Source organism: Vicugna pacos, chromosome 3 (genome assembly GCF_048564905.1).
Source record: "Vicugna pacos chromosome 3, VicPac4, whole genome shotgun sequence".
Lineage (NCBI taxonomy): Eukaryota > Metazoa > Chordata > Mammalia > Artiodactyla > Camelidae > Vicugna > Vicugna pacos.
Genome location: NC_132989.1, coordinates 88,356,855 through 88,645,212, shown reverse-complemented (window position 1 = coordinate 88,645,212; position 288,358 = coordinate 88,356,855). Strand labels below are relative to the sequence as shown.

General features: G+C 37.3%; 1 protein-coding gene, 2 long non-coding RNA genes and 1 other non-coding gene across 6 annotated transcripts; 3 read left to right on the top strand and 1 right to left on the bottom strand.

Moving 5' to 3' along the window:
* Nucleotides 1–18,590: 18,590 nt before the first annotated feature.
* LOC140689769 (uncharacterized) lies at nt 18,591–20,365 on the top strand. The gene is made up of 3 exons (XR_012064860.1): nt 18,591–18,658; nt 19,466–19,566; nt 20,255–20,365. It is a non-coding gene; the product is annotated as an uncharacterized lncRNA (long non-coding RNA).
* Nucleotides 20,366–27,394: 7,029 nt separating this feature from the next.
* Nucleotides 27,395–27,468, bottom strand: LOC116280124 (small nucleolar RNA SNORD28). Its single transcript, XR_004189458.2, has one exon. It is a non-coding gene; the product is annotated as a small nucleolar RNA SNORD28 (small nucleolar RNA).
* Nucleotides 27,469–76,268: 48,800 nt separating this feature from the next.
* On the top strand, nt 76,269–234,037 carry PARP8 (poly(ADP-ribose) polymerase family member 8). 2 transcript variants are annotated; one of them, XM_072958710.1, is made up of 27 exons: nt 76,271–76,711; nt 76,799–76,900; nt 77,856–77,910; nt 158,303–158,340; nt 165,091–165,180; nt 165,942–166,012; nt 167,498–167,575; nt 168,849–168,943; nt 178,041–178,101; nt 178,580–178,670; nt 186,322–186,388; nt 191,817–191,942; nt 192,476–193,040; nt 194,616–194,666; nt 194,767–194,862; nt 203,217–203,309; nt 209,537–209,662; nt 210,919–210,984; nt 213,469–213,536; nt 215,305–215,353; nt 216,480–216,592; nt 217,212–217,284; nt 218,457–218,526; nt 221,563–221,636; nt 222,760–222,829; nt 223,682–223,766; nt 233,658–234,037. In XM_072958710.1, exons 1-27 carry the CDS (start codon nt 76,606–76,608, stop codon nt 233,758–233,760), a joined length of 2,682 nt encoding a protein of 893 aa, XP_072814811.1. In that variant the 5' UTR covers nt 76,271–76,605; the 3' UTR covers nt 233,761–234,037. The 2 variants fall into 2 exon arrangements, with proteins under 2 accessions (XP_072814812.1, XP_072814811.1); XM_072958711.1 differs by lacking the exon at nt 209,537–209,662 and having other exon boundaries at nt 76,269–76,711.
* Nucleotides 234,038–257,767: 23,730 nt separating this feature from the next.
* LOC140689768 (uncharacterized) lies at nt 257,768–282,983 on the top strand. Of its 2 annotated transcripts, XR_012064858.1 has the most exons (5): nt 257,768–257,844; nt 271,661–271,769; nt 272,561–272,806; nt 273,861–274,067; nt 282,567–282,983. It is a non-coding gene; the product is annotated as an uncharacterized lncRNA (long non-coding RNA). The 2 variants fall into 2 exon arrangements; XR_012064859.1 differs by lacking the exon at nt 282,567–282,983 and having other exon boundaries at nt 273,867–273,908.
* Nucleotides 282,984–288,358: the final 5,375 nt, after the last annotated feature.

The window sequence follows — 288,358 nt, the reverse complement described above, 5'->3', positions numbered from 1 at the left end:
AATTACCTCATTTTCTGTTTTTATCTGCCTACCTCAGGAAGCTCCAGCCATTCTCACCTTCTGTCTGTGCTTAGAACAGTCATAATCTCCACCTCACTTTGCTCTTGCAATTAGCTCTGCTTGAAATTCTGCTCCCTTGTCCCCTCATGAGATTGGGTCCTTCTCATCTTTCAGGTCTCAGCTCAGAGGTAATATCTTCAGAGGTACCTCCCCTGACCACCCAACCTAAAAAAAGCCTTTTATGCCATTTCTTATCACAGTACCCTGTTCCATCACTTCTCATAACCTGCAGTTATATATCTGTGTTTACTTACTTAGTTGTTTATTATTTTCTTTCCCCCGACCTGTGCTCCATGAGAGCAGACACCCCAACCCTGTTTTCCAAGGACCTCCCAGCACATTGCAGAGTGCACAGCCTACATTGGGGGTGGAATAAATATTTACTGCTGAATGAATTAATACCTCAGTTCTTCATGTGTCATTAAATTGAGGGTCATTATATTTAAAGAAAGAATTCCCTAACGTTCCTGTTGAAGTTTTAGGCAGCTATCAGTAAGTCACAAATGAGGACATCCTTGGAATCCCTTCCTACTCACCTATTCATCAGGAGTTTCCTAGGATAAAAGAGGCTTTCTGAGCTTTCCTACATGACTGTGTGGAACTGCGGGAATTCCAAGGAGCCACAGTATGATTCTTGGCTTTTTGAGACTCCGTATCAGTGTTGAAACTTTTCAGAATAAGTTTCTCAAAATTAACAGGGTTATCCAAAGTCTATTGGACTCTTTCTGGGCTCACTGAAAAACTAGGCGAATCAGACAATGAGTAAAGCAGGCCAAATAGAAGACAACAGGAAGTGGTGAGTAGCGCGGTGGGCCCCAAGTCAAGTGTTATGCTAAAATGCAGGATCAGTGTTTCCCAATCTCCTAATTTATGAATGATTACGTGAATGAAGGCTTGGATTCACTTGTAGGCTCTGTCTCTTAGTAATTATATCAATATCGGCACGTTACTTAATCTCTATTTTAGTTTCTTTATATTTAAAGTGGAGAGAATAATTCCTAATGTGCAAGCCATTTTCTGGATTAAGTGGAAAGCTAGTAGAGTTTCTGGCACATAGTGAAAGTTTTATTTTGTTTTTTGTTTATTTGTTTCCCAATTTAAATCACTTAAGCTTACATGTATTAGAAAGCAAACATTTTTCAAACCCATACTGTATTCATTTCTCTATTCAGATGGCTGCTTAATAAATATTCACTCATAGCAATAAAGACTTAATGCATCTAGGAACAAATAGGTAGCAATTATATAACCCAGAGACTGCAGCAGCAAATGAAATAGAACTCTAGATTTTTTTAAAAAAGACATTAAATACATATTACTAAGTGAAAGAAGTTAGTCTGAAAAGGCAACGTACTGTATGATTCCAACTATATGACAGTCTGGAAAAGGCAAAACTATGGAGGCAATAAAAAGATCAGTGGTTGTCAAGGGTGGAGGAGGAGAAGGAGAGATGAACAGGTAGAGGACAGGGGATTTTGAGAGCAGTAGAAATACTGTGTGATATAATAATGATGGATACAGTGTATATATCATTACACATTTGTCCAGACCCATGGAATGTATAATACCAAGAGTGAACTCTAGGGTGAACTATGGGTTTTGGGTGATTACAGTGTGACAGTATTGGTTCATCCTTGGTTAAAAAACAAAAACAAAACGTACCATTCTAGTGAGTGATGTTGACAATGAGAGAGGTTATGCATGTGTGGGGGCAAGGGGTATATGGGAAATCTCTGTACCTCCCTTTGAATTTTTTTGTAAACCTAAAACTCTTTTAAAAATTTTTCGAAGAAAGAAAATGATTCAAAGAAAAATACTTTTCATAATCAATTTCATAGAGCAGAGATTCAGACAAACTTTAAAAATCATTTTTCAAGATAATTCTCATTAAACATTCTCTAAAGAAATGTAGCTGCTTGACTTTAAAAGAAAGATTGTAGTACATTTATTTGACAATATTATGGAACTAGATATTGTATTCTGGATATATTTTCCAGACAGTCAAATCTTACCCTGTGAAATTTCCTCTAAAAATAACTTTGTCTAAATATTATGTCACTTGTATGTGGAATCTAAAACAAAACAAAACAAAACAAATCAACTTATTTATAAAACAGAAACAGACTCACAGACATAGAAAACAAAAATATGATTACCAAAGGGGAACAGGGAGGGAGAGGGATAAATTAGATGTATGGGATTAACAGATACACACTACCGTATATGAAATAGATAAAGAAGGATTTACTGTATAGTACAGGAACTATATTAAATATCTTTTGAAAATCTATAATGGAAAACAATCTGAAGTTGTATGCCTGAAACTAACACAATGTTGTAAATCAACTATATTTAAATAAAAATAAATAAATAAATAAAAATAACTTTAACTATAAATTTATAAATGTGATACAGGTATTATGTAGCAACTGGGTATCAGAGATTAATCAAACCGTACAAAGTTAAAAAAATAAGTTGCTACTCAATCCTAGGTCTTTGAGGATAGAGAAGAGAAATTTGACTAAATAAAATAACTTCAGAAGCCACATCTGAAATCCATGGATATATAAGTAAAGTCAGTGCTTGTATACAGATGAGTCTCAAATCCTCCTGACCATATACCCCATCTTCATGCTGACCATGCTTGTATATGACCATATTTGTATATGTTGTTGTCACCTTAAACTCAGCAAGCATAGAGGAAATGTCTTTATCTCTGCAAAAATAGTTTCACTTTCTCACTTAAAATCCATTTTATTTCCTCATACATTAAGGCTTTAAAGTATCCATTTGTCTTACGTCTTTATTTGATTTTAAACTTCATGTCTAACCAGTTACCAAGTTCTAAAAATTTTCCTAGTGAGATAAGAAAAGAATCTTTGGTTGTTTCTTATTTCCGTTCTTACGCCTCACACCAGAAAAGGGAAAGGAAAGTCTGCATGTAACAAGCATAGTTCAATCATTTGCTTATCATTGGAAGAAGGAGCCTGTGAATTTAAAAATAGCCATTGCCTAGAGTCCAGTGATCAAAATCTATTCTTGTCTCAGCTACTAACTAGCCTGTGACATCAGATAAGACATTTCCCCTCTCTGCTTCAGTTACCTGATCTTCAAAATGGTAGGGAAGTGGGTGGTATTCTAAAATAGATTCTAAAATTCTATGTGATCCTCCCTCTTGTCATACTTGTCCCTTTTTTTTTTCCATCCCCACTGTAGCCGGTCCAAATATAGGCACTTGTTTGTAGATGTTCACATGACTTCAAAAATCACTGCAGCTCTTTGCCCTGAAACCCCCTCTTTGACCTTACTGACAGATTTAACTGTCTGAAATACCATTTTCTTTGTTATTTCTTTAGCCTAGCAATGTCAATTAAAGCCATATTCCACATCTTTCTAAATCACCTGCCGCTGAAATTTATCATACAAACCACTTACATAATCAACCTGGATCATTCCTTAATATGAAAACATGAACCGAGCTTTCTCATTTCTACTCTTGCACTCATTTTATGTATACCAGTCTCCTCTACCTGGAATGTTCTCTTTGTTTCTTACTACCCACTGAAATCTTGCCTTCTCATGTTTCACATCCTCTAAAAAGTCTGTTCTGATTACCTCAAACCAAAACGAGTCTCTTGCATCTGAATTCTCACATCAAATGAAAAACTTGAGTGTTAACAGGTTGGATGGGAGAGGGGGCTCTCAGGCCCTCAAGGATGGGGAGGCTTCCCAAGTTGCATGCCTTGTGGTGAGGGATCCCCTTCATTGTTCGACCCCAGCAATCCTGCTGAAGTATTTAAAAAAAAATGAGTAGATACTTCAGCACAGGCTGTTGGCGCCCTGCCCATGATTCATCTGTACCGTGTATGCTGATAACTGCCTCCTAGGAGCCCCTGGATTCTCTGGCTGATTCTTTGGCTCCTGGGCAGAGCAGGCCACAAGATCCAGGGAGCTAACACCCCCAAGAGAAACCCTCAGCAAATGAAAGATGGATAAATAGCCTAGTTCTCTTTGCCCCTCAAGCAGGATAATTCTAAGGGGTGCCCCCTCACACAGTCTTCCAGAGTCTCCAGTGAGACTGGGCCTCAGTTGCCCCCAGCAGTAACCTGTACAAGAAATTTCTTCCCAGTCTTGCTTCTCCACTACCCGATCAGTGCTTTGGGAGGTCAAGTTCCATGTAAATTACTTGGATCCAAATGTTTGTCTAGGGTGTCTGCTTCTGAGAGAAATCCATAGGTCTTCTATATGTTTTGTTTGTTTATTAATCGTTTTTCTTTTGCCTTCTTTTGACTTATGTAATTTAATCTTTTGAGAAAATTGTAATTTCATTTATACTTTCAAATTTGTTGATATTTATGCATTATGTTCTCCAGCATTATTTACCATGCTTGTAAGAACGTTTGTTTTTTCCAAAAATTATCCCTTAGTTCTGTTGATCATCATCTCCAATTCTTGGTTACGATTGCTTCTGTTACTCTTGTCATTTTCTATTTTATTAGTGTCTACTTTTACTTTTGGTATTTCTTTCTCTATATTCCCTTGGTTTACTACATTTCTGTTTAAACAATTGCTAAATTTATTTATTCTCAATTTGTCTTAACTTTTAATTAACAGATATAAATTATATATTCCCATTCAAATATTGATTTAGGACCACTAGTTGGAAAATAAAGTGCCTTTTCTGTTTATTAATTTTAGTTATTTTTAAATGTCCATTGTTATTTATTTAGCAATGTGGTGTTTTATTTCCAAAATTATTGAATTTTATTAGGTATCTTTGGTTGCTGATTTCAGTTTTATTTATTTTGGCTAGAGAGTTGTGGACTGTTTAATTTTTTTTTTTTTTTGAATCTCTTAAAACTTTTGTCTGAAGTAATGATTCATTTTTATAAAGTTTCAAAATACGTGCTTAAAAATATATACATTCTCTATTGAGTGAATAGATTGCTAAAGTATCTATTGACTAAAAAATATTAATTAAGTTTGGGCATTTCAAGATCTGCTTTCTGTCTGCTTAATCTATCAGTTTCGTAAGTAGTTGGTTAAAATATCCTACCATAATTCTTGGATTTGAGATTTTCCTTCTTTTATTATACCAGCCTTGCTTTATATATTGCAAAGTTCTGGTTCAGTGCACACAAGTTTTAATTGTCATGTATTGGTTGACTGTTCATTTTATCATTGTGAAATATTTCCCTCTGTCACTTTGAATGTGTTCCATCTTCTGGCTTCACAGATGGTTCCAAGTTATGGTTCCCCACTTTACCTGGGGCTCAGAGACTTGGCTCTTCTCTCTGCAGGTGCTGAGGCCTTAGCCACTGTGGAGTCTCTCAGTGATAGTCACTGAATGGCCTACTGGCTTCAAATCTGGCTTATTGCTATATGTCTCTTTTCTGTTTCTGGCAGCTAGACATCTAGACACTTTACTTTCTTGTTCTGATATTAAAAATTCTTTGTCTATACAATTATCTATATATCTATCAATCTTTCTGTTTTGTGTGTGTGTGTGTGTGTATATATACATATACATATGTATGTATCCATAGCAGGAATGGATGCGTATATGTATGTGTAATATATACAGAAAGAGAAAGAGAGAATGCACACAAGAACTGGTATATTAACATGTGTTCCCTCTGCCATCTTGACCTTGAAGTCTGTCTAATCTTTTCTTAAATAGAAAATGTGATTAATTGGCATTTCCATTGAACTTCTAGAATTGCAAATGCATTTCTTTCATTTGGAATTTATTTTCCTGAGCCATTTAGTCAACATCTTCATTGCTCTCCTGTGAAAGTTGCCCAAACTATTTCAATAAAAGTTGCTAATAACTACTTAGTCCTTTCACTAGAAATGCACAGTTTGCCTTGAGCAATACTACTGATGTGCTTCCATAAATGCCTTGTTAAATGCCTACTCCTTTTAGAAATGGTACCTGGGCTGATGCCCAAGCTTACATTAAGAAGGAAATGGTATTAATGTACCCTTTAAAAAGCATCTTTTATAGCCTAGCAGGAAGAAAAATCACTTTACTCTCATAATTTGCTTTATGTATTGCTGTTATCATTGCTAATTGCAGTATCCCAGTAAAGCATCTATTTATTAAGTCTCTTGAATTTAGTTTCTTCAATTAGTAAAATTTATTTTCCTCTCTCAATAGAATTTCTTTCTCCCTATTAAAATGTTATATAATTTGATTGGATAAAGATTACAGATGGATGATCAAAATAACTAATGGCAGAGAGACTGGTTAATGCTTTATTTGTTGATGTTGTTTTTAATCATTCTCCTCAGACTTAAAAATTTCAAGTCTTTTTCCTTTCTAAAGGTAAAAAAGACTTAAGGAGTTCTAAATCTCGTTTAGCCAGACACATCCACTTATGTCTTTAACAATTTTGAATATGTTTTGACAGATTTTCTTTCTTTCTTTGCTGTCTAGGTTATAATTTACGGTTTCATTTCACAGCAGTTAAATATTATAGTTATTTTCAGGAAGAGAAAAAAAGTTACCATAATCTAGCTACCTTTATACTGTCATACATGAATCATTTAGAAAAATTTAGGAATCTATCCAACTGCATTTCTCATAAAATACTTCCATGTCTGTATACCATGCACTGCCAAGACTGTATCAGTGTAGCTTTGAAAATTGAGCTAAGTAAAACAAAAGAAAAGTGATTAAATAAAGCACATTTTGCAGTACCATTGTGACCATGCAACTTGAACAGAGCCTTTTAAAGCAAATTTTGTTCAAGTGCATTTTCTTACATAACATTTACCAGCATTTTGTATAATATAAAATGAATTAAATATAAAGTATGTCTTTCACATGTAAGCCAAAAAAAGCTATATTCTAATGATTGTCAGTGACTGCAAGTTATAAAAAAGATATGATTCATTTTCTCATCAAGATTAGAATTGTTAGCCCAAATATTACTTAAGATTTTTTAAAAGGTAAAATGAAATAATTTATTTAAGATTAATTATAGAGTTATTGTAATAGCATAGCTTGTTTTTATTGTATTTTAAAATCAGATTTATACACATTTAAAAAGGGGGTTTGTGATTCAGTATACTAGGTAATTTGGGTTATAAATCAGAAAAATCTTTCCTTTAGCATGTGTCCCTTCTGACATTTGGCCTTGAAGTCTACCTAATCTTTTCCTCAGCAGAACAAAGTTATTAGTTGGTATTACCTGATGAAATGGTTATTAATCTATTAGGTTTTCTGATTTTTTTGTTTGTTTTTTATCTTTTGCCTTGGCTTGATTATTTTAATAGATTCTTTTGAGAAAACTGTTTCTTCATATATGCTTTAAAATTTACTGATATGTATTTACTATGTTCTCTTCTACTCTTTAAAATGTTTAATATAGGTTTAGTTTATTTCCTGTTTGCATTTTCAGCAAAAATGGTTACTATCATTTGCAATGTGCAATAAAAATAATGACTTTGGTCATATGTTAGAACATAGACTCTTCCAATTGTATCATTGACTCTCTTTGATCTTAAAATCTTAACAGTTTCCACCATTTTTTATTATAAAATGTGTTTACTGAAATTAATTTTCCATATTAAAACTACAATGAGGTATCACCTCACACCAGTCAGAATTGCCATCATTAAAAAGTCCACAAAAGATAAATGCTGGAGAGGTTGTGGAGAAAAGGAAACCCTCCTACACTGTTCAATAGTAATGAAGTTTGGTGCAGCCATTATAGAAAACAGTATGGAGATTCTACAAAAAACTAAAAATAGACTTATCATATGATCCAGCAATCCCACTCCTGGGCATATATCCAGAGGGAACTCTAATTCAGAAAGATACATGCACCCCAATGTTCATAGTAGCACTATTTACAATAGCCAAGACATGGAAACAACCTAAATGTCAATCAATAGATGACTGGATAAAGAAGTCGTAGTGTATTTATACAATAAAATACTACTCAGCCATAAAAAAGAATAAAATAATTCCACTTGCAGCAACATGGATGGACCTGGAGATTGTCATTCTAAGTGAAGTAAGCCAGAAAGAGAAAGAAAAATACTGTATGATGTCACTTATATGTGGAATCTAAAAAAAAAAAAAAAAGACACAAATGAACTTATTTACAAAACAGAAACAGACTCAGAGACATAGAAAACAAATTTATGGTTACCAGAGGGGGAAAGCGGGTAGGTAGGGATAAATTGGGAGTTTGAGATTTGCAGCTACTAACTACTGCATAGATATACAACAAGTTTCTAATGAAAAAGAATATGAAAGGGAATGTATGTATTTATGTGTATGACTAAAACATTATACTGTACACCAGAAATTGACACAACATTATAAACTGATTATACTTCAACTTAAAAAAAGGAGAAATAAAAAATGTTTTTGTATGAACAACAACAACAAAAAGAAATTGGTTTTCTATTTAATGAATGCTTTAAGAGCTTCCGATGAAAAGATTTGATAATAAAGCAGTTTCACTCTTTATTCATCAAAAGTGTAGATTTCTTCTCAGATTAGTAAAATTTCTGAATGCATTGCTTGTTTTTTATCAGTAATCATTTTTCTTCACAACAATGTATTTTTAATTGCTTGAAACTATCATGGTGTTATTTTCTTCTTTGGGTTTCCCAATTTCTAAATTTTTTTTTTTTTGACATCTATGAGAACAATGACTCAAGAAGGTCCCTCCATGACAGGACACAATTGTTCAGTGAGTAAGACTCAAAGTGAGACAGTGAGTCAGGGGTTAAGAGGAAAAGATGAGCACATAGATATCTTTAACCATTGAGCTCCACAGAACAGTTCTGAAAGTCTAGATATATCCACAGTTTTGGGCTCAATGGGAAAACGACATAGGGAAGATGCCTAGAGAATGAAGAAGGAGGAGGGTAACAAAGAGAAGGAAGAGGAGAAGAGCAGAAGGGTAAAATAGAAAGGTGACTGCGATCCCACATAAATTCCTGAAATTGTTTTACAGAATTTATTTCAGTTGTGCAGGCTCTGTCTTAGAATGAATGCACGCATAACTTTGACAAAATGATAGCTTTGTAATTTACAAGTGAAGGGAAAGACGTCGTACTTCATCTATTCTGAATTGCTTTCAACAGTAAGAACAGGCAGCAGAGACTGGCAAATGTGGAAGCCACTGTGCACTCAATAGGCTTTGCCGTTGAGCTTTTTCACTTTGCTTTATTTTTTGTTAATAGAGAAGCTGCTGGCTAGTGCCCAAAGTGTGTGTGTGTGTGTGTGTGTGTGTGTGTATTTGAATGCAAATGAGGATGCCTTTGAATTTGAAACAGAGAATAGTCCTGACATTGTGACAGACTACTCATTTAAAGCTTTTATAACTACTCTCAAGTAAGCATTTGAAACACTTTGCAATCTCAACATATCATTAAATAGTCAGGTTGATGCAACATATTTTTAAATAGTTTGACATTTCTAATGATTTGGACTTGAGCTTTAGGCTTTAATACAAATTACTTGGACACTGAAGTAATCTATGCCTGTCTTCCAATACAGTGTCTAGAGCAATTGTTTGAAAATATAAATCTTATTTCACTTCCCAACTTAAATCCTCTAATAGTTCTCCAAGGCCAAATTCCTTAACAAAATGTTAATAGTGCCTGACAGAAAGGTCCAGGCACATGGTTCTCCCTGACTCCCTATAGGCCAGCCACAGTGATCATGTTCTAGTTCTTCCAAAGTTCCATAATCCATAGGTCCTCAGCACCTTTGTGCTGCCTACTTTTTGCTGAAATGTGGAATGTATCCACCATCCTTCCAGCTAAATCTTGCTTCTTATGTGAACTCAAAATTTACTCCTGGACCCTCAGATTAGATCAGTTTCGTCTGTTCCATGTTCATCCAGGTCCCAATATTTCTTTTATACCACTAGCCACAGTGTAACATTGAATGAAGATAACATTAATAACCACTGTAATATATTGCAGTATAAGATTCATGAATAAAAATGGGTCTTATCAATTTTACTCACCATTTTATCCTTACAGCCTAGCACTGTACTGAGGATTGAGTAGTTGCTCAAGAAATATTTTTGATTGAATGAATAAACATACAGAATGATAATTGTAACTTTTTAAATATATGTTGATGAAAATATATTACAATCACAAATAAATAGAAATTTCATTGTTTTGTAACTTATATAGGTGAATTCAGATAATTCCAAGAGTCCTATCATGTACACAATGTACATAAGGTTCATTTTTCTGAAAATGGTGACGTGTTCCATTTCTTCATTTTTTTCCTCTCCACTATATTTAGATATTTTAAGTTACATTAGAAAATATGTATGATAACATGTGATAGTATCTTAGTTTGAGTCCCCACTCCCCAAGTAAGCCCTGAAAAAGGAATTCAAGTGTACATAGTTCAGATAAGAGATGACCTAAGGAAACACTTGGGTAGCAGAGTGAGAAAGTGAAACAGAAAATGGAGACAAATTTAATAACATAATAATATAATAACAACACAGTAACAAGAGTGTGTTATTAAGAAAGTTACTACTTTGGGCTTTGGGACCCATTGTAGAACATGTACCTCTGCTTTATCCCAACTGAGGGGCAAAGAAGATAGGAGTTTTAAACACTACCTCCCATCAACTGTAGTTGAAAGATGTTCCTGAGGGATGCAAATTTCCTAGGACTTCCAGCCAGCCACCATGCCCCAGCATAGCAACCTCCCAACTGCCAGAGAAAACCCACAAAGAGATGTACATGCTGTTCTTGGAAGTCAACTGGCATGCACTACAATGCTAAGAACCTAGGGGACATGGCAGAGTTTACTTACAATAGGCTTCATAAATATTTCTCAGTACACTACACTATATTTTGATGATTCCAAAGACTGAAGAGGTCTATAATCTTATTTTAATCATGATATTCCTGAATGAAGTGTTAAAACTGTTGGTAGTCCATTGTTAAATATAACAATAAAGAACATAATAGTAATGGACAGCTATAGATTATAGTAACGAGCAGCATTGCTAAACCTATACAAAAGCAGAGTAGCCCTTAAAAATACTTGGGTATTCATGTCCCACCAAAGTCATCAAAAAAAAAAAAAAAACACTTGGGAAAAGGAATTAGCACAGTATTTGAAAGGTTAATCTAAAACATGGTTATAAAAATGCTTCCAGACATATGTGACTATAATTTGAAAAATAATTTGGCCATGGACCATTTCTTTTCTTGTCCTTTTTACCTCATATGTTGGAGTTGACCAAAATTGCTCTCCCAGTGGAAGCAAACACAGGAAAACAAACAAGCATGTGGGTCCTAATGAGATTAAAAAAGCTGAAATGGAAGAACATCAGAATAAAGATATTAGTCATCTTGTGGTCTTTTCACATAAATCTGATAGACCTTGGGATTATTGTATTGGAGTTACTCTTAGACATTAAATTTCCACCCTAAAAATAAAATACCATAAGGGATTGTGTTAATGCCTGTGGATGAATGTAACACTTACACTATACAGTAAAATAAAATATTGAATTTATCTTGTAATTTTTAATAAAATATAATATTTTACATATTTATTACTCTTACAATATCTCTAGATATTAAATACTGTTCTTTACTTATAAAGGATTTGGAAACAATGCCACAAAGTAAAAAAAAAAACTTTTCGATTATTAAAAAGAATGTGATAGTATTCAAATTTACAGGGGTATATCTATAATGAAAGTAGTTACTATGAACAGCACTTTCAGTTGTCAGTGCTCTCATATTCATTGTCTCTACTAATCCCTCAAAGCATTCCATTTTAAAGGTAGGAAATGAAGTCTAACATTCAGCATCTAATTATGATGTTTCCCACCTTCCCCCCAAAAAGCCATTTAATTGGACGTACCTCAGTTTCCCCAAATAAATGCAACAATCATGTCTCCTCCATTCATTGTCTTCTTCAAAGTGGAATAAAGAAGCTGACCCTCTTCCTTTTGAAACGAGTCCTTTCATTGGCCTCTGAATCAATCCATCTTTTGCTGTCTTAGGAAACTGACACTACCAATTATTCTTCTTCCTTGCTTCAACCACACAGCTTTTAAATATCTCCATGTCTTTCCCATATTCAAAGCCAGTTAAAACAAACACAAACAGAAAACCTTGCCCTTTAGCCCTAAATACCTCTCCATCTATCCTTTCACAGCTAAACTCTTCTAGTAAGTCGTCCATATTCACTGCCTACATTTTCTTCACACCTATTCACTCCTCACTCCCTATTCACTCCCCTTGTTAAATGATTAACCCAACAGATGTTTTTTCAACCTCATTTTACTTAATCTCCTTGTAACTTTTGTACCTGTTGACCACTCCTTCCTTCCCTTCGCTTCCTTCATTGGCACTATTCATTCCCAGTCTTCTCCTAGTCTAGCTGCAACTGCTCAGCTTCTTTATCGAGTTTATCCTCCTTTACCCACAAATGAAATATTTCAAGGCTAGGACTTTCTTTCTTCTCTATTTTATCATAGCAAAGTATAAGATTACGTCTGGGGAACTTGTAATCAAGGATAGAGGTTTAAGTAATTCCAACAATGATGACTCTTCAGTTGCGAAGACATTAATTATGTGAGACATTGTAAGGACTATTAATGTGCCTGAGTTTTGTAGGCAATACATTAGAAGAAATAGAAAAACTCACTGCCATCTTTTTTTTTTTTAACTGTAAACCATTCTAGAAACATCAGTAGCTACGTTTAGAAAACAACCCTTAGATTTACAAAAGCTCTATTTTTTTTTTAATTGAAGTACCATCAGTTACAATGTGTCAATTTCTGGTGTACAGCACAATGTCCCAGTCATGTATGTACCTACATATACTCGTTTTGATATTCTTAAGAAAGCTCTAGTTTGTGGGAAGAGATACTACCTTTCTCATTCTCTTCGTGGGAGTGGTTCTGTATTAGATGCAGTCTGACATCTTAGCACTTCACCAAATGACTACTTTTATGATTAAATGCTGCTGCAGTGACAGAATACAGCTGCACTCCTCGCCATGTATAAAAGAACAATCTTAGCCTCACTTCATTTTATTGCTGACTACTCTGGAGATATCCCTCAATAGCTCAAATCCTGGTTATTCTTTATCCTTGCCCTTGAATTCCAAAATGTAAATCAAGTTCATGTATATTACTTGTCTCATCTATGGCTGTTTTGCAAGCACAGCTTCGACTGCTGTACAGTACAGTTTACAGATATAAATGCAACCGAAATCAGTATCAATTATTTTTCTGAGGAAATTTAGAACACTGAACAGGTGAATTGCTGCTGTGAGTATTTTTCTATGCCACAATGTATGCAGATATCACTGTTGTCTTTCCTTTGTTTTATTCCATACCAAGTAGGCTTAAAATTTTGGTTATTGTTGTAGAATGCTGGTTCATTTTTACTAAAGTTTCATTACAATATTAGATATTTAGAGAACTTGAGGAATAGTAATATATTAAGACATTTCTTCCCAAGTATTGTCTGGTGCTAAACTTGAAAATAAACTGATATATTAATAAATGCATGATCTAAAGAGCTATCTAAACTTTAACAAAATATTACTTATATAAAGAATAATGCACAGAGATGCATACTTTATGCTGCTTGCTTTACTTAGTAATATAATGGACTAGGAAAATATTTAACAAATATTAATATTTATAATAAGGCTAGAAATAAAAAATTTTAGCACGCCAAATTTCCACAAAGGCTTTTATAATTCTTATTGAGAAAGAATGATGATAAACTTTCACAAATGTAATCACTTAAACTAGACGTGCCTGATCTATTCTACTACCTCAGTTTTGCTGACAGTATTATTTCTTATTATTATGGTTATTTTGTTTGCACATTATCAGTAAAGTATAGAATCAGCTAGAATTGTTAACTATGATTTTTTTCTAAGACTGTACATTTTAAATTTATGAGTCCCATTAATCTCAATGTCAGCAATCCATAACATTCTCGTTTTTCAGTCTGTTTTCTAATTAAATGTTTATTTATATATCCTAAATATTTACCATGCTGCTACATGTTCTTAATAATTAAAGAATTAACTACCCCAAATAATGGTATTCTGAATAATAATATTAGAAATGTTGTTAAATATTCTAATAAAATTCCAGTAAATATTCTAATAAAATTAGAAATTTAACTGCCCTGAATAATGTTATTCAGCACTGAGCTACCTTAATTTGACTATATCATCACTCAACTTTTAGTTACATAGTTTGTTTCAATTTCTTTATTTGTTTGCTTTTCTTTATTAGGGAACATTAAAATGAATATTTTCCAACAAATAACTATTTAGAAGATTTGCAATAATGGTTTAGAAGATTTATTTGAATATGAAGTATATTTTTAATCTTTACTTAGATATAATATATATAATAAATTGCACATGTTTTAAGTATAAAGACCAATGAGTTTTGACAAATATACACTTGCATATAACCACCAATACAGATGTATACAATTTTCTTCAGCTTAGAGAGTTTCTTTGAGCTTCTTTGCAGTCAATCCCACCTTCTCCCAACTCCTCATCCCAAAGCCACTTATCAACTTTCTATCACCATATATTAGTTTGACCTGTCCTAGAAGGAAATATAAAGTAATCATACAGTATCTACTGTGTCTGGCTTTTTTGGTTCAGTATAGTATTTTTAAGATTTATCCATATTGTCATCTGTATCAGTAGTTTGTTCCTCTCTATTGCTGAGTAGTATTCTGTTGTATGAATTTGTTCATTCGTTCATATGTTGAAAGACATTTGGGTTGTTTCCAGTTTGGGGAGATTATGAATAAAACTGCTATCAACATCTTGTACTAGTCTTTTTGTGGACGTAGATTTTTCTCTAGGATAAATACTTATTCTGGAATTTCTGGGTCATAGGGTAGGTGTATGTTTAATTTTATGAGAAACTACTCAACCATTTTCCAAAGTAATTGTACCATTTTATATTCCAGCCAGCAATGTATGACTTCTCCAGTTGCTCCACATTCTTGCTGACACTTACGACTTTTTCTAGTTACTGTAGGACTACAGGACAGTGAGACCACACAACTTCATGTCTTAGGGACCACAGGACTTCTGAGATCAGAAAATAGCAAAAATAAAACACTTTTAAACTGTGAGACTGAAAGGTAATGCCCTGTGTTTCCGTTTCCAGACCCAAGACTTGATTACCAGTAAAATACTCATGTAGTAGAATTAACTGGGAGAAAGCATTTTCTTTTCACTTGAGACAACCTCAGACTCAAAGCCCTCACATCAGCTCAGAGGTTCAAAACCACTTGGCAGGCTTCTCTTACTCAAAGCAAAAACTGTCCTTGTTCTGGAGCCTTGCTCCTACACCTGTCTTGTTTCCAGCCTCAGCAATTGCACCAGGTAAAAGTGTTCTCCATCTCTTGCTCGCCTGTGAAGAATTTGTCTCTCTGGATAGCTTAGTTCTAGATTTATCTGAACCAAACTGGATTTTCACCAAATGGTGATTTTTAACAAATGCATCAATTTTTGGTTTATTGCGTAACTTGTGTGAGTAGGAGTGACTGTCTTTCATGTTCCTTTACTATTCTAACCATAAACAGGACTCTTACCAAAAAAATCTTTATTTTTTTGCTAATTTGAGTGATTTCCTAAGGATGTATTCCCAGAAGAACATCATTAAGTCAAGAATAATAAATATTTTTGTAACGATTGCCAAAAAGGATAATATGATGAGGGTTTATTTGTCAAAAGAAATCCTATGTTCCCTTTTCCACAGAGAATATTACTCCACGGATTTGAACAGAACTGTTTGAATTTTATTGCATTTATTTTGTTAAAATATTTATATATTGTTTTCAAACTTATTTGCCTGATGTACTCTGCCCTCATCCACTGCTCATCTTTTCAACACTCATTTATTCCAAGAGCAATCTAATGACTTCACTCACTTTTACAAACAAAATGAAATAAATGAGAGTAACTGCTAATAGGTCTGGGGTTTCTTTTGGGAGTACTTAAAATTTTGTAAAATTGATTGTGGTGACGGTTGCACAATTCTGAATATAATAAAAATCACTGAATTGTGCATTTTAAATAGGTGAATCGTATGGCATGTGAATGTTATCACAGTAAAGCCATATCTAAAAAACGAAATAAGGGAAGGAAACATGAATGCCAGTATTGCTTCTGTGACGTGTGTTTCCAACAACTGAATTCTTACCCAAGTGAAAACCAACATCAATTTTATGAGGCAAATTCCAGGCAGATTGAATAAAGAAAGAAAAAAGTCTTACCTACCAGAACATCATTACAATAAATATAACAAGAATGTACTGAATTATTGTTTAATGTCAGGCACTGAGCTAAACATTTTAAATGAATTCTCTCATTTAATCTTTATGTTGATTCTAAAAAGTTACTATTCATGCTTTTTTTGTGATAAACAAACTGATATTTAGATCAAAGAAAGTAACTTGAAAGAGCCAGAGTTCAAATCCCTAGTTTGTCTGATGTAAATGTTTTGAATCTGTTGCTTCTGAATATTAGAGCATAACATTCAAGAAGATTCCATTACTGTTGATTGTGGCCAAAAAATCTACAAATTCAGATGCCCACACTCAGAGTCACACAAAAGCCAAAAAAGTGTTATGTACACATCAAATTACCCTGCTCTGCTAAAAACCTAGACCCGAGAACATGAAATCCTAAAACCCTAAATCAAGAAACCCTGAATTCTTTAGAGGTTACCTGGAAGCAGGGGTGCCAAACACGTCTCCCACTCACTGCTATGCTCATGTTCAACATCAGTTTAAAATCTCATTGATCCTGTGTCCAACTGCAATAATAATAATACATAGGTTCTACGACATTTTATAGTCAATGAAGAGATACAGTAATGGTTAAGACAACTTACAGCCAGCCTTTTAAGAATTATCAAATGTTTCACAAGAAATTCTTGAAATTTTATTTCATAGGTAAGGACACAATTCCCAGTGAAGTGGACTAAGGTAATTTTCCAAGGTAGTGTGACTCTTTGGAAAGAAAATCAGGGCACTATCTCAGATGTCTTGAGCCAGGGTCCAGGAATCCTTGTACCACTTTACGTTGATTATTACTGATAAATAAGTGTTAGTTCCCTTTTTTCTCTCCAGTCCCTGGTAAATGCCCAACACTGGCCCAATAACCATTCACCATGCTGCCTTCGTGATGTCTACTATAGTCTGCTCTCTGATTGCAAACTCTGGAAATAAACTTGGCATTATCCCAGACTCTGCTCCTGCCAAGTCCAGTTTCATCAGGGAGTCATAAAGAACAGCAATACACATTTTTACTTTAATGTTCAAAGAACACTTCTGGATCATTGAATTTTGGACAGCATTTCATCTGTGGGATGCAAATTATTCTAATTAGAACAAGTTTACCTTATAAAAAAGAACACCTGCTTTTTCAGGGTAACATCCCTTAAATAGTATTGAATGGAATAAAATTAAATTTTGCTTGCATTTAATAGTAGTTAGGAAAGGATGAAAAAGAAACAGGGAATTATGTTTGCCACTAGGGAAAGCACTGGATGGTTACAGAATGTTGTGGAAGGAATATTTTAGAATTTTATACGGGGTGCATTTGTACTGTGTACACTCAATAAAGAAAATACAAAAGAAATAATGTCATATAAACCTTGGTAAAGCAATTCTTCATTGTTGATATTCTGACAATGAACTACTCCTTTCAGAAATACAATTAAATAGTCAAGAACTGAGATTTGCCTTATACATACAGTAAATTTCCCAGATAACTAAGGTTTTCAGCTCCAAGATGAATCACTGTGTTTGTTTCATTATTCATAGAGTCTTAATGACTTTTGATGAGCATCCATTATTGAAATAAAATACTAGGACTGTATTTTAGGCTTTGTGTCTCTTCCTCTGTGGCACTGAGGAGTCCAAATTTACCAAACTTTTAGTATTTTTCATACTTCTAGTTGTTGATTTCCATGAGAGATGAAACCGGTAAGTAAACCTGTGGAAAATTGTATGCCCAATAAATGAGACTCTGCAATATGTCCCTGTAAAGTGCCTGGCCGCTTGCAGGGACCCTGGGAGACTTTTTCAGTGATTTTAGGAGAACTCTGAGTTCACGTATTTGCTAAAAGTTAGAGCTCCCCATGAATTACCAACAGTTAACTCCATACTCTTCATGAAGTTGGCGGAAGAGAAAGTTGGCAACTGTGCTACTTTGGCTGCCACAACAAAATACCATAGGCGGGGTGGCTTAAATCACAGAAATTTATTTTCTCACTGCCCTGGAGGCTGGAAGTCCCAGATCAAGGTCAGGCAGGGTAGGTGCTGGTGGAAACTTTCCTCCTGGCTTGTAGATGACCACCTTCTAGCTGTGTCCTCAAACAGCAGAGAGAGAGAACGAGCTTTCTGCTGTCTCTTCTTATAAGGACACGAGTCCTATCATACGATGGCCCCACTTTTATGACCTCATCACCTTAGTTACTTCTTTAGAGGCCTCATCTCCAAATATAGTCATACTGGGGGCTAGAACTTCAGCATAAGAATTTAGAGGGAGATACAAACATTCAGTCTATAACAGGTGATTAAACTAAATAATCATATTTTTATTTTTCATATTATTTTGTGTATAATTTATTTTTATATTATTATTTTAATTAATCAGGTTATTATTGTACTAGACAGTGATGTGTGTGGAAATTCTTCTGAGATATTTATTTTAGCATCATTTGAGTATCAATTTGTAGTCACACTCAGAAATGGCATCTATTCTTTGAGTATCTTAAAAGAAGATATCAAAGTACTATGGCTGGCAGTTAACTTTTAGACTCAAGTCTTTTAGTTTTCATCATATATTTTGTTAGTACTAGAGAAATCTATAAACACAGGAGTAACCTTTACTATTATCAAACACATTTGTCTCTCAAGGTCAGAGTAAAAGCTGTGTTAAGCATTTCTATTGTGAGATTGATATTACTGCTTGAGGAGGTGAATGAAAGAGCAAAATTCACTGACCAAATTTGTTTTTCAGTACAGTCTCCAAATAAGAATGAGGCTTGATTGCTATGAAGATTTCCCCTGGGTTTTCTTTAAAAGGTTATAATGTTAGTTTTCAATGACTGTCCTTAATACAGCAGTTGTGAAACCAATCAAGTGTAGTGATCCTTCATCTGGAAATTTCTCAGACTTCATCTAATGGATCTTTAAGTTGTTTGTACAGATCACGGGTCAATGAATTAAGCTACTGGTTTTGTTCTTGGTGGTGATGTTTAATGGGATGGTGCAAGAAACAGAAAGCTCTATGACTTTTCTTCATAGGAAAGTAAATATACATTATGAATATTTTTCATTTGTATTCTATAATGATACCACTAGTCCTTCCTTCCAGCATGACTATTTACTTGTCTTCAATCAACAGACAGCTGAGTGTACAGTGATTGCTAATCTAGCTGAGCACTTACATCCCCAGTACTTCTCAAACTACAATGTGTAAGTGAACCATTCAGGGATAACGTTGAATTGTCCTTTCTAACTCTCAGGTCCAGTAGGTCTAGGGTGGAGCCCTAAATTCTCCAACTCTAGAGGTGATAAATGGATGTTTCTAGCCCTCACCACACTTTGAAGAGCAAGGCTCCAAAAGGCCCTAGGCACAATCATTTCTCTTAAAAACTTACAAAATATAAATTGGTACAATTGTTACAGAAACGACAGGCCAGCCAAGAAACAAGCACCACTCGGAGGGTTGGAGTACTCAGATGTATTACGCCGGTGGGCTCAGAGGGGCTTCTGCTCCAAAGCTCTGAGCACCACCAAGACGTGCGCATGAGGTTTTATAGGGTAAAGTACAAGCTTGGGGTATTCAGCCAATAGGCATGGAACAGCTTTAGCAGCATCATTATCACAAAAGTGGAGGCAGGGAGGCAGCAAACCAACATTCCAAAGCCAGATATATATCTTTGAAAATCCAGCTGGCTAGCAAAAAAAACATGAACAGCAAACCAACACTAATTAACTTAGATTTACAAGTTAGTCCGGCAGAACTCAGATCAGTATTACGATACTTAGATTTGTTAGCCCAGCCCAGCCTCTCCTTCACATTCCTAGACTTGTGAGTTATCTTGTTAGACCAGCCTGGCTTTTCCTTCACACAATAACATTACTCTCCTCCTCCCTACAGGTGCTTTGAGGATTGATGAGATTACATATGTCGAGCAGCTGCTACAAGATAGTTCAAAAATGATAAAACCTGCCAGTTGAATAAACAAGAGACATTGTCTATTATACTTAATTTTATGTGGCTTTACTTACCTAATGCTGTGAGTTTGAAGGGCATGTTATGGTTAGCATGGGCATGTTGATATGAGTTTGCTGACCACGGTAAACTCTAGAAACATGAGACTTTATTTCCGAAGTGGGAGTAAACTCATCAGTGGTGTTCAGTCACAGTGATAACAAAATAAAAGCAATCATTTCTTCTGGCAAAATTAAAGTCTTGGAAACCAGGGTGGACATTTTTGCAGTGATATAGATTTGACTTGACGAGGGCATGCGGGTAATAGTTGAAGTAATGAAAACGTGGAAAGAGAGACCTCTGCTTACTGAGTGCCTACTCTCTGCCAGCAACATGCTTTATGTTACAGTGGTTGCATGTCAGAATCATCTGGGAGACTCTCAGATGCATGCACACATGTCCAGGTCTCACTCCCAGACCTCACTAGAATCTCTGCAGGAGGGTCCAAGCAAATCTTCTTAACAGCTCTTGAAAGCCTTTCCCTCTGTTACAGCAGGTGCACCACTGTTTGCCTGGGAGACTTCCTCTCCCTAGAACACCTAGAGGGAGATCTCCACTCCTTCCTTTTCTCACTGTTCCTCCTCCAGCCTGGACACCTTCATGTAACATCCCCCAGGGAAGAGATAAGTGGTTACAGCAGACATCTGTACTCTGCTCCTCTGATAGCCTTCTGTTTTATTCTCAAAATCCTAGATTTAAAGTAAAAGATATTTTTAAATTAACTGTTTTTTGCCTTTACCTCTCTGCTCTACCTAATTCCTCTAAGGCAATGTAGATGCCTCTGCCTCCTAAGGGAATATTCAGGAGGTGCAGATGAGGAAGAGGTGCACACAGTTCAATACTGCACGGTCCTTCTTCACTACACTAAATGGCCTGAGTCAGGGGACGATTCCAGGTCTGACTGAGTCCCAAGTACCTATTATTCCTGCTCTGCCCTGCTGCCAAGTGTTGCAGGCTCTCTAGGAAAAAGCAATTAAATTAATAATGACTTTTTTGTTTTTCCTTTCCTAAGGCAGGAAAGAAATAAAAATCGTTATTTCATCTCAGCGGACCTGCACCCTGAAATACTAAGGTAAATTACAGCGCAGCAGTCGTAGCAGCGTCTTCATCTTAAGCCGGGAGGCTCTCACCACAGGTCTCATTTTCATCATACATCCCCATCCTTGCTTCCTATTTTTGGCCCAACTCAGACTTTAAAAATCGAAGAGCATCCTTTCTTACAGATCTTTCTCTCCCACTTCTGCCTGTTCAAAGGGTCTCCTGTGCCTCTTACCTGTCTGGGCTGGTTAAATCTCCCTTCTATCAGAGCACAGTTTGTAAACTTTTAGCTTCTCAAAATAGAAGAATTGAGTTGACCCAGTTAAAAACCTGTATGTATTAATAATCCCATCACAATTCTGTATCCCTGTTCAAAACTGGCATTTCCTCACTGTGTATGTTTCCTTCATCTGTGTTCTTTTAAAGTCTTAAATGCATATAGTATTGCATTGCTCTCTGTTCTTTCTCTGGAGCTTCTCTAAAATATGTCTATTATAATTTCCTGGGGACAGTGATTCTCAAGCTGTGCTCACACATTAGAATCTCTTGAGGGCTTTAAAAAATATTGTTGCTTGGGCCCAATTAAATCAGAATCTTTGGGGTAGGATTAAGGTGTGAGTTTATTTTTAAATGTCAGAAATGAGAATTGCTACTGTAGGTCATGCATTGTTTCGAAAATGTCCCTCCTCTTTTCCTTGAAATTACTAACAACAACAAAACAACCCTAGACCACAAGTTTAGCCAGAGGGAGCCCTAGCAAGGTTTGGAGGCCTAGAAACTGGACGGCTCCCAAGAGACAAATTTGGAAGTCACAGAAATGTAAGATCTAATTCAACCAAGGATATTTCCTCAGTTACTAGGTACTATATTTACAGTCCTTGTCTCAGCTAAATCTCCTATGCCTGCAGGAAGTACCTCTTGCTCAAAACGAATGTTTTAGGTGATTGAAGATCAATGACTGTGTTTCTCTGGTCTGCACAGAAGCCTGTGGGGAGAAGAGCAGAGCCAGGCAGGCCTTAATTGTCTTCTCCACTCTGTCCCCACCTGACCCTTAAATTTTCCAAGGTAAACATGTTCTTTTCGGATGTACTAGTAAAAGGCCCAGAATTTCTAGTTAAACCCCTGCCACTGGGGCACCAGGCACAGGAGTGCTGTGGGGTTGGCTGTGGTTCTGAATTTGAGATTAGGCAACAGGCAACTCACTCATCATAATACTGCTTTTTATCTTGAACGTATCACTAACCAAGCTGGGCCTCAGTTTCTTCACAGTCAAAAGGATAATAAGCAAAGTGCCATACATATCTCAATGGATTTTGTAAAGTGAGACAATCATACAGCTAAGGGCTTGAAAAACTACAATGTACAATTCAAACAAAAAATGATTTTGATCACTGTGATTATTTATGAATGATGAGTTTTGTCCATGTTATTCCTTTTTTTTCTTTTGGCTAATTTTTGCGATAGAATGAAGTTTGGAAGGTACAAACAAGGGTAAAAAAAAGCCTCACTACGGTACATTAAATGATATGAACACATAGAAAAGAATTTTTAAAAAAAGAAAAGAAAAGGAAGACCTCCTGGGTGTTTGTGATGACAATGATAATTTGGGGAGAATGAGGGAAAAGAGTACTTTTTTAAATTTTGCTTTATTTCAAAGTTTACCTCCTGATGAAACATACTAGTTCTCCCTTTAGCAAACCTTTGGCATTGTTTAGGGTAGAAGTGGCTGACTTTTAATTTAAGTTGAATTCTCGAAACTTCAGAAGGAACTTTTGTTGCTTCCTAAGCTAAAATAAAAATCCCGTCTTTACCCTTATTCCATTCTCAAGGGAAATTTCAGTTCCTCAGTACAGCCCCCAGGACATGCTGCTGAAAAGCTGTTTGGCTGCTTTAGAGAAAAAGATCTCAAACTTCCCCCGAGATGCCACTATGACTGCTCATTTCAGATATTTATGAAAACAGAATGTTTTCATTCTCCAAATAATTTTTCAGAGACACATTTTCCAAAGAGATCATTAATATTAAAATCCAAATCAGAAATTACTTACCAATAAAGAGATTAACCTTATAACAAACCAGGAAAGTTGTGAAACGTTTTGTGACTGACTACCTAAGGCTTCTGTCACAGACAAGAAAATGGTAATACCCAAGGGAAAACGTGTTCCAAAGCCATCAGGAAGAACTATGTTCCGTTTAATTCCTGCCATGGTTACTCTTCTATACTGTTTTATGAAATTAGTCAATGTTGTTTTACTTTTATGATTAACTTTGTAAGAGTGATTAAAAAAAAATCCATGAAAATTGTTCCTCCTTTAAGGCAAAATCACACATCATTCAATATGCATTTAGCACTCTATAAATACTTACAAATTGTGTACTAATTTGAATCACATTTTATTACCATTTTCATGAGTCAAGTATAATTTAATATCAACAGTCTCATACGCCTAATTTCATACAGACTAACTCCAGTCAATCATTTTTTCAAAGATCAGGTTGTTTGTATTTCACTTGTAAATATCTAAAAAAGAGTTTTCCCATTTATGTCAGAAAAGGTTAGCAAAGTTTTTTTCTGTTTAATGGAGACATTTGCACTTTATGGCAATTAAATAATATTTCTTCATGCTCTGACTCTTTCAATTCTTTAAAAAATATTTTTCTAAGTCAACATTCTTCTCTATAATTCATTGATTTTAATTACATTCCTTTGATATTAAACAAAAATATCATATTGAGCCATAATGTTTCAACTTTTTTTTTTCTTGGGTGCAATATATTACCTATATACATATAAGTCACAAATTAGCTAATAATATTCTTATTTCTTTAACATCATTTTCAGTTTGTATCTATCCAAGCTTGAAGGCAAATCCCTAAATTTCCACTATAATCTATAGGGACTTAGGCAAGTTTTTGCTGGTTTTTTTTTTACAATTTCAGTTAGTCAGCCCTCTCTTTTCCTGCCCTTCTCCCCAATAGAAAAACAATGTTTAAAAATGTATTTCACAATAGTAAATATAGATTTCCCTTTAAGTTACTGCTAGAAATCACAAACATTAATAATGTCTAACAAAGACATACTTAAGGTGACTGCACATTTTTCAAACTGATTTTATTCAACTTTCATGGCTTTCTTTTCACCACTAAACTGACAAAAATATTAAATAGCAAAACGTTATAAAGACTGGTTACTCAAATTGTCACTGCCTTTTCCGTTCTATTTTCTAGCATGTAATTCACATTTCAGAATCATTTGTCTACCGAACCTTGTACATAACAATGCTTTCAAAATGCTGATATCCCAGAGAGCCCGCATTTCCCAAGGAATAATTGTAGTTGTTTCCCTTTACATTTAATAAGATTCTTTGTCAATATAATGAGTGCACTCTTCTCCATCCCAATTTTCTACCCCTTAATTTTAGTTTATGCACATTTAGAGCTTGTTTTGCTCATTCTCTATACCCTTCTCTTAGGCAAATGCTTTTTTCCTTACCTAGGGGTTTTTTTGTTGACTTTTTCTAATAGTTGCATAAACTCTTTCACAGGCCAATTCTCCATTATCCTAGTTCCAATTTCAGCAGCCCCTTAAAGATGTTCTTCCACTAGTCTATTTCTTTCTTAAATAGTATAATCACTCCTTGATACTTCTTTGTGTGAATCTATTATCCAATTGGTCTTTCTTCGTGGGAGAGGGAAGAGGGGAAAATAAGTGGGAATATACAAAGAGTAAGGAAGACGGAAGGATGGAGGGTTGGGAGAGGGAGGCCAGGGAGGAAGGATGGGGCACAGGAGAGCAGGACAAAGCTGGTGAGTTTGTTGCTTCCTCTGAATCTATTACTTACTAGAAGGACCGCCTTTCCAAAGGTCTTAAGACTAAGGGAAGGAAGGACATCAAAGTATTTGGAAAGTGGGGACTGAAATATCAGTGTTAGTCTGACAAAGAGCTACGTAAAGAAGGTAATGAAAGAAGGACCTGATACTATGTGCTCAGTTCTTCACACTTTTAAAGGATTTCTTCTCTCTCCCTCCCACCCATGGCCCAGATTCGACTCGGGTGGATACCCGGGCTGCATATCTGATCAACTGTTAGGCTTTGTCTTCAGTGTCTTTATTTCTCTTTCCTTTAGATTGAAACTCAAAACCAAACTCTAAAATAGTCTTACACTAGGAAACTATATTCAGTATCTTGCAGTAACTACAACAAAAAAAAATGAAAAGGAATATATGTACATATATATATGGCCAAAACATTATGCTGTACACCAGAAATTGACACAACATTGTAAACTGACTATACTTCAAATTAAAAAATAAAACCTCTGAAGTAAAAAAAAATAAATAAATCAAAATTAAAAATAAAATAAAATAAAATAGTCTTACACTAAATTGTCCTAGTCATTAATCCATGTCTTCACAGCATAATTTTGAATAACATCCACATAAATTCACACTATTTTTCTGTTGATTTCTTAAATAAAGTTGGTTATCAACAGATACAGCTATTTTCAGAAGCTGTAACAGGAAAATTAAACTGGAGTTGGTTCTGTAGATGTGAAACAGTAAAATCTGTCTGGGAGTGAAGGACTGAAAATCAGCTTGGACTGAAAAAGAGTAAAACAGTCCTGCCATTAATCAGGTTAGAGAACAGACACAGATAAAGCCAGTGGCAAAGTTAATAAGAAACATGGTTTCTTCCAAGGTCGTGCAGCTATTAAATGCCATCATGGCCCCCTCTTTGTGTGACCATTGCTTTGTTACCAATGATGGCTCCAGCCCTGCTTTGCTATCCGCACCTATCCATTACTGGGAATACTCAATTACTCAACCACCCTTGCCTCATGATAGCACCCAATCCTTAGTTAATCCCTGCTTCTCCTAATCTTGCTGCAGAAAAAGAGCCCAACCCAGAACTGGTCTCTGTTCCCTGAGAGCTCCCCCAGAATCCTTCAGCAGGAATCTAGACCTCACCAAAGCTGGAGCCCTCCTCCCCCATGGAGAGGGCACCATCCGTGTTTCCTCTGCAGTGTGCTACCATGTTTGCAAGTCAGTAAGTATGATTTTGTTGAACTGTAGGTTTGAGTGTGGCAGACTGGCTGGTTGAGCTTTAACAGATATCAAATAAAAGTTGTAGAATTTGAATGATTTTCTTGGATATTTGGAGTTTTATAATAAGATTTCCTAAATGCCAGATGTTGTTTTGGTAGCATATAAATTATAAGAAAAAAGTATCTTTAAAAACTCAAAATCCTTTGAGACATAATGAAATAAATATCCATGCGTGGTTAGACTTCATCTAAAGCTGACAACTTTCAATAATAAAAATTTCTTTCAGTGTTTGAGACAACATTTTTAAAAGGCATGACAGTTGAGTAAGAAGGAATAAATTTCTGTCAAGTGTTTAATTTTTAACAAGTTGAATGAACTCTGGGGTTTCTCCTCTCTATCAAACCTTGGATCTCCTTGGCAAGTACCCAATACAAATATTTATTTGCCTTCACTCTTCAAACAGGTACTGTATTGTACATATACAAGTAGTATTTGATTCGGAAGACTGCTCCAGGTATGACCTATTTCAGACATATTTATTCCATTTCTTTGTTTTTTACATACTACTACTTCAGTTGTATGCATTGCAGCTTCAAAATACACTTTATATCTGATAGGAAAAATCCTTTCCCATCATGTACTTCTTTTTTCAAAATAGTCTAAATTGTTTAGACTGTTTATTCTACTAAATGCATTTTGTTAAAACATGGTTCAGTTCCAAAAGAATATTATGTTAAAAATGTCCCCCATTGTAACTTTATCAAAATAACATTGAACTTCTAAATTAATTCTGAAATGATTGAATTTATAGTCTCTGGACTTAGTATGCTTCTCTTTTTCAAATATTATTTTGTTTGTCAGTAAAGTTCCTTTTTTATAGATATGTACCTAATAATTTTACTATTTTGAATACAAGGTTCATTATTTTTCATTAACAGAAACTGCCATTAGAACTCTAACATGCCATTAACTGTGGTACTGCATAGAAGATTGGCATATCAACCAAATTATCTGATTCATTATTTTTCTTTAATAAAGATAATACTTATGACAGAAAAATTTAGAAAGTGGAAAAAATATATATACCATCATACTCCTCATAGGCTGTAGTATCATCTTACTATCTGTAAATATTAACAATTATATCCCAGCTTCTTAAAAAAATTCTACCTTCTATTCTTGTTCCGTGTTGTGGCAGGCAGAATGATGGCCTCCCAAAGATGTCCAGGTCCTGGTCTCTGGAACCTGTAAATATGTAAAAGGGAATTAAGGTTGCAAATGGAATTAAGATTGCTAATCAGCTGATCTTAAAATAAGGAAATCATCCCAGTGGCCCCTGTATAATCACATGACTTCTTAAAGGTAGAGAATCTTTCTCAGCTTCACTCTGAGAAGGATGTAATGACAGAAGGTCAGAGAAATGAGACATAGAAGGGCTCGAGTGGCCACTTCTGATTTTGAGCCAAAGAATATAAGCGGCCTCTAAAAGCTGAGAAAGGCTTCTCCCCCAGAGCCTCCAGAAAGCAATGCAGCCCTGCCAACACTGTGATTTTTGCCCAGTAAGATCCTTGTCAAACTTCTGGTCTACAGAACTGTACGGTAATAAATGTATGTGTTTTGTGCCACTAAGTTTGTGACAATTTGTTACAGCAAAAGTAGGAAACTAATACACATGTCTTTGCATTGATCTGAACTATATTAAATAATCATATCAAATTTGGGGTGAAGATAGTGGCATTTAGGTTAAAAAGAAAAAAACGAGGCTGCCTTCCCACAGCAACAAATGATACAAGAATTCTCCTCCACTTCAATAAATTTAATTACATTTCTAATCTAGTTTTACTGATCTGACTTCTAATGATACATTTTAATACCTCATATTTTATTTTTCTGGTTTCCTTCATTGATTTTTGTTTGTTAATTTCTTGACATATCGTTTCCAAAGGATTATACAGGACTTCTCTACATCCATTTCTTCAGGAAATTTAAGATGGCATCTTCTCTAATGGGTTCTTATTTGAAATTCATAACCTCCTTAAAATATTGGCCCCTTCTGTACATTTGCCATCATATCTGTTTATACTTGCTGTGACAAGACACAGGTCTTATGTGCATATTCTTAGTTTCATCTTTTAACTTTTACCACATTTAGGCTCTGTTTCTAAAGATAATTAAGAAGCAGCATATATAGCTAATGACCCTGCCCCTTCCTCCTCAGTTTCTCTCTCTGCAGATCCACTAGTAGTGAGTAGGGTGAATATCGGTTGTGTCGTCCCAGCAGCCCTTTCTCCTCGTTTTTGTAATAGCACACTGGTCTTTGATTGTAAATCACAGTGGCCTACTCCTTCCTAACAAACAGGTAGCAAATAAACGAAGATTCTTTCCCTCCTGGGAATCTGAATCCTGAATAAAATGCTATCGTGTTCTTGAAGTTGAGTTGTGAGCACTCAAAAGAAACTGTCTCTAAATTTCTGACTAAGATGCCAAAAGCTGCCATAGTTCTATTTTTCCCCTGGTTATCCTGTTTTCCCTTCTACTGTGTGGGCTATGCACATCTTCCTTTTAAAGACTTTTTTTTTTAACTTAATTTAACCAGAGCCAGTTTCTAATCAGCCTCAGACTGATACACAGAAGATAGTGATCAAGATGATACGTAATACTCTCACCTATTTCTGTGCAAAAGTATTTCTTTGTGTGCTACCTGAGTTAAGAATCCTTTAGTTCTAGTGTAAGACTGGAGATAACTAAAGAAAGAAAATATATCAAATAAGTATGAAAATAAAAAAATAACACATTCCTCTAGGCTGTCCCCAGTGACTCCATTGTTACCAAATGTATGTCCAAATAACTCCTGTTTTCTCCCAAGTGAGAGGTGGCACAATGGATGCTGGAGTGAGATTAATGGCATTATACACCTTTTGCTTCCTATTTTGCAGTAAGGAGGTCAGCAAACCTCTTTCTCGAGTCAGTCCTATGTAACTCGAATTCAGTAAGTGCTCTGCCGAATGGTGACATATACATGAGGAAAACTTCCATGTGATGTGCTTAATGGTCTACATGGCAAACAAGGGCAAGACATACAATGGCAAGGAAATGAGTGACAATGAAGGCAGTCTTTGAGAAAAAAGCCAGAATGACATATTGGCACCAGACATGCTAAGTGATAGACATTAGAAAATAAGTAAGAGTGGATTGTGAATCTGTTAGTTTGAGTTATTTTTGGACAGAAGAACCTTCCTCTAAACCATTAGAACACCCACTATCTTGCCCCACCCGCCACTGCCAGAATGACCATTTATAATTCTGAGTTGCCCCTATCCCTTTTACTGGAATTAATCTATAGGAGAAAAACTGCAGAGCCCAGAGACCAATGCATATACAGCTTCATTTGCCCTGAAGGGAGAATAAAAGAATTTTTGAAAGGTCATTCAGGCATCACTGAGAATCTAAAGAAAAGTTGGTATACCTAACCCAAGAATGTCTGAATCCAGGATGGGTCAGAGAGACTGAGAAGCAGGAGTTCGCATACCTTCCTTCTGTAGCTCAGTTTAACTTAGTTCACAAAGCTAGGGAGTTTCGTGATCTCCCTAGGTGAGAAACGGATGTGAAAAGGCTTTGGAACAACAATCAGCAGGAGTATGTTTGGCAGCCAAAACAGCAGATGCTACCACAGGACCCTCACAGCTGTAGCATTTTCTAGTCTCAAGGTAGTGCTTCTTTTCTTCTTTGTATGTCCTCTTTTCCCATTTAACCTCCATTACTCTGATAGTCACTCTCTGCCTTTCGTTTTCTCTATTTGTTAGCTCATTCAGCTGCATTCTGTAATTTTGAAATTTGACTGTTTTCTTATTTTTGGCTTAATTTTTTTCTCTTAGACATTTTGTCATACTTTAAATTATTTTATTATTCTCCAAAAATTTAAAAGTTAAAAGGGATGGATGGTTTCCTTTTCAGTGTTACCTTTCTCATATATGTGATATGTGAAGTTTAAAAGCAAGTTACAAAAACTCGAGTGAGTACATCTTATTTCTATAGAAATAATGTGTGTGTAATAAATTTGTACACCAAGGTCTAGATCTAACTACCAAATTGCAAAAAAATTTGAAGGAAAGAGGAACAGAATGAGTCAAATGACCCCACAAAGGAAGCAATCAACCAAATCCAGAATGGAGTCTTTAGATCTGTGGACCTAATTTCTTCAACAATAAATATCATAAAAATAAGTGGTGGAAAAGTGATTATAGACTTAAAAATTTGGTATGCCACAAAATCCTCCTCAGTATCCTCATATGCAAAAAACAAATAGACAACTGTTAAAACACAATTTTTGAGAAAGTGAGGGAAATTATATTAAGGAATAGTTAATTTTGTATGTGTGTGTAATGGCATCATGGTTATAGGTTTTTAAAGCCTGTCTGTTAGAAATGCACACTGAGGTATTTTCTGGTGAAGTGTTGTGATAGGTAAAATTCGATTTAAAATATTCCAGTACCACCTGTCAAACTGTGTATGTCCGGATGGGGTGGGACAAGAGATGACAAATTGACAGAAGGCTGACAATTGTTAAACATGGGTGATGGGTCCAAGGGGATTCATTATACTCACTCTCTGCTTTTATACATTTTTGGAAATTCCCATAGTAAGGGTGGTGAATTTACCCTTTTCAGTATTTTCTAATTTTTTACTATAATGAGTAAGTTGTACAACAAGAAAATTTTTTAGTATTTTAAAGGCATGTCCTATATTTTAAATGTATCCCCATTGCTAATGGAATTTGCTCATCCTTTATGTGCCACTGCCAGTTTTTCAACTTTTGAGAAATGGATTTTGACATTATCAGGAAAGATGCCATCTTCCATCACAAGGCAGCTTTGAAGTTCAACTGAGACCACATTTCTGTAAATCCAGTGTAGCCATCCCAGTATTATCCAAGTGTATTGTTATTTGTTATTGACTTGCTTCTTGCTTTTCTCTTTTTTCTTCTTAATCTTTTCTCATCACAATCCAAACTGTTAGCACATATATACAAATACATGGACTTTCGTCTTACACTGTATCATATTGATTGCTATCATTTGGCTTCAGAAGTGATTTTACTTAGTGCTATTCTGTTCTCTTTTCCCTGAGATGCAACTAAAATCTCCTTTAAATAACTTCTAGATGCAGGGAAATTATCTTCAGATAACTTTTCATATTTTTCTTAAGGGTATACCCATTAGAAATTCTCATATTCTCCTCTAAAAAGAAGCACCATACTGTCAGAGGTAAATGTAAAATATCTTGGTGCAAAGAAGATACTGAATAATCATAACAACAACAACAACAATAATAATTTATTTTCCCTTCCCCTCCCTTCAGTTCTCTCTTTCGGCTTCTTCCCTTGGGCTGAGGTCCTCCTGTTACTGCCCTGCGGCTGTGCGCCTGCTTCTTCCAGGCCTTAGTTGTGCTGCACTGGGCCGTTAACCTTATGTCTTTGAGCCCTTTCCTCTATTGATTTATCCATACCTTCTTTTCCTCTTTGGGCCTTTCCACTGCTGGACTTAGATAAAACCTCTTTCCTAAAAGAGAAGATCACGGAGGTGCTCTTTGCTTCATGCATATTGTCTCATTCGCAGCCATGTTATCTGTCTTCCTTATTGCCACCTCTATCACCAGAAATCTATCTTCTCTGTTTTCAGTCTCATTTTTGGAGCCTCTACTCACTGCACTGGACAGTCTCATGTGGCTTATTTTTAAAAAAACAGTCATTTAGGCAGAGGTAGCCAATTTATTTCTCTAATTTCTCATTTTATTTTTTGGTTTGAAAGTGACCCGATTATGTCCCTCTTATTTTGTTATGACCGGTTACTCCAAACCCATGGAGCCCACAAGGGATCCTGGGGGATTGTAAATCCAACTCCTTCAATCTAATGATGAGAAACCAGAAGCCCATGTTTCCTGATTTCTGGCCCAGTACTGGAACTCTTCATGATACCTCAGTTCATCATATACTTTAATAGACTTAGTTTATATTTACATAATACTATTACCTTTGCAGTGGGCTTTCACATCTAACTTCTCATTTGAATAAAGTTTAAAAACTACTCTTAACCACTACCTTCTAATCACATCAGCCACAACCCTGCAGTATTTCTGCCCTGTGACTGTACCTCCTTGTTCTGGGCCCTCGGGTAACAGCAGAGTCCTATTCTGTGTTTTCTCTAATGCTTTCTCACTCTCTGGAGAACAGATTTTGTTCTGTGCTTCATTATCATGGTAATATTTGCCTCCAATCCTATGTAGAAACATTAAAAATGTGCATAATTATATATCCTTAAAAATATTATCTTAATAAACACCACTTGGGGTGGAGGGGAGGTGATGAGTAAAGAAAGGGTAAACTTCCTCCTGAAAAGAACTATGAAGCAGTCTGAATGAAAGGTTCACTTCAACAACCGAAGCATCATTACCAGATACTCAATGTAACCTCACATTACATCTCTGTGGTGCTTCAGCATTTTCTAAATCTTTTCACACACTCTCTCTTTTTCACTTCTCTGGGGTATCACATTCTAGTCTACATATAGTTCTTTTTTTTTCCTGGAAATTAATTATGTCCTTTTCCAGACACGCAGCACTTTCTGTTTTGTTGTTGTTTTTCTCTCTGACAGCCTGTGTCAAGAGGGACCAGAGGAAAAATAAACCTCTTCGGGTCTTAAGCCTGCAGAGTCAGGAGGAGCAGAAACGGTGTTTTTCGCCTGGATATTCTTAGCATTGTGCACTGTTTCTGCCACATGCAGGTGCTAGGGGTGTGTAGATCAATGAAAACAAAAGACTGTGGTGGGATTTCCATGGCATGCCCACTCTCCACACCCTCTTCTGCAGCCCACCTTCCTCTAGAACGTGCTGTTCTACCCGTTTAAGTCATTTACTAGTTGCTTGTAGACATACTTACTGTTTAGACTGTCTTGCCTTCATCTCAGCAAGCTTCGATCCTTAAAACAGCCCCCGAAGGAAAGCAGGCAACTTCACAAAAGAAGTGGTTGAGAAAGAGAGAAATTAAGCCATTTATTCAGACATAACAAGTTGGTGACAAATCCTGAGCTGGACAGAACTCAAGTCTCTGGCTGGGAGTTCAGTGCTCTTTCCGTTTAAACCGCACTGCTTCATGAAAGTAGACCTGCAGGAATAATGAAAATCCCTGTAGTGCAGTCTGACTAAGAAGATTATATGGAAACAGACCCACACAGAAAACGTTTGACCACACATCATCCTGGTCCCCCTCATGTCTTCTGTTTATACACTTTACTTGAGTAGCAGGCAGGTAGCACAACAACCGTCAGGATGAACTGAGGCCACAGGTTTACGGTGCTGAATGTGTTGAGTCATTTCCCTTAGTTCACACGTCTGCCTCACTCTGTCTTCTAAGTTATTATCATGGCTTTAATGGCTCCTTTATTTTGACGTTTGGGATTTTTTTAGATGTTACCAAATGAAATACTGATTCTCACTTATGAGACCCTAGTCCTTCCCCCATGGAATTGGCTATTTATTTGATACAATAGCTAAACCAGTAGGATTGAAAACACTTTTACAAAGACGTTAAAAAGTTGTTTACAAAAACGACAGTTAATTTACAGAAAATAGAAACCGAAACTTGAAATGATTGCCATCAGCCTTCTCTAATGTGTACTCAGCTTTTTCCCTCTGTGATGTAAATTATTTTTTAAAAAGACCATTACCATTCAGGTGAGGAAAAAAAAAAAAAAGCCAAATCACTGAATTAGTTGATAGACTGTGATTTCTAGTCTCCAGCTATTTTTATATTCTTTTGTAACACAGTCGTTTTTCTTCAGGCCTCTATAAAATAGTAATTTAATCCCTAGGTAAGGAAACTCTACCTGATTTCTCTATTATTTATTATTCCCTGATTTTAATCTTTTATTTGATAAAACCTCAGCTTCTTCTGAATACACGTATTAATAGTAGGCTAAAAATGCCACCTCTCAGTGAACAGAATGAATCAACTTGGGGAATCAGGGAATCACTATCAGAGAAATTAGCAAGTAGGAGGTGCCCACCCCGCTGGAGGGAAGGCAGGCAGGGCTGCAGCCTGAAAATATTGGAGAAGCTTGTTGGGAGGGCAAGACCTCATATCGCTGATCTTTACACTTGTAAAATATTTTGCTTCTTGCCTCTGCTTGAATGCCCTTTGTCATTTATTATGATTGGATTTATTGTTCCAATAAGGTTGTACCTGGAGTTTTGACCACAGTCAGAACAAACAAATCACTGGATCAAACTGAAGCCATAGATAAATGACATAGTAAGGACTCATGCACAGATTTGCTCTGTTGCCCTCTCAAATTTCTCTTACCATCAATCCTTCCAGCAGGTGCTCTCTGAAGGTCATCAGAGGTCAATATGATTTCAATAAGGTTTTAACTGAAGAATGGTCTTAACGTTCAGTAACCTGCAGCCATGTTTATAGCTGAGAAGCCACTCCCCTTGCTGAATGGTCACCTTGTACGTGAGTCACCCAGTCTGTGTCTCATCTCCCAACACTGCTCGTGCTCTGATACATTAACCACTGATTTCCATAAGCCCAGCTGCCCCCAACACTAACGATCCAAACGATCTGAATCATGTCCCTGCCTTTGTCAAAGCCATCTCACTTCCTGTGTTTTACACTTTTGCTTACCCTGTTTCTATCTGGAATGTTCATACGTATCTACTTCATTTTCCTCTTCATCATTCTATCATCTACATGCTCTACAGATTATCTCATCAGAGCTGATCTTAGCTGACTCTCCACCAAAATACTTTCCCCGAACTCGTCCTGAAATAACTTTGTTCTCTGCTGACTTACCGTTTGCCATGCATTAGTACAGGCTTCTCTAACTGTCAGGAAACGGAGTAAGTGGGGAGATGGAACTTGAAACCTACTCTCTTAAGGCAGGCTCTGGGGGAACAGGCCTGGCTGGAGGTGATGGAGTCTAGATGATGTTTTCAGAGTTTGAAGATGGTAACAACCAAAAATCAGTATTAACCCAGGCAAGCTGTCAGTGCAGGGCCTAAAATCAGGTATTTCAAAGCATGGGTGAATCAACTTGGGGAATTGTTTTAGTAAATAGAAGGCAGGCCGGCAGGGGTGTGATATAAAACCATTGAGGAAGATAGCTAAGAGATAACAAGAATGACATGGCCTAAGTTGTTAAGTAAATAAGCCCATTACTGAGTCACTAGTCACTTATGGGGCATAAGACAACATAAGAACATAGATTAGGTCAGGATTAGCAGCAAGGGTGAAACAATATTGAGTTCTGCAATAATGAGCTAGAAATACTTAAATCCTTCTTGCCAAAGGTATATAAATATAAAGGACATTTATTGGTTCTGGGTGAATTTCAGTTCTTTTGTTAAGAAGGCTAGAACAAAAATATTCTCTTCCACTGAAAATGAACAGTGGAGCATAAAATCCCAAATATAGCTGCAGGTTCCATCACCTACTGATTTGTGTGTGTGGAGCATGAAAGGGAAGTCTCCAAAACAAAAGCAAATGGGAAAAAAGTAGAAATCAGCATTTACTTGCAAAGAAATGTAAGGAAGTCAAGACTTCGGAAGATCCACCCCAACGAATTTAAAAACAGGACAAGTGTTTTTTAAAGCAAGCAAACATTATTTTGAAGACTGTCAAGTTTACATAGTGTGTTCATGGTGGAAAACAGCAATTTTGTCGTAGTTACCATATTCACAAACTTCATGACATTTCTTTAGACAGTAACATTGCAAAAGTTGACAATAAAGTCATTCTCATTAAGGAGTTAGCAACTGAAAGGAAGTACTCAAGGTTTTATTTACTTGGAGGACTAGAGCTAGACAGACAGATTCTTTTTTTTTTTAATTTGTCTCGGAGTGTGAAGTGTGAGGTTTTTTCCTTCTTCCTTCAGTCGTAGGTTATGATGTATGTGCTTACAATGGTGGCAGTGCCAGGTGTCACTTCTGCTTTTACATCCTTCTTGTGGTCATGCTTCCTCCCCTCTAGGACACATTTGTCTACCTACATTTGCTTAACAATTTTCTAGACTAGTATGATTGATTTTACATTTTACTCTGACTCATTTTATTTGCAAGGATATAACAAGAAATGTTGATTAATATATAATTACCTCTTTATATGTTTTTTTAATGGAACAATATGATGCTAAGATTCAAGAGTTTACTTCTGTCTATAGGTGTAAAGCCCTATGGTTTTAATTTATTTTAATGCATTTACTAGCTCCATTGAGAGCAGATTAGCCTATCCAATTCTCTCCACATGATTTCTTCTGCAGTACTTGTAATTTTAAGGGTATCATTTTTGTAAAAGATACCCAAATTTCTCAGTGTCTCTACCCTGCCAAAAAGTGACATTCTTTCCCATCTACAGGGCTGAGACTCCCTATTCCAACAATAGAAGATGCAGGTTCAAAGGCCCTGCCATTAGGTAACCCCAGGTAGGCTCCCAACTCAATTCAGCATCCCAGCTGTGTTGGCACTACTCTGGAAAGCACATCTTCTAAAGGAACAAGAATCTTGGCCAGCCTCCTACAACTCCACCCCAGCCTATTATACCCCTGTGCCCACTTTCCCCATGAATCTCTCTGTCTAGGGATCAGGTACCGGGGCTTAAGTTGAGAGCTCTGCTATGAAATGTTTGCGGCCCAGGTGCCACTACCAATGAGTTTCCAGCAGAGGTAGTGGAAACCTTGGCCCAGAGCAGCCGGCCACTCGCCCAGGGGGTTTGTGGGTCTGGGCTTTCCCATTATCAGTTAGTGGGAAAAGTCATGTAAATGTGTCCCTACCTTAGACTGTACTGACATGTGGTTCTCCTCCTCAAGGAACAACAGAAAACAGACAGAAGGTGATGGAGCACTTCAAAGAGAAAAAAGGCATCAGATAACAGTTGCTCTACAAATGAAGAGGAAAGCCAATTATCCCAACTGACGGGGAAATCTAGAGCCTCCCCTCTGTCCCCAGAGGGTTACCGGCTTTATGACTGTAGTGTCCCAAGACCTTTATAAGTTAAAGTACAGAAGTCAGAAAATGTTCATTCATCTTAGTCCCATGAGAGTTGTTACTCAAGGATTAGTCGTAGGACATGTAATTCTGGGTGTTCTTTATACTGCATGTAAGAATTACTATAGACCTGAATTCTTTAACGTAACCAAAAAATGAAGATGCTTGCTGGGAGCAGGAAGACAAGAAGGTTATAGAAACAATTTTTTATGGAGAATGAATTTTCAGTATGTAGTAAGTTACACTGCAGAAGTATCAGATAGAATTCTCATAGCCTTAGTATATGAAATCTCAGAGTTTTTAAGAAGTTAATTTCCAAATCAACGATCTTAATTAGGCTTAAAGCTATCCTTTGTTGGTGTCTTTCCGAACTTAGGACATGATTTTCTGGCTTGTAATTTTTTTTACTTTAGACCAAAACTATCAAACCATATGCATTTATTCAAGAATTTCCCAAGATTAGAAATATTGGTAAACTTCATTTTAATTAAATAGAAAAACCCTTCAAATTTGGTTTTAAAGTACCAAAGTCCTTAGTGTTATTTGATTCCTTTCACTCACCTGCCTTCCTTTGTCTCACATAGCAATGAAGTCCATTAATTCAACTCAGAACTAAACCTCTATATTTTTTCCTCTTAGCTACACAAAGTTCAGGAAGTCACCTGTGTTTATATACTTAAGCCAATGAAAATAGGAGCTTCATTAAATTTAAGAGATTGTTTAACCTAATTTGTTAATTTTCTCCAGAGATAGTAAAATATGTAAGAATTTGTCTGAAAGATATTTACATCAAATAACAGAAGGTCATTATCAAATTCTGGGCCAGTGACGATTTTCTCCCTATTTTATTATGTACTTTTATGTGCTATTTATTTATAGTCCTCATCCAGTCAGATGGTGAGTCAAGCTAGGGACATAATTGTTGAGATTTAGTAATACCTACTGTTGGCATACAGAATATTCTTTGCATCTTATTTTGACTTATTTTTATATTTCTGTGAGATTTTCCTGTTTTCTTTTGAGAGGACAGAGAAAGCTATACACTTGAAATGCTTTAGAGTTTGCAGAAGGGGATGCAACTCCAGACAAGTCAAAAGCAACAATTCCCACTACAAAACGTATTCAGGCTCACCAAATGCTTGGTTTAGGCAAACCAAGCAAAACCTCTCCAAAGTTAGAACTCTCCATTTTACAAGCTATGTAAAACTGTCTTCATTAGCTATTGCTACAGTGGTGATTCAACTTCAGTGTGCATGAGAATCACCTGGAAAGAAGGCTTATTGAAATACAAATTCCTTGGTACTCACCTGGCAGTAAGTACTTCAGTAGGTAAGGCCTGAGAATTTGCATTTCTAACAAGTTCCCACTACTTTGAGAACCACTGTCCTAGAATATTCACAAAATGACCAACTTTTGTGTCACATTAACTGTCCAAAGTTTCCTGACCGGGGGGTGGAGAGTAGAAAGAGTAGTAACACTTAAAAACAGACTGTAAAGGCTAATTAACCTTTTTTCATAAGAATAGGAAAAAACTTTCATTTCAAACCCGCAAAAAGCTTTACGATTTCATTCATCTGTCAAAAGGAAGCATAGAACATGACAATTCACTGACCCACATCTCAAAAGGTTCCAATGAGTGCAAAAATTTTGAGCTCATGTTGTGCAAAAAGGAAAATAACACAGAGGATGCTAGAAAGTATCAAAATCTTCAGTACACATACACTCCCCAAAAAAGTGTAAAATGTTATTTGCTAGATTTCTCAACACTTTCACCCAAACGAGAATGTCTCCCTGACGTTACACAAAATCAGAAAGCTGTAGCCTGACAACAAATTTCCAAGAGTCTTGGACACAGAGGCCCAAAATGAGAACGTTTGGATTATGCAGGCAGAAGTAGTATCACATGTGGGTGATCTGTAGTCCAGTCCATGAGCTCCAGGCCCTGCTGGTTTCACTGGTGTTTTGTGTTGTTTTCTCTGTTTTTGCTATTCAAGAATTACAAAAATTTGTAATTTCTCCCTTTTCTCCTAAGAAGACAGTAAAATTTTTATTCTTTAATAGTGAGTTCCTGGAATTCTTACTGGAGAAATGGTAATGTTTTGAAGACTGAAATTTCTTCATGAATGAATAGGTGTCCTCTGTGAAAGTATATCATCAGCTCCTGCATCCACTCACAGTTCCTCTTTCCAGTATTTGTACATCTTTACCATTTGTCACTGTAAATTCACTCATGCTTCCCAATTGTCTATTCTTATACTTTGAATCAGTTTATCGGTTTATAATAACCTTTATCAAATGGTAGTTTCCATTTGTTTTTCCTTGGCTAGTTCAAAGCACTTCATATAATTTCCTTTAAATCATCTTCCTCCCATCTCATTATGCTGCATTATTTCCAATAAACTTTTAATTGTCCATGCTCTGTTAGAGCTAATAGGGTTAAACTGTGCTTAAGCTAACGGGTTCAGCTTCTTCAAAAACAAATTGTTCATGAAAGCTGCTAACAAGCCAGAGTATTCACTGAATCTAGTTTCATTACTTCTCAGTTTCCTTATCTTTCTCTCTCTTATTCTCTGGGAAATAGTCATAACATACTCGTGCTAATAAATAATACGATGAAAAGTAGAGTACAGGCCAAGAAGTCAGAATCTTCTGAAAGCTGATATGATGCTTTTTTGAACACCACGCTTTAGACTAAAAGCTCATAACTCTCCAAACTCATCTTCACCATAAGGCAGAAAACCACACATCTGATAACGTGTGGTTTCACCATTACTTTACACAAGCACTAAGGATGAGAAAGCCCTGTTGTGTCAGATAACAATGATACAACATTTTCCAGTTGGATTTAATTTTTCCAGAGGGAAATAATTTCACTGTTATTTTTTGTTACAAAAGTAATATGTTCTTATCATAAACAGTAAGTACAAAATGGCTTTTAAAAAGTTTTGTGGGGGAGGGTATAGCCCAGTGGTAAAGCTCATCCCTAGCATTCGTGAGGTCCTGGGTTCCATCTCCAGTACCTCCATTTTAAAAAATAAGTAAATAAAAATAAATAAATAAACCTGATTATCTCCCCCCAAAACAAAACAAACAACAACAAAAAAACTTTAAAAAAATTTTAAGGGGAAAATTACCAGCAGTCCTACATCCCGAGATAATCACTGCTAACATTTAGATGTAAAATATCCAAACATTTTTCCTATGGATAAAATTATTTTTGCAAAAAAGAACATACTAGACATGTTATTTTGAATAACCTATGTTTTTCTAATTGTGTATACCACAAAATAAATGTCTTCACATGACAGTATAAACTAATCCATTCTTTTAAACAACAAAATACATTTCATTGTGTAATATACATAATATAATATACCAGAAGATATTTATGGAGGCCTATGGATGGGAATTTAAGTTGCTTATAATTTTTCTGATCACATTGTATTACAAATATTATAAAAATAAAAATAATATTTGTAAAGATAGCTTTCTCCTGTATTATTTGTGTAGGAAAATTACTAGAAAGAATTTGCTACATCAAAAATTTATAATAATTTAAAGATATTGGGCCTAGTTGACCTTCAAAATATTGTGCTGAGTTGTACTGTATATTTGTTTCTTTTTCTCCATTTTCACTACAGCCAATTATTTCACTCTTTGCTAATTTCTGAAGTGAAAAAGACAAAAATCCAATATAATAATTTACAAGGGAGATGAATAGGTAAAAAAGGAAACACAAATGGCCAGAAGTAGTATGAGATGTTCAATGTCAGTCAATCAGATTAGTGAAACTTTAAAAAATTCAATAATATTCAGTGTTAGCAAGGGTATGAGTATTAGACATTCTCCTAAGATGTTAGTAGGAATATAAACTGGGGCCATGTTTTGGGAGTATATTTGGTTACAGCAACATAAAACGTTAAATTCATACATTCTACAGCAATTTCACTGACATGAATTTATAGCACAGATAATCTTGCAAAAGTACACAAACCAAGATGTGTTATTAATATTATTGGTAGCAGATTGTTTAAATGACATAGTCATACAATGCAGTTGTTAAAAGTAAGAATATCTTGAAGATAAATCATTGAACAAAAACACAAAGCCTTGGTAATCATTTTGTAATGTATACATAAATCATCAGACTGTACACCTTAAACCTACATAATGTTGTCAATTATGTTTCAGTAAAGCTGGAGGGGAAAGCACAAAGCCTAGGTTCTGAACATCCTTTTGTGTGATTCTAAAAAGTAAAGTTATATTTTCTATAACTTGTTTAATATATACATTCTTTACTGGGGGCTATGTGTTAAAATCGGGTTTAGAAAGGCACTCAAGAAGTTGTCAACAGTTACTACCTTCAAGGGAAGTTCTGGATGTCCACTGGCAGGAGACTAGAAGGGGAGAATTTTATATTTTATTTCTACCCTAATTTAATTCCTGGATTTTCCTACCAGGTGCATGAATTATATTTTTTATGTCAGCATGAGTTATCAGGTAAATGAAATAATGGGCTGTTTCTATTTTCTCCCATTTATTTTTGTGTGTAAATAAAGAAAAATAAGTCTTGTCTTTTTGAAACTTGATAATTTGTTTATCACTTTTAGGAAACTACTCTATCTTCCTATTTCCTTTCACAAAGACTATTTGTTTTGTACAGTAATCATTTTTTTCAAGACAAAGTTCTTATAAGGTAGATACAGAAAGTAGCATACACCTTTTGTATACATACATAAATTCACATTGTGAACAAAATTGTGTAATGTCATTTTTTCAGGCTTCTCTCTGATCTATCAATCTACAAAGTTAAATACCTGAAATCACTTCCAAAATAAGTCCTTTTGTAGTCAGCAAAATGAAGCAATTACATGAATAAGTTTTTCCACTTGGCCTATTTTTCTGCCCATGATTATTAGTCAGTCTCAGTGACTACATTTTCCATTTTACATTCACTTTCAGTCACTATTCCAAGTGGCCAGACATTTCAAATTACATAAATAAAATAAAACAAAACCTTTGCCCATTGAACAAATGATGTACTTCATATCTAACTCTTCCAGCCTCTTTCAAAGCACTCAAAAAAAAAAAAAAAAAACCTCACAGTATTGTTTCTATAAAAGGACACTCAATATTTTCATTCTATTTGGCTAGCTGGAATTTAAGTGAAATTTTACTCCAGCCAATTCTAACCAAATAACCAATTAATTTAAATTGACACCTTGTTATCTACCAGCTTTTTTGAGACATTGACTTGATTGTTTTATGGCTTTGCCTTGTCTCTTCTGAATTCAAAGTCTGGAGACTGTCTCTTCTGAAACAGCTGTTTCACATAACAGTTCTTTTGAATGCTGGCTCTTTACCCTGGCTGTGCATCAGAATCACTATTTCTAGACACAATCAGGTAGAGATCTGGATTTAATTGGGACAAAGTGGGGCCAGGGCACTTTTTTAAAGCTCCAAAGATGATTCTGTTGTGCCCATACCTAGATCCTGGACCTCAAACACGACCAAACATCATTCTACATTAATGATACTTACTCTCTTAAATTTAATTCAGTGGTTATCTTTCTTACCACTGGTAGATTCCTGTAGACTGGTCTGGACTAGTGATGATGTGACTGTAACAAATCTACTTAAAACATCTATGTTCCTCATAGGAATTGCAGTGTTTTAAGACTGATGGTTCTTAGGTCTGATGGTTCTTAGCTCTAAAAAAAGAATGATGCTTGTCCCACTCCCAAAGTCTAAAGTGATACTAATGTGCAGCCAAGGTTGAGAACCACCCTATAGGACCAAGATGCTTAAGAAAATCCAAGTCCTAGCTTGTCAAAGACAGTGTCCCTCTTTCCCAAAGAAACCGCAAGTATAATCTAACCACAGGATAATAACACACAAAGGGAAACAAAGCATAACCACTATGTGTACACATACTCTATTCTTTGAAACTTCATTTAAAAATTCCTATATCGCAGTTCATTACTAGAACTTTATTGATAGAAAATATATGTTCATTCTGCAATACAGGGCCAGTCCTAGGAAAAATAATGGGATTAGAAAAAATTTTCCATGGCCACCTGTCAATTTCTTTTATCAACGTCCCTTTTTTCTCTACCCCGGAACCTCTCTTATATGGCAATGTCTGAGAGCTTGGCTCTCAGCTGATTAGCCAAGATATTAGCTTTCAAAGGCATAAGATATCTTCTCACAAGGATGGAGAGTATTAGTGTTTCATAGGGCAGGCTATGGGAAAATTTCAGTTCTCTTTCCAGGGATATTGTATCTTCTCACTCTATTCATCAGAACAGTCAGGTCTCTAGACAAGGACAGAAATGCACAATTAAAAGTGAATTCCTGGTGTGTCCAGTACTATGTTGATATTAGCTATGGTCTGAATGTTTGTATCTTCCAAAATGTATATGTTAAACTGATGGTATAGGGACGTGGGGCTTTGGGAGATGATTAGGTCATGAGGACAGAGCCCTCAGGAATGGAACCAGTGCCCTTATGAGAAAGACCCCAGGGAGATCCCTTGCCCTTTCTGCCATGTAAGGACACGTGAAAAGACAGCTGTCTATGTACCAGAAAGTGGACTCTCACCAGATACCAGATTTATGAGGGCCTTGATCTTGGATCTCTAGCCTCCAGAACTGTGAGAAATAAATTTCTGTTGTTTATAAGCCCAGTCTGCGATAATTTGTTATAGCAGCCCAGACTGAGACAATGGCAAAGGTCACAATTTTTTTCAAAAATTGTATCGAGTGCATTACTCATTGCTGTTTTTGCATTTTTAAAACAATACATACCCATTATGAAGCATTGGAAATACATATAAAATAGTGAATAAAACAAAAATCCTTGACAGAAATAGTCACTATTAAAATCTTAACATATTTCCTTTCACTATTCTTTCTCTGATTTATATGACATCTATTAATATCAAAAGAAAAAAAATCAGAGATTCATTCTGTCCTTTGCCTCTGGACCATCCTGGACAAATATGTAGCTTAATTATCCAAGCTTCTCTTTTACAGACTCCATGCATATTAACCCTCTTCTGTTGAGACATCATTTCCTGAGACAGAATAAATACGGTTGCTAATATATTAGCTTTCTGAGTTAAACTATAATTCAGTTATACTTCTCTAAGTTTGTGGTAGTTGAATTTTGAATGACCACAGAACATATCTTGGATGGTTTCTAAAGATGGTGGATATTTTCTTCTGCAATTTGTTTCTTCCTTTTAAAATTCACTGCTTGTAATATAACTATAATACGGGGTATCTTTTGGCTCATGTTCATATTCTTTCTCTCTTTCAAAGTTTGTGGATATTTTCATATTTATGTATTTGAATACTCTATGTCAAAGTGTGCAAAACAATAATGGGATTATACTGTACATACAAAATTGTATACTGCGCTTTTGAAAAGTAATTAAATACTGAATACATATGAAATAATATTCATAAAATATATATAAGATATGCACATTCATAATAAAGCAATAATGTATCCACCCTCAAGTTTTAAAACTAGGGCATAGAAATACCTTTGAAGCTCACTTGCTTTGACTAGCCCCTCTCTTCCTTGCTCTACTCAGTCATTTATTGGATCCCAAATTAGTTTGTTCTCAGATCACTTCCTGTCTACTGTGCTACTCTGTTTTGTATTTCAGGAAAATACATTTCCAGGCATCTTTGGCCTCCAATTTCTCACTAGGCTAGCCAGTGGAAGGCAGTGGGAGAAGCCAGGGTGTCAGCTCTGTCTCCTATGGTATCTCCAGTAAAGCATGTCTCTTTTCTGAGGGCCCAACTCCTGACAGATGTCTCCTACTTCCATTAAGCCAATTACACTAGAAAATGCTGATCTTCGCTCTAGCACCTGCCTGAGATTCTGGGCTCCTGTCTCTGATAACACAGCTCCTAACACTACCGTTCTGGCCCTGGGGGCATTACTGGTTTCCAGCTCTCAAGTAGCTAACTCACCATGCCTGGTTTGGCTTCCATCATCTGTGTAAGCAATTATCTGCATTAAATCAGCTCTACTTGAAAGACCAAGAATAATTTCTGATTTATAAGTGGACACTAAAAGCTATTCTATTTCTAGTTTGCTAAAAAAGATTCATCAAGCTTAATTATTTAATTTTGTTGAATGTATTTTCTTCATCTCCCAAAACGATTATTTGCTTTTCCTCCTTTAACTTGCTAATGTGATGAACCAGGTTCATACATTTTTCCTATTGTTAAAAATCCTTGCATTCATGGAATAAACCTAGTTTTTATACTATGTTATCTTGTTTCATAAATTGCTGGACTTCATGGGCTAATTTCTAATTTGGAATTTTTGCCATTAGGTTCATGAGGGAAATTGGTTATAATTTTCCTTTATTGTACATTACTTTTATAATATTGATATCAAGATTGAAGTGGCCTCATAAAGTGAACTAACACATGTTCCTTCTTTTTCCATTTTGAAGTACTTTTTGTATGACAAAAATTATACATTTCTTGAAAACATTTGTTGGAATTTACCACTAAAAATGTCTGGTTGTGTTGGTTTTCTTTTGGAGGGAAGAATTTTTAAGTTCTAATTAAATATCTTAAAAGGGTTAGGAAATTTTTCAAGTGTTTTATTTCATCTTGAACATTGATAAATTTGAATTTTGAGAAGTTCTCATATATTCTTTCCATGAATATAACTTTTCCCTAATTCTCTTTTTCTTTGATAAATCTTATTAGATATATTTCTCAATCTCTCTTTCACATGTCCATTTTTCCTTTCCTCCCTGTGCTGAATTCAGCATAGTCCCTAATCTGCTCAATATTATATATTTTTTCTAATTTATATGCCTGACATACTTCATTGATTTCTAAGCATACTTAATATCGTCTTTATGGTTACATAGTAGTTCCAATATCTGAAATCTTTATAATTCTATTTTACATTTCTGCTCATGATGCCTATTTCCTTCTGAGTTTTGTGACAATCTTATTTTTAATGCCATATTTGTTTCATATAATTTTGTCTGTGGTAATTCTTTGAGACTTGAGATACATATAGATTTCTCCAAAGATTCTTTGCTTTTGTTTTGGCTAGATTCTTAGAGATAACATCAACAAGGGACAACTATAAAGTAAATTTCCAATTGAGTTTTTTAAAAAATTGTTTAGATAGTGAAATTTTAAGCTACAAATTCCTGTGAGGATGGACTTGTGATTTTTTCTCCCTCAAACTAGCACTAAGTTTGGGGCAGGAAGATTTCCTAGTTGGCCCCCTCTGAGAAGCAGGTTTTTCCTAATCTGCCACTTCACTGAAATTATAGTCCTTTGGAGTTCTGGCTTTAGCAGGGTTCTCTATAAAACCGCTACACTGAGGAGCCACTAAGCTTTGTCTCCCACTCTCTCATATCCCAGGTGGTGATAAAAAATGAGTCTCAGGGTTTCAGGGACAGCACTGTCTTATGAAAGTCTCTGGTTGTGGTGGTTGCAGATCTCTCTGGATTCATATATTCTTCTCATGTTTAGCCTATGGGATTTGCCTAAATTCTTTGCAAGTTAGCAATACACATTTAAATTGACATTGGGGGAGGGTATAGCTCAGTGGTAGAGTATATGCTCAGCATGTACGAGATTCTGGGTTCAATCCCCAGTACTTTTATTAAAAATAAACAAAAAAGCCAACCTAATTACCCCCCCAAAATAAATTAAATATAACATTTTAATAATTAATTAATAAATAAAATTGAAATGTGCATTTTATCTGGTATTTGTACATGTTACATAGTAGGGTGGAGGTTCAACAAATTTAGTCTACCATATTTCTGGTAGAAAAATACCTCCAGCTTTTTGAAAATAGTACATCAGTCATCTTATTGCCATTTACATTTTTCATAAGTGTGCCTTTAAACAACTCCACAGCATTTTTATGTCTCTTTGTCATATATTTAACTAATCTGCACCCTCCTCTCTGTGTTTTGGAAGTGAAGTTTATACTCAACTCTGTTTTAAACATGTTGTAATAAATACCAATCTATACATGTACTAATGATTATTTCTTAGAAAGTAATTAGTGAATTATGGTAGATAAAGATTTTTGAAGGTTGACATACATATTTTCAAATTTCATGCCAGAAATAATGGTACCATTTTATACTTTGAGCAACAGCATATGAAAGTACCCATTTCACTGCATTCCTACCAACACAAGTCTCCGTGTTTTCACATCTATAAATCTGGCAAAGACCTGGAAGGCTGCTTATTATTTCACTTTGATACTGGAGTACTAAATTACTCAGTACTTTATTATCTATTTTCAAACACAACATAAACCATTTTTGTATTGTTTTTTATGTTAATATAAGCCCTTAATCACTACTTTCTTCATCCAAAATCGTTTCCTAAGCAAAAATTTATGTGGCTCTATTTATGCGTTTTATATTAGATTATTCTCTTATATTTATATCCTGTGAAGTTTGTCAGCATTATATATTAATTATGAACAGTTGATCATACATATGCCTTTATTAGAAATACTTTTCTGTAAATCTAAATTTCATAAATCTTCCTTTAAAAAGCTTTATAGAATTTCTTCTGGTTTTAATAATTGTAGATAAAGCTCTTTTCATCCATTTCCTATTGCTTCTATTTGGTTGCTCTCTTTTCTTCTGTAAGATAAATAAAACTTTTAGTACCAGACTCTATGATATATTATTTCTTACTCCCAACCTCCCACAACATTTTACGGATTCAAATTGACCTTTTCTTCCATTCTTCTTATTTTAAGTTACCAGTGTGTCAATACCTGGGAAATCTGATCAAGCGTTTAACAGTCCGTACCCTACTGACTCATTCTTTATTTCAATTTGATCTTCCTTATTCTCATTCAACTCTTTTTTTTTATTAATGTAAGTTCTTCAAGCTTTTTATTATCTAATGCATTTCTCTAAATAGCAACTGTAACCCTTACTGCCCTCATTCAGCAAAAAAATAAAATGCACTAAGCTTCTTGGAGGCAAACTATCATACCAATTTGAAAACAAGAAAATTGATGCACTGATAAACCAACGAGAACCTTAAGGTCATGTTCCTCACAAGTGGAGCAGAGTCAGGAATCCCTTGGACCCTCCTGGGTTTTATTTGAACAGGCTAAACATATCACTTATTAAAAGTTTTTCTACAGTTCTCAAGTATTTCTCTACATTTGTCCATGTTTACACTTGTCCTATTTCTAATTCTCTAGACCTTGCTGCTCACAAAGGGGTCCTGGGACCAGCTTCACTTGGGGGCTTTTTAAGAAGGCAGAATTTCAGGCCCCTCCCAGAGCCATTGAGTCAAAATCTGCAATATGTCAAGATCCCCAGGTAATTTGTATGTGCCGTTCAGTTCAGAAGCACTGCTCTGGCAGCCTGGAAGACTCTTCTATCTGACTCATCAGTTGCAGGAGGCATAATTAGTTAATCAAGAAAAAGATCACATTCCTAAATGAGAATGAATAGGCACTGGCTACATTTTGATTGTCAATATGGTTTATTCAGTCCCAATTAGAAACAGAGATGACAGAGACCCAGACCAGGATTTTTAATTTAAGATATGCCTATGATGCAGTTATATTTGCTGAATGAAACTGCTTAAACTATTCGATGCAGGTTTCTTCTTTCTTGTCTTTGAGGCAAAGGAAGGAAACAGGAGGCTTATAGAAATCAAGGAGCTAGAAGCCGTCTAGCAAAAACATGCTATCCAACCTACTCCATTTCACCATATTGCTTTCTTGATAACATAGTACAGATTCAAAAAGTCAACTCTCCTAATTCTAAAAAAATTAAGTCATTTCACACTAATTTCACTTCAGACGTTTTATAGAATACTATTTACGATTCTTTCCTTCTTGCTTCATTAAAATTTGATTAGCAGTATGTAAAAACTTCCACTTTATTATCAATCAGTAGCCTCTCTTATGATCAGCATTATTACTATTTTTTTCTATTAACTGTAGAAAATGAGATTTTGGGAAGTGTACTTAAACTTTGTGATCCTAAGATTTTATATTTCCAAATTGAAGTTACTATCCTGTTGCATCACAAAAAAGTACTTAAGATGGTTTAGATTATATTTAATTGTTGTTGGATGAAATATACTTAGCCAGTTGTTATACAAACCATGTGTGTTCCATACCAAATTAAATGAAATGGAAAAAGACAACAGTTCTATCCAGTATTACTGCCTCAATATTGCACAAATTAGGAACACACATATTCTATTATATATGTGAATTCTGGGGCTTCTCTTTTACTTAGAAATAAAATGATGAATAAATAAATAGTGTGTATACATAGTAACAAAAAAACGGCTAGATCTAGAAACCCACATTACCTGAATAGCCAGCTGAGTACTTTAAGCAATACGCATTTCTACTTCAACAAGTTTTGTCTCAAAGTTCAGTGATAAATAAGCAGAGTACACTGACCATAATGAATACCTTTCTTGCTGAGTCAGGATTATTACAATGCAGTAACAATGTGATATAGTTTAGAGTTAAAAAGTGACTGCTCTGGGGGAGGGTATATATAGCTCAGTGGTAGAGGGTGTGCTCAGCATACATGAGGTCCTGGGTTCAATCCCCAGTACCTCCATTAAAATAAATAAATAAACCTAATTACCTGTCCCCTCCCCAACAAAAAAGTGACTCCTCTTAGGACTTTTGAGGAATTGACAGATATCAATAGCATATGAAAAGAACAGCACATTGATAGAATTTCATCTGCTACTTCCATGAACAAGCTTTTGCTATTTCTAAATGTCAAAGATTCCCTTAGCTTTTGAACCACTTCCACTTGTGTTTGAATTTACTTGTAATCAGAGGGCTTGACAGTCTCTACCTTCCTAGTGCACATTGCTCAGTGAATACCTGTTCTCTGGTTTTATCCTAATCTGACCTATTTTGATTTTTTCACCTCTGAATCTTATTTCTATTTTGTAGTAAACATTCATAACACATGTATAAATAAATGGAATGGGAGGTGGAAAGTTGTCAAAGAACTGTGTTTAACTTCATTCACAGACTAGACATCATAACACAGGAAAAAATTAGAAATGTGTACATGTTCAGTAGCTTTCCATGCAACTACACTGGTTATTCCCAAGTTTGCAGGAATCAACATTTGTTGAAGATTCACTTGATCTGTGATGATTAATTTTGTGTGTCAACTTGACTGGACCACAGGGTGCCCAAATATTTGGTCAAACATTGCTCTGAGTGTATCTGTGAGGGTGTTTTGGGGGTGGGATTGCTGTTTAAACTGGTAGACTAAATGAAGCAGATCGCCCTCCCTAATGTGAGTGGGTCTCATCTAATCAGCTGAAGGCCTAAATGGAATAAAAAAAGCCACCCTCCCTTGAGTAAGAGGCTTCTTCCTGCCTGACTGCTTTTGAATGGGGCCATCAGCTTTTCTCTGCCTTCACACTTGAACTGAAACATCAGCCCTTCCTAGTTCTTGAGTCTGCCAGCCTTTGAACTGAAATGACACCATTGGCTCTCCTGGGTGTCCAGCCTGTGCGCTCATCTTGCAAATCTTGGGACTTGCCATTCTCCATAATCACAGGAGCCAGAAAGAGAGAGAGAGAGAGAATACATATATCCTATATATATATCCTCTATATGTATCCTATTAGTTCTGTTTCTTTAGGGAACCCTAATACAAGGTCCCTCACATAACTTCAAAATTTTGACTAAGAAATAATAATGAAAATGTACTTCTTACAGTATTCCTTAATCTCCTACTATTTCCTCCGCATCTGGTGTTCTCATTTGTATGCATGGTTATAAGATCAGAGGCTAGCGGAGGTATTTGTTGTGACCTCGTAACTTTTTCTGACATATTCAATTTCCTGACCAGTTCATGCTATCCTTTTGTCCATCCTGCAAGATTTGGGGATAAGTAATAGATTAGCTCATGGTGGCTCTATTAAAGATGAATTTATCTTCAATCAGTCCAATTTTTAGAAAAGAGACTAGTGAAATTATTTCAGATTATAGCTTCAAAATCATTGTATGGGTTATAGAGCTGGAAAATAGAGTTGACCCTCTCCATTCTCAGTTGGTTATAAGGAAAACTGTATCCACAAAGAAAATAATGGAGACAGAATCTCTGGCTGCATATTCAACAGCAATTTCCGGTTCCTCCTTGGTAACAGATCCCTCTAACCTGGTCTCGATGAATCATGAAGGAGTCTGAGTCAACAAGGTAATGTCATTTCCTCTTTGCTTGTGATTGTTTCAGAGGCAGGTCTGTGATCTATTTCTGACCTCTGAGCTGTAAGAAGAAATATGCTGAGGATTTCCGAGAAAGATTTCACCTCTAATAAAAAAAAGAGAAGGCCTTTTTTTGCCCCTTTCTCTATTTTCCTACTTTGGAAACTTTCAAATAAGTGGAGCTGCAAAGCTCTTTACAACCACGAGGTGATAAGCCTGATGATGACATTCAGTGCCCTGAGGAAGCAGAGTTAAACGGTGGAGAGAAACTAGTTTTTTAGATACCACTGAGCCACCAAACCAACCCTGGGACCAAGTACCTTAAGATTTCTTGTTAAGTAAAAATCAAATGTTGCTATGCTTTTTTCTATTGCTTTCAACCAAGCACAACTAAACTGGGATAATCTGACATGATGAATTATGTATTAAAATGTATGAAGCTATGTTTATTTTTCAGTTGTTGTTTCTGATTATGTCAGTTTCATACTGAGTAGCCTATCTTCTCTTGCATTATACATAATTGCATTAGGTTAATTTCTCTTATGATGTTTTCTGTTAATACTCCCATTAATGTAATACTCTGTGGTTGCTTTTGCATGTATAAGTAATCCTCAAACATGTATTATTAGATATATATATTCTGGAGATCAAGCCTTTGTCGATTTCATTTGCAAAAATTTTTTCCCATTCCATAGGTTGTCTTTTTGTTTTACTTACGGTTTCCTTTGCTGTGCAGAAGCTTGTAAGTTTCATTAGATCCCATTTGTTTATTCTTGCTTTTATTTCTTCTAGGAGAAAATTTTTGAGATGTATGTCAGATAATGTTTTGCCTATATTTTCCTCTAGGAGGTTTATTGTATCTTGTCTTATGTTTAAGTCTTTGATCCATTTTGAGTTGATTTTTGAGTATGGTGTAAGGGAGTGTTCTAGCTTCATTGTTTTACATGCTGCTGTCCAGTTTTCCCAACACCATTTGCTGAAGAGACTGTCTTTATTCCATTGTATATTCTTGCCTCCTTTGTCAAAGATTAGTTGACCATAGGAATATAAATAAAGTATTTCCTTTACACTAATGGTCTAGGGTACCCCTCAGAAGTTCACAGAGTTTAGAGCAAAATAATTCCTTTTAGGGGGCAGAATACCATTTTTGTTCTTTAAAGAAACAGCCCTTGATTTGATTCCAGGGCATTGTAGAGAGCTGAAGTCCTATCAATGGAACCAACATGACAACATGAACTGCTATCATGAAATGAGTGCTACCCAATTAACTAGTTTCTCCATCAGCAGGTGGGAATATATATGTGGACTTGAGCCAAAACAGATTCTGAGGACACAGTAATCTGCATGAGCTTATTCTCTGCACCGCTTCCCCTCCTTATTCTTCACCTATGTCTTCACGGGAAATTCCCTATGGCCAGCTGATCAATGAGGGGGAAACTGAGCCTGATTTACAGAAGTCGCTGCACAATATGTTAGCGCCAGACAAAAGTACATTGCTTAGGCATTATAGCCCACTTGGGTGTAATTTAAGAGAACTTTAGGCTGTACATTTGGTTGTTCACTACTCTTGTAAGGCGAGATAATACTGATTTATGTGTGGTGTCTAATAATTGAGCTAAATGATTAAGGACTTTGAAGGAACAAGATTAGAGAATTGGTAGCAATGAGTTTGGGGGAAGAAATATGTGGATGAACCACTGAGAATGAACCAGAGTATGAGAACATTTGTGCTTAATACAAATGCTCACTAAACTGTTGCCGAGAAGATTATCAATCAGATAGGCAGGTGTGACACAACCTCTTTCCCTAGGTACTACATGACTTGTTCAGAAGGCTAATGAACAAAGCAGATATGATGGTGGCAGTAGAGAATATGCTCATTGCTCACAAAAGCCGATTTATCTGGAGGAGTATTAGGTGTCCAACATGCAAGCAGCAGGACAAAGCGTAAACACCCAATAATAATGTCTTCAGTGAACAAACCACTAGCTTTTTGGCAGGCTCAGTGATAATCTTGGAACTACTCTATCACAGTGGCAGCAGGGAATTTCAATACTAAACTAGATGTTTATTCTAGGATTACATTGTCACTATCTGCATATTATGCTTCTCTGATTACCACTCTCCATGAGGGTATTGAATGTCTTATATGCCACCATGATATCCAATTCTACATTGCTTGTATGTAAGGAACTTGATTTGTAAGAAGAGAGTAAATATTCACTGGACTTGCCTGTCTCACCATTGACCCTATCACCCCAAAATAACTAATTATAGAATGGTGGGTATTCTATTAAAGACTCAATTCCAATGCCAGCTGAGAGACAATGGCTTGTAAGGTTGGGCTGATACTGGAGGATGTTGTGTGTGTTCTGAACTAGTAACCAGGTATGGGTGTGTGTCTCTCATAGAGCAAATACAAGGAACTTTGATCTGGATTATGGATGTCAGAGTGGCATCCTTCACTGTTACAACTACTGATCCTTTTCAGATTTATGTCTTCTATCCCTGAGATTCTAGACTTTGCCTAATTGGTACCCAAGGGAAGATCCACAGCAATATTCCATTGACTTTAAGGGTGAGAGACTGCTATGTGACCTTCTAAGGCTCCTCATGCCTCTGGACATACAATCAAAAACTTAAGAGGTGGTTCTATTGTTGGCTGGCATAATAAACCTTGACTCGAGAGAGGAATTAAAATTGCAATTTCTGAGAAAAAAATAAAAAGAACCCAGGAGATTCCCCTTGGCTGGCTCCTAATTCTGCCAAGTCCTGTGGTAAAAAATTAATGAAGGCTAATTGCCAAAATGTGGAAGCAACCAAGATATCCTTCAATAGGTGGATGGATAAATAAGCAGTGGTACATCCACACAATGGAATATTATTCAGTGATTTTTTAAAATGAGCTATCAAACCACAAAAAAAACATGGAGGAAACAAATGCATTTTGCCAAGTGAAAAAGAGCAGTCTGAAAAGGCTTTATACTGTAGTATTCCAACTATTTGATGCTCTGGAAACCATCCAGAGACAGTAAAATTAACAGTGAGTGCCAGGAATTGGGGAGAGGGGGATGAATACACAGAGTGTGGAATTTTTAGGGCACTGAAACATTCTGAATGACACTGTAATGGTTGATACATGATATTATGTGTTTGGCAAAATCCATAGATCTGTACAACACAAAGAGTGAACCTTAATGTAAACTGGGGTTTAGTTGATACTAATGTATCAATATTGGTTTCTCAATTTAAGCAAATGTACCTCACCAAAGCAAGATTCTAAACCTTCTTGGAACTCTCTGTACTTTCTACTCAACTTTTTAATAAACTTATAACCACTCTAAAAAATAAAATATATTAATTGTTTGAAATAAAATAAGTTAAGAATGACTACAGCATACTCATGAAAGTAGATTTTGAAGGACGTTTCTGTCAGGAATGAAGATTTGGCCACCTTGCAATGTAAAATCCTGACTAGCAGAGATATTAGCTGAGGGCACATGGTCATAGATGCCAATAGTGACTGGTGACCATCCACAGAAGCAAGGGTCTTAACTTCCAGCCACACTGTCTTTCTTGTACTGTCTTCACAGTGTTTACCTCTTCTTTCCTCTCCTTTTCTCCCTCTCTTTTTATATAAGGTATGGTAGGGGGTGGTTAATAATTTTGAACCATACATGACAAAATATCAAGATAGTATAGTGATGGACTTGGAAGAGGAATAGACATCACCCAGAATTCTTGCATGTAAAGTAGATGCTTTGAGATTTTCAAAGCAGTAGACTGATGAGATTTTCAGACTGTTCCCTTGTTGAAGAGAGTGTAGGTTAGTGTTCACTTATCAAAGAAATTGTTGCATTCTGTCAGGAAGAAGCATGGGCCTTTTGTGTTTAATTGGTAAAAAATGTATGTTGATATTGAACAAATCAAAGCAAATAATGATTTTTTTATTATTTGAAGTCTGTTCCTGTGTTTGAGGAAATCCCCAGCATATCGGTCTTAACGGTTCCAAGAAACTCTTGTTTTAGAAGCTGAAACGCCAAAAGTGTGCCTTCTCCACCTCCTTTGCAGCTAGGGTGCCCGCCTATGATTTAGGTTCTGCCAGTATGTTTGCCTGTGATGAATTTTGACTTAGAAATTAACTAAAAAAGAAACAGATTCAGTTAAGGTTTCTCTGTTTCTAGAGGAGGTAATGCAGCAGCTGTGTGTTGTGAGGCGCCGGGTGGGCGTGGTGATGGTGGTTTAACAGTTGGCCTCGGATTGCACAACAGCCACAAGGTTGCTGCATTCTGCGTTCTGCGAGCTGCAGCGCTGGTTCTTAGCGGTGGTGGTGGCAGTTTCCTCTCTGGACCGGTTCCACAGCGTGCTTTGGGGCACGTTTCCTGATTGCTTAACTTTAAGTCTGGCTTTCCAGCTTTTCAACAGTTTCACAAGCTCCCCAATATTTCTGTGATTAATTTATTTACCGTTAACATCACGCATGTTAAGCTTCTGTGATTTATATTTTAAAAAAATCCAAGATATACAAATGTAAGAAATGCTCAGCAAACATGTGTCTTTTTAAATTTAAGATATATTCTATGTCACATCAGGTAACGTGAACAAAATTCAACAAACTGAACTGAGGTAAAGACTGAAGATATTTTAAGTCTAGCTGGTCTTAAAAATGTAACTGGGTAGATCTTATATATATATAAGTTATATATAATCACAAACTAACACTTTAAAAGGTCTAGAGTGTTTGAGTCCAAATGTTCTGGCTAAAAATGTTGATTCTAATCTTGTGAGAAAAAAGGGATATGAAAATATACTGATAATCTGAATCAGTATTTTTCAATTCTAGGAAACAACTTTCTAAATAGATTTTTCAATAGGTATTACACAGAAGTTGAAATATTTGGTTAATAAATATGAAAACTGTAGGTATAATCATAATTAGAATTTTTTTGTTTTTTATTTCTTAAAATGTTTAATATGCCCTGTGCTTTGTGGATCTCTAAAAGAGTGAAAAATACAGCTCGATATTTACCAACTGTATTTGAATATGGACTATTTTACTTAGTAAGTTAGAAAGCAAGTATTCCCCTAAACACTCTTGCAAAAACTAGTATAGATCAATTATGATCTAACATTTCAGTGCTAATATATTTGAATAATTTTGGTTGCAAGTAACAAAAAGCATAATTCAAACTGGCTCTTATGATAAAGAAAATTTGAGATAACAGTAAAGACTTAAGCATAGTTTAATGCAGGGGTTTAGCAGTGACACAGAATAAATGCTTCATGTCCTCTCTGTATCTCCACTTTACCTTTTTAGGTCTCCATTTTATTCTATGGCTTGAAACTCCACGTCATCACAAAATAACTCCCTCATGCTTCCTCTGCCATGATCAGAGAGAGGCTATTTTCCTCTCAGTCCTTGAATAAAAGAGTTGTGTTGCCTTCTGATTTGATTAGCTGAAAACAGATGCTCCTTCCTGCACCAATTATCATGACCAAGTGTTCTTGGCATGGGGCTCAACCCCCTCAGAGGTTGTCACATGGCTGGGAAATTCACTGGTTAGGGGTGTGCATGGGCAGGGGATATTGAATGCTTAGGAGGCCACTACATGTATCCCCAACAATGGGTCACTATGTGTATTTCATTTCAGCAAACTTTGCCATTAAGATACTGCTAGAACAGCAATTAGAGGAGCAGAGCCTGGAGCCCCCAACTTTGCTGATCTGACAAAATGAGGTTGCTTTCAACTGGATAGTTCTGAATCTTACCTATGCCCATATGTCCTAGTTCAAATTTATTAAACAGTTTTTAGACCCATATGTATAGGATATTTCATGTGTTTGTGTATGCATGTGTCCATTGTGTATTGTATATGATATATAGATTATATGTATAAATGTTTAAAATCTATACACACACACGCCCCCCCCCCCACATTCCTACGTATAGTTTGGAGGCCTTCACATTAAACTGTTCTCCATAAAGTGTGAAGAAAAAAAATGGGTGCAGAAGTAGAGAAGAAAAACTTACTTTATGTACATTTGTAGTATGTGCATCTAAACATTTTACATTATAGATGTATTAATATCATCATAATTTTATTTTAAATTATCTCTTAAAACAACAGAAATGTATCTTCCTCACAGTTTTAGAGGATAGGAGTCTGAAATCAAGGTATTACCTGGGCCACGCTCCCTCTGAAACCTCCCTCCTTGCTTTATCTGTTTTGTAGTTCTGTTTGACAGTGTTTTAAGTTTCCTGGCTAATAGGTGCACCGCTCCAATCCTGACCTAGACTTCTCCCTTTGTTTGTCTGTGTCTTCACATGGTAATCTCCCATAATTTTAAATATTACTTTAAAACAGCAGATGATTCTTAAATAAATTTGGCTCCCACCTAAAAGATATCAAAGTATATGAGGGGTGTGATTTGATTCTCAGTCTCCTCTATAGAAATTTAAAAGGCCCCTACTTTCAGAGGGGCCTGACATAAGTAATTGCACACATGCACCTAGGTCTATAACTGTCAACCAAGCACTAACAGAGAAAGCTACAGAGTGCGACAGAGAGATGGCAGCTCGTGGGTTTGCGTTCGTTTCTGCTAGTTCTTTCCTCTGTGTCTGCCGTGTTTCATGTTACTGTTATTTAGCTACTGAGCTAATGTGCTTATATTTATAAGGGGTCTGGTGTGAACCTGTAAATAATCAAAGATGCATTAGCTCCCTGGAGGGCCAACATGATTCGCTAAACAAGCCAAGACACCTAGGGACCTAATCATGCAATTTCCCTAAGAAGCTCAGCTTTGAGGAAGAAGTCACATCACTCAGCAATGAGTATTATAATTACTCACAGCGGTTTGCCTGGTGCTATATAACATTCAATTTGCAGAATTAAAGGTAATGCAATTCAAAAGAAAAACGGCTGGTTTTAAAGAATGAATGGCCACAAGTGTCTTTGGGTTAGAGCCTCTATATTAGAGTTTTACAAGGTTTAAACTTTTAATTAATATCTTATTTAGCTTGCTCTAAATTCCATTAAGCTTCTCCAGGACAAAACAAATCGGAAGCTGATCTCTGATTATAAGCCAAAGGGCAAAAAGCCAAAGAACCGAGACAAATTTTGAAGAAAGAGGTCTATCACGACTAATCTTTCCAAAAGGATAAAAACTAATCAAAGAAGAACCAGATATAGGACAAAAGCCCTGTGAAATGCACCAAGAAAAAATAATTTAATTTTTTAAGAAAAAAGGTTTACCTGCCAGAGAAGAGTTAGCAGTTTGGGCAGGAAAAGATCGAAATAAAATGCCAGAGTATTACTTGAAGTCTTAGATGTTCTCAAGAAGAACTGGGATCCTGAAAGATATAGTTCAGTGGAAAGTCATGTGTCATGACATGTACAATTTAGTACACCAAAAGATTTAATCAGTATACACACTTTCTAAGTGTATGTGTGAGTATAACCTGGTTCTCAACCAAGTAGTCAATGACCCTAGATATTATCAAATATAAGTTTTGCCAAATTATTAGTTGAAAAATGACAGTCCAATGCTATTTGATTTACATACTTAGAATTATCAGTGAGGTTGAGCATATTTTCACATATTCATTGGTAATTTTCTTCTCTTTGTCTATTGTTTCTCTTTTTCTATATAATACAAGTTTCCCCTGCTATTCAAAGGCAAATTGTTCCTGTGAAAACTTTCCTAAGCCAAAATGGCGTAAAGTAAAGCAGTCACCTAGGACGTATCTTGCTAATGGACCCACAAAATAAACTGAGATAAAACACAGATGCTCACAGACCCAGTTTGAAGCTAGCAGTGGATTGGTGCTGAGACACTGAGTGTAGTTCCCAGGTAGGAGCTTGGTGGTGCCACTCTCACTGCTAGGGGTGCGGAATGCCTCTGTAACGGCTTTCTGCAAAACTAACACTGAATGCTATTTTTGCCTTTTACCTTTTTGCATAAAAGCAAAAATCTTCTTTGAATTTCTTTCGGTTAGTGAAAAAACAGGTACTAATTAGGTCTTTTGTAAAAAGCAAAGTGGCATAAAGAGAACTTTGGAAAAGTGGGGGATATGGGTACTTATCAATATCATCTATCCCTTTTGTATATTGGTTTCTTCACTGTTTTCTTAATAATTTCTAAGTTTAAAAAAATGACCTTTTTGAGGGGAGGGTATAGCTCAAGAGATAAGAGCACATGCTTAGTATGCATAGGGTCCTGTGTTCAATCCCCAGGACCTCCTCTAAAATAAGTAAATAAATAAACCTCCTCCTTCAAAAAAACTTTAAAAGAATAATAATTTTTAAATGACCTTTTTATCTGCTATATATAATTCTAATAATTTTTCTCAATTTATCTTTTTACCAATAATTATGGAATTTCTTGCTGTTTATAAAGATTTTAAAAAATATTTTATGTAAACTAATTTTTATTCTTTACCATTAATATTGCTAAGTTTGGAATCTTCCAGACCCCCCTTCAGAGCACCTACAGGAAGTTTTCTTCAGAAATAAATAGTCTTTTTCCCGTTTGATTATTGAGCAAACAAAAACATTGGCAGTGTGAGGCCCTGAGGAAATTTCATTTGTGAATAATTGCTTTTGACCCTTATAATAATCCTATAAGTACTATTTATCATCACTGTCTTAATGATGAGGAAACCGGAGTTTAAAGAACTTAAGAAATTTTCTTAAAATCATTAAAAAAAAAAAAAGTAGTGCAGCCGGAATTCAAATCTAGACAACGTGAATCTGAACTTGAGCACTCTGCCTCTACAAGAGCCATTTCCTTCTGAGATTTCTATTACAATGCCTGGAACATTTATAGCACTTGTTTTTTCATGTCTGTCTCCAAGAAATTTGCTGGACGGTAGGGAGTGTATTAATCTCTGCACTCCCCAGAACATAGCATCAAGCCAGGAAATTAGGAAATGATGCAAAATATTTACTGGAAGAATTATTAATCTGTGATAGTTATTATAAACATTCACCCAACTGTGTGTGCTTACCAATTAATATAAGAGAGTCAAAAGAAATGGAAATTACAGACCTTTCCTTAGAGAATTTGTAGCTTACTTGAAAATGTAAACTATATATACTTATGAAAAACTGAAAGATATTTATAAAAGAATATCCAATTAATCCCCAAGAGGCTGTATTAATAATGAAGCAAACAAGTGAATGAATGAATGGTTTCGCTTTGCCTTGCCAGTTATTTTTTTCCAAATTTCTATTCATGTCTTATTATTTTTTTAAGTATCAAATTGGCTTTCTAACAGGAAAAAATTGAGGCCCATATTTGGAAACAAGTTATTACAGAGAAGAAATTCAGGATTAGAGTCAGATTCTGTGCAACTATGCTGATACAGAAAAGACTGATTTTTAGCTCAGTTCTTCAACTGACTGCTGGAGCTATGAGAAGGTGAGCCAGTATAACTGGCTTTGAAATATGGCTCTGAAAAATTCTGTCATTATGGCATGCCCCACACTCTGATATTTGACCCCTGGAAAAAAATGATGATATCACACTGAAATCCTGACTTAGAATTTTTTCTTATTGCTCCCTAAATGGATTTCTTTCTACTTCATTCTTATTTTAAGGGCAGACAGAATTCTTACTCATACAAAAGGGATAGTCACATGAAGCTTTTCCTTCAATTATCATTAGAGTGAGAAAGTTCATCAAGGGATTAAATATATGTGTGTGTATATTATATATATATATACATTATATATATAATATGTGATAGGATATGATTAGTATAATATGGATATATTGTAGGATATGTAGGCTAGGTTACAGGCTGAATTATGCCTTTCCCCAAATCATGTGTGGAAATCCTAACCCCTAGTACCTCAGAATGTGACTTCATTTGGAGATAGGGACTTTAAAGATGTAATTAAGGAAAATGAGGTCATATAGATGGTACCTAAACCTATAGGACTGATGTCTGTATTACAAGAGGAAAGTTGGGCACAGACTTGCATGCACAGGGAGAAAAGATCCTATGAGGACACAGGGAGAAAAAAGGTGGCCATCTACAAGCTGAGGAGAGAGGCCTCAGAATGAAATCAACCCTGCTGACGCCTTGTCCTTGGACTTCTAGCCTCCAGAACTGTGAGAAAACAAATTCTGTTGTGTAAGTGACCCAGTCTGTGATATATGTCGTAGCAAATCTAGCAAACGAATACAGGATATGTGTGTTGTGTGTGTGTGTGTGTGTGTGTGTGTGTGTGTGTGACAGAGACAGACATCCTTTCTTGGTATGTGGAGAGCAAAAGGGAAAAAAAAATCTCAACTCTCTCTTCCTTTCTACTCTTTCTGGATTGCAGACTCTTCTATCGTAAATACAAAAAATAATAATATAACAAAGTAAACAGAAAGGAAAATAAGACTATTTTTGACCCCTGTGTAAAGTTTCCTAAAATTGCTGCAACGTAGCTTTTTATTTACATTGAGAAGTTGGTGCTTGAAGTTTGATTAACATGGAAGAATTCCCTCCTGTTTCAAACATACAGAGATAATAGGGTGAAAAATGATAGAGAATTCTTTTTAGCTGAATTAGTATAGTAGAAAATAATTCCCTGCGCCCACCAGGCACAAAGCCAAGTGTCACGTTGCAGGTTGCTGTAAGACCTAGGTCTAAAGACTGAAAGTTAGGATAAATACTGAGAGAAAAAGAGAAAAAATGATAATGCAAATTTGATAAAAATAATAACAATATTAATAAGTAGGGTAAAGGGTATGTGGGTATTATGTGTGCTACTGTTTTTTTTTTCATTTTCTTAATTTCAAATAAAATAAAAAATTTTAGTTAAACAACAGGAAGATATTTTGGGGTAACATTTTCATGCCTAGGCCTTTTGGATCCAGGAAGTACTCCAAGCTCTGAGCAAACTCAGTAAGAATAAACCCATACATAGATACACCAGAGTGAAACTGCAAGGTGCTAAAGACAAAAGGAATATCTTGGAGTCCACCAGAGAGGAGAGCAGATAACCTACAAAGAAGGGCATTAGATTATTGCAGACTTTTTTGCATTTGCAGTGAGAACTGGCAACAGAGAAATAACATCTTCCAAGAGTTGATAACCATCAAATTAGAATTCTACCAACTAAATACACCATCATTTGATGGACAGGGATTAAAGATATTGTCAAATGTTTACGGAGAGATTGAACTCACAAATGTCACTGTAAATTTGCTTGTTGATATGTGGTAGATAGACATCTGACAAGCTTATTGGGAATTAATTAAAAGCTTTTCAAAGCTTAGGGCATGCAAACTCATTGAGCACATGGAGCTTTGCACTTGATGTGGAAGATCCTCTTGCTTCCACTTCAAAGAAGTTGCTGCAATTTCACTATCCCAAGCATGAGAACCTCTCTTCGGTTTGATTCTTGGTCTCTAGTCCCTGCTAATGGATATGCGTATTTATATGACACACTTCTCTTTCAGTTGTTTAATTCCAGAGACCAATGCTGGGCCAACTGATGTCCTTCAAAGTCCAACAACCTCCATTTCTGGGCTCTCAGGTGTCTGACATTCTTTACTGTGTGTGTTTTCCCTAACAAACTAATAGCCCCAGGTAATGCCTACCTTATCAGAGTCAAACTCCACCACCCTTCACGGACCCTAAACCTCTTACCTCACCTACAACCAATCAGACTATTGCACAAGCCAATCAGGTACCTTGTGACTCGACCTTATGAAAGACTTCAATAACTGGCCCTCAGTGTTCATGCAGGCACCTCTTGCCTGTATGTCCTGCTGTTGCCTGTGACAGCATACCCTAATAAACTCTTTCCTATTCCCATAGTTTATCTCTGGTAAATATTTTTACCACCCCGCACGTCACCATGCCACAGACCAGCTGCCTCGTTGTGTGCCACAACAACCACTTCTTTCAAAATTCATTATATTCACCCCAACCATATAAAGTTATGCTAAGTGAACTTGGTTAACTGTATTTGACTGCATGGCTAGTATTTGGTTGGCACATTTCTTTATAAAATATTGTGTGCTTGGATGGAGAACTCTAGATAAATTCAACTGGGGGAATATTATCCTTGGCAGTTTCTGGACCTTTAGAGATGTAATGTTAATTCCTCCTTCAGCAAACCAACAAGCCCAAATAAAAATTTTCATAAATATAATGATTTTGATCATGCTTTCAGATGGTATATGAAGTAGCCCATGAAAGGCAAATAATGTCCAGGAAAAAAACCCAATTATTTCTTTAAAAATGATGTTGAGAAAGAGAAATGTATGAAGTGTAAGGAAGTATGTAAGAAAAGCTTGAGCATAGATACATCTTTTATTAAAATTCCTGGATGGATAGTGGGTAGGACATCATAAGGTACTCTTTTCCTGAGAGTGTCTGACACAATTGCAATAGTTTATTAAATAAAAATAAAAATTACATTATATGAAAAGATAAAACAAGTCAAAGAAACTGGACTTTTTAGATGAGTTTTAATCAATGTAGATCTGAAAGTAAAAAGGAAAAGGATTTGGGCTTGGAGTGTGAGGAGATTTTAGTTGGGGCAGAAAGGCTTGTAGTGTCTTTCCAGGAAAGCTGGATTTTAGTTAAGATAAGATAAAACAATCTCAATGGAGAGATAAGTCCTTCTTCAGAGGAGAAACTGAAAGTAGAAGGGGATATCTACATCATGGAAAGGGGAGAGGGAGGAGAGCTGTGAGAGGAAGGATCTGGAAAGAAAATCTGGTCCATCAACAGAGGACTGGATAAAGAAGTTGTGGTATATTTATACAATAAATACTACTCAGCCATAAAAAAGAACAAAATAATGCCATCTGCAGCAACATGGGTGGCCCTGGAGATCATCATTCTAAGTGAAGTAAGCCAGAAAAAGAAAGAAAAATACCATAAGATATCATTTATATGTGGAATCTGAAAAAAAAAGACACAAATGAACTTATTTACAAAATGGAAACAGACTCACAGACATAGAGAACAAACTTATGGTTACCAGGGGGAAAAGGGAGTGGGAAGGGATAAACTGGGAGCTCGAGATTTATAGATACTAACTACTATATATAAAATAGGTAAAAAAAAGTGTCTTCTGTATAGCACAGGGACCTATATTCAATATCTTGAGTAACCTATAATGAAAACAAATATGAAAACGAATATATGTATGTATATACATGACTGAAACATTATGCTGTACACCAGAAATTGACACAATATTGTAAACTGACTATACTTCAATTTAAAAAAAAGAAAATCTGTTAGTCATGAAGAAATGATAGTACACAGAAGTGTGGATGCTTCAATCAGTTAAGGCTGCAGCAAAGGGCAAGGGTGTGAGGCTGAATGGAATGTGTTGGCTGCACATTTTCCAAAACAGTTAATTCCAGGAGCCCCTTGGCCCTCCCTATCAGAGGGAATAGCACTGGGTGAAGCTTAGACCTTTCTAGAAGAAGAAAGCTAAATGCTGTTTTTTAAAAACTAGTACATAAAAATAATAATTATGAAGGAATTATGAGGGTATAATATGTCCATTAACTTATTCAGTATGTAGAGAGAGTTCTCTATATCTATGTCAATGTCTATAGCACCATTAATTTATTTTACTTTTTTCCCTGTCTTCTCACCCAACCCTTTCAAGTACTTTTAAGACCACTGTGGTGCCCATTGCCTCTAGGGAGGGATGTGAAAAGATAAAGCAGAGAAAAATGTTTTTCAGGCTTTGGTTTCTAAAGTTCTATGCCTTAGGGAAATAGAGAAGATTCTAGATGCATCAAGATATTTAAAGGCAAAGCAGAATTTTCTACCACCTTCTCATTAAACTAAACCCAAAACCAAAACCAAACCAAAACAAAATCCAAAATAGTTTAGGTTGAAATCAGAAGAGAGAGAAGGGAAGATAATGAACGTGGAAAGAAGTTAGATCTAGAGAGAGAGCCACCCTTCAAAGTCACCCAGACAGGAATGAGGGATGTTGCAACAAAGACCTGCAGCCACAGGAATTGTTGGGGGTCCAGGAACCTGGACCTGAGTGAACTGACTCAGCCTGCACTCACATAAGCAGACTATGTTGCCTAACCACAGGGGTGATGCTAGGTGAACTTCCCCTCTGTGACCTTGCACAGATTGTTCCTCTGCAGCATTGTGCCTCCAGATCACCAGTGACCCCGGTCAGTGCCCACAGGGGTGGGTAATGACATTCCTAAAATGTCACTGGATGAAAGAGGGTGGGAGAGGTTTATATGAAAGAGAAAGTCCCTGCTCATGAATCCTGGTAATGTTACAGAACCAAACTTGGGTCCATCTGCCTGACATGCAAAAGCCAATTTATTGACAATGGGTTGTGGTGAAGGAAAGTACAGTGTTTGTTTATTGCATGGCCAAGCAAGGAGAATAGACAGCTCATACTCAGAAGACCTGAACTGTCTGATGGCATTCAGGGAAGGGTTTTTAAAGACAAGATGAGAAAGAGGGTCACAGTGTGCCCGATCAGCTCATGGACATTCTTCTGACAGTTGGTGGTGAGGTAACTGGGTGGTATTTGGGGAGTCAACATCATCAACCTTGGGTTCCAACCAGTCTGGGGTCTGCATGCAGGTGGTCAGCAGTAACCTTCTTCCACCTGATGAGTTTTAGTATCTGCAAAATAACTCAGAGATATGGCTCAGGATATTACCTTTAGTCCCTGAGGAGGGACTAAAGGTCCTTGACTTTGTTTTATGGCTAAATTATTATTCTATCTTTCTTGACTGCTGTCCTTTGTTTCTGTATTTTCTCACTTTTCTAATTATATTTCCTTTTTAGAACACAGGGAAGGCCTAGGAGGCTAAAGCTTTTCAATAAATAAGAGACAAGGGATATGGGAAGTCTGTCCCTGGGAAAGCCTTGCAGGGTCCTGCTTGGTTTCAGTAAGACATACCCTTACGCCTCCCACTGATGTCAGCTAAACACTATCTAAATGGCCCCTCGAAGTAAGATTTTACTGCAGAAGTTCATGTTTAAAAGAAATATTTTCTTTTAGAATTGAGAAAAATAGAATAAAAGAAAAATAAATACCTCACTTACGGAAGTGGAGCAATGTTCACATTTCATATTTTTGTTGTTAGTTCTGAACTTTCCAAGGGGAAACAAGTGATCACTTTAAAAACTATACTTTGAAAACCAAGCTAAATTTATTTAAAATTAACTGAAAAGTTTGAAAATCATGCCAATATGCACATAATCATTGAAAATTTAAAAATAGAGAAAGAATTGAAAACATTCATAATAACATCATTCAGAGATAAATACTTGAAACATTTTGGTGTGATTTCCAAGCACACTATGAGACATAACTGTTCGGCTGTAAAGAATTTTACTCTATAGAAGCTTGATTTCAGACTGTCTTTTCAGCTTACAAGGCATGGGTTGAGCATGACCAAATGGGAGCTCCCATGAGGGCATGATGGCATCTTTATAAGTATAAAGTTGGTGATTGTTTTGCCAAGTTTTCTTTTCAAAAAACTCCGTTTTCTGGTTTATACCAGCAATGGTCTGGTGGACTGTTTGCATTGTTTTTATTGATTTGTTTTGTCTTCACTGTTTGTGTCAGTCAGTAATTACCACAATAACACTGAGTAACAAATCCACTCAAAACCTTGTGGCTTAGAACAGCAATCATTTGTTTTCATTTATGTGTCTGTGCCTGATCTAGCCTGGAGGAGACTGGGCTTGGCTCCAAGTTGCAAGCTGAAGCCAGATCTGCCCTATATGTCTCTCATCCTTCTGGGAACCAACAGATTACCTAGGTTATGCTCTTCTCATGGTGGTGGTACAAGTGCAAGAGAGCACGTCTAATCACACTAGTACATTTCAAGCTTCTGCTTGTTTCACACCTGTGAACAACCTATTGGACAAAGCAAGTCAATGGACCATCCCAAAGGAAAGGGCAGCAGTGTGCACTGTACCTGGCAGAAGGCCAAAGACAGTCACACATCCAGCAACAATAAGAAGTAGACTTGTCTCATGCAGATTGGAGGGTAGGAGGATTTTTGAGTAATAATGGAATCTATTCCATTAAATTTGAATACAAACATCAAGTATCATAAGTTTGCTCTGTTAATTCTTGAAGTGATTGTATACTATTAAGGTTAATGGTACTTATATTTTAATATATAAAAATTTGCCCTATGGCAATTTTTCATAGATGACTCTTTTTCATAAGATTGGAGAAGAGACATACATTTTTAATGAGTTTATCCTCACTAAGTGGTTTTGTAACCACTTTTCCATGACAGTAACTAGTGATAGCATTATTAATTCTAATTCTTGATTCTATTATAAATTTTCTTTGTAAACTATAAGAAGTTTAAACAGGTAGAACAATCATTTTAAACACCAAGTATTCCCTACACGGGGCAGTAGAAATGCCAAAGACCCTAAGAGAAGAGAGAGTCAGATTCAGGAACTAAGACCCTGTAAACTGCTTTTAGGGATCAGAAACTAGGGGAAAGGGAAGAAGGCTCTTTGCTGTGAAGTCAAGTAGAAAGTTTCTGAGAGCCTGTCTGCTGATAACACCTCATGCTTTTATGAAAGCAAAACCCTAAATGAAAACCAACAAAGCGACTCTGAAAAGAGTGCTCCAACGTAGTGCCTTGTTTCATCCCAGTTCAACTTCCCTAGAACTGCAAGCGTTTACTACAGGGTGACTATTTATGTCACCTTCTGCCAAGGTGCTGCTGATGCTTTTGCTATAAATTTCCACCTCAACAGCCCTGGAAAGAACACTATCTATTCCTTTTTCCTTCCTTCCTTCTTTCCCTCCTCCTTTCCTTCCTCCCTTCCCTCCCTCCTTTCTGCCTTCTCTCTCTCTCTCTCACTTTTCCCTGTATATATTCATATATTTGAAAACAATGTGAAAAACCATTCAGTTTATGCCTCTGCTATTAGAGGGGACCACACCTAAAATAACCTTAGACAGAAAAAAAAATGTGGCAAGAGTTGGCAACTTTTTAGTTGGAAGTTTGCTAATGTCAACATTTCAGGAGGCTGGTGTGCCAGGTGGCAGGAGGAAATAGAGTTGTATTGTATGGGATATATGAGCTACTGGCACTGATTTAAAGCGGCACTGCTATTGTGGCCACACTTGGTCTTGATGGAATCAAGCTTAGGCTGTGCCTGGCACAGCTCAAGGCTAAGCTGTTGGCTAAGATTGATTTGCTTGGACAGGCAATAACTTCCATAGAACTGAAAGCATTTAATACAGGGTGACTATTTTTGTCACCTTCTGCCAAGTTTGCCATACAAAGCTACTGTTGAAGAACTCGAGCCAGCGGATACTGAGCAAGTCATGTCATGTGCTTTCCCCTTCACAATCGTTCAGTGGCTGAGAAATTCCGATGTCTGTGCTTCACACGTAAGTTCCTTCGCGATTTGATTTTTGAGTAGCTTTCTAGCTTCACCTCCAGGAATATTCTGTCCTCCTCATGCTTCATGCCGTGATGTGGTACACGTTTCCCTCTCTGGAGAAGAAAGTTGAAGCCTTGCTTTGGGGTAATTCTGATTTCTGTTGTAAATATTCCCATGATAGCTGATTTCAAGCTACCAATGTGGAATCACTGAATATGGAGTGGGAAGAGATGTGTACAATTGGTCCTGCCAGCTTACAGGAGCCAGCTCAGGCACACTACTGACTCCAGGCCTCCCCACTGCCCGGAATGTTCTTCTTCACTTTCTTGACTCCTACTCTGCCTTCAATACTCACCATCACTGGTACTTACAGCCCCCTCAGCTCAATCTGAGTTATATGCCCCATGTCTGTTTTTATTTCGCACTGCGGAAGGGTCCTCTCCTTCTTTCCTGTAACAAGTATTTACTGAATGTTTTCTGTGTTTCACACTTTAGCCTAAGTATAAGAGGAATACTGTGGAACAGAGCAAATTACTCAGGCTCTGAGCACATTTGCTCAGCATCATAAGAAAGGAAGACAAACAGAATGTGTGGTTTTTGGTTTCGTCTTTGTTTTCTGGCTGGGGGAGGGTAAGCACAGAGGAGGGGCACCAACACAGAACATAGCTTACAAGTATTCTATTATCCTGTGAGAATAAAATGAGAAGAAATCCAAACCGCAAGGAATAATATAATATATTTTTTGAGCTATTTCACTCCCTAAAAGATGGATGAACACCCCAGACTCAGTCTAAAGAACCCTGACCCAAGGTAGACAGCTAATTATGAGATTTTTATGCTGAGATTCATATAGAGTTTCTGGGGGAAAAGAAGCCATCCTCTGCCTGGGTTTGCTAAGCTGGAATGTTATAGGTTTGGGGTTACCAGAGGGCCATTTTCCCTGTTGCTTGAAAGGATGAAAATACTGAGCAGAAATGGAAATGGGAAGAGAGAGAAGAAGATGGGTTGCGCTGAATCCCCAGGTCAATTCCCTGAGACCCTAGGTCTGCCAGCTCTCGCTTGGGTTGGCTAAGTCACCCAAACATCCTTCCCGGTTGTCTGAGCCAACAAGTCGAATCTTGCTTTTCCTGATTTGCATTAGAGTTCTGTGATACAACCAAATGATTCCTGATACATACAGTGACCCTGGATGTGACCTCAAGGAGGCAAGACTGGATTATAAGAAATGCACTCCCTCCTCCCAACCCCAGGCAGGGACTTGTTCCCCGTTCCTCCAGCTCCTTCCTCAGCCTCAAATCGTATGGGTTCCCAGAAGGCACTGAGCACATCGTTGCTTACATGTATGAGTAAGAGGAAGTGCCTGTGGAGGGACTTACCACTTACTTAAAACAAATCCATCCAGACAACAGACAATAAGTCAGAAAACTCCCGGAAAAATTGGAGGAACTGTGGAGGAATTAATTAGTCAACTGTGGATAGGGGTGATGGAGAGAACTTTGAAAAGCAATTCTTTAATAATAATTAATTCTCACTAAGCAATTTCTACATTTTTCTTTGCATATGCTTATCTCATGTAAACCTCTGCCGCTGTTAAGGGCTAGGAAGCCATTGTTCTCTACATTTTCAGATAAGAAAACTGAGATTTTACATAACAACCAACTGAGACAGTATACCTTGCCCTAGTTTCCGTTTCTAGGAAGTTGGAGAGTCAGAGTTTGATGCTAACTGTTTTACTCCAAAGCCCAGTGAGCTGAGTGTTAAAATTGTTTCACAGTTGATATCACAAAGACGGAAAAGATCATATAATGGAAGTTTTTACTGGAATTTAAAAAGTGTATTATTGTAATTACATGGCGCACAATTCACTGCCAAAAAACAAACACAAACCCCAAGTGTTCAGTCATCTAAAGCTGTTTGGAAACACCACATATCCCTCTTAGTTACGTGTATTACAGACTCAACATCAGTTAGAGAGAAACCTACTCAACTTTATTTGCTCCTCCTTCCCCCTTATTTGCTTGAATATGGAACCATTTTGGGGGGAGATCTCATTATATCATATAAAAATAATATCCCATGGGATACTCTTGGGGAAATGCTTCTCTTCCGTGAAGAAAGCATGAAATGTTGAAGGTCATAACAAAGTGAAATCAATTAATCAATGCATATGTACCAAATACGTCTAATATATTCAGCACTATGCAGGGGCCATTTATGGGCAGTGGAAACAGAATAAGTAATGGGGTGATGTATACTTCAAGGAATTTAAAACAAAGCAATAAAAGGCAATAATTAAGACTTCAAGTCCATCCAACAATTATCCTTTAAACCACTGTGCATTATGTTAAGACAGTCTCTATCTAAAGCTTTGCAGTGGTTACTGAGTTGAGTAAAACTAATTCCTGCCTTTAGGGAACTTACAGTCTAGAAATGGGGAGACTAGGGAAGAGCTGGAGAAATCAGGAAAGACTTTTTGAAGAAAATAGTATGTAGTCTGAAGGAATTAGCTTTAAATTTTTTATTTTTAATAAATAAAAACTTGAAAGTTCTATCTGACTAGAGTATTTATAAAAGAGAAAGGTATTGCTATCTAGAATATATAAAGATCTCCTAGGAAAAAATAATAAAAAAGTCAGAAAAACAAATTGGAAAATAGAGAAAGGATATGACAGGCAGTCATACTCAATTATATTTTTATACTCAAAAGACTACAGATTGTCAGTAAATGCTTTAAAAAAAAAAGTCCAACCTCACTAATAATCAAGGAAATACAAATAAAAAGAAGGTGAATATTTTTTGTCCAACCAATTAGAAAATGATTTAAAAATTAATAGTACCTATTGCTGGAAATATTGCAGAGAATTAAGTATTCTCAAAAACAGTTGGTGGAGTGTAAAATAAGATAATTTTGAGAGCAATTTGCTTGTAGCTATCAAATTTTTAAGTTGCCAGTTCCTATAATTCAGTCAATCCACTTCCAACAATCTATCCAAAGGAAACTGCTGTAAGTTTGCATAAAGATGTGCATTTATTGCAAATTGTTTTAATCACAAAACATTTTGAAAAGCCCATCATGACTGCAGAAGCATGGTTAAAATGTATTGTGGCCCATCTACTCAATAAAATTCTCTGCAGTAGCTAAAAGAAATGAGCTAGATGTCTGCACTGGCTGAGAAAGTTCTCCAAGACCGTGGAAAAATCAAGCTGGGAAACAACATGTATTCTGTGGTTCCTTTTACATTGAAATATAAATCTATGAATATATGTACCTCTGTGTGTGGATATATGAATGCAAGAATGGGAGGTTATCATAACTATTAATACCAGTTATCTTTAGAATGAGGAGCAGAGTTAGGAGGTTATGATGGGTGGGGATTTTCAAATTTTACTCTCTGGACTAATGCATGTCTTAAATGGTTTGCACTGAGAATATACTCATGCAGTATTTATATATGTTTAGAAATCAACAAAGGAGAGGTATTCAAAATAAAGTAGAATTAATATGGTTGAGTATAAGCTGGGAAGGATGCATTTGCTTGGGATGGTGAGGCACCTAAGTGAACTAGGGCTGAGGATGCGGCTGTGGTAGAAATGGGAATTAAAGTTTAATGAGAGTTGAATGGGACCAAATTAAAGCGAATCTTGGGAAAGCGCAGTTCAGGTTTCATGCTATAGCTTTAGTATTAGTTAAGTTCATTAACATTGCTAGAAAGACCCAGAAAACCTCAACACAACCACTGTGCTGCCCCATTTGACCTTAGTTAGGGGGTGTGGTAGGGATCCAATTCAGATGAATTTCACAATGAACCACTTAAATTCTCCATTTTCCAAGTTTTTCAGAGTTGACTTTGATTTGTTCCTACTTTGACTGCTAGACCAGTCAGATGAGGTCAAGACGGCAGAATTCGTTTCTCTCAAAGCAAAATTACTAGCAGCTTTATAAAGAAAAAATTGCCCGAGTCCACTTTTTAAGAAGAGGCCAGTTGGGCATAGCAGAGATTTTGAATTTTATGGACTTCTTTCCATTACAGAACAATTGCAAGAAGTTACATAAATCTAGTATTTGGAAAGAAATTTGAGATCACCTTCTTTCCAGTGGTTTCTCAAATAAACTCCTACTTCCGCACCCTGATTTAAAGGCTCTGGGTGACCTCTTCCCACAGACTCATCCTTTTCCCTTTCTCATTCTGATGCTACCACGAAGGCAAATTGACACAGTACTGTTTCCTTAGCCGACCAAATCAGCTGGGTATTCCCTTGGGCACTTGCTACTGATAACACCATTGTGCTTTTGGGAAAGGGGGCTATTCTCTTCGCTAGTCCTGCCTCCCTTAATCTCCATGGAATAGCAGAGGTCAGGCTGGTTAACTTTCTTAAGATTTTACTGAGGGCTGGGATTCATTTGGGAAAGGAAGTTACCAAATGAAAGGGAAATATAACTGCCACTAAAAGAGGCTATTTTGAGACCCTGTTGGCTCCAGGCCTCCCTTGGAATCCATTATAGGGCTTCTTGTTGGCTTAACTCCTGGCCTGCTGCCATTAGTGGGGCCAGTTTACTTAGTGAGACTTCTGAACATTTTATTTTCCTGAAAGTTCAGTTCAACTGCTGAAAGATTTGGAGAGAGGAAAAGGTTCACTGGCATTTGTGTGCCACCTTGGACCACCTAATTGACCCCTTTATGCCTCAGTCTCCTTTTTTCTAAAATGTGAAGAATAATAGTAATAGCTTCCTTATAGGGTTATTATTGTGAACTAAAAGCATTGTGAGCAGTTATCAGGCTGCGCTCATAAGTTCTGGGTAAGTGTGGTTCATTACTACCCACATCACACCGTGGAACTTAATGCCACATTTCCATTATCTTACACTTCTGCAGTTGAGTCTTCTAGCATAGATGAGGAGTTCACATTTTCTTTTTCTGATAAATTCTATCTGTTGGCTTGGGATCATTTTTTCTAAACCAGTGGGACTTTTTTGGTTAGACTCTGTCATCCAACACATAGATTGTTATTTCCAATTACTATGGCATACCGCAGACGTTCTCTCTCATCATGAATAATGATTTTTATTTTTTTAACAAAGTGATTAAAAGCCAACTATGTGCTGTGTTCCTAAATGCACGTGAGTGTGTGTATTTGTGTGTGCACAAGTGTTTAAGGCAGGGATATGACCTCATTTCACAGTGCATATAGCTTTTAATAAGACCACGAATAACCTACATGTTTAAATAAGAGTCTGAGATGAGGCAGGGTAAACGGGATACTGGCTGTGAGCAGAGTTTGAAAGATTCAAGCCATAAAGATCTAGAACAGGAACACTGATGCCTTGGTAATTTTTATTAGAGAAACTTATCTTGTAGAAATGCACACTAGGTGAAAAGATTAGTTTTTTTATTTTTTATCTTATCCCTTAAAATTTAAAAATATTTAAGTATATCACACCTTAAGGGCATGAACAAAGTGAAATTAGCTTTGTTTAACAGAAACAGGGCAGCCTGTGACGCCTGAAACAAAAATCAAATATGGGACAGATCACAAGAAGGCCTATTTTATGGAGTGAGTAGTAAACCATGAGGTGACAGACACAAAAAACACTTGGTAGCTTTGAAACTATTTCAAATTTATGTGTGCTATGAGCACTACTTTGGGAATGCAGCCTTGGTGAGTAGACAAATATAAAATAAATTCGTGTGCATTAATAGATTTTAAGATTTTTAGAGAAGTTAGAGCACAGAGTGGTGGAAGGAGGAAGTATGCATGACACCCAGTGGTATGTGGAAGAAAGTGCTTTTGGTAGCCAACAGGCCTACAACAAAGCAGCATGCCCAAGAAGGATTTGAACCTGGCCTGCCCTGGTCAGGAAGCATTTCAGAAGAGGTGTTAGCAGATGAGCTGTGGCCGTTCCTCCACTTCATGTAAGGCTGCAGTGGTCCAGGTTATGCAGAGGAATGTTCCCTCTTGTAATGCACATGGAAGCTGGTGTGTTCGAGGCTGTGCAACAAATCAGTTCATTTTTTCTTTCTGCAAGATAAAGGAGTTGGAGCATATGATCTTTCATTGTTTTGTCTCTCTAGAATCTTAAGAATCCATCAGGGAACACAGTCATTCCTAATTTCCCTAAACAACGTGTTGTCTCTGTCAGTATCTGAACTGGACTGGTTAAGGGTCTAAGCCAGTTTGACAACTCTTGGGTACTTTTGCTGATAAGGAAGCAGACTGAAATTGGAGTATCCACAGAGAAAAGAGGGTGCAAATCACGACCATTCATGCAACATTTCAGCCTCCCACTTACAATCCAGACACTGCAGCAGGCACTCGGGACACAGAACCAAAAGAGCCATGTGGTCTGCTCAGGGAAGCCCTCTCAGTGGAGAAAAGATCAAGAAGCAAAGTGCCACTGGAGGCCTGTGCTAGGGCAGATGGCAGCACAGAGGCAGGGCACCTACCAAGGTGTCCTTAGGTAGAACAGAAAGAGGATCAGAGCAGTACCTCATTTCTAAACAAGAGAACCGGCTTGTAGGAGCTCTCCGTTGACTCACTGGCAAAAAAGGTAGCTTTTTAAAACAAACCAAACAGATATCCATCCTTTAGGGGATCCCTGGCACGTGGCAGCTGATTCTGCCAATTTTTCATGGACGGAAATACCGAGGAGGTAAGAACTGCTGAATCTCTGCAAGTTAAAGTCCCTCAAAGGGGGCTGTGTTTCCTAAAGGGCGCTCCAAAGGGGCTGAACTACTTGCAACCGGGAGAAAAAGACTGGCAGTCAGGGCACGGGAGGGTGTACGTCTGGAGTCATTTCAAGGCTTTTTCCATCTTGCCTGATGTGGCAACAAGGAAAGATTTGTTCGTTTTATTTATTTATTTTCCATCTTTAACGATTTTTCTTTTCCTCCTTTTCCCCCTCCCAGCCACTCGGGTTTGGGTTCTCCATATGACTCATAATTCCTTCCGAAAGTGGAGTCGAATTCATAAAAGTGGTGGAGGTGGTGGGGGGGGTGGCGGCAGGCTGGGAGCCCCAGGGAGTCTTCACTACCGACATTCCCACTCAGCCCCCGGCGCGAGTGGCGGTCGGGCTGGGGAAACCACCCTGCGCCTGGATGGCGGATACTATTAAAGCCCCGGCGGCCGGGACCGGGTGACTGGGCAGCGGGCACGGCGGGCGCGGGAGGGTCTGCGGCGGGCGGCGCCGCAGCAGCCCCGGCACGGCCGCCGCCGCCCGCGGGCGCGAGTGTGCGCGGGTGTGGAAGGCCGGCGTGCGGGCCGCGAGGGGTGTGCGCGCGTGAGGCGGAGCGGGGCTCGCCCCTGGTCGGCGCCCGCCGTCCCGCCGGTGATCGCTCTCCGGCCGTCTCCAAGCACCCTCGGCTCCCCACGGCCGTTGGTCCGGGCGGGGGAGGGAGAAAGTGAGACTCGGTGTCATCACCATCCATTGTCAGGAGGGGAGGAAATTGGAATCCAGCAGCGGCGAGCAGCAGCTGGGCGGTCACATCTGGGAATGCAAAGCCGACCTCCCCCTCCTCCTCCTCCTCCACCTCCTCCTCCTCTCTCCCCCGGGATCACTTCCGAAACCACTTCGCCTTCAGCCCCTGCCTCGGCCAGAGGTTTCATTTTTAACTGAATATTTACGAAAGCTGGAAGCGTGAGAGGGGGGTGGGGTAGGGTGGAAATAGCGGCTGCTTCTTTTCCAGGGATTTATTTAATGGGGATGTGTTCAAGGCAAGAGCGAATTCAGAAGGATATCGACGTCGTGATCCAGAAGTCCAGAGCCGAGAAGGACTGCCTGTTTGCAGGTGAGTTTTCGCCTTTCCAGAGCCTCGGACCCAGCATCAGCTTCTTCTGCCTGCCCATTACCCCCTTTTCCAGCATTCTGGCCGCGACGTGTGTGGCTGGGGACGGAGGGTGGGTTGCACGTCCCCATTCCGGGGTTCATTTGGCAACAGCTGCTGCAGCGGGAGCGGGAGCCAAAAGGGGGAGGGGGCGCCAGCCTCTCCCCTTCCCCCCTCCCCCCTTCTGGGGCGGCCCCCACTTTTGGGGGCAGAACCCTGGTGGCCCGAGCGGGGGTCTAGGCGGAGGGGCCGTACGTTGTATTTTTAGTCCCCAGTGGACACCCGGAGCGTCCGAGCACGCCTCCCGGGTTTCAGCAGCAGCGACCCAGGCGGCGGGTAGGACCGGCCGGGTTTGCGCAATGGGCTGAGCGGCGGCGGCGGCGGCGACCGGGAATGGAGCCCGCTGCGCTGCGTTGCGCTGGCCGGCTGCGCCGGGCGCCGAGGCCCCCCCCGGAGAGCAGCGCTGGGCCGATCTCTGGCCCCTTCAGCTCCCTCTAGTACCCTCTGACTGGCAGTGCGTTGCTCCAGAAAGACAACGGATTCCGGGGGTTCTCGAGGCGCCTGGCGCCCCTGCCTGGGGGTCGCTTTTCGTCCATTTTGCTCCCCCGGGAGAGGGACTGGATTTTGCTTTCACTGCCGCGAGCTCGGCAGGGGCCGCTTCCGGCCGCCGGGCCCGGGAAATTCCCGCCGTTGCTATGGCACCCGGCACTTGTTGCGGGGGGCGGCTTCCAGCGGCACCCGGCTTGGGGTGCGCAGCATCCCCTCCCGCGCCGCGCGGAGAGCGGACCTTGGGACTCTACAGCCCTCGCCTCCCGCCCCGCCAGGCCTCCCCTTGGCTCCATCAGATAAGGGGGCCCAAGGCTTAACCAGGGTTAAAAATCCACCTAAGGGGTAGCTTTTAACAAGACTTTCGTTTCAGATTTCAGATACTCAGACTCCACCTTTACTTTCACCTACGTTGGCGGCCCCAAAAGGTATTTATGTGTATAGAGTTGCTTCATTTCCTGTTCACAAGCTTGTGTTTCCTTTGTTCTTAGCATGTTCCGTGTTCGTGTATTTTCTTCTTTTCTTGTTGCTGTCCTTTAGCTACATCCCAGGCCTGAGGTCCCTCGGTTTTAAAGAGCAGTGGGGCAATAAATACGTTTGATTAAAATGTTTCTAAGATCATGCCACAGGCCGTGAGTGGAACTCTCACACTCTTCAGGTTAAAGCTGCTCTACAGTAGCAGGTTGTTCTTGAGGCTTTAGGGGCTGACATAGGCGAGTGCCAAACCGTAATATTGGGCATAAAAGACAAAAGATGTCACAGAATAGTTTGATCACATGTGATGCTTTTTCTGGTGAGTTGGGGCTGCACGTTTGCATGTTTTCTGAAGGTTGACATTAACATGCAGTCTGCCAGTTCTCCATACTTTTTTTTTTTTAAGGAGTCTTATTTTGCTTTTCATAGTTAGTTGGAAAGAATTTGGGAGTTACATGTAGCTGGAGTGTTTAACTTCTTTCTTGAGAGAGAAGAATGAAAGATGTATATATTACATTAACAGTGTGAAAGAAGCCCAAATCCAATTGCGGGTTTAAGAGGTAGAGTTAAAATGAAAAGTAACCATTAAAATATGCCTTCCTGTCTTCACTTGTTAAGGTAGAATTTTCTCCCTGTTAGCCCTTTGGGGATACAGTGGTTTAAAAGAGCAGTGGCCACATATGAGAACTGTCAGAGATTCAGCCTTGGTGTTAGTGCTTGACATTCAGTACCATTTGATCACATTCCAAAATATCTCTTAGCTAATGGAAACATTTATGAACTTACATATTGCAAAAGAAGCTTTTTTCTGTAAATAGATTTTTGAAAAGCTTGGGATTGATACGAATCTAAAAAATGCTTAGGATCTGTGTTGCAATGTACATCTCAAAAAAAGCTTTCATTGAAACAGTTATCACGTTTCCCATATGCATAGTATTTGTAAGCCTCAAGATTAGTATATCGATTTCATTTATTAGTTGAAAATATAACATATAATATATACTTATTGGGGGAGAATAAAATTATAGTATTTCTAAATTTCCTGTAGCACCATCATTTTTTTATGAATGAAAAGAATAATTAAATTAGAGGAGATTCAACTAAATTAATGCTGCTCCTACACTTACTATCCAGAAGATGTAGGTGTATGACTAACGAGCTCTTGGATTGTTTTAATAGTTAAAACTGAAAACATTTCTGCATACAATCAGGTTCATACCTGCTTGAGTTGTCTGTTTCACAGTGGTGGTTTGTCTCATGAGAGGTGTAGACTGGGAAAGCCCTGGGGTAGGCTTTTCAACTAACTAGCTTTATTATTTTCAATGAGGTGCTTGAATGTTTTGGCCTCGATTTAGTTATCTGTACAAGGAGGGAGTGAACCATACTCTTAAGATCTGTTAGATACTGCACTAAGATTCTTTACCTGCAGATTACTGAACTAGTGTTAACACACAGCAAGAGGTGCAGAAGGTATGAATGCCTCCAGGAGCAAGGCCAGGAGGTAGGGATGAATCATTAACTAATAGAGGTAACATCAGTTTTCACTGTAGGAACAAACACCATGGTTGCTCTTAAAGTAAGAGATGATTTCCTTTGTTAACCCACCTAAGAGATACTTTTCCCCTGATTTCGATACCCGAGAGGACTTGCATAGCTAATGTGGATAACCTGTTTTTAAAGAAGAAAGATAGCTGGTACCACTGTCGATGTGAGTGCTTTGTCTTCTCAAAAGCTTGTTCCATAAAATTATGTATAAAAGATTGCTTTAGTATAGTAATTATAATACCTTTAATGATTACCCCTTTATGGATTTGTAGCTAATGGCAGAAGATAAATTTTCTGAAAGAAAAAATGTTGTTTTCATGAACTACATTAACTACAGATTTGTAGCTAATGGCAGAAGATAAATTTTCTGAAAGAAAAATATTGTGTACATGAACTTCATTAACTACATTAGAATCTGGTATTTATTGTGTATTTCTCATTGCTATGTGCCAATCAGGCATTTAAAATTCAAATAATAATGGTCTGTTTTGATTTAATGTACTTGTCAACCTATAATGTTCAGTTAATAATTATAATGTTCATTTCAGGTAAACTAGACTTATTTCCTGATTAAAGGAAGGTAGGGATCTTATGGGGAGATAGTACATGTTTATCTTGAATTATATTGTAGTGTCATTTCATCTAAACCATTGAGAACATTTATTTTCAAGAGATGATTTCAAGAATAATTTTCAGTTCAAGCTGTAGATAAAACTTAATATGCTATTTCCTCTCTGACTCTTTCCAAGAATAATTACACTTTGTCTTAAGACAAGAGTTGATCTTACATGTTACTCTCCAGAAAAAAGAAATAACACTGAGAGATTTTTCTTTTTCCATGTACCTCTTTTATGCTTCTGTGAATAAAAGGAGAGGCAGGAGGCAGTTGTGTCAGGGCTGGCCACCGGCCTAGTAAACTGGCCTTTCATTCGGAGGTTGTCAGAGGGGCAGAGGGCCTGTTAACATTTGCTCTTCTGCCTGGGTGGACTTTAGGTCAGGACTGAGGGGGAGCAGATGGTCTGCTGGAAGACTGGATTCACTTAGTCCTCCCTAATGGAAAGGTTCATGGAATTATTATTATCCCCAGTTTTGGATTTGCAAACTGAGGCTGAAAAGAGTTTAGAAAACATGCTCAAATCTACTCAGTGAAATTGTGAAGCTGCTGTAAAAACCCTGTTCTGTCACACTTCTGAGACCTGTGCTCCTTCCTCTGCACTCGTGTTCCTAGCGTCTTTGAGACACTTGAACATCGAAAAAATTATGCAGACGTTTACTTGAGAGTTGTAGTTTTAGTGTCTTTTGATTGAAAAATAATGCAACATGTTAAATGTTGAGAATTGGTTATTAATATCATCTACATATGCTTGAAAACTTGTGGTATATAGGGCACGATTAATTCATTCCTTAAAACATCTCTGATTTCTGGACTCCTTGGAATAACTCCACAGTCGTCAGTGGTCCCGGGTCTGCCATAGACTCCTTTCAAACGCTCCCTCCCAATTTCAGGGGTGTGCTAAGAACTGTAAACCAGACGCCTCAACCTGTATACAGTTTGTGAGTTTGTGCAAAAGTCATTCCTTCCCTGTACTTTGTCATGCTATGATCTCCTGCCTCTTTCTTTCTCCCGTTTTGGTTGGCGGTAGACTCCTTAAGACCATAAAGGTTTGGGGTTCTGGTCCTTCATCTCACTTGCAGTCAGTTGTGCAGTTAGTGATAGAAGAAACGGAAGGGGGAAAGTGAGTGATGACAGCTACTGAGGGGGTGGGGAAGCAGCTGAGTGCCTGGGGCCAGAGGTCAGCAGAGTCAAGAGGAGAGAGCAGGGGGAGCCCCATAAGCCTGGTCACAGATCCCATGGAATTCCTTGATTGTGAGCTTTTAGCAAGGAAAATATTGTGAAGTTACAACTGAGGCTTTAAGTGTTGATTGTAAAAAAAAAAAAAAAATTAGAAAAAGAGATAAGCCAAAAAGAAGAAAATTTACAGAATATGATTTCTCCATCTTATATTAACATACTAGAATTTATTCTTTTAGAATTTTTATGTCTGTATGCATGTAAAATGTATGTATCCAAAGATTGTATTATATTCTTGAGACCTCCCTGTTTTTCACCCAAGGATATAACTTTAATGTCTTTGCTTTAGAAAGGATATGAAAATAAAGAAATGCTTATTGAGTTAGGAGTTTTCCAATCAAGGGTGTGCATGATAAGGAATCTAATATTTATATTAGAAGTTATTAATAAATTAGAAATTGTATTATAATGAGACAGATGTTCAGAGACATCTGTAAATGTACACCCTGTATTGTATGAATAGACACTTTTTCATGTAGTCATGTATAATTTGACATCTTTTGAAATGCACCATTCTTTCTTAGGAGTTTCTGTCCCTATAACTGTTTTGGACCATCGTGTGTGACACTAACAATGGTACTCTAGCATGTCCCTCAGATCACTGGCTACCTTCTCTTCCTCCTGGGCCTTTGCAGGTCCATCCACATCCTACCCTCCCACCTCTCAACCCTAGTCAGCTTTCGTTATTTCATTATTCTCAATAATGAGAATTTGGCTTTGCTAAGCCAAACTCCCCTCTGAGAAGCCTTCCCTGGCATGCTCTACCCTGTTTGGTTTTGCGAGGTGTTTCTAAAATCATGTTGTCACATTGTATTTGTTAGCACCTGTTTACTTAATCATCTGTCTGACCACCAGAGGAGGGTCTGTTCTGTTCATTGCTGTTTCCCTAGTCCCTGGCTTACTGCCCACTACAATATATTTTCTCAGTAAGTACATATACAGTGAATTACTAAACAATTGCCAGAACACCTTCTGGCAGGTGAGAAGCAGTTCCCTAACTCAGATGACCAGCTGTAGAAAGACTCAGATAGTTCAAAAAGCTCCCAGTCTGGTGATACCACTTGGAATGGAATTTCTTATGAATCCGGAAGTTGCTTACCCAAGTTATAAGCCTTGTTCAGATGTTTTCAGGAGACAGACAAACACAGAGGCTTAGGATTATAGAGAGTTCTGGGCACTGTGGTACACTGGAGAGTTTGGATTCTTAAAAAGTTAAAAAAATCAACAGCAGTCTGGTGATCAAGCACATCTTCCAGGGGCCCTAATCCACCTGGGCTCCCAGTGTATATTTCCTTACCCATGGGATGCTATGGGAAGAGACGATCTACTTGAATGCTAAAGTACATTTTTTTTTCTTTCGACTGTCTTAGAAAGGAGGTGTGTATCTGCCTGCAGGAGTGGGGATGTTGGGAGGATGAAGAAGTAATTCCATCATCTCAGAAAGATTCATCAATTTTCGTTATGAAAGAAGTACATTCTCATTCTAAAATCTTGAAATGTGTAATTATTTTGAAACCATCAAGTGCTCCTGAAGGTGTCAGAATAGAAAGAATGACTTTTTTTTAAAACAAAAAATTTAGAATGCTCCTCTTGGCAATTATTGTCTGCATAATTTTTGGTTATTATCAGTTATTATCCAAAATGATTTTTTTTTTTTAAAAAAAGTATGTTCCTTGGAGCCCTGGGAACCTACCTGGGAATCTTGGGGTGACCAGTGGAAGGGAGTGTGAAGGAAGCTGAAAGACTGAGTGAGAGTCGGGCTTCCGTATCCCTTTGTGAATTACAGCTGCTCTAGCTCTTTGCTGTTCCGTGTAACATTTTCTTTGAAAAAGGTTTCATTGTTAAGTGAGTTTCAAAACCACTGACCTAAAATAACCACCAATTTAATTAACACAAGTTTAACTTTATTGAAGGTTATATATTAAAAAAATATTTGAACTCCATTTATTTCATGGATTAAAATACTACTACTAATCATATTTATTGGGCATAGTCCCTGCTATGCGTTTTGCCTACCTTACATCCTGTGCTCGCAGCAAAGAAGACCAGTAGGTATTTTGTTAGCTGCTTTACATTTTATAGCCAAAGAAACTGATGCTTGGGTAGTTCAGCTAATTTACAGTTAGTAAGAAACAGAGTAGGTATATTGCAGTGGAAGTCAGTGTTTATATAAGGTTTTAAGGCACATGGGTTGCACTGGCATGGCTAGAGTGGCTGGGGATGTTTGGGCGTGGGGAGGGTTGCTGTTGCTAGTGGGATGTCTGCCAGGGACAGTGCTGCAGGTCTACTGGTTGGCAGGGGAGGTGCCCGAGCCCACTGCTGAGCATTAATAGTGGTGAAATTATGTACATTGGCTGAGGAATCCTTATGCAAATATTGGACCAATCCATTTAAATTCCCCATCGTTTCTCTCTGAAGCATTAAAAAAAAATACATATAAGTGAAATTTCACCCGTCCTGAAAATACTTTGTAATCCTCTGCACACATTTGCTTTTGGATAGATTGTGCTATAGTAGATAAGCCTCGCTTTAAGACAGTTGCCAGAATCGAATTTCGATCAAGTTATTGACATGTCATTTTCTTTTTCATTCTCTAAATTTCTGAAATCTTGTGTTTCACGTGCCCCCAGGAAAGACTAATCAGAAATATGCTTGTATGAATGAGGCTTGTCGTTCCTATTTTGTTGTGATGTAACTCAGGCTTTCTGTTCAGTCATCTCACTGAATTGCTGGCCACTTCAACTCAACGCATCAAAACAACCCATCCTTTTTAAAAGAAGCTTCTCTTCCCAGCCTCTCCCTGGTCAGTATCACATCACTTGAGCCTGGTGTGGGGAATCACAGTCTCAGGTTTCAGGTATCCCATCTTCCTCTTTACCTCTTTTGAAGCTCCCCTGACTTTTACTTTGAAGTTATCATTGTGGCATCTTCACCTCACCCCATGTCGACACTCGTTGAGGCCCTGATCTCCTTGATTTAGGTCACTTTAACCAAGTGTCTTAAAATACTTTAGAGTTTCTCACCCATTCCGTTCACTTATACCTGCACTCTTTGAGCATGAATTTAATCATAGAGCAATTGCCTGCTCAGAAGCTTTCAAATGCAGCCAGAGTTTTCTTCATATCAAATTTAAACCCCATTCCTGGCTTTCAAGAGCCATCTTCCCCATCCGTTCATCTGTTTCTCAGCCTTTCAAACACTGACTTACTGCTGTTTGTTTATTGACCTAATCTCTCCACTCAACAGCAGTTTGCATTAATTTGGTGCATTAAACATATACAGCTGTTCAGGTTTTATTGATTGATAACATCTGTATTGCATAATATTCTTGGTTTGGCTATCAAGATTATGGCTTTTATTATCATAAAGACCAGTTCATTTAATCTTTTCTTTGGCCACAAGTGGCATCTCTGTGAAAATGTATGATGTATGTATGCACATGAAGAGGATTTGGTGAGACTCTGGGTAGAACAAGGTGGAAATGAGAAGACAAAATGAAATCTGAGGAATATGGGACGACAGTACGAACAGATTACCCCCAATCTGTTATAGAGAAACAACAACAAGTCTTGATTGTAGTTTATTTGCATATTGATGGCATCTGGTTTGTGGCTGACACCTTCTTGGTATTAAATGGAGGATACCACTTCAGTCAATGTTAAATTTGAAAGAGACATCCACTTAAACCTTTGTGCATTCAGATCACTTTTCCCTATGCAGAAATGAGCAGAAAGTTAGCTGCTAACTGACTTTCCCCAGGATGGTCTTCACACTTTGAAATACAGATTGAAAAGACCTTCCCAATGGCCTGGAAGTATTAGGATTTGTCAACCAGCTCAGAAGTGCTGTAGTTATTTGGATTTTTATCACTGTTTTGTTTAGAAAGCAAATACAGTTTATTATCCAAGAATCATTTGTAGAATATTCACTGTATTTGAAGTATAAAATGAGCCAGAGACTAATACAACTACTTTACATTTGTTAGACTTTCACATCTATGAAGAAAAAAGTTCATACAAAATTGGAAAACAACAAACAAAAATATTGTTAAGGGTAGAGCTGTCTAAAAGAGTGAAGAAGTCAAATAAAGTAAGTCACGAAAGAAATCAATATTCTGTTTAAAGACTGGAACTCTAATTCCCAGCAGAATGCCCAGAATATAGTTTTTCCTAGTATTTCTTAAATGACAGTAATATTTTTCCTCTGTTATGTGATAGCATTTCCCAAACTGATTAATTAGATGTTAGGTATGTGGCCAAATATGTCTGGGAAATGTTTAGTTACACAATATTTAACAATTTTAATGGTTGTCTTTTTAGGGCCTTTTATAGATTAGTGTGCATTATGCATACCCACGAGGTGAATGAAGCATTCAGGGTTTTTCAGACTTACTTGATTACAGATCTGGACTATCTCAAGAGAGTTGTTTTGTGGAAAACACTCTGGCAAACTCTGAGTCTTATTCATTAAAAATAGTTTTCAAGTAAACCACAGTACAGTATAAATGAAAATTGCCGATTCACACTGAGCCCTGAAGAATTTATTTTCAGTCATTTTTATAGAACTTGCTTTATGACAAGGGAAGCTTCAGTTAAAGGCACTTGGCATCTCATGCCACCAGCATTTCTATACGAGGGTTTATTTCTCTGGGTCTCTCTCAGTTGTGTTGAATCCATTTATGATAAGGGCTCTCAACTCTTCAGATCAAAGCGCTGAAGCTCGCAGGGCCCTCTTTGGCACATGATTAGAAGTCAGCCTCATAAGGAGGGGTTAGAGGCAGATAATGATTCTGTGCGGCAGAAGGACTGATTATGTCCTCTTAAATTCTGTCACTTTGACTGCAGTACAGCTTCTTAGGGAGCCATCCTTGATGGAGTGTACATTTTGAAGAAGTTCATGGCAAGGGAAATCTGGAATTTATCTAAATGTTGTCTCTCTTTGACAAATTACATTTAGAAGATCAATGAGGGTATCTATTTTGTAAGTTCATTTTCCTTCCAGTGACCATGTGAGACGATCACTGAAGGAGTTTTAACACATCTCTCAGAATTTCGTCAGCTTTAGTCAGGAAGCAAACTCCCTTTTCTTTAGACAGTGTCAGTCGTTAACCTCTGGGCGGCCATGGGTTACTTTTGGTAACACGTGAATGGAGAAGGAATCCTCGGCTTTAGAGAGCTCTGCTGGTGGGGACACAAGGCCAGGTCTGTATTCAGAGTGATTCAAGTGATGTCTTTTCTGTACGAATATTCCAGAGCTTTTGTGATTCCAGGGAAACCAGTGGAACACATGCTGAGAATCTAGTAAATTTTAGGTCTCTCATTTGGAGGTCATTGTGCAGAATCTTTAGACTGAGTTTGTGATTCTGCTCATATATTTGTCTGTCTACATGCATTCATGTTATTGATCTTAAGAGCAAGGTCTTAGATACTGGCATGAGGGAGACCTAAGCAGGGTGCTAAAATCTGCTTCATGGATAAAAGCCGATGCAGTCATCCTTTCTGATTAAAATGCACCACAGCTAGATGTGCAGCAGGAAAAAAAAAAAAAGGCCCTCCAGCTGAAAAGCAGACATTACTTTATTATCACCACAGAATTTGATATGTTTTCTCTAATGATTGGTCATATTCACTTTTAGCTAAAGAAATTTGAATAATTCCCTGTGAGCCACATTCTTTCTTGGTTCTTTCTCAATCAGTCCATCCTAATGGGAAAACCAGCATGTGGAGCAACAGGAGCTATCATTCATTGCTGATAGAAATGCAAAGTGTAGGTACAGCTACTTTGGAAGACAGTTTGGGCAGTTTCTTAGAAAACTAAACCTACTCTTACCATGTGATCCAGCAGTCTTGCTCCTTGGTAGTTACCCTCAATGAAGTTGAAAATTGAATGTCCACATAAAAATCTGCACTGATGTTTATAGCAGTTTTACTCAAAATTGCCAAAATCTGGACCTAAGTGTTTATCAAGGAATGATTGGGTAAAGAAGTTGTGGTGTGTGTGTATATATATATATACACACACAATGGAATACTACTCAGCCATAAAAAGAATGAAATAATGCCATTTGTGGCAACATTGAGTGACCTAGAGATTATCATACTAAGTGAAGTAAGTCAGAGCAGAACAAATATATTACTTATATGTGGAATCTAAAAAATAATACAAATGAACTTATTTACAAAACAGAAATAGACTCCCAGAAATAGAAAACAAACTTATGGTTACCAAAGGTGAAAGGAGGGAGGGGATAAATTAGGAGTTTGGGATATGCAGATAAAAACTATATACATAAAATAAACAAGTTCCTACTGTATAGCACAGGGAACTATATTCAATACTTTGTAATAACCTATAATGAAAACAAATATGAAAAAGAATACATGTGTATATATAACTGAATCTCTATGCTGTACACCAAAAGCTAACACATACTGTAAGTCAACTACACTTCAATTAAAAAAAAAAAATGAAAGGATACAGACTAAAATTAGCAAAGGGCAAAGGCTTGTTGGGCAGAGTCCAGGAGAAACCAGCACAAGTTTCCAAGTGTTTTGTCAGTAGAGTCACATGGACACACGCTTCTCCCAGCGATGATGTATGGCAACACATGCAAAGTGTTGCCAACCAAGGAAGCCCTCCTGAGCCTTTGTGTCCAGGGCTTTTATTAGGAGTTAGTCACATAGGCAGGCTGCACCTTTGTGACTGACCGCAACTACGCAGACCCCAGCCAGAGAGCAAGAACAGGTGTTTACAATAAATCATATTTGTTAGCATAACTGTCTGAGCAAACCCAAGACCGTAGGCATACAGAAACACTCTTCAAGCAGAATATTCCAAGGGCTCAGAGCTCATTTCCTAGGAACTGGCCAAGGGCCAGTCTTAAAGACAGACCTTTCTTGGGAATGTGCAGGGTTTGACCATCCAGGGCCTGAGTTAAGGCTTCCCTGCAGTGTTCAGCACAGGACCGGACAGAGAAGGCAGTACTTGATACAATCATTCACAGCACTAGCCCAGTTTTAATTCCTGCAGTCCAGACCCCATGAACAAACAGAATAAGGAAAAGAAAAATGCTCCCCTTTTTTTGGTAGGACAGTTGCCCTGATTGATTAAGAAATGCAAAGTTTCCTCGATTTAAAAAGGCATTAATTTGCAAGATGCACTATCATTGAATAATAATTTCTAATAAAAACTTCACTGAGTATACACAAAAATTAAAAACATAGCAGTAGCATATGTTCATTTATATAACTACATGCTGTTCTTTTTTTTTTTCTCCCAGTGTGTCAAAGTCCAAGTCTAAACCTTCATTATTTTTAGAGTCTAAAGATTCTCCAGGCTCACTTTTGGCCATTATCAGATCACCAGAGCATTCCAGTGATATTGGTTTTCCTTCCCCAAGTTCTAGGTTCCTGATCTTCAAAATACTTTAGAATAGTTGGCCCCCCTCCTTTTTTAATTTGAAAAATTACAGGTTTTTGTCTGCATTTCTTATTTGCTTAACTTTGTATTTTTTCCTTTTCTTTCATTGAATGCATAATAGTAAAAATTAAGTAGTTTCTCTGGAAGATCAGCTAAAATGTGTTTTAGCGCCACCACGAGAGCCCTTGTCTTGCCAGGTCCCTCATATTTTACCAGCCTCTCCCATCCTTGGAAAGTCCTCATATATTCTGATACATTTGGCAGTTCCTCCTGACTTTTCTTGCATTGTCTGACATGTCAGGGCCCTCCTCCTCCATAGAAAAAAAAAAAAAACTTATTTCTGGGCTGTATCACAGCTTTACCCACCAGGCAAGTGGTGATTCCAGTGCAGGTGACACAGGGGTGATGATCAAATGAGGTGAATGCTCTGTTGAGGGCCAGGTTCTCACTTTTGCTGACTCTGGTGGATACATTGTCCCCACTTCTTCCTGCATAGCGGTTAGGAAGTTTCTTTTGGTATAAGTTTTAGAGATATAAGTTAAAAACATGAATCTTACAATCAAGAAAATTCAGTAACAAAACAAAGTCCTACTAAGGAAGTAATATGGAACAGACAAATCATTCCCAGTTTCTACCTCTAAATTACCCCTCACATTTTGGTCCCGAGGAGATTTCTCATTTCGTCCATGTAAAGGAAAGCTAGAGAAGCCACTGGAAGGAATTGGGTGGCTGGAATAACTTGATACATTCTGATAGCCTGGATTGCCTCAACATTTGCGTGTTTAATTAAAGTACCTGTTTGTAATTTAAATTAATTTTAAGCAAGTAATAAAAGGGAAAGCTCTTCAGATGTTGTGGGAGAGGATATTTAAGGACCACGTATTTATCGCTAGGCTCACACCTTCTGCCTCCTCCATTACCCTGGATCAGTGCCCGCTGTTCTTATGTTTCACAGTGCCCTCCCTTCTGCTTCTCACACCCTATGTGCTTTCTTGTTTCACGATGACTCTCATGGCTGTTGGAGCTGCTACAACAGGATAGGTGGGAAACAGGAAGGGTGAATGAGCATAAAGGTCATTTGTAAACCGTCTGTGTTCTTACTGCTCCTCCATTCATTCATCTGTCTGTCTGTCTCTCTCTGTGTGCATGTCTTTTACAGCGTGTATTTTACTTGCATACATCTACAATTCTTAGAGAGCAACTATTATCACAGTTAAAATCTGGGGAAATCGATTTTTTTTAAGGGAAATACCACTTGGCAAATAAATCAGTTGATTTTTTCCCCCTGAAACTTGCGTAAGTGTGTTGATCATATACACCCAGTGAAGAAAAACATCACTGTATCATGAAGTGTGTTTCATTTTCACATGCCTTCCATATTCCAGTAACTCAGCCTTCCTCTTTCTAAGGGTTGGTTTCTGAGTGATGTTGGAAGCCATGTATGTGGTAAGAGAACAGAATTACAAAATCAAATTTAAATTAAAAAGTAAAATCTTGATATATTGACACAGATCCATTAGTCCTGTATCCTTTTGTTAGGACATGGGGGCCTGCCTGATTTTCATAAAAGCCATGCATTTTCATTCAAATAAACAAGCAAAAATTATTTTTGATACTCCCTACTTGGAAAAGTACATGAATATCTTGAAGTGTATTAGAAATTTTGCAAATGGTTGAAATTTTATGGAATGCTGAGTTACCTTCTTTTTTTCATGAATTCAAAAAGATAAACCCTAGTTTTCTTAAAAGTTAATTTACATAGATAATCTTCCTAAAATAGGACATGAGTGAGTCTTAGTTCCAACTAAAAAGAATATGTATTACCATAGCTATAAGAACAGAAGAATCAAAATATATCTGATCCCATTAGAAAATACTGCTTTTTCTTGAAATTTTAAATGACAAGAATTTAATGACACATTTAAGTCACCTCTTGTTTCAGTTGGGCTATTGAGGTCTGTTTTCCCAGTATCTGCATTTTTTTTCCCTAAAATTGAGTGAGTTTGGCTTTGAATCCAGTCCATTCATTCTTGAAGGGCTCTTGGGTCACTGGTCTGTGAGGCAAAAGTCATTTAATTATCCTGGTTGTAGATAGTTACTTTTAAGCGTCTTTTAGATCATGTTTACTTAAATGAGAGGGATTAGCACTCGGTAGCTGAAAGGAGAGTGAATATTCCTCTTTGATATCTATCAGCAGATTTACAGATTTATTATTCTTATAGCTCGAATTGTCTAAGAGCTTCAGATAAAATTTAATTCTGATTTCAACTAGTTGTGCAGCAGTTGATCCAAAATAAAATTAAAGTCCTTGTTTTGAAGTTGTAGGGGAGCCTCAAGATCAGAACAGAATTTCTTGCAACCTGAAGTTGAAAGTCTGTGAGTTCAAGGATTAACTGAAAAAGCAAACTATGTAGTGTGATTATTAAGGGGGAACTATTCCAGTAGTTGCTGTGACCTGGTTAAGGAACATTCCAGTCCTGAATCCTCCAGTTTCTCTCCTGTCTCCTCACACCCCAGTCGTCTTTTCCAGTTTACTTGTGATTTGATGTGATTGGAAACCAAATAACCACACCTGTTAGAATCATGTCTAAAATGTCACAGACTTTGTTCAGGGACCTGAGGGAGCATAAGGACATGGCCTTGTGACATGTTTATTGATGGTTTAAAATCATTTTGTATGTTTTATTTTCTTCTGTGCTTAATTTTATGGTTATTATTATTTCATATCCTCTGACTTAGAGCTTTGGTTACAAAGCAGTGTAAATGTCACACATAGTACCATTTGTCATATTGGCAGATGGTGGGTATTTAGATAGATGGCTGGAATTTTGCTGTTTGAGCGAGACTATGCCATTAGAAGCTTGTTTTCCCAAGTATCAGTACATTCTCTACTTCTACGGAGTGGAGAAACCAAGATCTGAACTAAGCGTAATTGAATACATACCAAGCCGGGGATGGGGAGTGGCGACTAACATTTGATGCCACTTCCTTTGCTTGTATGTTGTTTATTGCGTTTTAATACGAATAAAAAGATTTTCTACCAAGAATATGAAAGTAATGTTTTGCTAAGCTAAATTTTAATGAAATCATTTGGGCTTATTTATAGTCACTTAACATTTTCAGTTCATGTGTTAATATTAATTCTGTTTGCTGGAGAGAAAGTACAGGAATGATATTCAGTGTGATAACCACCTTGTTACTGCAGAAGTGGAGGAATCTGGCATTTTCAATATCAGGTGTTTGAAGTTAAAAAAAAATTGCCAGTTTCCCACAGCAGAGATAATCTATGCTTGCCTGGGTCCCGTTAATCTTTGTTACAAAATTATAAGCCTAGAGGTCTTATACTATTTTAAATTTTCAAAATTAGGTCACATAAATGTTGTATCAGACTTCTGATTCTTAAGTGGTATCCTCATGAATAGTGAAGATAGGATGTGTTTGTAGCCTACTCCTTGCTTAGCTGTGTATCAGCAGAGGGGCATGTAGTGTAGTAATGGTGTTTTCAAATGTTGGTGAACTGTTTTTCTTGATCTCTTATATAGAAGTGTGATTTTTTTCCCCCTTTTCCTGAACTAATGTTGGAACATATGGTCTGATAAGTGTGAGTACATTTGGGGAAGGCAAGATAGAATGCTTCAAATTAGGGCTGACCTGGAAATGTGTGGATTAGGAGGGGGAGGGAGTGAAAGGAACTTTAAGGCAATGGAGTGAATGGTGGAGAGAACGGATTAGCAGCAAAACTCGGGGATCCAGGATTTATCCTGAAGAGACGGAGGAGCGGTCCTGTGGCTAATGCAGCAGGGGATCAGATTGAAAGCCTGCCACCTAGGAAATGATTTAAGTACCGCGGTCCTGTCTGGAGTGCGAGTGCTTTATTTACTTGGAGGAAGCTCTTTGACCCTTCTCATGGATTCCATCAATTTCAGATGTTATGCAAATACATTTTCCCTTTGGCTGTTTTACAAGGACGTTGAGGATTAATTAAGTTTAAAAGAAAGTAGTGCATTGAACTCCCAGGAGACAGAGGAGCTATTTGTTATTTTTTCATCATTCATTCCTTATTCATTCATTTTACAAATATTTGTTGAATATCAATTACAGTGAAGACATTATGCCAGGTGCCCTAACTGGGAATACAAAGATGAATGATTTGGGTGACTTCTGCCCTCATTATGTATTGTGCTCATATTTTATTTTAAAAATTTCCATTATAGTATGAGTGTGCAGAGATATAACATTGCCAATCTCAGCAGTAGTTCACCTTTGACTAACATCACGGACACATATTTTTACTTTGTAAATTCATTTTTCTTTTCTAAATTTAGAACTGTTCTACCTTCTACTGTACAAGAGACACAACATAACTTTATTTTTTTCTATATTATAATCAGTGCTATATGCACTATTTTTTCTTACTCAAAAAAAATTATAACAGTAAACCAAACTGAACTCCTTACACATTACTTCTTCCATTATAATATGTAGGTCTTATTTTAGATGGCACACTGAGAGTAATTTTAATCTCATATACTTATTTGTGAAAATATTACTAAGGAGAAATTTAAAAAAAGAAAGTTTAAAATTAGAAAGAATAATATTCATAAATTTAATTAGCAATAAAGAAACAAACTTTAATCCACAGTTTGAGTTAAAATATACATTAATTATCAGAAACTTAAACTTAGACATTTCCGATAAGCATTTATAGTCTATTTTTGTAGAAAAATGCACACTATTTTCCAAAGAGGCTGGTGAAACTTTCCTAGCTTAGATGATTTTTTAGTTGATTGGTTCTTTTTAGTTGACTAATGAGTGAGTGTTTTGACCACTAGCTGAAAATATTAATCTTTCCTTTCAGTCTGAGCAAGTAAAAGAAGATAAATTTGTAATGTGCCTGGTACTCTCCTTTGGGTTTGAAAAGAAATACTCTCCTTCCTAAATTAGTATAGAAAAGAGGAGAATATATCTCCTTGATTATTTGTCAATTTGGGTTCTTGTGTTTGGAGAAGGAAAATAATAGTGCTGAAATCAGGAGCCTGTGTCACTGCCAAATACTTCAGATATGTCGATGTCCTGGGCTGGGCTGAAAAAATACTGGATTATGAATAACGGTAAGTGACAACTGAAGTTTTATATATATATATTCATATATTCTGTTTCTCTTCATCTTATGTAATGTTATAAAAATGATAAAATGCCTAAATGTAGCCTTGACAGAGCATGAGCATCCAACTTCTGCTTAAATCGCATGAGCCCATCAGAAATCTTATGGTGATATTTTGGGGCTAACCTAATGTTATTCGTGAACTAGTGTCAGGAGTGGTTTCCAGGGCTCACTTGACTTCCGTATTTATAGTATGGATTTTTAAAAATGGTTTTTTCAGTTTGGCTACTTTGAAAGCCAGGAGCTTAGTAAGTGTCATAAATGGTACATATTTTATTCCTGCCTCCTGTTCCTTTCCCAGAAGCAGGAGGTGGGATGAAGTCTCTTTGTAAATGGTGCGCTTGCTGGGCAAGCAGGGGACTTGTGGTTCCGCTGCAGTTCCATCCCCAAGAAGATCGAATCATTTAACATCTCTATCCCACTTAAAACAGTTGCTCTAGACTGTAAGCTCCTTTTTCAGAACTGCAAATTTTAAAATATTTCTACTTTGTTTTTTTGCATTTAGTTTAAAATGTTCTATGTAGTTGAATAGAGAATGGGATTAAATAAGCCAAATTTTCTGGAACTTATAGATCACTCTCTCAGAGCATGGAAAACCACACGAGAACTGTGTGTCTTAACATTTGTGTATGTGAGGATGCCCTCATTTGCTAATAACAGAATACCCAACTCAGTTGGCTTAAATAAAGCAGACTTTTCTTGGTTACCTAACTCTAGATTCGGTGGTAAATTGAGTTTCCGGGTTGATTGGTTCAGGGTTTAACTGTCTTCAACTACTTAGTTTCTTTCCAAATGTCGGCTCTTGCCTTCCACATCTAGTACACATCACTTTCTCCAGGGGTTGCAAGATACTGCAGGCAACTCCAGTGGTTTTTTCCTCTTCCATATCCAGACAAGGGAGATGCTTTCAGAAGCTGATTATTTTAAGCCTAAATCATGTCCCCATGCTAGAGTCAGGGGTAAAATTCGGTGTCCCCAAATTAGCCATCCTGAGGAAGATAAGACATAGTAATGAATAGTAGGGACATTTCTAAGAAAAAGAGAATAGATGTTGTTGGTATGACAACCATGAAGTCCACCAGAGAGAGTTTTTCCATTCCATTTCATAGTTGTTTGTTTGTTTGTTTGTTTGTTTGTTTGTTTGTTTTTGGCCTTGGAAAACCTAGGAAATAGTTTGACTTATCTTAAGCAAGTAAATGTGCTGTATGCTGTGTGAGAATAGTTCACTCTGACACACACCTCTAACAAGCAAAATACAGTCCTTGATTTGCGTGTGCCCAGGGCACTTCTGGAACTGCTGTCAGTATTTTTGCCAGGAACCTCAAAGATCCCTGGTGAGCAGGCGTTGCATAAGAAGAGACTTTACAGGAAGGAGAGATTTATTGGGAAATAGAACAGAATATGTCAAAATGAACCACGCCCTTCCAGTGCAGATGGTGGAGATAATGATTTGTAAATATTTTATTCTTTTGGAAATATTTTGCAGTTCATTTGAACTTACATTATTGATGTGGTTTCAAACTCACAAATGTAACATATTAATACTTTAAACCAATAATGATGGGAATTAAAAATCAGATAATTCTCATCTCTGTATACAATGTAATTATGAATGTTTTGAATTAATATTTATATAATGCCTAGAAGCTAATTCTGGCTTGACTAAGTATTCTTCAAGTAGCATTTAAATTCTTTACTGAAAGAAAACCATTTATATGTGATGAGTTGTTATATATATTTTATTCCTTTTATTATATAGCCTTGTCAATTAAGAAAATTAAAAACATCTTGATATTTTATTGGCTGAGCTGTGGCCCAAGGCACTCAAATAAGAAAATGATCTGATTGGTTTGGTGCACTTGATCTTGGGCAGATATGATGCAGAACTACTTACTTGTTTGTGTCAAAGGAATGGAGGGTGTGTGGGAAGATGTTTAAGTATGAATAATTTTTCTTGCTGAGTTCTCCAAAGGATGCTATCTTGTTCCTGGGGGTTCTTAAGCTGCTGTTTGACCCTCTGGCCTTTCGGGGAAGAGACTCTTTAGTCCACCAGTTATCTGATATGTGAATTTCCAGGAGGCTCGGCTGCCTAAAACTTGAAACTGGCTGCTCTGTCCTTTTTTCCACCCCATCTACTCTTGTTAGCAGTCGCAGCTCTAGAGTTCCTTGGCCAACATGGACGTTTTCTGTGTTTAGTGAGTGTAGGTTAGTTACGCTGCAGTAACCAAATAACTCAAATCCAACCTAAGGTTTATCTCTCTTACTCTTTAAAGATGGATATACCCTTTGCTGGGGTGGCTCAGTATAATCACTCGGGGAGTCAGATTGAAGAGCTTCTGTCGTCTATGCACGTTATCTGGAAACACACCCTGCTTAGTCTCTATTTCAGGGAAAGGAGGAAGCTGGAGAATTCACCAGGGGCCTTTGATAACCTCAGCCCAGAACTGACACACGTCTTCCTCTCAGGCTCAGGCCATCATGTAGACCTGCCAGCTCTAAGGGTAACAGGGAAGGGGAGCAAAGGGAAATGGGTGAGCATTACTACACCTGCTATATTGTTCTGTGACCTGGAAAATGTTGCGATTTCTGAACTCTTGGTGAGGTTCCTGGGGACTAACTTATGTCCTCACCCAACTTACTTGGTAGAATGGTTTCTTGAAATTCATGGATCGAGATCATTCTTCAGTGAGGCATATCACCCGCCGTGCACCTGGATGGCAGGTGTTTTCTGACGGAAGATTATTTTGGAAACAATCTATCATTCTAGCTGCTAACACACTAAAGCTTGTCAGTTTCTAGCCCTTGGTGGAGACTGGGCCCTCCTTGAAGTTGTCTTCTCCATGAAGCCCTCTCAGGAGAGCTGCTCTTAGGCTCAGACCCTTTGGCTTTACAGTTGGGAGCTAGGACCTGTGAATTCTGTAAGATGACAAGAAGAGAAAAGGATTCCCAATTGACATCCTCCATTTCTTTCTTAAGAAAGGTAGAGGAATAGAGAGATTAAAAAAGCTGGAACAGCCACTGAGAAAAGATGTGGAGAGAGGAAAAGAGACACCCCTCCTCAACCTCTCCCCCAGTGCTTTCTTTTCCATTCTGTGCAGAATCCTCTGCTGTTGTAAAGCTCAGATGCTTTTGCTACCCCTCTTTCCCTTCCCTCTTGCTGGTCTGTACCAAACTCCTGGTCATTCTCCCTCATTTATTGAGGACTTTGACACCCAGTTTGCAGTTTTCCAGTCAACCCTAAATCCTGGCAGCACACCAGTGACTTCAAAACATTGATGACCTCTTGATATGCAGAGGCCTCTTAATTTCTTGGCTCTCTCAACACTAGTGTTTTCACATCCTAACCATTTTAGCCACTCACCTCATTGTTACACCCTGAAACCTGCTGTCTCCTAGAACTGCTTAAACTCTGGCATATTTAACCCACACTCCTCACTCTCTGACACTGTCAGTGTGCCGTCTGTCCAGCTCTCACAGTGTTACTACCACTTCATCGAGACCTGGATCTCATGGCCTGTTTACTTTCTTTATTAACTTCTCCCTAATTTTACTCCTTCCCCTTTTAGCCTTGTTCTGTCATTTCAAAGACCCATTGGGCAATATCCTCTCAACTCCTGTGTCCTTTTAGCTTTCTGTTGGACCCATCTAGTTAAACCCCATCTAAGATCTATCTACCTCCCCACTCCACCCCTCTCCCTAGGCTGATCCACATTTCTGCAGATAGAAACCCACGAGTGACAATTAATGTTCCTAAACATATGATCTCCAACCTCAGCTGGGTCCTCACATTCACGTACTACATAAATTGTTGAAAGGATATTGCATAGTGAGACACAAGTACCATCTGTCTCCCTGTTCAGCTCTCTCTCCTGTTTTCCATAGTAGTTACTCTTTCTCTACCTCCCTCCTCAAACTTCTTATTCCTTCACCTTCTTCCAAATGACATGCCATCAAAATTCACATAAAAGTCAGTAACCAAAAGGTAGTAGCTCTTTTTACTTTTTGCCAGGTACCCCCAGGCCAGTCTGTTTTTGATCATCCCATCTTCAGTCATTCGATGTCACTGGAAAAGGAGCATGTGGCCCACGTGCTGACATCTCCCTGTGCGCTCTGGAACACATCTTTCATCCACCTTCTCCTCACCAGTTCCTTTCTGTCTCAAGAAAAGAAGAAGAAGAAGAAGAAAAAAAAACAAACAAGCCTGCAAAATACCCTCCCTTGTTTCTTTGTTCTCCTTTTGCTCCTGCTTTCCTCCCCTCCAGAGCCAAATTCTCCGATAGAAGTGTCTGTGTTCTTTTCCCGCCGTCCTCTGCTTTTCCCTTCAGCTGCACAGCAATCTTGTGTTGCCTCCTGTGCTCCATTGACCCAACTCCTATTTTGCTTGACTTGCTCAAATGTAGCCTTTGACAGGGTTAATCACGCCTTCCCTTTAGAAATGCTCTTCCCGCTTGGCCTCTGTGATGGACTCCTGGTTCTACCCCACATCTCTGACTGCTGCCTCCTTTTATGGGCTCCATTTCCTATTCTAGTCCCTTAAATGTCAGTGTAACTTAACATTCCCTTCTGTTCCCTCATTTGTGCTTACTCCAAACATCCCAGGAAATCTCCATCAATGTCCTTGTGTTGAGTTAATCTCATTATTGTCATGTCTTAGATTTCCCAAATTCCTGCTGTTTGTTTTTTTCAGCCCAGATCGATGTTCTTTATATCTGCGTGTCTACTAGGCACCCCAACTTGGACATTTTAAGAATCTTCAAACTAAATATGTCAAAGACGAAACTCATCTTCTACCCTGTCCCAAGTTCCTGTGCCATTGAATGACTCCACTATTCACTACTCACATGTTTACCCATGTGAAAACCTTGGGTGGCATCCGAAATGCATTTGTTGCCCACACTCCCTATGTATAATCAATCACCATGTTCTTACTGATTTTTTTACTTCCTTAATGTCAGTGAAATGTTTGTTACTGAGTGGTGGCAACTTTCCATCCCAACCCCCTCTACTTTAGTTCTGACCACCAGATTATTCCTTTCTTTGATTATTCTAAAAGCCTTTTCCGAGTGACTCTCCTTTCAGTCTTGCTTCATTCCATTCCATTCCATTCCACCCACAGCAAAACAATCTTAAGTATAAATCTGATTATATTATTTCCTCCTCTTAAAGCCCTTTCTGGTTTATCCACTGACCACAGAGTGAATCTAAATTCTTCATCATGTCATTCAAAAGCTCCTTTGTGATCAGGCATCTCTTCATTTTCCTAGCTGTAACTCATTAATCCTCACCACTTTATATACTTTTGATATTTATTTTTGTATTGCATAGTTCACTCCTGTTTGTTTTGATTTCAATTTCATGTCATTTCCCCCAAGTTTTCCCAGAAACTCTCAAGATTGGAGTATGTGTCTCTCCCAGGTGCTACTGTAGCCCCTAATACTTAGCCATATGTATAGTGACCTCATAATTAAAATTCCCTACTTGTGACTCTGTTTTTATACTCCCTAAAAGCAAAAAACAGTTTCTTTTTCACTTAGCACAGTGCCCGAGTTAAAGTAGATGATCACAACATTTGAATGAAGGAGTGAATGCTCTTGGGACCTAATTAGACAGTCCTATTGATGGGAAACTCCTTAGTCCCCGTGATTGCTTTTTCTCCCACAGGATGGTAAAAATTAACACCCTTTACCTCTCATCCATTTGACAAAATCTTACTAACAATTTAAAAATTCTGCTTAAGTAGTCACACTGGGTCTTGGAGGCACTCGCTCTGCACTCCCAGGGCACCCCATGCTTCTTTGTTATACCAGTTAAAACAGTGATTTATAATTTTTGGCTTGCCTGCCTGAATTTACTTCTTGACTTTATATTCTTTGAGGCAAGAATGTATATTGTTCTTATCTGTGTCTCTAAATGACTGGCCCAGGAAAAGAAGAGCTCTTAAAATTTTTATTATAAGGATATTGAGGACTGCCCTTAGGAGTCCTTTATATAAATGAAACAGCAGTTGTCAAGATGATCACCAAACTAAAATGCAATTGATAGATAGGTTTTTAAGCTAAATTGTCAATTGACAATAAATGAAAGGACTATTTTAAATGCTCTTTTCCTTTCCTTTTAAGGATTTATTACAACTGACCAGTGATTTCCCCCACTGGTTTGTAAATGGCCGCTCTCAAATAAAACTTGAATAAGCGTGGGCAGTCGCTATTATGGCCCCGTGTTTTCTTCCCCTTTATTCATTTGTCTTAACACTGCAGTCGAAAGCATCCCCAGGCACAGGATGGATTACATGCAGCCAACATTTTGAATCGAAGCCATGTTCTGAAGCCATTAGGAAATTAATTCTGTCCAGGTGTTGCTGATTGTGTTGATTTTCTCAGGAGTTCAGAACCTGCTTCAAGGTAGAACATAATAATATTTATAGAATTCTTGGATAATGTTATAGAAATTTCTAAACTTTTTTCGTTTGTTATATTCATGTCTACATTGCCCATATCTTTATTCATACTTGTTCTCATAGCCCTGACAATGCAGAAGGCTATGAAGAAGAAAGTAAAATTGCTTTTAGTTTCAGCACCCACAGATCATGGATTAACGGTCTGATACCTTCAGTGTATTTTTCTGTACACATAGACACACACACACCTGCATTTGCTCTCTCTTTCTCACTCTTATTTATTATGTATAAAGAAGGATTATCCTAAATTCCTAAATAATGTTTTGTTAAATAGCCTTTTTTCTCCACCTAGCAATAGCAATAAATAATTATCTATAACCCCTTCCTGTACCATATTTTATGCTTGAAGCTACCATTTGTGAACATTTTTGTTGCTTTCAGTATCCTGCGGTGATCAAGGATCCTTGTACTTACATTTTCTGGCGCTTGTCTGTTAACTCATAATATATCTCTAGAGTGAAAATTCTGAGTCTTTTGACACATGTTGCGAAATTGCCCTTAGAAAGTGACACCAATTTACACTCCTGCCAGCACTCTTATGACTTAGCTCTTGAAGGATGTGAGAATTCTTTTTAATTTTTGCCAGCTTCATACACACCAAGTTGAATCTCATTATAGTTTTAATTTGCATTTATTTAATTGGTAGTCAGTTTGAATATGTTTTCATGTTTATTCTCCTGGATTTGATCAAAATCTCCTTAGAGAGTCTCAGACCAACCTGTCTTGTTGGAGGAGGATTCAGCTCTGCTTATAAAATTTGGTGTCCTGGAGGCATTTTTTTAGGGTGGCTTCGAGAACCTTGGTTTTAACTATGAGCTTGTCAGTCCAGCTTCTTGAAACTGGGGCCATGTGTACCTGACTGTATATTCTGTATGGAATAATCCGCTCCCAAGTATAGAAATGGAGGGGGAATAAATACAAGTGGCCAGTGTCTTGACAAACATGCTGAATTGTCAATGCTCAAGGAGGCCTGAGCTTTAAGTAGGACCATTACCTGATGCAGTGCCCTGGGTGCTTAGAAAATGAAAAAGGTAACAACCTGGTCCAGATTCCTGCTTAGTCATCCAGACCTTCTAAAGCAGTGAACTAGGTTGCAAATGATTCTTGGAGTCTGACCAGTTTAGCTAATTGAATATTTGTTAGACACACTTCACAAAAGCAAATGGGTAGATTCTGTAACCTTGACTAATAATGGGTGCTCATTAATTAATGATTGGTATTGTCAGTAGAAGAGCAAAATATTTTCATAGGTCTTTCTTTTTTTTTTACATTTTTATTGAGTGATAGTCATTTTACAATGTTGTGTCAAATTCCAGTGTAGAGCACAATTTTTCAGTTATACATGAACATACATATATTCATTTGTCACATTTTTTTTTTTGCTGTGACCTACCACAAGATCTTGTATATATTTCCCTGTGCTATACAGTATAATCTTGTTTATCTATTCTGCATATGCCCATCAGTATCTAAAAATTTTGAACTTCCAGTCTGTCCCTTCCCACCCCCCGCCCCCTTGGCAACCACAAGTTTGTATTTTATGTCTATGAGTCTGTTTCTGTTTTGTATTTATGTTTTTTTTTAGATTCCACATCTGAGAAATCTCATATGGTATTTGTCTTTCTCTTTCTGGCTTACTTCACTTAGAATGACATTCTCCAGGGACATCCATGTTGCTGCAAATGGTGTTACGTTGTCAGCTTTTATGGCTGAATAGTATTCCATTGTATAAATATACCACATCTTCTTTATCCAGTCATCTGTCAATGGACATTTAGGCTATTTCCATGTCTTGGCTATTGTAAATAGTGCTGCTGTGAACATTGGGGTGCAGGTGTCATTTTGAAATAGGGTTCCTTCTGGATATATGCCCAGAAGCAGGATTCCTGGGTCATATGGTAAGTCTATTCCTAGTCCTTTGAGGAATCTCCATATTGTTTTCCACAGTGGCCACACCAAACTGCATTCCCACCAGCAGTGTAGGAGTGTTCCCTTTTCGCCACAGCCTCTTCAGCATTTGCCATTTGTGGACTTTTGAATGATGGCCATTCTGACTGGTGTGAGGTGATACCTCATCGTAGTTTTGATTTGCATTTCTCTGATAATTAGTGATACTGAGCATTTTTTCATGTGCCTATTGATAATTTGTATTCCTTCCTTGGAGAATTGCTTGTTTATGTCTTCTGCGCATGTTTGGATTGGGTTGTTTTTTTTTTTCTTACTATGTCATATGAGCTGCTTATACATTGTGGAGATCAAGCCTTTGTTGGTTTCATTGTTTGCAAAAATTTTCTCCCATAGTGTAAGTTGTTTTGTTTTACTTCTGGTTTCCTTTGCTGTGCAGAAGCTTGTAAGTTTCATTAGGTCCCATTTGTTTATTCTTGCTTTTATTTCATTGCTTGGGTAGACTGCCCTAGGAGAACATTTCTGAGATGTATGTCAGATAATGTTTTGCCTATGTTTTCTTCTAGGAGGTTTATTGTATTTTGTCTTATGTTTAAGTCTTTGATTCATTTTGAGTTTATTTTTGTATATGGTGTAAGGGAGTGTTCTAGCTTCATTGCTTTACATGCTGCTGTCTAGTTTTCCCAACACCATTTGCTGAAGAGACTGTCTTTATTCCATTGTATATTCTTGCCTCCTTTGTTGAAGATTAGTTGACCAAAAGTTTGTGGGTTCATTTCTGGGCTCTCTATTCTGTTCCATTGGTCCATATGTCTGTTTTTGTACCAATACCATGCTGTCTTGATTGCTGTAGCTCTATAGTATTGTCTGAAGTCTGGGAGAGTTATTCCTCCAGCCTCTTTCTTTTTCTTCAGTACTGCTTTGGCAATTCTATGTCTTTTGTGGTTCCATATAAATTTTATTATGATTTGTTCTAGTTCTGTGAAATATATCCTGGGTAATTTGATAGGGATTGCGTTAAATCTGTAGATTGCCTTGGTCAGTATGACCATTTTAACAATATTGATTCTTCCAATCCAGAAGCATGGGATATCTTTCCATTTTTTAAAAGTCGTCTTTAATTTCCTTCATCAGTGGTTTATAGTTTTCTGTGTATAAGTCTATCACCTCCTTGGTTTGATTTATTCCTAGGTATTTTATTACTTTGGATGCTATTTTAAAGGGGATCATTTACTTTCTTTTTCTGTTGATTCATCATTAGTGTAAATAAATGCAACTGATTTTTGACCGTTAATCTTGTAACCTGCTACCTTGCTGAATTCTTCGATTAGTTCTAGTAGTTTTTGTGTGGACCTTTTAGGGTTTTCTGTATATAGTATCATGTCATCTGCATATAGTGACACTTTTACCTCTTTTCCAATTTGAATCCCTTTTATTTCTCTCTCTTGCCTGATTGCTGTGGCTAGGACTTCCAAGACTGTTGAATAGGCATTGGTCTTTCTTTTTTATGATTCTTTTTAAAAATAAGTGTGATTACTTGTTTTCATTTAGTTAGTGCTCAATTTTCTTTTTAATTTTTAAATGCTGGCTTCATTGATTAGGACAGTAATGGATTATTTCTAAACGCTCCCTCCACCCCCCCCCCCAGTAATACATTATTTTGATTTAAAAATACTCAGCAGATAAGGAATTATTATTTCCAGAAGCACTGCAATTTGATTTACTTTTGAACAAGTTGATTTACTTTTGAAAATTTAAGCTTTAGTGTACTTGAGCAATGTTTTTGTGATTAAGAGTTGCTGTGGGATTTATAAATTTCAAAAATTTTCACTTGAGTGAATTCAAAAGTCATTCTCCACTATGGCATTATTTTGATATATTTCAATGAATTTACTGTTTATTTTTGAACAAAGACGATCCAGATGAAAGAAATATATGCTATTTATTGTTAGGAATTATATGAATCTTATCAATTAAACCTGTACATCAGTTTAATGGTTATACAGGAGAGATAAAAGATTTTGTCTTAAATGAGGGAAAGAAAAACAGTTACTTCAAATTAATTTCAAATAGATAATGTAGCAAAGGATTGAGGAGAATCAAACTGTGCCTTAGCCCCTTCTGTGGGTTAGTCTGTCTTTTATTAGTGTATAGTCACTTTGTAGACTGTCTGGGCTGCCTCAAATAATTTTTTAAAAAATTATAATTCTTTTCAACTTTACCTGGGTGAAAGCTGAAAGTTTTGTTCTAAGATTAGTTTAAAGTTGGGTAGCTGAAAAATTGTCTCAAATTTTATATTTGAGCATCCGAGGCACCATATTTTAACGTATGTGAAAAACATCTGGTAAATTTCTTGAATGATTAACCCATGATCTTCAATATGAAAGGATGAAGACTGTAATGCAGCCAAGATTATATGATCTAAAAACAAAGTAGCCATCCTGTTTTACCCATCAACTGCCTCCTTTCTCCTTCCCCCTTCACTAATGTTCTGTGCTCTTTATTTCCCATTTATGTGCTGCCCACGGATACCTGCCCTCTGCCCTCGCTGCTCTGATCCATCACCTTCTACCTGGTGTCTTCCGTAAAGTCTTTCCCCCCTTGACTTGACTAACATCACTCCTAGTTTTGTTTGTTTGGTTTATTTTTGTTTGTTTGTTTCTTTTCCTTTTTCCAGTCACTTCTCAGGCTTTGACCTTTCCACGTTTGTAGTTTTTTGTCTGTTTGCTTGCCCCTTGAGCTCATTGCCCTGTCCTTAATTGACTGTCTGTAGCTCTTGGAATTTCTTATGCTTTTGCAAACTTAACTCTGGCTATCAGACCTTGAGGACTCAACCCTCTTATCTCTCTCTCTGCCTCTGGACTTACTGCTCTTGCCTTGGGTGTTCTTATTCTCGCTTAAGATAGTGAGACCCAGGCTTGCTGCCACAACTGTCACTCAGGACATGAAAAAGACTGGGTCTGAAAATAGGCCCCTATCCTTCTGTGTCAAAAACCCTAGGATTTTGGAAAGTTACTGGACAGGCTGCCAGCATCTTATCTGGAAATCCTGTCTCTTTTATTTGAATTGTGTTTGAAAGAAGAAAATTGATACTTAAATCAAGATGTTAAAGAGGCTTAATGATTCCATAAGAAACCAAAATAATTTGCATCATTTTCTTGACAGCTGTGTTGGTGGTGATAGATTGGTAAAGCCATGTCTTTTTAAGTAAATAATATTCTCATTTGTCATTTATAATGTAATTTAGCATGAGGCTTATAAACTATTATTTACTGTAATTCATTTCACTAATATTGAAAGTAATCAGTGTCAGATCCGTGGCACCACTTCCCTTTTATGTCTCCTTTGTAACCTTCACTGCTTAAGTGTCACAGGAGAGCCTCCACTGTCTCATTAGGTGAGAGCCTCCCATTGGACATTTCTCACAGCACTGTACCTGAAATTTCACACATGTCTATATGATGCCTTGGTCAGAGTTTACTTTTCTTCTGGACTGTAAACTCCACAAGGGCTTTGGTGTCATGTTGTCCAGGGCCTAGCATGGGACACGCTTGGTGCTCAGTGACTATTTCTCAGTGGAGTGCATCAGTAAACAAATGAGTGAGTTGGTGCTTCATGATGAAATTGGAGGCTTAGATAAGAAAACCTCTGAGAACAAAATGTGTTAAGTATTTACTGGTTGGTTTACTCACCCACCATTCCGACAGATACAGGCATGCACCAGGGAAACAGATGAATTCCGCGTGACCCCTTGCATGGTAAGGTGTGCATAGTAATCTAAAGCTTTCCCTGTTTTCAGGGCTTCTTGAGACTCCTAGGACTTCTATGAATGTTAAAAGTGAAATACTCTCAAATCAGTTACCTCCTCGCAGGTTCTTCATATCCCCCTCTTATTCCTTAGCATCTTTTCACTTCTTATTACTTTGTCCGATGACCCTTTGCCTTATATGAAGTGGGAAGTTATACCTGAGAGTTTGACATGCAGCAGAATCTCAATGAAAATGGAATTTCTAACCCCCCATCCTCCCTCCAGCACATTGAAGAGCAGGAAAAAAGCAAGAGACCATTACTCAAAGAATAATCAGTCTCTTGTCCTGATGAGATTTTCGCTTTACTCCCTTTCTGAATAGAAGGAAAAGCCATTGGAGAAAATAAAAGGGAAACAAAATAAACATCTGAGAAGAATCTATGGGGCCAGAGGTTCCTTGAAAAAGGTTCAGGGAAGGAAAAGGATTAGAAGACTAGGTGTTGTATAAGATGTTCTAGCCAAGATGATCTGTGGCTTCTAACTGGTAAGTTAAAAATGTACCAAGTAAATCTATTCAAGACATGTCATCCCCCGCTGGGAAGACTTAGAACAGGATTTTACTTAGTTGCACAGGAAAAAATTTTTTTTTCCTTTGGGAAAAGTTCCAACCTTGCCTCCTTGGAACTATAGTGGAAAAATACTTTTCCACATCCCTCCGTTCAGGAAATGAGGACTTGTGTTGTCACTGGATCTTGTGTGTCTTGTTGGAACAGGATGATACCTGTCCTAGACCTGTGATAATGTCAGTCCCATAGGACAGAGTTGTGTCTGTTTTATTCTCCACTGACTGTAATTCTTAATCCTTAATGTGGCAGGACACAGGTAGTGTTGAGTAAGTTTGTGTTAAATGACTGACCAAGTGAATGAAAGATTGGGAAAGGCCTCCCTCACTGGACCATGGAAAGGATTGCTGGGTTTGTTGACCCTTTAGATTCCTCCTTTGCCAAGTCCATGACCTAAAGAACTTGGATCTTTGGCAGAATTGGGATCTGCAGAAAAAAAATCACAGCACCAACTGCTATTTAAGACCTCACCATTTACAAAGTGTGTATGTACATTTTCCATGTAATCTCATTTCTAGAGCTGCCTCAGTGCCTCGGTTGGCTTAAGAGCACATCAATGTGAAGAGGTAGTCAGATCAGAGGAAGTATGTATTTACTCAGCCATCTTCAGTAAGGCATCATCACCTGCTTCAGGTTCCTCCCAAAATGATCTGAGAAAGAGTCTTGTGGGCAGCCAAATTATTTATAGTGCCATCTCCATTATTCAGTATGATGGAAAAACCAGTATGCTAAGTGTCAAAGTTGAATGTCTTAGGGGTCACTTGAGCATCTGTTTGAAATGCAGATGTAGATTCAGTAGGTCTGAGATGGGTCAAGGTGTAATATCTCTAATAAGCTGTAGATGAGTTGATGCTGCTGGACTGTGGGCCATATTCTGAGTAGTAGTAAGTTGCTAGGACATTAGAGGTCTTTGCGTGTAGCTGAGGTCTCCCATTGTTTTTCTCTGGCTGATACATTCTTGATAGGATAATGTCACCCACTGGATAAATAAAAGTTCCATTAACACTCAAAAGGACAGACAGCATGGCTCATGGAGCCTGTCTTCACTGAAAATGAGTGGATTATTTAAGCCAGAGTAAATACATATCCATTTCTAAGAGTCCAACTGTAGGCATTTTGGTTAGAAAAATGAGACTTTCAGATGGTGTTACTGGTGTAAGTTAAAGAAAATACTGGACTTAAGTCTTAAATCATCCACATTTGTCCTCTTCCTGCTAGGGCAAGGGCCAGATGTGCCAGAATCAGTTTCCAGAAGAAAGAGTTGCACTGATTTAGAGGTGAAAAAAGCTGATGTTTTTAATATGTTGCCATTATGCTCAAAAAAAGAACTTCCCTCTATATGATTTTCCTCTAAAATTCTCTAAGTGAGAGGATAAAGCTTCTCTGTGGAGAAAACCAAGTTCCAACTAACTATTGATTATTCTGTAGATAATTTCATTCACAGTTGGGAGACAAGAAAATAACTTCGCACATAAAAACTTCTTTACTTGAGTAGCTTGTAGTGTCCAAATATAAATTTTTGTTTTGCTTTTCTGTAACACAGTGAAGTTGGAGACTTAATTTGGTCAACTGCAAGGAAATAAACATAATGTGACCTAAATTGACTAAACAGTGCTTTAAGGCAAGTATTCAAATGTGCAAGAACTGGAATATATGTTTGGTTTTCCTCTTAACTATTTTATTTTAGTCTCTTTAGGCTTATTTTAGTCTCTTGACTGTTACTTACACTTAATAACTGAATACTTGTGTTAGGCATCATTTCTCAAAATTGCATTTTCCCCCTATGAATGCAATATTAAATTAACGTGGTAAGGTTAATTCAGCTGCTGTTCCATAAACTCCCATGTCTTATTTTTTTTTATCTAGCTAAAGCCTTCTCTCAAGATAATCATTATCCTTAGTAATAATGCTCACTCTCGCACTTGAGGTAGTTACTAGATAATCCTCCAAGTAGTACTCCAGATCCGTCTGCATACTCATTAAAACACTTTTTAATGGTATTAGAGTTTCTGAATTTCTGTATCTCTGAGACAATGGGAATTCCCCAGATTATGCCATGGAGAATTTTTTATATTAGGATTTATATTTAAATCTTACATTGTTTGAATACCCACATTCTGATTTTAAACTTGATTTATTTTTAATGACTGACATGAATTCAAGTTACAGATTTTAATTTTTGGAGTTTGGTTAACCTAACACAGATGAAAGATTTGACAGCCTAAGTCATCTCTTTAATAACAGGAGACTGTTACAGTAGTGGCTGTAAGGATGAGGATAAGTGGGTGAACTGAAGAGATATTAAATGGCAGGATTTGGCGTTGACTGGATATGTAGGGTTGAGTGTGTTGATTGTATATGGTGGGGTATGGACTGGGGGAAGTCATTAAAACAAAGTTCAAAGCATAGTGAATTTGGTTACCAAGGGATAAAGCCTTTATTTAATTTTTCTAACGAAAAATGTGCTTTTTACCTGAAATCTTTTTTATAAATATTAATTTGCTCTCCTTGGCATAGTTTTCATAAGTAGCATATTATATGACATTCTAATTAAATAATTACATTTCCAGTTTGAATAATCATTTTTGGAGTGACTTTGTTTAATAAGATTGGCTCTTTTGAAATCTGGAAAATTTTAAGTTGTTAAAGAGAAAATTTGCTTAAAAAGATCATTAAAGCATGTGTTGATTAACGATTCCAAAATAAATTTTTTTCTTCTTCATAGATAATAACCACATCCAAGGAAGATCTTACCTTGCTCAAGGGGCTACAGAGAGGGTACATTTTGAGAAATTTTGTTTTTGTTCAGCAACACAGTGATACACAGCATTTAGAACTTTTTCCTTTTCTATTTAGAAACTTGTTTTTTGTCATATTTTCATTTTTTAAAAATTCAAGAATTTGACCTTGCTCTTCCAGCTCTGACTCATGAAAATAATGGATGTAATTGTGGAGTTGTGACTATTACAGCTTGTAAACATAAACTAATACGTTTTTCTTGTTTTGACAACTGACCTTTTAAATAAAACAGAATTCAGTTTTCCTACTTTTGTGGACTAATTTGCAGAATATATAGTTTGAAACTTACTGGAAATGTGTTCATCTTTAGTTGTATAATTTAAATGTTCTTGAATTTGGTCCTTTTAGAAATAGAAGGAGCATCTTCCCTGAACTTCTAATTAAAACTTATTTAATGTCCCCAAGCAAGAACATTTTTTTTAAAGATAGACATTATACTACCCTTAATCATACAGTTGCCATAATTAGATTTAGTCTTGTGTGATAATAAAAAACTTGATTTATGATCACTGACAAAGCAGTAAAGTAAAATAATCTTTTTTGTCTTTTATATATTGATTTTTTAAAATTGAAGTACAGTCAGTTATGTGTCAATTTCTTGTGTACATCACAATGTCCTAGTCATGCATATACATACATATGTTTGTTTTCATATTCTTTAATCTTTTAACTAAAGGAATAAATTTCTACTTTATTGATAGCCTCTAGAACCATGCCACCTTTAAAATTCACACCTGCCTGTCGAAGTGAAAGTACTCTGAAACGACAATTTTCAAGGCTTCTCATTTCGATATATGACTTTCTAACACATTTTTATTTTCTAAGAAGTGTTATAAATTCATGCTAAGTCAAAAAACCCTGGTTCATTCCAAATTAAGAATCTAGTTAAACGACGCCCTTGCTTTTGACGTCTCATTCTTATCTCAAGAAAAGAATGAATCTGATTCCACATCCCATGGCGGCAGCACTGCCTTCTCCACCCGGTTTCTGTGTCCACTCTGTTCACCAAAACTAGTGGGAAGTGTTTCTCTTATTAATGTAGTATCAGACATCTTTAATCCTCCTAGAGAGGTAATTGAGGCACCCACAAATGCTACGTGCGGAGACAAGGACTGGGTGAACCCATCAATTCCACGGAAAAGGAAACAGTAAGGACAACATACGCCTTCCTCAATGTCACTGTCCCATGAGTGCTTGGTCTCTCCGTGCCAGGCACGGTGGGTGCAGTAGTGGCAGGGCTGTCTGGGACCTGCCATTCTGTGCAGACAATTATACATATAAATAAACCAGATAATTACAGATGATAGGACACTTTTCAAAAGCAGATTAACAGGATAATGTGATAATCACTGAGAAATGCTATTTCTGATTAAGATTTCTTTTTTTTCACATTATTCTGTATAGAGACAAGGAATGGTATTTGAACTGTCCAACTAAGTCAGGTCATTGCTTGGAGGTTTACTTGGGGAGTTGATGTAGCCCTTGAAGGAGTCATGGTATTTTTCACTGCCACTGCTTATTCATTTCACCACCAGTATTGATTGAGTGCCTGCTGTATTCCAGGCTCTGTTCTGGCTGCGGAGAACAAAACTGTCAAATTCTCTGATCTCAGTGAGCTTGCCATTTGTTCTCTCCTCCTTTGATAAAACCCACCTTGGGAACAACTGTCTGGAAATTTCTTCCCCCTCGGAAGAAAGCCTCAAGGGGAAGACTCAGCAGGGAACTCATCTGCCCATTTGTACCCTCCATCAGGCTCGGGAAAGTGAAACAGACGTGGTCAGAGGGTTAGGCTTTGGAATGAGTCATGTCTGTCTAATCTCTTTCCTTTTAGTGGTGCTGGTAGCACCTCACACAGTGCTCTTCACAGGGGAGGTGCTGGTGAATGTGAATGACTGACGACCTGTGTGTTGAGACCACTGATCTAGTAGCGTCCGTGCTGCAGACTTTTGAGGGTCTTTATCCATGTGCCAGACACTAGTGTTTGAACAACAGACCCTTTTTCAGCTAATGGAATGCCATTCTCATTAAAGAGAGACTCATCCAGAGACCTTAGGAAATTTTCTTCTGAAGGTTTTATGTCAAATATGGCAGGCCATTAATACATTTCTGATTTTACATTTGCCTAGTTTATATTTGCCTTCAGACTGTTTTTGTTTGTTTCTTTGAAAAATAGTTTTATTTATTTTTTGCCTTAAGGCTTTAAGCTTTCAAAATATTTTTGAAATGTAGGGATTGAAGTCTGTTTTTCATTTACTTCTTTGGTTAAAAAAATGTCATTTGCAGGAGCTTACTAGAAAAGAATAATGGACTGCAAAATTTATTGATTCTATAAGTTTTTATTAGTATCTAGTATGTGGCAGGTATTTTACTGGCTGCTGGGAATATGAGGACAAGCACAATGAATGTGCTTGATTTTATTATGCAGTCAGGCAAAAAACGCTCAATGAAATATCTCCAGTACTGCTGTGGAAAATATGCTATAATACTTGTTTAGCAAGATCCCTGTTTTCAGGAAGACTGTAATGGGGCAGAGTTCATAAAATTTAATTTAGTGGAGAAATTTTATTAAAGTAAAATGAGTGTTGTGTGATACTGACAACATACAGGGTAGTAGTTCAAAGAAAGAAGAAAGTGCATTGCCTTGGGTGAGGCGCTGGGTTCTTAAATAGGAGTATTAACTCAGAGAAGTGTCAAGGAAGGTAACAGTGACATTAAGAATGGTACCATTTATTGGGTACTTACATGTTCCAGACATTTCCACACACACAATCTCTCATATACTTTGAGTTGACATTTTCAGTTTTCGAGCTTTTAATTTCTTTAAAAAAATTGTTATCATTTAAGTACTAAAATATTTGTAGGGACTATTTCCTTCCATTATCTTATCACCTTAATCATATCAGAAATGTAATGAAAATGAGGTAGTAGGAAAATACATGACACAAAGATGACAAAGCCTTGTGTGGGAACTTTTTGTGGAATTAGTGTAGTATAAGAGCATTCTAATTCCATGGCAATTAGTGAAGAGAAAATGACTTTAAAAGAATGAAATTTTAAAATACTTTTTGGTAGATATTTTACAAGTGTTGGCTTTTTATGTTAGCTAACCCCTCAATTGCTAATTGTTCCAAGTGCTGCTTCGACTTTTCATTTCTCGTTGAGAGTTTGCAGTGCTGAGGAAGTGAGGCATTTGTTGCCGTTTCTGTTCTGGTGTTCATTCTTAGGGAGAAGGCAGAAAGGTCCTAGAGCCAGCACTGGAGCTGGAACGACCTTCTGTGTTAGATGAGTGAGGAACCTGAGAGTCAGCGAGGTAGGGTCTACGCCCAGGTCACCCAGCCTGCGTGGACCCCGCGAGGCTCCCCAGCCACACTTGCTTGCTCACTTCAGGTCTTTCTTCACAACACATGACTGTTCTTGGTGGAGAAAGTAAATCTAAAATAACGAGCCCTCCTCTCCTCTCTTTTACGGTTTAGAAACCAAGCTGTTTGCTTATGGTGAAAAAGCAACTCCGAATCAATGGACTGAGGTCTCATAATTAACCTTGCACCTTGGAAACCATTACAAGGTGGGAGTCAGCTAAAATCGCAGTCTGCTTTCTCACACTGGTGCTCTTGGTGAAGGTAAAACTACAGCTGTGGCAAGATTACGCACAGGGCTTAGGCTGTGCTTTATTGCCAATGGCAAAAGACCACTTGAAAAGTAGAATAAAGAAAAGCTTATACTTGGCTTTGCATTTCGGCTCAGAAAATTCCTTCCCAGTTAATACTGCGTTTGGTTTTAGCTTCCACAGATTTTACTTGAAGTTCAAAGCCCGTGAACTGCCCAAGCCTTGTATTTATAGCTTCTTTTCCGTGGCCCTCCTGGTCACACACACTGTTACCTTTGACATCGTCTTTGGAATTCTGTGTTTTTCAGCATTGCTTGTCTATCTAGAGAGTTTGACCTTGTTAATAGCATTGTTTTGATTCTGCCTGCATACCTATTCCCTAATTAAAAAAGAAAAGTTAGTTGTTTCGTTACGATTTTTTTTCTCCACATCTTATTCAGACCTATTAAAATACTAAAATCTGAGAAAAATGTAGATCAAACCATTTGAATTTGTTTAGTTTTTGAGTGAAATGAGATGGTGATGTAGAGGAAAGAAGGCATGCTGTCCTCTGATATTCAGATAAAAAGGGTCACATTTGCAGTGCTCTCCAGCAGGGGACATGTTAACTTTTAGGTACCCGGCTTGTTGGTTAGGTGGTTGCCACCAGGTACATTACAGTGCTTGTCATGATAATATATACCTGGCAGTGGCCGTGGTGAAATCACTTAAGCTTTTCAGCCCCTGCCACAGTGCCAGGAATGTAGCTTTGTGAGAAAGAAGAATCTAGTCATGGTAAGAGTAAATTTGCTCTACGTTTACAATAAATTTACAGTAAAGAACACATTTGCAGTAGGTTTGTTGATGTCCATTCATTAACGACTCAGTATCTCACAGCTTATTCTTTTCTTGTATGGAAGTTTCTGTATTAGATGCTTAGGGCTCCTCCAGGTCGCCAGCTGAACGTTTATAAATCTTTGATCGTTTCTTTTCCATATTTAGACGTGAATTATAGAGGAAAGTATCTGCTGTTTAAAGCGAGATTTAAGATTTATTTAATTGATTGCACATTGAAAACATTGATTTTGCGTTGTTGCTGTTATTTTTGAGCTGTATTTAACATTGGTTGAACTTGCCCTTGTAACTCCCGTTACGTCATTTCCTGTAGTTAGAAGTTGTCTGGCGTGTGCCTCCTGTAGAGAAGGTGCCAAGTCTGCCTCAGGCTGAAGAGTCTGGCCTACTTTTAGCCCCTGAGACTTGAGGTGCCTCAAAGTCCTTATCATTCTGGATATCCTGATAATTCTCCTTGGCACATCTGGATCCTGATCACCAACTGACCATCAGAAAGGCCATTTCACTCGTCTTCTTTCAGGTTGTGATCAGAAATGTTGCCTATTTTTCTACCATCTTTGAAGAACGACTCTGACCAGTGTGTAATTAATTACCTGGGTAAGCGCATGGTCATTTATTTTATTGGAGTCTTTACTCCGTAAATGCTAAATACTTTACTCCTCTGAAGACTTGCAGTACTAATGTCAACATTTCATTTCTGAACTTATTCCTTTAAATTTGTCCTCCCCAGTATGGTAGCCACTGGCCAAACGTGACTGTCGAGCACTTGAAATATAGCTGAACTGAGATGTGCTGTAAGTGTAAACTATACACTGGGTATCAAAGGTTGAGTACAATGACAAGAATGTAAAATATCTAAATAACTATTATATTGATCACATATTGGAATGACACTGTTCTAAATATATTGGACTAAATAAAATATATTTTTAAAATTAATTTCATCTATTTCTTTTTACCTTTTTAATGTGATGGTTTAAAATTATGTATGTGGCTTGCAATATATTTGCTTTTGCCAGTCCTACTTTAAAATAGAAACACATGAAGAATGTTTCAGAATGGTTTTGGAAGCCTGGGTTCATTGATCTATTTGCAGAGTTGTAAGACTAGAGCAGTATGATTTTTAAATTTAGAACTACTTCACGATCAATAATTTGCTTCCTTATAAAACAAGTGAAAGCTTTAATGTTGTGTACGGGACGAATATGACATTTACAGATAGGCAGGCTGCAAACTGCATACTGTTGTCATCTTCATTATCTTCTCAAGACAGACTGAGACTAATGTACACAAGGAAAAATGTTTTGGTGGAAATTTTTGTTTCAAATTTAAAAAATATATTAGTTTAAAATTGTGATTATCGACTTGACTAGTACTGTATCGGAGATTTACTTTGGTTTATGTTCCACTTTGATGAGTTTCCACACACCAGAATAAATCAAAGGCTTTTCTACGTGTGAGTTCTGTGTGCCTCACTTGATTATAGGAGAACAACCACAGTAGCTAATTAGCTTGTTTCTTTTTTAATTGCCACTTCCTAACGTGTCACACAAGTGAGGAAAGAAAAATACTAATTTGATAAAGATGTCTGACTTATTTTTAGTTAGCTGGGCTCATTTTCTTTTTAAAATCAGAAGGCTGCAATGAAGGATATAAAAATTGGAAATGTCATGAATTGCATGAGATTAATTATTGAACATGAAGTTTTTAAAAAAAGTACTTTTATTACTTTCAGAAATAGTTCACTGATTCAGACAGTTGCTCTGTCTCAGGCAACATGGCTCAGGAGAATGTGTGATTTCAGAGGTCAAAGATGAGAAGAACACTGGTGATGCCTTTTGGTCAGACATCTAGGGACATTTTCTGTAATGTCTGGATTAGTTCTAAAGGGTAGAGGGGAGTTAGGCTACTGACAAAAGTTGGTGAAATAAGAAATAAAGGCCTAGGTACATTATTTCAAGGCACTAAGTTGCAAGCCAATTGAAAAAATAAAAATAATAGCAGGGTTCTTATGGATACAATGTGAACATTTTAAAGTTGGTAAAATAAGATAAAGTGTTACAGAGATAGCCAGCCTGGGACTTAGAAATACAGATGTTTAAAAGGAGTTAGTGCAGTAGAGTTGGGACTTGATTTTCTTAATAAGCTACCTGCATGTGCCGTTTAATTTTGTTGCCATTTGTCTGCATTTCCTTAATATATATTTTAAATTTTGTCTCAGGCAGTATTCCTTAAAATGTGGTTCATGGTTTAACTGCATCAGAATTATTGAAGTGCATTGAAATGCAGATTCCTAAGTCCCATTGCAGAATAATTGAGCCAGTTTTTCTGGATGTTATGCTTGGAAATCTGTGTTTTAACTTGAATCCCAGCAGAATATTTTTTATATATTTATTAACTGAAGTATAGTTGGTTTATAAAATTGTGTTAGTTTCAAGTATACAGCATAGTGATTCAGTGTTTTTGCAGATTATACTCCATTATAGGTTATTATAAGATAATGAGTATAATTCCTGTGCTATACAGTATATCCTTGTTGCTTGTCTATGTTATATTTAGTAGTTTGTATCTGTTAATCCCATACCCCTAATTTGTCTCTCCCCCTTTCCTTCTTCCCTTTGGTAACCACAAGTTTGTTTTCTCCATCTGTGGGTCTGTTTCTGTTTTGCATATACATTCATTTGTATTATTTTTTAATCCCACATATAAGGAATATCATACAGTACTTGTCTTTCTCTGTCTGATTTATTTCACTAAGCATGATATTGTCTAGTTCCATCCAGGTTGCTGCAAATGGCAATATTTTATTCTTGTGGTTGAGTAATGTTTCATTGTGCATGTGCACATGCATGTGTATGTGTGGTGTGTGTATATATGTGTATATATATCCCATGGAATCTCGAGTACATTAAAGTGTGAGAACCTCTGTAAGGTGTCAGAGTATAATTGATAAAGATTTTCATGACATGTGAAGTATCTCAGCAATAGCTAGAAAGAATGTGCACTATACATTTATTAGGATTGGTATAATATACAACTCTTGGCAGCCCTGAAGAGCGTAATATTGGGATTTACAAAGTACTTTTCGATGGTGGTGCTTGGGGACCAATAATGCCTGTATCTGTGGTAAGATGTCAGTGCTCTTACTTTCTAATTCTTAATAAGTCTTTCTTGGGATTTTATAATTAAAATATTGTGGGCAGCACATAGAAAATTAACCCTACAGAAGGTATGCTTTTTAATGGGATAGTGATCTGTTGTGATTACATCAGGGTGATATCCTTGTCTCGGCCAGCTTACCCATGTTACAAAGAAACACCATGAACACTACTTCCATTATGGTTATGATATGATGACAACAAATAACCAAATGCCTGGGCTTGAACTGGCTTAAATATGAAGGAAATCTATTATCTCAAATGACTGAAAGACCAGACCTACAGTGAGGACACATATCAGTGAGTAAGTGATGTCATCAAGGTAGTGGTTATAAGGTTGCATTCTAAGGCTGGTTTTCCTCCTGTTTTCAAGAGGGCTGCCATTAACAATCAGCATTTTGCTTACTTCCTTCTTCAGATTAAACAGAAAAGAGTGAGGGGAAATCCATCGTCCAAACCAGGAATTCAAAAATCCTTTCCTTCATTCTGATTGAGCCAAACTGGAGCTAGGGATGGGGCCATCTTAATGTAAGTCTTAGAAGAGAGAAAAGTGGATACTTAAAAAAAAATTAGGATTTTTTTTTTCCGAAAAGAAAGAAGGGACCCTATAGGTAACTAACATTTTTTATTATGAAGACATTTTGGTTTATTTCATGACAAGTATTACTGGTGGCTTGTACAGTAAATAATGAAAAATTTCTATGCAGACAAAATGTAAATGTGATGATGATATGTAACACTTGATGAGCACTTACTATATGTTGGGCAGCATTCTAAATAGTTTTTTATGTAGTAACTCATATAATACTCAGAGCAGTTTGCTAAATTAAGTGCTATTGTTATCTCTATTTCATGGAATAGGAAACTGGGACATAGTGATTTGTCCGAGGTAACATAAGTAGGAAGTGGCAGGTGGGGATTTGACTGTCAGTGTGGCTCCAGAGTGAACTCTCTCCCACCGGCTGCAGTAGGACTGACGCAGTTAAGTGCTCAGCGATGTTGGTCAGCTTGAGTATGGTCTTAGGGATGAGAATCGCCGTGTTCATGAATCAAGGTTATTGTTACAACTCTTTAGGTTGCTGATGGTCATGGCGGCTTCTCATATATATGTTAAATTAATTTCATGTTGAATTAGAGTGATTATTCAAACTGAGGTGATGATGATATAAAACAAATTAGCCTACATTTCAATTATAAACCTGTTTGGGTAAACTTATATTTAAGGTTTCAACAGTATCTAGTAAGATGCCTATTTTAAATTGCCTAAAACCATGCATTCATTCCCACCCCCCTCAATGTTTATTAAGTATCACATCCATTTATTCAGCCAATACTTGTGTAGCTTCTAAGTACAACTCTTTGGGGGAGGGCGATTCAAGGATAAATACAAACATCTTTGCTTTTAAGAAATTCATGTTTCAGTTAGGGAAAGCAAACAGATAAACACATAGCTGTAATATAGAGAAATAAGTACTCAAATAGAAGAACGAAGAAGCCGGCATAAAGAGGAGAGGTCATCAGATTGTTGGGAAATGGTGGAAGTCTGGGAACATTTTCAGAAGAAAAGCATTCTGACAGGTGTAATGGATAGATCGCATCAGGAGTGTCGGATAAAAACATTTCAAGAAAAATGAAGAACATTTACAAAGGCTCTGGGAACTGAAGAGCTTATGTGTTTGGATAATATAAGTCAAGTGCTTTAAAAAGTTTGGAAGGAAGGTGGTTTTTGGACCAGAGAAGTATTTTTAACCTTTAACTTCTTTATTTTTTGTTTAGATTCAGAATTCTTAAAGAATCATTTTATATTCAAAATGAAGACCCTGCATTATTCAATTTAAAAGCATACTTTAAATAGAGTATGGAAATATATCTTTTTCACAAAGCATGATATATATATCTACTTTTAAACCACTGAATTACCTTATATCAATTTCATTGTAGTAGAATGAACGTATTTCACAGTTATATGGTTGTTTCAAGGTAATGTAGATACTAATTTTATTGAGCATCCTTTTATATCTCTTTATATACCTGAACTAGATTTTCTCTTAGGTATATCTTAAAAGTGTAATTGTTGGATTAAGATAGACTTATGCTGAAAAACTGCTTTCTAAATTGATTGTATCAATTTATACACCAGGCAGAAATGAATGAAAATCACCATTTTTCCCCCATTCTTTCTTGCCAGTCATTGATGTTACATTTTAAAATTTGTATTAATATTGGGGTGTTAAATCATATCCCATTGTTGTTTTAATTTGCATCTACAAACTATTAGTGAATTGGAGCATTTTGGGGGTTTATTGAAAGTTTGGACCTTTATTTCTATGAAGTTTTATATTTTGCATGTATTTTATTGGGTCTTAAATATTTTCCTTAGTTACTTTTAGAAATTCTTTATACATTCTGAGTAGTTGGTTTATGGGATGCAAAACTTTTAATTAATATCTGGTGTCAATTTTCTTTTATCTGAAAAATCATATAATCTTCTTCTTGTCCCATTTGACTATACCTGGAGGCTTTTGATTGTAAACTTCTTGTGATGGTTAATGTCAGAAACAAACCTACTTAATAATTTTAGTGGTTAAGACCAGGGTTTTGAGTCCAGAAATTTTAGTTTGAATCCAGGCTCTTCATATCTTGAATAGTTACTTAATCTCTCTAATTTCTACATAGAAATTGCTGTAATAAACTCCCACACGAACACAAATATTTAAGTTGGAGCTCAGAACTGTACCCATAGTGAATGGAGGGAATATTAGTAGTAGTAGTAAAAAGAACAGCCCCAACAATTTTTATTTCATCAAATAGATTATGCTTTCAGAATGCTTTTACTTAAATAAACTTGGTTATCTGAGCATTTCCTAATTCGTATTTTAATAGTCCATTGTGATGCTAGTAGCACAGAATGATTGATTTCTGCAATTTTCATGTATTGGTACACATGTATCTTGCTTATGAAATCACTATTCAAGGGCTTCGTAATTTACACAAAAATCTATATAGCTACTTTTTTATTGGGTAGTCTTGCCTAAGTGTTAGATTTGCATGTACTTATGTAGCTCACTAAATCAATATGTTCTTTGTAAACTGATATAAAATCTTTTTATTCACATTTATAAGAGCATTTATTGATTTAATAAGTCAGGCACTTGTCAACCATGCATCAGTGTAAATTGTTGTTTGTATATCATATAAGCTTAGTTCTTTAGACAGAGTACATAATGCATCATCCAATTAACATAAATATATGATCAGTCAGTATTTACCTCCCGTGGCCCAAATCCTGCATGAAAGGAACTTTCTCTGATACATGGACATTACAATTGTTTCTCGTTTGATGATTCTGCTAGGGTGTTTTGTACTTTGCAGATGTCTTAAATTTAGAATTTTTTAGTACTATTTCACAGTAATAATCAAATAGACTTGACAGCTATAGAATGAATAATCTTTTTCTTAAAGACAATATGGCAAATTCTAAAGGTTTTTTTTTTAAAAAAATCCTTAAGTTGTTAAAACTAACCTCTTAATGTCTGAATATAGTATTTGAATGATTTGAAGGCTGAATCTTTGGAAGATATTCCAAAGAGATACTCCAGAAAGAGGAAGATTGATCAATTCATTCAATAGGAGACGTGTTCTACTTTTCAGGGAACAGTACTCGAGTGTAGAGACCATACTGCCTGCTAAGATTGTCTCTTGAATGCTGACTCATAGTGACTGCTTCTTTTGGATTTGAATGAATGCTGATGATTATTCTGCTTCTACTTGCTCTGATTTTCTCTTGTTATCACTGGAGAGCTTAAAAAATTCTATATTGATATAAACACACATGTAAGTACAAAATCAGACAGTGTGGGCTTATATCAACTCTATCATATTTTACAATAATATGCTTAAACTGCTTTTTGCTGACTTGTCAATTTTAGACAGTTTCTGTCAAATGCCTGTTGTATTAGTATTTCTCTCTGTTATATCTCCTTCCCCCCATAATCTCTCAGTATAGCCACTTCACAATTTTTGGTTGCATCAGTAAATCAACACTACGTTTACAGTGACTATTCCATTGTATTATAACTATATATATTTTTCATATACAACTTTTTATTTTTTCCTAGAGTTAAAAATTGCCTGTGAATTTTTTCAGTAGTTTTTATTTGACTGTATATCAATTTTTTTCAAGTATTTCAAAATACTTACCACAGCTCTCAATAATTTTCCTAAATGGTCAAGCACATCAAATAAATCATCAGTGGCTCATCTCTCTCTGCTCCTTACCCATCCTAGCAACCGTCCGTGCGTCCTTTTTGCCCCCTTGAGTCTGACCCATTTTCTCTCTAGATCCGATGTGCATGTGTTATCGTTCAGCATACCCTTGTAGCCTCTGTTTACTGGATGCTATACTTTCCTTTTTTTGTTGAAACATACACTCTTTTAGCTGCCAAAGAAGAGTTGTGTTGGAGGTTTTGTTTTTGTTTTTGTTTTTGTTTTTTGAGTCTGGACATGTCTAAAATATTTTGAGTTGATCCTCATTTTAAGTGACCGATTGGGAAGGTATAGAAGTCTGGGTTAGAACTCCTTGTCCCTTATAATTTTGAAGGCTGCTTGAATAGCCTTTATTATCCAGTGCTATTGAGTAATCCAGTTACTTTGCTGATTCTGACTCCATTATATATATAACTTGTCTTTGTATCTCTCTGGAAGCTTGATTTTAGAACTTTCTTTATCCTTGAAGTTCTGAAATTTCACAATGATGTGGTTTGCAGGAGACTTTTTTTTAAAAAGTCTGTTAAACTTGGCATTCATAGCAAGGCCTTCTGAGATAAAGGCTCTTGTCCTACTAAGAAATTTTCTTGTAATATATCTTTGATAGTATTTCTTTACCTCCTTCAGTTCTTTTTTTTTTTTTTTTGGTTAAATCTATTGTTGAACTTCCTAAAATGATCCTCTATGTTTCTTACCTTTATTTTCATATTTTCCATGTCTTCATCTCTTTATTTCACTTTTTCAAGATTTTCTCAATTTTATCTTCCAATCCTTTTGTTGAAGTTTTAATTGTCAGTATATGTTTTATTTCCAGGGCTTGCTCTTAATTTTTTTCCTAATTTTTTTTTCCTTTTGAAAGTAATTTCTTAAAACATTTAGTTTTGTTTTATGGTTAATATCCTCTGGTTATCTGTATCTCTCTATATCAACTTAAGTTTCTTCTACTTTCTTCATTGTTTCTGTTTCTCCAGGTTTCCTCTTCTGTTCGGTCTCCCACATTCATGTTGGAGGCTTTTTCTCAAATGTCTAGTGATCTTTCACTGCCTGTTTATGTTTAATAGTAAGACAGTGGGTAAAATATAATGATAATATATGGAAGCATTATAGTAGGAGGCAGTAATAAATGAAACTTTAGAGTACAGTAGCCACAAAGTTTAGAGGACTGTTTCATTTCAGGACTCATCCTCCCACAAAAAATATATGGTGTCATTAAAACCTGCTACTGTTGCAAAATATGAAAGAAAGGGGAAAATAAAAGAGACAGAAAGATCAAGAGACTGAGAAAGTGATGTAGACAAAGAGTTAAAGAGGGGTGCATGGATTAATAAGGGTGTGTGTATGAGTGTATGCAGGAGGAAGGGGGACAGGAGAAAGACAGAGAATAAATAACAAAGGTATTTGTGAAGTGAGCTTAATGACACTTTAATAGAAATTTTTTGTTGATTTTGGCCAGAAAAAATGACAATGAGGGGAAATTCACATTAATAATTTTCTGGTGTTAATTATTATGTTTTTATTTTATTACACCATTACTCCCGAAATAGTCCTTTTCCAGGTATCTAAAGGTGATAAAATGAGCACTTTTCATCAGCTCATTACTTATATTCACGTTTCTTCTAGTGTTACCAAAGGGAGACTCTTTGTATGCCTGGCTCAACCTGAAGCATAAATTGAAATTTTTTTGGTAATTTCATGGATCTTTGCTTAGATTCTCTCTTTTACTGATTTTTATCACTATTTTGGGATGATTTATGAGACAGTGGTTGCTGTTGCCTTAGAACTGTGTCGGCAGTAGTAACAGAGGAAGTACTCACATGCTTCTTAGCCATATCCTTTGAAAAAGGAAATCTCTATTTAGAAGAGTCAGAGATTAGAATGGGTTCAACACCCAGTGGTACCCAGTCTCACTGCGTCCTGCTAATTCTCACGTCGGTACCACTCCTTTGTTCTGGTAGGAACCGTTTAAAAGAAAGATAAGGAACAGTTTGTGTGTGTGTGTGTGTGTGTGTGTGTGTGTGTATTCCATCATGGCGTGAATTCTCTTGAATTTCATTCTCCTTTCTCGAAGTGTCATTATTTAAATGTAACAGATTTAACAATGTAGCTCTGCTATTGACATTTGAAAAAGAACGTGATTTTTTCCATGTCTGCAACCTACATATTTGATAAAAAATTATTATATCTAAGAGGTTCTCATTTGAATGACTTAACCTAGCCTCGATGTGTCTATCTCTGTCCCTATCCCTGTCTCTCTGTGTATCATGTGTTCACGCGCAACATAGACATGTCTGAATATCTTGATTTGATCTTCATTTTAAGTGATAGACTGAGCAGGTATGGAAGATGAGTGTGCATACATACACATGTGTATGTGTGTGCACTAAAACATATGAATTTGTATGCTTTCCTAGCCTCAGCACGTATTAGTATATTTAACTATTTTTTAGGAAGTTAATGGTTTCTTGTTAACTGGTCACCTGTAAAATGGCATCTTGACTCCTCCTCCACTAAACACAACCTACCTTCCTCATCCTGCCTCCTCAGAGCTTGGGAATTTGGCCTGTTGTAGAGCTAACTCTTCTGACACCATTAGTTTCCCGTGTCTCAAACACTGTCTATCAGACGTCAGTTCCTACCTTTTTGCATGCAAAGAGAAAGCCAGCTTTGTTCAGGACATCCCCGAGTAGAAACGAGTGACGATCTCGCCCATCAGGGGTAAAAGGGAGTTAGTTTCATCCAGTCAAGCGCCGGGCCCCTCTTGCCCACCTCCCCACCCTGACTGGTTCAGAGCTGGCCTCTCGGATGGATGGGAGCAGTTCCCTGCTCTGAGGCTCCTGGGACTGTCTCCCGTGGGAGTCGCCCTGAGGAAGGAAACACCGGAAGCCTCTTCCGCTTTAGACATTCTCGTGTCCGGACATGGTCTTGGTGCTACAGCAGCCCCTCGGGAATTTAACCCAAAGGTGAAAGGGTGTACACAGACCGAAAGGAGAAACGGGAGAAGCTTGCGTCCTTGGTGACATTGTTGAGTTGCTGAATTAAATAATCAGAGAGTACCTCTCCTCCCACCCCACCCCCAGTACTCCAACATATCTTTCTGTGCTTTTCTTATTTAATCAAGGTCTTATTTGTAAAGTCAATTCCGTTTGAGGCAAAAATACCATCGGTGAAACACATTACTGCTTTATCTTTTATTTCCATTTTCCATGGTGATTATTAATACACCTGTTAACCCTCTGTTTGTTTTTAATGACAGGCCAGGTTGTCTGTCTAGCATTACTGCAATAATGATAAGCTTTCAGAGAAACAACAATCTAAAGGATTTTTCTGCAAAACTGATTTACCTGCTTCCTGAAGGATCTCATTCCTTCTTCCATCTCTGACAAATATTTATGGTACAATATGATTTTCTTCATCAATTTAAAGTTTTATTAATCTTCACTTAATAGTGTATAGTAAGATGGGTTAAATAGATTACAGAATAGAATAGCAGAAACTAAATTATCTTATGTCCAAAATAATAAGAGCAAACTGTATCTTGACCTTTGGTTATTGAGTACCATTTTGTAGACTTATCCCAGAGCTGTATATTTAGAAATAGATATTTGGCGTTTTGTTAAAAAAAAAAAAAAAGCTTCTGGAAAAGGTTTTCTGTTTCTCCACAGTGAATATATGCTGTTTTGTGAAACACCTATAAAGCCACAGAATGTTCATGTTTTTCGTGCTTTCATCACTGTATTGTTGATTGCAGAAACAAAATAGACAGGAACACTTTGCAACCTATTCAGCTTCATATTTATTTTATCTTAATATAAGCAGATGTTTTATCCTAAGAGATGTACAATATGGTAGTGATTGTTAAAGATTCTTAGTAAAACAGTCTACCGGGCATTTAAGTTACTGCAGTTTATGTATTTCCGCATTCGTTCATTCAGTAAGCACTGGGACCAGGCTCTACAGACCACCCTGAATATGGAAGAGTCCCTGTCCTCATGACACAGGTCAGGGGAAGGTAAAGAGGCAGACAGTATAGTGTATTCTGATGTTGTAAGTGATGGCACAGACAAATGCAGGAAGCTTTGGGAGCATATAGGATGGGAACCAAATATAGTTCTGGCAGGGAGGAGAAGAAGAAAGATTCTTCGGTATAAGGAATATTTAAAATAGGAAAGTGGGAGGCACATAAAATACTTTTTTTAAGTTCTAGTGCTAATATTGGGCTTGATCTTTATCATGTTTTTATGTTCATGGCCTGAAATTTATATAATAAACTCAATGCAGAGATACCGTGATAATAACAGCTAGAATTTACTCAGTGTTTACCAGGGTGGGGATGGGATTTTTAATTTCAGGCGTAATAATTGTGCTGTATTTTCCTCATCTGTAAAATGGAGTTGATAACAGTCTACATGTCATAGGGCTGTTGTGAGGTTTCAGTGAGGTTTTAAATCTCTAAGGGATTTAGAAGAGCGCTTGGCATATGGCGTGTGCTCAGTAAACATTAGCCACTATTGTTATTACTTGGATAATATCACATAATCTTTTTAAAAGTCTGACAAGGTAATGTGGTAGACAGAGTAATGGCACCACAATGTCCACATTAATCCCAGAACCTGTGACTGTGTTCCTTTTCGTGACGTAAAGGAATCTGCAGATGTGATTAAGATTTTGAGATGGGGAGATTCTCCTGGATTATCTCACAGTGAGCCCTGCGTAATTACAAGGATCCTGACAAGAGTCAGGAGAGGCTGAGCAGGAGAGGTAATGAAGGCAGCAAAGGGTCATAGTCAAGGGATTTGAAGATGCTATGCTGTTGGCTATGAAGATGGAGGGGAAAAAGCATCAGGAGCCCAGGGCTGTAGTAGGTAGCCTCCAGAAGCTAGAAATGCCCGAAACAGATTTCCCTCTCTGGCCTCATGTTTGTGTGTGTGTGTGTGTGTGTGTGTGTGTGTGTGTTGTGGGGGATGGGGGGAGAGATCCCTGTTGACAACTTGATTTTGGCCTAGTCAAACCTATTTTGGAATTGTGACCCCAGAACTGTAAGTCGCCGAGTTGGTAGTGGCTTGTTAGAGAGCAATCGAGAACAAATACAGATGGGCGTCACTCCCCTTCTTCAAATGAGGAGATGAGATCTGGGAGGTCAGGTAACTGGCAAGGTCGCTGGAGGCTGTAAGGTGTGAGCAGGGCTCTAGGCTGCTGGGCCTGTGAGGGGACAGTCACCGGGGAGGGACCCGGGACCTACAACTGCGCTGCTGGCAGTCGGCCCCCCAGCTTACCCTGCCTTCACGTCCTGAACCCCTCAGCTCTTAAGGGGGCAAATGGCCTCTCTCCTCCTTGAGATCCATTCTTGCAGGTAGCCCACTGCTGGCCTTTCCACTCTGTTAAATCACCTGACACTTTTCCAGTCTCTTCTCTTTTTCCGAAAGTGTTAACAGTCTCTTTTCCACTGATGGCTCTCACATGCTTCCTGTCCTTGTGAATTTATACCCCCTTTCCTCTGTTTTTATCCTTATTTTAGTAAGAATTCATCGGAAAACAGCAATCAGTGGTCAGCCAGCCATGCTCAACCCAAGCAGCATATTAATTTTTGACCAATGGCAGCGCCTCCTCTGACTTCAGTACCTTTGAAAGATTGCAGACGGTGGCATAAATTCAACCAACTGATCACAGTGAGAAAGCATCTCACGTGGTCTTTTGGAAAGCACCCACGTGTTTTGCAGTCTTTAGTTAGTAATCTTTCTGTACAGTCTTAATGGCAAAGTAGTAGGCAGAAGGCAGTGCTGTTACACAGCCTGCCAAAATATTCACAATGGGTACCTTTCATCATTGAGGACAAATTTCCATGAATTCACTTACATTTTTATGAATTTTCTAGGAATTTACTCATGCTTGCATGAACTCCTTCCCCACACTGGGGGAGGAAAGGGAATCGCAGGGCATACTTTCTTGGGTTTGTGTGTGGGTCAGAGTGTCCCAGCATTCATAAAGACCTTTTAGAAAAATGGAATACTGCAAATAGAGATTACAATTGGTCAGTTAATAAGGAAAAAACAATATATTTAAATTTTAAACTGTTTATTTTAAAACAATTATTCAGAACCACCACATCAGGGGCAGTAGTAACAGGGGGAATAGATAACTATAAATTAAAATAGTTGTTTTTAAAAAGCTAGCGTTTAAATTATACTACAAGGTCCATTTACCTTATAGCTTATATTAGCAAATTCTTATGTCTGTGTATAATTGGAAATTGTTGACTATTAGGGCTTTATAGAACACACATGTACAGAGCTGCTTTCTCATTCTCATGTAATTTAAAAGAATAATTCAGACTGTTTCATTTGTTCTTTAGAGATGAACACGGTATTAGATCTTTATTTTCAGTTTTTCAGTTCCCAGCTTTCTAAGTGTGATCCCATTCCTCCTGAACGCTCACTTGCAAGTGTGCATCTGAATGGATGAATCTGACGTTGTAGCAAGAATCTCGAATTTATTATGCTTTAATCGAAATGAGTAATTCTTTCCAAAAGTTTGCTGCGCTTCAGAATGATCCTGTTCAGACTCCTGTGTTTCCACATGGAGGCTGAGAATTGCTAACTTGGAGCCTTCTGTGACAAAAGGAAGAAGCTGTTATCTCTTACATTAAAATTCTGTTAAATTATAAAAGAAGATGACTTGATGTTGTGGCACAGAGCTTTCCAAATGAGACAATAATTATATGATACAGGATAGTTCAGATTTAATAGTTGTGTCAGTACAGTGAATATCACATTTTTTTACTTGCTCATCAAAGAGTTTGACGGTTAAATGAGCTTAATGCCTGGATAACATTAATTCCTTAGATTAGAGGAATTTGGTAAATTTTTCTCACTACTAGTGAATGTAAATTGTGTTTGAATGTTTGACTAAAAGTACTGTAAGTTTACTATGTTTTTTATATTTATTCCATTCATTAATTCATGCAACAAATAGCAATTGCAGACCTACTGTGTATCAGCCACTGCTCTTGGTGCTGTGTTAACAACGGTGAACAAGGCAGAGCAGGCAGGGGAAGAGCATGTAGGGCATTTTTAAGAAATTTGAGTTTTATTTTAACTACAAGAGAGGCTATTGGAGGATTTTAAACAGGAAAATTACATAATTTGTAAATACGTAAATAAATTATATAGTATATAAATAGATCACTCTGGCTTCTCTGCATATAGTGGATTATTTGGAGAAACAAAGAGGGAGTTGGAAGACTGGGTGGAGGCATTAAAGTAGTTTAGGGGAAGGATGGTGGTGGCTTGCCTTGGGATTGAACAAGAGGAGATGCAGAGCCGTAGACAGGTGTCAGTGAGACATGATGCAACAGGCAGATGTGTGGGGGTGGGTGAGAGAAGCAAAGGAATTAGTCATGATTTCATAGTTTTTGGCTTGAGCAGTTGTTTACATGGTAAAGGTAGAGAAGTCTGGGGAAGAACAGATATGTGGGTCGGGTAAGGAATCAACAGTTAAGTCAAATGGGAAGTTAGATTTCTAGTTTCGAGTTTGAAGTGTGAGGTCAAGGTAGGAAGGATGAATTTAGAGTTGACTGATATTTCAGTGGAGGTGATATTTAAGATCCAGGTATAGACGGTGTGACATCTATGCAGATAGAGGAGAAAGAAGGGGTTGTAGGACTGAGCCCTGGAACATTCCATAATTTAGGAGGTCAAGTGAGAAGATGGGTTCAGCAGTTGAAACTAAGGAGGGACAATAGACAAGTTGCTAAGAGAAAGGATGGTGTCATGGAAACTAAGAAAAGGAAGTGTTGCAAGAAAGAGAACGTGATTAACTGTCCAGTGCTAATGAGAGTCAGCTCTGATAGGGAGAAAGAAGTGACTACTGGATTTATCATAATTCCTGGGTACAGGGGAGACTGGGGAATATAGACTTTATTTGGGGCAGCCATATTCCAAGCTAAACTCTGGTTTCCATAGAAAAAGGCATGAATAAATATTGGGGTCAAGAAGCTCTGTCATTCCATCCAACCCCTGACCCCACAGAGATCTGTACTTCCTTGAAATATACCATACTCTTGATCACTTTTCTTCTTTCCTTCACTTACCAGAGCTGTTTAACGTGAGTCTTTGAGAATGAGACAATGGCATCCCTTCCTCCCAGCCAAGTTGTGCTAGGGTACAAGTCTTACTGAGTAGAGTGCAGTGTTCTCCTAGGAGCTCTCAGCCTGGAGCCCTTGTGCAGTGCACAATTTGTGCAGCTGTACATGGCAGCCCTGTTTCCGTGCTCTAATATTGCCTCTCCTGTGATCTCTGCTACTTGTGTGGAAAATCTGATCTAATTAAAATGATTGACATGAGGTAAAAATGTTTTTATTTTCCCTTCCACAGGGGTTATGTATGAAATGTTTTTGAGTTGGGATGAAACCCTTTCAGTCTTTTATTATCCCTGTGTGCGTAACTTTCCGATAGCTGTCTCCCTGTTCCTGTGGGAGGTCTGTCTCAGTACAGTTTTGTTCGGAGTATTGCAGCAGTGGGTATTGCCTCTGTTTCAGAAAGCATACCATTTAAAATCCAGTAGGTGCAGGCGCTTCTAAGTTAGTTTGCTAGTTTGTTTTCTAGAGGTAGCATTGGCTTTTGTAATGCAGTCATACCCTGATAGATGATTTATTAGACTATGAAAATTGGCCAGTTGATTAAGAAGCATTAAGCTACTTTTGGCCTGTGTTGTAGTCCACGCATTCAGCAATTTATCTCAAGAGTACAGAACTGACATTCTTGAGAGAGGCTATTTAGTTCACTGAATCTCTCCTCTTATTTCCCAAAAGTCAATTCTAAAAGTCAGGTACTTGCGAATTCTTAAATAACCAGTCCTATTGAATTTCTGTGCCTTCCATTGACTGTGGCTGATGAGTTCAGTGGGTGGAGTATCACTGAAATGGTCGGTACTCATATGGGAGTGAGTTCGGTAATATTGTGTGGCTGAACCTGTCTTTTCCTGTAACTTTTAGATGTTTTTTGAACACAATAGTGTCTTCTTTAGCATGAAAGTGTGAGTGAGTTCATAGAAATGTTTTCTCCTTAGTGAAAAACAAAAAGTTCTTATTGGTTGTTAAGAAATCATGCCTTTGTTTACAATGTGTAATGATTTAAAGAGACTACTAGAGCTGTATTCTGAGTTTTCCTTTTTTCAGATAGTTTCTATAATCTTTTCTTTTTTATGTATTTTATGTTTTCTGTGTATCTTTATCATGTTCTAAAAATGTGGTAGCTTTGTAATAGTATTAAAGAACATGACTGAATAGATGAATCAGATTTTTATTTTTCATGTCCAAGCTGTTTCCTTTTTCAGTGTGTCCAATTAAAATATGTTACAGTTTTCCTAGTGAGTGTTTCAGTGTAACATTTGAAGGACCAGGGACAGCTGACTGAACAGTTGTTTTTTGTGAAAGTTTTTAGGATTACTGAAATCTATTTTAAAGTTACCTCTTTTCTTCTCTGCCTTTAATTTCTAACAATGGGCGCTGGAAAACCAAAGTTCTATAGTTAACGGAAGAGTTTCAAAGTTATTAAATTTTACAATAAGCCAAATGTATTAATGATGTTAAAAATGCTGTGGTACAAACGTCTGTGTGTTCACCAACTCCCCTTCTTCTTAAGCACACAGCTGGACTACATTTTCCAGCCTCCCTGGCAGTTAGACAAGACCATGCCCTTTAGTGCCAGGGAACGGAGTGTGGATGAAAATGATGTATATGTCATTTCAAGGCTTTGCCCATGAACCTCTTCCCCATGATTTGCATGTTCTGTTTCCTGCACATGTAGTTGAATGCAGAGGAGAGTGATGCCTTAGCAGATGGTTGGACATGACAGACAGTAGCCTGGGGCCCCGAATGACTGTGTGGAGCCGAATCACCCAAATTACCCGTCTTCTCCACATACTGTGATATGGATGAGAAGTCAACATCTGAAGTATTATACTGTGAAGACTCATGTGAAAATTGTTACCAAAAAGTATATGCTTCTCAGCCCTCTTAGAACCTGTGTGTTCTGCAGGAAATAGGATTTAGTGGAGATAAAACATTATCTCTGCCAGAAACAACTTGCCAAAATTTTCAGGCATGGATGTTTTATGTGCTTAAAATAAAGATTCTATGCATCTCATGTTATCCCAGATCTTTCTTAACCCTGCAAAGTGATGGGAGTTGGATAGTAGGGATGTTTGGGACAGTCCAGCCTCAAAAAGGCATTTCAGTTCACTCTAAATCTGAATCATGAATATTTCCACAGTAGATAATTAACATTGGTAATTGCACTGTTTTATAGCGAGCATACTGGAATGGTCTGTAATGCAGCTTGGCAACTGTCAGCAGCTATCAGAAGCCATTTGAAATAATTTACTGATTAGAGATAAGTTATTAATTCATGCTCAGCTTTTCTACTTGCTGAATGCTAATGGGGATTTTAGCCTCTTTAATATGGTCATTGCTTTTCCTTTACATGCAAATAATTGTAGTAAAATAAAAATTCCTTTACCTTGAGAATCAACTTTCAGATGCCTTTAATGGATGAGATATAGATATAGATATACAATTTTAAACTTTTATCATTTGGTTCTCAGATGCTTGCTTTAGAGTTAGATTTGTTTTAAAAACACTCACTTCAGAGTCCTGGAGTAAAGTCCTGTCTTTCTTGTCTTAGGAAGCAATGGAGAGACATTAAATTTCTCCTTCTTGCACTCTTGCCCAAGTGTTTATTAATTCAGTACATTTTCTACTAAGAATAGATGGTTCTTTCTCAGTTCCTAGATCAAACAGTTTGCCCTCCTAAGTCTTTGGTGATGATGATGATAATATGATCAAGTATTTGGATATCAAAGGCCAGGGAGCCTGTCTTTTCTGAAAGAAATTGTTGCTTTTGGCTGATACACATTTTATTTCATTTAGGTGGTTTGGATTTGCTTGAAAACTAGATTCTGGGGCTAATTCTATCACTTTCTTGCTGTATGGTATCAAATAAATCCCTTAATCTCTCTTTCTCATTTCTTCATACCTGTAACATAAATAGTCTGGAAGCTCTTTAAGTTTCTGAGGCAGTGTGCTCCACTGAATTTATGATTTACTCATGGCAGGTTGTACCTTTGCCCTTGGTGATTGTAACCCTAGAGGTAAGAATTAGTTCTATTTTTTTGTGGGCGGTGGGGTTCATGGGAGGGGACTAGGTTTATTTTTGTATTTATGTATTAATGGAGGGACTGAAGGGTAAGTTCTTGAAGAAGGAAAATAACAAAGAGAAAACGGAATCAGAAAAATTAAAAAAAAACACACATCAGTGAGGAATATTTCAGGTTTCCCCAAAGAGGTTTATTTCTGTTCCTTATTAGATAAAACAAAAAACAAAACAGAACTGAAACCTTCTTTTAGGAAGAGGGGAAGGATATTTTAAAAAATTCTCGAAGTGTTAAGTCTTAGAAGCATCGAAATTTTTCTAAAATTATGAGAAATTCAGTTTTGTTTTAAAGTTTAAGTGGAGGATTTGAAATCCTCCAGGAGAAATCACTGTCTTTGAGTCCACATCCATCTGTGCAGTGATGTGCTTATAAATATTCTTCAGGACCAACTGTAGAAATTCTTAAAAATCTGATTGTCTATTCAGATTACATGACTTTCCTTTCTGCTTTTGGAATGAACAAATATATAGCTTGGTGAAATTATGCTGTATGTGTGAAAATTGATTCTTTACTTTTACCTACCTTATTAAGCATGCAAATTGCTTACTTTTCAGTAGACACGTTTAAAATAAATTATAGCTAATCAAAAGTGTCATTTTGTTTCCTTTTAAGTGACACAGTGTATGTGCCAGCATGGCAAAGGAAAGAAATCAGTTTGGTTATCCTTTACTAAAGAGGCAAAAGTTGATTGGTTCAGAAATGAATTTGCAGCTACTTGAATTGACATTTATAAATTGATGTGTAGATGCGTAGAAATCACCATTGTGTCCAAGAGAAGTGATTGCTCATGAATATATTGTGAAATGTTAGATTATTCTTCCCTCTTCTACCCACCTGTCTACAGTTTATTAGGGAAAAATAATGTAATTATGTCACTTGTTTTAAAATTATTTTATGAAAGCAATATATAATACAGTTTTGGCTATATACGATACTCTTTTATATTTTCATTGTTATAATTGTAGTTAAAATGTCTGAACTTTTTTGGTTGGTGTGGTAGTTTAATACCAGTTAAATGAATTTAGTTGTTTTTCATAAAGCATTTTACATAGTATCTGTGTATGTGTGTATTAGCTAGAGGTGAATGCTGACTAATGTCTAAAGTAAGAAAAACAATTAGTGAATCATTTACCTATTTGCACTTTTAATAAAATACTTACACAAAGGTTCAAATAAAAACCTTATATTTGAGTCGTCACTGTTAATCTGAGAAGGCGTTGACTAACTCTTGCTCCCTAACATGAGCACACATTCAATCAGGCATGTCTGTGAAACTCAGAAGTACTTCGTGAGCTTACTGTGAATAATGGCTGGTTAACTAAAGCCAAATGAGTGGGCAAAATAACAGAAATTAAAGGGTAATGCATCAATTTACTAATTGTTTTCTCCATGGCAGACGTTTTCAGTTGTTTCTACAGTTTACCACACTGGTGCTGAAACCAGTGTTTACAGTCAAGTTACGTTGCCATAGAGGTGGATCTGTTAGGTCTTCTGCCAGTCGTTCTAAAATATAATCCGTACGTCCTTTTCTGTTGGTGTTTGTACTGCAGTATGGCAGTGCTAGTGTTGGCCTTAGCAGTGTGCAAGCAGAGCTGCTTAGTTTTCCCAATTCTGTGCCTACACGTGAGATTTCCTTCAAATCGTGACTGTAGAAGCCGCCCTGAGAGCCTAGGCTGTTCATGGCTGTGCCAGCTCCTCCTGCGGTATTTCCACGCCACTGTCAGAAGGCCGAGGATTTGGTTGCTTTACATGTGCTTATTCCACAGCTATGCCTTGTTGATTCCAATTGTCCCCCTCTCAACCTTTTTTTTGAAAAATTCTTTTACTTAGCTGTGTGACAGATCTGAGTTTGAAACTTTGAAGTTTCACTTTTTCCCTTAGGCTGTGACTTTGGAATGTTTTTAAACTTGGAAGTCTCAACTGCATGGTAACAGTGAATTTAGGGTGTTTTATTAAATGACCTAATTAAGTGCTTGGTTCATAAAAGGTGTTCAGTAAAAGTATATTGATTGAAAGAAGAATGTGTAAACTGTTTCATTAGCTGCCTTCTGAGCTTTATTTCTGTTCCCATTTTATAGAGATGTTTTTACTGATAGGAGTACCTCAGATTTGATTTCAGAATCTGAGAGAGGAGGCTGGTTTTTTTTTTTTTTCCCTCATTTAACCACATCGATTAATGTCACTCACCACGGTAAAGCATATTGTATATTGCCAATGATGTCTCAATTAAAAAAAATCCCGTGAGAACAAAGCTCCTTTTAACAAAGCTGGCTTGGGCACAGCGGTGGTTGAGACAGTTCTCTTGCACAGTGCAGGAAAACCCACAATGAGCTCTGTGCACGCTGGCCTCACGTAGACTTGCTGGCTCCTGAGCATCCTCCGAGAAGGGCGGTACCACCCAGGGTTGTTAAGGCGGGACACGTGCGAGTACAGGAGGCATGGATCAGTGCTTGGACTCTGGATCATTTCTGTTCTTGTGCCCCGGAGGGCAGAAGCCAGGCCACTCTGCTTGCCCGAAAGGCAGGACTCTTTTATTTGGAGGGGGTTGGGGGAGGTGCCCTCGGGAGGAAATTCACATCTTAAAATAATACATCCCCGTTTCCTTTATTATCTCTTTTTGTGGAAATACCCAGAAGAGTGTGCCATTGGCAACGACTCCCCCATTTAAGGACAAGGTAATCCCATGCTATGGTAAAGATGATGTGTATAGTCATAAATCAAAACCATTTGCGATTTCTCAGGGTCTTTCAAGTTTGTAAGAGAAACACAGGCACTTTCTCTGTAGTCGTGTTTGGTGAGTAACGGGGCATCGCCCTGATAGCGGTTTTGGTAATCATTTTATCCTGAGCTCCCTGTCAGCAGGGCTATAGAATTTTTATGACCATCTCTGCCTTTTGTAATGAACGTTTGAGCTACTTCCTCATACAAAGAGCCGGAGGCCCATTTCAACATGTAGAGAGTCAGCCCTCTAGTGTGCCAAATACTCCCTTCAGTTGGAGTTTGCCCTGTGCCTGTGCCTACTGCCCCGCTTCCCACCGGGCTTGGCTTCCTCTGGAAAAGGTGGACACTGATCCACTCAAGCTGTATCCCTCTTTTTGTGGTGGTGTTCTTTGCATAGATACTGTGTGTAGACTTTTATCAAACTCTTGTCACTGGTAGATGTGAACAGTATGTTTAAAAAGTGAAATACTTCAGGTAATGTGCATTCCTTGTTGCCTTCCTTTCAGTTCTTTTCAACAACATGTTTTAAAGTCGACTGTGATTTGCACCTTCTGTTGTGCCTGGGGCTACAGGTACTACAGGTACACAGGGGAATAAAATGCAATTTCTGCTCATGAAGAGGTTTACATTTTGCACTTCATTTGAAATCTAAAGACTAGGAAGTGAAAATTTTGAAGAATGAGGATTGTGCATTTAAACTCTCCCAGTCCTTTTCATTTGCTCATCCACAAATTTCTGCCCAGTTATCACTTTGGCCAGGAAACTTTCCTCCCCCTGCACTGTGGGCATGTCACGTGCCCTCGTTTTGTGCTCCAGTTTAAGATGTAGTCCTTCCTTTGGGGCATTTGTCATCACTGTAATTTTCATTTACTTGGGTGATATTTTCATTGTGTTTTCCTTCAATGGACACAGACTAGGTCTTCAATAATCATTTACTCTATACTTGGTTGAATGAATGTTGAGTTTTGACTGTGAATAACTGGTGAAAACTAATTATTGAATTCAGTTATGCCTTCTTTTCACTCTGAATGTGAATGTCATTTCTCTCAAGAACTTAATATTTGTCATATTTGTAAAGTCTCTTGTGTGCTTTTAAAAGTACCCCTTTGTTTTGTAATATTTTTAGTCATAATATAGTCGTAGTGGAATAATTATGTTGAATTTTCCTCAAAGTCATGTTTGGGATTGTTGGAGTGGGGTGAGATGTTTGAGTGCATTATTTAAGAGAGTGCACACTTGAGAAGAAAAATCCTGGGACTGGAGCTGAGCGGACATGGCCACTGCCTGCATTCATTAGTCCTGTGCCATTTTTCTAGGTGGAAATAAATTAAGCCTTAAGTATTTTCCTTTACATTCTAGTAAGTATTTCTAAGCCATTATCTTGTCTCCTTTGTTAAATGACAACATCCAGTGAAGACACTTCATTGATACTTGCAATTTTAGATAACAGAGTGGGTGTAGGGGATGAATGGATGCTATTGAATTAGACTGACTTGAAAGAATGATCTGAATTTTGAATTATCTATGAACCAACTCAGTAAAAATGGTAAAAATGAGGCTGTTGATCTTAACATTTTGAGTTCTAAGAAACTTCCGTCATTTTGATATTTTCATACAATCTTTTAAAACTGACCTCACTCTTGTATTCTTTTTTCTCTCTACTACTACTCAGAGAGTGCTGATGGTTAATTGATGGTTATCACAGCTTCACTTTTCCTATCTGTCAAACTATTTGTTTTTATGTCAGGCCCTTGTTTTCTTAGGAATCACACGTTCAAAGTTAAGATCCTCCAGTTTCCTCAGATCTTAAAGAACTACATGGATTTGTTTTTTCTTTTCCATTTTCTTTTTTTTTTTTGGCACCCATATGGGACTTCCGGTTACATCCCTTCCGTAATTACTTGTCTTTTCTTTTCTGAGAATGCCTGATATAGAAACACATCTGAAGAGCACTAGAACTAATATTTTAATATTTTAAATAATTTGACATTGAGGAATTTACATATTTTTGAGTTGATGGCTTCTCTAGCAAAGTTTAAAATGTTGTATAATTTATAAGATGTGATTTTCATGTCACTCAAAATGAAGTATTTTAGAGTTTTTCCATATCCTTTTGTGTTGGAGACACCTATATGTTGACTTGCAAAAAGATTTATTATTGCGATGAGACAAAGCAGAGATCTTCACTAATGTAGAAAAAAGTAACCAGTAGCTCATTTTTAATTCAAATTGACTGAAGATTTAAACATTTCTTTTTCTCATAAATGTACTTAGTTGTATGGCAGTTTTATGATTCAGTCTTGTGGTACACATATAAATGTGCAGTTGTTAAAAATTACTTCTTTTCTAAAGTGAAAATTTCATTCATGTTAAAAAAAGAGACATTTTTGCTCTCATTGCTTTGGCAACTATGAACTGAGGAAACATGAACAGAGTCACTTCAATCCTTATGGGAACTTTCCTTTAATAACTAATACAGATTTGCAAAATTGACATCAAATAGAGTTAGACATGTCTCCATTTACAAAAACTGCTGTGCTAAGGAAGCGATTTACAGAGGAAAAATAGCTTTTCTTCACATTTAGCTGTTAAATACATTTGATGATTGGGTTAAATTGAATAATTTCTGACTTGGAGCAAGAACTGGTATTCTGCAACATATAAATGCTAATAAATATGCTGTATATGTTCAATTAAATAATCATAAAAAATGATAAAAATTTTTTGAAAGCATTTGGGACCAAAGAAGACCTAAGTTCTGGACCAAGTGCTGTGTGACCAAGGACACACTGATAGACCTCTCTGGGCCTTAATTCTATCACCTAAAAAAGGAGAGACCTAGAGAGATGGTCCATTTTTATGACTATAATTCTATGAATGTTATGGGAGTAAATTTTATTTCTCTTTGCAGTTCAGAAAGTCAACTCTTTTTAAATTATTTCTTTCAGTTGGGTATGAATAGCTCCTGCAGGCATCGCCCATCCATCTCTTCCAGATTAGGAATCTCAAATGTTTTTCCTTTTCTTACCGATAAATTTGGACTCCTTCTTGACACCAATGACAACTTCAGTATCCTTCTTGTCACCTTGCAGACTTTAAACAAAAATCCTCATTGGTTTTAAAAGGAAAAAAAATGTATGCATTAGAACTATGAAGCCTGGCCTTGAAATATTTCTTACTTTTTAAAAATATCCATTACCTGAACAGAATTTATTTTAGAATGTAAAATGGGAGAAAAAGGAGCTAGATCTATCTGAGAATGCAGTTATAGTCAAACATTTCAAATGCTTTCTTAAAGCGAACACGTATGGAAATACATTAACTAAAATATGAAGAAGTATTTTAACTTGTCTACTATGAGTTAGGGCAAGCACCTGGGTATATTTCCTCTTTAAAATTGAAATAGATTTTTTTAAAAACATAAAACTTAGAGTTATCATCACAAATTGTAGATGGATTTTAACTGGATTTTGTTTGGTCTTAGTTTTATCAATTTCTTCTTTGTCAGTCCCTTTAATTTTATAAATGTCAAATCTATTTTATGTCTTGAAAAAAGTCAATATGACAGAACTGGGTCTGTGAGGATTATTAACTGGTACTTTAGCTGATGAAATATTTATTCAATGCCAAAAATCACTGAGATATTTTTGTTTTATTTTAAATGATTTCCTTTGAAAATAACTTTATGCTTTTAGAGTACTAATGAGTTCTTTTGTTAATGATGATCAAAGGTGACTTGTAACAGATGAAGAAATAACTGCAGAAACATAAGTATATTAATTAGAAGCCACGAATGTGACTGGTGAAGGAAAGGGTACCTGGAGGGGTTTGGTTGACTTTGGGACAGTAACTTTGCTCTGTTGACAAAATGTTCAGAAATATTTTGAGGAAGAAAAAGATAAGATACTGTAGCAAAATAATCAGAAGTTTCTTGCCATAGCAAAAAGCTCAGTGTGCAAAATCATAAGAGATCCAAAAAGACTTAGAGGAGAATGTCAGGAAATCTAGCCCTGCTTCTGGTTACACATGGAATTGAATTTATGTTTTATGTTTTTATGTTTCTTCATCTGTAGAATGAGGGTGTGCAGGAGGTGATTATTGTCATCTATTCCACTCAGACACTCTGAAATCAAGATCATATTATGAACTTTTTTTTTCCCATTTCCAAAATCTTTTATCCTTGGTTTGGCCTTTATAGAGTGAAATCGAAACAAAACTCTCCATTTTGAATTTCTTTGTTCAATTGCTTTCTCTTTCACTCTTCTGTCCAAAAGAATGTGCATATTTTTCTGTTGGACTTGAGTCAAATGAAAATGTGAGATGGGGAATTCATAGCATTGTGCATTTGCTTGTAGAGATCTGACTTACGTAAATCTCATGAGTCTGGTAGACATCTTCAATTTATTTATTTGCTTGTTGAACCCTGAATGAAAGATCACTAGACAGCTTTTTATTCTTTCCATTGTGAAGATATAGTCATCCTGATCTTATTCTGATGGGAAGTGTTCATTATCCCCTTCAGATTTTTTTTTTTTTTGGCTACAGTTATTGGGAAAGCATAAGGTATAGGACTCAATGCTTGGGTATTTATGTGTAAATTTGTTATTATGATGTTATGTGTTTGCTTATTTACAGAATGTGGCCCCGTCAGTCATCCTTTTAAATATTGAAAGTTGAAATATACAACTTTTGATGGTTGGATGTAAAATATGTACTCTGTTACCTTTCTAAAATATGAAAAGCTCTGAATTTCAAAACACATCTGGCCACTGGGGATTCAGATAAGAGACTGAGATCTTTATCATCACTAATTTTCCCAGAGGATTAGCATGTGAGCATAAGAATTGTTGTTGGCAGTGGAAATACAATGCAATAAACAGACAATAACTTAGTGCTTGCGCCTAAGAAAGGTTGGATTTAGAATCTGGAAGAATTAAGAACACACCATGTGGGAGAGAATCTTAACAAACACAAAACCTACGGTAGTATTTCTGTATTGAAATTAGTGCATAGTACTTGTAATTTTTAAAGCCAGTGTTCTTTTTGCTATAAATGCAAATAGTGTTTTGTACAGATTTGCTCAACATGGTTGAAAGAAATTCTGAATAGAAATAGTTGATATGCTGACTAATATTTACATAAAAGCTAATTAATGGGCTGCTTTGGAAACATTCAGTATTTCATTGACTAAATTTGGCTTTGAAAACAAAGTAGTAAAATTTTTTTTAATGACAAATGCTAATGACAGGCAATAATTTTGACTCAGCAGGTTGTGTCTTTTTTTTTTTTTAGTAACTCTAGGAATGAAACTGCATAATTTTCACATAATAGTGCTTTTAAATTTCTGATCTATACTCATAGATGACAGATTCAAAATTGATGAAAAACTTGCTCCTAACATAACAGATGGTGTCTATTGGACTGTCTGGTGGGCAAGTTGACTTTTTAAAATAACTGAAAATTCAAATTCAATTGCTAGTACCAATACTTTCTTTTTACATTGAAGTATAGTTGATGTACAATATTGTATGTAACAGGTATATAATGTAGTGATTCACAATTGTTAAAAGTTATGCTCCATATGCAGTTATTATAAAATATTCGCCATGTTGTACAATATATCCCCGTAGCTTATTTTATACATTATAGTTTATACCTGTTAACCCCTCCCCCTAGATCGCTCCTCCCCCTTCCCTCTCCCCACAGGTAACCATTAGTTTGTTCTTTATATCTGTGAGTCTGCTTATTTATTGTTATATTCACTAGTTTATTGTGGTACCAATACTTTCTGAAAATCTTTTTTCTGCTTAAAAAGTTTTATACTTTTAAATTCTTAATGAAATAGTTTTTAAAAAGCTTTAAAATGCTTCCCTGATTGAGTGACTTTAACTTAATATTCTTATTTTATAGGACATTTTTTGAAAAATTATATTAAGCTGCAACAGTAATATATATGTTTAGATTTCAGTTAAACTATACTCAGGGTATAGTTGTTAAATAATTTAGAAAGTGACATCAATTATTGACTCACTACCTCACAATTTGTTATACTTATATAAGGGGGTTTTGTCTGTGGTAAAATCTAATATCTTTATGATCTTTCTCAACCTCTTATCATGTGAGGCTTCGTTTTAATTTCAATATAACTTATTTTCCTACTAAGTCAGATTGCCTACAGTTCTCATAGATCTGGTTCTCACACTCGTTCATCTTTTCCTTCAGTCAATTTCTGGTGTGTTCTCAAGTGTTACAGTTACCTCCAAAAGCCTTCCTTAAGTGAACTTGTCCCCTGTAGAGCGTTTCCTTACCTTGCTCACACTCTGTGCAGTAACTGATGACTCTACTCATGAGAATGACGAACTTAAGTGACATGCTTTGTTATGGAAAATAATGTCGGAAGCATTGGTAAAATCCTGTGGGAGTTCATGATCTAATGATATTAAATGCAAAATTATGGATAAGAGTGATACGAAACCTTTTAACATTGAATTTTATCTTTCTTTTTTATGGAGGTTTTATTTCAGAACCTGTATAGATACCACCCTCTTTTTAGTTGGTATATGTGAAATTCATAATAATTCATGAAGAATCTCTTGGGGATAGAGTTGGGGGTTGGGAATTCTCCTGGAGGAAATTTCATCATGTTCTTTCTCAGTGGCCCTCTTAAGAAGAGGAAGGTGAAAATGAGAAGAGACCTTTGTGACGGTGTAACGGTGGGATACCCAGTTCTTCACTGGCTTTGGGCTGTCACGGATGCATAAAGAGATGATAATCACACATAGTCTATTCTCCGTGATTACAGAGGGAGGCATGTAGGTGAATTGTTTGCAGAAAAATCACATAATCATTTCAAACCAGTCAATTGGTCAGTAACATATTTACTGTTACATAACATTGATTCCCCTTCATCTTTCACATCCTTACAGCTGTATAATACTCAACTAAATTGCAAATGTCCCCAGGATGGCTAGTATACATTTTCCATCTCAGGTCGACTGAACAAAGACAGTTAATGCTTTCTCTCGTTCTTTCCCCCAGCCCCTGCTTTGCCTTTCTCGGCATTCTGTGCCCTGAGAAACTTCTTCATTGACTTATCTGCGGCTAAGAGGTTTATCTATTTTTAGAAATAGAGAAGTGACTTTCCATGGGTGCTGAAGTTTTCCCATTTTCTTCAGTAAATTCACAGTGCCAGAATCAATGATGCCAAGACACATGTTTATTCCTTAACAGTCATTGCCAGCAAGGGAAGTGGAGTGGGACATTTATGCCCACCCTCAATTCAAACCCTAAAAAGATTATATACATAGAACCAAGTGTTAGACAAACCTATATTCTAGAGCCTCAGTATCACTATAATGTATTCTATATAGAAATTCATCATGAACACAAGGGTTTGTGGTGATGGGAGGAACATTTTTATAAGTTGAATTGATGGTTGCTTCTCTGATTTCATAGTGCTATAACAGGGTTCCAGTGTACATTTGTACAGCTCCTGGGGAGCTATGTGAACAGAATGTTTCCTGTAATTTATTTAAAGCTATTTGCATGGCCTGCAAATTTTGAAATTTCAAGACCTTCAAGTGCCTTTTGCTGTTTTTTTCAGATTTTATAATCAATATTGCAAATATCAAGTGTAATATTCTTATGATTTTGACTGAGCCTATTAAATTATAGATGAATGTACTGAGCCCTCTGTACATAGTGTATAAACACAATGTGACTCCTGTGTTCTCATTTCACGGCATTTTACAGTACAACAGAATTCCATTACAATCATGTGTTTCATGCAGACACATTATAGGCCAAATTATGTCCCTTAAAATAACACACATATAAAAACAATCTGTTCCATGAGTGAAAGACAAGTATTATGCATTTCTCCTAAAATCAGACTTATAAACAGATTTAAGTTATTTAGGTTATCTTTGATAAGACATAAAATACTTCTTACTCTACCATGTTTTAAGAGTCATTCAGGATACACGGCAAGGGAGCTATACATATATTTTGATTCAATATGCATAATATTGAATTTCTGGGACACAACCGTGAATGAGATACATAGATCTAGTACAATAAGATACTTTAGATCTAGTAGGGGAAAGAGACATTGATCTGATATTTACCTAAATTATAACCATGAAGAGTTTTAGGAGGGGTTAGTACAGGGTCCTGTGAAAGTGTTTAGAAGGGGGACTGAATCCTGTCCGGGGCAGCTGGGACAGAGCAAGGTAGAACCTGAGAGGCAGGACCTGAGAAATTAAAAATGTAAACCAATTCCTGAAAGATATATAGGTTCTAGCCAGGAGGTAGAGAAGAGTTTCCCCCATTTTATTAATATATTCTTATTTGAGTTGTGGAATATAGTTTTAAAATTAATTCTAATAGTTTTCCCCTATAAATGTACTTGATTACTAGTATAACATTTATTCCAGAAACGTTAGGAAGAAAAGAAAAGCAGACATCATTAGCAATAACAACAGTCAGTGATCCAAGCAACCTTCCCACCATAAAGGATACACTTAGACTCTTCTCCCCCACCAAAAAAAACCCTATACAACCATAAATCCGTATTTTGATAAACATGTATAAATCCAGATTTTCAACAAAAATGGAGTCACCGCATGAGATTACAGTTTTACGTTCCTTTTAGTGGCTGCAGCATCCTTGTATTGGATATACTATTTATTATTTATGTGACCAGACCATATTCATGGACCTTTTAGTTACCTGTAACTTTTCAACAACCCCAAAGTATTTTAAGCAAAGTCTACTGTATTTGTAAAGTTGACTTTATTATTTTAGCACTTAAATTAATCTGAAATAAGGAGGCATTCACTTATAAATTCCAAAGCTTCTTTGTGTATGTTTACATGATTCAAATGAGAATTGGAGGTACAGACATTTTACTTACTGAGATACATATTGTTTACTAAGAAAAAGCTCATTTGTCATGCCATGCCCAGGAATCATTTACATTATGATCATTTTATTTTATTTTGTCTTACTACTTAGCTTTTATCCCATAGAGTAGAATAATAGCTGAGGCAATCAGAAATTTCTTTGGAATCAGATAATCACTGCAGGGGCCACTGAGCAATGCCCACTGTTCCAGTGGAAACTACTCAGAATCTTTCTTGCCCATTTTAATATTTTTGACTGTGTTTCTTTATAGTCTTCTTCCTGTGATCGTAAGTAATTTCCAAAGGTACTTCTTCATCAAAAAAAAAAAAGCTTCAGTGAGAGTGTTAACTGGCCGTAGAGGCCTCCTTGAGTTTACAAATCTAGAATCTTGAACTCTCGAGGTGATAGAATTGAAATTCTCTTCAGAAATTTTCATAAGAAATCTTTAATTGGGATTGTAAAAGCCTCTATTATTTGCTTCTCTGAGGCTAGAAAAGCAAAACCAAGACACAATCTACAACAGATTTCACCTTCAGTATCTACATAATTGGACAAGTAGCTGTCTGGTTGAGGCTCCCAACATTTGCTAAGTTTCCCACCAATCCGCCAGAAAGTGACCTCTCTCACCCCTCTTTTGGCCTGGCCATTTTTCTGGCAGAGAATTGTAGGCATAAATTCCACATAAAAGTCACTTTTCTTGCTCTACAGTAGTTGCTTGTCATTCCTGATTAAATGAAAATCATTTTAAAATATGATATTCTAGGGATAACTTTGGTTACACATTGATTTGTCTAGTAATATCCTGGTTAAAAAAAAAAGAGAGAGAGCAGATTCTTATTGAGCCTGTGAAAATAACCATATGGCCATGAAAAGTGAGGAGACTCATTAGGTGTTCCTGAATTCTAGAGGGATCAGTGAGGATCAGATGCTCTTTTAAAATGTTTCATTTTATTTTATGGAAGCAGTGTCTACAAAATTGGAAGTTAGATATACCTCCAAAAGAAAGAAGAAGAAAGATGGAAGTTTTCTTCGTCTAACAGTTACAAAATAGAATATTAAGACAGGAACAATATCTAAAGAAATGGCTGCCATTAAACATTCCTCATCAGTTAAGTCAATCATATGCTATTCTTATTTCATTGGCTCGGCTATCAGCAGGGTCTGCCTTGATGTGGCCTTCTGCTTCCACTGTAGAAATCCACATATTAGTGTTGAGTTTGGATATACATTCAAGGGATAGGTATTCTAATTGTAACTGGTTAAACTGCCCCCTTTCCTTGGTAGAACCATCCACATGGCTTTCTTTGTGTTAAATATTTGTTGCTTTGAGGCTGTCTTAGTTACATATTCACTGACTTAAGAAGGAATTGCATTTGATTGAATATCTAGTAATCAATTAACTTTGCGGTCAAAATATGTCAGATTTAAGTACATTACCCTTGTTTTCAAATAATTATACTTTCTACATTAACCTTGTGAGAACAAATCATATTTCAAAAGCTTAATGAAGAGTGAAAGGCTAATTGAGTTTAGTAAGCACTTGGAAATACTATTTTGTAGTCTGAAAGTATCTCTCCTGTTTTTTTGCTGACCTCTCAAAGGCTGTAGTCCAGAAAGAAAAGCAAGGGATAGGACTATGGCTCTCCAAATCCAATTTCACATACATATAGTATTGAAACAAAATAATAAATCAAATGCCCAAGAAGGAATAAAAAATTATATAACCACAAGGAAAAAAAAATGTTTGTTACACCCTAAAGAAAATGACCATATCTTTGGCAAACAAAATAATAAATAACTTGTGACTTTTATTGTGTAATGTCTAATAATATATTATAATAATTTTCAGGTCTTAAGTTCCATAAAAGTTATGAATATTACTTAAAACCCTAAGTAAATCATTGGTGTATTCTCTACTTTTAAATAATTAGGCAAAAAAATCATAAAATTAAGTCAAGACTATATGCCTCAGTTTTTAATTTAAATAGCTAGTAGCTGTTTACATTAAAATAACTCAGTTTAATAGGTCTGACTACAAATTAGGATGATTTTGCTTGTAAGAAACAAAAATATTTATGCTTACTTGAACTGTGAAAGCAGAGTTATTTATTACTGCAATGAAAAAAAGTGCATTGATAATGAAATTTAGGTTTAGTTTGATCAGGGCTCTGCCTCTGTCTCCATCTCTGAAATTTTCTAAGCCCCACCTTTCTGTTCACCATGGGTGTTAGAAGGCGGCTGGCAGAAACAATGGCCATGTGCTTCCTCATTCTCACTCAGGAGGAGCAAGTGTTACTTCCTAGAACCCTTAAATAAAAGTTTCAAGCTTTAGTCTGAAGGAGTTGCCGGGAACCAACCGCTGATGCAAACGTGTAGGCTCAGCGACTTCTCTTCCCTGCTGGGGGTGGGGGGTGGGGGCAATTCTGGTTGGTTTATCCACTGCTCAGCCCTCCTCTCCGCGTGAGGGAAGGGCTTCTCCTCCTGCAAATTCATGGGCTTCCGACGCAGCAGGGAGGGGAAGGAGGCAGGCGCATAGTGGGGAGGCCTTGTGGACATTCATTACAGGATTATTTTACATCTTCGCATTCTTGAATTTTGGAGGAAGGGAGAGAGTTGAGACATCATTTTCACTGATCGTCTCCTCTCATTACACAAGCTGCTTTCTTCCACGTGTCATCTTCCGTGTATGCCCGGCAAGAGGAGGAAGTAGATGTTCTCTCACCTAACAAATCAGCAGGAGGTTCTCCAGTTAAGTTTTCTCAGGTTCACGTGGCTCGTAAAGGCATATTCTGAAGTCCATGCTCTTTCTCCTGTGCTCTTCAGGTTGTAAACTAAATCATATATGATAAGTAATTTTGTGAAGAAGGTTATTCCTAGTTAGAAGAGCAAAGGATGTATATGATTTAAATAAACATTCATTCCACAAATAATGACAGTATTCTTACTGTGTGCTAGGTGTATGGTAGATGCTGGGATACTGTGGTCAAGAAAACGGGTGCCCTCTAATCTTACAGGTTTCGCGGGGGGAAGCACATGTTAATATCATGCAAAGAAGCGTATAGTTACAAACTGTATGACTGCTCTGTCCTAAGATCTGTCCAAGTCGGGAAGGTTCATCAAAGAGCTTTTCCCTAGGAGGTGGCATTTGAGTTGAGATTGGAAGGATGAGAATGAGTAAACAAGACAAAAAGGAGCTGGGGGAAGGGGGAGAGAGAATTCCAGGCAGAGGGAACATGGCGCGGCTAAGGACTGAAAGAGTCCTTTTTGTCGGAGCGCGGTGAGTGACCCAGGAGAATGAGACACGTAGACGGGCTGGATCCTGCAGGATCTTCAGATGGTATTAAGAATTGTGTCTTGGAAAAAACTAATTTTATGTACCTTTACTATTGGAGAAAGTTGGTGAGGTAGTATCTTAGTATGTATTGCAGTTATCTCTCTAAATATTTATAATGTTTTCTTAAAACATGTTTTCTTGCCTATACAAAGCCTTACTTCAGTTACAGAATTATTCCATCATATTTGGCCTTTCAGCCTGGACATGCTGCTCAAATTGTTTGTAGCAGCTTTAAATTTTTTATAACCACTTACGACTTGAATTTAGATGTAGACTGGTGAAGGTAAAGGCACCTACATTTTAGTGAATATTTATCAAAAAGAGTATTGAATTAGTTATAGTTGCAAACTGTGCAGAGAAGAAGAGTCCAGACATTAAACTTTAGGGAAAGAAACACGGAAATTATACACACACACACATATGAATTTAATGTAGATTTCAGGTAATATTTATACATAATTAAATAGTAGTGACTTGGCATGCCCTATCCACTATTCATGTCTTGATGGAATTGCATTTGTGACCTCCTCTTATTTTTGGTTATGATTAAAGAAAGAGAGAGAAGCAGAACTATATTTAAATATACTGTTGGATTTTGCATTTGACTACAGCAGTTTAAAAGAGCAATTTTGCTCATACCATATGGTGTAGTAATACCATAAATAAAGCATGCATCTAGGTTACTAATCAAAGTGGACTTAGGTCTTTCAAGTTCATCCCTGTTGAGAAGCTGGTTCACTTAGAAGTCTAAATATTTGACCTGTAGTGTAATATTTAAGCATAGAAAGTTGCTGACTCACCCACTTTGCTAAAATCAAACAAAACACCATTACTTTTGATCCTGTTACTTCACTTTAAAGTATAACTTTAAAAATTATCCAAGTATGCTTTGAAAATAGGAACATGCATATTATTGAGAAACTTAATGTTTATTGGGCAAGCATCTTCATCCTTTTACCTTTGTAAAGGGTGGTATGAATTGCCCTATATTGACAATTTATTTCCTTGGTGGGAAAGATGAGTCTTCTGTTGTGGTGTGAGAACTTTGTGCCCTTGTCTTTGTGTTGAGTGATACAAAAGAAGGGGAGGGCAGATACCGGCACAGAGTTTCCACAGGAGACCTTCAATAAAGCATGCATGGAATATATGATGTTGCAGCAAATTCTTGCTCAGACATTTCCATACGACTGCCTCTTCTGTCTAGGTGAACTGACATTCTTTCTCCCGTAGTTTCAAGATAGGAGTAGGTTTTATGTATAGTGCTCTTCTGACAACTAAACTAGTCAAACTACTAATTGGTTTGACATGCTAACCTGTCTACTCCTTTGTATTAATAACTGGTGCTTCCATTTTTTTTGAAACATCTCAGAGATCTTCCCCAGTACCGTATTATTAAATTTCAGCTAATGCTGTCGGGACTGGTAAGATTGCGAGTATCACCTTCATTATGCACATTTGAAAATGAAAAAGACAGAGAATACATATGGCCTGGGCATTCAGAACCCATTCTACTTCTTTACATCACAAAAAGCCTGTTAACAGAATGTGATGAAAGGGTCTGATGCTCTTGTGCATGGTGGTTTGTACCCACAGGGAGAACTGCTGTGCACCAGCATTTGCTGATTTTTATCAAATATTTAAGCACTTGCCTACTACTTGGTATGTTCTCTGTCCAAGACTGTCGTGATATATCCTCAAGTAATTTTGGAAAAAGATATGATTAGTTCGTGTATTCAGAAATAATTTGTTGATGGATAAGTTGCTGTGCCAAAGCCCTGGGAATCTGAGGATGAACCTGTCTGGTCTATATCTTCAGTCTAGAAGACAGCCGATGTCAAGGTGAAGTGGGACATGGGGGAAGGAACACCCAAGTCTGCCCGGCTTGTTGGAGAAGTCCCATGGGAAGTTGTCCTTGAGATTGAATCTTGAGGGGAGAGGGGAGTGCGCTCTAGGAAAGTAAGTCTATGTGTAAGAATGATAATAATTATAATAATATTATTAATGAAGCAGCTAATGTTTATTGAATACTTTGGTGTCATTTTTTCCCCAGCGCTTTGCGCATAGCATGTGCATATTTACCCCTCACAACAGCCCTAAGATGTACTACAGATGAGGAAACTGAGGCAAAGAGTGATTAGTTATCCAGCCCTCCATCACCTGGTTCATAATGGCAGAGCCAGACTCACACACAGCCCAACAGTCTGCGTCCACTTTCCTTTATGGAAAAAGATGACCTGCTTGGGGAATGGTAGGACCTGAAATGGTTGGAAGTTACGGTCTGTGGGTATTTGTCAGGGTTTTGGCTGGTCAGGCACTTACGGGTCAGACCAGGAAGAGCCTTGGAAGACTTGTTAAGGAGTTAGAATTTTATTCTGTAGGATCAATGTCTGTGTTTTTTGAAAATCAGATCCAGATCTTACCTTCATCAGAATCACTTGGGGTGCTTTTTAGGGATGCGCACTCCCAGGTTCATATCTACTGAATTAGAATTTCCTTGTTGCAGAAAGTGGCCAAGGGGCTTGTGCCCTGATATGGTCTAGTGCTGAGTAGATTCCAGTTCCCAGTAGCAGCTCTGCTCTTATTTGCACCAAATACCTTGATATTTGATTTACTGACTTGAAAATTGATGTAAAGAAGGCCAAGAGTTCCGTTATGTGTGTGTTGGGTTTAATTTGCTTGCAGACTATCCTATTGAAAATGTGAAGGGGAAAAAAAAAAGAGAAGCCTCCTGCTTGATGTGGAGGTAGGGAATTTTTGAGTCTTCTACCTTTGGCTGGTAGGGCTATAGTTGAGATTACTCATGTGAAAAAATAGAGCAGTCAGCATGGCTGGGAAGCATTGAAATATGAAAATAACATGAAATGTTAGACATCAAAAGGGATTAAGAAGACATCTTCAAAAGCAAGAGGGGGCCCAGGGAGAGGTGGAGTTCAGCAAGCAGGGAAGGAAGTTTTTATGATGTCTTTGTTTTTATTAAATGCATCTGAGAATTCGTGTAAGAAAAGGACTAGAGGATAAAAATAATAAAAAGGCTGATGGTGACCTGAAGAAGCAGAAACTTGGTGTTTTGAAGTGGAAGCCAGATTGTAATGTACATGAGAAGTGGTGGTCAGTGAGAACAGCTTAGATTACTCTTTGTAAAAAAACCTAACTTTAAGAAGAAAAGGAGGGTGATAATTAGAAAAGGCTACAGGGTGCAGGGAGAGCTTAAACGTTACTAGAATTTTTTCTTTTTATACAGTACACACTTACAAAGATTGAATAATACAGATACACAGAAAGAATGCAGTTCCCTTTCATCCAATAACCAAGAGATAGCAACTATTATTAGAACTTGGTATTTTTCAAACCATGTTTCTATCAGGATATATTTGTAGTAGATATGTATTTACACATTTTTAATGAAAATATACAGTCCAAACTTTTGTGTGTACCTTAATGTATCGGAAACACATCTTTCATTAAATGTTATTTTACACCATTACTTTTTCATAGTTACCTACCATCACGGGGTGTGTATATAATAGTTTGTATAATTCTATAATTGACACTCTTGGTTTTTGGGGATACTTCTTCATAAATAGTGCTACCATTAATATCTTTGTGGATAAATCTTTTCTCACTTCCATAATTACCAAGTTTTGATTAATTTCAAATTGTGAAATTGTTAAGTTAAATTAATAGAACAAAGCCCCGCACAGACTGTTGGTTTATGGGATCTATAAATCAAATAGGTTTTTAGTCTTAGATAAAAGGACAGTGTTTCCTTCTTTCTGCGTGCAAGGAGAGAAGTATGAGCTTGTAGGTGGTTGGTGGGGGAAAGAATGAGAGAATGCCTTGGGGAAGTAACTGTTAGATAATCTATTTTATCTTTGTGTGCATAGTGAAACGGCAAGTTGTTCTATGGTGTTGAAGAGTTGTAAAGGTTTGGAAAACTGCTGAGAAGAAAAAACAAAGGAGCATATGAGGGGTGGGTTCTGGGGCTGCTGAGCAAAGCTGTGCATAGCTGGTGTTGTGCATGGAGGTTGTGGGACCAGATCCCTTAGTCCCATTGTCCTTTCCAACAGCATTCAGAGCCCAGTGCTAGGAGTCCAGAATGCAGACATGAATTCATCTGGTGGTTGTTGGCCAGGCAGGTATCCTGCGTGGGCAGGATGTGGGTGCATGTGGGGCAGCTGAAGGTGGTGTGTAGAGAGCAGTTAGGTACCTATGCTCACGTAAGAAGCCCAGAGGGACTGATAAGGAACACAGTGAGTGAACTTATGGAGATTAAAGGATCAGAGAGGAGGAATAAAGTAGTGAGGGATGAAAGTGATAAAATTGTGGCCAGAAAGTGGGATTTGGGGGTTGAGATTTTAGAAGGAGAGCTGTTATAGTCCAAGTCGAGGTCCAAGGTGTAGCCATGGATTTGGTGAGTGAAAATTAAGGGAAGATGAGGCCATGGAACTGTATACAGCCTACTGTTCTTCATGTGGATGTGAGTGATGTGAGGAGTTTTAGTAACAAGGAAGAGAGTGCCCTCGAAAGCCCTAATCCTGGATAAACGACACACGATTGGCAGCTAATGATGGTAACGAGTGAGAATGCTACAGCTGTTTGACCTGGATGTTTAGAAAATGTTTTTGGAAGATAAAAATGATAATGAAGGTGATGATGAATGCTTGGGGAAGTAAATGACATCAAAAAAGCAAATGTGAGCTGCTAGCATGCCCCAAATCTCCTTCTAGCCTGAGATGTACGAGCTGGTTGTGGAGATCGGTGGCGGGACAGCGTCTCCTTCACCTTGTAGCCCTGAGGAGGCCGGAAGAGACTTCCGGGTGCCAGAGGGAGTTTCCTTCTAGTAACTCCCAGTGGGTCGGGGAGTGGGTGGGGTACATTCGTTCTCAGGAATGAGCTGTCGTCTTGCAAGCAAATGTACAGAGTAGACGCGTGTACTCAGAAGCATCGTAGCGAGGTTGGAGGACTGCTTGCCGTTAGCTGCAGTTTTGTGTTAGTTTCTGTATTTTGCCTTTTCTCATCTACATTCTAAAAGTGATCTAGGGAGGAGAGAAAAGATTTGTAAAGATTTGGTTTATCAGAGAAATTGCTTTAGACTTTAAAGAGTAAGGTAAAAAGAGTATTGCTCAATAAAATATTAGTTTTTGCTTGCTCTATCAAAACTCCCAGGTGTAACTGAAAATGTTTATGGATCCAGGTGTATTGAGTTAGAGATGGCAGATCACAACAGCATTTGGGGGACCTGCTTATTATTGAATTCAGTACCTCTGAAAGGTCTTCTCAGTCTAAACCTCTTTTATCTTCAAGTCGGAGTTCCCCTCTCTCATGTTAAACTGCTCTCTTCCATTAGCTCCTTACTGTTCTTAAAGAAGTTTCTTTAATCTGTGAGCTTAAGAACTAGATGTAAACTCGATCTATTCTCAATTCCCTGCAGGCATTTCAGAAGGAAGAGGGTGGAAATGGAGCAAGTGGTGAAGTGATACCAGAATGACCTTACCAATGATTTGAATTATAGGAGTAAACAAATATACAAACCAAACACAAGATTAGTAGGTCGTGAACTCTGAGGGTTCTCCCAGGAACTGCTCCAGAGGCTCTTGGCAGTTGGGAGGTGTCTTGGGCTGGGGTAGATACTTTCAGAGCAATAAGAGATAGAAGCAACCATTTTATCTAAACAATTGTTGAGATTGTAGAACTAACTTATAGATTCTAGTTTAAAACTTGTGATATTGAGAACCTAGCACTGTGCGGTGCATACAGTTTCTGCCAAACACATATTGACTGACCAGAACCTCAGTGTAACTGTCGTTTAGCTTATTCTGAAAATCTGAAGGCATTTCTTTCCTGAATCAGAATTCAGAGCTTGCTCCAGGTTTTTCTTCCTTCTCACGCTCACTGTCGTTCACTTCCGCTGCTTCTCAGTAGTTTAGCCCGCTGTATTATTTATTACATACAGCATTTGCTACCCTTACTCTTACATCTATTCAAGCTTGGTTCTTTACTCTTTTTTTGGCCCTGCCTATTAGGTCCTTTAGCTTTAATCAGCCATGTCTGCTTCTACTAGATTGCTTCCTTAAGAACTCTGTAAGTGAAACTGATTCGGATTTTACAGCCCTGGTGATTTTCCTTCTGGAGTACAGCTAAGAAGATGCCATATAGCCGATGAGTCATTTTGTAGGGCTTTTGTTTTCTATTTTGTATTTGAAAATTTAGGTATGATCATGGACATGGGCATATCTCCTAGTATCATGAGGGTAATAATACAACCGTAAAATAAAATCATCTGCGCTAGCTTTGGCCTCTGATAAATGTAGTATATTGTGATTTTGAGCAAATTGAATTCCCCAGAGCACATTCATTCATGTAAAATTTCACTTCTGTAAATTTTCCTTGCTTGTACTGGAAGCTGACTAAAATCACTCGGCACCTGCTGCTGTGTGTCTGGCGTTGTCCTGGGGGCTTTACACCTGTTAAGCCATTAAATCATCACAGCAGGCTTGCGAGGCAGATCTGGATTCCCCCATTTTGCTGAAAAGAGGTGGAAGCTGAGCATATAGAAATGACTTTTCTTATGCCGCCCATCTAGGACGGCTCAAAGCTGAAACTGGACTCGTTTGTTTGACCCTAACCACAGCAGTCTCCCTAATTGGAGATAGACATGGGAATGTATTAAGGTTTCATTTTGGATTTAGACATTGATTCGGATGAAAGATGAAGCCAAATGCTGTTGGTTGAGATGGTAAGCTGTTGGGAATTAATTCGGCTTAGTGCTGAGTGTAATCTCTGGCAAGGTCCCAGGCTTCTGTCACATAGTACTGCCAGATGAAGGGTTGCCTTGATCATCAATAATTTCATTTCTACATAATGTAGTTCCATTGTATAAGGGAATGAATTGTGGGAAAATAAATTCACCTAGGGTCATGGTGTGTATTTCCCCCAGCTTGTTTGAGGCACCAATGGCTTGGTTATTTTGTCTTCTGATTTTTGGCATTTAATTCAGGGCCATGATTCCCAAAGCTGGGGTGTTGGCTGTGGTCCAATATCTGCCATTTGTTCCTACTTCTCCTTCCCATTCCATACCTCTCCATGCATGTTTGCTCACATTTTATTATTCAATTCAATCTCTCTCTTCTTCAGTCTATCCTAAATGTTTCCAATCATAGTAATTATTTCAAAATACTGATTTTGCCTTAGAATACTTTTATGCTTCATTCTCTGATTTCATTTATACAGTAATATTGAAATGACAAAATTATAGACATGGAGAATTGATTAGTGGCTGCCTGGGGTTAGGGATGTTGGGATGCAGGGAGGCAGGTACGACTCTAAAGAGGGAAACCTTTAGGTAATCACATAGTTCGGTATCTCAGTTTGCTATAGTAGGTACACGATGCAAATGCAAGCAGATGGCATAGAAATATATCCAAACTTTACACTAATGTCAATTTCCTGCTTTTGATGTTACACTATAGGTGCGTAAGGTGTAATCAGTAGGGGAAACTGGGTGAAGGAGACATGAGACCTCTCTGTACTATCTGTGTAACTTCATGTGAATCTATAATTATTTAAAAATAAAAGGCAAAAAAAAAAACACTGTTGTGCTTTAAAATATTTAAGTTCCTTTTTCTCATATTCATTATGTTCTATATGCTTTTATTCTTTCAAAATTAATCTTTTATTCATCTTCTGATTTTTGTTTCCTACCTAAATCTTATTTGGCATTAACACAATGTTCACCAGGTTACCAAGAAATGCTTCTTGAATTAATTAAACAATTAAATGTGGTTTATGAAAGAACAGTATATTAATATTTGGTCTCATTACCAGCCATCTTTGTTTCCTACCCACTTCCTTATTTAGTCTTTCTTGTCTCTGCCTAATCTCTTTCCAAGGACTCAGCAGCATGTCAGGGATTTGACTGGTGGAGTCCTGGAGACGTGGGCTTGCCTGCTAGGGTTGCATTGCCTGTGGCCACAGTCACAGAACCCAATGTCCAGTCACAAATTCTAACGGGCAGTGGCTTTTTGAAGGCTCAAGACTCAATATCATAGGGCAAGTTGAGCCAGGAAACCCAGGATATGAACTAGTGAATCATGATCATCAATCCATTCAAATTTATTAAGACTAGCTTTGTAGCCCAGTATATGATTTATCTTGGTGAACATTCTATCCACCTGTGCCTGAAAAGAAAAAGATAATATTCTGTATATCTTTTTTGTGGTTGTAGTTTTCTATGAAAATCTAAGATCGTCTGTGTCTTTAATGATTTTTTTGGAGGGGAGGGGTTTGGTTCTGTCAGTTTCTCCAACTGATTGTGGAGCTGTCTGTGTCTCCCTTTTGTTCTGTAAGGTTTTGCCTTGTGAATTTTGAAGCTCTGTTATTAGGTACATGCACACTAATGATTGTTGTGCCTTCATCCTGATGAATTGACCCTTTTATCATTATGAATGATCCCTTTGTATCTGTCTTGAGGTTTTTCTTTGTTATTAATTTAAACACTTCAGTCTTCTTATGCTTACTGTTTGCATGGTATATCTTTCCCATTTTTAAATTTTCAATCTACCTGTCTTTTTATTTACTGTAGATCTCTTAAAGGCGGCATAGAATTGGATCTAGTTTTTTTTTTATCCAACTGTCCATCTTTGCCTTTTATTCAGTGTGTTTAGTGCATTAGCATTTAAGGCAATTCTTGCTGTGGTAGAATCCAGGCACCATTTATTATTTTTCTGTTTACCCCTTCTGATTTTTGTTCCTCTGTTCCTGCCCTCTTTTGGATTAAATGTTCAAAATGAATGTAAAATTCCACTTTATCTTGTCTTTGAAGCTTTTTTGTGCTTGCTCTAGGAATTACAGTATATATTCTTGAGCTTTCCTAGACTTACTATTTAGGGTTGACCTTCTACCATTTCCATCAGATGAAGGACCTTTAGGCCGTATACGCCCATTTGACCCTCCTTGACATTGTTCCATAACTGTCACACGGACTGCATTTACGTAGGTCGTAAATCCCACGATGAAGTGTTAGAATGCTGAAACAGTCATGTGTATTTTAAAAGCATTAAGAGAAAAATCGTCTTTTGTATTTACAGTTTCTGGTGCTCTTCATTCCTTCTGGGTATTTGACTTTCTGATGTCATTTCAGCCTGAAGAACCTTGTTTGGGATTTCTTGTACTTTGGGTCTGCTGGGACATAGTTCTACAATTTTCTTCTTCTCTGAAAACTTGTTTAGTTGCCTTCACTTTTGACAGCTATGTGGCCTGGATGAGGCATTCTGGATTCATAGTCGTTCCTTTGTCCGGCCCCCCCACCCCCACCCCTGCGCTGTGTCCTTTGCTGCTCTGCTGTCTTGTGTCCTCCATAGTTTCCTGCGAAAACTCAACATTGATTTCTGTTTCCCTGTATGTGTCATTTTTTTCTCTTGTTTAAAAATTTTTTCTTTTTCGTTTTCCTTTTGGTTTTTGGCAGTTTGTGTGTACCTGGGTGGAGCTGTCTTTGCACTCATCCTGTTTGGGGTCTTCTGAGCTTCTTCAATCTATACATCTATGTCTTTCACCCAAATTGGGAGATATTTTAGCTCTTTTTTTTTCCCCTGCATTATTCTCTCTCTTTTCACCTTCTAAAACTCTAATGATACAAAATATTTGCTCTTTGCTAGTGTTCCACAGGACGCTGATGATCTTTTTGTTTGTTTCTTCTTCAGATTGGATTTTCCTTTATGCCTTTAAGCACTTACAATAATAGTTTTTAAATGATTGAAGGCTAATCCCAACACTTGGATCAAATTTTCTCTTGAATATAGGTTCGATTTTTCCTATTTGTTCATATGTCAAATAATTTGGATTGTATTGGATTCACTTTGTGAATGATACATTTGCATAGACTCTGTATTCTGTATGTTCCTTCAAAGAGACTTGGTTTTTTGAGGAGGGGTGGGGGTTCTTAACAGGCAGTTAATTTGGCTGAACTTGAACTAAATTTTGAGTTTTCTGTGACAGGTGGCAGCCCCACTGACCCATCCAAAATGCTAATATTTAATGTATGCTATGTGTCATGTGTATGTGTTTCGCATAGGTAACTATGCTAAAAATCCAAATAGACATGGACCTTAACCTCACAAGACTTGCAATCTAGTTGGTAGAGATAGGAGAGAAAACAAACTATGACACATTCCCATGTGTCATATGTGATCAATACATGGAGACAGTGGGGTTACTGAGAAAGGAGTTGTTTAAAATTGTTTTTGAAACACCCCAATCCTTCTGAGAATAAGAGGTAGTTTATTCATTCATTATACATAGTGATGGTGAAAGATTGGCTGATAAATAGCTATTAGTTACACTGTCACCATTTTGCTAATTCTTTGAAGGAAAGGACATGTTTCAAAAGCACGGCATATTGTGGGGAAGTGATGTTAAAAATAAAATGCTTAAATTCATTAATGTTTAAATTCTTGACTGCCATACTAAACAGGAAGAATACTTCCTTTTTTGTAAGAAAAGATGATTTGATACAATCTGAGCATGACGTACATGATCATGCATTTCAGAATGTTAGACACTGCTGAGCTAAAAAGACCTAGTTCTGGTAAAACAAGTATCACAAAAGATACATACTACTACGTTATGTATCTTAAAAGTCTAAGTTTCTTTGTCAGATATCAAATAGGCTTTCTAATCTGTTTTGATATCTGCTTATACTTATATCTGTATAAATGAATGGGTAACATGGGGTTGGTTTTTGTGTAAAAGCATATCTACCTTAGCAGTAACTTCTTTCTTTTCTCTCTCTTTTTTTCCTGTTTTAACAGTGTATCCTATTCAGTACATGTATCTGAAGATTACCCAGGTATGTTTTTCTTCTTAATATTTTTGTTACAAATATTCATGTCATGATTCCTTTGAATATTTTTTTTTCTTCTGAAGATGTAAAATGTATATGAATATATCTAGGGGTGAAGCTTTAGCAGGGGAAGGTTTAAACAAAAAAGAATTCTGTTGACTGTGAGGCACATGTCTTACCCCAAGATGCAGTCCAGAATCAAAATAGTTCCCGATGAAAAGTACTTTCCTTGAGCCCGTATGATAGCTTCAGCCTATTTACTTACCGCATTACAATTAAAGATTCACTAACCTGGTTTAATTGTTGGTTTTGGAACACCATTTGGCTTTTCGTAATCTAAAAATAATAGGTAAGAGTAACAGCTAGAATAATAACTAAAAATAATAATAGTTGAAAATAATAGGCCTTTCTTAATTTCTCTTAAGTGTATAAATAGTTAAACAATTCTCACAGCAACCCTCCGCGATTGTCACCATGATGTCTGCATTTTACAGATGAATGATGACACTGCTAGTAAGAGGAAGAGCAGGGATTTGAACCCGAAAGTCCAGAGCCCGTGGACCCTGCTGCTAGACTGACTAGGCTTCTTGCATGTACACAGCTGTCCTCACTGTGTGTCCTGAAATAGAACACTAGGTTCACAGATACTTTGTCCATAGAAAACAGAATGTAAGATCATTCCAGATCCATTTCTCTCTGAATCAAACTAGTGTCCTTCTTCTAGGCCATGATCAGTCTTGTATTCCAGACTCACTAGAATCTCATCAAAGATTACAGGGTATGTGTGCCAGCATTGAAGTCACGATAATTTGAAGTTATAAATAAGATGTGTTTCTCCTTAGTATTTTGCTCACAGATTATATCTATAATTTTATCTTGAGTAAGAGCATAATCTCTGTAGACTTAGTGTAGACCAAACATGCCTTGGTAGTTTACCCTAAAGAGTATAATACAAGAATCTATTGTTTATCATATTCTGTGGCCAAGAATAGCAAATTTTAATTTGCTATTCTGCCTATATTTCATGTATATATACATATTTTTTTTTACTCTGATATTCTTACTTAATAAAGTCTGATAGTTACCAAGCTAAACTGTTATGATCCTTCAGGGTCACAAATTGGAATCATAGTTCCGATTCCTATTCACTTTCTTGGTTGAAACTGGGATCGTAATTTTCTGTATAAAATGACCGGATTGCTATAAATAACTTTGATTATACATACTTTGAGTATTTTTTTTTAAATAATATATTATGAGGATATTGTAAAACTTATTTCTTTAGCATTTAAGCCAGGTATTTCCTGTGGCAACTTGCATTATGCATTTAACCTTTTTGTAAGACCAAATGTTACATTTTAAAAATGATTTCATAAATCATAAACTCCCTTACAGTTATTTTGCTATGATCTCCATATGTTTTTAACATACTGTTCTATAAAGTTATTGTACAGTTTAACAAGGAGTTATTCATTATTAAAGATATGCCTATTTTTTAATAAAGTAAACTTTTAATAAAAAGTGTTCTAGGCAGATTTTATTAACCAAGACATGAAATATTTATAAAGAAAAAAATTTTGTGTACGTGACTTTGCAATCAGCCCTCTCCCTTACTATGATGCAGTCTTTTTGACGCTGAATGTTTGCTTAAGGATGTTAGGAAAATAAAAGCCCCACTATTTGTTGTAAATATTCTAATTATTGTGCTTCTCATCTGAGGCACTTCCTAGAAATGTCAGCCATGGTTGAGGGGTGCAGGACTTTTAATTCAAGGTGATAGAAAAAAATGCCATAAATCAAAGCCCAATTTGAAGACAGTAAGTGAATTATTCTGTAGCGCAGGAAGTATGGTAGAAGATGCCTTTAATAAACCAAGTGAACCAAATGTTTAGCTCCCTCTTGTGGCCAAGGGGTTTTAACTCTGGTTTTTCTTGCCATAAAAGAGCCTCACTGGAACTACAATGTATAGAAATTGAAATTAAATAAATTAGTGGGTTTTTTTTTTATTATTTGTGCTTTTTAAAATTGAATTCCCTTCTTGGAGCAAATCTGTAGTGAATTTCCAATACAATTTCATTTATAAAAAGAAAAAGAATGTAAGTAAGTAAAACACAAAGACAGAGTGCATTTGGGGGTAGAATTTTGAACTGATTGATACAGCCAGTTCACCGTACACAAAGCATTTTCACTCACAGTATTGAATTGATTCTAAATGCCAGTCTGTGTATAGACAGAGCAAGTGCTATCATGACATTTTATATGTGAAGAAATGTGCTCTGAGAGGTGAAATATTTCCCAAGGATGTGTAGTTTGGTGGTACCCAAGTCTGTAATTCGGTCACTTCTGAAGAAGAAGTAGTGGTATTTTTATGGTGCTTCCTTCAAAGTGAATGTTAATTACTATGGTAATATTTTCCCCATTATTAAATTTTAATGTGTAATTATTTGTACCAGGAGTTCAGTTAATATACTTGATTTCTCATCTAGGTAATACTGTAGGAAAAATATGTTTGCTTGTCCTTTCCAGTTTTCATACCTGTATTTTTTTCTCCTCTTGCACTGGCTGGAACTTCCAGAATGATTTCTAATAGTAGATGTGGATTGGCAGCTTTGTCCCTTCTCTCAAAATTAGTGAGCATGCTTCCAGTTGCTTTCAGAAAAGGAAGTATCATTCCTTTTCTCATTTACCAAGCTTTTTTTTTATTCTATTTTTTTAAAGAGTGAGTATTAAATCTTTATCAAGTTTTTGTTTGGCATCTAATGTTTTCTCCTTTGAACAACAAGGTGACAAGTTATATTAGCAGATAGCTCACTGATGATCTGTAAGCAATATGTGTATTTTGTCATGTTCTGTGTTATTACGGACTTCAGATTACTGAAGGAATTAAACTATTCTTTGGCATTTGATAGAATTTGCAAGCAAATCTATCTGAGACTGGTATCTTTTTAGGGATGGTTTTAGGGCAACTGTCATTTTTCTGCCATGATTAGTGATTTTTGCTTTTCTATTTCTTAGTCATTTTTTAACATGTATTTTTCTTGAAAGCCCACTATGTTCGTGAAATGTCCAAGTTTTTTAGCAGAAAGTTTTTTTTTTAGTAGTCTGTAACTCTAAACATCTTCTCTATCTCTGTGGTTATTTCTGCTTTCTCATTTCTGTTATTTTCTATTTGTTCTTGCCTTTTTTCCCCACTTTGATTTTTCTTCCAAAAAGTTTGCCTATTATAAAAACTATCTCAAACAAATAGCTCTCTTTTATGTTGCTTTGAATTTCTAAATGTAGCAGTCTTGGTAGTACTTGTATTAATTCCTTCTGCCAGTGTTCCTCAGGCTCTTTTCCCTACTCCTCCTGGATTGTATGGTTCAATGATTATCTCATTATCATTTGAAAGTTGGAATTTTCTTTGCCCTATGAAACTGTATCAGCATAATCCTTCAAATTCAGGATTACGTCACCCTCATTGTATAACTTTAATTTATTAAGCTGCCTGTGTCATCTGTTGGAACTCACTTTATAGTTTGTTTTTGTGAAAATGAAAATTTAGAGGGTCTTTAATTGAGTTTTAGATATACATAATAACATGAATATAAATGAAATACTAAAGATGCATTGGCTCTTCAGAATAAAATGAAGTAGAACAGCCTTCTGACTTACCTGTGCTTCTTCATGGAGTTTATACTGTAGACAATTTTTTGGGTTTGTTTTTCAAAGATCAGTATATTACAAATAACAGGTTATTGGCTCTACTACGATCAGCCGATTTCTTCCTCATTAGTTCCCACCTTTAATTATGTGGCTCACCTACTGGTAGGTGTGAATTCTCTCATCCTTTTTATATGTTTTACAAGATTTTGCAATTGTTGAGTGACAGTCTTTGATATTTAAAAAACATGGCAAAGCATTGATTTTTGGATTCAGACAGTTTCGCCACTTACTAGCTATGTGTAATTACTTAATGACTTAAATAATTTGGGCAAGTTAATTAATTTCTCTGAGCCTTGGTTTCCTCACCTTTAAAGTAGGGATAATAATTGAATGACTTGGGGTTGACATGAATATCATATATAGGGAAAATATCCAGATTGTATTATAAAACCAATATAATTATAATTTATAATTATTTCTATTAAGTTACATAGTAATGAATAATGGAATGATGGGTTAAATTATGTTGTATTTGAAATAGATTGAAAGCAGTAATTTAAGAGATGCATTTCCATAGCTCTCTACTCATCTCTCCCCAGTTGTCCACGGAAGTTCTAGTAAAGCTTGCATAGTCTTGTAGGGAAGGGAAGAGAAAATATTCATACTGTTAACAGCCTTTAACAAAGATCAATAGGTCCTCTACAGAACATACACTTAAAAGAACCTAAATGTCCTCAAAAGTTTTAAGAAAAATATTGGCAGCTGTAGGGGAGACTTCCAGCTAAGGAATTTGAGTTTGAAAGCATTCTGTTCTGTTTTTGACTAATTACCTTAAATGCATTCGTTACCCTTTTGTGTCCTACTTCCCTATGTCAAAACAAATGTGATGTTATTATTACAGATGTCAGAATAGTTTCAGGAAGATTTAGAAATAAGTTAAACAACAACAACAACAGAAAACAGAATCGGTTCAAACAGCTGGGATGCTCCTCAAAGATCATCTGCAAACCTCTTCATCTTATAACTAAGCAGAGAGTGGTTTAGATTCAAAGGGATCAACAGCTAGTTGGTAGCAGAGTCCAGATCTGAAGTGCTTTGTCTACTCCCTTACATTTCTGTTCTTGACTTGGGTGTACCTCTGTGATCCGGCCTCTTGTATCATAATGGTGATTTAATAGATATTGTCATGAAAACTAAAAACAGTTTGATTTGGTTTATATTAAGCCAAAAGCAGAGATTTAAAGTGTTCTGATGCCTAAATACTAATCAAAATACAAACTGGTAGAAAATCTCTTAGAAAATGATATGTTTGAAGGCATAATCCTATCTTTCAGCATTATGCAGCATAGATTTACCAAATTCTATTCTTTTGAATCAAATCTCACTGCCTTCCAGTGTCAACACTTTATGTAAGCCATTTGATCCTTTAAACTGAGTTACTCACTTCCCTGTTTTCTTAAACAGGAAGTGCTAATTTATTTGATGCTTTAGTAAAATCTTCCTCATTCCATGACGCTGAGATGCTCTATGATACCGTGTCCGCCGTGCGGATTTTTCCAGATCTTCCCGTCCAGTTAGTGGTCAGCTATTGCTTCTGTTGCTTTAATGCTTTTTATCTTCAGGAGGTTCAGTAGCAAAAAACTAACTCAGTAAGACTTCGAATGATGGCTTAAGAAATTTAAAAACTGGCTTTAAAAGAGAGGGTTTTTTTTTTCTCCTCACCTGAAATTAAAGTATGAAGTTACTGACAGAAGAACTCTAGATAAGTGGTCAAAAGCTCAACTAGTATGATGAGACAGTAATTAAAGTTATAGTAAATCTGTTTCTTATTCAGGGGTCTCACTTGATAGACAAAAAAATCTCACACCTTCCCCTCTTCAAGATGCTACTTCAAGAGGAAATAAGGCAAAATTTGTGAGTAAGACAAATAAAAGTAATGAGGCGTACCTGCTTTGTTTCAAATCGAATCCACCCCCATCTCTTATCACCTTCCTGAATAACTTAAAGCCTTATGTTTATTGAGAGTCTCTGTGGCTTTTCTGTGAATACATAGCACTATGATTTACTCACTACTCAAGGTCTAAAAACAGTACAGATGTTCCTTTGGAAATAATGACTTAGCTATCTGTCAATTAAAAGTCATGTTCTTGCTATACTGACACAATATTATGAAAACTTGGCTCAAGATCCTTTATCATGTATTCACAAGTCATCTGAACACTCATTTCCCTAGCAGAAATCAATATAGGCTTCTATTATTTGTTGGGTGTATTTTATACTTTTATTTTTTATATGTATTTTTGTATTTTTTATACATCACTGACGAGCATATTATAGGACCATTATTTTAGAAACTGGTGAAATGTTTGGTGAATATCTGTATCACAGATGCCCTATAATCATCAAAAAGCAAAGTAGAATAAACAGCTGTGTGTGTTATGTTACCATATGCTTGAAGATCAGTATTTATCAGGGAAGAATCCTAAATTTATAAAAATACTATTCCCCCCCCCAGGGGAAACAAATAATGAATAAGAAACTTAAAGAATCAATGGAATAATTTAATATTTTGTGCATTCAACTTGTATTATTCACATAAAATTTGTGGAAGAAAAAAGTGAGACTTTATATCAATTCAAAAATATATATTAGAATAATATGAGGAGTATGACTTACAACAAGTCTTTAGCTTAAATTCCTTAATGACTTGGTGTTGAATCTTTTTTGTTGCACCAAGTGATCTTGTTGAGTCGTGTGCCTCCACTCGCTGACCCTGCTTCCTGTAGTACATGTTGACATTGGTATTGAGAAGGACCCTCTTCAGTGAGTTGGGGCAACGCAACCAGTTGCGTTCAGATGATCTATTGCCACGTGGGATATTAGAGGCGTGTTTGGATAGTCTCTATCCCAAGTCTGTATTTTTCTAGGAGATGCACACGTCTTTAAAGAAGCCATTTACAATTCATTCACACATGAATCTGCAATTTATTTTTTCTGAGATCAATCAGTAGTGCATGCTTCATCAGTGTTGGAAGTCAACCTTAATTTTTTTTAATAAAGGTTGTATTTTTTCAAGTTACAATGCCATTAATTGTCCATATTTCTTTTCAGATAATACCTATGTGTCAAGTTCAGAAAACGATGAAGATGTATTAGTTACTACAGAGCCAATTCCAGTAATTTTTCATCGAATAGCAACAGGTAATAGGAATATACTATTTTTTTAAATTCCAGGTTAATATTTTCTTAATTGCAGGTAGCTTTGTTTTTTGGTTCCCTTTGACCCGTGTAACAGATATTTATCTCTGGCACCTGTGAATCTGATTCTCCACACAAATTTTCTATTTAAAGTGCGTTAGTTTGTTTTTCAACAGTTTTTTTGAATGCATAAATTAGTACTTTCAAAAAGTCTTGTTTAAAAACACTGTTGATTACTGCTAGACAAATTGAATATTTAAAAAATGTACTGAAGGCAGTGTAGATTCCATGAAATATATATAATGAGAGCTGAAGGAATCTGTATGGTGGCACTTTAGTTTGACTTTTTTTTTTTCCTGGTCTTTTTTTTAACATTTTTTATTGATTTATAATCATTTTACAGTGTTGTGTCAAATTCCAGTGTAGAGCACAATTTTTCAGTTATACATGAACATATATATATTCATTGTCACATTTTTTTCTCTGTGAGCTACCATAAGATCTTGTGTATATTTCTCTGTGCTATACAGTATAATCTTGTCTATCTATTCTACAATTTTGAATAGTTTGACCATTTTTATGGGTAAGGAAAAATCAGAATAGCTTATATTTAAAGTAATTCTCCAACATAATAAAATTTCAAAATTTCCCTTAACTCTCTTGCGAAGGAGAGTCACCTTTGGGGTGTTTTTATACTGAAACTTATGAATGTTTGGTAAATAATATACTGAAAACTAAAATGACTTTTTAATTATAACTTTCAGAATTAAGAAAGACAAATGACATTAACTGTTGCTTATCCATAAAATCCAAATTACAGAAGGAAAATGGGGAGGTATGTAAATTACATTTTATATTTTATTTTATTTCTTTAAAACAGTATAGATATATTCTAAATTTCCTATGTATTCGTAGTTCATATCATTATTATCTAGGTTAAGACTGAATATAGTGAATGAGGTGCAAGCTCGTGGCTTAGCGACTTGTGTGTGGGGAAGGTGGTGGCGTAAAATTAACCTAAAATTAACTATCTTTAAAGTCATAGGAAGAACATCTGGTTTAAATCTAAATAAAATGCATGCAAAGCCTAACTTATTCTCTGTATTTTCATCCAATAACGTAGGTGATTGAGGTGCACTTATGTAATATGGTTATAACTGTATGTGTCCAGACATAGTTTTGGTGGGACCCTTAACATTTCATCTGTAAAAGATGATCTTTCTAGCGAAAGGAGCACAGAGACTGGGTATGGTCTTCTTTTTTTTGACTAGTGTTAAAACAACAGCAGCAGATTCACCCCCTTTCTTCACCTTTATTTACAAATTCACTTGAATCTGGAAATAAACACTGGCAGGATGGACAACTCTTCATTTTAAAACCATGCACTGGATAACAACCCTCCTTTCCTCTCCAAGTCACCTTCCTCCTGCTCTTCTTAAGCTACCCAGAGAGTCACTGATTGAGCATTCGTCTGCTAAAACCAAAAACTGTTAGTATTTTGTAAAATCTGAGTACCCTTTTCTAGTTTTTTTTTTCCCTTATGAATTTGAAGTTTGGTTTAGAAATTTAGGGGTGGTTACAGAATATTGGACTGATAGATTCCTGTGTCTAAAGGAAGCTACCTTTCTTTTCTTTCATTTTAACAGAGCCAGGGATAGAAATGCCACCATTAGCTACTTTAGATGAATTTTCATTGTTTGCACCTTAGACACGTAATGGATGTGGTTCAGTTAATTAGAAACTGAAGCTTGAAGTTCAGGCATATTTAATTAAATATCCTTTTGAAATCTGAAATCTAAAACAAACAGTTTCTACATACCGAAAGTTCTCTTTATAATGTGACTCATACTTATTTCCATAATTTGATTTTTATATTATTAGATTCAAAGTGTCCTTTCTTTCATACCATTGTGTAGAGTTGGCAGTGGAAGTGAGAACAGTCTGGGATAACTAATGCTGAGGAACTTTTTAATAAAAAGTGTATTAACATGAGGTTGTCACGTGTTTTATCAGAACAAAACCAAAGTTGTGATTGATAATACGTAGTTTTTTTTATACACATCAAATACTAAATTGTACAACTCAAGATCAGCAAAGTAGAACTTCTAAAAAGGACGTACAAAGAGCTTAATACACCCACAAAACTGTCCCTTACTACCTTGTGTTTCTGGCTTGTTCTGCACCACGAATATTTTTATTTAAAATCTATATGCTACGCATGATATGCACAAGACCCACCTATTCCGGCCACTTGCTATGTTCTTTTCAAAAGGAGGCACACTGGTTCGTCCGTTAAAATTACTTTCCTTATTATTTTAAGGAATCAAGACAAAATAGTACAGTGGAAGAAGATTCTGAAGGTGATAATGATTCTGAAGAATTTTATTATGGGGGACAGGTAAGCACACCAGGTGCTCCCAAGTGTCTAGTCTCAAAGGTAGCAACAGCCAGACGTGTTGCAGCGGAAACCTGTGCTCGTGATCTGAGAGACCTGTGTGTTGCTGAGGGCTCTGTAACTAACTAGGAAACTCATGTAGTTTATTTGTTTCTCATTTTCTACATATTTCCAGAAATTAAGGTTTCTTTTACAATTTTTTTAACTATAATCATTTATTTATAGAAGTTGTCTTACTTCATTACAGAGATTTTGCAGACAGCATTTTATTGTGCTTTTAACTTTTACATTTATTTTGAAATGGCGACACTTCTAATAAAAGCATGGATTGTTTTAAATGGAAGATAATTAACCTTTATTAAAATTGATGGGCCCTAATTATTGAGCATCCTTATTATTTGTATTTATCGTTTTCCTTCCCTCTTATCCTGATATAAAGTGTCTGTTGAAAAGTTGTTACAAAGAAACATCGTAATTTATGTACATGAAAGTAGCATAGCTGTATATGCATAGATACACAAGGATTAATTATATTTTTCCAGGATAATGTTATAGTTTAAAACTGAACAATTCATTTTAGGATATGGCTACATAGGTGTCTTGTTCTGTTTCTGTAAACTTCTTGATGAAATATCTTTTGTAACTTGGATAGTATTTCCATTGAAAGGTAATATGTTAAAGAGATGCTTTAAAGCCAAAGTTGTTATTACATAAAAGAATACAAGCAATTTATGCATTCAGAATTAAAAAAATCAGTAATTTGTCAATCAGGCATAGGCAAAGAAGTATAGATATGGACATAAATAAAACTAGGTTTTTTCCTCCAGAAATGCCTTACTAAGAATGGGGTACTTTTCCTAATGATTCTTTAACCGATATAGCACTTTAACATTTTGTAAAATAATTCTTTCTGTTTTTGCTTACACAGCTAATTCGTATATAGAGGAAGTAAATGCTGTTTTTCAGCCTAGAAGTTTTCCATATTATCTGCCAGACACTTGCTTCCTGCCTTTAACAATGGCATTATCTTCGTATCAGAGTAGTCTAATTTTACTCTACAAAGCAGTCTAATTTTACTATAATAAATTACAGTAGATGGATGTGAACCTAAGAACTTTAGTTTGTACACTGCTGAACTATCTGTACGCTTTAATAAAGACGACAGGGAGAATGCCCATGGCAGAACCGAGAGGGGAACCTGTCAGGAGATTGTCTGTAGTTGGTTCTCTTGATTGTCTTCACCCTCAGTCACTTCGCATGAATCCTGTTCCGCCAGGTGAACTATGACGGGGAGCTGCACAAGCACCCCCAGCTGGAAGCGGACCTGTCGGCAGTGAGAGAGATATACGGGCCACGCGCAGTTTCTCTCAGGTACGTAAGTGCTCTGGTGAGTGCAAATTAAAATTATTTGGAGAGTCCCTGGGATTTCCTTTTGGAGTTATTTAGAAATTTTCTTGGGCTTAATTATATTTGAAAGTATAGGAAAGAATCTATAACGTTTCTACTTACACAAAATGGCATATTTACGGCTGGTGGTTTGGTTTGGTTTTGTTTTGTTGTACATGTGGTTTAAGATGACATTGCATTAAAGAAATGAGTCACTTTGGAGAGGTGGTCTGATAAAATATCAGTCTTAAGTAGCATCGTAATCAGTTCCTACAGATTTGGCCAGCTGGGCCCCTGCTGTTCTCATAAATCAAGGGAACATTCGTGTAGACAATAAAAGTAAATAATGCGTAACCGCTGGTATCCAAATCTCATTGTGATATGTGATCTGGCCCCTAAAAAAAAGGAAAAAAAAAGACATAAATTTGCACAATGTGTGTTTGAATGATAATGTATTTTATGCTGCACTTACTTAATGTTTTACTTGGTGATACATTTCCAGACCATTTTTTTTATCACTTTAATCATTCAGAAATCCCCACCATCCTTATTCACCTTTTTTCCCTCTCCTTAATTTAAGAAAAATCCTTTTCTGCCATCATACTAGTTTCCTTCCATGAGTCAGATCTCATTAGTTCAGATTTTCGTTATTTGCCTTAAGGATGGTCTCCAGGTCCCCGTGGAGTTCCAGACCCCTCTCCCAGCCTCACCTGGGTTCCAGCCTCACCCACCCAAGCCAGGACTGTTCCCTTCTCCACGCAGGTTGTACTTCCTCTTGACTTTGGCCATTTGCCCGAGCTGGTCTCTTATCAGGCAGTGCTTCCCTCTCAAACCCGGTTGCTGTCTTTATTCAAGCCCCGTCCAAAGGTCAGCTTTTCTCTGGGCCTGCTTTGACTCTCTCTGCAGATTCAGCTGTTCTGTCCCCGGCACTCCCCATCACATTTGGCTCGTACCTCATTTCTTATTCTGTTCATGTCTTGTCGTTATTGGTTCACTTCTCTCCCTGTAGACCCTGAGTTCTCTGAAGGCTGGGGGAGCACACTTTTTTGTTGTTTGCCTTCCTTTTGTTTTGTTTTGGTTTCCAGTCATGCTTGTACTCCGGTATTTCGCATAGCACACGGCATGTATAAAATACAGGCTAGGGGGATCTTGATTGTTTTCAGTGGCCAACATCCGTGAAAAATGTTCATAGGAACCAGTTACATTCTTTTCAGTGGAGGTGTCCAGATTTTGAGAGAGCGCACAAATACTTTTGTCAGGAAGTATAATACGGCTGTAATTTACAATTGCTGGGTGTTTTAGTTTCCCTTAGAAAGAGAAACTCACAGCCACCCGCGGCCGAAATAAGCTGGGGTTGTGTATCTGGACCCTCTCTCTCCTACTCATGCAGGTGCATTAGGCTGCAGTTGAGTGAGAATGATTGGGATTATACTTGGAAAAGCGTATCTTTGTTTCAAAGTTCTTGCAAATTAGTTGTGATCATTTCACAGTTGATCTGTACTATGGCTCCAGGACAGGACTATGGAGATCCAGTAAGTAGTATAGAATGAATAAATGAAGAAGGCAATAGGGACTATCAGTAAATAGTCCCAAACAGTGACTAATTCTTTAACTTTAGTCGAACTTTGCTTGAAAGCTTAAAACTTGAATTGCAGTAATTTAACTGCACCTCCCCAAAAGAAAAAAGTCTGTGGGACATTGTTCATCATTCAACACAACATAGAATTCAACTGATTTTCATTGGAAATACATGTTTTTCTTTAGAGGATCACCTTAGCACCCAAAAGCTGATTGCTTTTAAAGATGTTTTTACACATATTTCCATGCTATCTAGGCCTGAATCGTACCATCATATAGATATGAATATTTTTGTTTCTTCAGCAAGCATTTATTAAGAACTTACGATCATCCCTATTAGTATTCTCCATTATTAATAAAATTATTGATAATTATGATCTGTTGAAATCACGGAAATATTTGGAATTTCATTTGAGTGAAGTATCTAAAGTCATAAATGGTTTTTATTTTTTTCCCTCTTGCCTCTTCCACTTACAAATTTTGATCCAACTTAAATCTTAATGAATGCAAGCCATGTTCTTGCCTGCTCTAGATTTTCTCTAACTACAGAGGATGTTTCCAGAATAAATAATTTCCCAGAGGCCTCATGATGTAAAGGTGAATCATAGCAGGACTAGTTTGATTTACTTAAAATAAATAAGAATGAATTTACTGTCTGGTCTCAAATACTGTGGCTTGGACACATGGGAGAAGGAGTAGTTGGACAGAAGGTCTCGGAGTCATCTTCCTTGCAGACGTGTAAGTCTATTGAAAACAGACTGTTCTAATTAGCTGTTCTTTTACTTAACTGAGGTTTATACGAACTTAATGGAGTTTGAAGAGCAAAAGTACCTCAATATGCATAATAGGCTATTTGGTGTCATTTTTTTTTTATGTGACATCTAATGAGAAAGGCAGCTAACCACATCTAAGTTCTCTGTAAGAGATGAAAGTAGCAGAGATAGGCAAAACCCTCTGAAAGTGAGCTGAAGGAGGCCATGGAAAGAGTGACTGGTGATATGTTTATTACTTACGTAGAGAGTTTTAGCTCTCCCTGGCCAAGTCGTTCACAAGCAGCATTCTGGCTGTGTTGAACCACACTTGTAAACAGTGATGACAATTCTGATTCATGGGCTCTTGTGCAGGAAGGGAGGTAGGTCTGTGGGAGACCATGAGTAACCCTATGATCAGTCTGAATATGTCTCATCTTGAATCATGCAACAGAATGAGGGTATTTTATGTTTTTCATTATAATTTGACTCCTATACTCATGTATTTATAAAAAAAATTGATCAGTGTCATCAAAAACAACTTGAGGTGGATAGTTTTAGAAAGGTAAGGAATTACAAATCACAAAATTCTCATTTGGTCAGGAATGAAATGGTTCTAATAATTTGCTTATGATGTTTCAAACTTTTACCCCATATAAAACAGTATCCTTTGCTTTATGATCATACCATCATCCATTTTTTTTAAAAGTTCAAGGCAAATTAATAATATTCTAACCTTTTTATTGTGAGTAGTGCTTAAAGTAGCTTGGAAGGTTGCCAGACTGTGACTGTTCTGCATTTTGATCACTCTTTGTGGTTGGATGATTGTAATTTTGGAGTTGATGATTTGGAGGAGAGGGCATGCTGAAGATTTTTTAAGATTTGAGGAAGCTCTGCTACTATATCCAGGCCCATCAGCCAAGCATGTATCTCCCAAAAAAGAGAGAGAGAGAATGAGAGAGATTGAGAGAGAAAGAAAGAAAAGGGAAGAAAAAGCCACATATATCAGGGTAGACCACTTTAATTTCTCTGGATTTCTGAATTTCCTTTAGTTGTGGGCCAGTAGGACCACATAATAGATATTCCATTTCTCTTCTGGCGTATGGATTGTATTTCCCTAACTCTTATAATGTGGACAACACAACTAGTGTTGGCATAAGTGCTAGTGTGTGAGTTCCCACATCCCCTGGACTCCATCACTCTGGGCCCCTTAGCAACTCCAATGAGTAGCCTTCTGTCTCCTGCCAGGATTCCATAATAACCAGGTAATGTGAGTGAGATATAAATCTTTCTTGTGTATTAAACCAGTGAGAGTTTGAGGATGTCTATTACCACAGCATAACTTAACCTTCATTGAAGTATGTCATTTGTCAAAAGAAGATCTTGGAGTTGGATGTTTGTCATGTCCCTTCTAGCAAATTGATTCTCCTGCTTCTGCCTCTGGAGCCTAGACAAAAAAGTCTGACTCTGAAAACCAGGGGAAAGTGATGACAGGAGGCACACAGATGAAAGAAAAAAGGGGAGACTATTTTTCAAAAACACTGGGACAAGATCCAGGTGTTAGCTTCAGCGTGTCAGGTCCCAGACAGTGACCTCTACTTCCAACGCCTGTGCTTTCTTCAAGCAAAACCCAAGGATTTTTAAACTGAGGGCAGAACTGTAGCAACTGTTTGTACTGTACCTCTTATACACTTACTTTACGTGGGTTTCCTTTCTTATCTGGATCTAATTTTTAAGTTCCTCTCAGCTCTGTTATCCCTTAGAGAAATTTATAGCTACTGTGAATACAGTCTTGCAAATGCTTTAATCTGCCAAGATTTCTTCCTGACTTCTGAGTTTGCATATTTCTTGGCCTATTCACAAGCATCCCTCCCACCCTGAGCATAAAACGCACATTGAGTAGCCTGCAGAGACAGACGTGCAAGCTGTTGGGTTTTGGATGTCATAGGAAGGTGTATGTTTCTTCCCAAAATATACTTCTTCTCAAAATATAACTGACCAGTTGTTGAAGGCAGAAATAACCAAAAAGCAATAGAGGTTAATTTCCCAAGAACTCATGGTAGCATTTCATGTATGTATGTGTATACATATAATTCCCTTGGCAGCTAATAAAGGAAGGCTATGTATATAAAATATACTTTTTGTAACCAGCACAATCACTGCTAATTTTCAGCAGATGGTATTATAAAACACAACTGTATAACGAATAAACTGTAGTTTCATAGAGAAAGGAGGACCAACATAGGTGTTCTAACATTTAATGTATTGGAAGTATGTGGTGTCTCATTAATGAGGATGTTCTATCGATTTGTTCCATTGAAAAACAGAATGATATATATATATATGTAACTGAATTACTTTGCTGTATACAGAAACTAACACAACATTCTTAATCAACTATACACCAATAAAAAAAATAGGAAAATGAATCACTGAGAATTCTAACACATGGTGCCCTCAAAAATACATGTTCATAGAAAATTATATTTCATACATATGTTCTTAAATGAACTAGACCACATGTAAATATGCAAGATCAAATGGCTCGATTTCAAGATATATCGATTCAAAGACTGACTCAGATGTCTGGAAAGAAATTTGTGGAGCAGTTCTCCAACCTTCAGTTTCAGAGTGAAGTAACTGCATCAGATCATTTCTGTGTTGTTTCCCTTATCTTAAAAAAGCATTCAGGTTCAATTTGATGTGATCTTTTCATGGTGAATAAATAGAGGCAGGCACGGAATTATTTTGCGTTATTATAAACCCGATACAGCACTCAGTACACAATCAGATAGCGAGCTTCACAATTCGAGTTGCATTCATATTTCAGGCATTCGCCTTGCTTCTGCATTTGCTGTTCATGAGATCCAAGGCTACTGGAAGGTATTCAGATACAGAAGTGATCCTGGTGACTGGGTCGCTGCACCTGGACAAGCTGTAATCACGCTTTGTGATCCCGCAGTGGGAAACGTGGAATTACTGGCATTATATAAAAAGGGCATCACAACAGAAATTGGTTTGCATATACACAGTGTTGTGAGTTCTCTGAAGTGTGGCATGGAAACAAAAAGTGTACCTATTTACGGATCTACACCTGCAGAATCCAGTTAATTGCAAACCTTTAATGCCTCTGTCACCTTAAAATTCTGTGTTGGCGCTCTGCTCTGGTGAAGAACACTTGTAACCCTTTAGTTCCTTTTTTTTTTTTTTTTTTTGGAAAGAAATTGATAGTGTGAGAAATTGGGAACTTTTAACCAAAACAGTGTTGAAGAAATCATACAAAGAATACTTTAAAATTCACATATGAAAGGTTTTATAAAGAACGTATGTCACATTCTGAACATAACTTTATGATACATTCTGTCGATGTGGTCTGGAAATCTGTTTATAAAGAAGGAGCTGTGGGTAAGGTACATACTGATTTCTGTTATCTCTGATTCCTTTTTCCCTGCCTCTCAACATACCAAAGTCTTGCCAACAGAAATAAATTCAGAGTTGTTCTCCCCTATGAAATTGGCGAAGATGGGAGAAAAAAATGCTTAGTGATAATGAAGATTGGGAAATGGTCACTGTGAGACCTGGCTGGTGTTGTTTTAACCTTCTAAAATAGTAACTAAACAGTATATTTCAAGACTCCCAAATATAGTTACACTATTTATTTCACTCAGTAATTCTAGAAATTATACTCTTGAGAAGATACCTGTGCATACATTTTTATGCAATGGGCTATTTATCAATATTTATAGTGTAAAAAAAATCAAAAGCAACCTAATGTTATATTATATAATATTACTTATATAAATACAGACATTTAAATGTATGGTTTTTGAAGAATATTCCACATATAAAAAATACTCATTATAGAAGTGAAAGAGCAGAACAAAAATCTTTACATACCATATTATCCTTAACGATAATCATACATATTACATGATATATTAATATATGAAAGAGACTGGAGTGAGATGTAAACAAAAAGAATGGTCTCTGGGTGGTGGTATTACAATTACTCATTGTCCAATTTTCTCTTTCTCATGTTTTATATAATGAGTCTACATTACCATACCAGGAAAAGTAGCGATTTAAAAAAAACTAATGTAGCATTTTTTATAAAGTAAATTTTATCCACAAACTATTGTTAATATATAAGTACTTTGTCTACTTTTTCGATTTTCCTATTTCTAGCTGATTTTTAAAAAGTATTTTATTTCCCATAGTTTTTTGATAATCTGCTTGCTTAGTAAATAGTATTTTTGGAAGTTTTCCCTCAGGTTACTAAATATTTTTTTATCAACATTTTTAGTAATGTGTAATTTAAAAACAATCATATCAACAAGACATAGTTTAAGTATTTCCTCATTATTCAATTTTTTCTAACTTCTACTCATATACATTCTTCTAGGTAAAAGTTTTCACATATTTGTTATAATTTTCTTGGGAACGGTTGTAGTCAAGTCTTCTTTGCACCATGGAAGTGTCTTTTGAACATCACTAGTGATCTGTCCTCATCATTACCTTTAATAGCTCTCTCTTAATATGCCTGACTATAGATTTTGACTTCTTATAATATTACAGATAATTTGCTGATGTTCAGGGTTAGCAAATTATGACCATTGGACTCTGGGGCCTGTTTTGAAAAGCCTGTGAGCTACAAATGGTGTTTGCTTTTTCAGAGGGCTATTAAAAAAAAACAAAAACAGAAACAAAGAGGAATATGTGACAGAGATTCTAAGTGGCCTCAAAAACTAAAAATATGTACTATTTTGACCTTTACAGAAAGTTTTCTGAACTCTGAACTAGAGGCATAAAGGAAATGGTTCATGTGTTTGATCCTTATTCTTGTCTTAGGTTCTATATAATTTCATGACTAAGTTGGCATATTTTTGTATCCAAATTTGCATATCATGTCTAAATTTGTATAAAATTATTAAAGTTTTTATCCTTTATGAATAACAACAGATGTTTCAACACATGCAATTAAAAGAATTCCTTTGTGAATAATTTTATCCCTTTTTTCTCTATGTAACCTTTGAAAATATGACCATGAAAAAATAAAAAGTATAATTTTGTAAATAATGAAAATGTGCTCAGTGTTTTGATATATTTTTAAGGAGAGAATGGAAAAGGCATAGAGGCCAAGTTACAATTTTCTTTTTTTTTTAACTTTTTTTTATGAAGTTACAGTCAGTTTACAATGTTGTGTCAATTTCCAGTGTAGAGCACAATTTTTCACTTATACATGAACATAGATATATTCATTGTCGCATTCTTTTTCGCTGTGAGCTACCACAGGATCTTGTATATATTTCCCTGAGTTATACAAATTATTATTTCCTAATGTGATGCATTTTTTTGGTCATAGAAATCAAAAAGCAAAAAGACTCCCTGGATTCCTTTATTCATCAAATTACAGGAAGCCATTTATTCATTAAAAATGCTTTCTCTGAACCCTATAAAAGTGCCAGTTTTGTACTACCTTAGCTTTACTTGAATATATAACACACAGAAATTTTCCTGAGTACTTACCGTGTGCCTGATACTGCACTTAACGGTTTTGAAGTTGGACATGAATTCAATGCCTGACTTCCCTACTGACCTACCTGCTCTTTGGCAACCTGTTTCACTTTCCCTGACCCTCAGTTTTCTCATTTACAAATGAGGGTAGTTATTGTGTCCCTGTCATAAGGCTCTGATGAGGACCTAATGAGATCACCCATTAATGTTTGACCTGGTTTCCAACACAAAGTAATCATTTATTGAATATTGAATTGACTAAGCACTTGCATAAATAAATAGGATCTGTGTATTCAAATCCCAGCTCTGCCACAGAGTGATGAGGATGAGTTACCCTATTACTCCAAGCCTCGGTTAGTGGAGATGTGAACTGGAAATGGTAGTGGTACCTAGTGCACTATGAGCCCACTCATATAAAATCCTTAGAATGATTACTGGCTCAGTAAGTGCTCAGTGAATATTGACCATTAACCTATATAATTTCTATGATCTCCATAGTTTTCTCCTTCACTTTGTTTAACATTGGTAACTTCAGAATTTTGTAAAATGTCCAAAATAGAGACCTATGTATGTGGAGAATATAAAAACTACTGTTTTTACGCTCTTTGATTAACTTTAAATATGCTGGTTTTTGGTACGACGTTGGCTGGAAGAAAGTCGGCCTTCGTGATGCCTTTGTGTGGAAAATGCTGTTGTTATTTGTTTTAATTTTGATAGATCAGACTTTTAGAGCTGCCTGTCAAAACATAGTGACATTTAAGTGGCAGAGCACCTGGATCAGTTTCAGAACCACTGATGTCTGACATGACAGGAGTATTTATGGGCCCGATACTGTGGCAGTCACTCATCCTCCACCCCTGCCTTGTGTCAGGAGCGCCTCTTATCCTTAGGAGCAGCTCTTCATCTTCAGAGAGCACAGTGAAAACAGAGTGGTTGCCTGAGAAGATTATTTAATTTGTCACAGAGAACTGGTGATGTTTGAAACTATGAACCAAATAACTCTTGAGTTTATGCATGCATATGAGTGTATGTAAAATGGAAAGATGTCTGTATGGTATGAATAGGTCACACAAGACCATAATCCAACTAAATTGAGTTAGTTAATTCATGTCCACAGTCACTTCTGAGCTATTCGTGGAAATCAGGGATGAGAAATCATGGTTAAATTCCAGTTTAAAATAACCTAGGGCACACTCTGTTCTAAGGAAAATGAAAAGATTAATGTTAATCTTTGCTTTCAGGGAATATGGAGCCATTGATGATGTAGATATTGATCTGCATATTGATGTTAGCTTTCTTGATGTAAGTATCAACTTACACAGGGTGATTGGTGCATTTTAAAAACACACTCTTATCCTTGGAAGAAATTTAACTTTGGTTTCTGTTATATGCTTTATATACTAAATTTCTTTTACTATACCATTAGTAACGTAATGACTTTGTGAAAGTGATTTATGAAGAATACTATGCTGGCTGAAGAAGCAAAGATTATATAAATGTATATATATTTCTGCCTTGGATCTTTTAGTATATTCTGAAACTCATGGGCTGAAAGTATAGTATGTTATTATTTCTTAAGTTTCACTTTAATTTTCAGATGTGAAAGGCAAAAAATAAAAGTACTTTAGCTTTTTTCCCCCACAAATCAGTAGGTTTCGAGATAATTTGTAGGCCTTATTGATTTATGAATTTCTTCAAAATAAGTTTAAAATTTTTTTTATCTTGGAAAAAATCAAGAACTTTGAAAGATGACTAATTCATGCTTTAAATATTTGCACAGGAGGAGATTGCTGTGGCATGGGAAGTGATTCGAACAGAACCTATAATTGTCCGACTACACTGTTCACTTACACAGTATTTAAATGGCCCAGGTTAGTTTTATTTCTCTGTTGTTTTGAATATTAATTAGTTGTGCACTGTGCATTAAGCAAAGTGACTCTTCATTTGGTAATTCTAAACCTAATTGTAGCTATCTTGATATTGATATTTAAATATACTTGCATCCTAACAGAGATACTTTATCGCCAGTGTAACTTATAGAAACAGAAACTTATAATATTTAGTTGCATAGGTTTCAGAAGTTGACAAACTGCTGTGAAATAAACACAGTAAGGCCTAAAAAAAAATTCCACATATAGTAGAAGCTCAGTAAGTATACTTTCGATTGCTCTTAAGTTTAATTATTTGTGTCTCTGATTCTGAGATTTAATTTTTTTTTGATGAGCCAAACAAAATTTATTTATTTAAACATTTTTTAATGAGTTATAGTCAGTTTACAATGTTGTGTCAGTTTCCAGTGTTTGATATTTAATTTTAATGTTTATTTATCTCACCTTTTCTTGCTGTTGGATTTAGCCTAAATGTAACAGAAATATGTTTTTGAAAGTGGAGATCATAATAGTATTTTTGTTTTCCAATACCTGCAGGGCTGATTCTGCTGTATCTCAAAGGATAGCTGTTATAACACAGGACACTATCATAAATATTGCCAACACTTACTGGATTTAAATGTTTTCTCTCTCTGCTAACAGACATACACACACACACACACACACACACACAATCTACTCATGTTGTTGCAGTTTTCTACTGCTGCAGAACAAACCACTCCAAAATGAAGTGGCTTAAAACAGCTTATTTCTCACCATTATTTGGGCTCAACTGGGTAGCTCTTGCTTGAAGTTTCATGCTTTTGCAAGCAGATGGTGGGCGAGGTTTATGTCATTCAAGGCTCTGCTAGGCTGGATGCTCAAGATGGTTGGGCTTCAGATGGCTAGCCTCTGATTCAGGTGTCATTTCAGAGTTCAGCTAGGACTATTGACTAGAGTGTCTCCTTACACATGGCCACTGGGCTTCTTCGTGAGATTTGGGTTTCTTGTAGCATGATGACTGGAATCCAAAAGCAAGTGTTCCAAGAGACAGGGTATGGTGAAAGGCTCAAAGAATCTTCCACTGTATTCTGTTGATCAAAATTGTCAAAGAACCCACCCAGAATCAAGGGATGGGGGCATGGATGGCACCGCTTGAAATTGTGGCCATTTTTAATCTGCTATGCACACTTCACCATGGTCTCTGTGTTTTTCTTTAGGAATATTAAGGGACTTACATCTACTGTTAGGTGTTTTGTTTTGTTTCTTTTTAAGATCAACTTTTACTTGAGTTTTTTTTTAATTTATTTTTTATTGAAGTATAATCAGTTACAATGTGTCAATTTCTAGTATACAGCACAGTGTCCTAGTTATGCATATACATACATATATTCATTTTCATATCCTTTTTCATTAAAGGTTATTATAAGGTATTGAATGTAGTTCCCTGTGCTCCGCAGAAGAAAAATTTTTAAATCTATTTTTATGTATAGTGGCTAACATTTGCAAATCTTAAACTCCCATATTTATTCCTTCCCATCCCCTTTCCCCTGGTAACTGTAAGATTGTTTACTGTCTGCCAATATGTTTCTGTTTGTAGATGAGTTCATTAGTGTCTTCTTTTTTTTCTTTTCTTAGATTCCACTTATGAGTGATATCATGTGGTATTTTTCTTTGTGTTTCTGGCTTACTTCACTTAGGATGATAATCTCTAGGTCTATCCATGTTGCTGCAAATGGTATTATTTTATTCCTTTTTATGGCTGAGTAGTATTCCACCATATAAAGATACCACAACTTCTTTATCCAATTGTCTGTCAATGGACATTAAAGTTGCTTCCATGTCTTGGCTATTGTATATAGTGCTGCTTTTCATATAAGAAAAATAACCTGTTCTTTCAAGTTTATGAGATATATCCTCATTTTGAAAATGTTTCTGTTGAGTCACTACTTTTTAATTTTTGTATAATGTATAATAATCAACATATAATAGCATATAGTAACTGATTGGACTTAATGCTAGGCAAAGCCAAAATAGATGTTATATATTTTTATTTTGATTATTTCAGATACATAGAAATGCAATAAAGAAGAATTCCTCCAAATCCCTCTATACTGAGAAACCTGTAATAGTTTGGTGTTTCTATGCACATGTGATTTATTGTCTTAAAGTTGACATTGAATTGTATAAATAGCTGTACACCTTAATATTATGTCATGAGCCTGTCCTCCAGTCGTTAAATCTTCTAAAATGGAATGATTTGTAATATCTGCACAATATCCCAGCCTGTAGGTGTGTGTTTTTGCTGTTTCCCCATGTAATTTTCTATATCTCTCATTTTAGTTCTTTAGTGATTTGAAATGTACTTGTTCTATTTTATTCTGATGATGGTTAAAAGAAAAAGAAGCCCTCATGTATGAACTTTTTTTTTTTCAATTAACAGGGTTAGGAAGAAAATTGGGTCGTTTTATCTCTACTCACCCCAATTCCATCTGTGTGAGATGATGGTGTGCCGTGTACCACTGTTACTCATGTGTTTATATAATCTTGAATTTCAGGCAGAGATTTTCCTTCACAGTATCTCTTTGAAGATTTGTCACATTTGCATGGCGTTATAAATATTTCAACAATTATATTTTAATTCATGTTTAAATGACTTTACTGTTCAATGCCATTCATTTTAGTAACACAACTCATCTATAATTTAATCCTTTTTTTTATCTCTGTTGGTTGATTTACATATTTAATAGTTTGTAAACCAAGGAAGATGAGGGTTATGCTTCATTTTTCATACCTGAGAATGACTTTGTTTTGTGAAAAAGACAAACTTGACCAAGTATTTATTTATGGAGTCATAGTAGTTCTTCCCAAAAAGGCGGAAGTGCTTTAGAAACTTCTGCTAGTTTGTGTCTGAAGTTCTTCATTTTGTTCATTTGTGAAAAGTCTGTCTTGGTTTTGTTTGTGTTTTGTTACATGTGCTTATTGAGCTGTTTTTTCCTCCACTCTTACCCCCTGGGGTGACTGATGTGGGAGTACAGTGGTCCAGCTGCTCTGCCTCGAGGCTGGATGGTGGGTAGTTTATGCTCCCCTGTTACCCACAGGACCAGGCTGAAGCTGGGGCTTGATCTGAATTTGAATCCTTGCTGTGCTTTTCCCGTTTTAAAAATCTTTTCTCCCTTCCTCCCATCTCCTGGGAGCAGTCCTGCGGTGAATGATTTGGCCTCAAATCTTCACTCAGGGTCTGCTTCTAAGAGAACATAACATACGGTGGTGGTCCAGGGTAAGAAGCGGGTGAGCGTCGGCTCCAGGAGGCCATCCCTTCACCGAACTGCTCTGGAGCAGAGCAGAACTCTGCTTCTCCGTTCATCTGCTCCTTTATTTTGAGATGTGTCATGGTAGTCTGCCTTTGGCTTTCTCATCTTTCATAGAATGGGGAGTTTTGAGTCAGCCCTTTAGGGCCCCTTAAGATTAGTTCCATCTGTTCCATTTGTAGTGAAATTTGCTGGAAATTTCTCTCACATGGGGATGGCATTATTCCAAGTTTCTGGTCCTCTCGCTGGTTTTCTCCAATTTCTAAAATGCACTGATTATGATGACGCTTGTTCAGGGCGATTTATTCACATTGCCATCTTCCTAGTAAATTTCCCGAAAGAATTTTTTTTTCTCAGAGAAATTTAAGGAAGAATTTAAAACGGGCACTGATACGAAGTAATATATGACCAGACCAGAGACAAGGATACTAAAAAGGAACACATTATTATTCCAGAAAAAATAATTAGGTTTTATCCTAGTTTATGATTTGGATTATCGCAAACAAATAAAAAGGCGAGAATATTTCTTGAAGACTGTTTTGCATGTCTTTGACAATATCAACATTTATAGTAAAATGAACTTGCAGAAAATGTATGACTAATCCAAGGTTTAGACTGACCTAGTTAACAGTTCTTCTTGAAGAGCATTTATTCCTAGGGCTTGGGGAATGTGTAAGTAATACTTACGTGAACTGTCATATCTGGATAGGGCTAATCTGACAGTCTATCTGTGAGTGACCAAGAATGATAAGAATTGGAGAAATATACTTCCTTACCCACTTTGAAGTTAAAGATCTGAAGATTATTTCTATTGTACATGGGGAAATAGACTTTAAATAAAAAGACACAATGGTTATGACTCTTATGATGCTATATATTTTTTCCAGAATTACTGGTATGTAAGTTTAGTTTCTCAAGGACAGGGCTGCTTTTAGTTTAAAGTGATAAACAACTAACATTATTAAAAATATTTGCCTGTGCAAATCAGCTCATTATTGGTACCCCTCCATTTACATGATCAGAGTGTTGGAATAATTTCCACATATCTTGAATGATCCTCACTTACTGCCTTCCCAACCTAAATTATGAGAGACAAGGAGGAACTGAATAACTTTTGCCTTTTTTAACACATGAAAATATTATGCTAGTATATTTTTCTCATTCTGTTGGGAAATTTGGTAGAGGCAAACATTCAAATGTTTAGGAAGAATAGACATTTCTATAATATTTATGACTTTTCCTGTAAAGGAACATCTGTTTGTAATTTCTACTTTTCTATGTTCTGTGTTTCTGTCTTTTGGTTTTGTTTTTGCCTTAGATCACTAATTTTAGCTAAATTTCTTTCTGAATATTTGTTTACTACTTGTTTGCTTAATGGGACTTAAGTATTCCAGTTTACTTTCTAACTGAATATTATTGGTTATCAGAAAGCTATTACTTTTGAAAACATTTTTAAAAATTAATCTAAAACATTTTTAAATTTATAGAAATATTGCAGAAGCAGTACCAAGTCCCCATGCACTCTACATCTGATTTCACTATTAACATCTTATATGAATACAATTGTAATAATTAATTGTGTTAATTTTCATAGTAATATGAATTTAGTCACTTGAATTTTGGAATATTTTTGGAAGTAACATCTTGTCAGCTTTTTCAGTATATTCCAAAATTCGGGGTCATTCAGATTTCATACTACTAATTAAGTCAGTTTGTAACTTATCTTTTCTTAGACAATTGATCATTTTGCTAAAACACTGACATTCATTTTCTAGTCATTCATAATATGAGTAAGTTTTGGTCTTTGTATTATTCATTTGTAGAAATTATACATTTTGGATAAACATTTGTGTCTACTATAACTCTTCTCTGTCTATCCATGAGTCTTACACAATTTCCTTCTGTGAAGATTTCAGTTCTTCTAGTGCATTTTGGATCTTTCTACCTCCATGTTCCCAGTGCCTGTGAAGAGTTTGTGTCTTCTTAAATCTTCTTAGAGAGAGCACACTGTATTCTAATTTTGTCATCTTTTTCTTTAAAAAATAATGCCCTTGACTTTTCAAGGTGTTCGGATTTTTTTATTCACTTTTCTATAGCCTTGATTGGGACACGTGGGATTGGAGTGATGTACTCTTCTGTGTAAGGATCAGAATGTTTCTAGGAAAGAAACTAATGGGTGATACAGCCCCAGTTTTCTTTGATCAGTTGGCTGTTTGTCTGGGATACAAACAGCCAAGACAGGCAGTGAGGCAACTGGGAAGACCAGCTTGGTTTACGGCATGGAGCATGTGTGCTCTGAGAATGTCCTATTAACAAGACAGCCTTCGCTCTGATCATCTGTTATCCCAGCTGTTAGTATGAATGTGCTACTCGTGCTCCTGTTACAGTGTCACCCTTTCATTTGCGCGCTGCCTGCCATTTCCTCCCACCAAATTAAGACACCCTTGCTGCAGTTCTCCCTCTCCTTCTCGTACTGTTCATGTCTCTCCTAAAAGAGTTCCATCAGCAAAAAAATATTCCTCTCATCTTTAAACACGTTTAGGCCTCAGATCACTCTACTTAGTGCCTAACACTCTGCCTCTTGTGGCTGTGAAATTTCTTGATTAGGGTTGTCTCTGCTCACTTACTTCATTTTCTTTCCTCTTGTTCCTTCTTGAGTAAGCCCTGGACGTGTTTTGGACACATCATTTCACAAGCGCTACTCTTGTCAATGCCACCGAGACTACCATATTGCTTAATGGCCCCATGATCAATTTTGAGTCCTCCTCTTAATTAACTTAGCAGCATTTGATAACAGTTGTTTCCCTGCTCTTTGAAAAACTTTTGTGAATATGTGTCCAGATCAGCAGCATTCTGGAGCCTTCTGCTCTCCCAGCCATTCCTCTTCCGCCTTATTTGCTAAGCATCTAAAGGCTGGAGGTCTCAGGCCGAATCCTTAGACTTCCTTCCTCTATTTCTCCTCACTCGTAGTTTCTCATCCAGCCCCGTGTCTTTGAATCCACACATACACTGGATCTTCCAAATTTTTGTCTTTAGCTCCTTCCTCTAGTCTGAATGGCTAAATGCTGCATTTCTCTATCCAGTTGCCTACTTAACTTTTCCACTCAAGTATCTCACATTTATGATACCCAAAGTCAAGCTGCCCATCTTCCCCACCGCACCAAACCTGTTTCTCCTGCAGTCTTTTACATACCGGGAATCAGTAAGTTGCATCCTTTCGGTTGCTCAAGCCAGAATTCTTTGATTCACCCTTAACTCCTCTCTTTTTCTGATACTTCAAATTCAGTTCATCTGCAAAATCTATCAGCTCTCCCAGAGAGTGTGAATCCAAAGTGTTCACCACTTGCACTAACCCAAGCCACCATACTCTTGCCTTAATTATTATAATAAGTTACAGGCTAATTTTCCTATTTCTGCCCTTGGTCTTTACAGAGATGCTGCACTGCCGGTGGTCCTTCCCTGATCTCATCTCCTGGTGTGACACCTGGTCCACTCCTCTCTAGCTCCACCACTCCCCTTGCTGTTCCAGGAATACTGAAGCACGCTTCTTCCTCGGGGGCAGTGCCCTGTGCTTCCTCTGCCTGGGACCCTTCTCTTCCTACCACTCTGTCTGATGTTGAAGCCTTTGCCCCTATAACCTTCAGCCATTTTTATTTTTACCCTGTGCCTTTATCACCATGTGACATGCTATCTATTTTCTTATCTTTTTCTGTCTTTTGTCTGTCTTCTCCCGCCGGACTAAGGCTTCATAGGGACAGGGTTATTTGTGTGTGTGTTTTGCTACTCCGTCTTACAGTGGCTGGCACAGTGGGAGCACAATAAATAGCCTTTAAACCAGTGGATAATGAATGGTGAGTGACTTTTTCGAGAGGTAATCAATTTTATAAGCATCATAGTTATTAACTTATAGAAATGCATATACCTGGTAAAAATACAAAGCGCACGAGAGGGTGTGCAGTGAAAAGGGAGTCTCCTATGCCTTTCTCTCCACCGTTTTATTCTAAAAACAGGTGTACAGTGTCTCCCTTCCACCTAAAGAGTAGTACACAAACTGACCTCACATTGCTATTTACACTTCATGTATATTTTTTGGAACTCATTCTTGTCATCATGATACATATTAAACATTTACATATACATATATTATACATCAGTACATATGTACTAGCCTAGCATGGTCTCTAGAATCTCTCTGTAAAGTGTAAACAGTGATTTGTAGGATTGCGTATAGACGATTTTAAAATGTGTATGTATGGGTAACCATACATATATTACTTTTCAGTGTTTTTCCTGGTTGCATTTCAACTCAACATTTAGACTGATTTTTCTTTTTTCCTTTGCAGTGCCCACTGTTGATGTCTTTCAGATTTCCACAAAAGAGAGATTTGGATTGGGGCATCAGCTGAAAAAGTAAGTTTTCCAATGAATAAAAAATACAGCTCTATTAAAGAGAACTGAGTTCTCTTTTTGCTCACCCTCACCCTGCCCCCCTTCACCTCTCCTTCCCCCATTTTTATTCAGCAGAGCTTTTTGAAGGAAACACTTCAGGAGAGGAGTTCATCCTGACACAGAACTGCACGTAATTTAGTTGGCAGAGCTCACGTGTAGAGCTGAGCCAGTTTCCTTCCCTGACCGCTGGGTCCACCCTCCTCCCCCCAGCACCCTGCCTTGCACGCGAGGAGGCTGCCCTGGTACCCACGTTCCTGTTCCTCTGTGTCTCTCACGTGACCAACAGACAAGGAAGCAGTGTTAAAGATGGGCATCTTTATTGCCTTGGTTTCTTTCCTCCACGGTCACCTGGAGCTGACTAGTCTCTCAACTGAAGCTTTCTGCTCTGCTCCAGGCTGCAGCCTTAGCGTGACTCTCTTACTGGGTTCTCTTAATGGGTCCCTCTGCTTGTTCTCTGGGGCCTAGAGGTGGTAGCAGCCACGGGCCCTGGCCTACTGCACTATGCATGGTTCCCAGACCTACACCCTGGAAACGCTCCTTTTGTAAATAAACCCTTACTTCCTATTTGCACCATGACTAACAGTGAGCAAATTTATATTTTATAGACATAAAATTGCCCCAGTTGAATTGACTTTTCAAACATAGGAATGTAGCTCCATTAACCATAGTCAGAAGCTATACTGACTAAATCTCACACTTATCAAAATACCAGCTTTAAGAATTTGTGTTTATGGAGAATTCATGAAGGATTATTTATTCTTCTGAATATGCTGATGTTACTTCAATGTAAAGTTGTCAAAAGAAATCATTAGATTATTGTTTCCTTTAAACACATGGCTTGGGCCCTCCATAATGTTTCAGTCTGCATGCTTACCTTTGTTTTAATGAATTTGAATTTGACATCATACATTAGCCTTTATTGAGCAATGTTCTAAGAGAAAATACTTTGAAACTTTTCATTTTATTTACTAAATAGGGAAATTATTGTGGCTGTTTTGCCTGAGGTTACAGATGTAGGAGGAAGTCCACGGGTGGTAGCAAGGGTTGTGTGTATCACCAAGCTCTACACTGGTCTTAAATTTTTATGACTTCACATTGCTCAGACGTGAGTTATGTGTGGATCACATCTGAAAGGAAAAATTCTTGCAAACCCCCTAGTGTTGGGTCTGAATAAGGGCATACAGAAATTAGAAAATAAACCCTTAATGTTTAGAATTCCATATCTCTGAAACTAAATTCAATTTGCAATGCATGTTTAACACATTATATTTAGTGTTTTCTTTATAAGGACTCATGAGAGAAATTCTCTCAGCCTTCTGTACTGGGTTAGGTATGCTTTTCCAGTGCAGTCAGTTGTGTGTTTTCCAGTTGGCTTTTGTTTTTCAAGCCAGTATCTTACAGATCTTGGAGCTAGGCATGGAGGCTGCCTCTGTGTTAAGCCATTCAAGTTTGGGTACTACTTCACCTTGGCACTTTTTTTCCCCCTTGTATGATTTTTTTCCCCTCACCCAGTTTTCTCCCTTGTTTTTAAAATTCTTTTTAATTCAATGACTTTATTTTTTTTTTAGAGTGGTTTTAGGTTCACAGCAAAATTGAGAGGAAGGTACTGAGAATTTTACATGTACCCCCTGTCCTCACACATGCATAGCTTCCCTATGTCTACATCTCCTACCAGAGTGATGCATTTGTTACAGTTGGTGACTCTGTATTGACATATGATTACTACCTGAAGTCTAGCCTTCTACTTTATTGTACTTTTGTAAGCTGCTTAATAAGTTTATTTTTAAGGTGAAATGACATTGGTCCAAACAAGGCATGAATTATAAAAGCACAAAAATCCAGGAATAGATAGATTCTTACCCTTAGTGACATTTGAGTACACCATTTGGGCTGAGAAAAAGAAATGATATCTATAATCCCAACCCTGAGAAGTTAAGGAAAGCTATATTCTGTATTCATCATTTAATCACCTTGTAGAGTATGTAACATTTTATTAATATTTCCATCTGACCGTTTAGCATTTTAAAAGTGTTACTTACTTTTATGGATAAGTTTTAGTTTTTGTGGAAAGGCTGGTATATGAACTAGAACTTTTTTTCATGACCCTTGTTAAATTTTAGTTGACTTCAGTTTCTTCCCTAAATTAAAAACAACTGTGGTAGCCTGTGATCTTCAAGGTCAATTCTAGCCTAAAATTATGTAATAAGATTTAAAAATCTGATCTCATTCTCACACTTAAGTCATAAGAAGAAACTGAAATATAAAGAGGTTATTTTTCAGAAACATACAGCAATTTGGGAAGACGAATTTAGACCCCAAGCCCTTTGTTATTGTTCAGGAAATAAGAAATACTCATTAAACTTTTTCTGTGACTCTTTATCTTGTGTGTTACTGACAACAAGACAGAATCTGAACAAAATAGCAGCAGCAGATACTTACGCAGTGCTTATCATATGGCAAGCACTGTTTTAAGTGCTTGACGTGTATTACCGCCCGTATTTTCACAACAACCTTATTAAGCAGGTACTGTTACTGTCCACATTTCCTAGGTGATGAAACCGAGGCCCAAACTCATTAAGCTGCTTGCTTAAGGTAACACACTGAGAAAGTGGTAGAGCCAGAATTTGACTCCAGATCAATATCTTTGACCCACCCACTAATCCGCCTCTCATGTAATCCTAAATACTTCTTTGCCTCAAAAAGGCGTGGGATGTATTTTCAGCATTGAAGGTGTATTGGGAAAATGTGAAGTCATTAAAAGAGCCTGAAGGAAAAAATACTGACCCAAAACAGATGTAATAAAGTGATCAGCCTTGAATAGGGTATCTATCAATCAAAGTCTAAGCATATCACAGACTATGGAAATAATCTTAAACTGACTTTATGTTGCATTTACATTGATCAAACTTAGGTTGTTTTTAAAAGAAAAAAAAAAACACTGCAAATCTCCAGCATTGCCTTAAATACATACAAATATAAAATCAGGTATAAAGTCTTCATATGTTGAGTTCACATTTATAAAACAAAATTCAATTTATAACTATAGTGCAAATCAAAACACGCAAATTTCAAATTAATGCACTAAATTCACTTTGATGGAAGATGTTATTTTGCTAATCTGTCCTCACCACCACAGTTTGAACACAGCATTGGCTACTGTAGGGCACATTTGTTTTGAAGTCAGCGTGTAAAAATTTATAATGTTGCCCACATGTCCTCTCTTTTCTCTCTTGGAACTGATCTGGATCCTTCGTTCATGTAGCTGGCTGTGACATCATCTGGTTCAATGTATATTTACCTTGAAGTCTTTTTCTCTTCTTCTATCGTCAGCCAGTGTCAACTGTAGTAGCTCTTGGTGCCAGCACAGTGGTGAACCAAACACCAGTGTGCATGCTGAAGCCTTTTGGTGGTGCTCTGTTATAAGGGGGTGGTCATTATACCAAATGTGCTCATAAGTATATTTCCGATGACCACTGAAATGAAACATGAATCACTCCGAAATTTCTTGTAGGAGACAGTTAACTGCCTGCTTTTGAATCCAAGAACATGTAGGGGGATCTGAGTGTCCAAGTTCAAGAGTTACTAGTTTAGAGGTGGAAGTCACACTTGTGAATGCTAATGTAACATGAAAGTGGAAACAGTTTTAGCTCTTTGACTTGTCACTTTTTGTTCCAGTTAACCTGTGGAGAATCAGAGAAGCACTTGCTGGGATTTTTAGGGAAGGGCACCCAGGAATGGCAATTTTTCATGGGAGGAAAAGAATCTGAATCTGTTTGGTACAGAGGATGGTGTCGCTGGGGATTTGAGGTTAGGTACAGGGAAAATGATGACCCTGATGTTACTGTTACATTTAAATCTTGCTGAAATCTTGGAGAGAAAAAAATCTTCAAAAATTAAGTTGAAAATATAAACTCTCCCTTGTCCTGAGCTCTAGGGAGAATTTACTGTGAATTTGGAACCATGCATCGTTGACTGCAGTTTAACCTGCTTCTTCCTCACTACCTCTGTGGCTAAAAAGATCCCAGATAATGCTGTACGTAACTTTCGTCTGAGTTCTCTAAGCTAGCTGACTAAAGGTTGGGGAGAGTGATGTAGTTTCTGGGGATCTGAGTTAATTTGGCAAGACTTCAAGGATCTCTAAAAATTAATAATTGGCCTAGTGCTGAGTCACACCTGCCCCTTGTGAATAACATGCTAACATAGGTCTGTCCGTATTGGATAATGCAGGTGTTGCAACTCTGCCACTTACCATCCAGGCTAACTTGGGCAGATCTCATTTCCTTACCTTACCTGTGAAATGTGTGGAATTATAACTACTTTCTGGGGATATCCTGAGCATTAAAGAAAAAAAAAATCTGTATGTTAAGTTCCTATTGTACACCCAAGTATGCTGTAAATTGTAGATATTGGTACCATTTTCTTGGTCCAAAAGCAATTGTGTTAGAAATACTGAAAAGAGTATGAAAAGCACCCAGTGTTGAACCGACTTTTGAGAGAAAATCAACATGTTTAATTTATTACATACAATGTTTAATTATAAAATTTTGCATCTACTTAAATGTCAGCCTTAAGGGACCCTTCTCCATTGCCACTCGAGAGATGAGGTACAAAAAAGCTATTGCTGCAGTCTGGGACCCTTCTCAGAAAACAAAGCTGTGTCTTAAATCCAGTTGACATTCTAGAACTCTCCGTCAAGCAGTGATGTTGTGGTCTTGACTTAGAGAATATTGAGGTCAGAAGTCACCAGATTCCTGCCTTGTGATAAATTCTAAGAGGCTCACCTTTTTTTTTTTTTTTTTAAACCAGCACATTTAAAAGGGAATGGGCTTGGCTGAAGATAAAATTTGCTGACCTCCTCTTTCTCCGTAGAATCAATTTTGCATGGTTTATTTTAACTTAGGATTTTGTAGTTTCATTTTGTTTTCTTTTTCATGAAGAAAAATACATAAGCAAATCAAGTAAAAAGAAATGAACTTTAATTGTATTTTATAAATCATAATTACTAACAAAAACATTTTTAAACCTGAGTTTCTGACACTAACAAAATAATTCAAAATTTTCTTTTGCCACCGCAGCTAAAGGTGTTGATCCTAGAGGCTGTCTTTCTGAATCTCTCTACATCCTTATTCTTTTACCAACTTTTTTATCATTTGTACTTTTAATTATATCACAGTAATTCATTATTAATTGTGGCACAGTAATATCAAGACATTTTCCATAGGATGCTTTCCTGCACATGAAAACATCTTGTATGGTTCGAAATTACTCTCCCTAATTACAATGCATTTATTTTTCTTTGATAACTGGATTCTCTACGTAATAAAAATAAAGAAATCTGACATTAGATTACCTCGGAACTGTGATAACAAACTTCTCTTTGCATTGACAGAATCATGCAGACATTTGTTACACAGCAGTGGAAACAGAGCAAAGAAAAATCCAATTGCCTGCACAATAAGAAGCTGTCAGAGAAGAAGGTGAAGTCTCCCCTGCACTTATTTTCTACCTTGCGCAGGTGGGTAACAGACGTCCTACCGTCATCTTGCTAAATGCCGGGCCTGGGGTACTCCGTGGGTATTTAGTTACGAGCATTCTCTCTAGTCTTGGCATCTGTTTATTTTCTTTATGAGTTCAAAGCACAGACCAAGTTACATGCATTCCATCAAAAAACAAGAGATACTGATTTCTATTTTTAGAGTTTTTGTTTCCTTTATATGGCTTAAATTCACTAAAATGCCTTTTTTCTTTTCTTTTTTTTTTTGGTTTCAAATCACATGGAGTTTTCCCTACCACGTAGCCCTTTATAGGGCTCTGGGTTAAGAAGGAGGGGAAAAAACCCTGGATATTCCTTTTTTGCTTTTCAGGAAAAATGTAATTCAGTCCCTGTGACCTTTCCATACGTACTTTTGGTTTCCGTTTTAGCTAGATAGGCTGGATTAAAAAGAGGTGGTGTTTGTAGCAGAGTTGAGTTGATTGAGCCTGACAAGAGTTCTCCACGGTCTGTTACCCTCATGATTCACCCTGTATTATTGTTGTTCGATATCGAAGGTCGCCAAGTTATCCTCCCCCTGGTTGCGGTAAAAGCAAATCCAAACTGAAATCTGAGCAAGATGGAATCTCCAAAACGCACAAGCTGCTGCGGAGGACTTGTTCCAGCACAGTCAAGAGTGACGACGTGTGCGCCGCAAAGTCACACAGGACCTTTGGTCGCTCCCTGTCCAGCGACCCCAGGGCTGAGCAGGCAGTGACGACAATTAAGTCGCACAAACTCTTGAACCGTCCCTGCCCTGCAGCTGTCAAGCAAGACGACTGCCTCACTCTCAAGTCGCATAAACTGTTGACTCGCTCGTGTTCTGGAGACCCGCGCTGTGAGCACAACGCCAACCTGAAGCCTCACAAACTGTTAAGCAGGTCTTACTCCAGCAGCCTCAGGGTGGAGGAGTTGTGCGGACTGAAGAACCACAAGTTGCTCAGCAAGGCGTACTCCAGTGCCCCCAAGTCATCCAAAACGGAGCTTTTCAAGGAACCTAACGCAGAGGGCAGGAGGCTCTCTCTTACCTCAGGGCTTATTGGTATCTTAACACCATCTTCATCTTCATCTTCCCAGCCTGCTGTGCGTACATGTTTTTGTCTTGAGTTCTTACATGTCAGCTAAGCTGCAGGAGAGGTTTTGGTTGGTTGGTTTTATAAGAGCTGGTAGAGGAAAGAAGCAAGGTTTTCCTTGTTTTGTTTTTCTTAATTTACTGACTTTTTTCTTTGTTTTTTAAAATTTACTAGCTTTTTCTGTGAGTTATTATTTTATTATTTTGCACACCCAGCATTTTCAGCTGGTACTGGAATGATCATTTGGATTCTGGAAAGATAAACACTGTTGACTTGATGTCTAGTCCAGAGTTCTGTCATGGTCATGAATGCTATTGAAAATGAAAGGAAGTCAGGTGAATTCACACCGCACTTTTAATATTTCATTAAGTAGGTGTATCTGGCCTCTAGTTTTCTCTCATAAGTAGTGGAGGTCAGAGTTTGTCTAATAATTAAGTTAAGAGCAGTGTCCTTACATATACTTAAAGTAGTGTATATAAGAGGAAAACTTTGCCGTGAACTTGTAGAGAGGAGTAACATTTGCACCTGCATTCCAAAGCCTCACTTAAAGCTGCTCTCAGTGTCTACTTCTTAAAACTGAAATCACTTTATCCTGAAGCTGTTTTGGGGGGGGAAGATGGGGCTGGGAGGTGACTGTGTTAAATACAGCTTTGGGCTGTATTTATTGGGAATCAGTCTTACACAAAGTTTACCTCTAGAGTGATCAGCATTATAGCCAGTTTCAGATAAAGAACTAGACCTATCTTATGTATATTAATTACATAAAATGACAAAAAGTTTTGTTTGCTTTTAGTAAATTTGTGTGTGTGTATGTTAAGGAGGGGCATATTTAAGTCAACTATTAATATGAATACACCTAGCAATAGAGGAAATTGAAAAAATAAGATACAATTTCAAAAAGTTCTTGTGCTCATGTATAGATTTATTTCTAAAAGTACCTTGTTAATTATACCATGAAATTATATTTGTGTTAAGAAAACATATATGAGGATGTTAGCAATTTTAGGTGGACATCCCTAAAAGCCCATTTCTTCTCAAAGCTGAGTATTAAAGACTTATAGTAATTATGTCAAAGGGTCACATAGCAGAAGGTTTCCCATGGTAGTTTCACCTAAGAAAGGTAATTTCAGATATTCTGTAAAAGAAAGTGTCAACGTCCGCTTGTATGGCTCAGCTTAATACAATAGTTTAGTATCGTACCCCTTACAGCAGCTGTCTAATATGCCTTTGGAGGAATAAATCTTTCTGATTGTAAAGTAAGATTGAAATAGTCTAAATGAGGAGGTGGGAGCATTCAATGATGAGTAATAGAGGACGTGAGCTTTTGTGATCACTTAAAGATGCCAGTCATTTTTCCTAGAAGACCAGAATGCTGTTCACTTAGTTTAAAACAAAGGTTGCAATAGCAATGGAGGAAAAAGCATTGCAATAAATTCTGAAGTCTCGCTGTCATAATTAGTGTTTAATTCACCGTACAGGTGATCTCAGAAAGATTGCATCCTTATTCACTGTTACCAAAGTAAAAGGTTATAACTTATGTATTTTCCTAATTAAAAAATTATTTTCTCTTACTTTGCTTTTATAGCCAAATGGTGCCAAATGCATTCCAATACGAGACCGTGGCTTCCTAGTGCAGGTATGAGCCAAGCCTCCATCCACTGTAGAAATAGTCTAGCCTTTAGTGTGAAATCGTTCATGAGCTTGACTTAATTATTTCTCTTTATTGTCTCTTTCAGACAATTGAGTTTGCCGAGCAGCGGATCCCTGTGTTGAATGAGTACTGTGTGGTTTGCGATGAGCCACATGTGTTTCAGAATGGCCCCATGCTTAGGGTAAGCTCTCATTGGTGGAATGTCAGTTTTGACTATAAATGGAAAGGGTTAAGACATAAAAATAAATAAGTAAATAACTACATTTACATAAACACTCTTTTGAGCCAATTATTTAACACACAGAGTTGTATAATTTTGACGAATCACTGTTTCTGAAGGAGTCTGATTCTGTCTGACTTCAAAACTGTATCATAAACACTCACTGAAGGCTTTATAAGTATAAGGCACCATGCTAGATTCTGTGACACTTTTAAAGAGAAATTTGTCCTGTCCTTAGGAGTATATGTTTGAAAAGATAAATTACAAAGCATAGAATACCGTTTTATTAGAACGCTTTTTGTATTTCAAGATTTATACTTCAAAGAACATATATAAAAGCCATGTATGAGCATAATCATCTCTCAGGGTATATGATATATTTGTTTCATTTTATTTGTTTATGGGAAACATATATTTTAAAAAGTTTTTTTTCTTACTACCCATGTGCTATTTTTTAGCAGTCAGTTATCCCCATCAGAGAAATACTGTTATTCTGAAACCCAGATTAACTAACTCAGCATTTATTTTATTCAATATTTGAGCAAGTCTGTTATTTTTATTTGATACATGGAAACATATAGTTATGGTGAGATGAGGGGAGAATCCTTTGGTCACCTCAGTTAATCCCAATGAGGAGGCCCATTTTTATTTTGTCCGTGTGCATCTGTGGATCTTGATTCATTGCTTGACCCACGGCAATGCCGTTTCACTACAGGAGAGAATAGTAATGTTAAAATGGCACACGTTTCTCGAGTGCTTTTTATGTCATGTGTCTGAAGTGCTTTACATGGATTATTTTATCTAATCCTCTTAATAAGTTTATGAGGCCAGTATTAATACTATCCCTGCTTTACAGAGAAAGAAAACAGTGATTTTTTTTTTTTTAATGTCACACTGCTAGTAAGTCACAGGGACAGGATTTGAACCCTGGCAGAATGGCACCGAAGTCCTGGGCTTTAATCACGATGCTACTCTTGACTTGTGTACTTGAATTGACTACTTTTACGTCCTGGGAATTTACCACGCATGTTTTGGGAGTTTGCTCTTTGTGGTTTAAGCACTGGCAGTTCATTCCAGTAATAAGTGATAGAAAGATCACAGTTGATTTTAGTATTCTCTGTGCCTTGCTCCGAATTCTGTTTTACTTTACATCTTTCTGCACCCATGAAATTTGCTATCTCTTTCTAGAAATGGAAGTGCTTTTGTAAACAGGAAAGGAAACAACATTTTCTAGAGAAATATAGCTGGTTATCAGGTGGTTTTATGTTGCTGTGATTCAGACTGATATCTAAGGAAATCAGAAAGCTTGCTTTGGCTTTGTAAATAGTAAGATAAATGACATACGAAATCAGATCAGGAAATGAAAATGAAGAAACATCTCATGTTCAAAGGAAGAGAGAGGTAAAGAGAACTGTCCTCTGGTTGTGTTAAATGGATATTCCACCTAAACCAGGCATATCGTTTTTTTTCTATATCTGTATATTTATGCTGCAGTATGTTTTGCTGTAATTTCAATGCATTATGCATAATTTCAATAATTTATAAAAATTATTACAAATACAATTTCTTATGGGGTATTAATTGATAAACTGACTCATTGGCCACTTACTCAGCCCATGTAACACACTGAAAACTGCAGTGAATCCTCAAGATATAAAAAGGATAAATTATAGCCCCGTAAGTGACTAAATAGGTTAGATAAAACCCAGTTTCCATAGAATTCTATGCCCAGTGTTTATTACATTGGTACACTTTTCTTTGTCAAAATTCAGACTGTTTCTTATATTTTTCTCTTTTCCTTCAAGCCTTGATTGTTTTTTAAATGACATAAGTCTCCTTTTACCCCTACTTCCCAAAAGTCCTAAAATTTTAGCCACTGCTTTACTGTTCTGCCACTTTACTCGGAGGTCTGAGTGAGCGTGTCACACTTCCTGCAACATGAGGAACTAAACTCCTTACTTAGAAATAACCACAATGCTCCGATTTTCTCTTTTGTTTGCAAAGGTTATGAACACTCTCAGGTGTGAGTCCTGACGTGTAATACTTTGAATCTGCATAAAACTCACATTGTCAGGAGGGTTGTGTAGAGTCCCAGAACTCCAGTTCGGCAGTGCCATTTGGATTGTGATCAGAAAACCAAACCCAAACCAAGTCACTGGCACTGTACATTTTTGGAATCAACTAGAGTGTTAATGTGGCAAACTGTTTTGGAGTTGCTTTAAAATGTTGATTTTGGTCTTCACCAAGTGTTTTTGCAAAACAGGAAAACAAGGATTTACTGCCAGAACTATCACTGTTTTTATCAGCTTGTGAATTCCTAGTGTCCTGGTCTTTTTGTTACACGCCTTAAACATCCCAGTCCTGGATCAGTGCAGGTGTCTGTCTTTCTGAACCCTGTGTGTGAGCTGCTCAGCTTCCGGTACCCGGAGGAGACCACTCACATGGCCATGTGGATTTAGTAGCCCTACAGAGCTGAAACTTTGTCGGTGAGACTTGACACTCAATCTGTGTGTCCCTGGCAAATAGACTTTCCTGTTTCCCACAGGATATGATATGAGAATTATGATCTCATTCTCTTCTCCTGCCACGTGGAAGTGTCCCAGGTTACTTGCTCTGGATTCACCAGGCCTGAGATTCTGTTGTCACCTCTTGAGAACAATGCCCGATCCTCCTAAAGCCAAGTCAGAGAAACCTGATAATCTAATATTTTTGTGTAATCCCGTCTTGCTGTGGACCTTAGACAAATGTTTGTAACTCAGGTTCTTATATTCAGAGGGAAAAGAGCAATGCCCAGCTATAATTTGGTCATAGTTTAAGGCATTCCCATGCCTGTTCTTGAGAACCTGAGCATGCAGGTAAACCTGGGTATGTCGCATTTTACCTTCTAAGAGGGAAACAGGTAGGTCTTCTTGTGCTTAGGTCTGACTTTAATATTTGAAGGATAGATGAAAAAGCACAGCCTACTTTCTCCCCTCCCTCCAAGTCACAGAAATTAACATTTCAACTTAACAGGCTAAGCTAAGTAATAATTATGACAAAAAACTTTTAGTTCAAAGATACAATTCTTTTTACATCCAAATTGAGCAGAAATTGATTTTAATGTTCAAACAACAACTTTAGTTTTACAAGACGATAAGCATCACCTTGTGTGGAGACCAAATCAGGCTGATCATCCTGTCTCATGCATCTTTCATCCCTGAGAGATTCCTGTCTTCCTTGGTGGGCACTGCATCTTTTCCTACCTCAAATGTGTCTCTCTTTCAAACCATGAAAGGAGCCCAGAGTATTGGCTGTTAAAACTGGAAATACAGAGAATTAAAGGCCGGTAGGTTAAGTATTTCTAGTAGATACTCAATTCTTCTCATAGGTTTTCAACCATAGTTTTTAAATTATGAAGTTATATTTACATCGCTCACTTCTTTTTAGCAAGAAATACACTAGCAACAAATTAAGAGTTTTGATAAATCATGAGTATGAATACCTCATAATATGCTTCAATGGAAATTCTTTTTAAACGCTTATTTTGGGGTACACATTGGGTTAAAACATGTAGAAGGGGCAGCTTATCCAGGTTACCTAATACTTCTACTATTTAAACAGCTCCCTATACTTCAAGGAGATTTTATAAATCTTATCTCACTTGGTTCTCTTTCTCACTAGGTCCTCGTATCAACCTGGGGAGCTGGATCTGATTTTATCCCTGTTTGATAGATAGGAAAACCGAACAGATCACATATGCTCCAGCTGGAACAATAGCCACTTTTATCTGTTTTATATTTTGGGCTTATATGAAATATTTCGTTTGAACAAAAAGACCATGGCAAAAAAAGATTTGAAAGCCACTCACCTACACTGTGCTATATATAAATTCATAGCTAGATTCTCTTGAGTTGTGTCATTTCTGTTTGCCATAGGAAGTAATATAGGAAGTATTATAAATCCATTGAAAACACAGAGTTTCTAAAATACAGTTAGGTTCTAAAATACTCTTTAGGGCTTCAAACCATTTTTTGAAACATGCTTTTACTGCTCACGTTTAAATTGCTTTAATTCAAATAAAATTAAAAATGTATTCACCTTAGCTTAAAAACTTCTAAAAGGAATCTTAAGGATATATAAAGTTCCCCATGTTTTTAAATGGTGCGTAATGAATATTATGTTGCAAATAGACTCTATAGTATAATGGCATGAGGGACTTGCCATGATTTTACAGTTTAAATCATAGGGACTAATCACTTGAAGGCAATATACTAATGTAACATTAAGAATAGATAATGTTTTATAAATTGAAACTGATAGACTTATTGTAAGCTCGAATGAATTAGTAAATAGTGTGTATTTTTGGCTATACTTAGGCATACATACTTTGTATTAAAGTATGTGTAATAAAACACAATTTCACTTATCCAGCAGTAGTTACTCAGTGACTGTGTTCTATTTTAAATTGATGCTGGAGTTTTCTGTGCAAATAATATAGGTATAGCAGAATTTGTTGGGGGCAGGGGATTGGCTGGCAGTCGGCTCAGTATGGGAGAATACTAATTACAATATAACTGCTTGTTTTATTAAAAAGGAATGAATCAGTTTCTTTCCTTGAGTAAGATGTCCTTTCTGTGAGCAGTGAGACATCTAATCTTGATTACTAATTAAGGTGCGAACTTTTAGTGCGCCACCTTGTGTTGACATTGTGAACCTCCCTCAAATGTAGATAAACCTGGGAGGAGTAGTAATCTGCAAAAACTAGTTGGCAAATGGTTATCTCAAAATTAAGCTCATTTATGTCTCGAATACGCTGTTGAGCAATCTAGTCAGAATGAGTGCTAGGTAGAAAACTGTTATTATAAAAATTCACTGGCATTTACTTAGTATGGTGTTAGTATAGTATGTAACTTACTTGCAATATTCCTACCTCAGAAGTTGCTATTTTAAAAAGAAAGAAAGATAAAATTATTTTTATAAGAATGCAATATGTAGTTCTACTTCGAATTTTTCAGTATAATAGCCAAATTTCCTCTTCTCCCTGCAAAGCAAGTTTTTTAGGGTACCTGATTTCCTTCTTCAAACAGCTGCAGTAACAGGATATTCCTAGAAATAAGCCTTGCACATTTGACTATGGGAAGAAAGGCCATTTTTTAGCCAAAAAAAAAAAAAAAAAACAGTGAGAAAGAAAAAAAAGTGTATGTAAAGTAATTAAGCCATAAATTTATCATTAGGAATGTAGGTTTGTTGTTTAAAATAATGGGTCAGTGGGTAAGTCCATGTGATTTGGAGATTTAGAAGTTTGAATATATAAACACGTCTGGGAGGGGGATGAAACAGTAACGTGGGAGAAAGCATCGCAGGGAACATTGAACTATTACTCATTTGTGACCCATGGTAAAGCATAGGAGGTCTGGGCGAAATTGGTAAACATCGTTTGAGACAAAGTCAGCCTGGCACATGAATACCTAGGATTGGGGACAAAGTGTGCTGCTGGAATATTAAAATTTCAAAAAATTATCTTCCATTTTTTAGTATATCACCAGGTTAGGTATCTGCTTATTTTTTATACATCTCATGTGCAAATAGTATAGCAGAGTATTTTGTTTCATTTTCATTTATATTGTTTAAGGCAACAGTTTGATACCAAAAAGGTAGTTTCTACCATTATATCCCCTGGAATATGAGTATGAACACACATGCATATATATATGTGTGTGTGTATATATATATGTATATGTGTGTATGTATATATATATATATGTGTGTGTGTGTGTATATATTTGAATGATCTCAAAATAAGTATAATTAGCTGTCCAAGATTCAAATAAAAAAAAAAGCCAAGCATTACTTATATATACTAAATGAGCCTTATCCTGTTATTCAGCTTTGAAATTGATGGATTTTAGTCATTTAAAAAGTGTATGCTTATTTGGCAATAGTGTTATTAAAACAAAGTACCTTCCATGTCTCTGTTTACTTCCTCAGGGAACTTTGGGTATCCGATATAAGAATTAATTCCTATGGCCTTTTATGATTTCCAAGGTTGATCTTCCCCTAGAGTCTTGTTTGTATACAGTCTCACTGTACTCAAACACTAGTGCAGCATTTGACACTATAGTAAATGTGTAATAAAATGGCTGCTGTTATAATTTCAGACCACACCATATTCCCAGAAAGTGAACAAAAAACCCAGTGTCAGTGGGGGAAGTTGAGGTGGAAACATATATGCACATAGATAAACACACACACACAAAAGATTAAGAATAGGCTAAACACTAAAGTAAAAGTAGCGGAAGTTGAAGAGTATATCCAAACATACACAGCAGTATATAACTTAAGTCTGGATGAAGAACTTTCTCTAATTAATTTCCTCCCAAAGATAGTTTTTTCTGGTGTTTCTGAAATGGAATCAGACTGTCCATTTAAGGCTGACAAAGGAAATATACCAATTTATTTTTTTCCAAAAATTCTCTTTGGGGAAATGTCAATCAGAAATGTTTGCGTGATTGGTCATGCGTTTTTTCTACAAAGCCACCGTGTGGGCTCATTGTGAACGAAAAGGATGCTCGGCACAGGGCCATCCTTGCCTACTAGTTAAGCAGTAGATGAAACCGCCTCTGAAATGAGTGAGCATAGGAGCAGTGGCACTAACAAATGCGTCTGTCTGCTGTGCTGGGCACCGCGGGCTGCATCGTGTTCGGCTTCATCAGCTACCTAATGCAATGTAACTCGGGAGATAAGATAAATCAAACAGATGACACTGTATTAGATTTGAAAGATGAGAGCTCTTCCAAAGCAATTGCAGAGTGTATATTTCAGTGCCGTTGACTTCAGGAGGTTACTGAAGTCAAAAGTCTTCGCAACAAAACCAATCTTTCAAGAGCTGGGTAGCAAGTAAGCAGAGTCATGCTTATCTTTTCCAGAGCAAATTACCTAGGAAGAAATGGAACTCTCTTTTGTAAATTTGTTTACACAGCTTTGGGGTTTGACCTCATTTTTCAGTAGATCACCAGCTGAGGTATCTGCTTATTTGTTATACATCTCATGTGCAAATGTGTATTAAGCAGGTGAGATGGATTTTCCATTTTTAAGGATACTTTCGTCTATTGTTAAATCATTCCAAATGCAAGTGCCTAAAACTAACTGAAATGGATTTTTTATCATAGTGTGACTCTATATCATTAAATGATTATTTACTAATTGTTCCCTACATTTAGAAATTTAATTTTTTTAAGTAGAGTGGTATTTCTTCCCTTTTGCTTCCTCCAGTTTTATTGAGATGTAATTGACATACAGCACTGTATATGTTTAAGGTGTACAGCATAATGATTTGGCTTACATGTATCATGAAGTGATGACCACAGTGAGTTTTGTGAACATTCATCATCTCATATTAATACAAAATAAAAGAAAATGGGAAAAAAGTATTTTTCCCTGTAATGAGAACTCTTAGGATTTACCATCAACTTGCACATGTAACAAACAAATTATGTTGTACATTATATCCCTAGTAGTTATTTATTTTATAACTGGAGGTTTGTACCTTTTGACTCCCTTTATCCAATTCTCCTCCCCCGACCCCACTGCCTGCGGTAACAAATCTGATCTCTTTTTCTATGGACTTGTTTGTTTTTGAAGTATAATTGCCTATGTACATACAACACTTTGTTAATTCCTGGTGCACAACATAGTGATTGAATGTTTCTCTACATTACAAAATGATCACCACGAAAAGTGTAGCTACCATCTGTCACCATACGGAGATACTCATTATTACTGACTACATTCCTCACACTGTACATTTCATCCCTGTGGCTCATGTATTTGATAACTGGAAGTTTGTACTTCTTAGTCTGCCTCACCTATTTTTGTCATCCCCCCACCTACCTCCCTTCTGATAATGACCTGTTTGTTCTCTGTATCTATGACTCTGTTTCTGTTTTGTTAAGTTTGTTCATTTGTTTTGTTTTTTAGGTGCAATATATAAGTGAAATCATGCAGTATTTGTCTTTCTCTGTCTGACTTATTTCAGTTAGCATAATACTCTCTTGGTCCATCCATGTTCTTGCAGATGGCAATATTTCATTCTTTTTTAAAGCTGAGTAATATTCCACTGTATTTATACATACCACATCTTCTTTATCCATTCATCTATCAGTGGGCACTTAGATTGCTTCCATGTCTTGGCTGTTGTAAATTAACATTTATATAACATTTCTTCTTTTTTAACATTCTAAAACTGCATTTTCTATACACATAAAGAATGTTACACATTTAATTTAGGAATTGGAAGATGAGGAAAAATGGTGACTGGATTCCCCTTTCTTTTGTAGCCTACCGTGTGTGAACGAGAGCTGTGTGTATTTGCTTTTCAAACCCTGGGAGTCATGAATGAAGCTGCTGATGAAATAGCAACTGGAGCTCAGGTAGTAACACCTGACACTGATTAGTCCATATATTGATTTGAAAAATGTTTTCTGATCTACTAGTTAACTTCTTAGTTTGTTGATAGATTAGAAAAGCAAACCAGCATTTGATATTTTTAGATAGAAGCTAAGTCTTGCCAACTTTATCTAATGTGAGTTTTGTCCTTTTGCAATTGCCCAAGAGGAGAAATTAAACCAATTTTCTGTTCTTTGAAAAATAATTGCGTTTCTTTCTTACGTGGTACAGTTGAGATACTCAAACCTTTGCACACATGCCTTATGTAAAATTTATTCGTGAAGTTATATGCAGTAAAGTGGGAGCCAATTTATTTTTAAAACTTAGGTAAAAAGATAATGGGCAGAACCTACAATAAAAAGAGAGAATTCAACTTTACAACAGCAGTATTTATGACATAGGAAGAAAGATACAAAGACAAATAAACAACTTGGAAGTAGAGTAGCCTGCCATGTTTCTGGAAGGGAAAAAAATAGATTGTAAAGATGCCAGAATTTATTACTTCATGCAATTTCATTAAAATTTCAATCAATTTTTGTTCATTTATAGAACCTGACTGAATTACTAATAAATCTGTAAGAAAAAAATTACAGAAGCTTAAAAAATAATGAATGTTAATCAAGGGAGACTTGGCCAACTGTATACGAAACCATATTATGTAATCCTATGATGTTTTAACAAAATATGGTACTGGCAGAGAGGAGAAAGGCAGATTATCCCCAAAATAGGTCAAGTTATAAGTACACTTAATAAATATTAAAAGAAGTATCTCATCATGTTGTAAAATAAAAATGGTTTAGTGAAGTGAGAACAGATGACCTGCAACATGGGGAAAAAACCAGCTTAGCTCTGTGTGCAAAGCTGTGTGCAAAACAAGATTCCTGATGGCTTAAAGGAAGCTTCTGCTTAAAAATTCTATATAAAACTAGAGGCTAGTCAAATTAAGCATGCACAGCACAGGTGGTGCAGCAGGCTCGTGCATTTATGCAGGTACAAGAAATCATAAAGAAACATATCAACAGATATGAGTCCATATGTACTTTACATTTTTTACTTGAAAAAATAGTGAGCACTAAGAGCTAACAGTGAAAAAGCATGTTTTTCTACAAGCTTAATTACATCTAAAAGCTATTAAAAACTGAGAAGAAAAACATGGAAACCCTAACAGATTAATAGAAGAAAGGAATGCACAATTCACAAATATGGACCTATTATTAGCAAAGAAACATGAGAAAATATTTAGCTTCACTAAAAATCAACAGGGAGCTAAATGTAAAAGAATTTTATAAAATTGACAAAGATGGGTAGGAAAAATGATCATCCGACAAACAAGGTCATTCTTTTAGTACGTATCGAATGCCTGCTATGTAACAGGCAGCTCACTAGACGGAGGTGCAAGCATTGCCACGACAGCCCAGGGCTCACGGATTCACACGCCCTTAACCAAGTTATTTCACTAATGAACTCAACTGAGATGCAGCCACTTGATGAAATAGTAAGGACAGTATTTGTGATATAATGAGGTATAAATGAAAATAATGCATACAGTAGGACATTGATTATATGATATGGGAAAAAATGATTCCATGATTAAAATAAATTTCAAAAATAAAGCTGAATATTGTCCCTACACACAACATGCACATATTTGCATATTAGGAGCTCTGAGAATTGCTGAAACTTAAGAAAATGACTAGCCTATATGGAGAGGGTTTCTCCAGTATATCTGATCATGGTGAATCGTGATCTTTTTCATCCATTTTTTTTTCACATGTGTAAGTTTTTCTCATCCCTTGAAATTAATATTGCTCAAACAAAAAGATACTTTATTATATGCTATTTGTAGCTCTGTAAAAATAAACTTTACACAAGTTTGTGTATGAATACACGTACATGTATATTTACATGGATATGTATGTGTATATATATAGAATTCTTCAAGTACTAGAGTTAATATTTGTGCATTTTTGTAAATTGTCTGTCATGTAATTTGAAAAGGGAAGGAAGCAAAGCCTAGAAATAAGAGATAATTGATTAGAAGGAAAATCACTGTGTTAACAGGCTAGGTTGATAGACTAATAGGTGCTTTTCCCCCCACTTTGTTATAAATACATCTCTAAAAATAATGGTTCTTAAAGAGAAATTACTTTTGGATTAGATAATGATAGTACTCGATCAGATCAGTTTAGTGATTCAGCTCTAAAGGTGAATGCTCAAAAAGTCAGAGAATTTAGTGAATTCTCAAAGCAGAATATTCTTTTCACCACTTTAAAAGAGATACCACTTTTACATTTTTTTTAAATTAAAAAAAAACATAACCCAATATTCTGGTTATAATCCTAGAGATTACATGGGAATGGATTGTTTTCCTGAATAGAAAGAAACAGTATCTCTGTAGTCTTGTTGCATCAGTGGACTCCTGCATGTTAAGGGGTGCTCTGAGGAGTTCTGGAGGTTTCAGGGGCGTTCCTTAGAGGAACGGAGCCCGCAGGAGGCTGGGCTGGGATGCTGGCCTCTCAGCAGCTAGGATTCCAGGCCTCCACATATTGCTTTTTCACCAGAACAGCAGCTACATTTTGTTTTTTTTTATGTATTGGGGCTCTCATACACGATTCTCTTAAAAAAAAAAAAAGAAAAATGTTTGAAAGGCCACTGGTCTACAATTTTAAATTTGCCTCTTTTCCAGAATTCATGGTATATCATTTTATTCCATGGGAAAATTAGCATACAAATGCAGATCATGTAATATAAGCCTTTCTTTGTTCAGAGATTCTGGACGTTAACTCCTTTAACACATAAATCATAAAATGTAAGTGGCTCAAGTAGACAGACTTCTAACTCAGCACCACTGTTCGGTTCGAATGTTTTTTGGGCAACTTTGCGTGACGTTTGAGGGAACTGGATTTCGCCCGCCATGTGGCTGTGCTGTCTTCCATATGGTAGAGAGAGGAAGGAAGGAGCACCTGTTTTTCTTCATCAGCTCAGCCCCTTCCACTCACTTCCCATTGTTTAAAACTAGTCTTGTGGCCTGACACAGACGGAAGGTGTGGAAGTGTCTCTCGCAGAACCGTTGCTTCCAGGCAGTAGCGCTACACCCTGGAAGGAAGGAGTATGAAACTTTGGCAGACAGCACGTAATTTTGCCAGGGTACTTCCACTATTTCTTTGAAGCTGGGTTAGGACATGTTAACACAAATATTCTGTTAACTAAATACTCTACCCCTGCATCCATTATTTGCCTTTTAACTTACTAAGTCCACTGTGAATTTATTGGCAAAACAGGGCATATACATTTTTGGGGGTAGTTTTCATTGTTTTCAAGCTTTTGGAAGAAGTTGTTTAATATGAATTTGATTGAAAGGGGAACATTATTCAGGTTATTATTGTATCATTTGTACCTTTTTTACTGTTTAGTAAAAAACACAACATAAAATTTACTATATTAATCATTTTTAAGTGTGCAGTTCTGTAGTATTAAGTATATTCACATTGTTGTGAAACAGATTTCCGTAACTTCTTCATCATGCAGAACTGAAATTCTGTACCCTCATCTTCCCCCGACCCCTATCCCTGGTAGCCCCCATTCTACTTTGTTTCTGTGAATTTGATTCATAGGTGTAGTATTTTACTTTTAGTGACTGGCTTATTTCACTTAGCATAATATTCTCAAGGCTCATCCGTTTTGTAACAGGTGACAGAATTGTCCTTTTTCAGGCTGAATAATATTCCATTTTATGTATATACCACATTTTGTTTATCCATTCATCCATCAGTGGATATTTTGGTTGCTTCTACCTCCTGGCTGTTGTGAATAATGCTGCTATGAACATGGGTATGCAAATATCTCTTCAAGATCCTTCCTTGAATTCTTTTGGATATATACCCAGAAATGGGATTGTCACTTCCAGCAGGAACATATGAAATTTCTGTTCTTTTAGAGGGAACTCCATTCTGTTTTCTATAGTGGATGCACCATTTTACAATCCCATCAGCAGTGCACAAGGATACCAATTTCTCCATATGCTCATCAATACTTGTTATTTTCTGTTGTTTTCTTTTAATAATAGCCATCCTAATAGTTGTGAAGCAATATCTCATTGTGGTTAGTGATATGAGTATCTTTTCATGTGCTTTTTGACAATGTGCATATCCTCTGAAAATAAATGTATGTTCAGTTCTTTTGCCCATTTTAAAACCAAGTTATTTGATTTTTTTGTTGTTGAGTTATTGGAGTTCTTTATGTAGTCTGGATATTAACCCCTTATCATCAGGTAAATGATTTGCAAATATTTCCTCCCATTCCATGTTGCTTTTTTGCTTTCTTGATTGTGTCCTTTGATGCATGAACAGTTTTAAGTTTGATATAGTACTGTTGTCTATTTTTGGTTTTGTTGCCTTTGGTTGTAATACCTAAAAAATCACTGCCAGATCCAGTGTCATGGAGCTTTTCCTGTTTTCTTGTAAAAATTTTATAGTTTAAGGTTTTATGTTTAGATTTTTATTCTGTTTTAAGTTAATTTTCGTGTACGGTGTAAGATAAGGATCCAACTTCCTTCTTCTGGATGTGTATATCCAGTTTTCCCACCGTCATCTGTAGAAGAGACTGTCTTTTCCCCATTGAGTGGTCCAGCACCCTTGTCAGAGAGCATCTGACCACATACGTGAAGGATGTGTACTTTGACGAAGCTTCAAGTGGATACTATACCATTAAATTTTTTTAAGAGTTTTGTAAGATTGTGCCAATTCTCTCTTCCTAGAAAGTTTCAGAAAAGCCTATTTTATCTTACTGATGTTTCTTTTTCAGGAATTCTTGCTTGGGTTTTACTTTTATTGGGAGACCAGATAATGCTAAAAACAATTTGTATCTGGGTTAAGGTGCATCCTTCTGGGATATAAGGAGCGAGTGTGGGACAGGAGAACAATCAGGAGGGATTTGTTGTGTCCTTATTAGCATATCTGTTGATTGGAAGCCAGTTTATTGCAGGTCTACACACACTCACAAATATAAATGAGCAAGTGCGGTGGAAAGTGATGAGCTGTTTCAGTGCTACTCTTTTCTGCGTGAGCCCTGTGGGTGTGAATGTCTGTGCACTTTGGGATGTATTATTTATAGATCTTGTACCCAGTGGCTTGAGTATTGCTAGTGATTTTAGGTCACTGGAAATTCTGGATGCTGTGATTGGGTGAATGTGTTCTGTGAGTATGCACACAGCCTAGTGAGCCCTATTGGCATTCTGCCACGGAGGTCCCAATGCCCCCTCATTAACCACAGGGGTCTAAAACCTCCCTGTTCTTACTGAGCATTTTTTAAATGCCTGTTTAAGAGCTTTATGGAAGTATCTTTCACTATAAAGATTAAGTCAGCTGCTTCATCATGAGGTCTCTTGTCTTCACACTGTAGATAACATATGTTGTGGTGAGCTCTCTCCATTTAGACAGCGTCGAGCACATTGTTTTGCAAACTAGGGAGGGGAGCTACGCTCTTAATTGCTACATAGTACTGCCTCTTCGAAAATTGTGCAGAGTAATCATAGAAGAAGACAGGAATAAAGCCATCATTTTTAGCAAGTCAGAGATGGTTAATGGCCTTTGGCAGAGGAGGGTGGGAAGAAGTAAGATGACGTCAGGAGATGCACTGCTCTGGGAGCCTGTCAGACTCATGTTTGCAGTTTCCTGCACCTGGAGTGCTTTCTCCCCTGGCAGTCACGTGTCCCCTTCCCCACCTCACTCAGATCTCCGTTGAAACTTTTCCTAGCCACTCTAAAACAGTACCCTCTACGGCCTTCATCTCTAATGCCTGCTTGATTTTTGAAGCATTTGACACCACCCGAAACTGTCTTTAAGGCTATATTTAACTGATTTTTTCAGTGTGTATCTTCTCTGTTGAAATGTAAAGTCCACGAGAACCAGAACCTGTCTTGTTCACTGTCTTAGCAGAGAGCCTGCAAGAAAGCTAGCACGTAGTATGTGTTCGTGACCAAGACGTAGTAAAGATAACATTAATACAGGAGTAGTTGGAAGCAACACATACTAGTTACTTTAGATGAGGGGTCAGGTTTGGTCAAATTTGGGCTGAAGCCACAAGTTACAGATTCGAGAGGTTGAGTGCAACCCTGAAATCCTTCCTAATTAATTACCACGAGAGGGAGAAACAGTGGCAAAGCACTGGGTAAACCTGAAGGAGAGTAACTGTCTTATGTATGTATTTCAAGGTGGTAGATCTACTAGTGTCCATGTGTAGGTCTGCATTGGAATCTCCTAGAAAAGTTGTCATTTTCGAGCCATACCCTTCGGTGGTAGATCCTAACGATCCTCAGATGCTGGCCTTCAACCCCAGGGTGAGTAGCCACCCAAACACACCAATCCCAAGTTCCCTTTGCTGGTCCTTGAGAGCTGAGTCTCCCTTAGCTTTCTTCTTTCTTACCTAAACCGCTGTGTCATCATGTCCATGACCTGTCATGAACTCTGTATCCATTTAGTAAATATGATTGTTTTTCCACAAACTTGATTTACTTCCACCTTGTCTTTCATGTATCCTGTTTCTTCCCCTCCTCTTTTCTCCTTTAAAATCATTTTTACAATTTCATCTTCATGAAACTAGACCCATTCTGATCTTGACACATCCCATCTGCATGGAAGGTAGGTAAATAGCTCTAATAAATTGATTTATAATGGTTGGTATGATTATTTTAATTTTGTTATGTATGTTTTGAGATTCCAGCTTCTGTAATCTCACTGTAACTTTAAGGATCATGGGTAAAGGGACGTTTTTCTTTTTCTTTTTCTTCTGTATTTTTATTTCACCCCTCCTTGTCTTCCCTTCTCTCCCTCCCCAGTTATCCGAAGGTTAGTGAAAGTTTAATTCATATTGTTGGTCAACTGGCATTTCTCGAGAAAACAGTTTTATAAATATTCATGGTGACTTAGCAGAGTTCTTCTGAAATAGCACAGTTTTCAAATTGCATGAGAGCCAAAATTGCCTTCGTTTCTGTTATTATTCATCTTGAAATCATTTTATAGAAACAGTGACTACATAAAGCTTCCTCGGAAAACTTTCTTTTCTTCAGAAGTGGAAACAGTGCCCATATTTACAGTGTGCTTAAAAACGAATTATCAGTTGAGTGTATAGAGTCATTTACACACGCCTTAGTCACACTTTTTTGGCAATAATCTTCCAGTCAAAAGAAAATAAAAGCAAAACGAAATTGTCAGATTTAAAGTGGACTTTTGTGTTTCAGAAGGATTCTGTGCTTGTTTTACTCACCATGGCTTAACTTTTTAGTGTTGAACATGAGAATCAGGAGCCTAATCCCTTTGTTGTATTTATAGTTGGTCCCTTGCAGGCTGAACATGACTTCACGTACTTACGCTAGAACTGGCAGTGTTTTCATTTTTCCTTCCCTCTGACTAAGTCATAAATCCTGTGTCCTTGGCCATCTTATTAAAGGCTTCCCTTTTCTGTACGCAACACAGTCATTGCTTTCAAATTGATCCTGATGGAAAATTCAGGTACAGAAGTAATATGTTTGTCTAGTAACGTGCAGACTTGCAAAGGCTTATAGCAAAATACTATTTTTTCTTCCCATTCTAACAGAAGAAGAACTATGATCGAGTGATGAAAGCATTGGATAGCATAACTTCTATTAGAGAAATGACACAAGTAAGTATATCATCTTGTGGTCTTGCACAGTTCAGTTTCGCTTGAGTGAACTGATATTTTTAAAATATCTGAGAGTACTGGCCAGGCAGTGAAGTGTAGGCTGTTCTGTTTTACGAAGAGTATAATTAAAATCATAAAAAATTAAAATTGTTTTGTACTAGGGTGTTTTAATTAAATTACATCTGTGTATTGGTATGCTACCACTGTGACTTCGGAGGGTAACTGCATAATTATAATCCTAATGCTCTGCTCTCAAAACTCAGGCAAGAATTTGTCACAATATCTTAAGACAAAGGTTAAATGTGGTTCTGTCTTCCTAGATTGCCAATTTTAATTAATGGTAGTAATGTCAAAGCAGCATTTTAATGTTAAAATAAAAACAAATATTCTATTAAATGTAAAGTAGACACAAACATTTCAGATACAACACAAGAATCTCAAAACAACTTTGGAAGACACCAGGCTCCTTGAGAGTATGAGCTGATATTTTTGACCATTAGGGAGATTCTGGTGGAAGAGTTTGATGAGAAAGGATCAGGGTTTATTGTAAAAATCTAATATATCACTGGGCTATAGTCCAGCACTGGGAAAAGCACATCCTATTGAATTATTGAGGCTTTTCCACTGCCAAAGACTTGGAGAGGTTTAAAGCTCATCTTTATAAGTAGAAATTAATCATCTTTAATTGACAACAACACACATTATGAGTTCAGTTTGCATATGGTGTTTTCGAGGCTTGCGCTGCCCTAGAGGCCCTTGCAGGTTCATAAGTATTACTCTGGGTCGTTGCCTTTCTTGGGGGAAGGGAACTGAGCCCTCCAGTCTTGGGGCCCAGAGTTTCTGTTCCATTCTTCCCTCCACCCCCAACATCACAGCTGCTCCATTTGCAGATGTGCCCCCAAAGTACATCTTTACATTCCCAAATTTGATTCTTGATTCTTTCTATAGTTATTTATTCATGAAGTCGATTATTCATTCATTCATTCATTCATTCAACAAATAGTATGTGTCAGACAGTGGTAAACGAGAGATCCTTTAGTTCACAAGCTATGTTATTTGCCTAAAAACCATCATCCTTTCCAGCATTTTTTCTGTGCCCTTTCTACTTTATCTGAATTCCTTTTCAAACAAGTATTTGTTATTTATATAAGGAAAAGAAAGCAATCAATGCATTTCCACTTAGAAGGGGAAAAAGAACCTATTGCAGTATCTTACAGAGTTAAGTAAACATTTTTATCACCAAAGACTTTGGTATAGGGTATTTATACTATACCCTACATCCAGATCTTTCTTGGATTTAAAAATAGGTACAGACTCTGACTCTGGGAGCAATTCCTTGCTAAGAGCTGCTTCCTTTATTCTGGGTCATGTGTAAGCTATTTTAATAGGAGGCAATGGAGACGATTGAGCGTCAGCTTAAGAAGTTGGAAGCCCATGTGGTATAATTTGCTCATCAGTGACATGGCCTGTGACCTTGGGCAAGTTGCTTTATTGCTTGATGCGTCTGTTTCTTCACCGTCAAGATGGTCAGTAGTAATGCCGCATCTTCCTTTAGGGTACACTTCATACAGATGCTGTCAGGTTTTATCGTGTCAAATCCCTTAAACCTCTCCAAATAAATATAACATTGTACTGTCCTATTTTCTAGAATGTCCTGCCCTATAGATAGACCTAAATTGTCACAGACAGATTGCCTTTTATTCTATGAAAAGGTTAATTGGCTGGGTGAATTCCATTAATATTTTTAAGAGAAGGGGTCATCTCTTATGTAAATGTTGCCCAACTTTCTCATGTAAAGATCTACCCGAAGTCAGATCTACCCTCAGATATGAGCATGAATTGTAGCTAATACAAGTTTTGCGTTCACGTTAGTTAAAAGTTGAAAATGTCCGAGAGAAACCAGACACTGGACGAAGGTGGCAGCACAGATTGATTGGAGTGCTGCAGTAGGGGAGTGAGACTCACAGGATGAGCTGAGCTCACCTCCAAATAAGACAGAAGGGACTGAGGTTCTTAAAGTGAGAACAGAGAATCAACGAAAAGGGGCTACAGAGAATTGAAAATAGGGGTTTCTGGAGAAATGGACAATTCCAAGGGGGCAAGTGGAGAATTACTGAAAGGTTGGTGGTGTGGGTTAGTACCTTCTGTGTTTTGGCAGCTCTGGGTTTTCTTGAGGAAAGACCCAATAGGGGTCTGGGGGACGTGGCCTAGGGCATGGAAGTTAGGCTACAGTTTGAACAAGCCCCTTAGCAAAGTGTTCAGGCAAGTCGTCTGTGCTGCATGGGAGTTCAGAGTTCATGTCGCCTTAGGGAGAAACAACTAAGGTAATGATTGCTGTTACCATGTCACAACGGCAACTATTTGGGTTTAACTGGATTAGACATACGTGTTCAATCCGATTTTCCTTTTACAAGAAAGAAAATTAAAAAGGAAAAAAAAGAATTTTTAAGAAAAATCACGGAGTATAATGACTTTTTTTTCCAGGCACCATATCTGGAAATCAAGAAGCAGATGGATAAACAAGACCCTCTTGCTCATCCCTTACTGCAATGGTATAAATTTAGTCTTCCTCTTAATGAAAACAGCATCATTTTCTACTGCCTGCCTTGGGGGGTGAGCTGGCGAGCCTATTTTAGAAGACCTGCAGTGCTACAGTTCTATAAGCCTATAAGGCCTGGTGATTTTACAGCCCAAGAGTCCTTAATGACTCTCGCTTTAATTAAAACTTGTACATCACACGGGGAAGAAGATGCTGTCATATGCATTGCACGGATAGACCGTGCGGTTGACAGCAGTTTGTTGTCAATACTTTTTAAAAACTTTGGCTGGATTACATGGTGAAGCTGTTTTGGTTCATTTACCTTTTTCATTAATGAAGACCAAGTGATAAAACTAACTGAGTTTTTGAAAATCTTTCTACAGTGTATGTTTTATATCATTTACTCCCTGAACAAAGACAGTGTAAGTTTGGTAAAGTCCGTTTGATGACCGCAGACGTTGCACTGTTTCAGGGCAAGCCTGGTGAGGCCATAGCATTGGTCCACCAGGGGTCCTAGATCCCAGGAGGACGGTTAGACTAAGAATAGTTGAGAGGTGGGTTGAGAACTCACCTTGGTTCAACACTTACTTCAAATAATTTGCCCTCTGGTTTCTCATCTACAAAAAGAAAACAGTAGTATCTACTCACCATACCTAAAAGGGTTTTATATACTTCTCTTTAAAATCACTGACAGCTAACTCAGTGACTCTGGAATTTACCATGATTGTCACGTAGTAATACAAATGTAAAGATTATAAGAGTTTGGTCTGAATACGTATGTATTCCATGCTACAACCAGGAAGTTGTTGTTTTTTTTTTTTAATACGTGAAGATGGGCCAAGGGGGAAAGAATCTGGCTACCTCATGATTCTAATTACTAAACTTTGACTTAGGCAGAACTTTACAAAACAGATATAATTTAGCCTAATTAGACCATGACAAAAATTAGGTTTCAGAAGTCTTTCTGTATATCTTTTATAATTTATTATTAAAATTCTGACGAATTGAATGAAATAGCACATAGTTTTTATTGTAGCTTTTTAAATTCTCACATTAGGTCATATTCAAAAGTAAAGGTAAAATTCTCAAATATCTTATCTCTTTTGTTCTCTGCAGTCAAGCCTGATTGTTCACTTTTGATTATTTGTGATCATTTCCTTCAGCTTGTTAGTCATTCTCCTTTCGAAGAGAAGAAAATTTACCAACATGTTTTACAACTTTCCTTAATTATTATTTTCTGTACTAAAAGGCATAAAACAATTCTTTCAGATACCTGAATTTTTTATTTTCTCAACATCATTGTCTACATATGGTAAATAACAGTCTGTATATAACTATTATGTGTGTATATATATATGCACAAGGATCCTCAAATAGTTACATAAAAAGATATTTATAAAAATCCATTCTTAGTGTAGGAGGTTGGAAAGGAAGCAGATGTATGAATCAATTTCTAATCTTTGTATTTGGATTATCATTATTTGAAAGTATGTTCATGAATGTTCATTTTCCTGCTATCTGAGGTTGTGGTTATTAAAGAGTGTATCTCTTAGGTTTTAAAGACCTACTTCTGTGTTTTCTCAGATTAAAATACTATCTTTTTATTGCATAAGCTCTTTAAATTCTTTCAGGAAGCAAAGCAAAATGATGTAATTAAATAAAATTATTACTCAGTTGATGTCACAGCAGAAATAAGTTTGAATCACTTGCCAACTGAGGAAAAAACTTTAAATATATTTGGCATACGTTTGTGACTGATGGATTATTTTAATTAATTTCAGGGTTATTTCAAGTAATAGGTCACATATTGTGAAACTGCCAGTTAACAGGGTAAGTTGTTTTTTCACACCTACATACAGAAATGGGAGGAGTACTTATTACTCGGGAGAATGGACCCCTGTGATTTTTTAGGCAGCCTTTCCAGGAAATTGAAGTAAACTCAGGATGCGCCTAATTCTTACTCGGTTTGAAATTACCATGTGCCCTAGCCCCAAGTTTTCTCAGGAAATCAAATTCAATTTCAGGCTGCTGCCTTGAACTTTTAAAGTAAACGAGTCAATATGAAATCATTTAGTTATTCCACAAGTGATAGAAAGAACACTATCTTGAGACTGACCAGAAAAAGGTAATGTGCTTTTTATCATCGGTTTGGTGTTGGCACAGCTTCACTTTTCTATATCGGAGAAGATATTGCTTCCAGATAGCTTACTTTATCAGCCTAATACGCTTACAAAATAAAGAAAGAGCTAATGGACTCTGATTTCAGGTCTTACCTTCACCTAGGAGCAGTATCTGAAATCTCAGCTCTCCTGCCTATGACTCTCTAAACTCTGAGATTCCTGTATGTTGGATACCTATAAAAGTACATATATTCTTAAGTGAAAGGGCAGCAATTAGAAAACATAGTCAAGCAACTAATCCAAAAGACTCTGTTTTCACTTTTTTCCCGTGAACAAAGGAGGAAACTCTAATTTGAATGTAGGCAATTTCCAGTTTTTATAAATATATGCAAATAAAGCATGATGATGATAATTTTTGTAGTTTTAAAATCTTGAACTAACTTTTCTGCTTAACAAACTCTCAGATATTTCCCCAGCTGAATAGTTAGTGGATACTTAGGGAATTCAATAATAAAAGTCTCAAAAAGAAATGTAATTAGGAAGGCAGATCTGCTTGAATGTGATTACATAGCGTATTCCAAAGCTAAATATAAATGACTTTGGATTGTCTGTCTCCTATTCCTTTTCCATTAGCCTAAAGAATTACCCTTCATATCAGCAATTCCATGTGATTTATCATTTATGCAGAAGTTTTTTTTAAATGAATGATCCTGTTAATGTGAATTATTATGGTTTGAAACTAGATAATTCCTAAACCAGTAAAATTTGAAATTATCATTAGCCTGATTATAAGTTAAATTTGACATATTTTCCTGTGTCGTTATTTTAAATGGCAGCAACTGAAGTTTATGCACACTCCACATCAGTTTCTTCTTCTCAGCAGTCCACCAGCCAAAGAATCCAATTTTAGAGCTGCTAAAAAACTCTTTGGAAGCACCTTTGCATTTCAGTGAGTATGGCTTGCTGTTGAGGGGGGTCCCCATTACTGTGTCCCACACTCAGTGTTTCAGAAATGTATGAGGAAGAAGACATCCTTTTAGTAGTTTGTTGGCACTGGCTAGTCCACTGTATGACACTTCACTGGGAAAGAGAACTCTGAGAAGGCACCATGACTTGTTATATTGTGACCACATTAAAAGATCTTTGATTTTTTTTTTAACTCATTTACAAAACAGAAACAGACTCACAGACATAGAAAACAAAGTCATGTTACCAAAGGAGAAAGGAGAGGGAGGGATAATTAGGAGTTTGGGATTAGCAGATACAAACTACCGTATATAAAATAAATAAACAACAAGATTCTACTGTATAACACAGGGAACTATATTCTATACCTTGTAATAACCTATAATAGAAAAGAATCTGAGAAAGAATATATATGTGTGTGTGTGTGTGTGTGTGTGTGTATGTATGTGTGTGTATATATATATATATAACTGAATCGCTTTGCTATACACCAGAAACTAACACAGCATTGTAAATCAACTATTCTTCAATTTAAAAAAATTTTTTTAAAAGGTCTTTTTTTTTTTTTTTTTGCTTTTTCCTTCCCCTCCTCTGTGTTTTAGTGGCTCACACATTGAAAACTGGCACTCCATCCTGAGAAATGGTCTGGTTGTTGCTTCTAATACACGACTGCAGGTAAATTTTCTGAATGCTTTAACGAGACCTCATTATTCTTCAGTGTTGGAGTTCGGTAAGCAGTCCTGTTGTTATGTTTTTACTTGCAAAAAGGGAAGCATGTGGGCTTTAAAAAATTAGGCAGAAGTAATTTTCACAAAATAAGTGAAGCAGAATTGATCTGTGCAAAATATAAAGATGAAAAGAAAAAGAAAATTGAGTTTTCCTATGAGAAAATAGTAAAATCACTATTTGACCTTAAGTAGAAAAAAATTATCAATCAAAAAGTAAAACCATACACAAATTCTCTGCTAATCTAACACTTGAGCACTGCCTCAGTGTGAATACTTGAACAGAAGAAAAGGTAGGACTAAGAAGAAGCAAAGTGGAGATTGGACACCAAAGAGCCTTCAGCCAGCTGTTTTTCAGCCCCCAGAACGGCACTTGGGCAGGATGTCATGGGTGTGGTCCTTGTCTTTATTTACGCCTTTCATCTCCAGCATCCCACCTCCTCCTCATGCAGCTGATTTTCATCTGCTGATGGAAGGAAGTCAGGAAATGAGATCTTCAACCCAGTCACCTGTGCAAGATCCCACACGCTAATGACAATTGGGGTGATACGATTAAATATAAATGCCCATAAATACACATTTGTTGGATTAATATTCAGTTCATACTGAATAAGGCGCAGGGGCCCTGGAACATGAAGATAATAAGAATTTTAATTGTTCTGAGTAGTTTCAATTAATGAAACTCTCTGTAACTTGAAAAATCTAGAGGAGGGTAAGAATGGGGTGACAGTGCTGTATCATGAAATCTGGAAAGGATACTTTGTTGATATCCTAGCAGGTGAGAGTCCTGATCAGCATTCTGTTGCATGTGTTTCTACCTGTTTTGTTTCCAGTATTTTAGAGTCATTAACGTAAAAGCCTACTGCAGTACTATATATTAAGTGACTGTCATCAGTAGGAAGGAAAACTTGTATCAAGGACTTTTTCTCTGGCTGTCATTTTCCATATATCAGTGCACTCTCAATTTCAAGGAAGGATATTAGTACTCTTTTCAAATTAAACCATGGAATAAGGACATTATCATTTCTAAGAGCTAATGAGACTGATGGCCTTCTTTTGTGGAATTATAAACATTTGAAACCATCGACTGACCGCTTCCTCTCCCACCTCTTTGCATCTTAGCTCCACGGTGCGATGTATGGAAGTGGGATCTATCTTAGTCCAATGTCAAGCATATCATTTGGTTACTCAGGTAAGCTTGTGTTTCACTTCTAACCTCAGATGTAACAGTTTGTTGTTGTGTATTCCAGACACAGCCTTTTATCAAGTGAATGAAGCTTATTTGATACATCTGTGTTAAGTTCATTTGATAAATGTCAGAAGTGAAAACAAAGATTACATGTCAAGATGAATTTATAATACTTTCCCTCATATGTAAGATGGAATATATGTTTTGTCAGTTTCAAAATTAATTTTTGTTTCAGTAGTTTCTACATTTATTCCGTCCGCAGTAAATGTTGATAGTATAGCATGTGCAAAGCATTATGTAGAGCAATGAAAACTATACATACAAATTAATCTTCTCTCATTGGGTGTTAGTCTGTATCATGCTGACTTCTTGTCTTTGAATGATTATATATTCCATAAAGAAGTTTTAAGCAATATGGAAAATTTAGGATTAGAAAAACAGCCTCAAAACTGTCCTACTTACTGAACTTCTTGTTAATATTTTGGTGACATTGTTTGAAAAAATATTTTGGAGTAAGTCAAAAGCATGTACTGAGGAGGGATAAAAAATATTTAAAGAATGATGACCAAATTGTTAGCATTTGTAATCCTTAGGTAGTACAATTTTGGGTGTTTTTTTTCTTTAAATATGTTTGGAATATCGCAATGATCAGTGTAATTTTTTTCAGAATAGTAACTTACTCTGTTTAAATATAAAGTTATTATGCCCATTGTAAGGAGGTTGAAACTACACAGAATTATATAAAATAACAAAAGAAAAATTTTCCTACAACCTCAGTGTTTAGTGTATTTCCCTTCAGATTTTTAAATGCTTTTATATTCACGTACCTGAATATGTAGTTGGTTTTACTTATATTCTTGTGTGTGTGGTGATATGAGCCCACTAGACAACTTCAGCAGATGTCGTTCACATGGTGCCTGGCTGGTGAGTCTTAAGATCCTTATATTCTAGAAGAAGGTACTTAGGTCTGATAACTAAGGGAACAGTAACCAGACTTACCTGACTTAATTACTCTGCCCAAGTTCATGCTCTTTCAGCCACAGCAAGTGGCTTCCCAGTGTTCCATGCCAGTCTTCCCCAGAGCACGTGTCCTAAGAGCACTAGGTGGACCTCGTATGCCTGTTCTGAGCCACCCTCGGGTATCGCGTGGTGCCGCTTCCCACGATCAGTATTGGTCAAAGCAGTCACAAGCCCTCCACATTCAAGGGCTGGGCAATTAGACTCCATCTCCTGATGTAAAAGTGGCAGAGTCACATTGTAGAAAAGCTTACATGTTGAGAAATATTGTTGCAGTGACCTTTAAAAATACAATATGCCAAGATAACACTAAGAAAATAAATACCAGAAGAGTAAGATAGTATAGGAAAAAAACATAGTTCAATGGAGAAGACGATTAAAATCAGACTCTAAATCTTATTAAAATAGAATACAATAAAAAACCAGTATAAAACCAGTTTGAATAAGTAAATACAACCTCAGCAGAGATACGGAAAACACAGCAAGTCTTCAAGTATGTGATTTTCTTCTTGTACTGGTTGGTGTACAGACTCTTTAGATGGGTCCATGGAAGGGATTGTGGGGGTGACAGAAGAGTGTAAAATTTGTCTGTGTGAATGTTCATTTGTCTAGGAAGAGAGTCTATAGCTTTCTTCCGATTTTTTAAGTGTCCTTGATCTGGGAAAAAAATGTAAGAACCCCTGCAGTAAGATGAAGTAGTATTATACTTGGTGTTGAAGGCTGCAAGTTTAGGAGATAGAGAGCAAAACATACAGCCTCCCTGCAGACAGCAGCAGAACTGTGATTCTGAAACCCTAGGTCTTCCCCAACTTGCCCCCACCCACATCTGCACCTTTCAGGGAATGACTGACTTAGAGGACGGTTACATCCACAGCATTTGCAGTTTGGTCCGTCGGTTTTGCCCATTCCTATTAAACCTGTTATTGAAACAACAGGAAATAAGCACACTTTTCAACTTCAGGATAGTAAATGAACGTTAAAAATAAAATATAGCTACATATCTACCTAATCTAAAACAGATATGAATTTTAGTTCTATTTTGTGTATAGTATTCTGCAGTAAAAATCATGGCATTAACAGAGTATCATAGCCAAAGGGACTTACATAGTTTTCCATCCTTGGAGGAATAGTAAATTCTACAGGAATTGCATATACATCAACGATTCATGAAGTTAAGCTGCAGTATAAATATATTTTTCTGACATTGTTCATATTTCCCAACCCTTATTCTCTTCACTCACGAGACGGTAAGAAAGAAAATTAGGTCCTGAAAATAGGGTCTCTCAAAAGTTGCGAGAATTTTCTAAGTATTATCAGTTTTATGTAAGAGAATGTCCTATCTTTTTTATCTTTTAACAGTTTTTATTGAGTTATAGTCATTTTACAATGCTGTGTCAGATTCCAATGTAGAGCACAATTTTTCAGTTATACATGAACATACATATATTTACTGTCACATTTTTTTTCGCTGTGAGCTACCGCAAGATCTTGTATATATTTCCCTGTGCTATACAGTATAATCTTGTTTATCTATTCTGCATATGCCTGTCAGTATCTACAAATTTTGAGCTCCCAGTCTGTCCCTTCCCACCCCCCGCCCCCTTGGCAACCACAGGTTTGTATTCTATGTCTATGAGTCTATTTCTGTTTTGTATTTATGTTCTTTTTTTTTTTTTAAGATTCCACATATGAGCAATCTCATATGGTTTTTTTCTTTCTCTTTTTGACTTAACTTCACTTAGAATGACAGAGAATGTCTTACCTTTTCAATGCAAAGAACAACAAACTTAATTTTCTCCTTTGTAGCTGGACCAGGACTTCCAGAACCCACTGACTTCCCACTACCCGCTCCTCCGTCCCTGGGCTGGGAGCACAGTGGCTGCTCCTTCAGGAGCCCCTTGTGACTGTGGCCTGAGGCTGCCAAGCCTTTGCCCAAAGTGGAACTTTGCAGTGTAGATGGATTATATTTTAAGCTGCATCGTACAGTTTTGTTCCTAAATTACTCTTTGCTGGTGTTTTTAGGGATGAACAAGAAGCAGAAGGTGTCAGCCAAGGATGAGCCGGCTTCGAGCAGTAAAAGCAGCAACACATCCCAGGTGTCGTAGCGACTCGAGTGACTGCCTCTGATGAGTGAACTCTAGCTCCCTTAGCCAGCAGGATTTCAATAAATACTCAGGCTTTTTAAGTCTGCAGAATTATTTTAAGTGGTCATTACTCACACAGGAATGAAACTCACCCTAAAATGTAATAACCCAAATGCCTTTATTCAGTAAATACTCAAGTATTTCTTGAGCTCGTACTGTAATGCTAGACATCTCCTAGGCATTGGGCTACAGTGGTCATCAAAAACAGACAAATCCTCTTGGAGCCGACATTCTACTCAGTGGATATAAATACATTAAATATATATTTAGATAGAATGCTGGGTGCTAGTAAATCTTATGGGGAAGAATCAGGGAAAAGGGATATTGAATGCTGTGGAATGGGACATAGAACTAGAAGGAGTGTTAAATGGGGTGCTCAGAAAAGCATGCTCTGAGAAGGTTCTGTCTGAGTAAAGACCTGTCAGTACTGAGTGCCCAAGCCATATGGCTCTCGGGGAGAAAGATCATTCCAGGCATAGAGAAGAGCAGTCACAAATCCCTTGCTGTTTCAGAGAAAACAAGCATTCTGGACAAATTCCATTTGATAAATAATGTGACTTTATTTTTTTTTTAAAACCAGTATAGTTAATCGAATATTCAAAAACAAAACCTCCAGATTTTCTACATGAGATGTTTCTGAAACTTCTGTGCCTTAACGATACTATAAAAATGGGTTGGTTTTGAATAGTTAGATGATGTGGAATAATTGATTTTAATGTTTGAAAAGATCATGCAGCTTTAATTTTGTTTCCCTTGAAATAAAGATGCTAGGCTTCCAGTGAAAATAAATTTGAGTTCTAATTCTGTGTGGTGAGGCTGTTGAGCCTTAATTTAGCATTTTTTAATTCACTTTTCTTGAGAGTGATTTAATTATAATTATGTACAGAATTAAGTGATATAAAAAATACAGCTTGGCATTAAGAGAGAATTCAGGGATATTGCTGCTAGTCTAGATAGGCCTTTTTTAAAACTCTGGAGCTATCTTAGTGACTATTATTTTTTAATGATGATCATTTTTTTCACTTGAGTGACTGTCCCATTTTTACTCTAATGTTTAAATTCTTTTGGAATTTAGTCACAGAAAAAAGGACAGCAATCCCAATTCCTGCAAAGCCGTAACTTAAAATGCATAGCCTTATGTGAAGGTAAGTTGAAAGTTTTATAAACCATGTAGCACTAATTCTCTATCTTATCTGTATTTAAGAATTTCAGTATATTTACAGAATTTTCATGATGGACTAGTGCAAGCCTTAGTCCTTTTGACCATCTCTAAGGGCGCAAACGGAAAGTGGATGCAGCAGAGATCATAAAGGTTAAAACCAAAGAGCAGAATTGGCAGGAATTCAAACAGTGCTATATCTTATTCTTGGCAGATATTTCAGAATGGTACTTATCTCTTTCTCATCAAGGATTGCTTATCTCTTTTGTCAGTATGCCCCCTTCTCCTTTGCATTGGTTTCTGGACATACAATACCATGAAAAATCTGAGAGCTGAACCAGGTGCTGAGAAGATAACCCAATAGGTCTTTCTTGTTCCTACACTTAAATTATTCTTCTATTCTGAACGTAGGACAGAAAATTGATCCGCGATTTGCAAGATCAGATGCTTTCCTTTGTTCTTGCTTTAAAATTTGACTATGGCTAAAAATTTATGTTTTCTTTTTGTGTTTGGAGTTTCGGTAGCCACTGTTAACTGTCTTTTAAGTTTTCAAAGTGATAGTTATAGAGGAACTAAGTTGCATTCTACATGGTTCCCAAGTCAGGACCTATTTGCTGTCATAACATGCAAGAGATTTCCTTCCTACTGTTATGCTAATCGCGTTCCAAACGTAAAACTGTTGCTTGGCATTTCACTAGTTTTATTTAAATTTCTTGATAGTTTATAGTAAGGTTAAACATTTTTCTTATGTTAAATTATGCATGTATTTTTGCTTTTAGATTTTTAAGAGAAGTAACTTCAAATAAAATAGTTCTGTAATCTTATCTTCCACTTACAGTGATCACCTCACCTGACCTGCACAAACATGGAGAGATATGGGTCGTCCCAAATACTGATCATGTCTGCACCCGATTCTTTTTTGTGTAAGTATAAAGGCTTAAATTTGTACAGTACTGTCTCCTCCATAAATGAGGTGGTAGTCACTACACTATTATTTGGTCCCCTTAGCTGCTGATATATTAACAGACGGGTATTTTCTCATCAACTGAACACTTTTGTTTTATTTTAAGAAGCTCTGAAAAACAGCAATGTTTAATTGCTTTTAACTTAGAAGAACTGAAGAAAAACATGGTGTCTTTAACCACTGTCTGTGTGTATGTATGTACACATGTGCATATAAGTGTATATATACATACATACAGGTCTTACATGTATCTAGCTAGATATATACACATAAATATACACATATTCTTTGTATATTTAAAAAATATTAGAACTGAGAATGAGGACAACAATAATGAGAAAGTTTTAGTCCTATGAGAAGTTGATCTGCATTCCATATAATGTAGGCTAGCAATGCAGGGCATGTTAACGTGGATTTTTTGACACTGCTCTAGCATAAGAGCTGCATTAAAATACAATAACATTATTTTTCATCCTTAAATAAATCAGTGCAGTAGACCTGTGTGATTTTTCACCCCTCCTTGCCTAACTCTCAGCCTTTTCCCATACCTGTTTCTTCCTCATCCATGATTCTATCACAGAAAAGACCTCAGGAAAGAGTTGAATATATCTGTTTTGTACTTTTACGTCATTTTCTGAAAAGAAGCTGGAGAAATGCACTGGCTTGTTTTATAAGCCATGTCAAAATGACTATATCATGATTAGTTCAAAATATAGTGTAGCTGTAGCATGCTACACCTGCAGCATTTGATCTCTTAGCTTATGACAGACTGTTCACAATGAAAATTTTATGAACTGCTTGGTTTTCTTTTGGATGGTCTGAAAACTGACTTTCTTACAACACAGATTTATATGTTATGTATTTGTGTATCTTTTGTGTTTATGATACATACTAATACATAGAATATATAGTATGAGATGTATACATATCTATAGATTTCATTCTTAATGGTGAGGCAGCAACGGGTATAGTGGAAAGAGCCCCCCTGCTTTTGATCAGACAGTTTGTTTCCAGGCTGACCAGTTATTAGGTGACATTGGCCAAGCTGCACAACCTCTCTAAGCTTCATCAGTAGATCATATAGCATCATCCGCAGAGACAGTAGGACAGTATACTTGTGTCATTCAGAATCCCAACAGGAAGCCACTGGCCCATGAGGAACATAACTTCTGTCGTCCGCAGTTAGGTAACTTACAGAAGTGTGGTTGTAGGGAAATCATAGGTCTAGTGTAGTAACTTGGACCTGGTCGCACCAGAACTGATGCACATCCTCAGGTCCAGAAAAATAAGAACAGGAAGCAGCCAACAGAACCTGGCAGGAGAGCCGTTTCTAGTTCAGTGGCTTTGAAAGGAGTCATGGCCTTCAGTTCAGGGGCTAAGCAGCCCGAGGTGCCCTTGTGGGGCTGGAACCAAACAAAACTTTGACCTCCTGCCACTGCCCTGCTGGGATTCCCCATTGGCCAAACTCTACCAGCAGCTAGAGGGCAAGGGAGCATATTGACTGAGTCCATATGAGTCGGCCTCCTGGGGCAGAAGGCAAGGTAGAGGAGGGCGCGCTGGAGCTCCCGGGGCTCCTAGGAAAGCTGTCTTCACGCTGCTGCTTAAGGTTATGATTCGGAGTAAGTTAGCACAGTACAGGTCTCCACTGAAAGGCACTCACTGAATATTTTTTCTCTTCTTTCTTGACTCATCTTGACTTTTATCCACTGTTAGAAGATCAGCCTTCCAAAAACCACTTCCAACTACAGTTATTTCATTGAGTGACCTGGAGATTTTGACCAAAAAAATTACCCCAAATTCCTTTCCTTAGCCTGACGTTAATCAGTTAACCTACACTTTTAGCATCTTGCTAAAATTCAAATTTGTTGAGCTAAATAACAACTTTAGATATGGAAGTAGGCAGTAAACATTTCTAGTATTATTTCTTTGCAGATTTACATAAATTACATGCAAACTGAATCAGTAGCGATATATGTGTGGGTGTGGGTATGTGTGTGTCGACTGGAGAGAAGGATTTCTGTATTTCATAAGAAAAAAGTGAGGAAGGACCATCTGAAGAAAAGAGAAGAAAACACTTTCAGTACATTCAGATGCTCTCCAAACAATGCAAAGGAAAAAAATTCTGTTAAGAGAATGATTTTCTTTTTTTTTATAAACACAAATGAGACTTCATCATTTTTGTCTACTCTGTCAGGAGAGAAGGAACTAATTAAGGACAATTGATAAGATTCAAAATACATCAAAAGGAGAATCCATTCACTAATTAATGTATATTCTAATTACAACTATCAGTTTCTTTCTTTATTTAGATATAATCACAGAGTTCTTGCCTCCCTAGTGGGGGTGACATCTAGGAAAAGAATAAGTTGATGAGAAAGAAGTGAGTTATCACAAATATACCATCATCAGATAGAAGCTCAACTTCTGTTCTCGTTCTATTTATTTATTCATTTTTATGCAATATGTGATCTCTAATGTTACACATGCTTTGCCTCAAGACTAGGATATAAATTAGTGAGGGCTCTTTTCTTATCTGTTACTAAGTGAAAATATTAAGAATTATAATAATTCTGTGCAAATCTGATTTCCATAATGAAGGAGATAATAAATAGTCATTTAATATCCTAATTACATTCTTTCCAATAAGTAAATAATAACAGGGAACAAGAGAAAAATGAGAGGAATTTTAGGGAACAGAGTATCAGAAAAAAATTAAAACTTAAATTTAAAGGAAGATGTTTGTTAGAAGAAAAAAGAAAAGAAGTTTGAAAAATTTTTGTTGGAAAATTCTAAAAATCAAACATAAGTGCTTTAGGCAAAATGTCATAATTCAGATGTTAAGAACAGATCCCAGCCAAGTTTGAGTATCTAGGAATTATTGCTAAAGCTTGATTTCATTGCTGACCTCGAGATACATCTGTACAAAGACATTAAGGTTAGTATGTAGAAATAAGGCAGATGTTTTAAAAGGGCCAGAAGGTGGGCTTAACCAGGGGATGTGAAAACCAAACTGACAGATTGTGCTCTAGTCACGTACAACAGAAATGTTAGTTTCACAGTGCATGAGATTTTAAAGCTAGAGAGGAAAACTTGCCATGGGTTTTTTCCATAATTAGGACTAAATAATAAAATCCAAGAGAAGGTAAGAGATGATTTGGCTGTTAACAAACAGGTGTCATCTAGTGCCATGGGTACCCCATGCTGCACTGCCCCCCACTGCTGCCATAGAAATGGGGATATGTCTTCTCCCTCCACTGTTTTGGACCAAGGAAAGGTTAAGAACTACCAGGTTTTCGTATCCCACCTATTTGATGTTACCACCTACATGTTTAACACTTTAGTGGTTCTTTTGTTTAGAGCAGGCAGATCCACAAATCAATCATTTCCGTATTTTCTCTGTTACATAGATTTAAGGTGTATGCACCCCCTCCTATTTCTCAAAATATTTCAAGAAGTTCAGAAATTTGAGAGCAGGAAGGACCAAAGGAAACAGACCATCTGTAGAAGAGAGACACGAGGTATTTTCAGGTTCTTGAGTCAAGCAGATCTCAGTGCTAAATAAACTTCAGGAATTCCTATCCAAAGCCTATTTTATCTTTGCAGGTAAAGCTCAAATAACACCTATTCTGCAAAGCTCCTAATCAAAATTAATCTCTTCCTACAGCTCAGTGAAGAACTTCCATTTAAAATTCAGTTCATTCATTGTATCCAACTCTTGCACAAGGCTGTGAACTTAAGGGCGGACCCTTACGCTTGTTTTTTACTGTCCTTTGTGCCCTGCATCACCTCATCGGTACCCGAGGCACAGTTTCTTGTCAGTAAATTTTTAATGAAGAATCAAAAAATGGCAAAAAGGAAAATATTTTGGAATATGTGTGTTTTTTTTTAATTTATAGAAGAAATGTGTGTTTTTTATTTCAGTTTGAAATATATCTAAAGAGGTAGCTACAAGAAAAATGTATAAAATAAGGACTGTATAATGGCCATTATGTGAAATAAGAGATGTCTTGCATTGTGATTTTCCAAAAGATACACAGTGTTTGAATGAGAACACAGTGAGAAGACAGCTTATTTATGAGATTAGAAGACAGAACATTCAGTCATGGCTCAGTGACATAAGCTGTGTGACATCAGGCTGATATGATCAGGGAACTTTGCTTTATCCCCAGTCTGTAATAAATTCAGTTTCTCTGTCTCTAGCCCAGATCTCTTTCCAAGATTGAAACTGCCACATCATTCCCCTGCTTAAAACTCTTTAGTAGCTGCTTACTATTTATAAGATGAAGTCCAGGTTCCTTAACAAAGGGAACCAGCTGTCTCCTCGGTGCTCTGTTCTTCCTTCTGTACCACTGCATTGAAGGTCGAGGAGATCCAGTCCCCAGCTGCAATTTTTCTTTGCCCAGCATCCCTCACCCCGGGGAGTTACGCCTCACGACCTGAACTGTGTGCTGGGATTTCCACGCTTCATGCTTTTGTTCGTTCCTTCCTCCTTTAGGCTGGGGTTGTCTCTTTCATTCTCTTCCCTCATACTTGTTTATCTAACCCCTGCTCCTCTTTTAAATATTAGTATATGCCTTCCCTTCTTCCAGAAAATTCTTTTGGTGCCTTTTTGCTGCTCCTTTTTGTTGCTATATAATACCCTGGGCATGTTTTTATTATTGGGTTATTCTTTTTTTTTAATGTGTGGTCTTCTCCATTACTCTGTATACCTCTTGAGGTCGGGGACTATGTGGGTCACTTGTGTTTGCATAGAGGTCGACAGATATGTAGGAATGAATGAAATGTTCGTATTATAACTGCTTGCTGGATGTTTCTTCTCGAAAAGTCCACTAGTACCCAAAAATCATTATGCACAAAATGGAACCCATTATTGCTAAATCTGCTAACCAACTTCTCAGCTTCCTCAATATATGCAGTCATTTCACACTTCAAACCTGAACTGTGGTTTCCAGTTTGTTTTTCTGTGCTCACTGGAGTCATCAGCTCCAAGTACATCTTTTCACAGTCTTCTTCTATAAATACCTTTGTTTCTGTATCATTCTCTCCCCTAGAAGACACCAAAAGATTCCTCAGTATTCTCCATGCTTCTGATTTCTTCATTGCTCATAATCTGCTTTGTACAATGTCAGATTTTAAAAATATTACCATTATTACACTAGTACTACATTATTACCTGTTCAGTGCACAGAGACTGAAATCAAAAGTAAGCCAAAAAAGGAGGCTGGGTGTAGCTAAATGGTAGAGCCCATGCTTAGTTAGCTAAATCGTTTTTTTAGAAGTCCTGGATTGAATCCCCAGTACCTCCATTAAAACAAACAGACAATAAAGTAAACTTTTTTAAAAAGGTAAGCCGAGAGGGAAACAGTCATGACCCACGATATCTCCACTTAGAGTTAACTACACGTAATCTTTGGTGTGTAGCCTGCATTTCTGTGCATATAAAATTTTAAGATCATACTGTCTATACCAAATTAATTTTCAAAAAGCAGAGTTTTGATTATTCCTTGCTCGTAAAGGCTGGTAGTTACTGACAGATAAAAAGTTGGCATTCTGCAACATAGAGCCCATTTTACTTCAGTTACATGCACGAACCACTGATTGAATTAAATTATTATCCAGTCTGTTTCTTGAAAACAGCTTGGAGTTGTTTTCCCCACTACTGTGCCTTTGCGCAGAAGTCCAAATGCTTGACCTTTTCACCAGCTCAGCCTTTAGCCAATTTTTCAAGACTTAACTGTGTGATGGTCTTTTCCGTGGGGCCTTTCCCGACGTCCCGGTCAGACATGACATCTGTCTTGACTCTGAGTTTTGCTTGCCCTTTCTTTGTATCAGCCAGGCTGCCTTGTCTGTCCTACAGTTATTTGCATAACTCTATTACCTCCCCTAGTAAAATGCAAATTCTGTCTGTGTTTGGGGATCTTACGTCTTGTGCAGAAACACTTAATACATATTGAATGAAAGCAATGACAAAGGACCGAATGTTCTAACTTAATGAAGAGATTTATATAAAGTAGACACCACACTTACTGCATCAGATTTCTTACAAGAACGTGGGAGAAGTTCTGGGTGTCATTCAGTTCACAGTGAATTTCTCCTCTGTTGCTAATGAAAAACTGTGCTATCATTTCTGGGTTCCAGATGTAGGGAGTCGGAAAACAGATTTATGTGTACCAATCTTAAAGCTGTCATAAAGCTGCTATCATCAGCTGCTATAATCAAAATAAAGGTTGTCAGTAGATTCAAATTTTTGTCCATGAAATGTCCTAATATACCTACCCAAGAGAGATCCAGATAGACAGCTAAATTCCATCTATTGCCTTATTTTCTCTCTCACAGCTTTTTAAGTAAATTGATTTATTTTTCATTAAAATTTTAGTAATCTTTTCTGTATCCCTGGGAACAGAAGTAATTTTTGTATTGGATAGTTTCATTTTTCCTTCATTTTTCTAGTCAGATGTATCATTTCCCTACTGATATCATTCTTGCTCTATTTCTTTTCTTTGTTTTTTAATTTTATTGCTTTCTAGTCTGTATGCTATATTGTAATAAATGCCCTAATGCCACTAGTCATTCATGTATCCAAGCCCTGCCCACTGACCAAAGCAAATGGAAGTTGGTTTTTCCTTTATTATCATACAGTCTTCATAGTTGAAGCCAGCTGAATGCCTCTGGCCGATTTTAGCCTTCAGCCCACAGCTGTCGTTCTTCCTGGTGGGCCTCACGGACAATGGAAAAAGAAGCATTTTTCTTAATACTTTCAATCTCAGTCTCTCACTCTTGCGCTCTGTTCTCTCTTCTCCATTAGCTTTGAATGCTTTTTAAGTGTTGGTGAGTGTGTAATATTTGGCGATAGCAAACCCTACCATTTGACCGGGAAAGAGAGTGAGGGGGCAGTGATGGGACGTGACTGGAGAGGATGTTTAGGTTTGGGTTATGAAGAACCCAGCTATTCCACTCCAGGGACATTGGATTTTATTCTGCAAGTGAAAGGAAGGGCATTTGCATCACTCTAGCAGGGCAGAGAACAGTCTTATAGGAAGGATGGTGGGGATAAGTGAAGAGATAGATCAGTTATAATGTCATAGCAATAGTCTAGGTCAGCGTTTCTCACTACAAAAAATGCTTTTGATACAGTGACTTGGGAAAGGGCAAGGCTTACATCGTGTGGTACAGTTAGTACTCCCTGTCCTTCTCTCTTCCAATTTCACTGAAAAGTGCTAGCCTGGACAACCTAATTAATTTCAAAGCACGCTAACTGTACACCGCCTGCAACTTGAAAATCACTCGTTTAGATGAATGATAATGAAGACCTAAATGATGGTAAAGGCATCAGATGGAGAGAAGGCAAAAATGGGGAGAACTAGGAAAGTAGAAGCAAGATAATTTGATGATTTGCTGGATTTGGAAACATGCACTAGCCAAGAATGACTGAAGTTTTCTTGTTGGTAGAGAGAGTAGATGGTGGTACTTCAAACTGAGGTATTGATAGAGTAGAAAAGAGCAGTCTTGGGGTAAATTAAATGCAGTTTTGAATAGACCACTTTTGTGACTTCTGTAAGAAAACCACAGTTAGGGAAAGATGTAAGGACTGGAGATGCAGTTTTAGGAATCAGCATGTGGGTGACAGTTACAACAATGGGAGAGACTAGAGTGAGTCTGCATATCATGAGAAGAGAGCTCACCGAGAAGTGAATTGTGGATAAAACCAGGATTGAAATGGGAGGCCAGGGAAGAGGGTGCAATGAATGAGACTGAGAATTAAGAAGCAAAGGGCCAACTCCGGAGTGAAAAGATGACACAGCTTCAAGAAAAAGAGCCGTCCGCTGTGCCACTTGCCGCAGGCACAGAGGATACAGCCTCCTGAATTCATCAGCCGGAAGGCCACGGGCAGCCATTGTCAGTACTTTTCAGTAGAGCAGTAGGATCTGAAGAATGATTGCAGTGGGTTGAGGAAAAAATGAGAAGTTAAAATACATTACAGACAATTCTTAATCAAAGTCAACTTTAAATTGAAAGGAGTAGAGATGATAGTATGTAGGCTGTGTGTCTGTTAAGGCAAGAATATCTTATTCAACATTGTGTCCAAAGTACAGAGGGCGTAGGAAGTGTGTTGACTGTACCAGAAGTGCCATGGAGAGAACAAACATGTTAGGAAATTTAGGGTGGAGATCCATGGTGGACGGCATCTGAAATTGGGAAGCCACCAAGAACCAAAACTGTTCTAAGACCTGCCACTCTTCCCACTTCTCTCCAGGCACTCTGGTTCTTTTATTGTGTCTGCTCCATTCTCCTTTTGTCGGTCTGTTTTGTTTTCCATAAGCTACATCCTTGAGGAGTTAGCCCAGCTGACTTGGTAAAACACAGTTACCTCCTTTGGGCTGAGCCTTCAAGCCAGGTTGCTTCCACAGCCTTGGCTCAGGATTTTGGATGGCTTACCTTACCCTTGGTACAGTGACTAACCAGATTTTTACAGAAATCAAGCTAACATATTTTACTTGCTTAATAAAATATATCTTTATTTTGCCACAAAACATCTGATTAGATCTGCATAATTCTAAAGCATTTCACTTTACATGTCCTCTAGTTCTTAACATGGCACTTACTGTTTGGTCTCCTGAGAAAATATTTATAACTGGGCTTTGTATCACATATCCTATACTTTTTTTTTTCACAATAATGTTTCACCATTGGGTGCTTTATATATACACATTTGTGTGTATTTGTGTGTGTGTGTGTTTGGGTAAGAACTAACCAAGTAGACAACGTTGGGCCATTTCTTAGGAATTTAAACTTAATGCAGATGCAGTTATCACTAGTTTTTTAAGCAGTTGATTATGCAAGGACCTACGTTCTCATTGCTGTATGTCATCTGTTTTCATTTCCCTGTATTGTGCTATTTCAGGAGAATTTAAGTATGGTGAGGAAAAGACAGGGGTGCACACTAATCTTTGAGACACTGTGTTTGTACCCATTGTTATCTATTTTGAAGTAATTGTCACTTCTCTAAAGCTTCTGTCTTGAAGTCATTTTTATGAAGTAAAATTAATTCATCATCCATTCTACTCTGAATATTACCATGGAAGTTTAAAAATGCATTCTTGGGAAATTCTTATTGCCCAAGTAAGTTTATTTGAGGGAATGAATTATCATCTAAAATGTAATTATTTCTTTCTAAAGGACTTAGTAATTGCTGTCCTTTAATGTTATTTTTTCACTTCTATTGCTTAGCTAAACTTAGCAGACTTACATTCTTATATGAAGTACCGGCATAAATAAAACTATGTTATAGTCAGACTAAATAGAGCAACCAGTGATAAGAAAAAAATATGCAGCACTCATTACAACAGAATAATAATTAGAAGGCAGGCATGGCAAAGGAGCGATGGTAGAAAGTGCAGTGATTTTTCTAGAGTCTCACTGATCAGCAAATAAAGAAATGATTGAAGTTGGAGTAGAGTTAAGAAGTCCAGAACCCAAGGGACATAAACCTGAACTTATTATTTTCTTTCTCAGTGGGCTTCATGTAACAACTGCTGGGGGAAATGTTTGCAAGGCCAAGGACACTGGGGTGCTTCCTGCCTCTCAGGCAATGCTTTGTGTGGGGTTAAAAAAGTTAAAGTTAAAAATGAAGGGGCAAATCAGGGCATGATGTAGAGTAGAAGAAGCCGGTGCTTAGTAATGCTAGCACGTTATTAAATACAACTGGGAAATGACTGTCTTTGGATCTTGATTCCCTTGCACTATTTTTCAGATATCAGGTAGCATTTCTAAGCTGTTTTAAATGCTTTGGGGATGTTTTTGAATGTTTCATCTTTCTGAATGTTTTATGTTTCTATGTTTTGTGTTTTAGCTATGAGGATGGCCAAGTGGGAGACGCAAATATTAACACACAAGAAGGAGGCATTCACAAAGAGATCCTTCGAGTAATTGGTAATCAAACTGCTACTGGTTAAAGGACCACCATTTAAAATTAACGTGATTTGAAAGCCTTCCTCGGGTTCAAAGCTGGATTTTGAACTGAAGAAGATGATAAAAATAATTTATTGTTATTATAAACAAAATTAACCCTTTGAATACTGATTTTTTTCTTAGTATTTCTAAGTATCTCATTAAATACCTAAAATGGTACAAAATTTATCAATTGTAGGGTTATGGAATCTAGTAATAAAATTACAACAGCACTTAAACTGAAGTTTGGGTTGCTCACACAATAAACAGATTGAAAAAACAGTTTTGTGCTGATATTTTTATATTAAACTCTTTAATTGGAAATTTGGTATTATATACCTACATTTTAGGGCACCAAAATAGAATTGAGAACATTTTATATTGGCATCTAAATCTGTAAGATCCTTTGCAATAAGTATAATGTTTGCACATTCTCATGTGCTGTATAATTAGCAGTATGAACGTTCAAATGTTTTGGGGAGGGATGTTTCCTCTTCTGTTATTTTTCTTTATACAAAAACAACTAGGTTTTAGATGCAGTGCTTTGCCCAAAAGTATGTAATATACATATCTATAGATTCATGCATCAGAATGTGTGGTTATGCATATATGTGTGTACATACACATATATGTATTTTAACAACAGAGATGGCACAGCTCCACAACTCTTTTCTCATTCAATGAAAAGAAAATAATATTCAGTAAGCAGGAAATCTGGACGTAAACCAAGATATGAGCCAAATTCACCACCATTCATTCACTGAAAATATTTGCAAACAAGTGTTCTATTTGTTTAAATAATTTTCCCCTTTGGTTAAAATTCAGTTCGTTATAATGTTATGACTTGGGGATCATAGACACCCCTGGTGGACTAAATCTGTATTCGAATGATCATATGTTGAAGAGAAAGGCCTCAGAATTTAAACATACAGTATATATATATATTTTTTATTTCCTATAATGAACATTTTTTACATTTATGTATACCACACCAGCATTTTTATATTTTTTCATCTAATATTTATGCTTATTTTTTTCATATTGAGAAAGAAGACAAACTTTGAAGTTTCTTTTATATTAAAAGAACACAAATAAGTTTACAGAGAACAGTAACACCAGCTCTCTGCATTTTCCTTTCAAGAGTCATGTGCTCATCAAAACCATTCTGTTTCTTTAGGTCCTAAAGTTCTTAGTCATTGTAAGTTTTAAGTGACAGTGTTGATTTTCCTACATGATGTTTTGAAATAAGGCCATTCATGAGAGCAGTTTAATTAGCAAGTCTGCCACTCTTCAGACCCTGAATCAAGGCTCATATCTGATTCTAATTTATTCAGACAGAAAAAAATTAAAATGTATATTCATTTGCAAGTATAATGTTATAAATTCTTGTGTTTATTTCCTTTGGTGTAAAAGGTGAGAACAAAGGTCATACACATTGTTAAGGGTTGCTATTTAGGAAGTATTTACTAATCGTTTGTTTTCTTATACTGTAAATAATTGATATGCCACTTATTTCTGCAAACATAGACTTGAAGTGGTTGAGATATTAATCATTGTGAAAGGATCCACTTATAACATTGATCTGTTTTGACTTGTGCCTCTGAATTCAAGGCCAGACTGAAGGATAATGTAGGTGTGGTAGGGCCAAGATACAGTATCTTATTTAGTTTCTGTGACCAGGTATTTGAAGACTTTACATGGGACAAGAAGACTACTTGTTTCTTTCTGCCAAGGCTCCCCAAATCTGCCAGATCCCTTTGACTGTGTTTTTAAAACAGTTTCAAGCAACAAAATTACTTTTTCAAGTTAATTTTGGGGTCATTCATTTATATATGACATAAATATGAGGATGTAATAGCAGAATTTAGAAACTGAAATTTTGGAACCCAACCTGTTTGGCCACTAGAACCACTGAGGCACCTCCAAAAACTCTCTCTAGTGCCTCCAAGCGTAATTTAAAAATCACTGATCTAATCCACTCAGTTTACTTAACAGTTGAGTGATCTGTAAGGAGGTATATAGTATTAGAATCTTAACCGGAAGGGTAGCTTGGAGGACTCAAGGGAGACTGTTTAGGGGAGACAAAACTCCACAGTGCAAATTTCTACTGCCAACTTAAGAATAAAAATAGATTCATCTATCAGAGAAAGGAAAGTCGTTGATAGTTTTAGTGCCCATTAAATACTATAGATAACGGACATCTTTTATGATAATTAGATGTCTTCTCATGGTAGTTAACTGAATGTTCTTGCAGTGCAGAATGACAGATTTTAGTTTGTTTTGAAAAATTGTGTCAAAGCCTTTGTAAGCCAATATTGTAAGTAAAGCCAATCTTTTAACTGGGCTGTTGATATTGAGAATATTATAGCATACTGATGCTTATCTTTATTTCTAAAGAATCTGATTTCAGTACCCACCTTTAGTAAATGAAAAGTCAACCTTTCAAAATCCAAGCAGGTCCTTAAAATTTATAAGTTTAAATATGATCATGCCTTGATTCAGTCAACCCTGTTAAGATGATATCATTTGACTTAACCTGATGATTCTAAACGTGTGATATTGTACTGCATTTATATCATCATTTCACGTCTGTTCACTAATGCTTTGTCATAGTTCTATTAATTGTGTATCCATTACTACTTAATATTAACCCGTTGAGCAAAGACAGTCATTTATTTTCATTCTTGAAGTAGGGGAAGAAGGACCTTAATTTGTTAGTTCTACTCTTCCCCTGCATTACTGATCTTGTAAACATTTCACTATGAATAATTTGTCCTCTTTCATTGTCCATATACTTAATAAGAGAAGAAAATGGTTGAGCATTCAAGAAGAGAAAAAAGTATTCAGTAGAATACATACAACCTAGTGCTATGGAATACATTATGTAAGGTACTTCTGGTGCCTTAGATTGCATTATGTTGAAAAGATTTTTATTTTGTTGCTCAGTAGATCTCAGACAAATGTTGGATTTGAAGGTGGTCTTCAAATTTAAATTTTAAATATGAATGCGACATCCTTAAATTTACTATCAAATCCTGTGTAATGTAAGAAACTAAGCCAAACTATTGTTAATGCTCCAAATGTTTCTCATTGAAAAATTTAAGAGTTTAGAAAAGAAATCCCTCAATTATTCTCCCCTTTCCCCTAAAAGAAAGGAAACTTAATATGTAAAGTCTATGAATCTTTAATATCACTGAAGGAATTTTAAGCAGTACTTTATACCGTAATACCATAACTTGCCTTAGGGCATGGGGTTTCAGAAAGTTCAAAGGAAAACTTCATCATCCTTGTTGAAGTCTGGATGACTTCATCAGGTGGTGATTTAATATGTCATGAAGGGCCCTTCAACCTTGGACTGTCTACCATCCAAATATGTGGATTTCATGGTGGCGCTTGAAGCACATTTTTAAAATATTACGATGTTATTCTGTTGTCCTGCTGAATTCTTCATTATTACACTACCTCAAGACAAATGATCATCTGTTTGTTAAGATAAATTGGGTTTCCAGTATAAGGAACAAACAAAATTTTACAAATGGAAGTCATCAAATAATTCAGTCAGAACCATGCTGGATCTATATTGTTAGTTACCTCTGGACAATGCAGTAATATGAATATTCCAGTCACCAGTGATGAGTAACATAATTATCACCCAATGGGTTTTGTGAAGGGGCTTCAAGTTGCAAAATTTGAAATTAATTCATTCTCTTTTAGGATTGGTTTTCCACATGGGCCAATTTTATGTCCGTTCACTTAAAGTCACAGAGAATTTGCCCAATGTAAGCAATTAAAGAACTGAGATGCCCAACTGCTAAGCCAGAATGGCAGATTGAATACTCAAGTATTCTGGCATTGAATGTCAGCTAAATTTTTGTCCGATTATATATACATTTGATGTATATTATTACCCAGTACATTTTTCTTGGTAATTTTGTATACACTATGATATATTAGGGTAAGTTTTTGTAGTTCAAAAGAATTTCAAGTAGTTTTTAGACAAAACATATCCATGAGTGTGAAAAAGCTGTGTTGAAGAATAGATTACATTACACATTTACCAGCAAGTCAGTAAAAAATAGTGCTTATTTACATAGTCAACATAATTTAATGGTCTAAAAATAATTTCTTCAATCTGCCCAGTATTTAATGTATCAGTTGGATTTTAAAAAATGCAGCCACTCCTTTATGTAAACATCAGGATATGCCTGTGTTCCTTTAATGATACAGCCTTCTTTACATTACATTTCTTGACTTTTGTGCACAAAATAGTATTGCAACTTGCTATTTAGCCTTCAGTGCCTTCGAGTTATTATAAATATTTAACGATCTGTACATAATGTAAATACTGCCAAAAGATCACTAAGGCCAAATATTTTCTCTATTCACTTTTTATTGCACTTGCTTTCTATTGCTACTTAAGCCTCTTTTATCCAGCTTTGTAATAGTTATAACATTGTAGCCAATGTAAATGTTTACTTTCAATAAATCTGAATTTGTTCACCAAGTCTGGTATATGTGGGCACTATTTTGAAAACTCGCTTAGGCCTTAGATGCTCCTTGTGATAAATCTTGCTTCTGGGGACTAGATATTTGAAGTTTTCAGCAAACTCTAAAGCATGAGGTTGCCCTATTCACTGAAAAATACTTTTAAAATAAGAGGGAATAAAAGAAAATAATTCTTCTTGCCAGTATTCTCCAAGTAGTTGCCATCAATTTAATTGGTCATGTGAGTACCATTTGAATTTCAGGGTCTGTCAAGAAATACAGGATTCAAGCAGAAGATTTTTGTACATTTGTACATATGTACATATGCTCTGTTTATAAAACACGTAAGCCAAATGGAGCATTTCAAGTGAACTGTTCTGAATTTTTGAAGCATTTCTGACTTGATTAGTAATTGGAAAATGATTTTTAAAGCACACCTTTTTATAAAATACCTTTCATTAACTGAGTAAGACAGTAGTCTATAACTAAGTACGGTTCTCTCAACACATGAATGGTAAATATTTATGAGGAGCTAAGTGTATATCATCATAATAAATAAAATAGCATTTTACTCATGTTAAATTTATAGCTGAAAACCATAGATAACAAACTTGTATTTTTTAGACTTGTTTTCACTCTAGATTTTACTCTAGAAATACTTGTTAAAGTCTAGTATGCATCTTGACAGTCAGTATAAGGGATAAGGGAGTATTAGATTTTGTGTTGGCCTCAGGAGCCTTCAGTCCACTTGGGAAAGGAAAACACACACATTTGAAATAGTTCATGAGCAGCACAAGGCCAATGATGCTGAATGGAAAAGACCAGTCGTGTAAGCACCACTCAGGGAAGGAACAGGTCACCTACATCAGAGCGATGGGAGAAAGACCATGGAGGACCATGGGCATTAGCAAGATGCTTAACAGACTGTCCCCAACCTGCGGACAAAGGTCTTTAAAACAAAGATGGAAGGACAATTGGTACAGGAAGGAAAGTAGGTGTACAGATGCAAGAATCTTGAGTGAACCTCCAAAAACTCATAAATACTTTCACATTCATTGAAATAAAAACTGCAATCCAAAGGACATTTTGATTATTTAATCCTTTGTTAAAAAGACGCTTAATCCTTAAATTAGTGTGAATGAGCAATGTGTTACTAATTTCCATTTATTCACCACTTGTCATAATCTTTTTGCGACAAAGTTACAGTGATTGGCTTGTACATCTGCTTTTGCTTTGCTTTGTAGGTAATATAAATGTTAGAAAGCAGTTACTGCTTTGAGTTTATAGTTTTTGATTCCTCAGCCAAAATTTTGATGATTTCATCTTTTTGACTTCATGGCGCAATCTTACCAATGCCTGGAGCTGTCATTCCCTCTGACAGGGAATGACATTTCTCCTCATAGGAATATAGCTGAAAAGAGTAGTTTGTAGTTCTACGTTTGAAGTTAACTTAGAAATTACACAGGCTGGTGTTTGTTTTGTTTTGTTTTGTTTTGTGTTTTTGAAAGCCAGAGTTGAGAATCCATGAGAGTTTGCTATTTGGCCTCTATTTCTGTTCTCATCTTTTAGGTCCCTCTTTTTCATTTTTTCAAATAGTAGTGACTTGTATCAAAGAAGACTAAAAATTTCAAAGGTGACAAATATATAGTTTAAAAACCATGTATTCTTGAATTTCAGAGAAGAGAAATTTTTGATTCGACAGGATTTGCTTTATGTAGTACTTAATAATCTAGAAAGCATTTTCACACAGATTGTCTCATTTTCCCATCAAAATAGCTCTGTGAAATGTGGTAGGAGATATTTTTATGTCTTATAGATGAGAAGTAAACACCTTGCCAAAGGGATCACTCGGCTCCAAACTGAGGTCAGGGTTCCTGAAGCTCATCTTTGCGCTCTTCCTAATTAACCGTGTTTATTACTGGCATCCCAGCTGGATGGAGAGCAGATGTGAGAATTACAGCAGACTAATGGGAAGAGTCAGTGAAGAGTCAGGTCCAGTTGCCTTGATACACTGTATCAGGGAGTCTAAATACCATTGAGAATCTGGAAGGAAAGAAGTCTGCCGTTGATGTAGTTGGCAATGGAAAAATCATTGTCAGCCCTTGGGTGAGTGACATCAGGAAAGTGGAGTTTTGGAAGCATGCTGGCAGCTGTATCAGAAGGATTTCAGTGAGAGGTAGAAAGCAAGAAACGTTAGAAGTCAGTTTTAGCAATTCTGACAAGTACAAAGGCCTGGAGAGGAGGAACGGAGAAAAAGAATGGATGGAAGAGACAGGATCTAGGAAAAAGCAATAAATTAGGAAATGAGAGATGCAATTTATATGTTGAGGATAACTTAATACAAATTGAGAATGATTTTCCCCTGGACTGTATTGGGGATCAATTCCAACTCCCTTATTCCTTTTAGGATTCTGGAAAGAGGGGACCAACTGAAAACTATGGTCTGGCAATGCTCTCTCTACACCAAGAAGCCTAAAAGCACATATTTAGCCACATGAAGGGGAAATATGGAGCGGGGTGCTCTGGACCACAAGGGGACATGTTTGTGAACACACCTCACCATCCTGTAGAACTAGGCCTGCTAAATACTGAGATCTGTAAGAGGATGGTTGTAGTAGTTCAGCAAGTCTTGTGTCTGTTTTGATGTGACTTACCATTTCCCAGATCTATCAGATTGTCAAGTTGTGTGTGTGTGTGTGTGTGTGTGTATGTATATATCCAATGCACTGTAGCCTGGGGAACACTGAAAACTCATCGCCTAGGATGGTAGCACTTTACCCTTCACACCCTGCTTGGAAGGCACTGTCCACTGTGATGACTCCATTTCCCACTGTGGAGTCTGTTAGACTCCTAAACCTGCAGCTCTTGTCCCTGTCTCTCCCCTGAGCTTCAAATTCATGTGATCAAATACTGGCAAACAAGCATCTGTTCCTTGGTGCTCCTAGGATACCTCAAATAACTCTAACCAGTGTTCCCACCCCCACCATTCGACTCTCCTCTTGCACTCCTCTCCAAGAACCAGTGAACCCCACCATCCACCTGTTCACTCAAGCCAGGAGACAAGTCACCCCCATTCCCTCCCTGCCACTCAGTCCCCACCAATCTATAGTCAGGTCATTTCAATTCCTCTTTTTTGAGTGTCTTGAGTGCATTCAATTTTCTTTTTTTTTTTTAATTTGTTAAAGGATGTGTTTATTTATTTACTTTGGCACCTTTATTGTATGATTCCTGTATGGTAAACTACACATATTTCAGGTGTACAAGTTGATGACTTTTGATAGATGTATACCCCATGAAACCACCACCACAATCAAGATAGCTAACATTTCCATCACTCCCCAAGAGGTGCAATTTTCGAATTCCCAATTTATCCCTTCCCACCTCCTTCACCCTCTGGTAACCGTAAGTTTGTTTTCTATGCCTGTGAGTCTGTTTCTGTTTTGTAGATAAGTCCATTTGTGTCCCCGTTTTTAGATTCCACATATAAGCGATGTCATATGGTATTTTTCTTTCTCTGACTGCACAATTTTCTTGATCTCTCCTGTAACTTCTTCTGTTAATTTTTATGTGGTTTATATCATTATATTCCAGTGATTCTCCTTGACTATTGAATACCAGGGCCCTCTCCCCAGAGCAGACATTCAGCTAGCATGTATGGGTACAGCCTTATGACTGTCAGGATTCTGGAAGTTAGGTCTGTGTTAGTAAAGAGACACTGCCTTGAGTCCCACATGCCCAGATGCAGCAACTAAAGGGTTAACTCTGGACACAGAAGACCCTTCTACACTTTGGTCCCTACTAAATAGACTACTAGATATTTTTAATATCACCACTGGCTTGACCCCCCACCTTTCATCACGCTGAAGCTAATGTGATCTTTCTAAAATGCAAATGTGATTTTAGAAACCCCTTACTTAAAATCATTGTCTCCCAATTTATCACTCCATAAAATAAAAACTTCTTGCTTCCCTCTTTCTTCTCCAGCCTCATTTTTCACCACCACCTCTGTGATCGTTACACTCAGCGTTGGAACCACACTGGGTCATTTGCAGTCAGAGGGCAGCCTGTGCGACTCACCTCCTCTCACTTGATTTTTCTCTCTGCCTAAGACGGCTCCACTCCCCACCTCCAACTTTCACTCTTGGCCCTCAGTCAGTTTTCACTTCTTTCAAACTCTTGTACTCCCAGTCTGGACCAGATGGTTCTTCTACATCTTCTCAGCGTGTTTGACCGTCACTTACCTACATTATCTCGCGCACAGTGAGAAGGTGGATTGACCTGTCTGCTGCTTTCTCCCATCACCCTCTTCCGTGCCACCAGGCACAGATTATTTCCATCACCTAGTAAGTGTTTGGCACTTAGTATGCTCAGACGAAAAGTAAATTACAAATGTCTGTCCGATGAAGGTGGTCTTCAAATAGTGATGTTCAAGCCAAAAAAATCTTATAATTGGCATTCATAGATTCATAAAGCTAAACAACTACCCAGCAGGGGGAATATAACAAGCAAGGCTAACATCATCGTCATCATCATCGTGGGCTCCAGCTCCATCACCTGCAGGAAATGGAGAAATCCATGGATTTCTATTCTGTCCCCCTTGAATTATGTATTTTCATCTTCGCGCTACTCATCTTGACTTTGGAGCAAGCAGTACCTGGATTAGAAGGTCATTTTGAGGGCCTGAAATGAAACATAAAACTGGATACTTACGTATTTATAATTTAATGTCACTAATTTGCATAACCAAAGGATCATTGCTTTACTAAATAATTACCTTAAATAATGAGCTTCCTTAGCATATTTAAGAGTTCATTTACAGGTCATTAACTACTTGACATACAAGAAAGAGAGATACTTTAAGCTAAAGTGCTAATACTCATCACCAATAAAACTAAATTAGTGATGGAATTAAGCGTATCTATAATTATAAGTCAGTGAGGAAATAAGGTTCTTTCCAAAGGAATTGCATTCTTCTAACATGGTATAAATTGCAGTGAACCTGAATTATATTACACACAGTTATCTGTGACATCTAACTTAATTTTTGCACCTTTGTAATTGGGACCATTTCGATTCTTTATGTGTTTCCTGGTTAACTTCTGGGATGCATATTTCTTAATAGGTGTAAGCTTACAGCATAGCCAATTTTCTAGTTCTTATATGCAGCAGCCGTGGAACAGTATAGCTTTCTGCAATTTATTATTTGGAATCTTTTTCCTTGAGTTTTCTGCCTTTTGCAAATCTATCCATAATTCAAGGCCAATCTTGCGTACCCTCAAGTACATGAATACTTTTTAGATCACCCAGCCATAAGTGATGTCTTCTTGCTCCAAATTCCTGCAGTACTTTGTAGTTTTGGAGGACTGATTTATAGTTACCACCATTTCTTGGGCTTTTTGTATAAAAAATTGCATTCCTGAACATTACCTACACCACCAATAATCTTTCTTTGTTAATGTAATGCTTAACTTCATAAATTTAACCTGTTAAACATTAAGTGTTTAATTTTTTAAAACCTTGCAATTAAATATTTAAATTATTATTAGTATTACTGAAAAAAGTGACAAAACAAAGAGTGAGTCCAGCCACTTTGGGCTGAAGGTGACTGCGGTCTCTCTCCACTTCTTTCATCCTTTCTCCACTTCTGCTACCCAACCAGGGTGCTGTGGGGAAAGTAACAGGGAAGAGTCATCATTTATTACCATAAATAATGCAACAATTATTACCATATGTAATATAATAATTTAATGAATAAGAGAGCCACCATTTTCTTTCCATTCTACTTATGGGAGTTTCCACAATTTGTTGAGAGTGAAAGGGACTGTTCACATGTTAGACAAAAGGCAAGATACTAAGCTGCATATAGACATTCAAAGGGCCTCCAACAAATGCATGATTCACTTTGTAGTATATGAGAGTTTTTAAAATACGAGTAAGCAAATATTAACTCATAAACATATTGACTGTTCTGTAATGTCGGATTAACACCTGTTTACAGGGATTGGGAATGCTATTTCAGCGTGCGTAGTTCCAAGGATGAGTACTAGGAAGAGGGCACCAGCACATTTCTCATCAAAATAGCAGTGCTGAGGGCTCACTGAGCACCTCATTTCTGTTCTAGGCATCTTCATTCCCAAACTCACCAGGTTGAAAACCATCTCTCATCCCCATGACATCCACTAAGTCTCCAAAAATCGTCCTGTCTCCATCCAAAATATCTCTGCTCCCCTGCACTGCTACAATAAAGTGGGAGCCCTAATATTTTCATTTATCTCTTCAAAACACTTTTTTTCGTTTTAGCCTATGATATGTACCAGACTCTGTATCAGGTGTTCTTCAGATGCTCATCTTTCACTCTGAACAAGTGGTTCCTGCCTTAAAAGAGTTTACAATCTTTAAGAGAGTCCATATAGAGACAGTTACAATCCAAGATGCTGCATGATGTAATAATGGGTACATGGAAGGAAACCTCTCAGCGAGCCTTGAAAACCTCTTTGTCAGAGTGCTATCTACTCAGAAAGCCTATGGGTTCTCATTACCATATGGACCACACATCCTCGCAGAGCATTCAGGCCCCCTGTGAAAAAAACTAAACCATTTCTGTCTTTATTTACATAACACAAAATCACTTCACATGACTTTTATTTTCAGTCAAACCAGGTTCCCCATTAATCCCTGAATCCACTAAACCTTGGACATTTGTTAATTTTATGTCTTTCTTCCCACTGTTCCTCTTTGATTCAAATCATTCTACCCATTCCCACTGTCAGATCAGTTAGCCTTAATCCTCTTTTCTTAAAAATCTCAAAGGAAATCCTGTCTCTTCTCCGAAGCCTATTACCAGATGCAGTCTCCTTCTTCCATGCAGTTTCATAGCCATTAACTCGAGTATTTCTTGTGGATTCCATCACATTCTGCTGTAGGTAACAGCACCAGGCTTGCCTCATTTCTTCCATTAGAATGGACTCTCCTCCAACTAAAATACTTTTTATATTTATTTTTGTTATCCTCCACCACCCTGAATAAGTTGGCAGCAAATATTTTTGAATGAACATATTGAGAGATATAATGTGAAAATATTGCAGTCAAAAACAGTGTTATTGTATGCTATGGACACTCCCTTCAGTGACTGGTCTTCTACCACAATGGTACTAAACTACAAACTGAGCATAAATAATATATTGAAACCTTGTTTTGCAAATTCACTATAACAAAATGGTGGCTGTTTGCAAACAGGACCTAGAAATCCCCTCTGGAAATAAGAAAAATAACTGAACCTCAACTCGGTTGTTTGCTGTGTTCCCGAATTGGTTTTGAAAATGCAGCTACCTTGATACATTTTTCTTACAACCTGTTTCTCAGGTCCAATAGTAGAGTGAGGATTTCAGCAGCACAGTGGAGATGCCAGGAGGGGGCTGATGAGGGACCATAGAGCAAGGAGGGCCGGCAGCCAGTGGGGTGGCTGGGGAAAGAAGGGGAGGGGGAAAGGCCCCAGCAGGGGAGGTCCTGAGTGCACCAAAGACATCTCCTGGCTCATGTCACAGCCTGGCCAGGCCTGGTCAGGATTGGTGTGGTTGTTGACTTCAGAAAGGAACTGAAGAGTGGAGCATAAACCCTGAAGCCTCTCTTTCCCTTAGGGCTGTGTAGCCTCATCTCCACTGGTCCCCCTCTGCATCCTCAGTAGCCATAAACTTCCTGTTTCCACCTCAGTATGAAATTCCCAGGAGACTTACAGGGACAGAAATTTCCTTTGACATATTAGAGGAAGCTACTTCATTCCTTCCAGTATCCACAGGACTACTTCTTTATCTGTGGCCAGAAAAAAAAAGGGGGGGGGGAGGTGAGGAAAGGATTTTTAATAAGCTAAAGTCCCTTTACACAACTGGAAAAGCCCTCAGAAAACCTGGAAAGATTAGCCATGTATTTTGTATTGTTTTGTTTTGTTTTTAAGTGACGTGGGGTGAGAAGGTGGGCGGGTGGCCTCTCATTCCTTATGGAGCCAACAGAGTAAAGGAGTCCAGCTCAAAAACAACAGGGAAGGTGGGAAGGCACGGGAGCCCTCTGAACCACAGAGAGAAATGCACTATTCAGCCCTCCAGCTGAAGGGCTCACATTCACCCTGACTCTGTCCCACGCTTATTTCTCATGCTACTTTTTATAAAGAAAATTCAACTTTGTTTTAAATGCTTAGTAACTTACTTGGTTTTCCTCTACCCTCGGCTGCTATTACTTCTGTCAAGTCGTCTAGCTATTCAAGTCAAAAATACACGTCTATTCGTCTGTTTTTCCTATTATTTATCCATGTAAATAAGCATTTTATTCAGCATGACAGAAACTTCACTTTACCCACTCCCCACCTCCACAACCATCCTCCAAGTCGTCTGTGTTGACCTATTTTCAAAGACGTCAATCTGGAAGGAGAGAAGGTGAAAGTCTGGCCCATGCTGGGTTGTGACATTGTTGACAAGCTGTCATCATCTTAGGATGTGCAGACAAAAAGCAGCAACGTGAGCACAGTTGAGGAATCCAGGTAACCATGATTTTCTATGCAACGACCAATAGACCTCACAGTCACAGGGAGATCAAAGTGAAACGGTTTAACGGCAGCCACAGCGATTGGCATGTGATGAAGACGGCCGAGGCAAGGAGTCAAATATGCAGTCCAGGCTACAAGGTACCAACTTCTCATCACAACGGAACTAGCTAGTGTGTTCAGTCTGCCAAAGAAAGCCTGTAATTCATTCCTTAGCCCTTTGTTTTCCCAGAAAGTGCAGAATGGGGCCCTGGGTAGAGTATGCACTGGATACTCTAACTAATTAGACTTTTTTTTTTTTGTGGGATTTCTAAGCCCTGCATAATTTGACCTCCCATCAATCCAACCTTATCTCCCACTATCTCCTCCTGCCAACACCCCAAATTCAGCCATTACTTTTTTCCCCTCATGTCCCTTCAACTCACCAGGAGTCTGTCCACTCTCCCGAGGGCCCCAAATTTCTCCTTTTGCTTACAAGTTTCTCTTCCTTTGACTTCCAGGTACCGATCACCAATCCCTTATCTGTAGGCTCAAGCTAAGCTCCACCTCCTCCATGATCTCTTTGCAGACTGTAATGTGAATTGTTAAGAGGTACTTCCCAAGGTTTTTTTTTTTTTAATCTCCCTAATATTTTGTAAGGGCTCAGGGAGAAAGAAAATATTATTTATACTTCGAATTTCTGCAAAGTTCAGCATATAGCAAGTACACAATAAAAATTATTGAATAGACAAATTGACTTGACCAGTTAATTGAACATTCAGAGAAGAGAAGGAGAAAGTTGGGGTTTGAGGAAGGCAGGCACCCATGTATACTTTTGTTTAAAGTTATCTCACTAGCATCATTATCATTTACATTGAGGTCTCTTTGTGTCTTCTGAGGCTAAGGCCCTGAAGTTACTCCTCTGTCTCGTGTGCTTAGTCCAGAGCATGCTACAGAGAAGACACTCGATATACCCCAGTGAATGAGCCAGTTGCCCACTACGGGATGAATTAATAAATGAAAAGGGCAAGTTCACATTTGGGTCTGTAAGAATGCTACTCAAGCTTCTCAGGGAATTTGTTCTGTGTTGAAAATACTCCTACGGGCCCCAGAGGAACACATCCTTGGACCAGCAAGGATGGTTAGATTTGAGTGCCTGGAGGAAGGAAGGGGCAGGCCCTCTACTAAGCAAGGGGACCTACCCGAGGGCCCCCATGAAAGAGGAAACACGGGGTGTGCAAGCTTGAGAAGAGCATAGGTTTCTGTTAATTTTATTCCCTTTTGTGGCCTTGATTTGCGTCTTGCTTTTGCTACTATCCATTCACTTTGAATTTCCCTTTCTCGTCTCTGTTTTCTCCTTTATCTTCTCCATTCTCCCCTCTGACTCCAGTTATCCTGAAAGGCAAACCGACGGTACCAGAGAGTGAGAGAGGCAGGAGATGCCCTGGAGGCTGAGATGCTGTATATAGAACAGGTTTTGCCCATGAGTCAGGGCTGAAATTAGGGCTTGTTCTAATGGGATATAGTAAGCAACTTGAAGCATTTCACTGCATTTTAATCTCTTTAAAAAGCTAAGTAGCTACTGTGCTGTAGGTTCTCTGCTAGGCACTAGGTGCATACAAAGGGGAAGATGCCTCAGTCCGTGGCCCTGTAGGAAAGTTTTAATAAGAGTGATGTTGATGCCTTTGGTGATGTTATTGACACAACATGCAAGGCACTCTTCTTACTTCACTTCATACTTACAATAACCTTTGAGGCTGACAGCATTATTATCCCCATTTTACATATAGGAGAACACTAAAGCAGAAAGGCATAGGGATTTGTCCAAGGTTGTCTTTCAGTGAAGGGTGGAAACAAGGTCACCCAGCTCAAGCTCAGGCTCTTAACCACCCTGTGATTTTGTCTCCTTCACCCCCTGATCAGCCCAGTTCCAAGTACAGGATCAACATGCCAAAATGTTTGCTGAACTAAATCGCTTTGTACACGGTGTTTATGAAACCTATGCTCTTTGAACTAACTCTGGCATTTATAATGGCCCAGAAAAAGACCTTCATCGGTGAGAGGATCTTTATAGAAAACGAGAAGAACAGCTGCTCACACAAATGCTACGCACAAGACTTAGATCGAGAGTGTTGCCAACAAGTTCAGCAGAATCCGGGAAATCTCTGCTCCAGAAGCACGTGCGGTCAGGTCCAGCGCCCTATCACCTGCCCGGGCTGCGGACGCTAAATAACACTCCTCTCACAGAATGCTGAGTGCGGCATCTCCAAGGAGAGCTGTTGGGACAGGCAATATTCTGAAAATACATCAGAACAAAATTCAGAAATTGTCGCAACAATTCACATCTCCTGGAATAAATGACCTTGATAATCCTCAGGACTATAAAGCCTTGGAATGGTGCCAGATTTATGAGGTCCAAAGCCTTGGAATGGGCTTGAAACGCAATGAAATGCTCATCTATTCCTGAGGCTGGGGAAGGTTTCGTTTTTGTTCACTTCTGTGCCAGGCCTGAGCATTCTGGCCTTGAGATCTGCTCTGCACTCTTCCACTCCTCCACGCTGCAGGGGAGCTGCGCCTCGGACGTTTCTCCTGCTCCTGCAGGGGCTGCCTTCCAGCTGGACTTGGATAAGCACTAAGAGGAGACTGGAGAACAGGAGAAGGGAGAAGGGAGAAGTCAGGCTATTTCTCCCTCCCTTTGCTCCTCCAGTGGCCTCTCCAGCAGAAGCCATTTCTCCTGCATGGCTCCAGCTAGCTCCTGCAGGACAGGCTAGCTGGCAGGACTGACTGCTGGACTGTTCGGATTCACATCTGCTCAATCACCTGAGTAGCCAATACCCTGCACTGAATCCCCTCTGTTGTGAACACTCAAGCTGCTTTCTATTTCAGACCTCGACTAATAAAAATGCAGTATTCCCCCAAGTGTTGAACAAGCCTCACACATATTTATTGCTCATATATGTTAAATGAACCAATGAACTAATGAGGGAGGACAAACAAATATATGGACGATTATAATATATACATTAGGGGTGATAAAATGGATCTGCACTATAGTAATACAAAAGAAAGAGAAGTTCTTGGTGTGTTGGAGAGTTTAGGGAAATTGAATTTTGGAGGAGAAATGCTCAGGTTGACAGTAGGGAACATGCTTTCTAAGAATCAGGAAACACAAGGAGATGAGAAAGAGAAAAGCAAGAGTGTTCAGAGATCAACTTAATATTGTTTCATGGGTTAGACATAAGATTACTGTCTGAGAACTGTGGAAATTGAATTAAAAGATGATCAGCTCTAGACTACAAGGGCCTCATGTCCAAACAGGAGTCCAGATTTATCCTGCAGCATCAATGAAAAAGTGCAAGCAAGGCAATTACATAAACACCCACACAAATGTGCTCCCCATGGCGACCATTCCAAAGCTGAAGCCAGGTCAGCAGTCTATGATTACTTAATTTCTACCTTCTTTTGTCTGTCTGTTTCTGTTACAAGAAGCAACTGCTGCTGAAATGTTTCATGGAGTTAGAAACGATTTTCAGGGACAGAGGATGCTTCAGTCTGAGGTGCCGTTGTGGATACTGATTAGCTGAGCCCCTCGGGGTCGGAGCTGCTCCGTGACAATAAACATCAGGCGCCTTCTGTTTTGTTTTTAAGCACTGAGGCGTCATCTTATAATGTCAGAGGTGTGCTCTTCACCGCCTGCCAGATGGCTGCAATGTGCCAACTGCCTAAAACTCCACGACAACTGTCACGTACAGAATTATGTAGAAATCGGTAAAGAAACCGCAGGGAATCAGGAAGCTGTGGTTTTACAACCAGGTTAATCTGGAACCTTTGCAAAATATCCTAATACTTGTACCTCAGTTGCTGAAAGCAACATCTGAGCCATTTAACTCGTGCAAAGGGAGCAGAAAAAGCAAATCATGGTGGGGGGAAGGGCATAGCTCAGCGGGAGAGTGTGTGCTTAGCGTGTACTGGTTCAATTCCTCAGTACCTCTGTTAAAAAAAAATGAAATTAAAATACATAAATAAACAAACCTAATTATCCCCCGCAAAACAGACAAAAAGAGCAAATCATGATGAATATATGAAACACAGAGATTCTGGGGTCCCACCTGCTTTGAAAGGACTTTTACAAACATTTCACTGCCTCCTGACTCCTTGAACTTTAGATACGATTGGCTTAGATGCCTAGGTCAACACCTCTGTCCAAAGCCTCACTCAGATTTCTGTGGACTGCTCACGCGAGCAGGCCACCTTCACCTCCTGCATCCTGACACGCGCTGGGCTCCGTGTCATACATGCTTCTGCTCACACGTGGAGCTCAGCTGTCCCCTCATTCTCCACACTCCCATCGTGGCAGGTGCGGCACTGCGACACCAAGGACTTGCACGTCTGCATTAGCAAGTTCTTGGGCCTCCCTGCCGCTCTGTCACTGGGCTTCCCTCACCGGCTCCACTTCAGCTGCCCAGGCCATCCTGTATCAACCCCACCAGGATACCTAACAAGGAATTTAAATCATCACATTTTCACCTTCTTAAATGGTTGCCTTTTTATTCTAGCTTACTCACCAAGTCCCATCTTAACTCCCAATAAGGAAAAAATTTTTTGAACAAGTTAAGGCAGCATAAGGGGTTAATGTAAGTGATTTTCATTGAGGCTACTTTTATGGTTTAAATCTCCTTAGGTCCTTGGTCCCTGGGGATGTGATGAAAACGGACTGCCATCTCATTACTGCCAGGTTCCCCGCTCAGCCTCTGCAGACCCCTGCGCAAGTGGACCTCTGCTTGCTGTCGGAAGGAGTGGGAATTCTGACCTCCACCAGTGCCCCGCTGGCTGGCAGAGGTAAGAGTGCCTTGTAACTGCTCCTTACAACCAAGTCCACAGAGGGACGTTGTCCTCGTTCCCGGGGCCAGTGATGGAAGCCCCGACTACTAGGTATCCTCCGACACCGCCCCAGCGGGGAGTGGAAGGGACACGTCGTGACTGCCGGATGGCAACGGAAGTCTAGAGTCTCCACTAGGCCTCTGCTGGTGTGGGCGGGGTGGAGTCAGTCATTTTTTGGTTTTTTGGTTATGTGTGTGTGTGTGTTTTCTGTGATGCTTAGATAAACTAGAATCATTATTGTCTAAAAACCCTTTTTTTGCTAGGCTGTCCCTTTCTTGGTCCTTTGGCTCTTGTTAGGGCTTCATTTTTCTGTGTCTGTTGACATTTCTGGGTTGCTGGCTTCTTCAGCTCCAAGTCTGAAATATATCAGGGGAAAAAACAAAACAAAACAAATCAAAACCCCCCAGATAACTCATAATTATTTTGTCCCTTGGATCCTCAGTTCTCTAGCGAGTTTGCCTTCTCCTGCCCGCCTTTCCTAGACTTCTTACACCTTTTTCACATAGAATGTTTAGGATTTTCAGTTGTACTTAGTTGAGGAATAGGGAAAATGTATCTACTCCATCTTCTGGAAAATAGAAGTAGATTTATTTCTCATTTTTGGTGAGCTTTTTGGTTTTACTATTGCATTAATTTTCTATTTATGATCTTTACATATTCAACTATTCAATTAACATTGCTACTTTTATTTCATTACCTATTTATAGTTTGAGGTTATTAGCAATGTCATTTGGTTGCAAGTATTTTACCAGCTTTTTGATGGACTTTTAATTTTACCTGTAATGTTGAAATGTAGATGTTTGAATCTTTATGGACTTAAATCCATTGATGGTTTTCCCTTACATAAAACATAAACAGTCTTTCTCCATCCAAATATCAGATAAATATTTGTACACAATTTCTTTTAGAGTTTTTTTAAATGACATCATGTTCTTTTACTTTTCATGCTTTTATCCACCTCAAATTAATATTTTTCTATAAACTTAGAGGAGAAATTCTTCAAACTATGTTTTTAGGGGAAGAATTTTTGACTGTGTTGAAGACTTGGAAATATTTCCGAATATTCTCAATTTCAGTACAGAATCTTGCTACAAAAACAACAGACTGTATCATTTATTTTCTCCATGGATGAGCAGTGCCAGTCCTTCCTCACGGTGTGTCTGCACTCACCGTGTTTGTGTGGAGGGTGATGGGAGGGGAACTCTGTCTGCATTGTCATGCCTGGGAAAATGGCCAGGCTGAAAAGCCTGTGTGGGTGGTGAAGGATTCCTTGACTGGACTGTCAGAGGATGTTGGTGGAACCATCTGACCAGGCCTTCTATCATTTAACACAGCATTGCAAGGTCAGCAAGAGAAATTAGCTCAGCTGAAACACTAATGAGGTTAACACCTCAAGCATCTTGACTCAAAGTTAGGTAAGGCTGGAAAGACAAACAAGTGTATCATGGCTCCTTCACAAATGCTTCCCTCAGAAATATTAGTCTTTGTTAGGTGCTTTTGGCCCCAGTCAAGGTCATTTCTTGCCCCTGTTTTGGAGGCCAGGGGACTCTGTAATCATCTCCCAGGGCACCAAGGGGCCAGAGTACACGGTGCTGCCACCTTGAGACACCAGGATGGGGTTCTGTGGTAGAGGGCACACTGCTAAAAACACGTCCTTTAGTGCTCTCTGCCATTGTTCCATTGGCATGTGTATGTTTGTTTACTTTTTTTTTGTATCTTTTAAAATTAAAGTATAGTCAGTCACAATGTGTCAGTTTCTGGTCTTTGTTGTTTTCTTCTGGTCTGGTTTTGTTTTTTGGTCTGAGCTTCTAAGTCTAAGTCAAAGCCATAGACCGAATAGAATAATAATTCTTCTCTGTTTAATGCAGCCGAGAGAGAACTCCTAATGCTGTATTAATTAGGGTAACTCAGAAATGAAGTTAAAAAAAAAGAAGAATCCCGCTGCTGAGGTGAGAACAGCAGTTGCATTACTGCTAAACATGACAATTATAAAGACTGCATAGAAATGTGGAAGATATTTTGCGGGAAAACTAAGTGAAAAAAAAAACCAAGATGAGAAACAGGATGCTCACCATCTTAGAGAATAAATACAAATTATAGCAGTAGTAGCTTCAGGTGTTTTTTTCCCCTCGGTCCTATGTACTGTTGCATATTTATGAGATATCACCAAATCACATTTTGATTAATTAAGGAAGAGGATTAATCTAAAAGCAGGAGCTTGCTGGGTGCATTTTGCTGCTGGGTCCCTGGACTGACATAGTGACTTTACAGTAAGGCTCCCGTCGGCTAGTTATACAGCCATAAAATTGTATTATTGATCGTCACCTCATCACTGCTTGTGTTTTTTATTGCTACGCAGCCCAAAAGTAGATTAAAAATAACTCAAATGTTACAGCATTTTATAAATTTTTATAAGCAATGCCCAGATAGAGGAGAGTATGAGATAGAGTGTCTCCTACTCTCCCAGAGCAGCCCCACTGCTGCTTCTCTGAGCTGTGAGAGGGACGTTTAAAACCAGTGGGACCAGGCAGTTCCCGCAGAACAGGTTTGTTTCCTTGGGGGCATGCTTTTCACGGAGGCCCTTTGCCAGGAAGCCCAGACCCAGAATTTCTTTAGGGACAGCTAGAGCCTTCGACCATGCCAAGAATTACTTGGGAAGAAAACCCCAGAAGCATTCCGTTCTCCCAAGGAGGGGTTTGGGTGCAGATTGAGGCAGATCTATGACTGTGTGTGTGACTCCAGGGCAAGTGAGCTTCATGCTTCACAGTAGGAGCAGGAGCCTGAGAGTTATTTGCAAGCTGAGAACAGAAACTCACATAGTTACAAGATGATAAAAAAAGAAAAGAAAAGAAACTGTATAAGCAATACGTGAAAAATGAAAGAGAACACAGGTGCTGGCCCAAACAAACGCGCACACGCGCCGCACACACACACACACACCCTCAGGGGCTGGGTGCTGTTAAAAACTCTGGCAAAGACAAGAGAAAAGCCCTCTGGCTTTTTCAGCAAGTGTGAAGCTAGAGAGATCCTGGCCGGACTAATCTAATTGTCCTCCCAGCCCTTCGACTCTCCCCGGAAGCTCCTCGATAAAATTGTTCGATTCTTCCCCCACCCAGCACACACACAAAAAGTCCTCTGGAGCCAGAAGAGGGAAAAACAGTGAATAAAAGAAAACAGAACAGAAAGTAAAGAGAAATTAGCCTCATAATAGGTCCTAGTCATGCCCTCCATGGCTCTGGGTAGAGAATATTGATCAATTTTCTCTCAAAAACGACTAAACTACTCAAACTTTTCTAGTAGCCCGTGAAAATGTGCTAGAGAGAATCCTAAACGTGGGGACTGTATATTAGTTTTATATTTTTCCAGCAGATCTTTTTATTTGTTTTAAGTGTTGGTTAGGGATGGTAATAAAATTCTATATAACTTGTGAATATTGGGGTGCAAACTGACATGTCACTGAACTGGTGATCAGAGAGTACCACGTAGCCCTTAGAGAAGGAAGGGGAGTCAGGAGATTGCATCTCCTCAGTCCTGTGCCTGATCTTGGTGCTCTGGGCTGTATTATTATCATCACAGATAAAATGAGAGGCTCACAGACTTACCCAAGGCCACACAGCCAGGACAACTCAGCTTGGAATTACAGCACAAGCGCTTTGCTCCCCTCTGGTCCTATTTAATGTGTTTATACTCACATTTTCTCAGTTGCTTCCACAGCCCCCCCCAACCCCAAGACCACTGAGGTGCCATTGCTCCAGGCACTAACCGGGAGGGGGCGAGTCCTCCGGGAGCACTCAGCAGGCACCAATGAGAGAACAGAGCAAATTCTCACCTCCGTGCTGTGTCAGCCTCCGCTGAGGTCATTTTAACTCTAGAGCTGCACCTTTCTTCTCTGTTCCCTGATGGGTCATTTACATGGCAGACCAGTGCCTCTTATTAAAAATCTGCACACGTATTTTTCCAGTCAAACTACACTATGTATTTTTAGTTTAGAAAAATGAAAAGAGTAATGTAAATTTTCCAGACTAGCATTTCTCCAGGACACATTTACCTAACCTGTTTTTTCCCCCTGCTTGCCTCACTATTTTCCATATTACACTAATCCTTAAATGCCAGCAGTATCCTGGTGTATGTCACTATGCACCTGACACTTGCCTCTTCTGGGGACATTCTGTTTGCGTGCTCATGTGTTATTTCACTGCTGGTAGCTCTATCAGATTCTGCAAATGTTAGTGTATCCATCACAGGAACATTCAAATCGTAAAAAGAAATATTGGAAACTGGAAGCTTCAAAGTAATCATAGAGCTTACTTCTCTTATAACCTTCTTTCAGTTTTAAAAGCATTCACATTTTTATTGGCTGATTGGGTCTTGCAAAGAGAGGGGATGCAAGCAAGAGAAATGATGACATTTTTAAAAGGTTTTATCTCTGCAGCTTCTCCTACTCCTACTTTTCTTTCTTTCTTCTCTTCTTTTTATTTCCCCTAACAAGGTATTATTTGTCGTATGTTGAAAGTATTATTTGCAGTGCATTGAGAAGGAAAAGTTGAAAAATGGTTATGGTTTCATAAGATTGATTTTTTTCTCACCAAGGGTTGCATGAATATCTAATACAGTGTCATTCTTTATATTTATCATTTTCTTAGCCATTAGCTTAGAAAAAACTATGGCTACATTCCTATTTTAAAACGCATTATGGTTGTTCTCCTGAACAGAGTGAAACTGGGGAAAGCGTTCTTTTCACAAAGCAAAAACTTCCTGAGACTAAGCCTGGTTTGGATGAGTGTGTGTGTGTGTGTGCGCCCAGCATTCCCGAGCTGAGCTGTTCATAACCTGCGCCCCTGCAGAGACCTCACTTGGTTGTTGTGTGGGCACATGTCTTTGTATGGCTTTGAGAGTTTGAGGCGGTGAGCACACAAAGGAAACATTAAGAGAATGGTGGCAAGTGGATGAGCTCAGCATGTAACCCATTTTTGAAAGAGAAAAGAATAGAAGAAGGTTTCACAGTCAGCATCTACAGTGGACAGAGTCCTAAGTCACTCTGAAGATGACTATTGAATTTAACATGCTTGGCATGGAGCACGTTAAAAAGAACTGGGTCCAGGATTTTCGCCATAAGCATCTTTACTGTAGATATATTTGCTGTAAAGGATAAAATAACAACAACAACAACAAAAATTAAAATGGAACCTTAAAAAGAACATATTGGAACATAAAAAGTGAATAACAACGTTTAAGACTTTATGGCAAAATGCGAAATATTTGCATATATTTCAAATGTGTGTAGATTCATGGCAATACTATGCAAATAGCTGATTTTATTTCGTGGTCTGTACCTAAGCACTTGTCTTCCAAGTCTTTTTGTTCATTCATAGTATTTTACACTTTTCTTTTTTTGCTTGCTGATGCGTCTCCTTGTTCAGCGCCACACTTTTTCTTTTTTGTTTAAAGTTCTTCTTTCATTAAGAGAGGTACCCATTTCGAAACGCTAGGATGCACATTTGGAACTCAGCTTTGTGAAGACCTCTACCCTGTTGTCTGTTCTTGGCACATTATCATACGTCTGTTGATGGGCATTTCAAAGTCCTACGGGAAATGTGTGTTCAACTCTGAGCCTTCAAATCCACCAAAGGATTTGCAAACTGATGTTATTATTTTCTTGTAAGGTGTGCAATCTGGCTTTACATTCTCTTATTTCATACTTCCTATAAGTTTTATCAGCGTGTTTCCTATCAAATTTATATACGTGGTGGTTACCCACTATTTTAAGACCACCATGTCTACTCGTCACTGCGTAGGCCATTATGAGGGCTAAGATTTAAGCAATATAAAAACAGGAGTACTGTGACAATCAAGAAAGGAATCCAAACTGTCAAACAGCTATTTTATCTTTTACAGTATAAAATTGCCTTATGGCAATTAGTTATGCAGTGAAAATGTTTGCAGAAAAAATGTCTACAGCAAAGAGATTTACAGTGAAAGAACCTAGAACCAAAAATAATCACAGATTATAACAAATAACAGAAGCCCTTAAAGAGTTAATTTTCTCCCTAAGCAAAATAGATTTCTTGCACTGTTGCATTTGCTCACAGGTATTCCATGTTGGAATTATGGAAACGCTGCCTGTTCTACGGAACTAAGATGAGCCGAAACGATGACATCTTTCTGCTGGCTTTTCCTTCATGTAATAATGACCTTCTTTCACACTTTGCAGGTAGAGTGGTGGCAGTAAGCTTTCTCTCTTTGCCTCGCTTGTGTTTATTTACTTGAAATGACATTTATCTCTTGTTTCTCAGTTTTATTTATTATTACAGTAAACAACAAAGAGGTGTTTTACCCAAGTGAACTAAAGGTTTTTGGGGTCCTTAACAACTTTGAACATGTTGAAGTGAAACCAAACGTCTGAGAATTGCTGTTCTGAATTTCTTCCACCCTTGTTTAATCTCCTCTTTCTATAATTGACTTGTGGGTGGCTAAATCTTATTTATGATATACATTTTACATTTTTCTATTTTGTCCACAAACCCCAACTCTCTTCGTTGTGTGTGGAACAGACCCACAGAGGTAACCAACTCAGTTTTGCTGTGGGGAAACAAGAAACCAGGAGAAAAAGGAAAAAATAAGAAGAGATCATGTAATAAGAGCACAGGTGTGTAATGGGTGTGCTCAGTAGATGTGGACCGTGCTCCTCTCACCAGGGGAGCAGATTAACACTCCTTTGTCTGTAAAATGAAAGAGGAGATCAGTTGCTTTCAAAGCACATTCATTCTCCAGGGCTTTAGATCCTGAAGATGTGATGATGTTTCCAGTTGGAAATGAGAGACCGGGGCGGGTAGATTTCTTTCTGTTTCAACCATGACAACATCACTTCCAGATCATCGTATAGATCAGAATTTGGGATAAGATTTCCATTTGATAAAAGGGAGTTTACACTAAAAAGCTTGGAAACCACTGGACTAGATGATTTCTGAAGGACCTTCCAGCTCTACTTGACAGAAAAGCAGGGATCCTATTTGGAAAATATGTCTGCTTCAACAAAGACAATAATAATTTTAGGTTTTGTTCTCAACCTTATGAGTTGAGGAGATTATCTCAAATGAATTTGAGATGGAAACTGTACGCAGATTCTAAGTGAAAATGTGGTGGAGAGAATTTTCCTATGTTCTACTGGCGATCCTTGTGGCTTGGACATATGAACACAACCCTCCAACCAATACTTGGTTACACTTTCTGTCATGGGGCCCCAAACTTCAGAGAAGCACTTTTACCTTGATCTGATAGAACATGATTGAGTAGAAAATCCAGGAACCTGTCAGAGGAGTTTCTTTACTCCACCAGAGTTTATGGAATATTTGCCTTGCCATTGAGGTAAGGGAAAAAAAAAAAGGAGAAGAATTGCAAGATGTAAATAACTATCGAAGTGGAGGACTTTTTATAGATGAATCAGAGCAATAAAATATTTCAATGAAGTGATTTTTTTTTCAACTTCAAGAAATCTTTCTTGTATGTTCTGTTTTCTTCTCCTCAGCTTAGTAAATATTTAGACAAGAGACCTTCTGGCATTGACAACTTAAATGTTGGAGCCTAAAGATGTGAACCAACCTGTGTGAGTTTACTAACAAAAGGCACAATAGAGGAGACAAAATCCTTTGATGCGAGGATTTTGACTCATCACCTGAGTTCTTGGTTTTACTTCCAGAGAATGAATTTCTTCCGTGTTAACCAACTATGCCAATACTAGGATTGGCTTAGGAATATGTTTACAATACAAAATATTTCCTGAAGGAACACGTCTCTTGGGAAGAGAGAGCATTTCTGGTTTCATCTCTGGAACACCTTCCACCCCAAGAATTCACCTCCCCCTATCCTCCACCCTCTGCAGCCTTTTGCTATCATTGGCCTCTTACGCATTGTAAGTCAGAGAGTTTCAAGTAAATGATAATTACCATTTTCACGAGAGGAAGGTTGTGATTTTTCACTTCCATCTTACAGTTTTACCTGTACTTTGAAAAGCTCTATCATTCTCAGATGTTTATTGTTTAAAACACGGCCCTACTGTCTTAAGTTCTCCTAGGAAGGAGGCAAAATGTGCTCATTTCAATTCCACATAAAATAGTGTTTGACTTCAATTTCTCTGGATTTTGGAAATTGCTATTCAAACTTCTCTGAGACCTTTAAAAAAAAACAGTGGCACTTTTGTTAAAAATGAAATCACAAGGCTTAAAATCTTTAATGAAAAACTGTTTGCTATCAACGTAAGAGATTTTTCTCATCAGTTAGAGCTGTGTCACTTTCAAGATGTGTTTTCCAGTGTATCTCCCTATAAATTTATGACATTCTCTAGTTTTGATTTTCTTCTCACGTAATGAGTACTCAATTCTTTACTTGGATCATGAAAAAAAAAAAACTTGAAAGATAAACGACATTATGCAATTCAGGTACTACATCGTTTGCTGCTCCACAGGAACTATGAATGAGTTACTCATTTTGTGCAATTATTAATGACCTTACTGTGATTGCCTTGATGAAAGTCATGCTCTCCTACTTAGTTATTTCGGGGGTCTTTTGGGAGGTTTTTTTTGGTTTCTTTGGACCAGTTCTGTACTGAAGTAAATTAGCAAATTAATGTCTGCAACTTCAGCTCTAAGCTACATATAACCCATTTTTATGTGCTTATCTGGGAACGATCCATTATTGACTCAGTCTGGAGCAGACATAATGTACTAATCTTAGTCATCAGAAATATGCCCTACTTAGAGAAATTTTCCATTCACTTTATTTCTCAAATACGCAGACCGCTTTGAACAGTCGTTATCTACAAACAACAGAGAGAGGTGGTTTCACACTCTAAGAATTTATTATAAGTCCCTGGAAAATTTGACAGATCCTTGTACTTCTAACTTTTCTGCCTGAAGTAAATTTCAGCATAAACTCTTACATGATTAAATGAGCTTCACTCGACCATTTACCTGCATGGTTTGAAGATCTATAGCAAAGCTGATGGTTGTATTTGGGAGAAAAAAATATGGCCCCTGCTGCTGGTCTGACACAAAACCAAGCAGAATGACTTCGAGGTTTTCAAATGCTTATTGACATCTAGATTTAGAATAGTTATGAGGTATTGCTTCTCTGTTCCACCTTTAGCTTAATTTCTTACTGTTATTTTCTCTCTCCCCCCTTCCTCCTCAGCCACATAAACCCCATCTCCCTTTTGGTCAACCTGTTGTTATTCGTGTACAACATTTCTGTGAGTGACCTCAAGACATTCTGGAACTGGTTACTATCCACTTCTTTCCACACTGCTCTTCTTCCTTATTATTCTAAAGAAATGTCATGAAGGAATGAAAAGGCCAGATTTAGCTGACTCAGTATTCTACCATCTGCAAAGATTGTCAGGACTCTATCAGAAAAACATCATAACTCTTTGTGGGAAAAAAAGGGGGGGGAGAGTAGTTCTTGTTCTATAGCAGTAGAGTTTTAAATAGGACTTTTGATTTTATTGTATTAGTTTGCTCGGGCTGCAGTAACGAAATACCCCAGACCGGGCGGCTTCAACAACAGAAATCTACTTCCTTACTCTTCTAGAGACTAGAAGTCTGAGATCAAGACATTGGCAGGTTTGGTTTCTTTTGCGGTCTCTCTCCTTGGCTTGCAGATAGCAGCTTTTCACAGTGGTCATGCATGGCCTTGCCTCTGGGTACATGTATCCCTAATGCTTCTCTGTGTCCAAATTTCTCTTCTTATAAGGATACCAGTCATATTGTATTAGGGCCCATTCTAACGTCCTCCTTTTAACTTGATCACCTCTTTAAAGGCCCTGTCTCCAAACTCAGTCTCATTTTAAAAAAGGGGGGTGTGTGGCTTCAATATATGAATTTTGTGAGAACACAGTTTAGCCCCGAATACCTGTGTTTTCGTAGAACCCTCCTTGGGTAGCCACAATAGATCTGTCCTGGCATGATCTGGTTTTCTACCCACATAATCGTGAAAATGCCCATTAGCTTTCTCATCATATCTGAGATGTGATGAGTGGCATTATTATTGGAAATTGGAAGCGTTTTTCTCTTTGCCTTAGGATGTATTAATATCCTTATGTATCCTAGAGGGCACTGTAGGTGCCATGTTACTGTTTTGATTTGTTTTGATTTACTTTAAATAAATACTGTGCTATTTTGCAATGAAGTTAACCCAAGAGCAAGGACTGCTAAAGGTCAAGTTTAAAAGACTTGTCACCTAGCTTCTATGTTTGGAAAGAAAGATCTACACTTAACCAGAGGGAGAAGCTAGATTGGAAGCAGCTATCAGCAATTTGGTGGTGTATTAGTTAGGGCCCTCCAGAGAGACAGAACTGATAGGAAATATGTCTTTATAGTTATCTACCTCTCTATCTATCTATCTATCATCGACCTATCTTAAGGAATTGGCTCATCTAATTGTGGGGGCTGGCCAGTCCAAAATCTGCAAGGTAGGCTGGCAGGCTGGTGACCCAGGGAAGAGTTGGTGTTGTGGTATTGCATCCAAAGGCAGGATTACTTTCGCTTCCAAGAGACCAGTCTTCGCTCTTAAGGCCTTCAGTTGGTTGGATGAGGCCCATTCACATTATGGAGGGTAACCCTCCTTACTCAAAATCTATTGATTTAAATGTTAATCAGATCCAAATATATTCACAGCAACACCTAAAGTAGTGTTTGGCCAAACAACCACGTACCTTCGCCTAGCCAAGTTGACATATAAAATTAACCGTCATGGGTAGATTTTAAAACACAGTAGTAACAACTCATTGTGACACTAAGTTCAAGAGCATGGTTGATGTTCTTGCTCTAAGTTAACCACCCTTAGGCATCCAATGAAGGCAGTGTTGTCAACTGATCTGTCAGAAAGCCACGCTACTGTGGAAATGGTCAGCGTTACGATGCCTTTTCCACATGCACCAGCTACATAATACGTGCAAGGCCACCCAAAGCACGACTACATGTTGTGAATGTTTGCCTTCTTGGAGGCACAAAACTATGCAACGTGGCCTCTTGCCATTAGTTTGGCTTTTGGAATCCACTGTGTATCACTGAATACATGATTCTACGTTGACATCGTTTTTCGGCAGTGGTTGACATTTGGGAGGTGGGAGCTTCTTGAACCCTTTCTTCAAATGACATTTGGAAGCAAAAACAAATGAACAATGAAATGGAGTGGTACGAATGGGTGAGTGCCAGTGGATTCTTCACTTCTGCCCCCCAACCCCCCAACCCATCGACTTAACATCATATTTTAAATATCAGGAAAGGCCTTGTTTCTCCATAGTTCACATACTGGTGATATCACATCTTCAGAATACACTCCAAACTATGAGAAAATTTTCTCTAACTTGACACAGCTATCATAAATCCTCTGCTTTATAACTAGTGCTTTATTATTTCAGCCCTTGTGGTGGCCTCATTGGTTCTAATGTACTACTTTATTCTTCAGTAAGCTCAATTATGTGCCTTTTCAGGCCATAACACTTTTGGGGTAGGGAGGGGAGGTAATTACGTTTATTTATTCTTATTTACTTATTTTTTAATGGAGGTACTGGGGATTGAACCCAGGACCACATGCACGCTGAGCAGAGCTCTACCACGGGGCTATCCCCTCCTCCTATAGCACATTGTGTTGGTGAACAGACTCTGACTCTAAAGAGGAGGCCGCATAGCCTGCAGGTCTTCTCCCTGTGACTGAAGGGGAGGGGCAGTTCCAGGGAGAAAGGATAGGAAGAGAAATGACAGGCAGGACAAAGGTGGCAGGTGTCTGCGTTGGTAACACTGAGTCAGACTAGCTTAATTTATATCTGGTAGCCTCTCTTTAAGAAAGCAGAGGGATATTTCAGGAAGTATTTTAGAGAAGTATTTAGAAAGTATTTCAGAAACACTTCTGAGCAGTGTTTTAGAAAGCTTCCAAATAGATTGGTTCACTTTTTTTTTAAGTTTCAGCAGACATATGGGTAAAAGTCAGTTTTGAGAAAATTTTATTTACATAAAACTCAAAGAATACTGATTAAATAATGCATTTATTTACATGGCTATTTTAGAATAATCTGTGGGAAAATCTGGATGTTGCTAATGCCTGCCCTGAATATGGTCTGATCTGAGAATACAGGTTAAGGTTTACATAAAATTTCTTGCCACTCATGAAAGCCACCTTTCTCAGACTATTTGCTGAAGGGCTCTGGGTACCCACCGGGAACTCACAGGGTCACAGCAGGATATTTCAGGTTTTAAAGGAAGACTTCATGTCTGTCAAACAGAGGCAACTTACTAACTTAAGGACATTCACAGTTTCAACATTAAATTGTACTACGTTCCTCTTAATGATGTCTTATCTGAGAAGCTGAGTTTTCTGAAGCTGTAGTGGTAAAAAGCACATAGCATGCAGAAATCAGTGTAAAAGAGGAAATAGAGGTTGCAATGTCCAATCTGACTCAAGATTTGAGAAGCAGTGCAGTGCCCAAGAGGCACATGCATCCAATCCAGTAGGATGTAACTGTGGTCATTTAAGGATGGAAATAAAACCAAGATTTTCTCCCAGTTTATGTGTGTGTATGTGTGTGTGCATTTAAATGGCTACTAAGTTGCTGGAACAAAAATATTTGTTAATTTGTTTGGACTAAAGTACTTTAAAATTATTAGATCATTCTTTTGGCCTTGTTGTTGCCATGAAAAAAATTACACTGGGGCACCAGGAGCTGAGAAAGTTTGCAAACCTTTATGCTGGGGATTATGGGCTGCATTTGGTATCTGCTACCAACTGAAGAACGGGTTTTAAATTATTTTAAATCTGTAGTTTTTCACAGGTAATTGTGTATGAAATAAAGAAAGTGAATGAGAGAAAAAGAGAGAGAGGAATTTTGCATACATTTTGGCCGTTTTCTGTTTAGTCAGTTTTTTATAAGGACTATTTAAGTATTAAAAAAACATAGCGCTGTTTGCGCTCCCCTCAAAATCTCCCGCCCATTCCTGACAGAGTCCACCCAACCTGGGCAAAAATGGTGTCACCATAAAATCAGAGACCTAAGCGGCATCCTTTAGTCCTTTCTCTCTGTTACCCGCCACTGTGACTCTGTCACTGAGTCTTGTTGCTTCTCCCTTCCATGCACAGCTCACATCCATCCATCTCTCTCCGGCCTCACTGGCACCCCCTTGCCCAGACCACCTCCCTGCCTCCTACAGACCTTGATGGTGGCACAGCTTTCAACAGGTCTTCCTGCATCCACCCTTGCCCTCTTTCTGTTCTCAGCAAAACAGCCTCAATTACCTTTGAAAGTATAAATGGAATCATGATTCCCTCTTGCTTAAATCCTTCAGTATCATTTCACTTTATGAAAAAAAAAAATCAAAGCTCCTTGCATGACTTAAATCCTATATCATCCGTCTCTCCTCTGCCTCTCTGAGCTCGTCTCGGCGTCAGGCCCTCAGACTCCCTGCCCCAACACGCTGGCTTCCTTCAGTTTCACAGACACCAAGCTCTTCTCCAACTCAGGGCTTTCTTGCCTCCCTCTGCCTGTAGCGCTCCCAGCCGCCACCACCCATGTGACCGACTCCTTCAGTTTCCTGGTAACAGCTTAACTCTAACTTTCTCAGCAAAACTTTCTCTGGCTGCACTCCCCAAAGTTAAATCCCTCTGCCTAATCTCCTAAGTAGAATCTTTCTCATGGTCAGAACTGATTACGGTTTTTAAATACAGTTGATAATTTACTTCTTTATTGCTGGCTGGCCTCGCTACACTCCGGGCTCTACTAGGGTAGGTGGTGGTCTCGGTACTTTTCAGTGTATACCTAGGACCTAGCAGTGTCTCTGGTTTCCGTGGGCGCTCAGTGATGACTGGGAAGAAGTGAATGAATGAATGCGTGAGTGAATGGGAGGATGCCCTCCACTCTACCAGACGTGTCGGCTGGGATGTGAGGGTGGTCTGCTTGATCTGTCCTGCTCTGCTGGCTGCTCCATGCAGTCTGGTTGCCTTGCCCTTGGCCCTGGCACCATCTGTAGAATGGAATTTAAAATGTTTCCACAGTCTACAAGCTGAAGACAAATTTAAAGATACAAACAAGGAAGCAGGGTCCCCCTTTCCCCTGAATAACTCTAAATTCCCTAACTTTGCAAGTATAAATAAAGATTTCAGATTACTTTTCTTGAATCATTGTTTCTTTTTCCTGCTAAGAACATGGCTGTTTTAATACTTCTTAAAAGATTTGAGTCATTACTATACATAAGTAATTTCTTGAGTAACTACTTTCTTTGTGCTAAAAATTCTATGCTGGCATTTCTATTTACAGAAGTCCCAGCAATGATGTTCATGTGAAAGACATAGGAGCAAGATTTCTCAGGGTGTCTGCTTGCTGCAAAGCAATATTTCAGTTTTCTGAAAATAAATCTTATCTCTAACTTTCTGCTCTATTAAAAATGGTCCAAAATCCTAGAAAAAACTTTATTTGGCTCATGATGGGAAACTTGTGCAATGGTGCACTGTGACGGTAAGAGGGGGCTTTTGAGAGAGCGTGCATTTGAATTCTGTGTATTCAAGGTGTTTTATTAGTTTTAATTTTTCTTAGTCTTAGTAAAGCATGTGTGTGTATATCATTATTAATTTAACATTTTATAAGTACTTAAATGTTTATTTCCTAAATATTAAGGGTAAAGCTCTAGAGTAAACACTAACTGGCAAGTAAAAATTGTGTGTATTTAAGGCATACAGCATGATGTTTTGATATATATATACATTGTGAAATGATGACCACAATCAAGCTAATTAAAACATCCAGCCTTTCATATAGTTACCTTCGAGTGTGTGTGTGATGAGAGCACTTAAGATCTACTCTCAGCAAATGTCAAGTACAAAATTCAAGATTATTAACTACAGTCACGATGCTGTACGTTAGATTCCCCAGAACTAATTAATCTTATATCTAACAGTTTGTACCCTTTGACCAGTATCTTCCCATTTCCCTAACCCCCAGGCCCGGAAACCACCATTCTACTCTGTTTCTCTGAGTTCATCTTTTTTAGATTCTACATCCTAGGGACATTATGCAGAATTTGCCTTTCTGTGTCTGGCTTATTTCACTTAGCATGACAGCCTTTAGGTTCATCTGTGTGGTTGCAAACGGGGGAATTTCTTCTTTTCCATAGCTAATTAATATTTCATTGCGTACAAATACCACATTAAAAAAATCCATTCATTTGTCGACTGGCACCTAGTTTGTTTCCATATTTCTTTCAATTATTTTAATTAATGAACATACATCGAAAAGATGCGAAGCTTACTGGTGCTTGAATGGAAGATTTCTTGACAAACATGTTTTTAAAGTATTCTATAATATGGAAAGGACAAAGAAATAGTTATCTTGGGGAAGCATTAGCAGTGGATAAAAAGACACAGGAAATTTCAGAGGTCTCTGTTAAGTGGTCTAGGCTGGAGGATGACCCAAATAATGAGCAATTATCTGTACTGACATCCACCTCAAGTATCAGGGGTACATTCAGTGCAAAATATACCCTGGTAGCCATGGCCCTCTCATCCTTCCCACCGCTGCTTAGCAGAAGAGCTCTGAACTCTTCCCTCATTCTCATTCTCCTGCTCAGAAAAAAAAAAAAAAAGGAAGAAGTTGAGTAGGTAGATGCATCCTCAGTAATATCCAAGAACGTAAAGGATGTAGCAGGGGGAAGGCACTTGTTCTTCCTTCCGGCTCCTTAGACCGTGGCCTGGTCCAGGGTGCTCTCTGATGGTTAAAGACCCAAGAAGAGGATGTTCCCGAGCAGATGACTCTCAGTGACACAGTCTCTACCAAGTGTTTACCCTACTAGAACGTACCAGAAGAATCCTGATCAGTATCTCTCAGCTGGAGATTCCACTTATCCTCTTAGAAGATTGTTCTGATAAGGGAAAATTGCTTCAGAGGAAGGGACAGATTCAGGTGAAGCTGGTGACAGAGCTGAAGATTGCTGACTGCACCTTTCACGTGGGGCCTGGTATAATTTTGTCTTCTTAAAAATATTTGAAATTTAGTAGAAAGCTGGAGGCTTAGCATTTTATCAAGATCTTTCAAAATTCGAAATAGACTCCCACAAAATAAAGAACGGTAAATGGCATTGTGTTTATGCCCTTCCGTGTTCGGTTGGGAGACTCAATTTAATCTAAAAAATGCAATTAAAATGTAAGAGCTTTGTGCCCAGATTAAGTCAATAGGCACTAGCTGTTACTCTGTATAAGGTGCCACAAAAATAGCTGTGCAAGATTGGAAAAGTTTAATGCGTGGTCTCTGCCATCACTGGGAAGAGGAGACATAATCACAGGAAATAAAAAATATATAAGGCAGTATGTAAGCCCCAAGCTAAGTGATTCAGCTATTTAAATTTAAAGACCGAGAGTCTCATTTTAATTGCAAATTACATAATTGCATTTTCATGGTTTACAATAAATGAGATGAATTTCTCTCCAAATTGTTCTCCTCCTGGAGAGGCGACCTGGCCTGCATCATCTACGCTGAAAGCCAGAGCCCAGCACCCCCGGCAAAAACGCTGTTCTGAAACTTCAAGGCCCCGTGCACACCGTCTGGGCTGCGGAGACTGGAAATGGTCTGCCTCAAATAAACAAGTGAAATATGCAGTTATCACGGAGGTCTGAATTTTGAGAGAAAAGATTTCCTCTTCTCGGGCACTGTGAAAACAAGTTATTACGTTCTCCCAGTAAACAAACCAGAGAATTAATTTGTGGGTAATTACATTCCGGTGTTTAAAAATTATCCTTGGATCTTTGAAGTATTTGGATTCGAGGAGAAGCTGTGGCTCAAATGTATGGTTCAAAGACTAAGAATCTCAGGCTAGATTTTGTAGAGTGGGGCACTCTGTGGCAATAGGATAATTTTCACTATCTTCCACGCAATCTGTGTTAGTGGTGGCTATTTTCTCTGATAAGCAGGAGAGCTGAGTCAGCCAGTTAGTCCTATATCTGAGTTACTATATTGGATGCGATTTTCTGGGTGAACTATTTAGCTATTATCTTAAATATTGAGAGGCTAATTTTTGTAAGCTTGAGCCCAAGGTCAGCTCACTTCTGGGACTCAAAAGTATTCAAGAATGTCTGATAAGTTGGTAATATAGGTGTTACACATATTTTCACTCATATTTTTTGATTCACACAGTGGAAAGTATTGGTATAGAAAAGGAGGAAGAGAACTGGGGTGGGCGTCATCGGATCTGATTCAAACAAGGGGTCTTATAGTGAACCCACTGGACATCTGTTCCCACTGGCCTTTTCCCCTTCTTTGAGATTTACTCCTATTCCCTAGAGGCGGATGCCCTGCAGACACACTTGTATTATATAATCCCAGCTATGGCCGATTGGACCTGGAGTGGGCATTCTACTCAAAATAGGTCACTCTGATTTTCTTTCTTGAAATTGAAATTCTGGGATAGCCATAGGACTGAATCATATAAACCATTGTTATAGACACAGCAGTATAGTCTGCCATGTGAAAGGAACACAGAAGAGTGATGGATATACCAGACCCTTGAGGTGACTCAGAGAGGAGAATGTCATTCTCACACTTAACGTGGAACCATCCTTGGCATAGACACCAGTGTTCTCATGGAGGGCACAGAGAACAATGGCGGGGCAAGGACCCCTGGAATTGGCTCCGAGGGTCAGCCAGCAGTTGACAAAAGGAAAATGGTGCTGGTGGATGAACTTATGAATAACACCTGGAGACCTCAAGCTCCAACAGTGTAAGATTTGCAAGCATGATCTGAGGAGAGTAGTGAGCCACTGAACTTTGGATAAACAGCATTGAAGTGACCCCTTTGGTACCCAGGATTGGTTAGGTGTAAGGAAACTTGCAATCATACGAGCAAGGGCTGTGTTTCCAGAGTAATCACTTTGCAAATCGTAATCAAAGAGTAAAGCATGGTGGTTGTTTTTCACCCCAGACGGACTTGCACACTTGGATAAGAAGTGTCACTCAGTGGCTAGGTAGCTTTGGCCACATCAGTTACCTTCTCAGGATCTCATTTGCTCATTTGTAAAGCGAGGCATCTGGACAAGATGTGGGGTTTCCCCGTCTGAAACTTATATTTCTGTGAAGTTATACATATCTTATATTTGTTCTCTTCCCTCTTGAAAAGCGTTCACAAAAAATATTTTCTGGTAGCTAAGTCATTTATTATACTTAAAATTTATTGTCTGTATGTATTTTATTATAAATCAACATTTGTTAACAATCTTTCTTGTAAGCTGAAGTGCAAATGGGCAATTTTCTTAAGATAGGATTTCAAAACAGTAGGTTTTTTACCACAGATTTCAAAAAAGACGTAGTGTGCTGAAATGAATCTTTCCTCTATGAGGTATGGGACTCAAAAGCTATTATAAACTTGCGTCTGGTATATGTCAGTGACTGAGCATTGGAAAGACGTAATTCAGCTGTTGTTGAAAATCTGATTTGTGTTTGCTGAAGTGTTCCAGGAGCCCCTTGAATGGAGACCTTCCTGACGTTCTTACCAGTGGTGAAAGTGCCCCCATGGAGGCCTGAGAAACGAAAGGGGGGTAGGAGCACCGAGAGAGAGGGTGACAAACGCACCTCCATCTTCCATAGGCTATGCAAGGTTATGCGATCATAAATCTTAGCTTGTTAGGGGAGTCAAAAAAAATGGAGACACAAGGATGCAGAACAAAAGATTTCCACTGGAGAAACAAAGTGAATCAGGAGTAGTATAAAAGGTTATCTTACATTAAATTAGAAGGATACTTTGGGACTAGTCTTAGGAAAACTTCGAAGGAGACAAAGAGTATTGGGGAATATCTCCATCTTCTAAAAACTAGAGGACTTTTCCAAGATACAATTTTTTGTGTGAGTTAAAGCACCATCCTGGATGTATGGATGTGGCTTGAAAACGAACTGTAAAATCACCATCCCTACTGTAGGATGAGAGTTCTTCCATATTTTGGGATTACTTTCTTTGCTGGAGCCACAATGTCCCTGTATTCTGCAGAAATTCATAGATACAATGACAGTTTAAGAGCTCAGTGCATAAAAGTAGTGGATGAGGAAAGAGAGGTAGACAGAGAAAAAAAGAGAAGGGGAAGAAAGGAAAACTTAGAATGTCACAGCATATTAGGCAAATGTATATGGTGGGATACTCATAAATGTGATTTAATTTTTACCATGAAAGAGATTATGTTGAATGCTGAGAATCATGGGGAATAAATATTCTTCCTTTGGGAGAAGAATGAGGGTTTCTAATCAATGTATCAAATGTCAAGGAGACAATATTATACATTGGTTGAGGACATGGATGTAGGCGTCCGGGAGATGTGGGTTTGAATCTGAGATGCTGCACTTGCTAGTTCTAAGCATCAGTTACTTTATCTCCAAAGTGAGCCCATCCTCAAAGGGTTGCAGTGACGATTAGAGATAAAAGGTTTACGTTTTCCTATGCTGCTGCTCCCTGAATAAGCCTTCTTTACACATTAGGTCATTTAATCCTTACAACTAACGTCTGAGATAGATATTATGCCCATTTTACCGAGGAAGCGCCTGATAGGCAGAAAGGTTAAGTTCTTTCCCAAAAGTTGAAGCTGGCCAGTGGCAGCAAAGCCAGGTTTTATGACTCCAAGTCTAGAGCACTTTGATTTACCTGGAACTTTGACCAGAGAATCAGAGCAGAAGCAGGCAGAATGAACACGGCATGCCAACTGCCCTACTTCTCTCTCCTCTCTTCACCATCCCTTCCAAGCTCTGATTGTCCTCATGGGGCCAGAAGTATGATATCAGGACTGCTTCCTTGGTGGTGGTCCTTGAGTGACTCCTCTTCTTCCAGCACCATTCAAACTCAACTGGGAGTGAATGCTGTCTCTCATAGCAGACTTGGAGATGAATTTTATGTCTGGTCACTATCTTGTGATGAGGGTGAAAGGGTAACCACTACTGCTCTATCTCAGGCTATTACAATGATTTAAGAAGCCTCCCTACAGCCTCATGGAGACTCAGTAGCCTTGTTTTATCTCAACAGAAATGACTCGTCCTTTGCGTCCTGCTTCTGATACTGAAATGCTGTCACAGCTGACTTTCAAAGGCAGGACTTTAGTCCTGCTACAAACTTTGTAAATCCTCACATTTAAGTAAGTTTTTTGGACCCCTTTCCTTAAAGCCTAGCTGAAATACATATTATTTGGGACAAAAGTTTGGGTAGAGTAAAAATATAGAATAAGTTTGTCTTAATTGATAATTTTTAAAGTGAGACCTGGAGGTGATGAAGTGATGAACTGAATAGAGTCATGAACTATTTCCAAATTGTTGACAACACTCTTTTCACAGCTACTTCAAAAGACTTTTCAAAGCCCTAAACAAGTAAAGAAAGTGGGAAATAAGGTAAAAGCAATACCAGCAGCAAGTAATGGTTGTGTTTCTGCTGTTTCTTTAAATGCCTAAGAGACCAACACAGGTGTGGATTACTCAGTGGCTTCCTTCCAGAGCCAAGGACAGGGCTGCATCAGGTTATCTGCATCCAGGGGCTGCTGCGGCTGCCTTGATGTCTTAGTTTCCTTGGGCTGCTATAGCAAAAATGCTATAGGCTGGGGGCTTAAACAACAGGATTTTATTTCTCACAATTTTGGATACGGGAGAGTTCAAGACCAAGTCTGGTAAAAGCCTCTTCTGGTTCACAGGCTGCCATCTTTTGGCTGTGTGCTCACATGGCAGAAAGAGCAAGAGAGCTCTCCGGAGTCTCTTTTAGAAGGGCATTAATCTCACTCGTAAAGGCTCTGCCTTTATGACCTAATCATCTCCAAAGGCCCAAATACCATCACACTGGGGATCAAGTTTCAACATGTAGTGTTGGGAGACACAGACATTCAGCCTTCAGCACCCGAACAACAGAACACAGCAGAAGTAACACTGTGCCACTTCCCAGGCCGATGCTGTAAGAGATCGACAGCTTCCACTTTCTGTCTCCCGCATTCACACCTGAGGTTGAGCCCCCTTATGTGAAGAAGCCCAGGCAGTCCCACGGAGAGGCCCAAGGAGAGAACTGCAGGCCCCTGGCCGAGAGCCAAAGCGCAGCTCCCAGCTGAAACTGCCTCCATGCAAATGAGCCATCACAGAGGTGGAGCCGCCAACGCTGGTCAGGCCGCCCCAGCTCATGCTGTGAGGATGAAAGGTGAGTGGTCCACAGACAGCACTTCCAAGATTGCAGATTTTTTTACCAAAATGAATGATCATTGCTTTAAGCCACTAAGTTTTGGGTGGTTTGTTATGTGGTTATAAACAACCAGAATATAGTTAGAATCAGTTCCTGTCATTCTGGCTGAACACAGAGTTGGCTGAGCTGACCTGACAAACTTCATAATTATATATCGCACAGAAAAATCTGCCAAAAATGGGGATGTTCTCACATCCGGGTGTTTGCCAAAAGAAAAATGAAACAATACAAAAAGCAACGGCTCAACTTCCCAGTGAAATGATTACAAAATAATGCTGCTTTAATTTCTCATATAAATTCTGCACGCTGGAAGAATGCCAATAAATGGTGTCCAGTCTAGATTTTCTTATTTTTGTAATAGCCATTGGGAATAAGGTCCAGGGAGCTTAGTTCTTAGCCTGAAGATGTTTGGATGTTAACAACATTGCTATCTGGGGGGAACTGGTAGTTGATGTAAGGATTTGGGGGCACCCTACCCTCACCAAATACTTTGTGAGCTTTGATTATGTAAGAAGCACTGTGCTGAGCTTTGGGGGTACAGTGTGACAGAGCAGATATTGTTCCTGCTTTTATGGGGCTTACATCAGGTAGGAGAGATAAACAGTAAACAAAGAAATATATACCAAATCACTGTATCACAACAATTTTGATAAACGCCACAGAAGAAAAATACAGAGTGTACCAGAGGATATATTAGCAGAATCTTGGCAGTAAAAACATCCTCCTGGGAAATGGCATGGACTGACATATGAAAATGAGTCAGAATTAGCCAGGTGGAAACTGGGGTGGGGGCATCTTACAGTGAGAGAGCAGCAGCCTCTGTTGTCGGGCCAGAGCAGACAGACCAACCTGGGGAGTGATGGAGGGTGAGGTTGCCCCAGGGGGAGGTCAGCAGTTGAATCATGTGGGTCTTTTTAGCCCCTGATAATAATTTTGAATTTTCATCTAAAAAGTGACACCCATGATAAATTTTAAAAAATATAATGATTATATTGATCTTTTTTTTTGTAAGTCCCAGGTAGAAAAGTTTTGAGGGTGATGCAAAAAAGTGAACTGGAAGCATTTTAATGTAACAAAGGAGAGTTTGGCTGGAGAGGAAGTTGGGGCCATATTGATACCTGACTTCTCTACCCAACGCGTCCTCTCAGAACTGGCTGGCATCGTGGCTTACCCCCAGCGTCCTCCCGTCTATGAAACTCCTGGTGACACTGCAGCTGAGGTCAGTAAAGACTGCCCTGGAGGCCGCAGGGTCTACCCTGGACTCTTTCTAGTTCTTTCTGGGGGCAGGGAAGAGAGCATGACCTGGCTCAAGCAGGAAGTACAGCCTGTGAGATGACTTTCTTCTCCACACGAAGCCAGGAGAGCAGCAGCTACCAATAAAAAACAGAACTGATTATTCCGTAGGCAGCATTTTATTTTTCAGGCTCAGACTAATCAATGTCCTGCTGTGGGGGCCAGAGACACTAAATTGCTGAGGTAGCTGCCTTCAGATGAGAAAATACTGAGCACCTGCACTCAGGTCCATAAATAACTGACGGTTATGGGCCCTGGGGATGGAGTTGTTGATCTGAACGTTCCCACCAAATGATAACTTGGTGGTTACACCGTGTCTGTCTCAACGGCCATCTAATTTCAGGAGAAAAGCATTTGTTTGACCAGAGCAAAAATGTATTTAAGAAGCACACGTCTTTATCCCTGAACTTTTGGCTGAACTTCTCCAAATGCACAAAACACAAGAAAAATTCTTCTCTATAATTGTTCAGTTTGTTTTGTAGTTGAATACGCCTAACCTCAAATCTGTTTCGTTGTTGTAAAACTGGTATAAGTCTGTAAGTATTATCAATTTAATTTTATTCATAATCAAATAAACATTACTGAAAAATAACTGAAACTACGTCAAGCTATATGTCTCAAACTATCCTAGTAATCAATCTCTTACATCCGATAGCATTTTAAAAATGAACTTGGCCATCCCAGACTTAACTTTTTTAATGAATTATTTCAGTATCACTTCTATGTCAGGCACATAGGATGCATTTGGGAACTCCTTTTGCATATGGAAAGATGACCCTAAGTTATAAAAGTTTCTCCTCTGAATCCATGAGGCAGTCTCTCTTCTGGTGGCCTATGGCATGAGTGTTTATAAATCTATTATAAGTGTGTAATTTTCTGTCCATCTTTCAGATTGTCCCTAGATGCTTGTTAAGAGTTATATCTGAAAAATTAAATAACACTTTACTTTTCATGCATATATTCCAGAATCATAAAGGCAAACCTTGAATCCTTCAATATTACTCTTCATTTTTAAGGGACATTACAAGAACAGGGTGATAGCTGGCCTGTCACAACTGGGATCTGGAGTTCCTAAGAACGTCTCCTAGTATCATCGTCTCACCTTTCTTATCCAGTTCATTTGGGATTTCCCAGTTCCACTGTAGCCCTCCCCACTCCTCCACTGGTTTATGGAAAAGACACCTTCCTTCCTGTCTCTTTATCCAGTCACATGAAACGTTCACCCCAAATCAGAGACATTAATGGCTCCCTCCTGCCCTTTGAACCTATTTTAAATTCTGCAGCTCAGCTTTCAAGGCCCCCATTAACTGGCTCCCACTGAACCACTGTCCCTCAAAGGAACTCCTCTTTTTCATCATTTTGGTTGTCCTGTGGAATCTGCCTCCTACATTCCGCACGTACATAGAACCCCTATTCTTGCTGGCTGCTCGACTCTAGTCGTGCTGTTTCTCTCCATGTAATGCTCTCTCTCTCCTCATTCCATCATTTCAAATCTTGATCTTAGGCTCCTGTCTTGCTAAAGACCCACATTCTATATTAAGCCGTATCAGTTGTATTAAACCCACGCAGGTAGTGAAGGAAAACATACGGTGCAAGGAGATGACAAAGAGAAGCCAGCCTGCCCCCATCACAGACTCAGGAAAAAGCTGCGCAACGTGTTGCTGCACGTGCGGCTGAAGGCAGAGGGAGGCGCGCGGCGGCACGCGGAGACATCGCTGCGCAGTTTGCTTTGAGCTCAGTGAGGCTCCCACGCCTGCCACCTAGCCAGGCATCGGTCCAACCACACAGAATGTCAGTTTTGTCACGTGTTACAACCAACTACTCTAGTGACAATCCTGTGTTTTTTATGTCAGTTAAATCTCTGCAGGTCCGTTTGCTACAAAAGGAAAACCAAAACAAAACAAAACAACACCCTTTAGCAGGATTCTTGGGATTCTGCAGAAGAATGGAACTAGGGATGCTCAGGACCAGGGGAACCTGAGACATTGAAAGGAAGAGGCACCATCCTGAAAAGAGGAGAATTAACTGAAATTCTATGAACTGAAATAAAACTTCAGTAGCTTTGTACCATTCAGTCTCAAGAATACTGTGCACTAGGCACATTCCAGTCAGAGGACTGGAGATTCTTGTTGGCAGAAAACAAATAATATAAAAGAGGGGGAAATACACACACACACACACACACACACACACACACATACACACATACAATGCTACTGATTATTTGGAAGAATCCTACCCAATCCCTGTATGGCGAAGTCTACCAGTTGTAAAGTTTTCCGAAGCACAAAAGATTGCAAATTAGCGTTTCATTAATTTTAGGAAAGCCCCTCCTTGAAAGACAGAGATGAAACAACCACAGCGAGGAAGAAGAATTTGAAGGAAACAGAAGTAATGATGGGAATATAAGGAAACATCAGAACTCTGACCAGTTTCCTTGGAGACAAGAGAAAGTATTTTATCTACTGAATAATAGAGGACTATGAAAAATAAGCAACTAACAGTAAAAAAGAACTTTTGAAAAATAAAATTATGATACCTGTTATAAACAAAATGAATATAACGTTGAAGGTAAATTTCAAAAAGTAAAACCAAAAACAGAGATTGAAAATAAAATTTGATCAATACAAGATAAATCACTATGAGATACTCAACACCCAAATAATAGGAGTTCCAAAATAGAAAAGAATAAGGAAAATTTAATAGTGATGCTAATGATGATGATAAATACTTCTTATTTGAAAGGCATGAAGCTTCAGTTTGAATGAGCCCGGGATCATAAGTGCGAACAGATCCACACCAACTCATGGTATGATGACATTTGGGAGTTTTAACAAAATGTTAAAATCTTAAAAAAAAAAATGCCCCTTAGAAAGGATAAAGAATCAAAATGGTAACTGACTTTGCAGCAGCAACTCTAGAAGCTAGAATATAATGGGGCAAAAAAAAAAAAATTAGAATTTTGCAAGACAATGCAATGAATTCCAAACTAAGATTCTAAACTCAGCTAAATTATCAGTCAGGTATAAAATTAAAGAAATAAATTTTAAGACCCTTTCTCATGGGTAGATATTAGAAGATTTTCTCCAATAAAATAAGAAAATAAACCATAATGAGAGAAAAACATGCCCAAGAAACATGGAATAGTGTCTCAGAAGGACAGCTCCAGCAGGCCTTCTGGGCAACCAGACCAAAGTAATGAGAAAGTTACCTAGGAAGGTCTTAAATTTAAAGACCAATATGCATTTGGCTATATTTTCTTTAAAGGTAAAATGCATACAACTAGAACCAACTTCCATTTCTATTGTTTTGTAAACTAGGCTGAGGCTTCCCACTCACTGTGGACACATCTACAGATAAAATATGACAAATGGCAAACTCTAAACATAAGGAAACAAACAGACAAAATAGGTTAGTGATGCTATGATCCAATTCAAGCCCTTGTTTTACAAATACAAGATGTTTTCCTCAGTTAGACTTAGAGATTCTGTTTGTTTGTTTGCTTCCCCTACCACAGTTGCCTACATACCCATTCCACAATGGTAAGCCCATAGTTAATGCTGTGACATGACCCCAGGGCGCCTTTGGCATAAACTTACACTGTCTCTCCATTAAAGTCCTTTCTCAGACTCTCTCCTGTTCCTAATATTAGTGTCCGCTGACTTCTCCCGTTGTTAAAATCTGCTCTCTGCAATTCCTCCAGCTCTGGGAAGAGTATCTGGAGTGCTCACACTTCACCTATCCTCAGGAGCATGTCTTTGACAAGAACCAGACTGTTCTCACCTACGCCCTTCTCTGCAAAAAAGACAGACAAGTTCTTCTCAAAACTGGCACCGCTACTTAAATTTTCATTTAGTTCTTCTGTTATTCTTAAACCCTTGGGAAAGCAGAGATGTGATAGTTATTAGAAATCTTGTCGATAGAAATTACATCAGTTTCTTTTTAATCTCTTTATCAGTGAAAAAACAAACAAATAATGCAAAGTATTGTGGGTTTGCTATCTCCAAGAGGAGTTGATGTGGACAGATCCGATTATCTTAAAAACCAGCCTTGTCTTGTCTCTTACCTTTTAGTGAGCTTGTCATGTTGATCAATCCTGTAAATTCAGCCTAGGGCTGTACCGTCAATTTAATTTCATTATGTTATACTGTCAGTTTAGAAATATCTTTACTTTTTAAACAAATAAAGGAGAGTTTAATAAATCAAGGGTAGATTAATAAAAGATGGTTTAATTTTAAATTTTAACTGGATAGGATTATTTATACTTGTTTATGTACCAAAAAGGTAGGGATCTATAAGCTCTTGCTATATGGGAACACATTAAATGATACCAGGTGATAGTGTTGTACTTAATTTTCAATAGGTAAATGCAATGAAATCCTCTTCTTTGGTAGAATTAAGTAAACAATAATAAAATTGGAGTTCAACACTATATACTATGTGGCTCCGTATAATACATGTTGGTATTATTTTGAAGAGTTACTGCCCTTCAATGGCTCTTGGACTGGGAATCAAAAAGCCTGGGCTGGTTATGAACTTAATATGTAATGTTAAGAAAACCACTTAACTTCTCTGCAAATCAGTTTTCTCATCAGTAAATTGAAAGGGTTGGACAAAATTATCTTTAAGATAAATTCCCAGCAATATATGATTTTATAATTACTATGCTTATGACAGAAAATGACCAATAAAAACAAAGAATACAAAGAAGTTTTGCTTTAAAAGTTCATACAGTGACTGGCTTCAAATTGATAATCCAAGTAAAAAGGATGCATGTGTTGCTTGAAAAAGTTACTGTAATTCAGAAGGAAATGCTAAATGAAAGTTCCAAACTGTTTTCCTTTTGAGTAACACCATAAGTTTTGAATCTATAAACAAGTTTCTACTGCATAGCACAGGGAGCTATAGTCAATATCTTGTAGTAACCTATAATGAAAAAGAATATGAAAACGAATATATGTATGTACATGTGTGACTGAAACATGCTGTGCACCAGAAACTGACACATTATAAACTAACTATACTTCAATAAAATATAAAAAAATTTTAAAGTTTTATATTATAGTTCTTTATTAATAATATAATGTTGGGCTTATATTTATATAGTAATTTAGTTTTCCAGCTCTCATCCTTTATTTAATAATAAGAGCTATCATATATCAAGGGCTTAATCTGAGTTTGTTGTTGTTTATTACAAGCATTTTATGTACATTTTCTAGTTTAATTCTCACAGTATACATATGATGTTAATATTATCAATAAAAATACATAATAATATAAATATAATGACTGGTAAAACCAGGAATAGCGAGGCTGGATAATTGTTCAAGGTCTGATAATTAGCAAATGACAGATTTTTTTAACCTGGATACATCAGATTCCAAAGCCATCTCTTAGCCACTGTGGTATCCTGTTTATAATTCTTCACAAATATTTTAGCAAATAAATGTGCTACAACTTTCTCCAATTTCTGGTCACTCTTTAAAATGTTGGAAATCTTTTTTTTTTTTTTTTGCTGAGCAAGATTCTCACCATTTCAAAAAATAATTGTGTTATTTACTCTTTAATGAAAATGTTAACAATAGAAGATGCTTCTTAGCCATTATGTAAATCCATGGTCTTGTGAAGCAGAAAATTAACACAAGACTTTCTTGCCATTGTCTATCTGAAGATTGATTTTTCATGGACCAGATAAAGCCACTGTCTTGAGTACAGACACAAAGTCAACGGCAAGTTAGAGATGAGCAAGTTTTCAGGAGGCACAACCTTCCTACTCAAACCAGTAACTCAATGTAATATCTAGTTCCAAAAATAAAGGTGTTACGACCACTTGAAAATTTCATTTATACCTTTCAAATGAACAAAGTGAGAAACTAACTCTTACTTTTTGTGTAATCCATGTGTTATGGGTTGAATCATGTCCCTGAAAAATGATATGTTGGAGTCTAAACCCCTAGGACCACAAATATGACCTCATTTTGAGACAGGGTCATTGTAGATGTAATCAAATTAAAATGTGTGGGTCTTTTCGTACGGGCCCTTAATGCAAATGACCGATGCCCTTAAATAAAATGGGGAAATTTGGTCACAGGGATAGACACAGAGAGAAGACGATATAAAGAGACAAAAGGAGAAGATGGTCATCTAAGGCTGGAGAGAGGCCTGAAACACAAACCTCAGAAAAAACCGACACCTTGAGTTCCAACTTCCAGCCTCCAGAGCTGTGAGACAATAAATTTCTGCTAAGTCACCCATCAGCAGTAACCCTAGCAAACTAACACATCATGTTTTCTAGGCCACGTCAACAGTGTGTTCAGAACTTTAAAGTATCATATCAGTGTTGTTCTGACTTACCACTTTTTAGAAAAACCAGACTTATCAATTTACTCACAAATAGTTATCAGTCCTATGCGCTCTGGAACGTTTCCACATTTTTCTCCTTGTATTTTCATTGCCTGTCTGACATGCTCTTGTCGTAGCCCCTGCTTTGTGAATCCTGCTCTGGTTTCTCTCATTTCCCTGGTGGGAACCAAGATGAAGACCCAGAATAGAGGGCGTACGACAGGCCACTAAGGACAGAAGGATGCTCGAGACTCGGGCATGGTCCAGCAGGCTGCACAGGGAGACTACCACGGAGCTGGGATCCAAAGAACCCCTTATCCTCAGGGCATATTTCCCTTGGTGATCTTACAGGTCATAGGTGGCTGCTCTCAGACTCAGAGACCCTAATCTTGGTCATAATGGTTACAAACACTGTGCTATGAAATTAATAATTAAGTGGTATTATGCATTCAAAAAATATGCCGACTGACATTACTTGTCAGCTATATGGCTATGCATAATTAAATGTTTCATAAAAGGCTAAAGCCCTTATTTATATATTCATTCAGCAAATATTTATTTATGGTCTCCTGTGTTCCAGGCATTTAAATCATTTGTAGAAAGTCACGATTGTAAAGGTTTTCTGCTGCGTGCTTTTGAGCATGGTGTGTAATCCCCTGAGCCTGGTTGCCTGTATTTGTATGAAAAGAGAGTTGTATTATATTACCTGTAAAGGTCTTCCCAGCTTTAAACTTCTATGATTTTTATGATTCAGTTCATTCTATGTTTTAATAATTCTTTGTTTCCAACTTTTGATATCTTTAACTTGTGCAAAATGCATTATCCTGATTGTAAAGTCCAAATGTGTGGCTGATTCCTTGATCTGGTTAAGGCTGCTCACGGGCTTCGAGCTGTTAAAGTTTTCTAGGTCATAGACTAAATTTGGAAAATGGCAAGATTTTAAGCAGCCTCTGCTTTAGATTTAGTACCATACTTTCTATTAGCCCCAAACAGCCCTTCTTAACATTTACCTTCAACTCTGAATATGCTATAAACAGTTCACTTACCTTTTCAACATTAACAGCTATTGTGAACACATTAAAAGGGCACCATTGTGAAGTTTGTTTTATGTTTCTTTCCATTAAAACATATTATTTTCAACATCTCGCTGTTTTACTTCTTTTCCCTGGTGTTGAGCACAATTACCACAATATTCTTATGGCTCTGCTTTAAAGCTCACCTCTCGGCTGAAAGCTACACTACGTTGTTAACTCTACAAGGTCCAATAACATTTTCCCAACATGTTGTGACTGTCACCACTGGAGAGCAATGCTCTCAGGGGAAAACGTGAGGTTGGTATGTAGCACGTTCCTTTCTTCTATGCCCTCCTAATTTCAGATAATTATTGAGTTGAAGTTTATTAGCTAATTGTGTACATGCTGTGGTATTCAAGTACTTTCATTTACGTGGTTGACAGTAACTAGAGTTTTTTCAACACAGGTATTTTTCTTCAGATTTGGGAGGTGAAACTACACTCTACTAATTGTGGTTATTGGAAACCCAGTATGGCTTTAACTCAGATTTAATCAGTTGTAGCTATTAGGGAATTATTTCATGCACATTGGGGAATTATATTCATTTTTCTCTACCTAGATATCACCCAATGGGAACTCCACTGAGATGCCCACAAACCACGGGCATTGTTTCACCCGTGACAAGGGGAGCAAGGTTAGGGACAGGAAGTTGAACCACTTGAGCCAAATAAACTCAAGTTCAAGTTCAGTATTGTGGTAACATTTTAACATTTCTAGTTCTGCTCTTCTCAGTGGTTTCAGAAAACATAATAACTTTGATTTCAATTAAAATTCATTTCTTGAGTATATACTTGGAAAGCTCTGAGCTTAGTGTGAACTGATTTATTGGTCAATAAATAAATTTTGGAAATTGATTTCATTGCTACATTCAGCAAGGTTTTGTAGCGTACTGTTTTTGGTTCACAGTGTCATTTGATTGATAGCTCTATATGAAAAGATCTCTTTGTTAAGGATGAAAATTTATCAGACGTGTTTCAAACATGTTCATCCATTCTCCCCATTGTCCTCAGGTTCATACTTGCTAGTGCTCTGATTGGGATTTCATATGAAGGTTGTTCATCTGGTAACCTTGAGTACCCCCAAGACCATGTCTCAAAAGACATTTGAGAAGACTTAGCTTCCTGACCGAGATCAAGTGAGAAAAAGCAAAAAGTGATTTAAGGCATAAAAGACATCTGCAGATGGTGGTGATGATGATGGTTCTTTTTTATAGCTTTATTGAGGAATCACTGACACATAATAAACTGCACATATTTAAAGCTTATAGTTTCATCAAGAACCCATCAATACTACGAACGTTTCCTCTTGTTCATCTGTAACTCTCCTTCCCATTTCTACCCACTCCATCCCCAAGCCATGAATCTGCTTTCTGCCATGATAAACTACGTTTTCTAGATGTCTATATAAATAAAATTATGTTACATGTATTCTTTATTTGTCTGGCTCTTTTCCTCTGAGAATGGTTAGTTTGAGTTTCGCTCATACTATTGTGTGTACTGATAGTTCACTGCTTTTATTGCTAAATTGCATTCAACTGTATAGACAGACCATGATGTGCTCATCCATTCACTTATGGATGATAGTCAGCAAGAAAAAGCACAGCTCAGCCTCACAACGACAAGGAAATTAATTTTAATTCTGCCAGTAACACACACAGTCGTGGAATAGGATCTTGCATCTGTACATATCAACACCTTGATTTTAGTCTGGAGAAACCCTATGCAAAGGATTCAGCTAACCTAAGCTAAGATTCCTGACCCATGGGAACCATGAGATAATAAGTTTGTGTTGTTTTAAACCTCTAGGTTCATGATAATTTGTTACACAGCAGAGGTCAAATGCTTCCATGAAGAAGTAGCCTATAAAGAAATCAGAGTTTGCCAAGGGAATGGTAGGACGGGAGAAGATTGCCGACAGAGGATGCAGCCTGCTCAAATGCCTGGTGGTGGAAAGAAAGATTGAGCATTCGAGGAACTGAGAGGGTGCCATTGGCAGGGTGTAGCTATTCAGAAAGAGAATGGATTGAGACGAGCTTGGAGAGGTAACCAGGCCCTGGAAACGTTTGGGCTTTTTGTTAAGAGCCCTGAGACCTTGGAAAGGGTTGTTAATATGTGTTGCAGGATTGGAGAAGCAGGGAGGATGACTGATGCCATCAGGTTTGCTTTTTTGAAAAGATTATTCAAGCTGCAATTTGGAGGCTGGGCTTAGAGAGAGCAACTGTGAATGTGGAAACCGGTTAGGACTGCAGTGTCATAGTCCTGGGGAGAGAAGAGGGCAGCACATAGCTGAGTGTTAGCGGTGGAGGCCAACAGTGAGCGAATTTGAGGAATACTTAGGAAGAGCCTTCGACAATCACATGGAGGTGTCTGCATGTGCTGATTCGAAGCTAAAAATGTAGGTCTATGCGGAGACAGACTCCCAGACCTGTGGAAGGTAATGAAGCCACAGGTGTGTATGAAACAAGCTAAGGTATCAGATTCTTCAACACTTAGCTTCTGCAGGATAATATTGCAAAGAAGACTTTCAGTAACCAGAGATACAGGAAGAAAACAGTGTGTCAAGGAAGCCAAAAGAAGAATATTTTGAAAAGAGAATTTTGAAAAGGAAGGCATGGTTCACAGTATAAATAAATACTGAGAAGCCAACTAATATGAGGTCCGAAGATGTCAGTTGAATTCTGGAGCTCTTACAAAGAGCTGTTCCGGTGAGAGTAATAAGGGTGGGGAGGAAACAGAAACATTGTAATACAGACAGCACCTGGGAAAGTCTGTGAAAAAGGAGCACTCTAGCTTAAGGAGAAAAGAGATCAATGAGATTTAAAAAAAAAAATGTTTTGCTTGTTTGCTTAAAAATAGGAAGGATTTAAATATCAAGGGAAAGATCCAGAGAAGGAGTGAACCACTGTCATTCATTACCGCTGTGCTTTCATTACTTGGTGTGACGACAACATTTTTATTTAACAGCATATGTAGTCTTCTGAGCCGTTAGAACTTGTCTTTTTCTTTTACTTCTTCCTTTAGGATCCTGGCTTACATTTGAATTACAAAGAACTCCAAAGGAAGTTTGTTCAATAAGCAAATACAGGAGCTCAGGCAGAGATTTGTGTTCATTGTTGTAGCTGTTCTATGATCTGGGCTATTCAATTAAAAAGGCAGTACCTTTAATAGCAGCCCCTGTCTTCTGAGAACACTGTCTAAGCATCTGTGATAATTATTCAGGCTCTAGAAGAGGACTACTACTCACCAGGGGCTCAGAAATCTAATGGATGAGCAGATGAAGAAAAATACTGTGGAGGACGAATGGGAGGAGAAACTGGAGGAGAATTTCTATTTCCTATAGTATTATTAAATTCTTCTTTTAAAGTTAAATTCTTGTCCTAAGAAGTCAATTTTTTTCTTCTAGTAGACATAAGAGCTAGAGCCCAAATTCCATCATCATCACCATCCTTAAATTCAGGCTGTATCCATGCCACACAATAATTGTAAGAAAGTTATGGCAGTTATTGTTCATTGATTAACAAACTTTATATGTGAAGTCAGCCTTAGCCATCATACTTTCTCTGTTCCAATGGGATAACTTCAATCTTTACTTCCCAAGCTTCTACTTTCCTCCCGGACTTCCTATGACCATTCAGGAATCAGCCAAGATTTTTCTATATGCCCTGCCCTCAGGGCATGGTTGATATTGTAAAACTGCTGAGGAATTGCTCACTGTGAGTCTCAAAATAAACTCGTGAAAAGTACATCAGAACCTATAGCTTTGAAGTAAATGAACCTACATATTTTGAGTGCCAAAAGTCTGCACTTTATATCATAGAGGAAGGATCAATGAAGAAATGCAAAGGGCCCCAGTCAACTCTGGGAGACTGCCCAACTGCTACCACGCCAAGCAGGAAGCCCAGTGGGAATCTCACTGTAGATGGTTCAGTGACCATTCAACGATGCACAGAGCATTGATCATGCAAGGAAAACCTTGTGGTTACCATGAAAAGCGGTCTCCAAACAAGGTGAGTGAGGTACTATCCAAAGAAAGTAGAATTTATTTTCACACGGTCTCTGATGTTAGAACATAATTAGTGAGGGAGTTTCTACATGTAACCTTAAAGTGGGAAGCCCCACCCCTACTGCTATGTGCCATTTTTTAAAATTAAAAGATAATGTCATACATGGGGCAGGTAGCATTAGAGGACATAGAGGAATGAGGCTATCACTACTGAATAAAATTAACAATTGGGGATGGTCACCTTTATCCTCTTACTTATTAAGTCAAATTATCAGTCTGTAAAACAAGTCTGATTCTGAAAATCCATACCAACTACTTTAACATTCTTTTTGTTTATTCCATCATACATGTATCCAAGAAAAAAAGACACATGTCACTTGCCAAGTGAAGTATCCACATAATAATCCACATTATGTGGATACTTCACTTGGCAAGTGACATGTGTCTTTTTTTCACTCATGATGTCCCCATACTGTTAGGGCAATGGGAGTTCCCAGTGTGTTCCATAGGTGCATTGCCAAGCGATGCCCTCTGTGGATATTAAAGTAATAAGCACTTAGAATGGATTCTTGTGGCATTAATTTATTCTGTGTAATTCTACAGCATGTAGATTCTGATAAATTTTGTTTATGTTAAAAAGTTATTTTTTTGACAATTTAATTCTGGTATTAAGATTGCTCCTAATTTACTGTAGCCTTCTTTTAAAAGTGATGGATATAACATATAAGTTGCTTAGTTATTTGACAGACGTGGCTTCTGAGAACTGTCCAAATATTTTCTTCTTTTGGCTTAAGAATTGCTTGGGACTAGCTTTCATATAAAATAGCACAAAATCATTTATTAAGAAATATATAAACTATATATATATAGAAAAATTTCTAGAAGGTTCTAAAAGGGTATATTATATATATATATGTTCTAGGAGGGTATACAGAAACTGTATACAGTAGTTAACTCTAGAGAAGGAAGTTGAATGGCAGAGATGGGGATGGTTGCAGGGATTGAGGAAATTTTTAATTTTTTCTATTTATAATTCTGTATTGTTCTTTTGGGTTTTTAAACAATGACCTGGTATTAACACTGTAATTGAAAAAAATGCCTGTGACTTAAGACACTCATCTGGCTTCTTTTGCACATGCTTCGCTTCACGTTTTAGAATGCATTTGCCCCTTTTCTAGGTCATCGCTGTTTACAATTTTGCATATAAAACACACTAAAACAGATAGCTCTCTGACTAGACTATAGAATGCTTTTGTTCTTTTCCTCCTTTTCCTGTGAAAAAGATTTGTAAAATGAGATCAGTAAAACACTGAGATTAAATAAAAATCAGTAATGGCACTAAATTCTCAAGATAGACATTCAGTAGCAACTATTAATCACAGTTACGTGTATTTTATCTACATATCATCTGCAAATAAATTTATTTTAGTAGAGTGCTTAGAGCAGTATATTTCCAGAATAGGCATTTCAGCAGTGGGATAAATTGTGCATTCATGTTTTGTATAGGGTGCGACAAATCCATTTATTGCTTATTTCACTTTTTATGATTCCTATAACAAGAAGTACAATAAAATGGAATATGAGTGTCCTGAGGCACTCACTACTCTATATAAATAGGATTTTTAATTAAGGAAGAAAACACATGATTACTTATTTTATTAATTTAATCTTAGTTTTTGTCATTATATGTCTTTAAATCAGCTGCAGTATATTTGGGTCTGAAATACCATCATACTGAATAAAAGTCTAGAAATGATGAAGCGAATGTTGCTAAAGAGATCAAGATGTTATTTCAAGACATTATTTGGATAGAACTCTCATTTATTTTGTTTTAGATGGTGGTCCTAAAACCACCAATTTTTTTTTAGCTAAAGTAGCTTTTCCTTCTTTTAGTGTCACATAACAACTTTGCTACCTCTAAGTGATTTTAATACAACTTCTAGTTTTTATAATAATTTTCTTGATAATTAAATTCTAAAGGTACGTGTTCATTAGAAAAAAGAAATACCATCATTTTAAATCTGGAGACAAATCAAAATAATAGAGAGGAAAACCACCTAGAATAATTTTTTAAATATTCAGATAATTTTTAAGGAAATAATTATCATTTAATTAAATAAAATCAAAAATTATTTTTGAAAACCTTTAATAATTCAAGAAATATTTATCAAATTATTACCAAGTATGAGATAATGCAATAGGTATTTTAGGACATTTATTTATTCATTCAAAAATGCTTATTGAACATCTACTATGTGTCAGGTTCTATTCTAAATTCTGGGGATATATTGGTTAATAAAACAGATCATTCAAAACAATTTTTTAACACTATTATGTCCCAGCCATTCTTTTTGAAACTGGGATACAGTAATGAACTAAAAACATTCCTTGTTCTCTTGGAGCTTATATTCTAGCTGATAAAGACAGACATATGTAAGGTAAATAAATAAAATACATAGTATGTCACAGTGGTCATTGCTGAGAGGAAGTATAAAGGAAAGTTGGAGGTCTGAAATGTTGGAGAGTGTGTGCAAATTTTTAGATAGGGTGCCAGGGTAAAATTAACCAAGATCATCACATTTTAGTAAGCACCTGAAGCAAGCAGGCAGAACTATACCTGGGAAATAGCTGATATCTTGACAAACAGAAGCCTAGGCAAAAGCAGTAGAAAATGCAAAGGCCCTGAGGTAGGATTGTATCTGAAGTGTTTCAGAAATAGTGAGAAGATCAATGTGGATGTTGTGTAGAGGACAAGATGGAGTGACTAGATGAGATTAGAGGGGCAATGAGGAAACAATTA

What these genes read in the sequence shown, in the direction of transcription:
- PARP8 (XM_072958710.1), top strand. Translation starts at nt 76,606, where the DNA reads ATGCAAAGCCGACCTCCCCCTCCTCCTCCTCCTCCACCTCCTCCTCCT. An exon ending in TGTATCTGAAGATTACCCAG is followed by an intron (nt 158,341 to 165,090) that starts GTATGTTTTTCT and finishes ATTTCTTTTCAG; the next exon opens with ATAATACCTATGTGTCAAGT. An exon ending in TGCTGGCCTTCAACCCCAGG is followed by an intron (nt 209,663 to 210,918) that starts GTGAGTAGCCAC and finishes CCATTCTAACAG; the next exon opens with AAGAAGAACTATGATCGAGT.